A 288,358-nucleotide genomic window follows, 5' to 3' on the forward strand; every position below is an offset into this window, starting at 1 on the left:
GAAAGAGTAGGTATTTTTAAGAGGAGGTGAAAAATCAATAGCAAATTATGTGCTGGAAAGTAAAAGTGTAATGCAACAACAGAGGCTCAGTTGACAGCACAACTGCCTGCAAAACAAGAGGAAAGAAAACTAATTTAAATAAACCACACAGCCATACTTCAGAGAAACTGCTTGTGTAAGAGTCTCCACTGCATTTTAGAAACATTGTGACCTTTGATTTTCTTCAGTCCAGTTCCTGTTGATGTAGCTTATGACTTGGTTACTTATAAGTTCAGGGAAAAAGAGAAGTCCCTTTGTAATTCTTTACTCTCTACCCCAATTTTGTGCTCAAGCACAGAGGAACAGAGTACTTTTCCAACTGTTTGCTCTCTTTTCAGAATAGATGTGTTGGAAGACAACAGTAAGAGATAGCTTAATTTCACTTCTGCTGCCTCTTCAGATTAAGTGAGACAATGCAGAGGTTGAGAACAGCAGTAAAGGTTACAGTTGAAATGAGAGGCAAATTACTGCTACCAGGCAGCAGGAAGGAAACAAGAGGAATTCTGACTCACAGGTGTGTCTGAGTCAGTGTTTCTTGTGACGACAGCTGGGAGAGGTGGTAAAATTATGCATTTCCCTTTGCTTGGGCTATGATTTCAAAACAGCCAGTCATGAACAGACATCAGCATTACGACGTCTCTCCCCCAGCTGCAGTGGGAAGACTTCGAAGCACCAGGACTGCATTCCAAGTACTTTACAAATGTGTAGGACAGAAGAACAAACAACCTCCTTCCTCCAAGCCCTATATTAACCATTTAAAATTCAGTGGAAGGAAAACTTGATGTTAATAATATTTACGAACAACAACCCATCGTTAGCTTCCGGCTGTATACAGACCCATCCCATTTTCACTGTTTTTGCATCCCAAATGACTTTCCAATTACTGCCTCACACCCAACCTTGCTCTTAAACTCTAAATTTCGATCACAAGAGCATGTGTGTTTCTTTCAAAGAGATAATTACCACATGCATTCCAGTGTCAGTTCTCTCTGAAGGGAACCACCTATAAATTTGGGAAGCTTGTTAAACTGAGTCATTTCCACTTCTGGTATGCACTACTTATAGCACAGCCTTATTTTCTGGCTGTAGCCGAAAGCAGATTTTTAAATGTTACTGTGAGGGATTCTTGTAGTCTTTTGAGGACAGGACTGTGAGAACTACACCTTCCTCTCAGAAGATGGAGACCAACAAAAAAGTTCTCCTAGAACAACAAAAGCCAAGTGATTACAACCCTTATACCCCATTTCCTACGCACACACAGAGTTAAATTGTTCACATCACCGTAGAGATGCTCCACATTCTAATAATCAGATCCTTCTGAAAAATTAAGGAACACTTTCTTGTTACTAACGACCTTCACTTCATTCAAATTTGATCCAGAACTATTATACATATAAATATTCCAAAGCTTTTACAGCTTCGTCTAAAGCCTCATGCACGGCAAGAAAAGCTTTGGGCCATTCATTACAAAAGATTTCTCCCATCAAAGGGGCACGAGTTCATCCTGAATATCAGATTCTTTCAGGTCATTTGGAATCTACCTTTGACTGACAAGTAGCCAAGGACACTCTCAATACTTAGTGACTACCAAGCAGAATAACTTTGACCTTCCCCTTTTCCTCCATATGATAGGGTACCAGACAGTCTAGGTATTGTCATGCACTCTCCAGGTAGGGAACTGCCTCTTACAAATTACTGGGGTGGTTTCCTAAATAAAGAAGGGTGGCTTGCCCTTTATTTATTTACGAATTGTTAGCTGCATGCTCATTCTTTTTTTTGAAGGAGAGTCACATGAACACACAGGAAATACATCTGGAGCAAATGAAAAGGTCTGCTCCTGGAACTGGGCCTGATGCTAAAACAAAGCATCAGAACTTGAACTGAGGATGTGAGAACAAAGCAGGAGCAGAGATGTCCAGTAACACTAGTACTATGTGCTCACCTTACAAGGAACAGCACTTCATTCTTGGAAGTAATGCTGCTTTCATACTGAAGAATGATAGTTAACCAGAATACTCAAACCCACTTTTGCCATGCTATGTGACATACAGTCTGACCAAAAAAAAAATTCAGAGGCACATGAACCATCTGACTACACACAATAAGACATTAAATAGGGATACCATAAAAATCATACTAATCATACTGAAGCCACTCTGGAAAAGAATTCTATGGACAAGGAAGCAGCAAATGCTGATGAGCTGAGCTATACCAGTAACTATTAGTGATTTCTTACAAAACAGCTGCATTGGGATGTTTAAACTACTTTTTTTCCCCCCCTATTGCCAGCTGTCGGTTGCTAGCTGGAAACAGACTCTCAGTTCTACTTGTCTGCTTGGCATTTAGCACCATTCTCCACCCACACGGCCTACTCAAAATGGCACCCACACTGGAAATTTTATGCTTTTCAACTTCTATTTTCCATCTGTATCAAATTCCACAACATTCCAGCTGCAATTCCAGAAGTCAGCTAAGCTTGTTGTCTTCATGTTTGTTCTGCTGTTCACATTCATCCTCCTTTCTCTTCTCTTGCCCTCCTGTTAAGTAAGCTGGGCAGTTTAAGCTGTAGCATACCCCATGTAGGTTAAAAGTTGAACAGATTGCATCCAGTATGAAATATTTGAAGGAATAAATAAAAAGACCAAACACTGAAAAAGTGAATGTTGGCTAGTTCCTGCATTCACCTCTTACTTTATGAAATCTCAACTTCAGTAAGTGTCCCAAAGCATTTAAAAATGTTTACAGCCCTGGAACAAGCACTGAATTCCTTTAGTTTGGCAATGCACTCTATCCTTATCTATAGGCATCATAGAAAAAGACAACTGAAATGAAAGATAGCTGTTCAGTTTGGTATGCATACCCCAAGAAAAAGCAGCTCTCTCAGGACCATCTTCTGTTCTATTCCTGCATCAACTGGTGGAGACACTTCTCCTAATTCCCCACTGTCTACCTGCGTTTGGTGCTGACTCCTGTCAGGGACGATGTCTGCCATGAATGCCTCCCAGGGGCATCCAGCTGAAAGCACATCCATGCAGTTACCAACCCAGGGGCTGCTTCCCTCTGCACAGAAGTCAGCCGCCCACACACCTGCCTTTGTCACAGAGCAGTGTGCTGAGGACAGTAACTTAGGAAACCTCTTGCCAGCCCAGAGGGAATGCAGAAAAAGCTCTCTTGAAAGTGAACTTTATCACAGCTAAGCGAACAGAAGGCACTAACATTTTTCGAAAGTGTAGGAACAGAAACACAGCAGACTGGCAATAGGACGGTAAGTATCTGGGCTTTCTCCTTTTTCATTATCACTTACGGTTTGTTCAAAGATCCATCACTTAAAATATATGGATGATTTTTGAAATGAGCAAAGAAATTTTGTTCCAGGAAATACTGAACTCACGCTGGTGGAGGATTGCAAAGAGTTTTAGAGGAACAGTTCCCTGTCGCTTTTCTCAATGGACAAGGCTGTGTTGGCTTTGGAGGGGGACACACCGCAGAATTGCAGACATGAGCGCCCTTTTTCGTTGCTGTTTTTCAAAAAGTCATAGGGTTACAACCAAACTGTCCAGTGACAGCAGCAAGTAAGAATACACAAGACAAGCACCCCAGCTCAGGCAAACTATTTACAAGCTCTTTCAAAGTCATGCAGCCAGCAAATGGAGACAGACCTGTTCGAAAATAGCTTGGGAACAGTACAACTGTACTATCCATTTCTATTAATAACCACATGTGTTAATATGGTTACATTAAATGAATTTCAATAGGCCTTGCCTTCAACATGAAGGTAATTAGTTTCTAACTTCATTTTCTGGTCTCCAACAGATGAATACTGTGACAGTTTGCATTCATGTTTATAGCATTTCTTTCCAACGCCTAAGTGCCTAACAAGCAGGCTCATAGCTCAGAAGGAAAGTGATACATCCAGTCTCACACAACAACAAGAAACCATCTCATCACAATCCACAGTGGCCATGCTCTACTACCCATTCTAGCGGACTTCTATGGTTCCAGATACCTCTGTATGACACAACACCTCAGCTTTGCACACTCAATTGTACAAAAATATCTCCCACAAAAGCGAAAGAGGCCTTTCAGTGCCTCTGAAGCTGCAACATTTGCATTGACACTAGGAAATCATGAATAGAAGTATATGTCCACTTAACAGACCCATGTATTTTGGAAACTCTGACTAGGCACAAAAGGGAAGCAGTAAGTGTCGGGCATTGAGAGGACTCCCAGGATGTTACAGTAAACATCTTTTGCAGATTAGATTTCCATTTGAGTTGCCCTGAATAGCCAGTTGTGCAATACCAAACTGACCTGAAATAATCAGAGATGGCAAGTTTTTGCACAAAGTTCTCACATGACGGCTGACCACTACTGCTTCTCAGTCCACTACTAGCATGTATTCTAGCAGCTGCAAGTCCACAGCTGTGCTATACCCAAGAAAGGTGCTCCAGATGAATGCTCTGTAGAAAAGTGAGCTCAGCTCTCCTGTTTATTTTTCTTCTCCATTAGACATACTGCTACGGAATCCAAGCCCATCCACAGAGATGTTCCTAATCGTAGTCAAGTCTTTCGCTTCCTATTCAACGTCAATACAGTTCTCGTCTATTCAGCAGGTGAATAATTTCATAACCTAGTTCACTGAATAGAGCGCCCAGCATTTCTGCCTGTGACTGACATGGGAGGTCGGGGGGGCTAGGCAGGAAGACAACAGACAGAGAAAGCAGAAGTAAAATCTTACCCAGAACATTTCTCCAGGAAACAGCAGCATGAACCTGGCAGGAACCATTTCAACTCTCTAATCTGTTTTATGGGGCTGAAATTTTGTTACCTACAAAACCCAAGGAATAACAGAAGGTCAATATGGTACATAACTTTCTTTTCTATCTTCTTTGTCCTTCCAAGCTTCTCAATTACCAACATGCAAGGTTAAGAGAAGAGAGTTCATGAATCTGTGTGGGTAGTAGGAGCTAAGATTACAACTGAACTACTGTATTTGCTTGTTTGCGATACACACAAGGTCACTATCACACTGTAAGCAAAGGCCTCAGGGGAGTTGAAAAGTGGAACAAACAGTGACAGAAACAAAGGGCAGACCTTCCTTCTACACCTTTTCCAATACTTCAAAGTGGATTTAGAATTTCACTGAAGATCTCTTCTAAATCGTTTAATTCTTTATTGGTGAGTCTATCAGATTCTTTTCTCAAAATAAACAGTAAGAACATCCATTAATTTAAAAAAAAGTTCTCTGAGAGGCAATTATTTTCCCCTTGTCCCTCAGATAGTCATGTAAAACAGGTTGTACTAAAATAATGTGTAAGACAAACTAAGAATGCTGGCAGGAATTTGACAGAGACTCAAGATTGTAGTTAACTGTGCAGATTAAAAGCAGGTAGGAAAATTAGATGCCACTTTGAACAAGATATTTTCTGATCTGTGTGAAAACTAGACGTGATCCTGTAATCGGTGAAGTCATTACAGAAAAGACTGGGCAAATACAGGAATACAGCACCTTCAGAATACAAGTAAACCTCCTCACCTTAAAAAAAATAAAATGTAAAACTCTGCATAGTGATGATTTCCATTCTTACATGATTTATAAATTTGTAAAACAGGTTTATTCATCTCACAGCATTTCAAAAGGTTTCAATGATTTGATGTTAAGTCTATGTCCTGGTTTCGTTTTAACCAAAACCAGGACAGTCTAATAAGGGTTTTTTTAAAATTTAATTTTAACAGTGAATTCACAGACTTGAGTTCTCCCAGTCAGCATGCCAGTGTAATGCAGAGAAAGGACAGAATGTAGGGCACTGGCACTATGAGTTTTTATAAATACACAGCTTTCATGCCATGGTTTAAATAATTTTCTCTTTACTGTAAATTATCACACTACTAGTCATCATTGGCCTAGACTTTTTCCCAATTAACTTTTTCATTTTCCTCCCCCATTCACCCTTTTGCAATAACTATGACTGTCATGGCTATTTAAAAAGACCATTTCTTTCCATCACACCAGCTGTACATGGAGAAGATGAAACTGACTCATTTGGCTGTATGGGTAAGTTTTAACTCAAAAAGAGAAAAAACTCAAAGAAATTGAGCCAGTTTTATTTTTAGGCAGCCCTCGGTGTCCAGTTTAAAAAAAGTCCTTTGATAATTACAACCAAGCAGTCAAAATTTAAAGTTGCATTTAAGCAAGATCATCTATGAAAAAACTCTGAAACCAAACACGTCCAATTTCTTCAGGATAAAATTCTGTCTGTATGAATAAGATTTTAGAAGTTGCCTACGTTTGTTTCTCTAGTCCTCACAGACATACATACACACACAGAGACACCAAACAATGGAAAATTTCTCCATTCCAAAGTCACACACATTTTGCAAATACACATTTTTACATCTATGCTGCTAACCACTCCTGAAAAGCCACAGTGAAAATTCAGCCTTATTTTAGCAAAACGCTTGGACACAGATGTTGCTTAACCATATATAAGTACTTTAAAAATGAGAGCATGAATACAGCAGTAAACAGAGAAAGTGATTAAGCACAACTGAAGACACAAATCCACAAAAGCAAGTAAACGTCACAATTTAGAAGACAAGCTGTAGAGCCACGTTTTACTTTCTGGTTTAAACCAAGACGGTCCCACTGATGTCAATTTACTCTAATTTTACATCTCTCCTGAAAAAGGCTCAGTATATTTTAAAAATACCATACTACCATTACATTATAAGACGACCATTTAGAAAAACAGCTTCGAGAGCATGTCTAATGGAATATCTCAGACTACACAATGCTTAAATGCTTCATGCAACACAGTTAAACCTTAGTCATAACTAGTGCCAATAAAGCTTATCAATCTGAAATTAACATCAGCTGAGTGAAAACCAAACCTACCTAATGTTACTCACACTCCTATGAGCCTGTAGTAACCTCACTGGAAAGAATAGTCCTGCATTTTTCTACTGCTTGTACGGGCTAATCTGACAGCATTATTTCCTAGATTATATTAAAATTCCACTAAAATACAATAAAACTGCACAAGCAAGATCAAACGAGGATCATACAACAACTGCATTTGTGGGTACACTACTTCACAGAAGAGCTGCAACTGCAGCAAATTTATTACACCAAATTATTGCCAAAGTTCTGACTAATTCTTATCCTACTCCTTACTCACAAGCAACTTATAAAGAGTATTTTAGTATTCGAAATTCTGTCTTGCAGGCCCAATTAAAAAAAAAAAAAGTCTCCTGGCATTTTTTCCTGTTCCACTCAGTGGATGCAGGAGTTGCATTCAAATATTCTAAAGAATATCAAATGTTTTGAGCTCAAAACTCACTTCCCAGGCATTGCCTCCAGTATTCAGTCAAGTTTCACTGTTTCAGCAAATAAGCATTCTTTCAAAGTAAATTGCGACTTCTGTAACACCAAACAGATAAGCCGGTCAAAGTGAAAATGCAGAAAACCTGAGTGAGCATCAGTGTACAGTACCTTGTAAAAGAAGCTGAATTATAAACTGACAGATAAGCTATGCATGTAACTGGGAATAGATCAAGTGCTATTTGCATCAACAGTGAAGAAGATCCCACATTTCTTTCTAATAAAAATAAGTATCTTAGATACCACAACTAAAACTGTATTTACTAAGGTGCTATTTTACTATCAGGAAGGGTTCAGAAACTGGAAAATGTGATAAACAAATGCATTTGATTTAACCATATGGAGTCTTCCACAACATTTTGCTTTCACACCGTTGCTGCTATCAGCACAACGCTGAGCTGTAATAAACTGTTCACCTACACTCTTATAAGGAACTCAGTATAATTTTCTGTTTGTTTGAAGACAACTCTACTCATTTAGTCTGGCTGAGGAAGGGGTACCTCAGCTCATCCAAAATGGTGAGCATCTGGGAGCACTTCTGTTTGAATGACATCCAAAGGTGATGTTTATATGATGTCAGTGAAACCAGGCCATTTCACTAGAAATCTGTTTAAAAATACGGGCTTGTGGCTCAATCTCAATTTACTGTTTACAGCATCTTCTCTCTGGCTGGTCTCTATAATTTTATAATTTTGCCTCCTCTTCGATTTCTTTCTTCCTCCTTCAGAGGCCATTGGTACAATTGCATAAGAAGATATTACACCCTTCTGCTAGTTCTGCCTTTACACAGCAGCACAAGAGGACCTGGAATTGAACACCTTTTCCATTAGGGTGTTTATGTAATCACTGCATTCCTTGCATATTTTTAAAAGGTTTTATTTACTGTCCAAATTGTCTTATTCCAAGTACCCTTCCAGAACTTTAGTTATTTAGCATTCATCCATAACAAATTCTACAAATCTGCCCCATTCATCCTAAGGAGATTTCAGAATAGTTTACATACTATATTTCTGCTTTTTGGCTCAACCAACTACACTCTTCATAAGCTTCACTGCTTGGTAATCATGTTTGATAGATTTAAAATCCAACTGGCATAATTTAGTCAAGTGGAAAGAAAAGATACAGCAAGCCAGTGAGTCAAGGGAAGCAAGTTCACAAGTGAATATTTTCAGCCTCGGCCAAAGGAAAAAAGTGATGCATCTTAATTTTTTTCCCCTTTACAAAGTATTTCACATTTTTAAAATATTTGAACTGGCATGCACTCCGTAACATACACCCCAGTACCTACCACACTCTGCTTTCTAAAAGTGCAGATCTGCCTGGTTTCCATAAATGTCACAACCACCTACAATCCCAGTGCCAGTAAGTTAAAACAGATATTCTGCACGGGCAGGAGACATGGCAGATGTACAGGAACAGACACTCAGCTGAACTAAGTCAAGGTGACTGTGGACTTTATTATGCCACGAGGCTGTGCAAGGTTATGAAATTGGGTTGCAAAGCTTTGGGAGTCATGTCTCATTGAATTTAAGAGTAGCAGAATGTGCCTTTATTCAGGGTGTACAAAGTGAATTACTCCTGCCATAACGCTGCTTTAGCTGACCACTGGGTTACGAAGAAGTTAGTAAGAAACCCCACGCTTCTCTAGACATTGCACTGAGATTGTACAAAAAGAGTGCAAAATTATAACATTAGCCTCTGTACATCACCAAATGGAGAAAGCTCTCTAAGTATATTCATTTTTCTATTTTAAAGCGTTCATCTCCTTCAGAAGATGCCTTTAAAAATTTTCTCTTGGAAGTCCTGAGCCAAGCTTCAATCTATTCTTCCAGCATATGGACTTCGTCCCCTGGAAGCTATTCAGTCTCTTTGCCTGTATTAGACTGTGAAGCCGAGGAGCACGCACATCGTATCCACATGAACAGCACAGGGAGAGCCCTGCCGAGGCTCCGTATGCATTGACCCAACCACCCTAGCGCCATCTCACACGTCAGCAAAGCAACTGAGCCTTCCCCGAGCACATCACCATTTACCAGTCAGAGCCATGGGTTAGAAAGAATAATCCAAAAGCATATTGATGGAAGCCATCCAAACCCAATTTATATAGCACAGAAGAATTGAGGAGTTAACAAACCCATTTTACTCCCCTTTAATCTGAGAAAATTTAAGTATGCTGTACATGGAAAATAAATGGCCTGAGCCACGTATCTATAGCAAAAGTGGAATGTTTGTTCCAAAACAACTTCCGAAAAATAGGCACAAGCAGATGAAAGCATCCAAGGTTTTTAGAATCACCTAGCAACCCTGCACCTCAGTGTACCTTCAAAGAGAGAAACCTTCACATTCATTAAGTTTTCAGAAATCACCAAATATCTGCTTTTATAGGATCAGCCTTCTTTTTCAAGGATTTATGAATGGGCATCTAAGCAGATCATTATTTACTTTTCAAAAACCTGGATACATTGCCTGTACGTAAAAGAAAAATACATGAAAAAAAATTCCAAGACATAGGACTTGCCTGCTCCTTCCTCCAACCTTCCTCTGTAGGCTTGCAGAATGACATTAAACATTAAAAATTCAGTAGCTGATATTCCCTTCTATCAAGACTGAGTTAAGCACAACACATTCTCCAAGCTGCTAACACACAAGAATATAAACAATATTTCGTATGAAAACCTGTAGCATTGAGAAAAGCACAAAAATAAGTCAAACTTCAAAATTAGGGACTATCTAGGAAATACTCTGAAAGCTGTCTTTTATTCATATGTACATTTAAAAACGGCAGAGAAATTTTCACTTAATGTGACAGACTCTTTACTGAGCACCAACCATGTATTGTACCTGGTGCCAAAATTATACAGCTGTTCAAAGGACAGGCGGCTTTAATCATTAATACTTCACTCCCTAAGAAGTGACCACTGAGATGCAGTCAGGCTAATTTGTGCGTGAGCATGATAAAGCCCGTGAGAAGCTGTCATTGAGCACAGATGACTGCTGGCTAGGTAGAGAAATTGCCTTAGATTATTTATTAATCTTCAGCTCTGATGAAGTAAGAGTTTCAGAAGAGCTGAACTACAACAGAAGAAATTTTTGGTTATGCCCTGTAGTGCTATGCTATTTAAAGAAAAGATGTAAAATAACAGATACTTAAAAAAAAAACCAAAACAAAAATATCAGAAAGGAGAGGAAAATATCAGCACAACAGGCTCATAAACCAGTATAGCTGGTCTTGCATTTACCAGCAAGTGGCTGGTAACTGAATAAAATAAAAACACTGGGAAATAGACCTGCAGGGGGGCAGGGGGGGGATAAGATCACATTCTTAGTAACTAAAGCCACTTTTATGCTGTTTGATACAAGGATGACAACGTTCTGCTGGAGATTTGCTGACTGCCCAGACAATGGAGGTGTCCATGTAGAACAAGGTACACTGAAAACTGGACAGGAAAATTACAGAAATTCGGCAAAAAAGGGTTAATTCAAGCTTCACTTCATTACTAGCTTTACTTTGACCTCTTTCTATTTTATTTGACACAACATGCCTTAATCTGAAACTGAACGGAAACAAGTATTATACTCTCCCATACAATTACTAGAATAATGAAAAAGCACATCTTGATGTAGTATTTGCTGTTCTAAATATGACTGCTTAATGCACTAAAATGAACATTTCATAAAGAAAAAAATCACTTCTTCCTCTCCCCAGAAGTCTGATTCAGTATTTTTCATTTTCCTCTTAAAAAATAGCAGTCTTGTAATGAAGCAGAAAAATACAATCACCAATTGCATTATGTAGAATGAGCAACTGAATGCAAAAATCTTGTAAACTCAGTCTGAGAATAACTGAATGCTCTGAAGCATTCAGCAAATAATTGCAAATATCATATGCATTCAGTTTGTGTTTGCAAATGACCCATGCAAAAGGTCAAAAAATACTCAGTCCTATTAAAATAGTGACTCGCCTTACAAAACATATGGTTTACTTTCAGTTTGGAAAAAATAACTTATTTTAAATGAAGGTAAGTAGGCAGAGGAAAAAAAACGCAACATGTTTACTACACCAGTAAAAGACAAAAGATTCCTGTCTTTGCTCACAAACAAAAATATTGGTAGAGCTTGAAGCATACAGGAAACAAAAGATACGCCAAAAGTTCATAGTCGAGGAGTCAAGCAGATTATATCACAAGTTGCCTTCTCTTAGAAGGATGGACAGAACATTAGAAGCTACAATAATGAGTGGCACAGAAGAAGAAATTTAAGCAAATAAATCGTAATGCTTAAGTTCTGTTTCCCTAGCATGGCATGATTTCCCTGTTTAACTGAGACACTAGCTTACTAACCTGAAAACCTTGCTGCTTCCTGAAAAAAAAAAGTCTATATGACAGCATCTCATTCACATATTTCAATTAAAGCTGCTAGTAATATAGTTCAAATCTCCACTAATTGAGATTATTTTGTCTTGCAGAAGCACAGAGGAAGTCTTCTCTATGCTAAACTGTGTTCAAAAGACACAGGCTTATTTCCTGTCAAAGTACAACTCCTACTCCAGAGAAAGATGGCAATGGAAAGTCCCTAGGTGCATATTTTACAACCACTTACCACAATTTGAAAAATCTTAAAAATTCAGGTGAAAGCAGAGATATTTGAATGGAAGAGAATGAAAGCTCTTAACTCTCAAGTCAGACAAGAAATCTCCGTTGTGTTTGGGCAGGATATTAAATAGGATGTTGGAGTTAAATATTGCTCCTATTGTTTTATCAGACCGAAATTAGGAAGAACTAAGATCATGGCACTAGGCAGGAAACAAATGAAAAAAAAAAAGATACTGACATTGATTATTTTTATGTTATTGCACAGATGGAGTAAATTCAAGAGGTAGTGCTAAAATGATAGGACTTGGTTAAAGCCTTTGCACCTGCTCTGGCAGATGGATGCAATTAATAACAGAAAAGAAACAGAAGTAGTCAAGTAAAATTGCTCCCTGAGGGTTAGGTTGTTTTAAAATTAAGCTGACACGCGTTTTTAATACAATATATTAAGGCAGAGACGTGTTTTGAAGTGGGCTGTCTAGTTTACAGCAAACAAACTCATTAGCGAGGTGTATAGAGAAACACAGGACTGGCCCCACAATTAGTTTTCATACTCATTCTGCAAACAGATAATGTATTTTCTAATTGCTCATAGTCAAGCAAATTGTTCTGCTGTATTTTGCATGGGAAACAATATCATACTTCAGTTGATTTCCTCTTAGTGCAAATGAACGATTTGAAAATGTAAGCTGGAGAGCCTTAGTCAGTAAAATTCTTGCCAATGAACTTCCAACATGCCCTTTAAGGAGTTCACTGCTCGAGAAGCCAGCTGAAAGTAAATTTCATTATTTGAAGTCCAACCAAAACTAACAAAGATGAAAGGCCCCGTATTACTATGCGTGCGCACGTGTGTATATTTCTACGCACACACGCTCCAACTGTGCACAGTTACTACAGTCATAATGACCTAGGCACACGACTATCTCTGGTGTTGAACTATTAGGATACTCCCTAGTAAGGTGCATGTCAGCTGGTGTCTTCCCAAACATATCCCAGAGAGGCTCAGGGTTAGCAGAGGTCAGAGATCACTCCCTGGATGCAGGTATTTTGGGTGTGGGGGTGTGAGGGGGTGGCAGTGCAATTTGAGTAAGAATGGTGGCAACCGGCCCTGCCGTGCCATGCTGTCTGGCCTCAGGGAGGGAGAACAGTGCCTGGCCCATTTTATTTACAGGTACAGACAGAGCCAAATTTAGCTTGTCCTTCCAAATCAAGGATAAACAGGGGATTTAAATCCTCAGCAGAGAGAACTAATGCAGGAAACATCGTATTATCACAAATTGTACTCCAATAGCCTGCTGGAGCAACGATGGATTTCTACAGTGCACAGAAACTTTGAAAAGCAGCCTTTTTTTTTTTTTACAGTAGTTCAACAGCAAAGTGGGTTAAACTGTTACATTGTTCATATTTCATGTGTGAAAATGATCTTTTTTTCATTAGTAGAAACCAGTAACAAAATACAAAAAAAAGTAGCCTTGAGCACTCAATGACCATGAAAAACATGGTCTCTAAGTAACTAGAGAAAAAATAGTCAGAGGTAGATTAATTGACTAGATAATAATCTAACAACAAACAGCCATTGCTATCATCAATTTTCTCTAAATAATTACCTACTAAGACAGGAAAAGCATCTATTATTATACCAACTTAAATCATCAGTCGAGAATTCTGAGTGCCACAGGTGATTGGTTTTGCTTTCTGTCTCTGAGTTTGCTATAATCAAACAGGTAAATATGTTGCAGTCTACTTTAAAATTACCTACAACAGTGGCTTGCAGCTTAACAACCCTCAGAATCATAAATAAATGGCGTAATTTTTTTTGTAGATCTGAAGAGCCTAGCATCCTTGAGGGCACTGTAAAATAATAACATGAAAGGATTTTCCTTTTGCTCCACTTCAATATTCTTAACAGCTATTACAGTTGACTACGTAATAACTGGATACTCGGGGGGGCTGGGGTATGCATAAGACATGTAGGATAATGAAAATGCATTTAAGCAAATAGTCCTGCAACTTAAAGGTATCTGTTGTTACAATAGTTATCTTTTATCTTTTTTTGTTTGTTTGTTTGGGTTGTGTTGTGGGTTTTGTTTTTGTTTGTTTGCTCAGCTGGTTTTGGTTTGTTTGGTGTTTTTACAGAACAGATGGAAGGAGGGCACCAAAACAACAGCAGGTTCTAGCGGCCCTTAGAGCCTCAGCTTCCCCACAAAGAGGGACCAGCTGCTTTCTGCTGGGGCACTGCACACTGCAGAGAGCGTGACCTTGTCGGAGCTCAGCCACTGCCTGACAGTGCACCGCAGAACGCTACAACCCTATGAACAGTTGCCTTCTCATAATATTGTACGCATCCAGTCAAAAGACCAAGAGATCACTTTGAAAGTGTAAGGATGCTGGAATAGCCAGGCTATTGTGTTACAATTAGCAAGAAGTCACTTCACATTCAACTTTTGAAAGAGCTGACTTCAGCTTTTACAAGCATTTCTACTATATCACTTAACTCAGCATATTGTAAGCTTTATTAACCTTTTAAAGATTATTCCATACATGAGGACAATATGTTATGTTATTTACGTGGCTATAAATAAAACCTACATCTGACCTCTTCATTGTTCTCATGTTTCAGCATATTTGGGCAAAAAGTCACTTCAAACATGGCAAAAAACCCACACAAACGAAAACAACTTCCAAACCACATATATTGGCTGACTGCAGAAAATCAATAATATTTTAATAGCTGGTGAACAAAGAAAACCAAAACAAAACATCTCTCTTGCTTCCAACTACTGTCAATGGCTCTTTGATGGAATTCATTCATGAGTAGCAACATAAAGTTTCATTCACAAGGCTGTCTAACAACTCTAACAACTCCAGAGGAATAAGAGTCACCAGCAAAGAAAAAAAAAAAACCAACCAACAAACAAAACCAAAACCAGTTAACAGAGGAAAATACTGAAACAGGTAACTGTAACTGTTAGTTTAATTTTAATTTCTTGTATCTCTTTTTCCTCTGTCTACCAAACAGCTGGGCTTTTCAAGCAGCCACATGACTTTGCCTTTCAGCAAAATGCTTAGGTCTGAAATCCTTACCTTACAAAGGGATTTAAGAGTTTAAAACAAGGCTTCTTTCCCACTGTCTTGATTCCTTTATCATATCTTAACTTGCACTCACCTTTACTCCTTCCATTTCCTTACAGAATTTCACCAAATCCTTACAGCAGTCATCCAGACATCATTACATGACTGGTTATAGTACCTTCACGAGGCTGAGGATCAGTGTCACATGATGTGGAATTCTCAAAATTCGTCACCTCAGATTTACCTTATTTCCATTCTGTGGTGTTTTCATGCAGTGATTAAAACACTTAAAAGCAGCAGATCCAAACTGTCACGTTCTTTAGTATATCAAGTAAAATAAATATTTGGTTGGAGAGCTTATGAGTAAGAGAGATCTGTGGAGGCATTTTAATCGTATGTGCATAACTTGGGGCCCTTAATTAGACATCAGACTTACCTATGCACCTCATTTATAGCCCAAACTAAAAAATGCTCTTTCCCACAGAAAATCCCAGTGTCTGACTTAGCTTTCTACTTTGACTCACCCTGTGGTCTCTCAATGCACCTATGTACAGCAGACTAGCTTCTTAACTTACGCTGCCGGAGAGACTGAAGTCTGGCAGCGGGAATACCCTCTCACATGTCCCTCGGGATGGCTACATTAACATACTGCTGCTGGCCTGCATGAAAATATTCCAGGTGACCAGTGCCTTCAGCCACCACCCTTTCAAGGGCGTTTTATCCCTATGCACCCCATAGATCCAGCAGGCAAGAGAAGTCCTTATGTTCTCCACTGCTAACACACACATGCCTTGAACTTGAAACACACAGCAGCTGTTTGCTTCTCCTTTCTCAGCTGTTCTCTACCAAACAGTCCCTTCACTCTGCACGCTTGAAACCACAAAAGCAATGATGCAGCTTCTACTCCTTTCACAGCATAGCACGCAAAAGCTTGACCCATCTTTAACACCCCAGATACTGAAGCCATAGGTATCTCTTTCACCTGCTCCTCCCAGCTGGCTTGCTTCCAACATACATTCATACAACCCTCTGAGGACTGTAATTCCCAAAATATCTGTACTTATTGTACAGCACAGGCAATAAAAAAAGGCTGTGTGAAAACCACCCACTTTCACCACAGAGCTGGCTATTCTCTTAATAACACAAAACACAAACACAGGGATGCAGGGAACCAAGCTGCTGGCTCCTGCTGGCTCTGCACTCAGATGAACTGCAAGACAACACGACTCAGCCCCAGCTACCAAGTGCAACTCACACATCATAGCTCTCGGCAGTGTGTGGAATAGGAAGAGAATGACATAACAACAATGAAAACAAAACAATCAAGAAACAGAAGCAAAGATTTAACAAGTTCAGAAAAAATGTCTGATCCTCTGCTTTACGCACGACCAAACAAGAGAGAGCACCAAGAAAAAGCGAGCAGTCACTACCAACCTAATCTTCCACAAGCTGAGCTCTATGAGTAGGGAAAGCTGCCAGAAAAGAGTTTTAAACCAGCATTTAAAACATCTCAGGAAAGAGAATAATTTACAGTGCCTACAGTGAAATGAGAAGCTTCCCATACACTTAAGGCAAGTACCTGCCAATTCGTATTTTAAAGCTACAGAGGAACAATGACCTTTGAGGAAGACATTATTGATACGATTTTATCGCTGCATGTGTGCCCAGAAGAGTAACTTGACACATTTTGAATCAACGGGGAGATACTGGCAATATAAATAATAAAAATACCTGTAACTGACAATATAAATACAAGGAACACTGAAACAGTCTACAACTTTTTCTACTGTTTTTCCTGACTCTCATATCATTAAAAGCTAGAGACCAGAAAAACAGGAAAAAATCAAGAGCAAACCATTTTTTAAAAATCTTTACCAAAGAAACTGCCACAGAAAATACACTCGCTGATGTTCAGAAAAGCAGAACTTGAAAACACTTCTCTATACAATTGTCTTCAGAAAACAGCCTCAAACTTATTAAGTGTTGTACTTTTATTTCTTTGTATGATAATTAATTACAAGATTAATGCTTGCAAAGCATAATTACTCCCTGGAACGTCTTCAAAAGACTCTGAAGTCAAACGCTTTGTACCCTATGCAGGTAAGCCTCACTCTTTCTTCTCCAGGATTCACACGCAACATACAAGTTTAGGAGGAAAACTTGCCCTAAAACAAAAGCGTAACATACTAATCAGTTGGGATTTAGTTACCATAGCCCCACAGAAAGCACTCAAATCAAAATAAATGTACACGCAGGGGCATTTTTAACTAGAATGCACTAACGTACTCCCTCACCGCCTTTCGGAGGGGCAGCGCAAGCCTTACAGGCCTCGCCGCTCCGTGCGGCTCTCCGGCCCATTTCCACAGGGGAAATCTCAGCTCTTGCTTCACAACAAACTTCCCCACGCCCTCACAAACCGAGGAAATAAACCTGACGTACAGAAGGAAAAGAAATTCCCGGTTTTTGTGGCCACAAAAAAAAAAACCCTAACAAACTCTCAAAGGCATGAAGGAGAAGCGCAAAGGTGGAACGCTCAAGGCGGCGGCACCGATAATGACTATATTGATCTTTAACGCACACCCAGTGCTCCAACAGGCAGCGGCACCGCTGCCTCAACAGAGGCGGGACAGACACGCTGCCACAGCCCCGTGCCGCGTCCCTAACCCCTCGACACGCCGCAGCCAGGGCCGGATTCGGACTCCCCGCGCATCCCGTCGCCCCCCGGCCCCCGAGAGGCCTCAAACTGCCCCCTCAGCCCCAAAACAGGCGGGCCAGCGTGATGAGGCGGGACCGGAAGCTCCACCTCCCTCCCTCTGAGCTCAACCACTGGTCAGTTCTCCTATCACTCTCAGCCCCTCCAGCCCACCCACTCCCGTCGCCGAAGCCTTCTCTCGACCTCCACCCCGCCCCGCTCCCAGCTCCATGCTCACTTGCTGGCGGGCACGTCAAGCAAACACAATTCCCTCTTCTGATTGGCTGTTCTGAGGGGGCTGCTCCCGCCTGCGAGCAGGGGGCTCGGCTCCCCAGCGTTGCCGCCCGCCCTCCCCCGCTCCCGCGGTGGGGCGCATGCGCGGGGCCGAGTGTTGTCCTGGGGGTGGGCATGTTCCGCGGAGAGGAGCGGCCGCCACAGCGCCGCGGGGAGGGGGTGGAGGCGGCAGCGGGGCCGCCGCCGCCGGGGAGCCAGCCTCACTCTGCGGGAGTGAGGGGAGACCTGCCGGGGGCTGCGAGCGGTGCCGCGTACGGACCTGTGCGTGTGCCTGTATCTATACTCTCTCTTGCATGTGTCTGTAGGGCGCTCTCTCTCTCTCTCCGCACGCAGCCACCCGCCGGGCGGGCTGGGCTGTGGCGCCGGCAGGGCGATGCGGGCGGCGGGGCGGTAGCACTCCCCGTGCTGCCCCCGCGGGCCAGCGGCCGCTCGCCCCCGGCAGCAGCAGCGGGGGGCGGCAGCGCCTCAGGGCAGAGCCCTGCGGGGCGGCAGGCGTGTGCGCGGAGCGGGCGCCGCGATCGCCAGCGGCTGTCGGGACGGGGCGCGGGCGGCGGTGGGGGGATGCGCTCCGCCTGCCTCCCGGGGCAGCGGAGCCCGGCGCCGCCGGAGGGAGGAGAGCCTCGTCCGGCGAGACGCTTCGCCTGCGCTCGGCTCCGCCGCCGGGGTCTGACGAGGGGGGAAGCGGGCGCTGCGGGGGGCCGAGGAGCCTCCCCCCGCCCCGCCTGCTCCGGGCTTTGCTCCGCGGCCCCTCCGGTTCCTGGCACAGAGCCGCGCGGTGCTGAGCTGTACGTGTGCGTGCGCCGGGAGCCAGCGAGGCCGGTCGGTGCCCGCCCGCTTCCCGGGCGCTCGCGTGCTGTGCGGGTTTCTGCTGCCTTCGCTGCCTGCCTGTCTGATCCACCCCCCCCCCCCCCCCCCCCCTCCCCCGGCGCGGCCGCCGCGGGTCTTCCGCTTTTGTTGTGTGGTGCCGGGCATGTGCCCGGTGCGGCGGGGTCCGGGGCCGCCCGAGCGGAGGGGCCGGCCGGGGGCGCGGGGTGGGCTGGGGCCTGGGGCAGCCGCGGGCGGGTGGCGGGGTGGGTGCGTTCCCCCCTGCCGCCGGTTGGTGCTGGCGGTAAATCCGGGATCGCTTCTGCCGCTGTAAGCTCGGCCCAGGTGGGTTTACCCTGTCTGTCGTGGGAAGTTAAAACTTGCTCCTAAACATGCCCTGGCCTTGCCCTTTCCTGCCCGCGAGGAGGGGAGCGTTGCCTCGCTGGCTGCGGCGCGGTCTTCTGTCGCGACGTGTCGGGGGCACCCCGTGAGCCCGTGTTTTCTCTGTCGTTGCGGCCAGCTCGGCTCCCCGATGGCCAATTCCCTCAACGGCCGGAACCCGCGCAAGGGACGGATCCTGGGCTTCATCGATGCCATCCAGGATGCCGTGGGCCCCCCCAAGCAGGCGGCTGCCGACCGCAGGACGGTGGAGAAGACCTGGAAGCTCATGGACAAAGTGGTGAGCGTCTGTCTGTCCGTCTGTCTGTGGGGCTGCTCGGGTGGGCACACGCGGGGAAACGACGGCTTCCTCCCTGCCTCAGGAAGAAGGGGGACTCATGTTTTAGGTTATTTAAGCACCATTTGTCTTCCCCCATCACCCCATGGCCTCTGGCTACGTTTTTTTAAATCTTGGTTTGTGGAGGCAAAACAAAAGTGCGTGTTTGCCTTAGGCTGTTGTTATTTTCAGGCACTGTAAAATGACTCAAACTTGGAGAGCTGTCCTAACGCAGAGCTGCTTGACTTAGACTTGCAGTCACGTATTCGGCGTGTTTCGTGTTGGGTCACGTTGTTAGTCTGCAAACGAGACCTCCGAAGTATGAAACTTCGGCTGAGCTGATCGCCCTGTGAGACGTGCTGGCGATGGCAGCGTAGATAGGTTTGTGCTTTTAGGAATGTGCGTGGGGACTGGGGGATGTCACTCTTGTCACTTTAGTAAACAGATTAGTGTGGCACGCCTAACTTTTAAGTGTGTGTTCTGCATTTTAATGATTTTTGAGTAATTCTGCTCTTCATTTTGAAGCGAGAAATAGACTGTGCTGAAACTAATTTTTCAGGAAGCGGGATGATAGAACGTAGTGTTTTAGATCTTGCAGTTCTCTGCACTAGCCTGATACGTTTTGTTTATCATTGCACAAAATGACAGCTTGTATGATGATAGATTAGCTAGGAGAGTTCCTTTACCAATGGTAGGAACAGTTTGGTTATAACACGGATAACCGTGCAGGGGATACAGGTGCTCTGTTTCGTGTGTGAGGTGGTACTTGAGATCTTCCGCTTGAAACTGCTGGGGAGTGAGGATTACTACCTGTTAGCCTTGGGTCTCTATGGCAAGAGAGCTATGACTTTTTTAACTCGGTGCTTCTTCGTGAATTAGTGTCACCGGTTGCTTTCCCTGTGGGTCTTGTAAAAATACAGATGCTTCAGATGTTTAACATTTCTTAAAGTTCATAAGTAGTTACACTGACATGACGGAGATTATTTCATGTTGTGTGCCGTAGTAAATGGTAGTTTTGGAATGTTAGGTTGAGTCCTTGTATGCGCTTCTTTTTGATGCTCCAGACATAGCATCTGTATTTCCACCACAATCTCTGATGATGGCTGTAAACTTAAAAACCAGCCTTGATAGAAATGGTTATTATCACAAAGACTTTGTTGACATTTTCCTGTTAATGATTAGGGTGCTGTAAACAGGGAGCATCTTGTAGTGAGAGCTGCAAGTACCAGTACTTGGAAACAACCACTCTTCAGCAGAGGGAAGTTTTTGGCTTGGAAACCAGGAATCTGGTTTGTTGTTGAAACCACGTGGGGAATGTATGGCTTAATTTCCCCATGTGTCATGCCATTTACAAATCTCTATGGTAAGGTCGTGCCCCGAGTGGTTTGTATATACACAGTTAACAGAAAATCTTAGTCCCGCTGCTTGGACTTGTGGATTGCTTTTATTCAGCTATTGTAGGATAACTGTGTTTGTCACTATGACAGCAGAGCATCAGAACAGCCAGTAAGGCCTGTTCTGTAGAAGTAGCTGGAAAGGCTGGATGTTGCGCTGTGCTTTCTTTTTCATTTTACTGGATAAACGTCCTCAGTTTGGATCTTTAATGTATCCTCTTTAAGCTGCTCTCAGTTAATCAAATTTTATTTCCAAATTATATTAAAGTATACCAGACAGGATGATGTCATAGTGTGAGAATGCTGTAGCTTGCTGCCTCAGTTTTTAGCATTTGGTACTTACAGTGAAAGGATGGGTTTGAGTAAATTTAATATGTTGGCAAACAAATTTAAGTCTCTTAGCCTTATGTGTTAGTAGACCTTACTAGAAGGTAATTTTCTGGTCTGCTTAGATCAAAACCAGGGATTAAAATCAGAAATAGAAACCTGCTCGATAGGCTGTTGTTTCAAATCCCATTTCTGGAGTATGTCCTACAACTGGTTTGTGTGGTGGGCCACTGATCAGATTAATACCTAGTGACGGCAGTAGGCTCTACGAAGTCCGTGGGGTGCCGTCCATGGTAAGGTTGTAGCTTTGAGGCCTATTTTGCTTGTTGTAGTAACAGTCATTATCCTTGTTTATTCTTTAACTGTAATAGCTGTGTTAGCCAGCTTTTTGCTGCAGCTGAAGTTTGCAGTAGCTAAAGTTTTCTCCCATTGTAAAGATGTTAGGGAAAAGGAGAATGGAAACAAAGCAAAGGTATTATCTTGACAAAATGATGAAAAAAGACCAGTGTTAAGAACTAGGGGAAGAGCTCGATAATTTCTGGTTTACATTACTTTTTTTCTTTCTGAAAATTGCCTTTTTTTTGGCTTTCCTTTATTTCTTTATGTAATTTCCTTCTTTGGGAATGAGATGTTCTGCGTGAATTACTTGTTTTTAACAGTAACAGATTAACCAATGCTACAAATATTGCTACTCTATGAGAACTATACTCTGAGTGTGGTTTTATGGTGTATGTAAAAGTTCTGGCTACTTAGATACCATGCAAACTTCTCTGTGTAGAACTGGTTGTATGTCATGGTTGGGAATTGTTCAGATTTCATGGTAATGTTTGTTTTTCATGGGCTGATGCTTCAGCTGTTATAATAGGCAGAAGGTTGCAGTTCTGCTTAAGCATCTTCTTTTTAACCTTCCGTTACCAGTTTGAAAAAGTGAAGGATTTCGAAGAGTTCTTTAGCAGCAGAGAACGTTGGGATAGTGCTCCTGGTTAGAGCCCTGTTTGTAAAAGTTAATGTAAGCAACATACTTGCAGGAAAGTAAAAAAAAAAAATCTTGTTGTAAGTAATCAGTGAATGTGAATTGTTACCTGTCTGTGTATCTTATATCTGCATCTTCGGTTTTGTACTTCATCCACTGGGATCAGTACTTTTTGAGGTTTACTGGTATGTCTTTTTTTTTTTTTTTGTATGAATTTACAGTACTAATGCATTATTAAAGGGGCATCAACTGTTAGCATCAATGTCCAGTTTCCCTGCTGCTTCTCTCATGGGCAAGCAGTAGCTTTACCATTAAGAACCAAAAATATTTTGTTTAACTCCTTTTGCAATGCAAAGGATAATACTCCTTTTATGGTTTGGAAGGCTAGCACTGCTTTCCAGTGCTAGCATTGTATAAGCAAGTTGACCATATACCTCTGAACTTCTAGCAGGCAAATTACTGTTTTTAAAACATGATGTGTATTTTAGAAAGTTCATAACCTGTAAATAAAAAAAAAATATTGCTAACTAATAACTCAAAGTCTTCCTTTAAACTATGTGTAAATTGCATGGGTTTTTTTTTTTCTGAGATTCTAAACCTAATGGTTTTTAAACCTAGAAACTTGCTGTGTATTGTTATTAGAAGATTAACAATATTGTCAAAACTGTTTGGACGTTCTGTCGTGGCCCACCCAGTTGTTTGACTACATAAATGGGAATGGCAATTTGATTGGCTATTTAATAATTACCCAAGAGGAATTTAAAGTGCGTCTCCAAAGCTCATGACTTAGTGAGTAAAAGCTATATTACCTGTGTAACTTGTTAATTTAAAGAAAACCACATTACTATTTGTCAGCATCGAAATTTTCAACAGCATCTAAGTGAGTATACAGAGCACAGTAGTTGAAACTATGTGTGTGTTGGTTATTTTGCAACACTTATGTGATTGTTAGATTAATGTGGGACTTTCCAAGTCAGTTAAATACCATCAATCGTAACCATGGTATTCTTCAGTGTATTACCTGGTCGAAGTTGATAGGAAGTTTTAGGTCCTGCATACTTTGTTTGTGGAAAAAGAATAAACATTTAAAAAGAGAAATGGAAGCTTCTTTCTAATCAGAAGAAAGTATAAATGGCCCACCGAAGTCAGCTGTCAGGGTTGTTATTGCTTGTTCCTCCAGGGTGGAGGTATATTGCACAGTTCCAGTGTGGTAGCTGTTGAACAAGCACTTAATGTATTCTCAGCTGAAAAAATTGGTGATCGGTCACCTCTGCTTACATTTTGATGAGAATTTCTTTCAGAAAGAAAACCCGTATCTCCATCTTTCTGTGGAATGTATTGCAGTTAAGGTAATTTCTGACAGGAAAAAATACGTGGTAAAGGAGCGTAATGATCAGATTTCATCCGTTTTGCCTAGTAGCTCCCTCCCTGATTTAGCTCTTTAGAAATCATTGTTGGTAGCATTGTGTGTTGTGGTTTTCTGGCGAAATCTTATGGTATCTTACTACAGAACTACCTTTATGCTGTCTGTGGTGTGTCAAAAGTGTTTTTTAATACTTTGACTTTTTTGTAGTGTGGCAGAAGATACGGTTCAGTAGGCGGTTTTGAAGTGTGATGTGCGAGCACTGGCGATCTGATTGTTCTATTCCATTCCCTGCAGCTGAAAACAGTGCCTAGCGGATGTCCTACTCATTAGATACCTGTTCTGTTTTAGCTGTGTTACTTTCCTTGCATTGTCTTTGACTAGCATTAGGTGTTTAAACAGATTGTTTTAGGACCACTACACTTTGCTTGAACAAAAGTTCTTTTGTCAAACGAGTCCAGGGCTTTCAACTTCATTGTTCGCTTTAGAAAGTGAATAGAAGATACAGTTTTCTGTAAGAAACTAATTGTCTAAATAAAACAGGCATCCATTACTCTCATCTCTGAAGATTATATGAAATAGTGCCTGATAATTTAAATCAAATATCTTAAAAAATGTTACGAGTAATGTATTTATTTTGTTTGGGGAGTGGGGAGAGGAGGGAAGAGGAGTTTGGGTTTTTTCTTGGCGGGCACTAGAGTAAGCTTCTGTGGAAGTTCCTGAGTTAACTGTTTCAAAGTCTGTTTCTGATACACCAGAGTATGCCTTAGTTCTTCACGATCAGAATTGCACTCTATTGTTTCTGTGATTCTGGAGTAAATACTTGGATTTGCCCTGAGTTGAGGTAGTGAAAGGAGTTTAGCTTTGTCTCAGTTTACCTCAATGAGAGAGACATTTCTTGCTAGCTTGCTGACTGAGTGCTTTTCATTTTTGAGGCTGAATGCTTGCTAAATATATACATGCTTACTTCCAGTCATAACAATACACAAATGATACAGTGATATGATTGGTGTCTGCTCCTGAAGTGTTGGTGAGGGTTGCTTTGTAAAGTGCAATATGGAGGTCTTTTTTTTTTTTTATTTGTTTGTTTGGTTGTTTTATTTTGAGTTCTGTTTTCTTTTGATGGAAGGTATGTGCCACTTCTGGTGCAATGGTAAATCTTTGGCGTCAGCAGATGTCGTTTGTTATTGCATACTTTTAATTGTGAACCGCTGTGGTACGTGTCAGGACATCCTGACTCTGGAAACCATATGGTTTACCAGCCATCTCTTTACAAACTTACTTCCTTTGGACAGAAACCTTGTGTGCTCAATGAAGTGAAGAAAGCATTGTACTACTGCACCAGATGACTGACGTGAACTAAATGTTAACATTTTTGTCAGTGAGAATGCATAAGACTGAGTTATACTGTAGAAGAGTTCTTGTATGACTCTGTTAAAGGCTTGTTCTGAAGTTAAAGGTTCTAGTAATGTGCTCTTTTTGTCTCTGTAAATTCAGCAGAAGGTGAAGCTTTGTAAACCATGATGACCACAAGATCCTGTTTTGATGTCTATATGACTGTATGTGATGGTACTGGACTGAACAAGACTTTCTAGAACATCTGAAGGAGAAACTAATATTTCTTTATAACTGGATGTTCTTTTTGTATAGTTGAATGGACTGACTGTTGAAAATACACCGATCAGCATAAGCAATTTGCTTTTTTCTGCTTGTTGGCATATCTGATCGAAAAGATGGACTTCAGAAAGAGAATTAATTCTTTATTCATGAGATTTAAATTAGAATAAATAAGCAATTCAAAACAATTGGGGCCTTGTCTGCTTGTGGTCTGCTCTCATTGCTGACTTTTTCCCCTGAATAAATATTTTCCTCTTTTCAGCTGTTTTTTTTTTTTTCCTTGTGCTTGTTGTTCCAGAAGGTTGTAACGCCTGACCAGTGATATTGATTTGTGTCATCTGTAGTTGGCTTTGGGAAGAATGTCAGTCTTGTTTCAAGCTTTCAGTAAATCAGAAATCGCAGGGTACAGTAGTTCAGATGAAAAATGTCTACACTTTTCATAAAGGTTTTAACTTCTGTCTTTGGGATTCCGGTTCTGCTAACTCTTCTACAAAAAGAAATTCATGTATGTCTCTGCATGGGTGATTTTGAGATCTGTCTACACACATAAAATTTTTTGGTCATGCTTCTGAAATGTTCTTAAATAATTCTATCTGCAGTTTAATTTCAGGTAACTAAAAGAAAATGTTTAATATCCTTCTTAAGTCTCTCTTGTTAGTTCCTTTCTTGATCTTCTGAGGTGACACCATCATCCTGCCTTCATTCGGGCAACTCCTTTACCTGAACTGCTTTTTAAAAATTGCATCTGAATCTTTGAGATCAATCTATTCACCTAAATCTCTCATCCAGGTGTTGCTATTTTGTATGTCAGTAAGTTCAGCTTTACTTTTGTGACCTTGAAAGAGTGCCATTGTATCCAAATGTTATTCTTTGAGAATGCTGCTGCAGGCATCTCATAACCCATGATTTGGACTGTGTTGTCTTTTTTTTTTTATCCTGATAATCTTTTCTTTATCACATTAAATATAAACAAGCTATTTTCAGTTTCAAAGTCTCTTACTGTCTCACAATTGCAGTTCCAGATTTCATCACCTGGTGAAGAGATGACCAAACATCTATATGCTTTACTTCCTTGATGTTTCCTTCCAGCTTCTTCCTCAACTTAGGAAGAAATTCTTTTATAAGCCACCAAATTACTTTAGAGCTTGCATTGAAGCTTTGCTCTTTGTATCTAGAAATACTTAACTGCTAGTGCCCTGAACCACTCTTTAGCATGTTGAACAGTGTTGTGCTCATGTATTCGTGTTTGCTGGCATCCACCTGCTGTCTTTTTTTTTTTTCCTGTTGAGATCATGAATTTCTCTGTGGGAAAGACTGTCTATTCTACAACACATCAGCAGGGTTCCTGATCCGTTGCTGGGTCTAGTAGGTGAAAGAAAAGTAGAAATTACTCAAGTAACAATGGATCAGTGAAATGAGAGGAGGGGAAAAACAGTTATATGTTTGCTTTGCTGTTCCTGGGGCATAAAGTTCTGTTAGTGGCAGCAGTCTTAAGACAGTGAATTTCTTAATGATGTAGATCTAGAAATTGAAGGAGGGGTCAGCAATAGCGATAAAGCTTGGAGTTTAGAGAGGTAAATGTTACAGGGTACAAGTTTAATATATAGTGTGGCAATCTCCAAATGATACCTATAAAACTTTTATACCACATGGACTTAATTTTTTTCATAAGTATTTGCATATGTACAGCTGCACACACATGTCTAGAATGTGTCTCTCTGCAGTGTTTTAGTGAAGTGTGAATAGCTCGATGCAGGAGCACTCAAAAACAACCCGTATCTCTAGTACAGAACAAACTACCAGAGAATTTGGGTATCCAGGAGATAATTACTCTAACTTTGTATATGTTCAGGAAGCGAAAACAGTACCTTCTTCCAGAAACATTTCCAGGGGAGACTAGATTCAAATAAACGTGTTGAATTAATCTGAAGTTTAAGTAATATGTATTATTCAGTTAATTTTTGTGCCATTTAGGAACATGATGATTCCAAGTCCATTAAGATGTTATCTTCTGTTACAGCCAAGAACTGGAAGACATTGAGTTTATAATGTTTTGTTTCCTGGTTTACGATACCTGTGTATGAGTGACTTAATTTCTGTTGGTTGTAGCTAATAGCTTTTGAACCACTGGTGTTGTTCAGACCGTTTTCATATATGTAGACCTCTCAAAGCTCAAATTCCTGTAGGTTCTAAGAGGTTATATTGCTGAATAGAGAACAGAGAGACCCAGCAGATGACAAGGTAATTTATAAGGTCGGTTCTTAGTAGACATTTAAACATCCATAGGGAAGTTCACCTGCAGCGAGCAAATCTGTATGAAACTACTGCTCCTGGCATTAGTTGCATACTTGTTTTGATAATATACTCCTCAGCATATAGCAGGCAGGCAAAGACATTCTTACTTTAAAAGCAAGACCCCACTCAGTGGAAGTATGTTTTTATAGATGTGACAACAGTAAGTTAAATTTTACATCCTTTGACATTAGAGACTATGTAGAGATTTCAGGGAATATAAATGAAGTAGTATTTAATTCTTTGTGCCTGGACGCTAGAGAAGTGTGCTTACACCCATTAGTTTAAAGATATCAGATCAATTTTTGCCAGAACATATTTCTTGTCTTTTACATTCTTGTTTTTGCTTACAGGTAAGATTGTGCCAAAACCCAAAGCTTCAACTGAAAAACAGCCCACCTTACATACTTGACATTTTACCTGACACTTACCAACATTTGCGACTTATACTGAGCAAATATGATGACAACCAGAAACTTGCACAACTCAGTGAGAACGAATATTTTAAAATCTACATTGACAGTCTCATGAAAAAATCAAAACGGGCTATAAGACTCTTCAAAGAAGGAAAGGAAAGAATGTATGAGGAACAGTCACAGGACAGGTAAGTGAAATATTTCAATATGAAGTAGATTGTCTTGCCTGTCTGCATTCTTAACACTGTTTCTCTGCAGCCATTGTATTTTGACATTTTTAATTATTTAAAGAGCAGAAATATTTATTGTTTGGTTTCATTGAACCTGCAGGTCAGTCAGTAGTTTGCTGGATTTATTCCAGTGTGTGCTCTTATCTGTCACTTTGTGACCTTTAAAACCAAGTGCATTTCCTTCATAAAACATTCATTTCATTGTAATTGCTTGTTCACAGGGCCTTACAGTATGTAGTTTTTCCTCTGGCAGAGAGCGAATGCCTGTTACTTGGACTGAGCTTGACCTCCCTACCCTAGTTCTTAAAACTGTGGGAGCCGTGATGGATATTGACTTCGAGCTTTCGCAAATGATGAAATGAAGCAAAACAATATTCACATTTTTGAGAAGTTGTGTGATGTTAGCGTAAGGTGAAGATAATGTTAGTTTGGTGCTGAGAAGCCTTTACAGGAACCTAATGGATTCCTGATTTGCAGTGTTTCAGTTTTAATAACAGGGATTAATGTCCACTTTATGTATACTCTTGGTGGTGAGTGAAGAAGTTTTGAATATTTGATTTTATTACCTAATATTTAAAAAAATAATATTTCAAGAACTCCTGTTCAAAATCTGGAGTTTTGTTTTGGGAAGGCGTACAGCGGTGTTGTAGCAATTAGACTCTACTGTCTGTGGTATATCTTTAAATCAAAAGATATGATGCTGCTTCCAGAGTCTTTCCTTTTTGAAGGAGATAGTGGGGAATGGGAGATAGAGGGGGAGTGAATGGAGGATTGAATCCCTGCTATTTTGTCTGCACCTGAGCTCAGAGACAGGGTTGTAGTATAGTTTTACAGCTGGTGAAAGCGTTGTTAGACACAGTGAAATGTCTACGTTCTTGTAAATGTCACTGCTGTTGTGTTTGATTTATACATATGTTCCTTCCAGATCTTTAGCAATGATTATAGGTATTCAGTATACTGTGATAGTCTATGGTGCTTGATAAAGGGTCCAAAGCTTGCTTAACGTCTAAGGAATTTTTTTTTCTAAGTACGTAAAGACTGTCCAATTGTGAATATATTTGGAGCAATTTGCCTAAGAGGACCAAAATACACTGTTTGAACTATTTTAGTGATGGGTGAAGATCTTGATGAATGTTTTTTGTATTTGAATACTTAAGTATGTAAAGGAATGTTTTTGCTGTGAACGGATTCTTACCAGAACCCCTGGAACAATTGTTCAGCGCTGAGCTTAAGAGTTCTTTTTTCAATGTCTCATTTGTTGTATGTCCAGAAGTCGTCAAGTTGCAAAGGAAGTAAGAACTTTTTTGTAGTAAGGGACATTTGACTTAAATTACATTATGTAAACAGTTTTTATTTTGACTTCCCTGTGTTGTATGAAACCCAGATTTCCTTATGGTTTTGCTTACAGTTTGCAATAAATTAAAGGCAGTTTCAGTGTCGATTTTTGAAAAAGTCTGATACATGGTCTGTACAGTCATTTATCAGTGTCTTAGTAACTGTATCTAGTTGCTAGGGTTGCTTTCTTCTTTCCAATTACCCACTTCATGCCCTGCATAACAGTAAAAGTGATGATATAAGGATGTCTTTTGTGAAGCAAACAGTTTTTTGAAGAATGTTTGGACCATTTTTGTGAGATGATTGGAGAGGAGGGATTTTAAAACAAAACATAGTGGTGAAGTCCACCAAATCATAACAACTACTTCAGGCTCGCTAAACTTGTGTTTCAGAAGGTGACAACTATGTTATTTTGCCTGACTGATGGAGTTTGAAGCTTGATGAAAGGAGTACAGTAGAAATGTTTCTCCTGTGCTAAAATTGTTAGCTGTGTTTCCTATACAAACTATGTTCTGGGTGTATGTCAGAATGCTTAAACAGAACAAAAAATCATAAGCATTGTTTCAGCAGTTCGTGCCTCATGCTATTATAAGTTAAAGTCTACATCTTTGTGACTACAGCGTACTCTCATCTACTGGTGATGCTTTATCTGTATGCATAGCTTAGTTTGAAGTTGAATTAAGGTATTTGTGTTTGCTGAGCCCTATGACTAGGTGCTAGTTTGCTCTGTCGTGCTTCAACATACTTAAATCTTGGTAAGTTAGTAAAAGGAGCTGTTAATGTTTTTAGCCTTTTTTTCCAAATATGCCTGCATTAACCTAAGTACTGTATTTGTTAATGTTTTAATGCCAACATAGGGGTGATCATTTAAGTAAGTGTTTTTGAAGATGTTTCTAAAATGACTGTCAAATTGAAGTACAGTCAATTTTTTTTAAAAAAAAGGCAAGCCAGAAGCCTCTCATGTTGACACATGGCTAGTTTCTGTGGTTTTCAGTCCTACATTTCTGTGTTTAGTTTTCTGTTAGTGTCTCTGGTTTCTGGATAAAAGGTCATCATGAAAAAGAGAAACTGGCTGCATTTGGAAGCATTCTGTGTATATATTTGATTGGTATACTTCTCACCTATTGGGGTTATTGAATGATCTTTTAATTTCTATAGTGATGGTACATTTAGGAACCAATGTCAATATATATGTGATTTTTATGTCCCTGATGACACCAAAATTACTCTATTGTGAAGAACTGGGCATGAGTTTTAGTTTTCAAAGATCCTGTAGATGAAACAAGATAGTGTACTAGTCAGATTATGCACAAAAGCTTACTTTGTGATGGTGTTGCCTCTGTAGCCGGTGTTTGATACCAAACGTGTATGATAGCCATTTAAAAGTAGTTGGTGCTGTCACTCTGTACTCTGTAGGATGAGTACGAAGCAGAGAAAGTATGGCTTGCAAGTTTGTTTATTGTATATGAATTTGAATTGCATCTACCTTATGGATATGGTGCCTAGTATAAAATTACGTTGTCTCATACTCCTCTTGCTTAACGAAGTAAGAGATGATGTTCAATAAATTCTGTAAATTGTACTAGATATAGGCTGCACAGAAGTTTTTCTATGTCTGAAGTAACTGAAAGGTCTTTTTTGTCACAGATTTTACTTTTTAAAGGTTATTAATATAAACTTTTTAAAATTACTGGTTCAGGTATATCTACCCTTCTTAAAAGGCTTTCTGTGTCTTTGAGGGTCTGGATTTGGGGGGAGGAGGGGCATGTTCCCCCCACCCAGTTATTTATTGGGAAATAGACTAAAGCTGAAAGATATAATTTCTGTGAAGCCCAAACTTCCTTTTGTCTTGCTGCATTACAGAATTACGCATCTAGAAAATATAAAAACTTTGTAGGCTAGCAGGTTTTTTTAGACAAATATGCTAGCCAGGTGTGGAAATGAAGCATGTAAGTTACAGTAATAAGACTAGAGAAGGAGTAGTGGCAATGGGGAGATTATATTTGGATTAATTCAAGATGCTGGACATGGTCTTCAGGGCTAACACAACCGTTGCTGAATAATGGAGACAAGTGTGAGCTTTCCTGTGCTTACCTGTAAATCGTGTCCTTGAAGAATACATCTTGAGATTAAACTTGTTAGTTTCTGTTTTAATATTGCATGCCTTCTGCTATATGCCCTTTATAAGTGGAGAAGAGGAAAAGTATAAACCCAGGGTCTATACTTACTTTTAATAATCTTAAGTGCTGCTTGGTTCAGCCAAAATTTGTTGGCTACTTGTTTTTAAGTGGCTTTGCGGAAGCGGAAGACTAAGATAAGATGAAAGATGGATATTTTGTAAGTAGTGGGCAGTACGTATGAAGATGGCAAAAGGAGAAGACCTGAGGTGGCTTTGGAAGGGAAAGCCAGAGTTAAGGAGGTCCTTCAAGGTGATCACAAAACCACTCCTGTTCCTGTACAGAAGGTCTCGCTAAATTCTCTTGTGTGTCTGGCCATTCAGTGTCTTGATTCACATTGCATGCCTCTAGATTTTACATCTTGATTAAGTGTTTTGTAAGTGCAGAATTCTTACATTGCCCAAGTCTTCTAGGGAGATCTTATACCTACGGTCTAAGTGATAGATCAGGTTCTTCCTTGTTACTGCTCATGTTGATTACTGGGTTTATGAAGTACTGCGTTTCTCTCCTTTTAGTCTCTGTTGACAACTGAGATCAGTTAAGGTTCTTGAATCCACGTCCCTAAACTGGCACGTCAAACTACACGGCATTGTCAGTAAAGACCTTTTCACTGCTGAAATTTCTAGCCCGATCCCTCCTTATTCTGAAAGTACAGACTTGGGAAGAAGGTACACGGGTAAGCATGAGGATGGACTTCAGTTATGTCAGCTGCAGCGCAGTAGCAGTTGTTTATGTACGTCTGTCCTGTGGTAAGTGAGAGGTAGCTTACCCTACCTGCTTGAAGTACCTCATCTTCGACACAGTCTCCCATAATATCCTCCTAGGGAAGCTCAGGAAGTATGGGCTGGATGAGTTGTTGGTGAAGTGGATTTAGAACTGGCTGAATGGCAGAACTCAGAGGGTTGTCATCAGCGGCGCTGAGTCTAGTTGGAGGCTGGTAACTAGTGGTGTCCCTCAGGGGTCAGTACGGGGCCCAGCCTTGTTTAACTTCTTCATCAACGACCTAAATGAAGAGTTAGAATGTACCCTCAGCAAGTTTGCTGATGACACCAAACTGGGAGGTGTGGTGGATACACCGGAAGGCTGTGCTGCCATTCAGCATGACCTGGACAGGCTGGAGAGTTGGGCAGAGAGGAACCTGATGAGGTTCAACAAAGTTAAATGCAGGGTCCTGCACCTGGGGAGGAACAACCCCATGCATCAGTACAGGCTTGGGGTGGACCTGCTGGAGAGCAGCTGTGCGGAGAGGGACTCTGGGTGTCCTGGTGGACGACAGGTTAACCATGAGCCAGCAGTGTGCCCTGGCTGCCAAGAAGGCCAATGGCATTCTGGGATGCATTAGGAGGAGTGTGGCCAGCAGGTCGAGGGAGGTTCTCTTTCCTCTCTACACTGCCCTAGTGAGGCCTCATCTGGAGTACTGTGTCCAGTTCTGGGCTCCCCAGTTCAAGAAAGATGAGGAGCTACTGGAGAGAGTCCAGTGGAGGGCTACAAGGAAGGTGAGGGGACTGGAGCATCTCTCCTACGAGGAAAGGCTGAGGGAGCTGGGCTTGTTCAGCCTGAAGAAGAGAAGGCTGCGAGGGGATCTAATATATACTTACAAATACCTGAAGGGTGGGTGTCAGGAGGATGGGGCCAAGCTCTTTTCAGTGGTGCCCAGTGACAGGACAAGGGGCAATGGGCACAAACTGAAGCACAGGAAGTTCCGTCTGAACATGAGGAAGAATTTCTTCACTCTGAGGGTGACGGAGCACTGGAACAGGCTGCCCAGGGAGGTTGTGGAGTCTCCTTCTCTGGAGATATTCAAGACCCGCCTGGACAAGGTCCTGTGCAGCCTACTGTAGGTGACCCTGCTTCGGCAGGGGGGTTGGACTAGATGACCCACAGAGGTCCCTTCCAACCCCTACCATTCTGTGATTCTGTGATCTTGCACCACAAATGTGCTGGTTTATTTACAGGAAGTTAGGCAGTTTATGGCTTAGCTAGCCTTGTAACTTGCATGTGTGTGCAGAAAGAGGAGATTTTGTTGGTTGAGAGAAGGATCAGAAAGAGTATGTGTTTAATTCAGGATGATTTTATTTGGACAAGTTGAGATTGTTTTGGATTGTGGTTTTCTTGTTAGACAAATAGAATGTACAGATTCAGAAAATGGTGTTAATGGCTCTTTTCGTAGAGCCACTTCTGGCTGTTGGTTAACATCACATAGATAACTCAGTAATTTTTGGGTAGTAAGGATGGCAACCTTCACCAAAGTGTATTGGATTTGAAGTTGTGATCTTGTGGTGAAAGTTATTGGCTCCTTAGAATCCTGTCAATTGTCCCATTTTCCAAGCATATTACGTGGTTTTTGTTCTTCAGTAAATTCTAGGCTGAACAGTTAGGCTATGCATACCATCAGTCTGTTTTCTGATACGATCTGTAAACCCCGATACTTAAGCTATGTCAGCATGCTTTAGAGATTAAATATATCAACTGTTTTATTCTAATCTGGCTCAAGGTGATGCACAAGAATATAGTATTTGTCCTTTCCTCTCTTGTGTTTATTTACTGGTATTTTTAGATGGTTCCCTCACTAAGTTTTCAGGAAATGAAGCCACCTTACTCTGCTTGAAAGGCTTCTGGAGTGTTGACTCATTGCTTGATCCTCTGTACTGTCCCTAGAAAAAAGGAGACACTCTCTTTCAACGTATAACCTGTAAAATGGTAGTTGGGAATGGAACTGGGCTACAATGAATAACCTCAAATAAAGAGGCTTCTTCTGAGGAAAAGAGAATGCGTGACTGATTGGATGGAGTTGCACGGGAGAAGGAAATGCAGGAAGTTTAGTGTTTTTTTTTTTTTAAATTTGTGTGTTACGATGAGAATTTCCACCCTCTTCTCCCCTTGCTGTTCTTTAGATGTGATATAAAACCAGATGTGAACCAAAACAGCTTTAAGAAACCCTTTGGTGTACCTGAACCACATGAGTAATTGAGTTTCAGTGCAAAGTTGGTGAAGCACAAGACATTTGCTGTTTTTGATTCTACTCTAAATTAAACAAGGAATGTTAAACAAACACACTTTTCAGACAAAGAGACTCTTGTTGCAAAGGGCAGGTGAGAAAGCGTGGAGGTTACAAATGGTAGGGCGGTGTTATGACAGCTTATTCTCAACATAAATGCAAACAGACTCTGTGACTGCAGTTGTTGTAAGGCAATATTTAAAGTTCTAGATGTTTTTGATCATCTTCACTACTTGGGGCAGGGTATTACCAAATGAGAACAAAGGGATTATTAGTACCAAAATAACTTAAAGTCAACTATTTATTCAGATTGCAGAGGAAGAAAAGGATTTTAAAACCACAAAAGATCCTAAATGAAAAACTAATGGCTTGTAAATTGTTGTAAAAATAACAATATATATAAAAATTAGAAACATGAAAGAATAAAAATCTGCTTTTATTCTGTAAAGGAATGAAAAGGAAGTTGAGAATAATCACTTTCAAGTGGTACGCTTGTTGTTTAGCTCATAGAAGCTCTTTTGCCTGCCTTTGAAGGTAAAGCCAGTTTATAAGAACAGACATGCAGTAGTGATAATCCTTTTATCCGAAGAATGCTTGATCAAAAATCAGGCTAGAAAACATGATTGCTATGTATCTAAACCTATAGTAATGAAAGTTTCACTGACCTATACAGAGTAGGAAATAACCCTAATCTGAAAAGGGGTACCATTATATGTTTGGATTAACACAGTTGAAGTTTGACTAAATTCAGAATAAAAGAGCTGGCTCAGGAATATTGTGTGCTTGATTTGAAGGAAAATGTGATATTTGTATAAAAGACTCTGCAATGAATGCAGCCATTAAAAAAAAAAAAAATCCAAGCAAACAGGAGAAATAGAACATGGAAACAGCAGATTATGTCTGAAAAGAGGCACAATCTTGACACATAATACAAATGAAAAAGAAATCAGTAAGTGATCTTATATGAGGAATAAAACTTCCTCAGGAAGCAGCCAGGTGACTGTCACCAGTATCTCATTTGTAATGTGACTAATACATTCTAAATTTTTTTTGTTTTGAGTGCAATCATAGTAGAACTAAAGGATTTATTACTGAAATATTTCTGTATTTGTATGTAACATAAGATAAAACATTGTGTGTTTTCACCATAGTTTGTTCAGATTTCTCGTATTGGAATTACAGAGCTATGCTGTTTTGTAATGGAAGATTTTAACCATAATCTGTTTATTACCCAGTACTCGACATTGTGTGAAATGAAATACATATTGAAGAATGTGTTGACTTTATATTTGCAAAGATCTTCACAGATCAGAACACTGGTGAACAAATAATTAATTAGGTTAGTTCATTTCAGTAATAGTTGGTCGTAATAATTATGACCACTGTTTTTCTGATATGTTTGAAAAACAGACTAGACAAACAGGTAGGTTTAACTATTTCTTCCTAATGTGATGTAAACAGTAAACTAAAGGGGGAACATGGAAATAGCAGAGATGTAAGAAACAAACATTTTGGAAATATATAATGAAAGATTATAAACAATGGTAACATGTTGATTGAGCTAAATTTAATTTCTGTGTGAGTAAAAGAGAATCTTTTATAAGGAGACTTTCATTTTTTATTTTTGAATGGCCAGACAGAACAGACGTAATTTTAGCATCATGTCTGATGCATCACATATATCAGGACTCCATTGTGAATCTGCACAGCCCACCTGATGAGTTAGTCTTTTCCTGTTTTTAGCTGATGTTTGGCAAGTGCTGTGAATGTACAGTGGGATAAAAATGTTGGGAAAAGTAATTAAATTTAATTATTTTTCCCCCCTCTATTTCATAGCATTGTGGGAGTGTTCACAAAACAATGTGTTCCTTTTCCCTAAGATAAAATAGTGAAAAGAGATGGCTTTGAGATGTGAAGCAACAATAAATAGGAAAACGATTCCTACCTTCTGTAGCAAAAATGTGTGTGAAGATTACCTTATCTATTCCAGAATTCTTACATGAGCTGTCACTAGTAATAGTTAGAGCCTTAATTTGTTCTGTCTGTGGTACTGAACAGATGTGTATAAAGAAATAAAATACACAACCATATCTCATTTTAAATATTAGCCCCAATTTTGCATTTACCTTGTATATTCTAAGGATGTCTCCTGATAGGAAGAAATACTGAGTAATAAGCTACGGAAGCCTTACCAGCTCCTGATTAATTACTGTCTCTCCTTCTCTTGAGCTCAGACCCAACATATTGCACAGTATCTGTTGATATTAATATGACTGAGAGTGATGAATATCTATATTATCTCAGAAAGTACTTGGCATGTTGCAGGATTTGACCAGACTCTGGGTATGGGTGTCAGAAAGAAAAGGATTTGTGGGCTTGTTTACAAGTGAGTAAAATAAGTGTCTCTTGCAGAACCTGTTTAGTTATATCTGGGGTCCAATGTTAGCTTTTTTTTTTCCTAGCATCTGTTGACTAACTTGTTCAAAGAACTGAAATGTACATTCTAGAAAATCTGTGATTGCTCCCTAGCTTGCATAGAGGATTATTCTGTAACGCATTCTAGTTTTGCTTACACTATGAAACAAGAAACGTTTTAATAAGCTTAATTTGTTTCTTCTTTTGTGTGCCAAGTCGTAGTGATAGCCTAAAGGCTTTTGCTAACCTCTTTATTTGTGCTGAAAAAACCCCCAAACACCTTTGTTAGCTCTATATGGTAAATAGTATTGCCTCTTTTAGAGGAGATAAATTTATTAGTTGTCACTCTTAGAATAGTACATTTCGGGTAATACTGTATTGTTTAAGATATGACTGCATGAGAAAAAATTTGCCTCTCTTGTTATAAATTAAAGGGCTTTAATGCAAGACAGAGAAACTTATTAGCATCTGTTTTCAAACTGTTCCAATGGAAAATGGTCCTTGGCCAACAGAATATTCTGTGAACTCATCTCAGAGTTGATTCTGAGTCATGAATGTCTGTCGTGGGAAGTATGAAATGCAGGGTCAGTAATAAAACATCTCATACTTAAGAACATTTGTAAGAACAGTCTTTAATTTTTTTTTTTTTTAAAGCTGCTGTTAATTGGTGAGACCTTACAGCTATATATCGAAGAGCAGACCTTTAATTCTAACTGCTCGGTAGTGGAAGAGTGTGTAAAGATTAAGAGAAGTACCGTCAGATTTTTGCAAGTCAACATTTTAAATGGGTTTGTGGGGCTACAGAGAATTAGTTATTACATAACTTTTTAAAATTAAATTATTGTATTACTAGATTATTTAGGGTTTATGTTATGGGTTTGTGTGGCAAGGTTTTAGTAGCGGGGGGGGGGGGGCGGCTATCGGGGTGGCAGCTGTGAGAAGCTTCCCCCATGTCCGATAAAGCCAGTGCCAGCCGTCTCTAAGATGGACCCGCCGCTGCCCAAGGCCAAGATATTCAACGACGGTGGTAGTGCCTCTGTGATAACATAATTAAGAGGAGGAAAAAAAACCCTGTGGGGTAATGGCAGTCAAGAGAGAGGAGTGGGACGATGCGAGAGGAACAACCTTGCAGACACCAAGGTCAATGAAGAAGAAGTGGGGAGGAGGTGCTCCAGATGCTGGAGTTTTCGCTTGCAGCTCGTGATGAGGACCATGGTGAGGCAGGTTGTCACCCTGCAGCCCATGGAGGTCCACAGTGGAGCAGATATCCATTTGTAGCCCGTGGAAGGGACCCAGTGCTGGAGCAGGTGGATGCCTGAAGGAGGCTGTGACCCCGTGGGGAGCCTGTGCTGGAGCAGGCTCCTGCCAGGACCTGCGGACCTGTGGAGAGGGGAGCCCATGCTGGAGCAGGTTTTCTGGCAGGACTTGTGACCCCGTGGGGGACCCACGCTGGAGCAGCCTGTTGCTGAAGGACTGCACCCCATGGAAGGGACCCACGCTGGGGCAGTTCGTGAAGAGCTGCAGCCTGTGGGGAGGACTCATGGTGGAGAAGTTTGTGGAGAACTGTCTCCCATGAGAGGGACCTCAAGCTGGAGCAGGGGAAGAGTGTGAGGAGTCCTCCCCCTGAGGAGGAAGGAGCGGCAGAGACAGTGTATGATGAACTGACCACAACCTGCATTCCCCGTCCCTTTGTGCCGCTCGGGGGGCAGGAGGTAGAGAAATGGGAATGAAGTTGAGCCTGGGAAGAAGAGAGGTGTGGGGGGATGGTGTTTGAAGATCTGGTTTTATTTCTCATTATCCTGCTCTGATTTGATTGGTGATAAATTAAATTCCTTTGGTCCCCAATTTCAACCTGTTTTGTCCATGACAGTAATTGGTGAGTGATCTCTCCCTGTCCTTGTCTCGACCCTCGAGCCTTTCATCATATTTCCTCTCCCCGTCCAGTTGAGGAGGGGGAGTGATAGAGTGGTTTTGGTGGACACCTGGCACTTGTCCAGGCCAAAGCAGAAAAGTTTAATATCGAACTCCCTGCACACCATTCTTGTTTTTGGAGAACACTTAGTTTTGACAGAAGAAAAGTCAACAGTTTCTTTAAACTCCAAGTTGCAAATTTCGGCAGATATGGTCATTAAGCCGTCCAGCAGTACACTTAGAGCTGTGTAAGTTGTGTTTCATACTCTATAAATGTCGTGCATGTTTAAGGAAGATATAAGGCAACAAATAGGGCCTGAAAACATTTCTGTTTGTTGCTGTGCAAATATACAGCCTGTTGTGAAAATTCTGAAGTGGACGTTGATGTCACAAACCTTGAACCTGTGTTCCAGCTATTGGTTGTCATTAAAAGTGATGACAATCTCTGTTAAGAACATTGCTCATCTGCTTGCCTAATATACCAGCAATGAAGGAGGTGTCTTATGTTGTAACTTAGCTTGTCTTTTTTTTTTTTTTTAGTTCTAAGTATTTGTTTTTAGAATATTAGGAAAAAACCCTAGTGTTTTTGTAATCAAATATTGCCCTGACTTTCAGCTTTGAAACGCTAAAATACGAAAGTACATTCAGTTGCTAGGTCATCTCGATAGTGCTGAGTGGGTCATAATTAATGGGCTGTATTGGTATTTTTGTTAGAACAGAACGTTTGGACACCTGTGCTTTATTTCTAGTTAGATTACTTCTTACTGGTTACCTTAGTCATCATAGGTCACTTATGTCTAAGTATGATAGCATTTGATTCACAGTACAGCACTTTCAGGTTTTCCTAGAATAAAGAGTAGTATTTAGGGTTCTATGCTTTTCATCTATAGTGGCAGAGTAATGGTGGATGACAGGAGCACTGATAAAGGCTTGTGTCTTTTCTATTAATCCACTTCATAACTGTATCTTACTGACAGCTCCTTCCCAGTGGCCAATGCTTCAGTGTTTTTACATCTTAATGGTACATGTTCTGTGCTGCAATTGGGAAAATACAGAAAATGTGGCATATTTAAACAACTTTTTTTGTCTAGCTGAGGAAGTCATATGTCAGCAGGCTGAATCCTCTCCCGCTATTCTCTTCTTAAATGGGCTTCTTCAGGATAACAGATTAGAAGACTATATTGTATTATTTTGTTCAGAACTCTGCATATCCTTTTTACTCCTTAATTCATGGCTATAGCAAATACACAAAGATTCAAAGCAAAAAAAAGTATGTAACATCCTGTTCATGTGTTTCATTTTATTGTTAATCCCCATAATTAATGCCCTATGAGGAATGGGGCTCTAATCACTTACAGAGCACAGTGATGTAAGAAGGCCGTGCTCATCTGGGAGGTGTTCGGCAGTGTGGATCACTGGCGACCCGGTTGGTTCGCAGCTGTCCTCCAGTCTATGCATACATGGTTTCGTTACCTACAGGCACATCTGTCTGACAGGCCGGTAGTGATTATCTGAAAGGAACCTTGCCTTATGAAATTGTCCAAGGTCTGCTGAGAAAGAAGTTTGTTTTTTCTCATTTTTTCACTTTCAATGGGAGGGAGAATAAAATGGGGGAGGGAAGCTGTTCTGTGAGGGTGAGGATCTCGGTTCCCAGCAGTCACTTTGAAATAATCTTTAATGAAGCCCAATGCCAGGAAGAGACGTGTTTGAACACTACATGGCTGTTTTTTAGTGGCTTAAAGGAAGTGTCCATGCAAAATGCTCTTCTGAAAGGGCTCAAGTTTAAGAGTTTTCATTTGTTTGTGCTCTATGAATTTAGCATTACTATTGCTAAATGGTAATGGGCAACATAAAAGACAAACATAGTTTGTTAGAATATTAAAATATATTTTTAAACAGACTTAGAGGGGAGACTGTTGGATATCTGTTTTCAAAATCAGTCCTTTATTAAAACTGATTTCTGTAAATGCAGTTTTTTGTTAGAGTGGTTGACTGAAAGGAGTTTTGATGTAAATACTTCTTGAAACCTATAAGCCCAACCCGCCTGGCTACTGGAAAGGTGATAGCTAGGGAAGAAATGAATAGCTAAGATATTATGAATTTATGAACAGCTGTCAGGAAAAACAGGAGTGTAAATGTGCTATTCCTCTGCTTATTTGTACTTCTTTTTCAGGTAATCCTCTACTCTGCAGCAAGTCTTTCCAAGGCAATCTTTGGGCAATTATTTGTTCACACTTGTTTTAAGCGTATCGGGGAGTTCTAACTGCCTTATGCTTGATGTGTGTGAGCTGGGGAGGGGGGGACAATGACAAGCAAGGAGAGATCAACTGATAGCTGTGAGTACCGTGTTTAAGCTGTGGATATCTGTGGAACTGGTATTTAAGATACCTGTCGTATCCTTCTGTACCCTTGTGGAACACCAGTTCCATAAATGACAGCCATTTGCTGTGTAAACAGGAGGCAGAATATTTTGTCACTGGAACCTTGTGTATGAGTTAGAGTTACCAAGGGAAGAAAAATAAAATTTCTCAAAGGACATGTCATGTTGAACTTTACCCTATACATTTATGCATGGAAGTTCCTACAGCCTTCTTGTGTGACGATTTCTTTTGGTTTTGTTTTTAAAAGTTCACAATGATAAGAATCTGGTGTGAAAGAAAATGGAAAGGTAATGCTGATTTTTAGTACAACTCCTATATACTCTGTTCCTGGATTTTCGGTTTGCTTAATGTAGCAGCAGATGGTCCATCTATTGTTTCATTATTCTATTGGGAGTCTGACCCTCTATAATGGCTGTGTGCTTCAGCAAAAAAAGGACAACTAGAAAAAGCCTTTTTGTAATAGATATTAAACTGTGTTGATGACCTAAAAAATTCCAGCTCTTAAGATTTGTTCATATTAAAATGCTTAATATTGTGTCGAAGTTCTGTCAACAAGGTGGGTTTTTTTTTGTTGGAGTATCAAGGGTAATTTTGATTTGGAAGGGTTGGTCGCTGTCACAGGCGCTGTTTTGTGAAATGGCATAATTTTACCATATGCCTTGGGTTTTGTTTGAGATATTATGAATAAGCAGGATGAGTGCTTTCAAAGAGGCATTCCTGCTGTCCCACATCAACCATGTGGGCTTTCAGTTAAGCTTCCCAGGAAGACAGCAACATATGTGTACACAATGTGTGTATTATATTGGCGCCCACTCAGTGTTAAAGATGTGTCAGCATTTCCAGAATAATTCCCTATTTTAAGAGCCGTGTTTTAGCTTGCATATGAGAGTTGGCTCTGTGTTGAAACTGTACACACAGTCTCACCCATCGTAGTTTTGAAGTGTGAATTTTTGCCAGGTGAACATCAGCTGAATTAAATTAATGTATGCAAGTTGAATGGAAGATTTCTAGAGCTATGGTGTCGTGATAGACTCTTCTTACTTTTTTCACTCTGAAGCAGTACCTTATCATTAAGTGAACTGAAGCTACAGTGGATGCCACGATTTTTGAAGAATTGTAAGAGATTTTTAGTAAAATAAGGTGGCCTTGCGCTTGGTCTTGTGACTGTTGCCTAGTCTAAAAAGCAGTGATTTTTTTCTAGTAATTATGTTTGAGTATGAGGAACTTCCAGTTTTGTTGAATTTCTTTTGGCTGATTTGGGTTCTTTCTGTCATTGTAATAGTCTGTAATTAATTGATGTCTCCCTTACATGCTGGCTTAGTCTTTTTTTTATATATACTGAGAAATGAGATAAGTCTGTCGCAGGTTTCCTTGTACTTAAACCGTATTCCCCCAGGTTGTAAAATTTTCTTGGTGGAAGCCTTTCTCTGATCCAGAAGCCATCTTGTTTAATACACCCAGCAGGGCAGACTGTGTGGCAGGACATGGCGATTCTGTAATATGTGGATGGCTGTGTAGGAGCAGAGTTCACATTGGATTTTGAAATCGACAGAATTCTAGCATTTAGTTTACGTACTAAATGCTACTATGTACAATCACTTGCTACTGTAGTTTTAAAAACTACATGCCGTAACCAGAATGTTTTCTTCCTGCATGTCTGGGGTTTACTTATGTGTGATTAGGATTGCTGAACACGAGTTTTGTTTTGAGTGGATATGGTGTAAGCCCTGTTTGGTTGAATGCCATCTGAAAACCTCCATCTAAACAGCAAATGGCTTTGTAAGTAGGCCGGTGTTTGAGCGACAGCAGGCCGACTAGACAAGCCTGCAGTCTGAAGATAAGCGAATCAAGGTTCTTCCACATTTTGAAATCCAAATTGAGAACTGACACCCCTGGAAAGAGCTCCTCTGTACATCCCTGATAGGAAAGGTGGCCGAGCGGGACATTCATGTAAAAATAGTTCTGTCATGCAGCTCTACTGGTCGTGTTAGGATGTCCAGATAGGTGGTCCCATGTTTCTGCGGTAGTAGATTATCCTTCTAATTATTGTTTTATATGGAATGAACCCTACTCATGGGTTGCTTGAACCTCTTGAGAGGAACTATGTGTGCAATATATCAGTTAATTTGCATAGTGACAGCAAATATACAAATTGCTGACTTAATATTTAGTTTTTGTGCCTCTCTTAGGAAACACCAATAAGTATGGATACCCACTGTAAAGGAATATGGAATCGACAGCAACATGAGATTTCGTGTTTGATCCCCCTGTTAACGCACTCCCACCAATCAACCAAAAAAAACTCCTGAAGCTTCAGAGAATCTTATGGAACCTGAAACTTTGGGCTTATTGTTCTTTGTAGTCAGACGTTGCAAGCGCTTGGACCCCACCATGAGCCGGAGAGGTTAAATCCTGAAGCAAACAGTGGTGTGACCTTCTCACCCTTTTTTGGGGTGGGTGGAGGTTGCAGGGGGAAGAATGATCTAGGTGATGACCTGGGTGTCGTCAGGTAGCCAGCAGAGCTCATAGCACGTTAGTGTGTTGGGTACGCAGTCCAACTGCTTTTCTGATTAGATGAATCACTGTAGTCTGAGTTCCTTTTAATGTTAGTCCAAGAAAGTTGTGTGGGTGTAGTGTAGGCTGCAGGTCGCTACGGTGTTAAATCTGGTGTAAAACTCTTAATTTAGAATGCAATAGGTATGCATAGATGGTGAGCAAATACTGTGTTCTGCAGTAAATACCTTTGAGGATGATGGTCATAAATGTCGTTGGAAGACTCAGGTAGTCTGTGTCCTAATTTTCTCTATCTGCGAAACGTGCTTGTTTGTTTAATTTATTCATGTTTGTAAGTGCTTCTGTCTTTTTAACATGGGACTGTATTGATGTCTGACTAAATTCCTGTCTGATGCCCATGCTCATATTTGCATGTTTCCTCTGAACACCTCAGAGCAAAGATGGAAGCAGCTTGCAGTAACCTCAGAAAAAATATAAATTTCTTCTAGGCCTTTATTCTTTAAGATACCATCTAATAATACTGGAACAGTGATGGATGCATATGCAAGCCTGTGACTGTTTGAAAAGATTCTGGGAGTTTGAGAGTTATTTAAATTCATATAGATTTGATTCTGCTTAACAAACTGTGCTTGATAACATTCTGTTTTTGTTTATCCTTCTGGCATTTTTCATGAAGACCATATATTTTCTGGATTTAATATTACAAAAATACTGTATAACAACATACTCCATTCGAGTGTAACTGGCTGGATGGTAAAATACATACCCATCGTGATAACAAAAAAGGGTTGTTCAAATAGCCTTGGATTAGTCATATTTCTTATTTTACTATTACTTTCATTTCTGTGCAAGTCCTACATGCCCTGGAGCTCCCATTGTAATAGTTCTGCCTCATTTTCATGATTAGCCTTCCCTCCCCACCACAGTGTTCCTAAAATGTCCCCAGGGTTTCTTCTTCCACAAGGCTTGATTTCCCCTGTGAATTTAGGATGAATGTATGGCCCCCTGGGAAGGAAAAATAATATAGTTGGCAAATGCAGCTGTCCGTGGCTGCAGTGTCTGAACATAGTTTTGCATTGGCAGTTGAGATTTTACATATGCTTTTAGCTTGTAATGGAGAGAAATAGGTAGTACTAATGCTGTCCCATCAAGGACTATTCAAATGATCACATGCATTTAAATAGATACTCTTTCATCTTTGAATAATTACAATACGTTTCTATTTTGCTAGTCCGGCAAGTGTTCACCAGACCTTCACAGAAAGCTTATTTTGTTCTTTTTGATGTCATTAGTATTTGAGTGGCAGTTTTATTTGTATAGTACTTTACCTCTTCAAAGTGGTGTTACAAAAGGTGGTTAGATTTTTATGTTCAGAGAGATTTATTTTTAAACAACCGTGCTTTAGCTTTTTAACTTAGATACTTGATTGCGCTGGGAGTTTTGCTTTGCTTCTCAGTTCAGTATGTGCCCTGTCTAGTATAATTTGTTTGGAGAAATCTGCAAATGAACCACTAGAGGATAACTACGTGATGCAGCCTAAAATTGTGTTTTCCACATTAAATAGCAGGAAACTTTTCTCGCTGTTCTGGTCCTAACAAAGTATTAATAAGATATTGAAGCTGCAAATTGATTTGAAATTCTATTTGTCAAGTGTGGGACAAAGCAATATCATGGAGATGAGTGCTAAAAAAGACCAGTTTACTTCTACCCCTCTGTGAGTAGGTGAACTGAATTTGGTGCAGAGTTGGGATATTTTACATATGGCTTTGTGCTGCTTTTGTGAGTAACAATTTTGAAAGGTGCTAGGTATGGCCATAGAGGGTCAGAGCATAAAAACTTGCAGAGGAAGAGTGAAGGAGGGAGAAAATATATGAAGTCCTGACTGACCCACACTTGAATCTGATGATTTTATGGCCTGTGACTTTTTGGCGAAAAAATAAACATGACGTGAACAGCGTTGTTCTGTTTTCTGTCACAAGGTTATACGTTTAGTAGCCCATGATCATTTATTTAGCTTGTGTAAAAGCAAGTGACTCTTCAGATTCCCTTCTCTCTGAATCTCTTTTTATGGATAGAGGCTCAGTCATTTAGAATAGTTTATCAAATTTATTAACAGAGCACAAAATGCTCTCTCTGACTGGACACGTCTCAATTTCCCCTTGCTATATGTGACCTCAGTGTTTTGTTACTGAAAAATCAGTGTTTGCAGTCAATAGCTCTCTCGAAGGAGCATTTCGACGTGTGTAATTTAATTTGATTCCATTTGGCTTATGGTATCTATTTAATCTGGAATTTGCTGGTAAATCAAAGAATGAACTAAGTATATTCACCTCTGTTAAGTCAAAGCCAGTTGAAGGGTTTGAGTGTTCTTCACAGTGAGGAACTAAATGAGATTTATTGGACAGCTGAATGTCTCTTCAAATCTAATTTACCCACCAGTAAAGTTCTGATTTTGTCATGTGTTCTTTTTTAACTTAAATGATGTGGTGTAGTTGAAGTGCTTTGGTGTAATTTTCTCTGTCCCATACCACAAGTTTTAAGGGAATGCTGGACAAAGTTTGTCTGGAAATCTTCTGAACAATGCTTGCCCATCTGAACTGCTGTCTCTGCTACTCCTACTGCCATTCTGTCCAAAGAGTGTTTGTTCTTAGGGCGTGCTTTTGGAAGTCAATACATCTTCTGGTTTGCAGGATAAAATATTCTCATTCGGTAACATGTCTGAAGAATATATGCATCACAGTTTGGCAACACAGACTTCTGCTTCTTTGAGGGGTGGTGTTATCCCCATGTATTTGAATTAGCAAAGTTCTGCTCTATATTTAATATTGACTGAGAGGTTATATGAAGGATGTAAGAAGTTGAGCTTTTGCCTTTTTCCCCACTGAACTCTTTTGAATTGGAAGGTGTGGGGAAATCACACCAGCTAACACAAATATTCATAACAGAGCGCTGCATTCTATGGTTCTTGGTTTATATTACTTCCCACACTGCTGGAGATGCAGTTGCTCTAAAATTTAAAATTTGACCTGGCAAAATAGTTTTCTAGGATTAGATTTTTTAAAAAACTGCCCTGTTTGTGGATAATTATTTTAATAGCAAGTTTATATGTAGAACTAGTTTATGCATATCAAAGTTATGTACATGTTGTCATGTCCCTGTCTAAAACTTGACAAAAGATAAATGCATATGCAGACTTGTTTTTTAAATAGTATTTTTAAATAATTGTTGCATTGTATTTCTGAAAGTTGATACAGGATCACAACTAATAGCGTCGTACATGATCGTATGTAATAGCGTCTAACAGGTAGGCGAAGATTCTGAAGCATTTGATTCCCGCCCTTAGCACCCAGTGGTTGATACATATTGCACAAAGGCCCATCTGTTAGTCTTACATGTGAATTAATTAGAAGTGGGATTTTGATCATATTCCTAGCTTTTATACAGTATTTAATTCTTAAATCTACAAGCATTGTTGTGTTTTCTTCAGCTAGACATTGCGGAAATTGAGATACAGATAGGTGTGAAAGTGATTTTCCTAGGATTATGTGGTTTGTTTGTTGCAGTGCCAGGATCAGTGTCTCCAGGTCTTCAGACTCCTGAAGTCTGTATTACTGTATCATGCTAAAGGTTTTTTGCTGCTTCCATATTTTGATTAGAAAGGGGAGGATATGTAAGAAGATATTTGACTTTATTGAACCCCGGTCTGATCTAGGGATTTGCTGTAAGACAAGGACAGTGTTTCCTCGAGGAACCAGCACATTAGATGTAGGGTTACTAGGGTTACTAGAATAGATTTGCTTTTCATGTGGGTGGTTGCCAAGGTGAATTAAAAACTCTTTAGACATTGCCTGGCATCATGCATACACATAGTGGATATAATGAATAATGGTAGAACCACAGTACATAACTAAATTTCCACAAAAAGTTAGATTTTTCTGGTCTGATTTCTTGAACAGAGCAAGAATAAGTGGACTTGTTTGTAAGCATTTGTTTTTTAACTGCTTCAAAACAGGATAAACTTGGTATCTGCTACAGTAACTGGAAATGGAGCATTTTGGAGTTAATTGTATGTTGTAGAGGTAGGATACAATGTTTTGTGAGAGCATGTGAAAAAGGTGCCAAGTTGAGCAATAGGTGTTAGTGACTCATTCATGATTAAATCTATATTCCTACTACTGTTCTTATACCTGAGTATCCAAATGTCTATGAAGAGGGAGTGAAGGTTTTAAAACTAATTTGGAAAGGCCTTGATTTTTTTTTTTTTTATGGTGTAATTTTAATTTCCAAAGGTCATACCGAGTTTTGTCTTCAGCGGTATGAAAGAGGAAATGCTCTTCTCAAATGATTTTGCCCGAAGAACAGAAATGGTTCTTCTTGCATCAGCGGTTGCTGCTGTACCTGTCTGAGCATGGGGAGTGCTGCAGTGTCTTGTGTTGAGTGTCTCCATTTTCAGTGGAGAAATGCTCCCAGTTGGACATAGTACTTTAGGCTGAAGGTGGGGATACACAGAAGTTGGTTTCAAATTTAGGATTACACAGCTTGTGAACTGAATCTCATGGGAATCTAATCTATCTTTTACTCCTTTCCTTTTTGAGTTTATATTTGTTTGCTTATCTTTCTGTAATGGAATTTCAGTCTCTTTCTGAAAAAGTAATTGTTGATAGTGTTGGAGAGTCAATTCTTCAATTTTGCGCCTTGTCAGACTTGCATTTCCAGTGGACATGCTGATCTTGGGACTTGCGTGACTGAGAGTCACAGAACAGATGAAGTTGGAAGTGGAGATCATCTGGTTCAATCCCTCTGGTAAGGCAGGGCCACCTGCAGCCGGTTGCCCAGGAACTAGAGAAAAAGAAGAAAAAAAGAAATAAAAGGAAAACAAATTAATTGTTTTTCTCCCGGGTCTGGGGAAAGGTCCATCTCCTGCCTTTTCTTTTGGTTCTTATAGAGAGCAGTCATAGCTATGTATAAATAACTGTCCTCAAATATTATCCTATTTTAATGTTGTAGCAGCTGGCATCAAATAGAAGATGTTTTTTATAGGCTCTGGTTTCAGTTTAACGCTTACTGAGTATGTATCACGTCGACTCATGTGAGTGAAGTTAACAGGATGTCATCTATTGATAACAGAGATTTCCTGTCCCTTTCCCCCAGCCTCCCCTCCACCCCTCCCCCCCCCTTTTTTTTTTAATGTGGGGATGTTGGGGGTGGGAGAGGATCTGATGCTGCCTTCACTGAATGATGGTCCACTGCATGTGTGTTTAATAGATGCCAGCTGGATGATAGTAGTCCTGAAAACACAGACTGGGTAAAGTTCACCTAACCACACAGGAATTAGGCCTCAGTTTCAAAGGACTGGAGAGGAAACCTTCCGGCAACCTTTAGTTTGGGTAACATGACTTTCGAGAAATGAGTGATGTGGGAACAGAGGAAACAGCGTAGGAAAAGGTACAATGGGAAAATGTTCCCTGGTGATGAGCAAGTGGCTCAGGCAGCAGGACTTCTGTTCAGTATTTCAGCTATAAAAGGTGTTGAACTAACATAATTCCATTTTGGAGGACAGAAGGCAGCTAGCATTATGCAAGGCTACTTGGGTTTGTCTGCTAATTGATGAGTATGTTTTATAGAAAAAGGTGTGTGCAGTTAAGCTGTGAAAGGAAACCGATTGTAGATGGACAACCTAAGCCTTGCAGCCGTGCAGTGGGCACAGGCTGTTGGGCCTGCTGAATCTAAAATCAGCCTGTGGCTTTCAAAATAAAGAAGAGAGCAAGATTTTTGAGATACAGCAAAGTGGCTTTCTCACCCCTAGTTTGAATAGGGAATAATCATAGAAGCAACCTGTGGTCTAGATGTGTTTCGAGAGAGCGTTGTTAGTAAAATTTAAATGTATGTAAGAAGAGGTAGAATTATGGGAAGCTTGAAGAAATCCTGTATTCATGGAAGGGTACATCTGAAGATAGCAGAGCTCTGTCTATGAGAATATTGCCCTGAAGTCCTTCACTGTAAGTGGCCTGTCCACACTGAAGGTGAATGTGTCTCTTACAAGGCTGTACTTCAAAACTCATCAGCCATGCAGATTTTCAAGCTGCAGGATCAAGTTGTTATTAGAAGAGCAGAATATAAATTTGCTAGACTGTGAATATAATACAGTGAAAGACTGACATTTTAGAGCTCAGGATGTACTGTAATGTGTAAGACATGCTTATTTTCTTGAAAAGCTATTCATTAACTCAAACAAGTCTGAAGTTTATGTGTATTTTTACCGATCTGAAATAATAACTCAAAGGGTGTACGTGTTCTTGACCAGTTCTGTGTGGCCATCTTTCCTCCCAGGAGTTTGGTTTCCTTTGGAAAAGGAAGTGTATAAACCTTCACCGAGGAAAGGTGATTAGTGAGGACTAGTTACCTGAGCTGCTCTGTTTATGCCTGCTAATGGAAGAAGCGGGTGCAGTCTGCTAGATTACGGGTACTGACATTGGAACCTCAGTGATGCAATTTACATTTGTAGGTTTGTTAGTAAGATAAGTATTTGTCAGTGAAATACTGAAAGCCTGGCTTTAAATTCAGGCAAGCGTACCTGCATGTAAATTTCTGAGATGGGTCTCTTCCACTATGTGTCTTATTTTGTGATCCGTTTTAGTATGGCAAGCATTGTAACTCCTTGGGGTTTGAGTCCTCTACTGACTTTGTCTCTTTGTATTTGCTACAAGGTGTTCTTAATTGCTGGCCCACTTTTATAGACATTGCTATGATATAAGTGTGTATTGCTATGACAGAAGTGTGTACTATTGCTATTGCCAGATGTATGTCTAGTTAAGGACCCTACGTTCATAGACTTTATTAATGTGCCTGCTGCTGGTCAGGGTGGTGTGTGTGTGCGTATGTATAATTGGCTGTCAAATTTATCTTACCACGTGTAGAATTTTAAATCAAATGGATAAACTTTGCTCTGGACAAGTAATGTGTGTGCAGAGAGAACGAAATGTTTTCCAAAGGAGAATGTATAATATTAAATCGGATTCCTCTTTAGATACCTGTTTTGGGGTGCTGTAAAAATGAATATAGTGCTTCCAGACCACCTTAAATATTGCTTGGAGTCAATATGTGTGAAGTCTTTCTAAGTCTATATAGCAATGAAGTATCTTAGTTTAAGTTTTCTATTAAAAAAGAAAAAAAAATCCACAGAACATTAGCATTTGAAGATAAATAGTTAAAAATCTCAAAGGTAAATGTTCTGTTTATTTTGTTTCATTTCTGTAAAATGTAAGTTTTGAATTATTTTGTGTAACTTCTACCAGTGAAAAGCTCTATTCTGAATAATCATGACTCCCAATCCATAGCTGCTATTGAATTAATTTTTATATTCTAATCCTTAATAATATATGCGTCTGTGTTCCTTCTTGTTGTAGTATTATATTTTCTGGTTTTTTACTGTTACATTTGTAGTATTCAAAGTAAACTGTTCTGTAAGGCGAAATAATTTTTAAGGCCCTATGATGAAACATAACTCCTCTAGCAATAGCATGCAGTTCTAGTTTCACACTTTTTAAACTTGGAGAGTTCAGTATATTAGCACATCTGAGTGGTTCCTTTAAAGCAGCTGTCTCTTTCTTGAAAATTTCTTGTGGTGCAGCAAGTAGAGGATTTTGTTGCCACTGCACCTCTCAGAACACTTTGGTTTTTTACATCAGTAGCTCCTTCATTGAATTTGCTTACTGTCTGAGCTATGTCAGTAATCATCATGATTGATTGTAGAGCAGTCTTCTGAACGGGCTTTCCGCGTAGGCTACAGTAAGCAAACCAGTCTCTTAAGCAGGCTGTGAGGGAATCCATGCCTTAAAACGTAAGGTAAACCAAAGCAGCAAGGAGTGGTGTGCATCTGTCCCTCGAGCGAGAGGCTGTGGGGCGGGCGCAGGTCCTGCTGCTGCGGGGAGGCTTCGTGGGTGCCTCCCAGCGCTGGGCTCCCATGTCGGCCCAACATCCTCCGCAGCATCTTCTCCCTGAGTGCTTACCATCAATTGCTGCATTTTCACTGTTGATTACGCTTTGATGGCAAACGGTTTGCCATTAGTGTTCTGAGCTATGAAAGGCATAGAGTCAGTTTGTAGAACCCGCAACAGTTGTGCCCTTCAGCCTAGAGAGAAGGCAAGCTTTCATGAAAGTGGAAAGTCTGCTTTGCAGACACCGAAGTTACGCCAAACAGCAGCACAGAGCAAGTCAGTTCAGCAACTTCTGCCGTCAGAGAAGTCGTACAACTCAAAGAATGACTGTCCTCCTGCCTCTGCTGGAAATAGTAGGCAGGTTTGTACTTCGCTGTAACAGCTGTTCGTCTCTGTGTATAGTGCCAGTAAAAAGAAATATTTGTCATGGTCTGCTTCCTCCCTGTGAGATGTTTGGATGAATTCCGCTAGCACAGCAGTCTGAGCTACATTTCAAATACTGTTGATTAAATCTTGCCTTGACAGGGGCAGCCCCTTACTGAGCTGTTACTGAATGTGTGCTGGGCAGGAGCCCCTCTACAGTTCCAAACCTCCGCTCCCCTAGCAGACCTGCAAGAGAAAGTCAGTGGTCTGCAGTGTATGGCGAGGTATTCGGGGCGCTGTTGCATTACAGAAGTACTGCCCAGGGAAGGACGTAGTAGGTTTCTAACTTGCCTCCTGATTCAGGCCCTGCTTTGGAATTCTGTTTTCCAGCTGACTTTTCTCCAGTGCCGATTTCTGCTTCTGGAAGGGAAACTTCAAGCTGCCTGAACAGTTAAATTGTTACGGTTGTTTGATACCACTCTCCATGTTTATACAGTCCCGGACAACTGTTACAGATTATTTCTACTGGTGTTACTAGGAGCTTTATCAGAAATATTCCATCTTTTTAACATCAAAGGGGAGGATCAGTCTGGGAAATTAATATAAAATACTGTGTCTGAGTACGGAGAAGGAAGACTTTCCTGATATTGCTAACAAATGTGGTACATGCAGAGAGAGAATGCTTTCACTGTTTCAGGGAAGTGAAGCTTCTCACATGTATCATGACTGTTCTTTAATAGCTTACTGGCTATCTTCTAAGAAATGTATTTAAAGTATGTTTGTGTAGGAGGTTCTATTTTTGTATGATCTGGCTTTTAGTTTGCTAGGCAAAGAAATCTTCAGTGTTCCTCTTCTGTATCTGCTTACTGGTCACAAAGAATGAGTTTAAGTTTTTAGAGGAGAACGTGAAAAAATAATAATTCTTGAAAATTGTTATAAAGGGGAAGAAAAGATTTTTTTATTTGTATTAATAGAAAAATTAATCTGGTTAACTACTATAAATTGGAGAGAATAGCTTAAAAAACACCTAAGAATAGTGTCTTCAGTAAAGAACGAAATAGCCTGCCTTTCACTTTTCTATCCGATTCATTCTGAAACGGGCTAAGTTGTAGTAATCATCATTATAACAATAAACAAAAAGATTAGGCCTTTTTGTTTGCCTTTGCTTTCTCCATTCTCTGTCTTGCAAAAATTCTTAACTAGTGTATTATAAGGATGGAATTTTCAGTTGCTGGTGTTTTTTTTTTAAATCACTGTTAAAATTGATTGATACTTTATCATTTCTCAAAAAATTAATTGTAGCCGAAAGTGGGGTGAAGCTGACCTCTTGCTAGGTCTAAGGATGCAATTTGGAGTGAAAACTGAGCCTCGTGCCAAGGTATGAAAATGTCAAACATGGTATCAGAAGTAGGCAAAAAAAGAATCCTGGACCTTGGATTTGTTCCTGGGAGAAAATGCTTAATATTGCTTCCATAAATAATAGACTTGATAATTTTAGAAAAGAAAGTAATTGGAAAGAAAACATTTAGGTTTTTTGCGTGCAGCAAGTAAATTAATGAATGAACAAACTGGTGGGTGATGTTTCTGAGGGGCTCCCAGGAGCAGGCGGGTTCACTAGCGCTGTGAGCTTTGAAATGTGTAATCAGGGAAGGGGGTGGGGGAAAGAAAACAGGCAAGTTATTTGTGGGAAAGAAAATAACATCTATTAAAGTAACCGTGTGAAGTACCCAGGAGATGTCATAATGATCTTAACATATTGTGAAATAACTTAACTGTTACAAAAATAGTTTTGGATTTGTCAGACTTTCCACGTCATGGCAAAAGCTGCTGCTTTAACATTTCTGTGACCAACTTGCAGCGCTGATTACAATAGAAGAGATTCTGTTCACCTCCAGCGAACATACTTGCTATGTTTCATGTAGTGGAAAGTTCCTTTACTCTGATATGTATCTCCAGGCTATGTACATGATGTGATTTTACAGCAAACCTGGCAGACTTTTGGTGACATTCCTCACACTGCAAAAGTATATGAAGAGTACCAAAATATTTTGAAGAAATATATTTCACGGATGATAGTATTATATACTATGTAATATATTTCCTGTGTAATGAAGGAAGGCCATTGGCAAAGGTATTTGTGATTCTAGTTTGTGCTCGTTTTAGTGGTAAATTGAACATCTAACCCCATGTTCATCAGCAAGTTGCATGTTGAGATGTACAATTGCAAAGGAAATAATGGTTACCGATAGAAACTGCTGTCAGAAAAGGGTGTTCTAGCCGAAAATCTTTGCTTTAACTGATGTTTCCTTAATAACCTTGACAAATATTTATTAAAGTAATCTTGAATGTTTAGGTATTAATCAAATTTAATCAACCTGTAGTAGTTTTCAGTGCAAACAAATACATAATTATTTTATACTTTGGATGCTGGTAGTTTTCAGTGACTTACTGCTAAGTATTGAAGTAACAGGGTTTCTTTGTTTTTCTGTTGATTATTATTCCTAGGAACTGTCACCAGTAGCCTGATGTTTTTACTGTCTTGACTTATTTTAAAAAGGAGTAGAAACACTCAGCACTAGGATATGAAAAAACTAGCTGAAACAAAGTATTACAGTTGATGCATAATAAAATACTTTGAGTGATGATAGTATTGTGACTATTTTTTTTCCTGATCTTTAATGCCTCAAAACTGGCATATACATAGTTCTTAAATCTGTGTGAAACAAGGAATGGTGAATTTTCTGACAATCAGAATATTGCTTCAAGAACCCATGCTACTGTGTGGTTGTACAGTTGAAAATACAGTTTTGTGTTCAGTCTATCTTCCTTCAGTCTCATGCTTGTATTTATCATTTGGAAGAAAAAAAACCCTGATTATTTCAAGCACAAACTTCACAAAGTGTTCTTAAGAGTCCCCTTGTCCCGAAAAGCTTCCTCCTTAATTGAAGTAAGAAGTCATTAATCTTCTCAGTCAAATTTTTGCTAAATAATTTAATAAAATCTCAAAATAAGCACCTAAACATAAAGGAAGCTCTCTAATGCTAATAGAAAGTTTAGTGCTCTAGGTAAAAATTAATTCTCTGTTTATGGTATGATGTTAAAATGTTTGGAGTGCAGTTGGTTTATGAAACAGTTTATCTGTAAAAGCCAAAATATACCGAAATGGATGCAGACAAGGAACTAGTTCAGCCATGTCAAGATATCGTAGTGATAATAGAATTAAACTAAGCATTTTCAATAGCAGATCTAAACCAGTTATGACTGTATTGACTTCTTACAGTTTTCTGCCTCTCCTCCCCACTCCACCCTCCCACTGTAGTCATAAATGTTCGTGAACCATAAGCTGATGTTATGTTACATCTCACCAAAAAGAGTAAAGTTCCAGTGTTTGATATTATTTGGCAGCGTATTGCTACAGCAGCTTTAATCTTTGTTTAAGCAGTAGCAGCAGTCCTTTGGTAGCTTTAGCTGAGTTGCAAAGTGAGTTAATTAACCCAACTTGTATGAATTATTTCACAGATTTAATGAGATGAGTAGACTGTGGAATGACATACTCTGTACAGCCTTTCATATTTAATTTTCCATCTAATTTGGCTAAAATGGGAGCACAGATTTCCAACCTGAAGTATTTTGCATAGAAAAAAAAATACATCGAAATCTTAAAGTAGTTTTAACCATTTAATCTTTCCTTGGAAGAATAACTGCATTTGTAGAGACAGCACATTGCTGGGATTCTTTAAGGTCTTAGTATTTCTAAACATTCATTGGGGAAATTAATATCCGTAGTTGTAAATAGGTAGTTATACTTAATGAATAGTAAACAAAAAACATTTGGAAATTGTTTAGGCACAGACCACTAAAGATCAGATGTTCTAGGTGAGAACTGTGAGCTCTTAGTGTGAATCAGCTGTGGTCTAATTAGGAAGGTTGCTTTCGATACTACGTTTACTGTAATATTTAGGCAACACAAAGACAATAGTGTATGCTGATGTAAAGTTTTAATCATATCTAACATAGTGCAACTTTTGTGGAAGTTCATTGCTAGAAAACTTTGCATAGGCACGCTTAAACTTCGGATATGACTAAATGTTCCCATTGTTTTTTCAAGTGAACTATCATCCTCAAGGGTCTGAGGGGCTATTTTTAAAATTGGTATGCTTTGTACTCAATTATGTTTGCTTACAAAATGTATAGTGCACTGTCTCAGATTATGGGCTGTCTATTGTTTCACAATATAGCTAATTAAGCAGTATTTTGAAAGCAAAACTAGGTGGTTTTCATTCATGTGTTGAGAGAGGATTTACTATTACAGTGTGATTGAAGTTGTGGGCATTTCTGACAGGGTAGTCGGACTTCTTGGTCATTGCACTGGAATGAAGAAATGAATTTAGGGCAACGGTTTGAGCTGCTAGAAAAGATAATAACCAGTTAACACAAGAGAGGCACAGAGAGAAAGAAAAGATAAGATTCAGGGAAATTTTACTCTACAGACAGTAGAGAGTCTGAAAAGTAATAAATAATAATAATTGAAAATGTTTTTTAAAAAAAATTCAGGATACTGGCACAGAGATAGAGAATGTCTCCTTACAGAACTGTTTGAACAAAAAGAATTCAATTAAACTGATCAAGTGTTTGAACTTACGTGTGTGTAATTTTTCTTAGTGCCCTTCCTGGTGTGTGTTATCTCCTAATCTGTTTGCAGGGCCCATTTTGTCAGATTGTGTAATCCTTCCTCATGCCCATGAGTGAACCTTTACTTCCAGGGTCTATAAACTAATTCCAACGTTAACTGCTTCTTGGCTGCAAAATACAGTCCTTAGTTTGTCACTCATAAATACTTCCCTGCTTTTCTCTTTCCCCTTACTTGGTGACAGTCAAGCTGCACAGCAGGGTAGCAAAAAATAACCATGTAACTTATGTGGCTTTTTAATTAACTGGCTCTGATTCTGGTAATTTGCACTTCAGCAAAGTGGAAGGATAATTATCCCTTTGAAGGGGAGCTCTATAAAATAATTTTGATTGAACTTTTGGTTTTTCATGTATGGTCTGTGGTCATTATCATTGAGAAATAAACTGGCAGTGCATTTGCAAATGTAGTCAGTACCTCCCTTGCTCTGGAGCGACTGTGTGCTGATACAGTAGACCTGTTTTAGTCGTTATTTTTCACCAACACCACCGCAGAAGACAGAAGAGAGCAGCTTGGGTATCTTGTGGTCTGTCATCCCCATCATTCAGTTTCACGGTGGTACATGTTGGGGAGAACAGAGTGGAGTCTGGGCTTTACTTTTACAGCATCTATAGAGAATGTGGGTGTGTAGAGCTGGAAAGCTTCAGAGCCATTTTAATAATGGTCCTGACTTGGACAGGTGGGTTTCCTTGCCTTCAGATTTCTTTACTACTTTCTGTGTGAACTCAAGCCAAGCCACAAAACCATGCTTGGGCTCTTTGCCCATTTCAGGCTTTAGCTTAATAATGTTAAATTTAAAGAAAATTTTGTAGATGCCAAACAGATTGTGCTTTAGAAGTAAAATGAGATAATGAAAATATATGAAACATGTTTTAAATACGTGAAATCAGAAGTTAAAATTTTATCTAAAATGACAGGCAAAGCTATCAAGAACAGGCTCAGCTGTTCTTAAAGAAGCTGTTTAAGCAAACAGGTGGGGAAGGATCTAAGTTATGTGGGTGATATGCTGTGTTAGTGTTGGACCAAGAGTAGATATGTCATTTACTGAGGAGTCTTTGGCAAATGCATGAGCATTTACTTGTGCCACAGCAAAAATAGTTTATATGAAGTTATGGATTGGGAGGTGGGCGAAAAGCTTGTGTAGAAAGTATCAGAACTTCACCTTATCTTAAATTGCTATGCAAATGCCGGTGGCGTGTTCTGGCTCAAGCAGCAGGGCAGATGTCTTTTTATTTCCTAGCTGATGCTTTCTAATGGGTAGAGAAGGGGCCTGGAACCCAGGTTTTCAGCCTCCATCTAGTTTCATATCAGCCTCTTGGACCACTTTGGGTAAACTTGCTTTGTCTTCCTGTTGCTCAGTTTCCTGTTTATAAGATAAGGATTCTGGCAGGGCCGTGTTTGAGTTCTGCAGAGGATACGGACAGAAAGAATGAGCTCTTCGTAGTGTGACTTTTCATTTGAGTGTGAATACAGTATAGATAACCACGGAACATAGCGTGCATTGTGCTAATTGATTTTTACCTAGAGAATATGTTTTGCATTTGCTTCGTTTGCAGTACATAATTTACAAATGGTCATATGTTTGTGAGTTTTTTTTGGTTTTGGGTGTTTTTTTTAAGCAGCTAAATGAGGTGCACCTTTTTAGGATTGGATGGAACTTAAACGGCCTTCATGAGCTTGCCTGTACAGATCACATACAGTAGTACTTTACTACTTTGTTTTTGTTATAGGAATGAGGACCTACAAAATACACATTTCTAGAAGTATTCCATCTCCTTTGGCAAACTGAAAACGCATTTGGAATTATTTATCAGCTCCAGAGGTGGAATGTCTGCTTCTGAAAGTAAACCTTAGTAAAACTGCCTTCTGTATCATGTGGTGTAGGATAACCTGGTACCACTTTGCCAAAATGATTTTGCTCATGATGACAATGATTTCATTCCTGTTCAGGGATGAAGAAATCGGAAATAGACTTCTAACCTTTGCTTGTGGTAAGCAAAGGGAATGAGAGCAGATGGAGTGTTGAACCCTTTGGTGTTGCTGGTTTGGTTTTGTTTCCAGACAGGAAGGGAAGACAGTGGGAAATGATATTCGGGTGGGGACTATGTATTTTCAGTACCTCTGTTCCAGTGGTGAGATAAAGCTTCCAAGCAGTTTTCCATTTGCCGTGTGTGGCTTTTTTTTAATTGTCAAACTTCATCCTCAGTTGAAGAATTGCATCCCGTGGAAAATTCTGTAACTGTCAGATTTTCAGTTTGATTAGAGTTCTTAGACACTTTGTCCCCACTCTTTGCTAAGAAAAGTAAAAAACAAAGCCCCCCAACATTCTCAACATATTCACTGCTTAGTGAAGGTGAACTCTGGAACTTTCCCGTTTGCTGCATAACTACTCGGTCATTTGCTTATGCCAAGTGCAAATTCCTTCCTTACTCAGAATGTAAATGACCCACCTTAAGATGCACAACAATACATATATAGTGTTAGAGGAACTCCAGTCTTGATTTATGAACGTCTAAAGGACATCTAGGTATTCTTTGCTTCAATTGTAATGACCCAGAGAGAGAGAAAAAAAAGTCACAATTTTACACTATACTTGAGCATTACACAAGTGAATTGTAGGCAAATATTATAATGTTAGTTCAAGAGTCAGTGGGAAGATAGGAAAATAACCAAGATCTTTTTTTATCAGATATTAGCAGAAAGAGACTTGCTTTCTGTGACTTGCTGTCAAAAAAAGTTCAAAGCACAATAATGTTTTTGGCACCTAAGAAGTATGTGTACAGATCTATACATCATATGGCTTTAGACTGGCCAGTTAGCCCTTGCATGCCTTTTTTCTCCGTTACTTCAGGTAGCTATTTACATATGTCCGAAGTGGTTTCTGCTTGCTGTTTTCACTTGCGACGTTGACTTGGCAGTGTTTCGCCTGCACTGGATGCAAAGCAATTAAGTGCTAGACATCTGACTTCTCTTAGTTGTAAGAAAATGCATTCATTTTTTTCCCCAAAGAAGAAAAAAAAAAAAACCAACCCCAGCCACCTACATTTCAACAACCTCAGTGAGACAAGAACACATCAGTGATTTTAAATCACTGGAGGAAAAAGCCATCCCAAATATAGAATTTTACAGGAAAATCTTTCATGTATGAGAAAGTAAAAGGCCTTTAAATGGAAGGAACTTGTATAAACCAGCACTGACTAGAGTGGCTGCATCTAAGCATGTGTCAAAATTTCCATTAGATACCTCTGTTTTGAGAGGTTTTGCAACTTGGTAGTAAAATTGCAGGGGAAAACAATTTGTTTATATTTGGGCTGAAAAAAGTGTAAAAGGGAAAAATATTTGGTGTTGTTCTATGGGGAAAAACCCCCCAACACCAAAACTCCAAACCAACATTCCCTTCCTTCCCCCCCCCCCCCCCAAAAAAAAAAAAAAAAAAAACCCACAAAAACAAACACAACATCAAACCCAAACCAACTGACCAACCAACTAAAAACCCCAACAACCCCCCCCAGAACCCAAACCTTTACTTCTGGTAAGATCTGTGGTTGGACTATTGCCTCATTCCCTAACCTCTCCTTAAACTACTCTGTTGGAAGTTTAGGGCAGGAGGAGGAGAAAAGTTATGATTTGGCTAGAGAAGTCAATCCCTGCTCTGCCCGTCGGCCTTTGCTGAATCACCTGGTCGAGCTGTGTGGGAGCATGGCTGTGGAAGGGACAGCACTGGCGAAAGGGACGCTCGGCACGTGCAAGGGTAGGGAGTGGGGTGTGTGAGGAGGGACACTGGGGAGTGCCCCGTTTGGCGTCAGATCGGTCTTCAGAGGAGCTGAATTGTGAAACTGCACCTCAAAGTATAATTACATGAAATGATTTCTGGTATAGCATATACAAAGCTACAGGTATATTTTAATGTTCTTTTTTGAAATTTTAATAACGCCACGTGACAGATTATGTCTGGAAGGATAGTAGTACAGAGTTTTGATACATTTTTCTGGTGAGTTTGTGAAGTTTCTCCATGCAGAAGACTGTCTAGCAATGGTGTGCTTACCTTTCTTGAAGGCTGTGTTGTTTTCTACCACCTCAAATTCTGACTCTGCTGAATTGGATAGGAATCCCTAGGCATTCACTGGGGTGACTAATTTTCAGTATAGAAACTGCTGTTGATTTGAAAATAGGAAAATTTGGAACAGGCTGTTCACAAGTAAGGAAATTGAACACAACTCTGACTTTTGGGAAGTTCTTTGATTTTGTCACTTTCAGAGGACAGATTTTCTCTAATAGTTTCATTTGAGCGAAAATCTGACCTTAGTGATGTGAGAGAGTTCAGTTAAACAAAGTAGGTAAAAAAAACAAAAAACAAACAAGCAAACAAAAACACAAATAAAAAAAAAAAAAAACCAAAAAAAAACCCCCCAAAAAACCAAAACAAAACCCACCACAATTTAAAATAGGAGGAGGATCTTCTGGATTTTTTTTACCAAGTGCTCTCAACAAATGTTGGGTAGCGGAAGAATGAACAACTAGCAATCTTTCATAAGGTTGCTTTCATCCTACAGGTAACCTTAGGGTATGTAGCATTGTCCCTGAATATTTTTCAAAAAATACTAGGTTCAACTGTAAACGAAATGTACAACTCTCTAAGTATAGGCAAAGGAGAAATTCTTTCTTGCAAACTCTCATGGTTTTATATTTGACTATGTATTACCACCTGCTCTGTAAAACCAGTGGGAGTGCTGGAAAATCAAGTGGACTTCATGAAGTTTGACATTTCTCCCTTTTTAGGCTGGGAACTGGTCTGTCTCGATTTAGAGCAAAATTTAATGCCATATAAATCCTAGAATGTCTCAACCTTTATCAAAACCTGATGTTTTCCTTCTGGTTTTGATATTCCCATGCATAACATCTGATTACTTTAGATAAAAACTACAGATGTAATTGTATTTATAGTTCTGTGTATTGTGTCACAGTTACATTCTGAGATAATGCAGTGTTTTTGACATGCTGAAATGGCTTTGTGCTTTTGAGAGTGAATACTCAGGTTTTTTACACTGTCCAATGTCTGGTACATTTTTATTAGGAAAAGGTGCATGCCAAATCATTTCTTGCCCTCTATTTAAAAACATAAGCTGTTCTTCCCTTACTCTTGTTTCTTGTTTTCAGTTGCTGGCATTTGTGACTGAAATATTTTCTTCAACAGAAAAGATCATTACAGAAGTTTGGATTGAATCACTGCTAACTTTTTTTATAGGTTAGCTTGGATATCTTTGGGCTTCCTTTTTAATTGATCAGACACTTAGGCATCTGCTGAGGTTCACTGTTGTCCAGGAGCCATGCCTGGTTACCGACTGTCCCTAGATGGGATTTCCATTCCGTACTTGACGGCCATTTTTGTGCCCATGAAGAGAACTGGCCATCGTTTGTTGTGTGGCCCTGTGGGCAATGGCGTGATACCACACGTGTGTCTGGAAGAGCATGCCTTTCTGTCCAGGCGGGGAGAGCTGATGCTGGGGACAGCCCTTCGCTGGAGCTGTCGCCCGTGTGGAACCGAGGGGTCAGGCGGCAGCGCGGGCCGAGGCACCAGCGAGCAGGGCAGCCGTGGGGCCTGCACCTGGGAGCACCTGTGCCCCAGCCCTGCTTGGTTTCCCTATGCCTGTGGCCAGGGCTGCTCAGCACTTGATAAAAATGAATCTCTGCCTTCCTTGCTTTTTCCTAAAGCAAGGACACAAACTTTAGCCACGTATCTGCTACAGGATATAGCAAAAACTCTGTTCGTTTTAACGCCCTTTTAAACACAAATTCCGTCACCCTGGCTCATTAACTCCCGAGTTGCTATTTACACAGTAGTAGCCTTTCACGAAAGAAGGCACGAAGGCTCGTTGTGCCGGCGTTCTCCCGCGGGTGCAGCCCTGGTTGTGGGGCGGTGGCGGGACCCGGGCCTGGCCCTGCTGTTTCTCGGGGGAGCTTCGCTAGCGCCGAGCGGGAGGATGGCTGGTGGCTTGTGCAAGGGAAGGCTCTGCGTTCTACAGGGGGCACAACGTGTAGTCTGACACAAGGTACATAAATGTGTTGCTGGTGTCCGATTGTGTCGCGTCGTGCACCTGAGAAGTCTTAACTGCAGCTGGGAACGTGCCAGGGCAGCGTGGGGCTGGGGGCAACACTGAGGAAGGTGCTGGGGCCTGAGAGTCTGCACACACACGTGTCCAGCTCAGACTTTTTTACAGTGTTGGAGAGGAAGTGGCCTACTGTCATCGTCTTCAGCCTCTTCTGCTAACTGCCAATTACATATATGTATAAAAGTGCGTGTGTAGAGGGGGAGTGTGTGTGTATATATATGTGTACACCCCCCTCTGATATGTATATATGTGAACACGTATATATCTCAATACCCTCTGATACCAAAGGGCATACAGGAAAGAACTAGTTTATTGGTTATCTGGATAGCTGATACTTACCCTCCTACCTGTAGCTGAAAAATAAATTTCAAGTCACCTGAACAAACATTAAAATGAAGGCAAGTAATCTAATGAAAATACTGAAGGGCAGAGGTGAATATGGTAGGCTAGGAAGTCCATACAAAGTTAGAAACAGAAGAAAATGCTGTTTTTAATATAATGTGCTAATGTGACATTAACCACACAATTTATCATGTAGAAACATGCTGTTTTTAATGACACGGGTTGCAGGTAAATCCCACTGTATACTACATATGTTCTTGGTAGTATGATTTGTATGAATTTGGTAATAAAAGGATCACCTCCTCTTGTGTAGTGAAGGATACCCAACATCACGGTCTCTGCTGAAGAGATTTTTTTGCTATGCTGCACAGTCTCCAGAGGGCAAATGATGGTGCAGGAGCACTGGTAAGTGTCCCCGAGGGTATCCCAGAACAAACATGCTGGTTCTGATGAAGTTTTCAGGAAGCCATACCCCTCCCCTCAGCACGAGCTGAGACTTTTTCAGACACAGAGAGAACTAATACCAGGAAACCGGTATGAACAGTGAAAGATTGGATGAGGAATTCTTAAATTGAGGAAATGAAATATTTGGTGGTCAGAAGGGATGGCATGGAGGCTGATGACATCCCCAGACCATTTTCTAGCTGCCTTTTCCAGGGGATGTTGCAAGAATCCACCAAATCTCTCCCGTTGGCTTTTGTTGTCCGTTTAGCAGTCCTGCACCTGAGCAAGCCGTCTGTATGGAGACGTCCACCTAGGATTAAAACCTTCTTAAACGTTTCTGGCTTTCCTGTCACTGTTTTTAAAGGGACCTTGTTACTTTTGCAGTTGATTATAATGGAAGCTAATAATTAGAAAAGTCAGTAGTTAAGTATTAGTAATTAGGATAGGGATTTATTACTTGTTGTTAGAAGACAGATTAACTGTGGAGTGATACTTCTTGCCACCTTTTTCTTTATTTTCAACTCAAGCTGTGTAAGAGATGCATTTGGGCAGCATTTCAGTAGGTAGTGCTGGGTGCCACAGACTGTAGCCGTTCATGAAAAGGAGATTTCTGATTTTTGTTGGAGTCTAGATATGTGGTTTTGCTGTTGAGTAAGAAGGTAGGGGGTGCTACCGAAACTGATGGAAAATGGATGTGAGAGTTGCTTCACATAAAGCTCTGGTAGAGGCAGGGTACCTGCAAAGAAGTTCTTTGCTACACAATCAGCATTATAACCCTTGCCTGAGGTTGACTCGTAATTCATCTCAGTAAGATTAGAGATCTCTGTTCGGATTAGGAATTCATAACAGAATAACTAATGCAAATTAACTCATGGATACAAGAGACACTTTTTTGGCATTGAAGATTAAGCCTTTGTCCCTTAATGCTTAACCTGTTAGGCTCTCAGCTCTGATAAATGTTGAGTGATTGCATTTTGACTAATGCTTTGATGACATATACTGATGTTTGTAAACTGTTATTACAGCAAGTTGTGCAGTGGTTTATCTTCAGTACCTTTCCATTATTTCAGAGTTTTCCTGAATTTGTAGGTTGAAAGGCTCTTTTTCGTTAATGTAGAGAGCTGGAGTATATGGTGTCAACTGTAAGTCACATTCCATAAATTTTTAAAAATATCTCTTTCTGGTGATTTCCTTACAAATATTTGACCTGAAACTTTTGCAAATCTTGTATTTTTGAGCAAAAAGCATTTTTGCTCAAAAATGGTTTTGTTTTAACAGAGAAAGTTGCAGAAGAAAATTTCTTTTTTATCCTAAGTGGAAATATTTGCAGTTCTGTAGAAATGCAAGACAGTATTCAACAGAAGGAGAAACGTCTAACAAGTATTACAAAAAAAAAAAAATGTGCTCTGATAATTCTTTAAACAAAGCATGAATGCCCGTGTTTTTATTAATTTTTTAAATCAAGAGAAGTCTTTTTCGATGGCAGTTCAGTTTCATAATACCTGGGGAAAAGCATAATTTTCTACCAAAGGAATTTTAAACACTTTTTTTTAGTCGCAGATTCTTCAGTGAGCCTTGCTTCATGAGTTTTCAAAAATAAGCATATAGCAAGCTAGGTGGAATTTAGGCCATCTGAATATAGCACCAGATTTACAGTGGGATGAACTTTGTTTTCAGCCAAGACTTGTTTTCAGCAGAATCCATTGAGCTCTATGAATTGACTGTGAAATTACTTCAGTACAGCTTGAAAGCAGGCTTAAGTTTCCCGTGTACAAATGGGATGGATGTTTTTATTGAATGCTTCCAGGATCTCCCCCTCCAACTCCCCCCACACAGCCTTGATGATAAAAATAACCATTGTAAGTATTTAAATACCCATTGTAGAGGGTTGGCTGTGGACTGCGGGAGGAAGAAATGGCGGTATGCGGTCCTGGCACTAAACGTGTTGGCCCCGAGTCACAGGGAAGCTGCACCTGTGCATTTCCTTGCAGCTGTACAAAGTTGGAATTGGTGATGTTTTTTGCACTTGCTGGTGCTGAATTTGCACAGGTGCAAGTGTGGAAAGCTGGAACCCCACATGAAGTCCCCAGCCTGCAGCAAGATGTCTGTGACCTCCCAGCACCTGCTCAGAGGGTCGCACCTGTTCCAGAGAGATCTTCTGCAATGTTAATGTTCTCTGTTTTGGCTGATTAAACTTTGTAGCTAAGAACTCAACTTCTGCAGGAAGAGCAATCCCTCTCTCGAAAACGTTCCTGTCACTTCATCTGCACTCAAAATTAGCATGAAGTGAGGTGGGAGTTTAGATTAGCTATGATTTAATCAGCATTGCTCTTTCGTCCAAAAGGATCTGTGTTGTGTCAGTGGCTTTTTGCTTAAATGTGCTACTAAAGAGGTTTATTGAAGCTGGTGTAGACTGTTCAGAATTAGATACTTTGAAAACACTTTCTTGTTTCCACAGTTGTGATTCTTGGAGTAAATACAGGAAATTGAAACTGCTGCTTAGCACAGTCTCAATTCAAAATGATTTACATTGTTCCTAACATATGCTAAGGGCTTGCTTTTGGAAATAAATAGCTTTTATATTCTCCAAGAGAGTTATGTATAGCTAGTGTGAGATCTTGATGAACTACTCTGTATTAGTGCATTGTTGCTGTTGTTACGAGACTACTTGGAGCCACACTGTAGAAAGACCAAGAAATGGAAAAATCAAACAGAGTTATTTTTCACATACTTTGTACATTTTGACTGAAATCATTTTTTCAAATATACTGAGGTCTTAGTTATTGAAATCATAACTTACTCTGCCTTGTTAGTCATGTATCTTCTGTTACTAGCAAGTGAGCCTGTTGTGACTCATATGTGCAATTAAGGTGACTAAACTTGGAGGAAAATGTGAACTATAAAGTTCTTAAGGAAGAATCAGAAACGTGTGTTTTCCACTTTTCATTTCTACCTTTTTATCTTTCTCTCATTTTTCAGCTTTCAAAGGGTTTTGTAGTATCCTTCTTCCCACCTTTTTAAATATATATTTTTAAGAGCTTCTAATAATTTTTAAGTCCTTCTAAATTTCTTTTCCTGCTATTTTTCTCACCATACCTTCTCTATATTTCTTTTCTTTACCTCTCAACTAACATCGCTGATGGCAAAAGAAAAGTTTCTTCTGACTGGCTAATCTTTTAACGTGCTGGACTTAAGCAATGAGTCACTATGACAGACGAGCCAGACCTTTTGATCCTCTGGCTCTTTGGAGAAATATTTGGGAATTTTATATGTTCAGGGTATTTACATGAAGTGCGGTTCTTTCCCTTTGCAAATGTTTGCTGTGATCTGGCGGGATTTAGACTGGTATGAGAGCGTGTGAGTGCAACACACTGGATGTTTCATGTTTTGCTTCAGTCTTTTCCATGGATGAGCATTTTGTAAGAGAACACGCTATGTCAGATACTAGATTATCTTCTGTACCAAAGAGGGGACTCTCCCTTGTGGAGCTGTGGAATGTGTCGTGGTGGGTGGGAAGCAAGAAGCCCCAGGAACTCTATTTGGCCTTTGCCTCCTCTGTTCCCCCTTTCCTGTCTGTCACCTTCTTTCCTCTCTCTTCTCTGGGAGCCAGATGAAAAATTTACTTTCAGCCATTAGGGAATAGGAGGAGTGAAGTAGTACTGTGGGATTTCTGGTGGAAACTGGTGTACAGGGCCTTGTTTTTTTCTGGGAAGCCGGCCAGGGGCAGGGCAGGCTGTGCAGGGACTTGGGGCACAAAAATTTCTCTCTAGAATGCTGTCTTTTTTGCTGATACAGAGTGAGATGTTTTTAAAGTTGGCTGCACAAGCTTCTTTAGTAAAAACCTGTTGTAGACAGCTGTAATATTTCTTATTTTGCTAATGACTTTTTTCAGTCTCTTTAGCAGGTGGAGGTTTTATAATTTGTTTGACTGTAAGACCAAACAATAGCTATTGATCACAACTATTTGTTACAGTAATTCAGATGTGACTTACAACAACAGTAGTATTTACCAGTTTATGTCAGATGTCACTGATGTAGGATGAAAACTGTTAGTATGAGTGAAGTGGTTTCCAACACCAAATATGCCACACCAAGTGGAGCTCTTTGTCATGGGTATTTCGAGCCGTGCCAAACCTCAGCAGGCCATCTGCCATGGTAGCTGGTGCTCTGCTCTTCGCAGAGGTGGAAGGAATGCACTTTTATTTTTTAAAATTCTGTTTCCCTTCACTTCTGATCTAAACAGTCCTTCTGTTATTCATAGCAGAAAAGGGCAGTTAAATACATGCTACACTTTGGGAATTAATGGTCCTTTTCTATCCCAAGATGACTCTGAAAAACAGAAGTGGGAATATGTTTTCGACTGAAGTGTTTTAGCCCAGTGGTTCTTTAGAATACAACCTTTTTTTATTTAGCTACAGCATTCAAGTAATTAGAGAAATTGAAATGCTGGGTCCACAAATTAAACCAAAGAAAGTATATATAATTTCATATAATCTTAATATAAGTATTTTCAGGTGTTGAGAATTTGCCAGAATGTGTAGTGCAGTGATTTCAAGATGATTCATGAAAAGTGGTTAGGAACTTACAGCTGGATTTCTTAGTATCCAGAGATTTTTATTTGTTTGTTTAAACTTAAGATATTAATTCTGTGTCTGCTTTTTTCTCTGTTGTTACTTGCTTTGGTAGCAAGAACTAGAATGCTTTGATATTTGATGGAAGAATACTGTTGTCTTCAGTTTTGTGTTCCTGTTTCAAAGCAATTTGTTTTCAGAGGCTGGTTGATTGTTCCAGGAATCCATAATCACAGAAAGTGTTTACTTTTGCAAGTAAACTGCATTGCTAGGCAAAACTGCACAAGTGTTTAGTCTCAGGGGAATAAAAGTCGGGTGTGACTCTTAAAACTTTCATGCTTTTAAAAAGATATTTTTACTAGAGGGTATTTTAGTCTATTTTATTTCTGGCTGGGATGGTATTCACGTATGTTGTCTTAGTAGCTTGCATGTGGTAAGATTTAGCAGTGAGTAAAACATACAGGTTTTCACGTTGCCACTGAGAATTTTTGATGTCTCGACTTCAGCTGTAGTAGAGCAACCTTTTCTCATCCTCCTTGGACTCTTGTCTTCGGTGAGCCTCTTAATCTAATTTTAGGAACTCTGTCTTACTTGACTCTCACTATTAGAGTTGATTATCTTGGCAGACATCTGTGGTTCGACTTCACCATCAGCTCTCAACACTACTCACTTCTCCAATGTCGGCAAATACCCTTCGAGGTTCTTGTTGCATCTATCATTTTAAAGCACAGCGTAGAGCTCTGCTCCTGAATGACCCTGGTACTTCTATGGATCTCTGCCTAATGCAGTGTTGTGCTGTCGCCTGCCCTTTCCTACTGCCAGATGTCGCCAGGCCACCCCCACAGTGGGACACATGGGAACACTCCGGACACCGTCTGTGTTTTGGGCAACTTCAACTTTTCGACCCCAGTTATGGGAGTGAAAAAGAATGTTTGCCATGTTGTAGGAAGCTTCCATTTACCAAGGCATCCAAAATTAATTTATAAGTTATAGAGTATTAAAAGTTTTGTGCAAGCAAATTGTATGAGTGAAGTAAGTGAACTTAAGAACAGAGGGTAGCATGTTCTTAAGACAGACCCTTGATCTGAATCAGTATGGTCATTCTTGTTTTCCATAGTGATCACAAGCAGATACCTGAGGAAGAATAAAGGGGTCAACATGCACAATAGAGTACTCTCCCAGCCGCTGGCCATTTTTAGCTCAGGGATTTCCTGAGCCTGTGGTGCTTTGATAGTCTAGCAACCTTCAGTGAAACTGCTCTTCCTGGTGTTTTTCCAGCCTTCTCTCAAGCCTATTTAAACTTGCCTCCACGGTGTCCTTAGGCAACAACTTCTGTGGATCAGGGAAGGTTTTTGTGAGCTTGTTTCCCATCAGCTTGATTTAATGTTCTAGATACTGTCAGTCCCCATCCGTCTTCCTTATGCCATTTGCAATTTGTAGACCTCTGTCAGATTTCCTCTGCGGTTACTCATCCAAAGTAGAGAGTCGCAGCATACTCAGTTGCTCCTCGGTTTGAAGCCATTTCTTGCATTTAATAATCCTTGTTGTCTTTTGATGTCTCTCTTACGTATCTGGTTCTTGTATGTTTGGGTTGATAAGAAGTGAGTGTGATTCTGTATGGTGGCATAAGTATGTCTTCTGGTTTTTGTTTTCTGTTCCTTTGCTAATAGTTCATAATATTTGATTTGCATTTTTATTGTTGATGAGCACTGAGCTGATACTGTTATGGAATTACCCATCGTAATCCAAAGTCTTGCTTCTGAGTGGCAATGGTCATCTCAGAGCCTGCCCTTTTGTACATCAGGTCAGGATTATTTTTTTGATACATTGTTTTGCCTTTGGGTATGGTGAACTTCGTCTACCATTTTTGTTGTTGAGTCCCGCTGCGGCTATCTGCAGTTATGTCAGCCTTTATAGCCTTTGAATGGCTATGTAATCAGCAAACTTTGTCACTTCACTGCTTGCTGTTTTCCTGTGAATGTGCTGAACAGAGCAGATCCCTGTATAACTCAGCCGGTACTTCCCTGCATTTCGAGCACAAACCCTAATGCCTACCTTCTGCCTCCAGTTTTTTTACCCAATTATTTATTCATGCCAGACCTTTCCTCTAAGGCAGTGGCTGTGTAGCTTTCTTGAACACCTTTGATTGTCTCCTGGATTGAAGTGTCCAAGTATGAAAATATCACCACTGGCTGAAAGCAGTGGGGCATGACCCGTGTTCATAAGTGCAGTTATTGAAATAGGATAAGCTTATTAATGTTGAAAGGGGGAAAAAATCTAGTAAGCAGGTCAGGGTATGAATTTCTTCATTGGTAACTGTACTTTAGACCAAAGAAGAAAAGTAGTTTTTCGTAAAGAACTTCTCAGTCTTGTTCATTTTGTCATCTTCCCTTGTTTCTTATCGAAGTTGAAGAGTGGAGGAGCAAAATGCTTTATTTTGATTTGTGCAGACGGCTTCTGTTCTGAAACTTGACATTAGTACTTCCTGAAGATAAAGATTCGCCTCAGTTTTCGTGAAAAATACAGCTGTCTGTGCAGCTTAAAAATGTATCCTTACATTTTTTTAAGCACCTGCTTTTATTTAATCCAAATTACTGATGATAATTCAGCCAGTTGTGTTTCCTCTGGTTAGCATGGAATCACACACATAGTTATAAAGAGGAGCTCTATTAGACTTTTCCCAAGGTCTGTGCTGTATTCCCAGTTAGTGCCAGATTGTTACTAATTGTCCTGTTGGATGTCTGCTGACCTGGTCCACAGGGGCTATAAGTAGGTATAGCATCATGAAACTATTTCAAGTTAACAATCTGGAACCAAGTATTTGATTTTTATTTCCATTCTGTTCTGTACGGATAAAGTTCCTAACACAATCTGACAGCAATGTATCTGTCTAGAAATGGATTAGAGGTGCTTCTGATATGTTGAGAGGACAGGAGGTTGACTGCTTCAGGTTATATGTGAAAGTGAACAGGGTAGATTTGTATTGTTTACTACTTTGGCCGGAGACAGTAACTTTCTTCTTTGGATGTAGGTCACTTTACATTCTCTCAATAAATAAACACAGTGATTATTCTAAGACCCACATACAATTTCAGTACTTCATATATCTTATTTAGTATATTTCTGTGCCATATGTGTTTGTGTGACGCTGCTTAGCTATGAGACACAGATTTTTTGTAACTGAATGTTGCAAACAAGCTGCATCTCAGTACTAAGTAATGTTTAAATCATTTTCTGTGAATGATTTCAGGTGGATTTGCTTAAAGTGCATCCGAGGAAATGGGAATTTTTATTATATGTTTGATAAGAATTCAGTAAATTTTAGCTCTAGGAATTATTTGAGACATGGTTTGAAGGCTGCTTGTTATATTTCCATAGGTTATTTATCTTTCACTTGGACTTTCATTCTGGTAAATGTCATATATTTTAGACCATGTGAGAAACAACCCACAGACAGTCCTCTGAATGCTTTAATGAGAGTGGCTGCCTACATGGAATCTTATTTCAGGCCTTAGGGTAAAAATTATTATTTTGACATATTTGAAGGTCTGTGAAAAAATACATTTATGAAGAAGTAGAGTTGGAGAGTTCCTCTACTCATTTAATGATGGCAGGTACTTTTAAGAGGAAAATACGTGGGATGAAGAGGCTTAGTCTTTGTAAAACGATGAACTCGGCTTTTGATGAGAGGCCCCTACCACTGCCCCAGAACAAATATGTAGAAGTAATGATGTACAGGAGGCTCAAAAAGTAAAATCCAAGGACTTCAGAAAAAGTTGAGTTCTAGGGCAAAATGTGCAGCTCAGCTGGAACAGCTTGTTGACTTGCAATCTTGTCGACTGCTACTCAGTGGAAATCATGTGTGACAGAGCAGGTAATAAGCACCTCTGCAGATTATGGCACGTTTTAAAATAATTTTTTAAAAATGCAGCAGTTTTGATACTGCTGTACACTCCTAATGTGTGAAAGTGAATGCTAAGTTAATTTAAAACTTCCGTTCAGATCTCTTATCTGTATCAGAAAATCTTAATGACACTATTACGCTTCCTACAACTCACCAAAAAATTTAAAATTACAGTATTTTAAAATTGAAAAGCTAAGAACTCAAAAAATTGCCAGAAGTAAGATTTTATGTGTGACCGTGGTTGGTCCCCATTGTATTTATACATTGTGGTAGTCTCTAAATACAGTAAGAAATTTTCTTAGTGTGTGGGACTGTTGCCTGGTTAGGCCTGAATGCACAGGGTAGATGTTCACTTAGCAAGCAACCTTAAAATATGTACGTTGTTTCTAATGTTTAGTGTGTGTCCTAATGCTTTTTCATTTGTGGGTTTTTTTTGTTTTTGTTTTTTTTCTGTTCAAATTCACTCTAAAAGCAGTGGCATTTTCTCGTGGGCTTTCCTATGCTGCTCTGCATTATCATACCTTTTAACTCAAGTTTCACTGAGTCCAGTGTTGCCATGTATTACTTTCCATCTTTCCTTCTCTAGCTTCTGTCGTCTTTGCCGTTGAATCGAACAGCTTGTCTTCCTTTCTGAGTTTGTTGTGGGCTTCACTGAGAGAAATACAGAAGAATTTTTTTGTCCTATCCTCTTTAGAGTTGAAAGCTTGCTAATAAAGAGTTAAGAGTTGTGCCCCACAGCTGCAAGCCAGCACACATTGAGTTGTTGTCTGCGAATGTTTCATTTGTAGTTTAGTCAACCATAGGAGCTGAGAATTTTGAATTTTGTTTTGGGCCATGTTGGATAAGATTTCCCTCAAGTTTTGTAATTTCTATGAATTTGTGTAAATTTTCACAAGAGTATTTGGAGGCAGGTATGATCTGGATAGGTTGAATATCAAAATTGGATTTAGGTACTTGACAACGATATATATTAAAAAATACATATGTGCATGTTAGTTTGCCAACACTTCTTAATGTCATCAAAAAGTATTAGTACTCCTGCTTTTAGAAATGGATAGAAAGTTTTTTTTCCATGGTCATTGAGTTGATGAGAGCAGTAAGCCTGAAAAAACGTAGATTTAGTGTTTAACAATCAAAAAGATTTGTCTACACAAGAAACTACACTGTTACAAAAAGCAATACTTTTTGAATTTAAAATTACGTAATTTATATTGTCACTGAGGATGCTGATTTCTATGGAATGTTCTTTTTTTAATTTCTTTCATTTGGAAAACGTAACAACAGAGGTTTTTAAGGTGAGGTAATAGAGTATGAATAGAAAATTCTGAAAGAACAAGCCTGCAGTACATATTCTGTATGATTTCTGTCTAAGAAAATAGTCCACCACAACCAAAAAAGTGAAGCGTAATTAATTGTTTGCTCAGCAGGCAAACCTGGATACTAAGAGGTGTATTCAGGGCGCTATATGGCACACCTGCTTTGCTGGTGTTAACACCTCAGAACCACTGAATTTCCTGGTGCTGCGTGACAGCAAACTAGATCGAGCACAACACAGGACTAAGCCACTTTCCTTTGCTCACACTAGATTCCTGTCAAGCAGATCAACCATTTAGTCATGTCAGTACCTCCTTGTGCCATCTCTGGCCTTTGGGCTGCTGCTGTTTGCTGTGGTGGCATTTGTGCCAGGCTCAGCCTTGTGTCCCTTCCAGAGTCACCCAAATTGCTCTGCTTGCGGAAGTGTCCCATTTTGCATGCAGCTTTGCTTGGCCTGGCGTGGATGTGCTTTATCCACGGTGTGGGTAATCTCCAAGCCAAGTAATCCTCATAAGAATGAGAGTGATAATTATATGGGGAAATGTTAAAACCTGTTGATGCTATCAGTTATACTTCTAGTACTTGGATAGTATGAATTATAGTAGTGACCTCACTTTGCAATGAAATTTAAGATGTTTACTGTCCTAATCAGGTACTAAAAAATTACACTGACCACACCTCTGCTTTTAACAGACTGCTTGTTTTTGCCAAGTGTTCTTTTGAATGTTCCTTCCACTTGATGAAGGCTTTGGAAGATGGTGAAAGCATGCTAATTGTTTCTTCCCTGTTTCATATTAACTCACTCATGTTTGTTAAAAAGTTTCACATTTATTTATGCAGTGACTTCATTCAACTTTTCAAATACAGGATTTACCCTGTTACCAGTTACCAGAATCCCCCTTGTTCCTGGGGGTTTCTGCAATAACTTCAGTTTCATTTATAGATGCAGATAATTGGTTTTGCACTGAAGTCAGTGCTCAGTTAATAACATTGGATCTTGGTAGACAAAGACATCTGCAAGAGGAGGATGGAGGAAGCAGCACAGTGCTAAATAACTTGTTGATATTGATGAGTGGAACCATAGTGCAAAAGCAACTGACTGTTCAAAAGCAGCAAACCGGTGTCCAGCTCTTATTTTTTTATCGTTATTCATATCACATTAAGTATGTTAAATCACATTTTGTAAGGATGATATAGTAGCTCATATAAAAGTTTCAGTAGTAAAATCAATCAATCTGTTAGCTCTTAGTTTATACTGCTATTTACAATGTCTTAGGATTGACTATCTTTTACAAAGTATTTATACTTTTAAATATTCAGATCAGTTTTATTCAAATTTCTTTCCATGAGTGGCATTCTATAGAGGTGGGATTTTTTTGTTAGCTCTTGTCCTTTTGTATAAGTATATAGAGATAATAACTATTTATGGGGAAAATTATTAGATCTTTAGCTTGTCAACACACCTGTTACCATTTCTGACAACTAGCATTCTGCTTTATGCAGACTGCATTTCCCTTGTGAATAGAATTCCTGTTAACAGTCTTTGTGTTTTCATTTCATAGATATGTTTGTTGCCTCATATACCTGGGTACTAGTGAGAAAAGAGGTTAAGTTGCTTTAGGAGTACCGGAGACATTCATCTGTGCTGGGTAGTTGTTATAGTTTGGCTGTGGCCGGCAACCTAAGGGCCATGCGGCCCCTCTGCCGCCCCTCCCCCCACTGGGGTGCGGAGGAGAATGGAAAGAAACAGGCAAAAACTGGTGGGTCGGGATAAGGGCAGTTTAACAGAACAGCAAAACAGAAGGAACAGTAACAACAGCGGTACAGATTAGGAGAACACACAGCACAAACAGCAGAATGCAGAGCGCCGCTCTCACCGCCTGCCACTGCCGCGTGCTCCCAAGCCGCGACTGCCTTCCCGCTGCCCAGCTCCCCCCAGCCAGAACCCAGCGTGGCGGCACATAGTATGGAGTACCCTGCTCTGTTTGGCCAGGTTGGGTCAGCCCGCCCGGCTCTGTTCCCTCCTGGCTTCTGGTGAAAATTAACCCTGTCCTGGCCGAACCCAGGACAGTAGTTGTCCTTTGGACAGAACTGGAAGTAGTGAAATTTTCAAAACATGAACTGTAAAGCCCAGCTGATGAAAGCTATTCATGATTGCTGCTGTATGGAGTATTTGTTTAGCAAAAATCAGATATAATCCTTGCATAGAGCTTTGGTTAAGAGCTGTTGGTAGGCACAATGCCATGCCAGTTCATAAATGAAAGATGAGAGAGAGTAGTGAGTAGACAGACTCGTCAGTTTTTAGAGAGTCTTAGATTTGGGGAAACCCTGGCCATCTTTCTTCCTTTGTGTTTATATTCCATTTTCTTGACTAAGCTATGGTATATTATGTTCATTGTTTATTTTTGTGCATAAATGGGACAGCAGATACCTACTATAGAAGCAACAACAGCTGACAAGCGGTTCTGAAAGATGGAATGAAATTTTGAATTCTTCCAGTACTGCCATCTTCCACTTTGATACTCTTCTAGTCTTTAAAATATGAGAAGGAAAGGAACCTGACTGCTGGTGGAAGTCGGTTTATCAATGTAAAATGATTTTTAAGCAAAGGAAAAGATGGAGCAAAATTCAAGGTGACATTGTGATCAACTGTCGTTGTTTTCCCAAACATCCTTGCCCAAATCCTACCCAAAGTCCGCCATTTTTTCCTTTTGGTATCCATCGTGAATAGCACAGCTGCAGTAGACTTGCATGATACTCCTTGTATGTGTCAGAAAGGGGCTGATGGAAAGACATTCAAGGAAGGGTACTGCTTTCTTATTCATCATAAGCTCAACTCCTCCAGGATTCAAAGAAAGGTAGCATTTCCCTGCAGCTACTTTCTTACAATTTTATACTTGTTTTTCATGTTTAGCATGTGAGGAATTTAATTAGTGGCTGAACCTCGCTGTGTTTAAGGCAGTAATTTTTTTTTTTTCTGGGCTTACAGATGAGGAATACTAAAGCAGAGCAAAATTTACTTGTCTGTGTTCCTTCCATGAGTCAGCAGCACAAGTAGGAAAAACAGCTCAGGTTTATTCTTAGTTCCAAGAATACTTGGTCCCAATTATAGGCCTGTATACTTTGGTCCCTGAACAATACCCTGTCCTTATATAGCTTTTAAAAGTAGTTATTGCACAGATGCAGAGTTGAACTGATTGCCAAATACGATGGTAGACAGTGGGGTTTTTTTCTCTCTGCAGGCATGTTGACAGGAACCTTTGGTTTCCTTTACTTCCTCTGAAGTGTTACGGAGAGCTGTGTTGTTGAGACTATCCAAGTGCATTCTACACCTGTTGTTTTCTAGAACAACAGAGTTGAGGGGTTTTTTGGTTTATTTTTTTTTTCTTCCTATGTTTACTGACTGTGAAATGGGAAGTTCTGGAACAGGAAGGGGGATAAATGAGTCAGGGTCGTACTGGATTAGCAAGAGTGAACTGCTAGCAGCATATATCATTTTTAGTTATGTACCTCTGCCTTCTGGAGATCTTCAGAAATTCACATGTTTCTTCAGAGTTTTTTTTGTGATTTCTTCCGAACTTAGTGCATTCTTATCTGTGTCACTTGTCAGTAGTTAATGGCAGAAGTATAATCTGTCAAGGTGCTCTATGGGCAGCAATGATTTTTCTCATGGTGGGGAAAATACAAATAGGAAATAACTTGGAAAGGGCTTTTTTCACAGGTTGGAAGCCTGGGGCATAAAACATAAATGCTGAACTCTGGGAGAGCAGAGTGAAAGAGCTTGGAACATGTGTCTCTGCTTCCCTCTTCCGTACCTGAATCACAAGACTCTGTTCTGTCCATTTGAATTAACAACATGCATTTTGTAGGATCCCTGTGGTTCACTGCAACTTGACCATATGGATCAGAAATCTGTTTTGAATATATCGAATTATGCGAAATGAACTTTGTACATATCCTTTGGATTTAGAAGCTTTAATATTTGGGGGGGGGGGGTGGATTTTTAGAAGTTAAAATCAACAATTCACCTTATGAATGCATTTCAAACTTTCTTTTATCTTGGTTCGTAAGCAGTTATGATATGCAATTTTGCCGGCTAACGGAGCTATCTTTTTACAATTATTCTAAATAAGAATTGCAGAGGACTTATCTGTTGTTCAGTAATAGTCTGGTATACTTTTCTGTCAGATCTGGAAAATATTCCACTTACTAGATACAAAGAAGAAGGAAACACAGCAGTAACCTATTTTTTGGAATGACATAACTGCAAAGGTGTACAGTCTGGCTTCTTTTCTACACTATGTTTTTTTTTTCCTAGAAAGTAGTATAGTTGAAAAATAAAAATAATTGTTTTTCATGGGAGACAGGAATATACAAGCATGAGAGTAGATATGATGTACAGTTTGTCAGCTGATTTATACATTTTCAAGTTGTTGCATGAGATACAAGTATGTATTCGTAAAATGACTTTGCCTTGGTTATCATCTGTGAAATCCAGTAATTATGAAGGATCAGGGCACACATGTATGCTTTGCTTTGTATATTTATGTATACGCTGATTCTGCCAATTGTATTAGTGTGGAGCTCTCCAAGTTTGGAGTACTCGGAGTATTTTACTCCATTCATCCACATGCGCAGGCAGTAAATGCAGGACGCAAGTGTTCCTCCCACCTCATCCATCAGGCTGGTGGCAGACAGGAGGTGACACTGCCTAATTCCTAGCCAGTTCTGTTTGCTAGACCATATTGCCTTCCAAAAATAAAATTAGCTTTCATACAATGATTACAAAGTTGATGCAGCCAAAACTTATCTGTGTTGTTGCATGCTGGTCACGCTTCACTTTCCTCTTTAATAGATCCAGGAGGGTATGACTGCTTCAGACATTCTACTTCTAGCTACAGCTGCTCTGCTCGTGGCTGGGAGGTTGTAATATTGCCATTATTAAGCTCTGTTTTCAAATCAAATATGACTGGGTATTAGAAAAGTCCTTCAGTTATGAAATCTTTGCAGTATTCTGTAGCCTGATCCCCCTCCCCAGAGCTGAAGAGAAAATTGGTTCAGAATATAGTAGTTTACTGAAAAGTGAACAAACTCACAATTCTTGTTTTCAGGCTTTACTGTCTGTATTTTAGAAAACTTGCTGATGAGGAATAACTCCAAAAGACAGATTCGTTTTTAAATCTAGAAAATGTGTCTTTCTTCTGATTAACTAAAAGATGTTAAGTGATTCAATAGACCTTTACAAGTTTATAGTAAATGAAAATTCAATTTTCATTTTTTACATCTTAGGTGTTCTGGGGTTGGTTCAAACATTGTTGGTTCAAACATTGTTGGTTCTTCAGTAGATCTGTCATGTACAAGCATGGCTGGCAACGAAGAATGAGTATAACTGAAAAACTTCGGAAGTCAAGTTCTACAAGGTGTTTGAACTCATGGCACCAGTTTGAGTTGGCAAAGAAAGTTAGAAAAGCTAAGCATGAATCATAGGAAAAACATCAAGTAAGGGGTGTTGAGTGTGTTGCAGATAATATGGAAGAGACCTACACTATGCATTATCTAAAATGCATTTGATATAGCATCATTTAGTGTTATAATAGTCTTAAATCTTACCACAGTAGCTGTTACATTGCGGAGAATGATCATCTCGGTTCAATTTGTTATGAAGAGACAGTGTTGTTTGATTGCTGAAAGATAAGGTTTTTCTCATCAGCAGGAAACCCATTCTCTCTACAGAAATAAAGGAGATGTTGGTGCTCTGTACTAGGCATAACACAGCTGAAGAACAAATCCCACCTCTAACCTGCTCCAGATTGCCAGTGAAAGTATATTACTGTCTGAAACCCTGAAGGCTGGCTGCTGAGGCATTAAAACCATTGTTTCTCTATAATTTGGATAGCATTTTTTGAGATGTATCTCCAGTGTGATCCTTTAAGATGTCTCTCCCCTGCTAGAATCTGCTGAGTCAAAGTATCTCTCTAGAGCATGTATGTGCTCAGCTCTTCTGTGCCACTGGACTGCCAGTACAATTGTCCCTCTGCCACTGCAACAGCCTTCACTGTGACGAGGAGAAGAAAAGCCTGTGTTATGGTCGGAGATGCAGACTGGGTTCATAAAGATTCGTTTCTTTACAGTCTCGTAGTAGGAATGAGACCTAAAATGGAGATATTCAAGACCTGCCTGGACAAGGTCCTGTGCAGCCTGCTGTAGGTGACCCTGCTTCGGCAGGGGTGTTGGACTAGATGACCCACAGAGGTCCCTTCCAATCCCTACCATTCTGTGATTAAAATAGGTGGCTCAGATTGACCGGTTCTTTGGCTTCCATTAGGATTATTCACCAAAATGCCGAAGCTGATGGGTTTAGTGGTTGTTTTTCAAATAAATAGGACGTGAATAGTTTGTCTTACACTTAAGAATGGAAAATAGGTGGAAAATTTTTGACACTTCCCCATCCTTATATGGGGGAGAAAAAGGAGTTATCTTAGAAAGTGGAACTGTACAGACTGCCAAGTGGATGAAGTGGAGTATTTGATTCTTGAAGATGCCCTGGGGAAGGCCTCCACGAGACAGGAAAAATACCTGTGCTAAAAGGGATAGACGTTGTCAGGAGAGTGAAATGAACAGGTAGGGAGAATCAGTGGCCCCACCCTGATGGCATTGTCTCTGCACCTTGTATAATTCTTGAAAGCCATTTCTGAAATAGTTGAGCTTTGTATCTGTCTCAGTAAGTTCTGAGATCTGGTATCATGTAAGCATATCGAAGCAAAAATGGTACAATATGTCCTTTACAACTCTGAACAAAAAATATAAAAGTGGAATGTTAAGACATGATTTATCATGTTGATTTGATACCAAAGAAAGACTTGAGATAATCATCTGGTACAGCAGAAAACAAAATTAAGGAGACAGCACAGCTACCTTATATATAAATGATGAAGAATTTGCCATTTTCTGCTGTGCATACACACTGTGATACATGTTCAGGCACAGATCTAGTTGGTTTCAAGTTTCAGCTTTGCAGTCAGATAAAAAAAGGTATCTTAGTTTGATATTAAAAACATTTTTCCTTGTTTATACAAATACAAATAAAGAGTAATTTGTATTTTGTCTTTGTTTTAACCAACTTGTATAATGAAACAAAAGTGTATTGATGCACTTAGTGACTGATGCTGTTCAAAGAGGGAAGGAACAGGCTTTGTGATTTAGATGCAACCATTTGGATGCACATCTGTACTGTGCATTTGCAGTCCACTTCTTACCAGTTGTTGATTCTGGTCCCGTACTGTGCTGCTGTGCCGAACAGGCAATGGATGTGCATGGAGGTGTGCATCCAGACACACGCTCCTCTCTGGGCAAGGAGGTGCCCAGGTGGCACCTGTGCATGACTTCATCCTTTAGTTCATGGCAGGGCTCAAGCCTCACAAATCCCACAAGCTCGCTAGGTAAATTTGTGCCTGAAAAGAACCCCTGCAGCATGCTACGTTGCTAATGTAGGCAGATCTGTGTTGTTCCAGGCAAGGGAGAGCTCTGTTCAAACTTGCACCGAATCCTGTTCCTGTCTGTCCTGAGTACAGAAAGCTGTTTGCTTAATCTTGGGTCTAGGGCAGGCTGAGGAAGCCCCATTAAAATAGCTGTTGCGTTCTCTCTGAGTCAGGCTGGAGTTCTGAGGTGTAAAATAATGAAGAACATGTGTGTGTAATTAAAGTACAAAGGAAACAGAAAGGGAGATAGCAAGGAACATACCCAGAAAATAAGGAACAGTTGAGCATCTTAATTACAGACATCTGATTATACTGGAGGAATTAAAGGATTCTGAAAGAATTAGCCCTACAACCATTCTGAATCTTGAGGGGAGGGAGAGTGTATTCATCAGGGGTTGGTTTGTTTTAAATGACTTATGTTTTCAAAATAGCTATCTTTATCATAGTTTTCCTGGTAGCAAAACCTATAGTAAAATCTGCAACATGGCTTCCACAGGAATTTCTATTTGAAGTTGTTCACAGATTTAGTTGAAATAATTACTGCTTCAGTACTGAGCGTCCTTTTAGGAAGACCCCAGGAAGTAAGTTCAACTGTTTTTTTGAGATTTTGAGCATTGTGAAAGCTAGTTGGTATGCATGTGTAAAAATCTATCTTAATCTTTTCATGTAGCTAGGGATTTAAGAATAAGTTTGAATTTATTAAAAATACTGCCTATAAGCAGTTATAAATTACGTGATTGATAAGCATTTTATTCTGTTTTTCATTAAATAAGTCTTTTGAAGGCACTATTAAGTAGTAGATGAAATCGTGAAGGGTGAATGGGCTTGACACAGGACACTTGTAACTCATGAAAATACTTCACTAAAATATATAAGAATACAAACTCTTCATCAGAAACTGCTCAGTCTCCTGGGTGGTCTCTATTCCATGTATCTAGTGGGAAAATACCCCTTTTTTTACTGAAAGGATCATCTGTGGAATTTCTAGAAGGAAACTGTCATAAAGACTGCTTCACCGTTCTTCTCTCCCCACCATCTCCCACAGATTTTTCCATACAAAAGGATTAATGATGCTATGTTCTTTGCACTATGCTAAATGGGATTTCTGTGCCAAAGCCTAAATAATTTTTGATCTACTGGTACAAGTCTGGAAAGCTTATGGAAGTGAGCTGATAGCAAAGAAGCTTGATTTTTGTTTCTAACATGCCACTGAAAACTGAAAACAAGATTTAACTAAAGAGGAGGCATTTAAAAAAAGAGAATAGGAAGTAGCTGCAGTAAGGGAAAGCTAGAAAGAATAAAAAGAATAAAATTTTCATAGCAAAAAAGGTAAACCTAGTCCTGTGCTGTATTTGTATTTCTAGAAACCTGGACTGATGTAGGTTTGATGTCACATATAAACCTATATTTTGAGGTTTTTGGTGTGGTTTTTTTTTGTTGTTTTTTTTTTTTTTTTTTTTTTTTACTTTATTAGCTGTCAAGTTTGTGTAAATTCCTGCTTCTGAAATGATTAAATGAAATAAAAACACACAAGCTTAATCTTTATAGGGATCAGAAATCTATCTGGAATATGCAGTTGAGAACTCAAATCTGTTCTGTTGCTGAACATATGATTTTATATTCACAGAAGCTTATGATAAACAAGTCTTCAGAAGTGCATGGAGACACAAACTACTGATTTGTATTTCTTTGATCTGTTTCCATAAGTGTTTTTCTTGTCACACAGTGATTATTACGCAAATATGCAGGATAAGTGAGATACTGAAAGATAGATTAAATGTATTTGATCTTAAGGTTTAGATGTGATATTTTTCTTTCCTATTCTATCCACAGGAGAAACCTAACAAAGCTGTCCCTCATCTTCAGCCACATGCTAGCAGAAATCAAGGCTATTTTTCCAAATGGCCAGTTCCAGGGTGATAACTTTCGTATCACCAAAGCTGATGCTGCAGATTTCTGGAGAAAATTCTTTGGAGATAAGTAAGTACTAACGTTTTGCAAAATCCTTAATCCTTTCTAATCATAAGCATGAAAAAGAACAATATTTTCAAAAATCCAAATAATGGTTCTGAGTACGTGAGTGGGAATTTCAAAGGTAATTTCTCTTTCAAGTCTTTAAATTGGCTGAAATTACTAAATTCATTATTAACAAATTTTTTTTATGTAATTTGCTCAAAGGATGTATAAAAAAGCATTGGCGGTTCTGAAAAGGGCACTTACACTCAATCATAAATTTGACTACTTTGCATGGAGTTTATTGGTTCCATTCTAGGGTAAACATAGTACATTGTTTTCATAATGTACATGGCAAATCATGTTCTGTCATATATATATTCTACAAATGATAACTCTAAAGTGTAAATTTCAAACTTGATGCTGGTCTCATGGACGGTATGTTTCCTAATTCTATCTTTAACTTTCTAACTACTACAATATTTAGTGGTTCTTAAGTAAATGAAATAATGTTTTTATCCCTTCTTATCGAAACTTTTTTTCTACCACTTTTTTTACTACCTGTAATGTAGTCACAGGGGACCAAGGTTTTGCTTTGTTCAAGTTCAGTTCCAGAAAGAGACAGAATAACTGGACATATGTCAGAAGGTTTAATCAAAAGCAGATTTTGGAGAAACTACTTGTTCAAGAAAGGGTCATAAAATGAATGCTAAGCATGACTTGTAGACACGTGATTAAATCCTTATAGCAAATGCAATATTGAAAATGTAAAAGTAGGTAGGTGTGAGTGTGGGGTGTTTTGTTTGTTTCTAGGAAACAATTTCATTTATGATACAGAAATAGAGTAATATAAGATGCTTATCTTCATCACTTTCTCATATGGAATGTTTGTTAGTGTAGCAGTGACTAAGGTGGAGGAGGAAAGAGGAGAGGCTCTTTAAAATAAGTCTTTTGTTCTTTATTTAGAATACCAGCCTGCTAGATTGTCACTTTTGCAAATTAATTTTGTTCAGTGTGAATTTACAACAGTTTCACTTCCTTTTTTGTTTTGCTAGTCTAAACACATCTACTGCTAGCTTCCAGCTTTCTGGTTTCATTGGAGTGTTATCTGGTAACTTCAGTCTTCTAACAAATTTGTTTCCTGTGTAGATAATGTTAGGGTGTGATCAAGTTCCTGTATCAGTCTTTTCTTTGTTAGAGGAAAGGAATCTAGCCATGTTTTGTGTTACCCATTTTAATGTGAAGATCGTCTTAACTTTATTCGAACTTCTGTAGGTATTTTTATCTGAAGGATTAATTTACATGACATGTAGGGATCTCTGTCAGATGAGGCTTCTAAAAAGACATGTTGGTCAAAAAAAGAAAAACAGGAGCTTTGAAAAAATGACTAATGATCATCTTTGTTCAGTGTTCCTATGTTCTCTTCCTCTGTCTCCCCTTTGCTTAGCAGCTCTCGGAATTTAAATCTCCTCGTGGTCCTTCTCTTCTCCTGTTGGGCTCTTTCCTTGAATGATCTTTACCAACTGTCTTGATCAGAAATTTCATTTCTATCATTGAATTTTACAGATCTCGTCTTCTGCAAGCTGCTGTTTCTTTCTATCATTTCAGCTTAACCAGTTTTACCAGCTTCCCTATTCACCAACATGTTCCTCTTTGTATTTCTCTACTAGGTTGTGCTTTCTGTGCGAGATTCAAGAGTTTCCCTTCAAGTTTCCTTCCAGTGGTCCTGCCAGTTTCCTTTGGGAGATGGCACAAAAGATAGATACTTGAAGAAGCGTTAGACAGTAGGATTCTGTAACATATTAAGAAGTTTTTATCAGAACAAGGTTGCTAAGAAGAATTTTTCAACTGCATCAGTGCGTCTGAACAACTCAGCTCTACCCTTGTCTTTCTCTCTGTTCACACTTGATTCTTCTCTTTTCCTGACTCATCACCTGTAGCATTTCCTTCTAATCCTTTTCGTGGCCCCAGAGTTTTCTTGCCATGCCTTTTTTTATGCTTCAGTTTTTTTCCTGCTTACTAAAATTTTTTCATAAAGTGCAACTTTAGATGTGAACTTCTGACCTCCTCCCCTCCCCCCAGTGCATACTTTGATAGGGTTGGTTTGGGTGTTTTTGTTCAAACATCTGTGCACCAAGAATACCTATGAACCAAGGCAGTTCTGGGACATCCAGTTAATTACGTATGTGACCTTGGTCATCAGGTATAGGCTGAAAGTGTTTTGAGTTCTATCTTGTCAGGTGCATTACTTTCAGACTAGGTAAATAACCACTGCTGTTAGTGTTGCCAGCTTGTTTCTAATAAACTGAAGCTGTTTTAGTTACGAGTCTTCTAAGCAGTGAACAGTTCATCTATGCTTGGCAGCTTTGCTGTTGTCTCAGGTGTAGTTAATTGTGCTTAAGTAACTGTAAAACATGTAACAGCATGTATGTCAAATAAACAGAGGAGAAAAAGGTTTATTTGATATGACATTTAATCTCTTTGTAAAACAAAATACCTGAAGGTTTTTAAACATCAATTATTTTCTAATCCATTTAGAAATGTATGGCAGGTATGCCTGTGAGCCACATCTTTTACAATGGGCCTGTTATGACAGATTAGTTTGCAAATATGCTGGTATCACTTCCCTAGAAGCGGAACCTACATGAAGATTTTTGGGTGTTGCAAACAACTGATAAAATCTGTTCTAACCCCACCACCTAAAGACAGGCTTCTAGGACTAGCTGAAACCTCCCAAGTCTGGTTAGGTATACTGTGCAAATGAAGGAGCACAGGGAGGAACTATATTATATGTTTCCTGGCTGCATCTCTATTTTACAGGGCAAGCCTGGACCCCTCACTTGTTTGCAAAAAGCAGCCCTTACTATGAGGTCAGTAAGTAGTGCTGCTCAAGATTAGAGCATAAATAAAAAGTAAGTTTTGTTGGATCATGGCTTCTGATGGATAAACTACAGCATAAGAAATAACTATGATGCATTGTTTGATCTGTTTGGAAGGAGGGAATTGGATCTATTAGATTAATTTACGATTTTTTCAGTATAACGTTATCATAAAAATATTCTTCCTGTATCTAAGCATAATGAATTGGAAGCTTTTATATAATCCATTTTCTGCCTTGATTTCTTTCTCATATGTTGGCTTTTTTTCTTTTTTAATTTGGAGTATTTTAAAGAGCAAGAAGGAGGTCAATAGCGATTTATGTATTTAAGTCAACTCTTTGGTTTTCAGTTTTTGAAAATGTGACCTACGCTTCTGTTTACAGAAAGCAATATATTACAATTTGCTGGGGAATAAAATCCAGAAGATACAATTTCCAAGAGTCCAGTTTGTAGTTAAAAAAAAAAAAAATCTGTATCTGATTTCTTTCCCTCCTTGCCCCAGTGAATGGGGAACTCCTAATTTTGTTGGTTACTTTTCTGTCTGAATACTTGCTGCAAAATTATGCGACTGTAACTAAGTTTATTCATCCTGTTACTAATAAGTAAAGTAGGATGCAGTCATTCTTTTTGTGTTTAAAGCTGGTCAGGTGTACGTTCACATGACTTCAGACTTATTAGCAAGAGGAATGGCTTGGCTGACTATTTCAAGTCTCTGCACATCACACATCTATCTGCTCTTTGAATTTCTGTAGAAAACAGCAGTAGAACTCAGCAAGCAATTTGAATGGCTCCATCAGAGTCAGAGCAACGTACTGAGACAACTTCACACATTCTCAGCCTTCAGATACCTCCTCAACTTTTCCATTTCTGGTACACCTCTACAAAACTTCTAAATAATGTCAGTAGCTAGAGAAGCTTGGATGTAAGAGAATGCTATGGTGCTTGAGAGAGCATCAGATACATTGATAATGGAAATCGTCAGCTCTCGTGTAGACAGAGACTATCAAAGGAGTAAATGGTCAGAGCCTTTATAGTTGTGAGGTTTTCCAGTATTGCATGTTTCAGAGAAGGGGAAACCTTGGAAGTGATATGATGTTTGGAAAGGCTCTGGAGAGACTAATGTGGAGTTTCGGAATGTACAGGGGAGGAGTGATAAATCAAGATAGGGATAATGAGATTTTGCTTATTTGGGTGGAAGGAGAATATGGACAATAGCAGTATGATGAAGGAAGAAATGGAGGAATCGATTTCTGTGCAAGGGCAAGGTAGAATATTTATCACAATTAGGGGACAGGCGAAGAGTTCAGCAATATGGATTAGAAGGCCCAAGACAGTTTTGGTGTATTGACTTTGTCAAGGAAGCTGACAGAGAAAAACTGTCAGGGAGATGAGGGAATAGAGAGAATTTTGGATTTGCTTTGTGAAAACAAAAGTCGGGAATGAGTGAGAACTCTCCAAAGGCTGAATCGCGGGAGTAGACTAAGAATGAACCTCTTTGGTGTATTTGCAAGCTATGAGGAGGCAAAGAGCTCTTAAAGAAAATAAAGGAGCTGGCTGAAAAAGAACGAAGGAGTAATTTGACGCAAGCTTTACACCATGGTCAAGGTCAAGATTTTAGGTTAAGATCTATACCAAGAAAGAGCTTCATAATGTCAAAAGCAGGAAGGCGGTGAAATTGAGGTGGTGTGATTTTTTTTTTAATTATTTTTTTTTTATTTGTACTGATTACTAGGAGTATAATTATTGGAGCAAGTGATTTTAGTGGAGTGAATCTTCACCCATGGTTTACCGTTATAGCGCTGAAGCAGATGATAGTTAAATGTACAGCTAAACAGTAATGTTAAATGGAACTGTGAAATTGTAAGGCATGTAATCAGCATTTACATTTGTTTACAGATACTTTAGTAATCCCCAGTGGGTTGTAAATATGCATATAAAAATCTGATAGCTTCTTCATTATCCGCATTTTATCACTGTATGGTGGTTGATGTTAATTTCCCCTGGTTCCTCGCTCATTTTAATAACGCCTTACATCTTTTACTAGTTTTCTGTTATGAGCAACAGTGTACAAAATACCACTGGGAGCGATCCTGAACTGAGAAGGAGAGTGGGCGAGATGACCTAACAAATCTTTCCACCCTCTGAATTTGAACACTATGGTGAAGTCATGCAGGGCTTTGTAACTATTGAAATTTGTGATTTGTGGCTGTCTTCATGTTGCAGAATGAATCAGCAGTGAAATGTCAGTGTTCTTAGATTTTCAATTCTCCATAGTTCTGCCATTTATTTTAACTTTTAAGGTTTTCCTCTTCACTGTGAAACCTTAAAAATTGAAAGCATTTCTGTTATTGTTGTCAGACAAATTGATTTCCCCCTACTTTTTAGTTTCTGAGGTAATAGAAATTCTTTCACTGCTAGGGTCAAACACAGGACTATTTTAATGCTCTGATACTGCCCCCCCTCCCCCCAGCTGAGACCTGAAATGTGTTTATTTTTTTATTGGAATTTAGGAAAACATGTGGCTATTGATTTCTCAGTAGCAGTTAAATGAGGTGTTTCAGATAGATATTCTAAATTTCGAGTGGTTATGGTTCTGCTGTGGTCAGTGCTTTTTGGCTCAGATAGAACAGACATAGGCTCTGTGGCTTGGGTTCAGCGCTGAAGCAGTAAAACAGGCAGGCCACAGCGCACGACTTAACTTGAAAAAGTGTAGCTGTCAGAAAGTGAGACCTCAGATAAGCTATGTTTTAACACCTTGTTGATCTCCTTAATTTATTACTTGATTGCCTGTTCTTGCTGCTGATAGTGCCCAGGAGCCCTCCTGTTGCCTGAACACTGTAAGAATACGCACTGAAGAGGCAGTCCTGGCCCAGAAGGCTCCAAATCTGGGTATGAACTGAAGTGTAAAGGGAAGCCAGAAGATAGAGGGAGATAAAAGAGGAAGAGGCAGGGATCCAAGTGCCGTAGCCTTTATCACTATCAAGACAGGTGTTTTGCCAACAGGAACTTTTAAAAAGAGAAGTAAACAGGGAATGGGGCTTTTAGAGGACGGTTCCTCCCTCAGCTGATCAGCAGGTTGGGAAATAGACTTGTTGGTAGACTTGTTTAAAATCTCAAGCTAGAGGCGGAAGCTACCGTTCCTGGGTGTTAGTGAGACACAAATCTTGCTAGATCTTTTCCATAGAAATGCAAGATAAACAAGTTTGAACAAGAAGATACACAGTATTATAGAGAAGAGCTAGTTAATGGAAAGTTGCAAGATATGATTAAAAAACAGAAAAGGACAACAGTCTTCACAGCTATTCTGAGTAGCTAAGAATAGGGTAAAATTGCATGTACGAAGGATAGAGAAAAGAAAGTTGTGATAGCTGGCACACGAGATTGTGAGACAGAACAGATTCTCAATGGATGGCAGGAGAGGTGGTGTTTTAAGTATGAAAGGACATGCAGAAGCATGGGTGTGCTTTGGATTTGTGGTTAGAGATCAGACTTGGAAATACATAGATACGTGTATCCCTTCGGGAAGACTTCAGGAAATGCAGACTTCCTGCATCCCTTAAGGAAGTACTGACTTGCTGTCTCTCCAGCAATGTCCAGTTATGCGGCTTTGGAAGTGGATGCTTTTGGTGGTAGATTTTCCCCATTTCATAACGCTCATTTTCTCTCTTTACCTTCTCTTTTCTCATGTTAGATTCATCTGTATTTGTGCTGCGTGATGTCACTGTTTAAAGATTGTACTGGCATGATATGGCAGGATTCCTTTTTTCCCTTAGGACTGAACTTCTCAAGCCTTCTGTGTGTCAGTTGTTTGTTCTGCAGTTCAGAAGCAATGAAAACATGTGGCCTCTCACTTAAAACTGAACCAGCAGTTGTAAGAAAATACTCTGTTCAGTAACGATGAACTAAAATCCACATTGCTCACTGCAGACTTGCATAGAATGTTGTTTTTATCTGGCTCAGTATTTGCTTGAATATTTTTGAGTTTACTCTGGATACAGTAATGCCCATTTCATGTTATGTTTTCTGGCAACATTTGAGAGAGTCTCTTGCAGACAGAAATGTTCACTATAAGTGTAAGTTACGTGGGTACATGTTTTACCTTCCTAGACATGCTTGTGGTCTGCTCAAGTTTAAATGGGGGCAGTGTCACTTGACATTCCAGAATAGCTGCATCTCTGCAGTTCTACTGAAGTGCTGTACTCTGCATGTTCAGAAAATACTTGCTTTTTCTCCAGGTTTATTTTCATATCTTTTGCTTTTTAATAATGCAGCAACATTCAGGGAGTTTAAGAAAATGATCAGGGCAGGAGGGGAGGGAGGACCTAAATTCCTCTGCTAAATTGCTTAAAAATTACATGCTGGACACTAATCCTTCTCCTGTAGGCATATGGAAGTTGTGTTGGTGGTGGTTAAAATACTGTGTTTGAGACTACAGATTGACACTACCCTTTGTTGTAAGTATCAGTAAATAGGTACCATCGTATATAAAAACATTTTTAAAAAGCTTATACTTCAGTTAGAACATTTTTGAATTTATCATTATTCTTCAAATATGCTTACTAATTTTACTATTGCAGAAGAAATGTGGGGAAGTAGTGTCATTTTGAGAGGCTTGGGAGAGAAATGGCTTATTTTAGGGTTTTTGACAGGACTCTTAAATAAGAAGACAAGCCCAAGGTAAATGCCAAGATACAAGATAGCTTTGTTGATTTGAGAGAGATAAGATGCGCACAGAAACCTCTTCAGGAAAAATTGTTCAGGATCATTTGTTTTTTTTTGTGTGTGTTCTTTCCTTAAATTGATACGGGCTTGCTTCTACTCTGATGATGAGGAAAGTCAGTACAAAGAAACTGTATGGATGGGTCGTTTTGTGGAAGTTTGGCAGACAGAGATTAGGTTCTCCATGTAAAAGGTCCTCCATAACCTTTTTTCTCCTGTACGAAGTGTGCGTTTCAGCTTCCTTCATATTTTTGTTTCCTTCTGAAATTATTTTTTCTGAAGATTTTGAATTAATTAGAGGTCGTTAATAAAGTAACATGTGTAGCACAATGACAGTATGTACACGTAATGTATTTTTTGTACTATTTCAGTGTTCTATTTTTTTTTTTCTCCCAAATTACATTATAAAAAGAGAAACTGTTACCAAAGCCCTGGGTGTATCTCTTCATAATGTGTGCATGTGTAGTAGGGCTCTTAACTTTGGGCATCAAACGTTTGAGGGAAGTACAGTCACTATGTAGTACCGTACTCCCACATGAGATAATACTCCCCAGAATGTTGTCTCAACTGGAGTTATGTGCACTCTACTGCAAGGGATAGCGTAGCATTCGTAACTATGATTCAATACCTGAAATACTGAGACATGGCACTTCCTCAACCTGGCTCTGTACAACTAATGTTACCAGGATGTCACATCACATCTTTCTGATGAGCTGTAGCAGAGCTGACTAACTCGTCTCCTCCTGGACAGGTGTCCACAGGTCAGCCTAATAGCATGAGGCATGTGCAGAATACCTGCCAAGCCTCTCGTGCAGGGTATACTTAGGGTGTGATGCAACAAATATTAAAAGGGCAAAGATCACTGAAAATATTTGTAGGATGCCTTCTGTGGCTCAGGAGCTGAACACTGCAGGAAGTATTAGGTTACGAACAGGATCCTGTTTTTTCTTTCTATGAAGGCAGTATTATTTTTTCTGTTTAAAAATATATATATATGTATGTATTTAAACAACAATCTAAGCATGCTATTAACTAGAACAGTCCCAATCTCAACCTTAGTTTGATTGTGCCTGGTCCCTTCCCCCTCCCCAAACTGCCACTGCCACCTCCCCAAACAATTAAAATAACTCTCAGGAGAGGCATGAAAAAGCAGTTCTTATAGTGTAGTATGGCTATAATAATTCCTAATAGATTCTTTGTTGGTTTTTATTTAAGGGTTATTGACTTAACCCTTTGAAAAAAACCCAAATGAACAAACCAAACAAACAAAACCCCCAAACAACCCCTACCCTCAGCCCCTCCCCCAAACCCAATAACTTTTTTAACCTCATTTCAGCATGCTGTAACCATTTAGGGTGGTTTACAAAGCGAATCAGAAAACACTTGAGAGCCACGGTTACAGGAACTAAATAAGCAATAGGCTCTTGAACTAAGACAACTTTAACACCAGAAAAGCACTGTTTTCCAACTTTGTTCTCTGAACTTAGTGCAGCGTTTCATTCTCTCTTTACCATAATCAAAATTTGATGTGCATTCTTTCTTAAATGGCATCTGATGTGGTATCTCTCTTCAGCTCTTTGTGGTTTCCTGTTTTTCGTACACAGATGAAAGTATCTGCTGAGATGTATTATACTTCACATTTTATCTTTTATGACTTTCTCGATATAAGCCTCCAAGTAACAAGTAGATTTCTTTGCACTTACAAATGTAGTGAATGCCTGATGCGGTAGAAATATAGGAGTGTGTCTTTAGTGTTGTACCTCAAATTACTACTTGTAATTTAGGTTAACTGCATGATATTTATTATGCAGGACCAACTTAATACAGTTGGTTGTTTTTTTTTTTTTGTAACACTACTGTACTACCAAGTAATATGCACTTTTGCATAAGAAAACAGAAAAACTGGAATAGAATATTTTAGCTCTAATAAAAAAGTCAGGCAATGTGAGCTAAAAAAATTGCAAGAGATGATCATGAGTTTGTGAGGCCCGTACCTTTTGTCATTTTAGTGGTTGTTAACAAAATAATACTATGAATGTGTGAGATCTGAAAATAGTTATGTATTGGTTAATAGTTATAGGTTGGTTATATTTTGGCTAATTAGAATGTTTTTCAAATATCATATAACCTGCTCTCAATGTGAGGCAGAACTCTTAAGAGGAGGTGTTATGGCTTTGCAAAATTTGGATTTGACCATACTGACAGGAGAAGAAGAACTGCTATTATTGAACAATTTCTCATAGTTTCGACAGTGATAAAATAGAGCACTTCCAAGTGATCAGCCTCATGTCAGATTCCAAATAAAAGCACTTGGTTGGTGAAATAACTAATCTGCATTATCTCTGACTATGCAAATAGAAACTGAATTTGATAGAACATGCCTTTGTATTAGAGAGGATAATTTTAATTTCCTTCTATTCTGATTTTCCACCTTTTCCTCCGTTTGCTACTGTCTGAAAATATACCCCATCTTGCAAGAATGTGTGAAGGTGAAGATCTGAGAAGATGTGTCTTCTAATATTCATGTAACTGTCATGGGCTGTTACAGGCCTTGGACCAGTGTCGATGGTATCTGGTTGATTGCTGTGATGTTACTTGACCAGAGTTTATGAGCTTTAGCTATAAAAAAATGTCATCACAGTAGATACTAAATTGATGCTTACCATTCTGAGAAGAGAAGCTGTGAAGAAAAGGAGTTCTTTACCAAGCACAGAGCTGGTCCTTTACATTATCTTTGGGAAGATGTGAGGTTGGTTGCTACAGCTGCTTGATAGGATATTTCAGTTTCTGCAGTGTTCTTTTTGTTCTCCTCCTAAGGAAGCTTGAGTATTTATTACTATCAAATAAAGGACGCTTTGTTTGACTGTGTTTAAAGGAAGGTAAACGGTTCTTTCATTTGCTTAGCCTGCTTTCAGGAAACTTGATTTTAGTTTGTTTTTTTTTTTTACCAAATTAATGTTCCGCTTCTTTAAAAGTCTAGTTCTATTGTCTAGATAAGGTATCAAATCTTAAATATATGCATTTATGAAATGTGCTATTTCCACCCTTCTCACAGAACTATAGTGCCATGGAAAGTGTTCAGGCAGTGCCTTCATGAAGTCCATCAGATAAGCTCTGGTTTGGAAGCAATGGCTCTTAAATCTACTATTGACTTGACCTGCAATGACTACATTTCAATTTTTGAATTTGATATCTTCACTAGATTATTTCAGGTAAGACTTGAAAATTTTAGATACTGGTGTGAATTTGAGAAGCGTAGTGCCCTAAGGCAAGTACCTATAGGTCAAGGAAGCGGATTTTTTTTTAAAAGTGAAATAACTGAAACACTAGAATTCAGAAATAAATTGTGCATTTTTTTTAGTCTTTCAGAGATGTTTGGGGCATTAACACCTGCATCTAAAAAACTGAAAACATCCAGCAACACATTTCTGCACATATTTAGTGTGATTACAATATCTTTGTGTTTGCTGCTTATTTATTTTTTACTATTCTTAAATGCATTCCTAGAAATGCAAACCTTCAGGTGCTTATCTGAGTTTTACTTGTGGTTTTTTTGTGCTTTTGTATCTATATATGCTTATATGAAGTGTTTCTACAAACATGTAAGGAAAGTAGTGTCTGACTTCTTTAGGCTAAATGTAGGCCAAACTCTTTTTTCTTTATGAATATGTTTTTGCCATATGGGAATCTTTGAGGTATACAACCATTTATCTGATCATTTAATTTCTTTACCCTGTACAGTGATAAACTGGTGCACAGCCTCAGTTTGTGCCAGGGGAGATTTAGACTGGATATTGGGAAGAATTTCTTCACTGAGAGGGTTTTCAAGCACTTAGGGACATGGTTTAGTGGAGGACTTGGCAATGTTAGGTTAACAGTTGGATTCAACGATCTTAAAGGTCTTTTCCAACCTAAATGATTCTATAATTCTATGATTATTCTTTAGCTTGTTGGAGATATGTTCAAAGCATCAATTTTACATCAAAGCCTGGGCCATATGTGTGTTCTGTCTTCCATGTAATTCTGTGATAATCTCTGTTTAGCTTTCTTGGCTTTGCTGTTATGGGAAAGGATGCCATTACGAACTTGATATGAAGATTTGACAGGAGATGATTAATGGTTTTAGTCTACAGAGTTTTGATTTTGGTTATCGCTTCTCTGTTCTGAGTCAAAACTGTATCAAAGTTGAAAATGTTATGATGCAAGTAATGTCTCTGTTTAATTTAACCACAAACACTGGTCACTTAGAACACACACAGGTTAAGGAGGTTTGAACAGAACTTTAGGGGTTCTCTTTGATGAAATAACGAAGTAGAGAATATGGGTCATTGTACTTTATGCTGCTTTAGCAAAATCCCCCTAAGCTTTGCCCTTTATGAGGAGCTTGATATGGTCATGTATTCCTGTCTGAATGTTGCTGCCTTGGGATCAGTTTCTACTCTGTCAAAGTTTCTCCCTTTTATTCAGTAATTGGCAAACTAATACGGTGTTCAGGTTAGTAATCAAGCCCAAATCTTGAGCTCAGACTTGATGGCAAAATGTCCGATGCCCACTGGCTGCAATATACATCACTGTGAAATTTAAGGTTCCTTTCTGTAGGATTTTTTTCCCATAAGCACTCTGCTTATGTATAATAATAGGAGTTGGTTTTTTGTTTCATTTTAGTCTGTACATCAAATATAATATTAAATGAGAAGCCAGTGATCTGAGAAGTAACAGTTTGTTTCATTTTAGTCTGTACATCAAATATAATATTAAATGAGAAGCCAGTGATCTGAGAAGTAACAGTTTGTTCTGAACCTATGGTGGGGTCCTGTAGATTGCATTAAACTTCAGGACAGAAAGCTCAAGTGAGATGTATTTTCATTATCTGTCAGCACAAAAAAGCCATGGACTTGTTGGAGTGGATCCTGAGGAGGGCCACAAAAATGGTTGGAGGGCTGGAGCACCCCTGCTATGAGGAAAGGCTGAAGAGAGTTGGGGCTGTTCAGCCTGGAGAAGAGAAGGCTCCGGGGAGACCTTACAGCAGCCTCCCAGTACCTGAAGGGGGGCTACAAGAGACCTGGGGAGGGACTTCTCACAAGGGCCTGTAGTGATGGGACAAGGGGTAATGGCTTTAAATTGAAAGAGGGTAGGTTTAGATTAGATATACGGAAGAAATTCTTTGCTGTGAGGGTGGTGAGGCACTGGCACAGGTTGCCCAGAGATGCTGTGGCTGTCCCCTCCTTGGCAGTGTTCAAGGCCAGGTTGGATGGGGCTTTGAGCAACCTGGTCTAGTGGAGGGTGTCCCTGGCCATGGCAGGGGGCTTGGAATTAGATGATCTATAAGGTTCTTTCCAACCCAAACCATGCTATGATTCTATGACTATTTTCCTTGTTCTGTAAGCCAATGAACATCTGTTTGCATTAGTTTCTTTGTGAGGCCGTTGCTGGTTTGATTTGTTACTGTGCCTTGTGCTAGAAAAAAGGGATCAGCAGTACTGATACATGTGAGGAGAGAAGACTGGTTAGGATTAACTTTTAATTTAACAAAGAAGCAGAGAGAATTTTTGCCAAACAGATTACCAACTGGTGCAATAGCTGCGTAACTATTCAAGTGAACTTGCACTGAACTTGGTCTGAGAACCTCTCCCAGAGGTTACATTTTACTTCTCTAGTTTCTAAACAGCTTCTGTAACTATGTGTGCATACACCCACGGAGAGAAAATTCCAGTTGTTTAGGTAATCAAAATACTGTTTTGCCAACTGTGGGTTGTGTTACAGAAAAGCTACATTTATAATGATGCTTGTTCACAGAAGAAAGCAGGGCTACTTTTTATGGAGATCCTGTAAAAGTGAAGTTGCTCCCCCTGCCTCCCCACTGTGTGCATGCACAGCTTTAAGTGCTGTGTTCTGTGACCAGAGATGAAGTTAGCATGGCAGAATATGTAGATGCTTGGAAGGAAGGGAAGTTCATCCTGTCACTGTTAATGTGTTCAGTTAAGTTGTCCTTTTACGCCAAATTATTTCCACAGAAGAGAAAGTGTACAAATCTTTTCCCATTTAACATTTCTGCTTTTGTAATACTTTGTGTGCACAAAGCAAGTTAGGAGTTCTTGCCCTTTGATTTTTCAGTCGTACTGTCACATCGTTGTCTAGGTATAGCAGTAGCGTGATACTCTGTGGAGCCCAAGCATTTAAGATGCTGTCTACTGTCAATTTAGAGGCTTGGTGGTTGTGATTAACAAAGGAATTTGCACACTACTTGAATTTATTTTATAATGTACTGTAGCAAGCCTTTATATTACCATGCTCCAACAAAACATCAAAGTATGGAGTGTTCAATCTTCATTTTTGATTTTCATCATGCACTTGAGTCACACAAGAGGAGAAAGAACATTGTGTTTTTGTGAAGGCAGCGTCAGTGTTGGTGAGGTGAAAGACAAAGTCTCAACTCCCTTTTTTCTCTAGTTAGACCAACTAAAATTTTTCATGTGATGAAGCTTCCTGGCATCCATCTTTGGTGAGGGTGCGGAGAGGAGCTGGCAAGATGCAGTGTGGCTTTTAGGATTGTGATTTTTTTTTTTTCCTCCTTTCATTTGTACATATTTTAATACTTGAGGTTTCTTGTGGCCTGTCTGCTGAAACCTTACTGTTCTATTTCATTTGTCTGATTTGAAGAGGTATTAATTTTAAAATAAAACAGGCGTTCATCCATGTTTAAATAGTGGTTAGGATTTGACTGGGAAACGTATCATAATCTCAAGCAGAACTGTTAGGATATTCTGCTCAAGTGTGTCACACAGGCATTTCATGTCTGAGTTACTAGCTCTTAGAAGTCCTTGGAAAGGGAATTTGCACGGCACACAAGAACACAAGCCTCTTCTCTTGTGTTGCTTAACATCGTCTGCCTTGATGTTTCTACAAATATGTAAAAAAAAATCTCCAAACCATTCAGAGGCATTTTCTTGTCACGCCAAATGCTGGCAATGAAAACTTAATATATTTGTATTAACCCACTACTGAAAAATCATCCTTTGTGTACAGTAAAGGACTGTTCTATAATCTTCAAAGTGATAGCATATCAGGCATGTTCACTGAGTGTTCTGAAGCATTTGCTATTCAGGTCAGCAAAGACTGTCATGAAGTGTTGTCGATATTTGTTTTGTTTTCTGGCTGTGATACCATTATGGTAACTGAAGAAATGAAGAAGGGGATGAGAAAAGGAATGACAGCTCAAGTTAGGGGCTTTGTTAGACTTCATTTGTTAGTGTTGCTTATCATTAAGTATGAAAGTGCCTCAGGGCCTCTCAAGAATAGGCTTAATTGTGTTTTTATTAGACTATCATGCAGCCATACTCTCCAGGTTCTAACTAAACATGACGTTTAATATTTTTGTAGCTACAAGTAGGAGATCCCTGAATTTCAAGGTCTGCAAAATCTTTATCCAAATATTTACACCTGATGTTCTTAGAATAATTCTTTTGAAGGAACGCTTGCAGCAAAGCTGGCTATATAGGACAGACTTTTGTACTATTTAGACCTTAACTGAAAGTGCATGTTTTTCAGCTGAACCTAAAACACTGCAGGTATCTGACAAATTGATTTGAATTTTATTAGAAATGTGTAACTTGGCTGCATCTGTTTAATTGTTTGTCTTTTTTTTTTAGCCGTGGGGTTCAATCTTAAGGAATTGGAACTTCTTAGCTGTGACGCATCCTGGATATATGGCATTCCTGACATACGATGAAGTAAAAGCAAGGTTACAAAAGTACAGCACTAAGCCTGGGAGGTGAGAGGTTTTGCTGATTATGACTTTCCAGATAAAATTATTGTCTCAGAAGCTACATAATTATTCTAGGTTCATACTTCTGTATTGCATGTTACTTAGACTCACTGCAATACTGAAGGAGTAATTTTTGGCCTTTTTTCTTTTTTCTGAGTGAATCAGAGAAGTGGCAGGTATTTTTTTATACTTGTGATTTTATTTATATCAAAATCTGTTTTTAAAAATAGTTTAATGCTAAAGCTCTGAACTCCTTATTAAAAAAATGCTGACCTTTTAGATTTTAAAACAGGGATTTTGTAACCATGATCTGTTTTTTATGCCATAATTCTTCTACAATGCTATGAAGGAAAAAACTATTCTATTAGCACACAGAAGTCTAAATAAAGTACAAATAAACAGAAAAAAAATACATTGCTTTTCCTTTCTTCTTCTGAATTAGATACAACAAACAATGCATTCTTGAAAAGCGTATTTGAAAATATAATTTGCTTTTCAAAATTTGCATTGAATTGTTACTTGCTAGTAAACTAAAAATCATCTTAACATCTTTCATAGTAGCACACTTAAATTATGAATTAGTGTTTGTGTTCCATATATGTTGTTTTTTTTCTTCACCAGGATATATTACAAACTCTGCACCTAGAAAAGGAATCTGTCAGATTAAATATCATGATGTGTAGAATTTTAAAGTAATTTCTATCTGCTGCTAAGCATACTGAATCATTCAAACTGAATTACCATTTATGCCACTGCTGTTGTTCTATTTTTTTCTTCACTCATATTGGAGGAATAAAAATGCATTAATGGATTTAATCCTGTATGAGTTAACTTTTATTTTGCTAGTTTTACCTTTCAGTTATGAAGCTTTTTTTCCCTGATATCCAATTGTCTAACTTTGCTGCAGGAACACATGTATACATAGTTGAAAGTGCAGCATTTTGAAACTTGTTAGAGAAGTCTAGCAACAGTTATACCCATATTCTGTACTTGCTTTCTTTTGATTTTTAGCAAACAATATACTGCATCTTTTTAAGATACCTGACTGGTCAAGTGTGTATGGCTCTGGTGGAATAACATTGATTTTTAGCTTGGCAGTCATGAATGTTACTACAGATATCAGATAACTAGATTGGTTTTGAGAGTGGTTGCTATACTGAGTATTTTCTCTGTTATTGATTCTGATTGTGAGATTATAAAAGAGAAGTAATAGAGAAATTATCCAAAGTTGCCTTTGTGGTCCTTCTAAATAGAGAGTTAGTTTTAAGGTAACTTTCTGTTGTGTATCAGAAGATGGCTATCTGAATTGCCTAGGTGAAATGCTGGAGTGTGAAAGAGGAGATACGAAGAGAAATTGCTTCTTTAATCTGTCTAAAACATCCTGGAAATTGCAAGATTCTGTTCAAATTAATAATTACTGCTTTAGTGTAATGTTTGCCCTATTGAAGGTTGAAAGAGCTATGCCATACTTCAAGTGGCTAAGATTTCTCAATCAGTTTGGAAGGAAGTAAAATATTGATGTATAGTTAAGAAAAGCTGCTCTATAATGCAAAATTGAATTTGTAGTATTTCACTGACATGAAAGGGACTAGAGTTTTTAGTAAGAAGAGCTAAACATGCCCTGTATCATTGCCTGTAATCTTCCTTTTCCTCCTCCTGGGCTCTCTGTCTACATTATGTATACTCCCAGCTATCACCTGTAACACACAGAAGTATTAAATTGAAGTCCAGTTGGGTTGGTATTATCTGGTATTTTCTGAAGTAGAAGTGATATTTCATCAGTCCTGTTCACGTCCTCTGGTATACACAAAACTTACATTGCTAGTAGAGCAGTTTGTATTCATCATTCACATTTCTTTTGCATCTGAAGATGTTTTGTATTCCCCCTTCCATTAGTTCGGGTTATGGCCTGTTTGTGCATAAAAAGGTGTTTGTTGTAGATATGGAGGCTTGATAATATAATACACATTCTTGAAAAGGTTTATGGGGATGTCTAAATGCATGTAACAGAACGTAACGTAAATGTATGTAACAAATGCACATTCACAGTGAACGTGCAGCTTTCACTTTGAGAACTAAAAAGCAAGCAAATGAAAGGTTGGGGGTAGGTTCCTACAGTTACCTTATTTCTTCCTGTGAGGAACTGAGAGCATAAAGGATGCAGTTTTATTTGAGGTTATACAAAGAACCCATGGTAGAATTGGGAATCAGAATCAAATCTTCAGAGACCTAATTCAGTGTCTTAACCCGAGGCCATCCTTGCTCTCTTCACTTGTTTTGCTGAAGTCTGATTAACACTGGCATTTTATTCATCCTGTTTTTATCAAGCTACATTTTCAGACTGAGTTGCACTCGCTTGGGACAGTGGGCCATTGGATATGTGACTGGCGATGGGAACATATTGCAGACCATACCTCACAATAAGCCTCTGTTTCAAGCTTTGATTGATGGCAGTCGGGAAGGATTGTAAGTATAAATTCCTATAGTCACCATAGGTATGAAATCTTGATTTCCTTGGTCTTCTAATGCTTACATGGGTAATTATTAAAGATCTTTAAAAGAGAGAATCTGAGTATGGTATTCAGCGTTCGTTCGGAGTTTAAGGACCATCCCTTTTATTCATTTGAAAAACACTTGTTTCCAGGTAATTCCGATAATTAAAGCCATATCTCATAGCAGATAAATTCCAGGAGAAAATAAAATCGGGCAGCTGTCATATTGATTCCTTCCCCCTACCCCCCTAATAAGAGTCCCAGATGCACTTCAGCTTATTGAACAATTACAACTGCCGGTTACTGATGTGTCTAATTCTGGACAATGATTTGAAACCTATGTAATTGCTTTTTTATATGTTGTGCAGCCAGAATGTTTTCCAGGTTCTAATAGTTTACTGAAAAGATTTACAATTATAAGAGAATCTAAGTTTATAGGGAGAAGTAGTACATTTTTACTAGATTGGCTGAAGTAACATGACCATAATTTAAAAAAAAGGGGGGGGGGGAGGGGAATTGATCAATCCTCAAAAAAAGATTGAGAGACCCTTTACGATCTTGCAATTTTTCTCAGTCCTGTACAGTCCAGTAATTTTTTCCAGATATGATGATTTCATACTTGTAATAAAAAACACTTATAATGGTAGTGTTTCTACTTGACAGAAACTGAGCAAACAAAAACTAGAGCTGAGAATATTTAATACAGAGTGAAGTCTTTTATAACTTTCTGACAGTGTGACTTAACATGACTTTCAAGAAACTGTTTCCAAGTTGGATGTAACAGAAATCTGAATATAGAACAACTTGGGGTATCTCTAATATCATTTGACCTGTTATTAATATCCCACAGGACTGAAATGCCCCCATCGGTTCTTGTTTAAAGTCCAGTCTGCATCTTGGATTCTCAGTGTAGATTCTTGTCATGATATATACAGATTTATATACATAATATAGTATACAGTAGTACACATATGTAGTATTGTGTGATATATATTTACAATATTATATGTATCATAGTACACACACGCAAATGTGTGTCAACTTCTATTCTGCTCATCACTTGAAATAGTTTATAGAGTCACAAAGCGCGATGCTCGCAGTGGAGAGATCACTTGGAACATATACAAGTGTAAGCTCACTGTGAAATGAAGATCTAAAATAATGTTCTGCTGAGCTACCCCTAGAAAGTTTCCTGCTAATCAAAGCTCAGATGCATTCTAACGGTAGCTATGCATGGAATATCAAAATCTTTCCTGTGCTTTTACAAATAGAGTTGAGCTTGTGTCAAAATGTGTATGTAGCAATTCAGTTTCACCCAAAAGAGAAGAAAGATGGCTGAGGGAAGGTGATGCATTTTAGTTAATGTCTTCTGTAGCTTGTTCTGTCCCTTTGAAGTTTCATAGGTATTATTTAGCTAATAAAGCTAAAGAAATGTGCGTGTTTATAACAGTCTTTTTCTGATGCAGCTATCTGTTCCCAGATGGACGAAGTTATAATCCTGATTTGACAGGATTATGTGAACCCACACCACATGATCACATAAAAGTCACACAGGTATGTTGCAGAGGTTGTCAGTTATTTTGTAATCTTCACTTCCCGTAGTATCTCATCTAGCCATGATAATAAAGTTTATTAAAATGTGAGAAACAAATTCATGAGAGTGAAAATATGTTGTGGATAGAAGGGCTTAGATGAAGAACAGAATAATAATCCTTTAAACTCTAGAGCTGATGGTGATGCGGACAGCATGTCTTGGAAAGTTTTGTTTATTCTAAGCCTCTTCCAAGTGAGAAATGTGTTAACAGTTATTAAAGATTTTTCTGATATTTATGTTACAAGTTTATGTAGCTTGGTGTTTCCTTGCTAACAGCAGATGGGAGTGCAGAAATAAGATCAGATTGTAGTTTTGAAGCCCAAATAGGAATGGTACAGTTTGTTGACAGGTCCAGGAGGAAAAATATAGTTCCTATATCACAAAGCTACCAGTTCCAGGGTCTCTCTCCTTTCTTCTTTGTCTATTGTGCAAATTAAAAGACAGATCAGTGAAAAGCAATGGAAATAAAATTAAGTGCCTAAAGGGAGTTAATTTGCAGAGCAAATTAGAATGTCTAGATGTGTCTGTAGTCTTGTTAAGTGATGATGTGATAAACTAATGTGCAGATGTTTGATAATCATAGAATCATAGGTTGGAAAAGACCTGTATGATCATCAAGTCCAACTGTCACACTAACACCACCATGCCTACTAAACCGTGTCCCAGAGTGGCACATCTACACGTTTTTTGAACAGCTCCAGGGATGGGGACTCAAGCACCTCCCTGGGCAGCCTGTTCCAATGCCTGACCACTCTTTCAGTAAAGAAATTGTTCCTAATATCCAATCTAAACCTCCCCTGATGCAACTTGAGGCAGTTTCCTCTCATCCTATCGCTAGGTACCTGGGAGAAGAGACCAACACCTGCCTCACTGCAACCTCCTTTCATGTAGCTGTAGAGAGCAATAAGGTCTCCCCTCGGCCTACTCTTCACTAGACTAACCAGCCCCAGCTCCCTTAGCCGCACCTCGTCAGACTTGTTCTCCAGACCCCTCACCAGCCTCGTTGCCCTTCTCTGGACACGCTCTAGCACCTCAATGTCCTTCTGGTAGTGAGGGGCTCAAAACTGAACACAGGACTCAGGGTGCAGCCTCACCAGTGCTGAGTACAGGGGCACGATCACCTCCTTACTCCTGCTGGCCGCAAGTAATTACTCAAGTAATTGGAAGTGTCCACCACAAGACAAATGCTTGATTAATAATGGTGATTAAATTAATACTAGAAGGTTAAGGTATACTGTGCAGAGCATTGTTCCTGACAAAAGCATCTGGAAGACCTGAGGATATGTTCAAGCAAAGACATCAGACTAGATATAAACCATACTGTTTCAGATGGTCTTCTGTTTCTTCAGAGCGGACTGGATGACCTGCTCAATCTTCTGTAATTCTGAGTGCTCTGTGTGCATTCTACCTCCAGACAGATTTTAGAAAAGAAGTATTCATTACCATCTGTGGTATTACCAGGGATACCATTATGAAAATACCTGTTTCCTAAGTAAGAGAATTCCTAGAAACAATTACCTGAAGAAAGTCTGAGTACTTCCACTTACCTGGCTTACCTATTTTCACTCCAGCCTTAAAACAGTGATAAAAGAATAATGCAAAGCTCTTAGAAGTTTATGTTGCACAGAACTGTATTCTAGTCCCATATCCTTACTTTTCCTCAAGGAAAGGAAAAGCAACTTAGACATTCTCAGCAATTACCTTGTTCTTCATAAGCCAGTCAGGGTTTATTTTGAGTTCACTGAATGATCCAGTTGCTTCTGAACTTATAATTACAAGGACACCATTAATTAATTCTGATGGTAATTCAACAGAGTCTGAACTATGTGAATGCTGCCTTAAATAATATATAACTGCAGTAGTTTAAAGCTGTCACTAGAGCTGCTTCTATGAAAAGATGGTGTAAAAGTGGCTGCAGGGCTCGGTTGCTGCAGATGGATTCTTTGCAAAAGCTCCGCTATAAGCATCTATAGTACATACTGGCTACAGCTGCAGATATGAGCTGTCCCTTTTGTTTTCTCTTTTTCTTAACCTCATCTCAGGAGTAGCTGCTTATTTTCCTGTGACCTGGATTCTACTTATTTTAAGCTTACAACATCTTTTTTTCAAGACTAAAAAAAGCTTTATTTCTACACAACTGCATTTGATTGCCAGTTCCCCAACAATGCCTAATTCTAGTAAACTGTGTGTGACTGTTGCTGTGTTATCCCTGGGGGTATTCTTGCCATACTTTCTTCACAAGGGTTGTTTACTTCAGTTAACCGTACTCCTATCCTTGCTGAAGCTCTTGCTTGTCAGTTTTCAATCCAATAACTTTTATTAGTCCTAAACTCATACTTAGAAAAGGAAAGCCCAGTTTTGTTCCTATTCATCACTTAATATCTCACTTAAAACCACATGTTCATGATCTTCCTCTTAACTGCAACCAAGGAAAAGCAGAGTGTAGGCCTTGAGTAGTAGTTACATGTGAGAAGTACGGAGAAAACCTAACAGGCACAGATATTTTAAACTTTTTATGTAGCATGTATTGTAGTGTATCATAGGTTGAAGAAGCAAAAACGTCAGCTGGTTGAGTAATCTTAGTGTGGCTTTTAAATAGATCAGCAGCAATAGTTTCCTTGACTAGTAAGTAAGGTGGGTTGGAAAACAGGGGACTGATAATGTTTGTTACTACTGATAATGTTTGTTACTACTGGTGCTCAGGTATATTCTGTGAACAATTCACAGTAAAGAAATAACCACTTGACTTTCTTTTTTTACAGGAGCAGTATGAATTGTACTGTGAAATGGGTTCCACTTTTCAGCTGTGTAAAATCTGTGCAGAGAATGACAAGGATGTGAAGATAGAGCCTTGTGGACACCTCATGTGCACTTCTTGTCTTACAGCGTGGCAGGTACTGTCATAGTTCAGTTACTGGAGAAGAGGATGGGTTTCTCTCTCATGTCCCTGTTCAGAGTGTGTGTTTATTTTTCCAGGTACTCAGTAAGAGGGTTCAAGGGCATGTGTATTTGAAATGATAAAACTTTTTCATTTGGTGGACTAAAATCTGTGAAAAATAGGTTCAGAAGTCATTAAAATCTGCAGTTGTAAGCTTGCCAAGGCCATTTTCTGACTGCTGCCAAGTGGAAGCTATTTCCTGAGCATAGCACCTACTCAGACAGTGAAAACTGGGCACTTGGGGCCAATTCAGCCACCCAGGTCACTTCATGATGGTATTAAAAAGGCATGAAGAGGACAGGTAGCAGCTGGGAGTGGATAACTGACTAGGCAGCGTTTTATAAGGAGACAGGAAGTCTTTGGTGAGAGAAGATTTCAGTCAGTAGTACAAGTCATGAAATGGCCTGTGGAACAATAAGCTTAGGATTCTTCTTTTTCATGTTAGTAATATGTAAAGCACTAAACTACCTAGTTTTAGACAGTTGTTGGGAGAAGAGGTTGAATGGAGGGGAAACTCTGATCTCTCAATGTCATCTACAGAATATTCCAAAAAACACAGAGACTTCCTGGTGCCACAGGTTGGTGTGTTTTATCTATCTTCATGGGCATACCAGTCTGTGGGAAGAGGGAGGACTGGTACCTTTAGTTCAGCACAGTTAACAAGCGTTTGACTTAAAAGTTAAAATCAAATGCAGAGGTCATTCCTCTTTACAATTTGAGAATTTCCACTAATAGATGCTTCTCAAACTGAATCAATTCTGCCTCCTTCTCCCTGCCCCTTTCTTCTTTCCTGTCTGTGTTTTGTGGAGAAGTGAGGGTCATCCCATTCTCAGGCAGGACTCTGTTCCGCAGTTGCACCAGTCTTTGGTTACGCATGTAGTGAGAAGAGTAAACAGAATCCTTGACTCTAGGCCGTTTTTGAGCTGGTTTTGAATTAGTTCATCTCAGCTAATGAGTTTTCATTCTCATGTTTGAGCTATGACTTAAAGTACTATAGTTTTTTTTTTTTTTTTTCAAATTCCTGATTAAGAAATCATCATTGGTAAGCCAACACGATGTATCAGAGCTATCATTTGAGTTTTTCTTCCATTAGTAATAAAGCTTGCTGAAAATGGAGTATTCTCAGTTTCCAATTCTGTGTTCTTTCTGAAATTTGAGATTGATGCTCCAAACCACGAGTCTTTCAGATTGCCCACAGATCAGAAATTCTGAGAAAATTCCATTTGAGACATACCCAAATAAGAACAGTTATTTCACTACTAAGCAGCTGCTGAGCTGGAACATTATTTCTCATTTCGGGAGTACCCTTTCTCTGTTCTCACCAGTTTTATTCTGACTGACAAACTATGTTAATTTTTGACCTAAAAAAAAGTCCTCAAATTCTGAGGTCTGTAGCTTTTTTTTTTTTTCCTTAGCTGAAAGGTCTAAGCAAAAGTCCTGAAATCTGTGTACTTCTGATTGCTACTTCATACCATGGTACCAGCATGTTGCAGCGTTGTGCCAGTGATGTGCTCTGATTTTGGGGACTTGAGAAGCAAAGGTCCTCAGTACTTTGGCCAGTGGTTAGGGATTCAGGAAGAGGACAACGAAACGTTTTAGGTTCAGAGAACTGACACGTTCAAAAACATCAGGCTTCATCAGGACAGTGCAACCAGCTGTAATGGGCCAGGTACATTTCAGACTCCATTACAAATTTAAGTTTTGTATAATTAGTGAGGCAATGAAGAAATATTACACTGTAACAGCGTCGGCTGTTGTGAACTTCTGGTGGGCTGGTATTTAACTGGCAGCATCATGGCTCATTAAACATGCCTCGAGGTCCAATAAAGATGTTTTTACTAAGCCGAAAAAAAATTGAGTAAGCAACATCAGATCTGCATGGAATACTGAGGATGATTCAGAGTTGTTCACCTTTATGGAAATCAGTCTCTCAAATAAGAGTCGGTTTAAGTATTTCCTTTTTGTATTACGCGACAGGAGTAACATAGAATCACAGAATCACAGAATAGTAGGGGTTGGAAGGGACCTCTGTGGGTCATCTAGTCCAACCCCCCTGCCGAAGCAGGGTCACCTACAGCAGGCTGCACAGGACCTTGTCCAGGCGGGTCTTGAATATCTCCAGAGAAGGAGATTCCACAACCTCCCTGGCAGCCTGTTCCAGTGCTCCGTCACCCTCAGAGAGAAGAAGTTCTTCCTCATGTTCAGACGGAAGTTCCTGTGCCTCAGTTTGTGCCCATTGCCCCTTGTCCTGTCACTGGGCACCACTGAAAAGAGCTTGGCCCCATCCTCCTGACACCCACCCTTCAGATATTTGTAGGCATTTATAAGGTCCCCTCGCAGCCTTCTCTTCTTCAGGCTGAACAAGCCCAGTTCCCTCAACCTCTCCTCGTAGGGGAGATGCTCCAGTCCCCTCACCATCCTCGTAGCCCTCCGCTGGACTCTCTCCAGGTGCTCTTCATCTTTCTTGAAGTGGGGAGCCCAGAACTGGACACAGTACTCCAGATGAGGCCTCACCAGGGCAGTGTAGAGGGGAAGGAGAACCTCCCTCGTCCTGCTGGCCACACTCTTCTTGATGCACCCCAGGACATGTCATTTTCCTCCACAGAAGTCTGTGTCTCTTGTCCAAAAACTACGTGTCTGGACTTGATTCTAAAAGCATATGGGCATATATGCTGCATTGTAAGGTTCACAATAGCTACTCTCTCAGTGTTCTAAATAACCTTTCTGTGGGCATGGACAAATGTGCGTATTCCCATAGACAGATCTTAGTTTCAATTTCTCAGTTGCATTCATACTGTTGAGTACAAGTCTATGCTGCTGTGTTGGTTACCCAGTATATTTTGGTGAACGTAGTGCTGTTGAAAAGAAAGGAAGGAAACTGCTAGTACAGATGTATTTGGCAACAGAGAAACAAGAAAGCTTTGCAAATGAAAAGTTCTGTGCCTCATCTGTAAGGCTGTTTTTGGAAAATGAAACTGTAAAGAATTGTATGAGTAAGGGAGAGCTTTTCACTTGACAGTGATTACTTCAGTAGGTCCATATAATTTGGAGATGCTCTTTGAGGTAGGAAGTGATGTTGACTAGTCCTTTGTAATTAGGATGCAAGACTGCTAAAAGTAGATTACGTAGGTCTTTCTGTACAAAATGAAAATTCAGTGCTAACCATGCAAATACACATCTGTTGTCAGGAGACATCATTTATAGTTATCTGGCCTTGGGATACAGTTCTTCCACAAACTGTAAAATGATCTGTCAGTTTAGTAAGACTGGCAAGTGTCAAGATAAAAATAATGCTAGAATAAAATTAAAGCTGTCCTTACATCTGAGAAATCAAAAAGATGTGCTTGCTTGATGGTATTTCAGGATAGGTAGGTTGTTTAGAATTAATTTTGGTGTTTGTATCTTTTTAACTGTCTGTCTACCTGACTGCAAATAGGACACAATGTGGTTTCTGAATTTCAGGTTGAATTATGTTGATCTCTCAAACCTTCAGAGCTCTTTTGGGTGTGTGGGGTTTTTGTTTTGTTTTGGTTTTGTTTGGTTTTTTTTTTTGTTTGGTTTTTTTTTGTTTTTAATTTAAATCTACATTGTGCCTTTTGATGGAAAAAAAATTCTTTGTAAGTGCTTGAAAGACTTCTCTGATATTTTTGTTCATTAGTAGTCTGAAATCTACAAAAAATATGCCTGAAATCAGTAAAAAGGATGGAAATATGTCTGCTTGAAAATCATTTAACATATTATACTACTTAGAAATTAAAATTCAGCTAATTCTTGTTTCTGATAACATGTAAAAATAGTTCCTTGTTTTACATAATTTCTAGAAAATGTAGTAAAGTCCTGGTTTGTTAGTTAAACATGGCAAAAAAGTATGTAGCTTTAGATGTTCTGTATGCATATTGGTGAATGATGGTATGTTGCAGCTGTGATGGACTGTAGATGTATTCTTCAGAGAACAAAAGCTGCATTTCTAAGGCTCATCTGCATTTTCTAACTTAAAATGAAAAAGAAATACTTTATATTTAATGTAAAAGATACATAATAAAATGCATTATCTCTGTCTACACACCTCACCTTCTTTCCTCTGAAGAAATAGGAAAATTGTAATCCTAAAAGGCAAGGTGTTACTTCCTTACCTGTAATACTAAGACAATTACAATTTTGGTGCTTTGTAGAGACAATGGTTGCATTTTGACTGTTTGTTGTTTGTTTTTTTTAAGTGAAGCTTAACTTTTCAAGAGAGACAGCTTTAAAAGTGTAGTCATTTTGCTATTTACTATAGTTAAATATCCATGAATCTGTTTCCTGTTTATTCCAGTGCTTCTTTAGAGGCTCCTGGGGACCTGTTACGGGCTTTTTTTGTAGAAAGATATAAGACCTATTTTTGAATTTACTTCTATTTTTTATTTTTAAAAGAATTACGTACTGTTTTGTCTTGCTGTAGGAATCTGATGGTCAAGGCTGTCCTTTCTGCCGCTGTGAAATCAAAGGAACTGAACCAATCATTGTGGATCCCTTTGATCCAAGGGATGAAAACTCCAGGTGCTGCAGTATTATTGATAGCTTTAGTATGCCCATGTTGGACTTAGATGACGATGATGACAGAGAAGAGTCTTTAATGATGAATCGTTTGGCTTCAGTCCGAAAGGTAAATTTTCAAATACTGTGTGACAGATAAAACTAGAAGTTTGTAAATGAAGCTGACTGTAACTTTAAACCATGAAAGGTTGCACTTCATGCTCTAGGTTTCAGCAACTCACTAAACAGTTCTTGTGTTGAAAAAACAAAATGCATCAATATTGCAGAAATGATGCTGAAGTTTAATAGGATAAAAAAAAAATACTCCAGATTCTCACTGATGAGCTATGTGTAGTCTGTTCATAATGGAGGAAGCATGGGTTTGCACCACCTGAGACTGTTATCCAAAATACACTGTATGGACAATTCCTGAACTTTTATTTGCAAGGAACAAAAATTTTCATATATACAGAATAAATTATTAGTTTTGTGCACGTGTGTATACACGTGCATGGAAGGTTTTAGAATTAAAATTGAATTTCTAAATAAATAATATACATTACTACTTTCTAAAGGTGACTTGGAACCCAATTCATATTGCACACAAGTAGCTTTTAATCATGTTTCCTGGGAGTTGTCTATGATTTTTTTCCTGTATTTTTAGTATTAGTTGCTTTTAGTGGGAAAAGTGTATCTGAGATTATTTATAGTGACTTTGTGTTTTGGGATGTTTTTTTGCGCTAAAAAGTGCTCTATGTTAAGTTCTGGATTCTTTCTTTCATCACACGAGATTTTATCAGTGATAAATTAGCACTCTCATGAACAAAAGTGTATTTTATTTTGGTAGTTCTCACTACTGTATTTTAGCCTGGAATAGATATTGTCATAGGCCATGTGACATTGAATTTTACAGTGAATTTTCTGTGTTTTACATTTTACTAAGGTCATGTAGATTGAGTAGTTGCCTTGGAATTAATTCTGTAACATCTCATTCTTCCATTTCCTTATTGTTGTATTAAAGAAAAAAACAAAAACAAAACAAGAAACAAGTGTTTCACCCTCATATCTGAGAGTATCTGTCAGGTAATATACATACTTCCGATACCTTTCCTAACCTCTTAAATCATGTGAATCATTCTTGAGTTGTGTATGTAATACAACATGGCCTTCTCTTGGGAACAGTTTATCCTTCCTGCCTGGACTTAAATTGCAGTCTGCAGCCTGACCTCTGTGAGATAGCCTTGAATTGATGGGCTTTTATAACACTATCACTTCCATGATAAGGCAAAAATGCATTATGCTTTTATCAAAAGAAGGAACAGTAGGCTTTACTATAAGAAGTCTTGTTTTCATTATCCACCGAGTGCTTGAGTGCTTTGGTGCTTGCTATTTTTAGGTCATTAATTTCATTTTTCAGGGAAAGAAACCTGCTGATTATCCCTGAAGTTTAGGAACAGCGTTTTCCACTCTTTGTTAGCCTCTTGAAGTCCTTACTGGAAAATGTTGAGTCATCAGGTCATTTGGTGATTTTTCAGCTGCTGTTTTCTTCTGAAAACTGTCACCAGTGGTTGTATAGTGAAGCTTTTAACCCCATGCCTGTGTGGAATATGGCATAATTTATATACACTTTTTGCTATAATGCTTTCACCAGCCTTGTCTATTTCTTTTAATCATTATTTATTTTTCCTGCTAAGCAGTGTTTCTTCAGAGCCTGCTAGAATAAATTCTTTTTGTCCTCTGTGACATTATGTAGGATTTTACTCTTTTTTTAATTTTTCTTTTATTTCTTGTTAATGCTGTTAATATGAACATGGTACTGCGTAATGGCTGTGTTGCAGTCATTTGATTTATTGAAGCAGTGGAAGTTAGATGACAAAGACAGTTATTCAGTTCTTGCAGCCAGCCTGCTGATACTGTTGTTACTTTGTAATGTCAATGAACAAATTTTTCAATTCTTATTTTATTGCAAGGGTTGTCACTTGCTTTCTCAACATAAAACTGTTACTGCTTGAAAATGAAATAGGCTGATTTTGTCTCAAATCACCTGGCTAGACCGTGTGGTGTTACTGAGAAAATCTTTGGCATATCTGGCTAATGGTGATCTGGGATGTTAAACTTGCTAGAAGAGGAGAGTTCCAGAGTCATGAAGTCCTGATGAAAGTGACTGTAGGGCTTGATGATGTGTTGCAGAAATATTTGAATTAATCCTTACTGTCCTGAAAGCCTTGTGGGAGGGGCACAGTTAAAATGTTTCTAAGCTGTTACTACCAGTTTTCAGTATCTTTGAGACTTGTACTTGGAAATACATTCATAATGCAAAGAATATTTGCAGTAAGCTTGTTTTAGAAGCACACGCAGTCAGGTTCGTCACTGGCTGAGGGACCTGGGTGGATTTTTAAGTGATCTCTTCTTGACAAAATGAAAAGCTGAAAAACACACTTTGGACTTGTCATTAAAGAAGATACAGGTGAAGCAGGTGACAAAAAAATTGTAAGAATTATGAATATAAGTTGGATATCAGAAAATTACCAATTCTGCAGCAGCAAGTCAGCTGTAACAGGCTTTAGAGAAATGAGCTGCAATTAATCTGTTTGTCTGCTTCATCAAGCAGCTTGCTTTTTTTTAATTTCCAAATCGTCTTCAGATACTTCTTTATGAAAGAAAAATGAAGAGTGGTGCCAAAACCTCTGTTAATTGTCTCATCGCTGAGAAATTTCCAGCCCCATGGTATCAGATCAGCTAATGCAGTTATTGCCTGAAGTGTTCATTTTCTCAGCTTTATACCGTTTGTGCTAGCCAAACACAATGTTATGAAATGCACATTAAAAAATGTGCAGATTAGAGGCTTAGGTAAATATAAAAAATGGTGTGGTTTTTTTCATTTTTAAAGAGGGCATTTGAGTGTCTAGTAGACTGTGTTTATTATTCCGTAATGTTTAGTATTCCACTATCCCAATGAATTATCTGACACTTTATGTTGTACAAGACGTAACTCAATTCACTTCATTTAAAAAGAAAGAAAATAAGGAAAATGCTTATCACAAGAGTTCTTGTTAAGAGCGAATAATTTTGAATTCATAAGTGTGAAGATAATTGTTTGACCCAAATAATGTTACATGAAGACATACAGGAAGGTCCTAGCAGTACAGGAGACTGACATTTTCAATAGTTTAAAGTGAATTAACAGTCTCTAACGGTCTCTAAAAAACACTTTCTTCTAAAACTAGATGAATTTAGCTTGTCTGGGCAGTTATCATCTTCTCTGGAATTAATTTCCTAGCTGTCTGAATCCAGCAAAACCTGGCTTTGATTCACACTGTTACTTCAAAATAGTTATAGGTAATTGTCAAAGCTGAAGGTCACTGTTTGTCATGATTAGGCTTCTTCCAGCAGATGAGTTAGGTCAAACTTAACAAATCATGACGAAAGATTTTGGTTCTCAAAATATGGGAGGAGACTGTGTTTTTGACTCCTTCTCCTCATTTCCATATTATTAAATTGTCTTTTTTTTGGTAATGAAAAAAGGCATGTATTTCATAGTAATGTTTTCAATTTCATCATATAAAATCAAGAATATGTAAAAAAAGCTCTTCAAATACATGTCTAGGTATTCCCTTCAGCTGTACGATCTTATACATACGTATCACTTCCTTCTTAATGGTACACCTAGTTTGTGGGAATTTATGAGAATCATGCCACACAACAAGAGAGTCCTTAACTGCTTAGTTAGTGGTATTTGAAAGAGGCGTAAATGCTGGGAGGCAGTGTGCCTCCCTTAGTTAAGAAATGTATTACTGATGCCCTTGGGCAGTGTGGTGCTCTCAGCCTTAACTCCCTCTCCCTTCCTTCACATGCATTTTCTTGGGTCAGCAAAGGAATGATCAAATAAAGAGCAAACATCTATGTAAAAAATGTTTACAGCCATCAGTGTTAAGTGATGTAACTTTATATCCTCATACAAATTTTTAAGTCCAGATTGTACTGATCTGTCTAGGTCACAACTTATCTTAACAAGAAACAACAAATACACGAGTCACTCTTACCTGATTGTAAATAAAGAAACTTCAGGGAACTACTTGGAAATGAGAAGTCCACTTCTGGTGTAGATCTGCTTGGTCCTTCTTCGATGTCTCATGAAGCAATTTATAAAATTACTGAGTTTGCTGCAGCAGGATATTTAGCAATCAGGATAATATTCCTCAGGCAGCCACTTGTTAGGATTTGTGTGGAGTATCCTTTTCATATGTGCCTATCTGGCAGAAAGGGGTTTGAAGCTAAAAGTCTCGATTCAATAGCCCAACTGCTAATATTTCCATCAGAAAAACCTTTGCTAGAAATTGTAATCAATGTCAGAAGCAGGCTCATTCTTGAATTCACAGCCACTAGGGGCAAACTGATACCGGTATATCCCAGTATTAAATACATCTTATTAAATAACACAAGTGTGGTCCATTCTGCAGTACAATTGCAAAGTCAGTCACAGCTGCTTTTCCCTTGGCAGCAGTCATGCCACCCAGATGAAGTCCATGTTGTTACAAAGGAGCCTGTGTTCTTTTCCTTAATTACATCTTTGTTGCACAGGTCTGCGTGTATTGCGGCAGAGCCCCTTTATACACTGAAGGTCTGTCTTCTGTCACTGCTGGTTCATTTGTATTGGTTTGTGTCTTAATTGCTTGCTCGTTTTTTCTTTTTGTCACTGTGCTGCTCTCATTGCTGCTTTATTTCCAGTGAACAGAAAATACACAGAAATCTCCAGTAGGTGATAAACAGAAAAATTTTAAATCTCTGCATCCTTAGGGAGTCTGCTAAAAAGAACGGGTATTGCATACATCTGTTAATGCCCTGGTGTCCGCATGAATTGCAGCCATCTTGTTGGCCTTGCTGTCAACAAATATCAAATGATTCTGCTAGACTTATTGGATGGGGGTGGACAGACAAATATGTTTGGTTTTTTTTAATAATGAGAATATGGTGGAAATCTGATACTGAATGCTGAAGAAAACCTGTTGTTACTGTGGAATATTTTTTTTGTATGTTTTATGTGGAGTTTCAGTAGATCTAAAGAAGGAATCATAATTTATAGTTTCTCCTAGCAAAGCATTCTCTTTTACTCCAGTACAAAGTGGTGACATGGATTAAGCTTCCTTGTATGGGAGAGAAGCTGCTTTTACTATGAGCTGTTTTCTTTTAATTTTTCATCCTTATGCCCCATAAGTTATTCTTTAACCTTGTTGGCCATCACTGATTCTCTTTTTGAAATCTCCGGAGCCAAAGCATGCTCTGATAGCATTGTGGCTGTAGGCAATAGTAGTTCAGGGGTCTGAAAGATTATTTTGCTATTCTGAAACAAGGCATTGATATAAGCTTAAATTGAAGTCCTTTCGCACACTTAGAAAAATTTCCATTTCATTTTGGCAGTTGTGATTTACCATTCATGGAATACGGTGGGTAGAGACAGCTAAATACCAATTATATATTGAACTAGAAGTTTATCACATAAATTTATCTCCTGTTTCAACAGGATTAAAACTATGTCAGGTTGTAAGAATCTTGAATTTTTAAATAACTTTTCATGTTGTTCTCGTTTTTGCCTACTACATATTAGATGTGTCTTTCAGCCACTTGTTTCCATAAATCGGAAAATAACAGAAGTCTCCAGTGAGTTTTAAATGTGACTATTTCCATGATTTCTGTCTCTCCTGGAGCTGGGCTGTTGTTATGACAGGAGAAAAGAACTCTCATGTGGATGAGACCAGTGGGCTTACGGAAAGAGGAGCATATCACTTTGTCTAGTGATTCTGTAGAGCAGAGCTGTGTAAGGAAAGGTTGTCATAGATAAACAGTGATGGATATTCTTATAATGCTGTCACTACAGTGTTGTTCATTTAATTGTGGATTCACATGACTGCACACAGGGTGACATTTGAAACTCTGTCAGGTTACTCTCTCAGGAAGTTGAGTTAATTAATGTGATGGTGTGACCATTAGAACATCCTAAATTCCAGTATTCCAGTATTGCTTTTTCAGCATTTCCTATTTTTCTTATTCTTTTTTTCCAACTCCTGTTGTATATAGGATTGTTTCTTATATCTTCTGGAGCAATTCCCTGCTGACTGAGACACAGTATGTTGTGCAACACCTAAAATACAGAGACTTACTACAACGCTTTCATTTATTTTAAATAATTGTATCTTTTTGGAGGTGAGACACCTCCTTATTTGGTTCTATTTCAAATAATTTGGGTAATAAATACATTTTCTGTTTGATGCTGAGGCCGAAGCATTGAATATATTACATGGCTCTTGACTTTTAGGAATGCTTGATGGCATTATAACTAAACTTTGAAAACTAATGCTATTAAATGATAGTGTTTATTATGCTATTTAACTGATAGATGCTTTCTGTTAAGGAGAATGAATTGATATTCAGTTTACAGTAATTTTATAATTACGGTTGCTCAGGCATGCCTGAGAGATACATATCTAGCTAGTTATTCAACTTCCCATAACGTTCAGAAAGGCTAAGCACCTCATAATCATTCGTGTGTTTCTCCTCATGGACTTCCAGTCCAGGTCAAGGACATTCATTGTTTAAAGGAAACAAAAAAAATTTAGGGACTATATTCAAGCTATTTAATATGACTATTATGGACACTTCTTTATAGAAAGGACAAACTGGGAAGCTTCTGGTAGCCATGAAGAGCACAAATCTTGAGTTGCTTAATCTCTTGAGATTAAGTATGTAGTTGTGACACTGCGCTTACACATGTAGACCAAGTGATAAGACCCTATGCATCACCAAAAAAATCATTTTGGCAATGGAACTGAACCTCAGCCTTCTAGCTCTTCAAAACCTCCTCACTATTCTGTCTTTTTTTTTCTTGCAATATTAACCAGTGTAGTGCATAGGGTAAGGAGTCAGTATACTAGATTCTTTTCCTGAATCTCCTTTTGAATTTGTGAAGTTTTCAGATTCTTTAATATAGTTGCTATATGTAAAGAAAGGTAGTATTTTTTACTTGTTTACCTTGCTAAAGAACTTCCTAGTCCCATCCTTGTCACACTGAGATGTATAGCATTGGTGAGAAAAAGCTTATGAAAAGAGTGGAAAGGTTTTCGTCAAAGTGATTTAGCTTAGAGATGGGTGCGTTTTTGTGAGCAATTTTATATGCTTGCCTTAAGAAGATGGCAGATTGTTAGCCTCTACAGGCAAGTTATATAGCAAGAACGCTACAATGACTCGTTGTGCAAGTGGCCTGAGGCTGATGCTTGGTGTGAATGTCTTCTAGCTACTCATGCCTACTGTCCAGGAGAGCACAGAACAGCGTAAACATCCAGGTTTTCTTACTGTACACTGACACAAACACAGTGGTCCCCAGAAGTAACTTTAACTGATTTATGCAAACAACTAAATTGTGTTTGTTAAAACTCAGCCAGGTGAGGTTCAGGAACCAGTTGCAAAAATGCGTGGAGCCTGTACTGAGGATTGAAATCTTTTGTTCTGATTTTGAAAGGACACGTCAAGGTGGGGGGAATATGTCACTTGGGGGACATTAAGTGTGTTTGTGTCATTAGTTTAATATTTGCTAAAATGATAAATGGAATTGTCCTAAAATGATTTTTGCAAATCAGCAAATAAATGAGGTAAGAAATAACTGCTTTACTTACTGGCTTGTTGATGATTTTGATTAGTAAGTTTGCAGAAGACACGTACATTCCATTTTCTGTGATTTGAAAATGAGCTGTAGTTAACAGACAATATCATAGGCATCTGGCTTTTAAAAATCATGTATAGAATTTTAGATGGAGTACTCCATGAATAAAAAGGTCATCAGGAGCAGCAGTACTACAGGGGAATCTGTCTACGTTTGTGATGGTCTCCTTTTGTATGGCAATAATTCCTTGTTTTTTAAACAAATTACTGGAATATATATTCTTTTATTTTCGTCACAAGTTAACATGAATCTTGGTTAGTTTTGAGGTAGAATGACTTTTTGACTTCTTTTTCAGTAACCGTAAGCTGGGCGCCTATACTGTCTATTAATTAAGAGTAACAGGGTGTCCATTATGATAGATGACTATTAGTAAGTACCTGACAAATCAAATGTTTTAGTCATGGAATAGAAGTTGTGTACTTGGTCATCAGATGAATACTAGGAATATTTTTTTTCTGTCTTGAAGTGCAATGAGAGGCAGAATTCACCAGTGACTTCCCCAGGGTCTTCCCCTCTTGCACAAAGAAGAAAACCGCTTCCAGACCCCCTGCAAATCCCACATCTTAGTCTTCCACCTGTACCTCCTCGTCTGGATCTTATTCAGAAGGGAGTAGCACGGTCACCATGTGCCAGCCCAACTGGATCACCAAAGGTGAGTTTTATTCAACCATTATTTCTTTATATATGAATATTGATGAATTGTATTTGATTGTTTTCAAGGTGAGCTTGCTTTTTTGTTTTGGAAGGTAGACTGTTTTCTCTGTGTTTTCTTTTCCAAGAGTTTGCTCTGTCCAAAAGAACTTTAGTTCTTTATAGCTTAGGAAAGCTTTAGATTAGATCCACATTGATTACATCTCTTTTCTCCTTCCGTTGACTTGGGCAAGTGCTTGTACCTTTGCATAATACCTTACATAGTCAGATGTTTACAGCTAAATCTGTTGGTCAAATGTGACCTCTGTTTGATGATTGTATTGCACTTGGTTATGGTCAGAATTATAAAGACATGGCTGTAATGGATAAATTCTGTAATAAACCCTGATTCATTAAAATAAATAGAAATGAAAGTTTCCTTAATACATTTTAAGGTCATTATCTCATTTAAATTATATGTTGTGCTGTGGTGATGATTTATACTCAGTTTCCACAGTATTCTTACAAGAAAAATACATGCAGATACCCTACTTTCAGAACCTTAACTGGCATGTATTAGGACTGAAGTTTCAAGGGAAATAATGACTCTGTAGCTAATAAATTATATGCGATGTTTTGTGAAACTTAAGATATTAGAGTTAATGATTTTTTGAGTGGATAAGCATGAATGAGAACAAATACTATGTTTGTCACTCTCTGTTATGAGTTGATCATTTTGTTGTGATTGCTGTGAACAGAGGGGGAATTAGATTTAAATTTAAGTTTTTAGATGATGAATTCAAATTAAAATTCAAAACATAACTTGAAATCTGCATGCTCATAATAATCCAGTATGAAGTACCCTATTTATTTTGTCAGGTTTTTACTTCAAGCTTGAAAATCAACCTCTATTTAAGTTTCTAGCTGTTTATAATTTAGAGGAAAAAATAGAAGTTTGAATAGTTTCTTTAAGCTTTTCATCACTTTTTATATTATACAAGGGAATGTGTAACACATTGAGGATATGTGGTGAAGATTTTGCACGTCCATTAAAAATTTATTTTACAATAGTGTATTTTTACAAAGTTCATGTCTTATAAAAACAGAAAATCAGAAATACCATTAACATTGCTTTAAATTTTTCCTTGACATTATTTTGAAAACGCTGGTTTTTTCCTTCAAACTTCTCCTGGGGGAAAGAAAAAAACACTGGGGGAGATGAAAGGGGAATAATATGGGGTCAACAAGGAATAATTCCATACTTCAAAAATTTCATATTTAAAACAAAACCAGACAATTTAATCCTTCCAAAACTTCTTCAGTCAAAAAACTGTTTTCTTTTTCTGCAATGAAAAACTGTAACTATAATGATAAGCTATAACAAATAATTTGGACCTAGCCATTATGTTCCTGCCTTGACAGTGAGGGTAACTTTTTTTTTCTTCAGTAGCAGCTGAATTTAAATACTTCTTTGCTTAACATGCTGTCCCATTTATATGAATAGACCTGCAGGTAGAATGTTATTTTCAAGACAAGTAACATGTTGAGGTGCTGCTCAAAGAATAATGGTGGGCTAACCTGTCAAGTCAGAGCAAATACTAATCTTACTCTAAAACTTTTGTGGCCTCCATCTCTTCCAGTGGTGGTAATATACAGGCTTACCAGAGTCCATGGAAATTACACCTTACAAGGGAGATCATCTTTTCTGTATTTCTTATGGTAGCTGGTGGTAAGAGAAAAACATTTCGTTAAGACCTGGCCTGAGTGTTATTTTGTAAAATGCTGTTAGTAAATAACTTCTAATGATAATGTTCTGGTTTTATCAGATTTGTGCTCTTAGAAGCTATACAGCTACCTGTATGAGTTGGGGTTTTTTTCTGGTAGCTTCGTTTTCAGTTTTTTCCAAACATTCCTCAGAATTCGTTCATCAGCTAAATAAGCGATTGAAAGGATCAAAGCAAAGACTTCTGGAAAAAAGTTACAGGTCAGATAAATCTGCCTCAGTCAGTTTTCTTTTCTCCTGTCTACCTCCTTCCTTGGGTTACTCTTGCAACACTAGAAATAGGGGCGTGCGTCCTACGAGAGACCAGGTTGTCTGCAGAATGCAAGACAAGACTAACATTTAACCTACTGGCAAGTACTCTTGTGATGGCTTGAAAATATCTGTTAGAAATGATAAAGCCGTACTTGATCATGAGAGAAATATGCATGCCTATATGTAACTTCCTTTTTAAACTTTCTGTGTTGTTTAGTCTTCTCCTTGTATGGTGAGGAAACAAGACAAACCTTTGCCAGCACCGCCACCTCCCTTGCGTGATCCTCCACCGCCTCCACCGGAGAGACCCCCTCCAATTCCGCCAGACAACAGGATAAGCAGACACCTGCATCATGTGGAAAGCGTGCCTTCCAGAGACCAGCCCATGCCCCTTGAAGGCTTCTGTCCCAGAGATGTGTTTGGGACAAGTCAGTTAGTAGGATGTCGAATAGGGAGTGATGCTTCTCCCAAACCAGGACTGACTGCAATTTCAAACATAAATGGAAGGCACAACCGCCTAAGTTCTGATCCAGTATTTATGAGGAAACACAGACGTCATGAGCTGCCTGCAGAAGGTGCCAAGGTATGAAGTGAGCTGAGTGTGTTGAATCCAAATTTGATACCCTGCTGCCGTGTTGTCTTGCATTGGCTAAAGTGGTGTTTGTATTGGTCAGTGTCGATCTCCTGTTTCCAAATCTTTCCTGTTAATAGTAAGCTGGTCATAAATGAATGGTTTGTTAAATACTGTAATTTGTAAAGCAACAGTACATGAGGGTCTAAGTTACGATTTTCATATGAAACCTTCAAAAAATAGCTTGGAGAGAAAATTCTGGATTTGCTGTATTCTTGTAGTAAATGATCCATACAGTTTGTGCATAATAATAATATAGCACTGTATGCTGTAGTGTAGTTATATAGCATCTTAGGTCCACTTTGGAAGTGTCTTATGCCAAAACTGTGTATGCATTTGCTGATGGAATAGTAGATGTTCCAGTTACCTCTGTCACAGATGAGGTGAGGACTATGTAACCTCTTCAGTCTGTAATGTATGCAGTATGTACAGATGATGTACACAAATATACTTAAATTGTCAGATATATTGTGTGCATTAACATAAAAAGCTGAACGTTCCAAAGTTCAGTTGTGTTGTTCATCAGTAAAACATTGTTTTCAAAAAAGCGTTAGACTAGTCACGATGTTCAGTGTAGTCTAATGGAACAGTTCTAACCTGCCTTGACCCTAAGAAAGAGAAAACAAATACATCTAAAGCTAAGCTGAATGTAGGATCATTTATTGTATCTTTGCCACTGGCTGTATGGGCAGCATCCTTCAAAGTGCTCAGTGGCACAACCTCAGTATTGCATTGGTTGATTTGGTATTACATTCAATACTCTAAACCTTATTCAGGATACTTAGCATTGCAACTCCCTTTTTCTTTGTCAATTGTTTACAGTAATACACATATCTAGCTGATTTTTTCTTCCTGTGTACTTAGAGTGGAACTCCAGTTGCTGGAGTTGTACGTTGTTGTAATTTGTCTGTAACAGCTTTTGACTTCTCTTGGACAAATACTGATAAAAAGCATATACAGAGTGCAATTTTCTCACTGCCCGATGTTCAGCTCAATCCCGAGTAGCAAATTACCCTACAATTACCCTACCTAATCTCTCCCTGCTTAAATACTGATCATGATGTCACATGGCATCAAATATCCCGTTTGGTTGGCGAGTTGGGGTCAGCCCACCCGGCATCGTGTGAAAGCTAATCCTTATCCCAGCCAAACCCAGGACATGTCCAATAATCCATTTTCAGTGTTGAGGGTGTTTGGAGTTGTCACTTGCAACCTTTCCACGGATTGTCTAGCTTAGTTTGGCTAGGGGCATCTGCTTGTCACCCACACGAGAAGTATGTTTTCCTGTCCCTGGTTGCAGTGAATAGCATGGATGTCTATGCCTATGGTGTTTCTTCTATTAAAAAAGAAGAAGAATTATTTTCAATTAACATATAGAAACATCTGGGGAGGAGAGCGTAGGGGGAGTAGTTCTGGCATTAGGCAGCTTCAGAAAGCTTATAAGGCTATGTACGGTTGGGGAGGCTTAGGTTTGAAACGAGATCAAATGGTGGTGGCCTAAGAAAAAATACCTAGTTCCACTCTAATCAGTTTTATCAAAGCAGCTCAGTAATTTATAGAGCAGATTATTAACTCAAAGCTGCTGCACTTTTTTTTCTTGAAGACTACATAGCTTGTGCTAAGAAGGATGGATTTGTGGTTAAGTCACGGTAGTTAGAAATCATCAGTTTTTCTCTCTATTTGCTTTCCCAAGGTCACAAGCTATTTGACCTGTCTATCTCCATTCTAATTTTTTTTTTATATGGATGTTTTGGTTATTTTGAAAGTACATTACTGAAATTGAGTTAGTATTGGTAAAGAACATTGATATACATGATGAAAGGTGCTTAAGAATTCCATGACGTTATATATAATTAGAATTTCCTGTTACCAGCATTGAGCCAAATGCTAAAATTTTACATACAACTAGGCTGTTGTTTAAAATGCAGTAGCTTTTCATCTGATTTTAAAAGGGTACTGGGTTTGTATCTTCATAAGAACATCTCAGTTGTGGTCTGATGCAGTATTGAAGCTGATGGAATGAATACTTCTCAAATCAGAATAACCACTCAATGTAGAAGTGCTGTTGTAGTCTGGAGAAGTTACATATGTATTTCTTTAACCAAGTGCTGTTTGAACTGTCATCTTCAGGTTATAGATCTAAGCCGTTTCGTTAAATGGAGCAACTGACAACCCTGAATTATTGTTTCAGGCTGTATGCACGTTCACAAGGGAAACATTTAATGAATTTTCATCCCCGATTCATATATCAACTTTAATATAATCTTTTTGCTATTGGGAAAAGCCAGGAATCAGGAAGACAATCCTGTGGGGAGGGAATGGATTCTGGCAGGCACTGTGATTATCAGAGAGTTCTAAAAAACATTAATATGTTTAACATGCTGTCCCTGTTGTTTCCCTGCTGTACTTACCTTTCTCACTTTGATCAGTCTGCAATCTCGAAATCTTAATTTTCCCCCAAGCAGTTCAGCTGTAACTCAGTAGTCCATCTAGTAACCGTGATGTGGAACTTAAGCTAACATGTTCTACAGCTCCTAAATGAAAGAGTCACTTCAGATAACAGCTCTGTAGTGTGAACTCCTAGGAAAGCTTTTACCCTTAATCTTCTCAAGGTCTATTTTGTGATACCTAGTTGATGAACATCCATGATGATAAATGGGAGGAGAGACCCGTTGTAACATATGTGTAATTTTAGGCCTTTTCAAATGGTCATATGATAAATGAAGAATATGATGTCCCTCCACGGCTTTCACCACCTCTTCCGGCTGCCTCCGTCATCCCTAGTATAAAGTAAGTTAACTTTAAGTGTAAAAGAAATGTGTTAATTAATTTTAGATATTACCACTGATTTTCTGGTGCAAAAAGAAAAACGGGAAAAAGAAAGAAATAAAATTAATTAATATAACTTGGTGATACATTTTCCATGAACTTTAATGTGGCTTTACAAAGGGAATGTAAATTGTATTGATTCAGTGGGAGCAGTTCTAACGTTAATTGAACATAATACATTTTTATAGGAAGAGAGAATAAATTGTGGCAGATCTTGCTCACAGGCATTTGGCAGTGGGAGCAGACACTGTCTGGTTTTGCTTTTACCACTACTACTACGGGGGTGGGGGGGTGGTAAGAGCTATTTATCGCAGGAGATGAGAGATTTTAGGGAAAGTATGAAGGGTAAAGAGCATGATTTGTGTGCATTCTGCCCCTAATATGGTCATGCTTTCTGGACGTTCCACACATGGAGCTTTATCCAGGGTTCACACCAGTATCTTTTATTTGTTGTGGCTAAAACCCAACCAAACAAAAAACATGTTATATCCATTTTAGATGGAGTCAACCTCCCTGAGTTCCAGAACATGGTTTGGGAAATTTTGTCATGTCGAGTTGCAGACTACTTTTAGTCTTCCGGTAACATGGCTGTTAATTTGGTACCAAGAGGTTGCTGTGCATAGCAAGTATCTCTGGCCTCTGGAATCACATGCGATATTCTACAGAACAAGAGATACTTAAAATAGAAAGCCTGGAAATGCTATAAAGCAGTTTGTCATTTTTTTTGTGCTTTTGTAAGGAAATGAGAGCATATCTCAATTTTATCCTGCAGTTTCTTTCCAATGTACTCCTTGTGATTCTTGCCATTAAATAAAATAATTGGGCAGTCAGTACATACTAATACTGAGAATTTTCTCATTAGTGTGTGTAATTTTGCCGTATCTTCAGCACTTGTTCCATTGTTGTTCAGTTAATGGTAGTACAAAAGACAAATATATTTCAGGATTTCATTCATATGCTGGTTTTTCTCTTCCTAAGCACTAGAATAAAGGTGCAGTGGAGCACTGACTTTTTCATTCAGAAGCGCTTGTTCAGGTGGAGTAATTGCAGAGTTGAAGCTCTCCATGTTTACTTTCCGTTCAGAACCCAATTTTAGAATATTATACAGGAATTTTTGTAGTTGAGTGTTGTGATGTAACCTGATTGATGTTGGGTATCACTGGAGGACTGTTTGGAAACCTCATATAATCAATCCCCCTCTCTATATTGATGCCTTGGGTTGACTACTCCTTCCGTGATACAGTGCAACCCCTGGGATGTTCCACACTCTGTCAGTCAGAAAGAGAAGGCAATAACTGATAGACAAACTAAATGCTTTTGTATTCCAAAGCAAAGTGAATTCTGAAGAGGGGAAAATTCTTGTTTTTATTTTTCATAGTGTTGAAATACCAAAGATTCTGCTTCATGAAAAATCCCTTTTTTTACTCAGATTTTTGCAAATGTAGCCTAGAATAAAAATACAATCTATGCGTACACTGTGCAGTGTTCATTGGAAATTCAACAAGATATTATAGCAGTGTGGACAGGCATAAAGCCCATGTCAAGACAATCCAAAACTACAATGTGTGAATTTAGCTTGTTCAAAAGAAGTATCTTCATTAACTGAAGTCTTCCAAATAGAAAACTGACGTATTCCATTCAAAAGAAAATCTTCATTTGCTAAAGCCAAACTCCATAAACTTTTCAGGGAGAAATTAACTTTCATTTCTGGTTTGGTTTTGTACTTAAACCTTTCAAAAATACATAGCAAGTTTCACATTTTAATTTTAAAATGTAAAAATATGAAACTATAATTTAGGGGTAAGAAGTTCAAATTATCTAATTAACAACTACTAAAGTCAAATGGAATGACTGCTAAAGTTGATCTTGTATGTTGTTTCTTGAAACACCAATATGTCTGTTTTAAACTGATTTCAGATGAAGTTTTTGTAACCACTAGAAAATACTCCGATAATCTGTATCTGTGTGTGGCAATACGTAGGTGGAAAAACTTGGGGGGGGAGATTTTTAAAAAATCTTTTATAATAGCAAGCTTGAAAAGTTTAGTATTTCCACCAACATCAACAACTGTTTTTAAAAAGATAACCTAAATAATATTTAGCATGATTTAATTTGAAATGTCAGAATATTTTTACAGCGTATTTTTCCTCCTGTTAGATTGACTGCACTAAGCACTCATAAATATGTTGAACTGTACTTGGTCCAAAATACTCTTGCTTTCCACAACTGTGCTACTGCAATCAATCTGCAAGTTTCTCATTGCTACTTTCCGATCTCTGCAGAGTTGTGGCTTGAGAGCTAGTTTGTTTCATACAGCTGCAAATTTTTTTTTTCCTAGTTATTATCATAAGTCTGTAATTTCAGAGGTTTGACTGAAGGATGCATTGACCATGAATGAAATGTCTTAGTCTAAATAATGAGGAGGCAAAATGACCCTTAGCTGAAACTTCACAATTTTAAATATTGCTACTTGTTTGATCAGTTTTTACTAAGACATTACAAATATCACTTTTTTCTTTGCTAAATTACCTTAACAGAAAAGCACTAGTGTCTTTTTTCTAGAAACAGTGATGATTCATTTTTTGCTGTCTTGAGTATTGTTAGCCATACTTTAACAATGAATTTTTACACTCATATTAACCAAGCATCTGATTTTTATTTTCCACTCAACCACTGTGTTGCTGACCCTACATCTTAAAACAGTTATTCTTTTATTGGACTGCGGTAATTATGTCAGATTATTTTTAGCAGCTTTGATCAAATTACTGTTTTATTCTTGAAGAAATAAATAAAACCTTTATGTTTAAGATACAGAACTGTTCTTCCCCCAAACTTAGAAATTTTCAAGTTAAATAGTGTTAATTTTATTTGTCCTGTGAGTAGGTAGTTGAGGGAAAAGTAGCAGGAAGAGGTATTTCTCGTCTTGCTATCCCTTCTATCTTGCTAAGAAACTTTGAAGGTGGAATCATAGTTCCATTAAAGGCAACTGTGACTTGGAAATCCTGGTGCCCTTCAAATCAGCATTTGGCGTGGGGCTTCTCCAGCGGTGTTAGAAGGAGCACTGCTGATGTGCAGGTTGTAGATATCTGAGAGATGATGCTCTGGAGGACACAATGTGCCCTTAGCTCATAGCTTGACAGGCCAGTGAGTTGGGATGCATTGCCTATTCTGTGGCAATTCTCGTTGCGTTGCAGGCAAATGTTGCCCTATGACAAATAGAAAATTTTGTCCTCCTCTATCAATGAAAGTGAGCTGCTTTGTATACACTTTGGTTTTAAGGGTAGGGCACGCTTAAGGGCAGCTGACAAGTGTCGACTTGATCATGTGGGCCACATAACACTTACTTTGCTGAAATGGAGTTTGCTTGAGGCCTTACAAGATTAAAGCTTTTGTTGCACTAGCAAGTAGTATGCTGCATAGGACAGAAGAGTTGATAGTAAGGACTTGATGTCTGTACTGTACATGTTATTGGAGAGCAATTCAGCTAGCTGTGGTCTCGTCCCATGAATGTGAACAGCCTTTAGCAACTGGAACATAGTGGGGGCAATACACTTGGAGTGTATTGTGTATTTGAGTTTAATCTGAAAAATATTCAAGCTGTGCGCTCTGCAGTGCAAATCAAAGCATGGTGAGTGGGGAGATTAAAAGGATTCATTTTGAAAGCACAGTCCTGATCCGAACTGAAATACACGGACTGCAAGTTCATTGTGTCTAAGTTCTGTGAATCAGTTTACCAGTAAATAGATGGAAAGAGAACATTTGCCTGAAATACTTCGAAATAAGTGTGAGATGTTGGTTTCCCTGGAGCTCTGTTTACAACTAAGCTGGACATTAAGTGGCTTGACAAAAATGAGTTCTTGCATCTTTTCCTGTTTTGCCGTTGGCCCTTGGTGCTCAGTAGGATAAGAGAGATTGAAAGCTGGCCTTCTGTTCAACAAACCAGAAAATACAAAGTCATCACTTAACAGAATGTAATTCTCACTTTGAATTTTAAAATATTTCCACTTAAAGAGTAGGAAGGGGAACTCAAACAATATGTGAATACAGTGTACTGGTCAGTTTTGTATTCCTGTGTACAAAAATCTTCTAAAGATGTAAGAGTAAGGAAGTTTTTTAAAGTGTAATTATAGACAATTTCACCAGCTTGATAAACAGATGTCTAAGTGTTTCATGTCTGTGCTTGTAATGACAATGTTCATCTGTTTAATTACAAAAAACTGTAAAAGATGTGTTTATCTTAACTAGGTCGTTTTGTGTAGAACAATAGTTAGTCTTAGGACAATAGAGATTTCATAAAACAATGTCTTGAAGAAATTTCAATAATTATCAAGAAAATGGGGTAGACATCTAGCAGAACAATGCAAAAGAAGTTTGCAGTCAAATACCATTACAGCTGAGGTAAATTGGAAGAGCAATATGGTTTTTTAAAATATGAATTCTGAAATATTAATGAAATGTAAGTATAGGACAATTTTAGGATCCTAAGGGAGAGTATTTTACCTATATGTTAGTACTCTAACTCTTCTACTGCTATACAAATGAAGAGCACCTTTCAAATATTAATCACATAATTTAAAAAATTAACTTAATTCACAGTATTCCATGAATTAAAATCTGTTCTATAACCAGGTTCAGATAGGGCCTTCAGAGAAGGGGGTTTTGCGTTGTTTTTTTTCCCGGTAAGTAGCCTTTGAAGAGGGCTTCAAACAGTAGTACCAACCTGGTTTGGTCAGTATTCGACATTCGCTATTGGTCAGTATTCGACGTTTCTGGTCTAGATATTGGTATTTCAAACGTTGCCATCTGCAGAAGCCAGCAATTCAATTTGTGATTATTTTGAAAAAACACAGGCTGATATATATAACATCTCCAGAACATGCTGGATTGCTATGTAAGAATGATTGCATGTCAACAGAAATGAGAATATTTTTTTTTTGTGGGCCTTTCAGCTGCCTACTTGAGGATGCTACAGAGTTCTCATTTTTCTAGTACATTTTTATCTTCTGTTCTTTAAATGGCTGTACAGTAATGGCACAAACTTCTTGTCCATCTAAGAAATCAAAGATGGAAAAAGCAATTTCGCACTGCATTGCTGTGTAACAGTTAAAGCAAAACTGGTCTTTTTCTCATCTCCTTAGGTGCCCTGTTCCTGCAGCTAATTCTCTGTCTGATAAATCAAGGGATCACACAGATGACGATGACGAATATAAAGTTCCTTCTTCACATCCTGTAATGCTGAGCTCACAACCACCTCATAGTCATAATATAAAATCTGTTGCTCGGTAAGGTCATTTAACAGCCTCAAAGGCAACTTATTTACAAAAACTCTGCTTCTTCCAAAATTTACCTGGATTCAGAATTCAGAACGATGGTTAAGCTTGCCTGCCTGCTGAAATGTCTCGTGTTTCCAAGCTTGGATTACGGATGCTTCTGTTTCATTTGACCACCACCACAGTCATTAACCTGTGAAGTTCACTTTATTGTATCTCTCTTGTGTCAGAACCGGTATTTTTTGCTTTTTAGTACCGTTTCTGCAGTTAAGCCTTTTTTCCCTTAGGTTGAGGTTTTCAGAACTGACCAGGAGATTCAACCCCCACAATTCTTGCAAATTTAATTTTTAGGAGGATTGTGTGGCTGAAATTCCCCAAATCAGCTTTGAAAATCTTAAATTTTCACATTTTATATAATTCATTTTAAGAAGCAACACAGTACTGAAAAATATGTGAATTGGCAGCTATATGTGCATACTTTTATTCTCTTTTTGTCCCGTATGTACTGTCTTTTTGGCTTTTTGAGCCTGTTTCACAGTGTATTTTGTTTGTGCTTCTCAGGAAAAGAACCTTTTTTCAAATTCAGGTGGAATATCTCTCTTTTGCTTTAAACGCGTTCTAAGATAGTATCTCCACACTGTCACAGTGCTGACTTATAATGGATTATGGCAAGGAGATTTGGAGCCAAGGGACGTGGCAACTGAAGGCTATTTCATTCCTGGTGAATTTTTTGGTCTTTGACTCAAAAAAAAAAATAAAAAAATTCTGAACGTGTGGAATTAGCGTCTTGGGAAAAAGAAGGGCCAATTCTCTACTAGTTCGGTCAAAAGTATGGTATTAAAATCAGGTATTCATCTAAAAGTTCAGAGTCTTCTGCTATTAAAAAAATGCAGAGACATATTGCCATTTTTTCCTCTTTCTGTCAGAATGTTATGTCAAGGACCCACCATCAGTAAAGCTCGACATATCTCTCATCCCAAAATTGTCCAATTACAATTTTTAGACCTCTTTAATCAGACATTTGGAACAGGTGGAAAAAAGGTCATAGCCTGATCACTCCAGGCATGCGGGTTAAAAATTCTGTCTTTATTAGGAATGCTGATCCAACCTTCACTGCATACATGTGAATATTGCACAGTTCTCTGAGCTTTGTGATCTTGAGTACTTAAAATTCCTGTCTACTCTGAGACTTAAAAAAACCCAAAAACAAAAAAACCACCAAAAAACAACAAATAATAAAAAACCCCACAATCCCCAAACAATGATGAATAAAACTCTCAATGTTGGCCAAGCAAAAATATGGGAAGACAAAAAATAAAATTCCAAGGTCGTAATCTTCTTTACCAATGCCATTTTTTGTCTGTGTTGTGCTTCTGCATAGGAATGGCTTTCTGTACAATGTGAAGTCATCTACTAGTGGTTGAGTTGCTTGCATGACTGGAGTTACACAGGATGTAACCTTTCTTAGACAAGAAGTCTGTACCAGAAGAGAGCAGTATGTGGACAGATGGCCTTGGTTTAGCAACTTCTGAGGGTTATGTCTAGCTTAGTGAGTAGTATGGTGCAATAGGAGTGGGTCTGTAGAGGGGACAAACTGACTCCAAGGACCCACATCCACACTGCATGGTCTGGATTCAGAGTAACTCTAACATGGTCCTGTGGCTGGTGTACCATTTAGTAATTGCAGTACATTAGATGACCTCCTGCGGGACATCTTTTGAGTTAACATCGTCCAGAAGCAGCTGAGTCTGCATGCTCTGAGACCTCTCTGCAATCTAAATCAAAGTGCTGTAAGTGGAGATGACTTGTGGAGATTTGTTTCAAGTGAACTAAAATGCTGGTATCTAGAAATGCAAGATTCTTGAGAAAATAACCAGCTGGAAAAACTAGAAACTTCTCATTTTCTTGTATCCTTCTTCTGCAGAAAAAAAAAAAAAAGAATGCTTTCAATTAGCTGGTACAGGATTTCACCAGGCCATTAGAATTATTAATAGAGGTTGTAGATGGAAAGCTGATTTTGAAGTTTTTTGTATTTTTTTAGTTGATTTTTTAGCTAGCATGCTTGGTCTTGCACTTATGGTAGGTGTTTTGGCATTAATCCAGGACTTGCTACAAAGAAAATACCTCAGTTTGCCATTCAGGCTGCTCTATGATTAAAACCACCAACTATTCTGATTACATATTCTGATAAAAGTTTTAACTCAAAACAAACCATTCTCCTAATCATTAAAAAAAAGCAGCAAATACTATTGAATGTTTGTGTATGAATATGTATGATATTCCATATACTTTACAAATTGTCTCCTTTTAGCTGATGTCACTACTGAGATGTGAAAGCTGGGATAAAGCTTCCAAAAAGAATCTTGATTCTGGTTGATGCTGTATTCTTTTAATGCACCTCCTTTAGTCTCGTGTGGAGAAGAGTGTCAGTGAAAGCTTAATTTTTCAGTATTGTTTAACAAAACTGTTAACAACAATTTTTTAATTGTCATAAATTTTTAGCACCTTTCAGTTCTGTCCATGAGCGTCACCTTGTCGTCTTACCTCTTTTCTAAGTGTTGCTTTCTCAGTTCTTGGATAGTACTTCAGAGTTTTCAGTAAACTAAAGAGCCTACAAAATTTCTGCTGGATGATATATAATTTAGGAACTAAGTCATTCTTCCATCCTACCCCCAAATTTGTATTGCCTCTAAGACTTTTTGTTCTTTTACCAGTTGATATGGCAATGGTAAAAATATTGCAAGAATAATACAAAAAATGATTCAGAAATCTTTTTTTCTGACAGATCAGTTAATTGTCTGGTTTGTTACAGCTGATCATCTCTTCCCAGGTATGGGGCAAGTTCAGTAGCATTAAGAAATGGAGAGAAAGAATTTCAGTATTACTAATTAGGCTACTATTAGAAGAATGATACATTATTACATTCACCTTCTTTTCTTAATAAAGCCTTTTCCAAAAGGAAGAGAAAAGGACAGAAGGCTTGCTTGTTAGTACTCATTTGCTGCCCTTTTTTCTGGTGTGTACTGTTGATGTAAACAGGTATTTCAGCATGATTTATAAACTGATCATTTAAATGGACTTATTATGACCTGAAGATTTCTGAAGTGGTGCCATGTTATTTTAGTGCCTGTGGCTGGTTAGGTTATTGAAAATGCAGAGTAGATTCAAATTAAAGTAGAAAATGTTATTAGTTATTTAGTGTATATGCTGAGGAGTCAAAGGAAGTGTTGTATCCACTGCATTTGAGAGATTTAACCAATCTTATTTCAAAGGTAGAAGCAACACTTCTTCGACCACTTCCCTGGGGAAATTAATTCGTAACAAAATAGCTCTTACCATTAGGGTTTGTTTTTTTTTTTTTTGGTTTGGTTTTTAAGTCTTGTGATTATTCTTACATTGATTTCATTACTCCTAGTTATAACTCTTGGGACCGTAAACACAATTTCACTTCCTCTTTCTTGTTCATATATTTTAAATGATTCCAGACCTCTAGTCATCCCTACTTTCCATAAGGCCAAATCTGATCGGTTTATTAATGTTTGTACTATTGGTAAAACCCCAGGATCTGAAATTTTAGTTGTATATAGCTCTATCAGATTTGCCGGTATTTAGTAATAAATGGTGCATGGTGGCTTGAGATTTTTATTTTTGAGCTAGAATTGTTTAGTGTGGTGGCCTTTTTCCAAAGAAACTCTGGCTCTTTCTGAATATGCAGGGATTCATAGTTCCAATGACAGGAATAATTTCCCAGTTCTTTCACACTTATTTAAACAATATTTGATATTGTGAAAGGGTTTTTGTTCCATTTTTTCCTGCAGTGTTTGAACAGTCATCTTACAAAAATAATCAATATTTTTCTGACAAGATTATAGGGAACTTTGTACTGTTTGTTTGGATGATGTTCATATTTAATTTGATACTGTTGTTTAATTCTGAGGGTGCAATATGCTTCCATTTTAAAACATTAGTAAACCGTAGTAGAAGTATCAGTGAGACTCAGCTTTTTGATGCAGGAATGAATAGGCGCCTGCAAAACTGCTTTGGCTAGTTTGGTTTTGATTTTTTTTTTAAATGTTTGGCCAAGAGTTTAGTTGAAATTTGTTATTGCTAGTGGTGTGTTGTGGTGTTCTGTTTGGGGTTTTTTGTTGTTGTTTTGATTTATTTTGTTCAATTACTTTTTTATGTACTTCTGCGTGGGTGATTACCAAAATCCGAATTTCCCTTTACCATATTTCTGCTAGGGAAAATTCAACATCTGGGAAGGCAAAATAGGATTGAGTCTGTGACTTAACTATGTGAATGCTCTAATGACCTGAGCTCTGAATTGAAGACTGTGTTTAATATTAGTTCTTCCTCTGTTTTGTATTGCAGCCTTTTGTAAGTTATTTAAGCCATGTCAGTATCCCACCAAGAAAGCAGTGTAATCCTTCAAAGGAGTTTTATTGACAGCTAACCAGTATCTGCTCTTAATATAAAAACTGTAAAGTTTAAAATTGGTGCAGCGTACCGTCTTTCATTTGTTTCCATATGATGGATTGCCAGCTTAGGTACTTGGTCATTCAGGGGATTAATACTTGGATAACTAGTTGATTGCTTTCTGTTTAATGTCTGTTTTCAGGGTGTGTGAGAATGGTCAATGTGCTGGAGTAACGAATGGGGGACACGGTACTACTTCTGAGATGAAGAAATCAAAACATCCTGAGTTAGGTATGTTTCTGTTTTTCACTGTTTAGCAAGAAAATTTACCTATGCTGTTCCAGGGGTACAGCAAGAAAACACTCACTTCTTGTGATTGTGTCATTCAGGAGATGTCTATGATGCACCTACTGTTCCGGTACCTTTGCCACCTGCACGACCTCCTACCAGAGACAACCCAAAACACAGCTCTTTGCTCAACAGGACACCCTCCGATTATGATCTTCTGGTGCCCCCTTTAGGTTGCAGGCTTTTTGCTGATTACATTTAATGGTTAATATTGCCTAGATGACCAAAATGCCATGTTTATTGCAAAACAACCAATGTTGAATATGTTAAGAGTACCAAACAAACTATGGGCTAAATATTATAGCTGTAAGTCAATATTTGTGTCAATGATCTGTACTTCATATCTGTCTGTAAGCCCTCATGCAAGACAGACGAAAAGACGTACTAAATCTGTATTCAACCTATGAAGAAAAGCAAAATCATTTTCCCTAAAATACATTATAACTCTTTGTCCCTTAATGCGAAGTTTGAGCATTGCAATTTAATGCAAGAGTAGACAGTTTTTCCTTTTGCAGCTTAATTCCATTTCTTTTGTCAAATACAAAGAAGAATGCCAAAGAGGAGGTATTTAAGTTGAAGAAAACGAAATTTAATTAAGTTTATTTCTGTTTTTTTTCCACTATCAAGGGACAGTTCAAAACTCACTGCTGCCTACAATCACCAGAAGCTGTTGCTTTTCCAACCCTGATTTCTATTCTGTTCTGCTACACAAAAGTCAGTGAGCTCTGCATATGTACTGGGGCTGTGCTTGGCCACCACCCACACCTTCATGGGCAAACTCAGTTGCATGATTGTTAGACTGCAGTGTATATATCATCATCCAATTTTCTGGTTCCATAAAACCTTTTGAACATTTTCCGTGTTCCTGCACTGCACTGTCTTTGGCCCCTGAAATGTTTCTGAGTTGCGAGAGTTGGCAGGGGGGTTGGACTAAATGACCCACAGAGGTCCCTTCCAACCCCGAACATTCTGTGATTCTGTGAGAGTACATGGAATTGAAGGCAGAAGAACACGTAAAAATCACACTGCTTGGTAACCCTATTCACGTCTGCACCACCTTAGTGTAGGGGGTAGATTGTTTTGCCAAGCCCTAGAAAATTCAGTTTATGTCTGGGGTCAGAGCTTTAGAACAGCAGATAAAAATAATACACAGTATAAATGTACCAGATTCAATGTAGTCGGTGCTAGTGTTTGAATAGAAATATTTTTGCTTAGCCACTGAAATATAGCTGTTACTCTACAATGATATTCAGTGAAAGCTTTCATTATAATACACTCTTTGCAATTGAGCCACTAAAAAAGAAATCTCTTCTCCCATCCCAGAAAAGAAACAGAGCACTGTAAAAGGTCATTCAGAGCATGTTTTAGAAAAGGATTGTGCATAGTAAGAGTCAAGCTTGCAATTCTGTCACTGGAATCATTGAACTGCTAGATGAATTCTAGGAGTAATGGCCTCAGCAGCCAGAGAAAAATACATTCTAAGCTTCACCCTTTATTCTACAGTTCTTAATGAAGTTTTACTCATCTAACAATTCTTTTCTAAAATGCAGGTGAAGATGCGTTTGATAGCTCACCCCCTTCACTACCACCACCACCACCACCTGCTCGGCACAGCATGATTGAGCACACAAAACCTGCTGGCTCAGGAAGCCGACCCCCTTCAGGACATGAACTGTTCCTTCATTCTGGTAGGAATATAAAGGAAAAAACTTACTTTATTTAATTTTCCTTCAGAAGCCTATCTGTCCTGTGATAAAGTTCTCATCAGGCTTCAGAATTCTGTTTTGTCTGTACTTGATTATACAAAAATACTAAAAAATAGGAGTTGTTTTTAATGGTGAACATGAAACAACTCAGAATATAAAAAGACTCAAATTTTCATTATCACAAAGTAATGAAAGGAGGTCAATATTTGTATACCAGGCTAGACATTTTGGTAAATTGTACTTTGCTAGTTAAGAGTTGTTACTTGTGAAGTGCCAAGTTTTCTGTTGGCTTTAATGCTAGTGTGTATCCTTTTGTCAACTCTGTTGTTTTCTATAGTAAAACATAATTCATGGGGTTCATTTTCAAGTTGGAACTTGGAGGAAAACTAGAAAATAAAGGAGAAGAACATCCTGCTGTGTTAGAACTGTTGTAAAATTTTGCTGTAAAACTATATTAATTGTGAACACAGTTGCAGGCGCCTGTTGATAAATCAATTTTTCACCTATCTCTCCCCACGAATCACTGTGACACTCTTCCAGTCCAGTATTTTGCTTGTAAAAGGTATGAAGGCTATGTTCACAATTTACAAATTTTGTCTTTGAGTTGAAAAATGTTTGATTGTCAGGTTAATTAAATCGAATAGGTTTGATGCTGATGATACAGATTACAACAGGATTTTTTGGGGGTTGTAGTGCATACCTGTGAAGTGACTTTCTTCCCCTCTGCGCAAGCTTCCAAAGCATGTTGGTGTCTTAAGTTTACCTGTCCCAGGAACATTTTCAGTGATTATCTACCTTGTGGTGCAGTTAGATGTCTCCTTCCTCCTGTCTATTCTTCTTGGAAGCTGTATGGAAAGGGATAAATGAACTGTGTTGGCGATAGTATCACAGGAATGCCAGAATGTAGGTAACAAGCAGTCATGTGCAGCTCCGTAATAGCCTGACAGGTTGTTGGGCATTTGGTTGACCTTTGTGAATGATACTCACGATGGAATGAAAGTGAGGTGGTTTAGGTTGAACTGGCATGACCTTTTATGGAATGTTTTTATTACTCAGTCTGAATGGGTGCCTCGATTGTATCTTCTGATGCAGAAACACATGCTGCACCATTCAGTTCTAATGGGAATGGAGATGAAAAGTAGAAGCCCTCACACATGCCGGTCTGTGTGCAGTTCCCAGACGCATGCAGAGTTTTAAATTACTAAGTGTTATTTCCAAATAATCTAAGAAACATCACTGATAGTGTTAAAAAACATGTAATAGCTTTAAATTAAAAATCTGAAAAATGTATCTATGCCCATGTATTGTTCTTCGTATCTGCATAGTGGATACAATCTTATAGCAGCAGTTTTCATTAATCTGAGAAGTGTGTACATCTACTTAGGCATACATGGTTATGTGGATTGGTCTTTTTTTATTTATATGGTATTTCTAAAGCCATATTACTCACTTTGCATCTTGTCAAATAAATTGCTGTAGATGATTTATGATGAGTGGTTTCCATACAAGTGTTGGGGGTGATTTCTCAGCTATCCATCAGAGCCTGTCAGATGTCAGATTAGAAGAATAATCTCATTATGAACAACAGCAAAAAGTTGCACTCCAATACAAAACACTGTTATGAGTCCAGAGCAGAAGCCAGGTCCAGGATGAGGTTAACACTTGCTCAGCTGCATCCTCAAAAGCCAAAAAAAAAAAAAAGAGGACACAATATGTCAGGACTGTATATTTCTCTCATTTTAACATTCTGTTCCTGTAATCAGCAGAGAGAACTGAAAAGCCTTGTCACAGCCTTTACCAGTCCCTGTAATATTTGCCTGTAGCTGGGACTGGATGAATAGGAAATCTGCCCTGCAGTCTTTGTGAACCACAAAGCGAAGAAATGTTACCAAGCTCTAACCAAACTGAATAGCTGGGATATTTCTAATTGTGCTACTTCAGGCTTTGCAATCTCGTCCATGATTTGCCAGCCACGATCCTAGCAGTGTCAGGGCTGGGTAATTGAAAGGTACCTTATGGATGTAAACAGAAGGGCCATGGTCGGTACAGGATAGACCACCTTTGAGCTGTGGTCTTGGTTTTGTCATTTCAGGACATAATTACAGGTCTACTATGCAGGCGTTGAATTTCGATTTATACGTGTGTATGCACAGGTTATGGGGGAACACCTCTGTTTGGATTCATGGCTCCGCTGTCTGAAGGGAGGCTATTTTAAGCCTAGGTTCTATGCATCAGCCCTCCCCCTGCCCCAAATAATAATTCTTATTATTCTCAGACACCTTTTTTGTTCTGTTATTACAGATCCCCATTTTGATCCAATAACTGGTCATGTTCCTTTGCCACCTGCTCGTAGAGTAACTGGAGAAAACGTCAAAACAAATAGGACATCTCAAGACTATGATCAACTTCCTCCCTCTTCAGGTATGGTAGAAAACTGTTCTTGCAGAAAATTACAACTTTATGAAGCAAATAACTTTCATCCATAAAGTCCAGTAAGGTTTTTGTCACTCTGGGCAACAAATGGCAATGGTAATACTGCTTTACAAAAATACGAAATCACCAAAGGACAACAGAGATGGAAGTTCAGCGGTAAAGATAGAAGTGGCTACCTGTTCTCTGTAGGTGTAGATATTATGGCATTAATTTCATCAGCTGCCAGACTGAACGCGTATGTGAATTCTAGTGTTCCTTATTTTTTGAGAAAGGCAGAGATTTTTCTGCTGCCTTTAAAGCTCACAAGAGATCAGAAGTCCTGCTGAGACCAAATGCATCTTACTTCCATGTTTGTTTCATTGCTCCTAAAGTAATAAGAAGTAACTTCACTCTCTAAAGTATTACTATTTTCTGATCTTTTTTACAAATGTTTTTGTCTGAAGTTGTAAGAAAATTTTGAAATGTTTTTTAGTAAAACAACAACTGAACCCAATCAAAATCCAGTCTTCCGTTTGCGCAGCACACATCCAGTACAAGCAATTCCTCTGCCACAAAAATTTTGCTTATGGTTTTCAGGCAACATGAATAGTGTTTAAAGGAAAGCTACTCAAAGTAATTAAAATAATTATAAAATGCAAAATTAAATATTATCTGTATGTCAAAGTACTTTCACCAATTCATAGACAAATTTCCTTTTCTTCAGATGTGCGTGGTATAAGGGGAAGGGGGACGATTGTCCCACCTGCATCATTTTGGTGTGTGGGAGGACCACGCAACAAAAGAGCTGAGTGATGCTTTAAACCATTATTCGTTCTCCAGATAAGAGTGAATTGTGCATGAAAACTCTCTTCTATTGTGAAAGAAATGAAAGGACTTCTTCCTCTAGTCTTTCAGTTGTAATGAGCATCAGTGTTTAACTGAAGCAATCACAAGTGGAAAAAAGATACAATACCTCTCCTTCTTAGGAATACGTAGTTCATCTCTGCTGTGGTGTAGGAATGAAAGAATACATTTTTCCAACTTAAAGTACAGGGGAAATTAAGTAAGCCTGAAGAGTGCTAACAGAATTTTCGATGAACAGCACATTTGAGAATTAGTGTGATGCCTTTGGTAAACAGCAGCACTTTTGGGAGGAGACCTCTACTAATATAATAGTATTTCTCTACTTTTTCCCATTGTTAGAAAAAAACAGTTGTTTTATAATGTATGTTTTATGTGTGACACTGGGAAGGATCTATTTGTCTTACAATGTTAACCTGATTTATTTAGGGCATTTTAATTTTTTTTTATAATAGAAATTATGACCATGATATAACTACCTTTTAAAGCTACAGAGTTTTCCTGTAATTCTTGCAATTCTGTGGTAGAACGTTTTTTAATTTTCCTAAATCACTGCAAGATGTTTGCTACATAAGACCTTGGAGCTTTCTGATGTCACTTCAATACCTTTCGATCTGTGTGTTTCCCACAGCCGTCTTCTAAAACACCCACATGTGTCGACCTTTGCTATAAATATCATTCTAAATCAGCATGATATACAGCAAGATATTCAATTTAATTTCAATTAAATGAAAACTATGGGATAGATCATGTCATACTCTTAATTGGAATGTTGTTTTTACAGTGAAAGTAATTCCATAGAACAGAACTGATGAGCTTCAGGATGAGCTGATTCACCTTTATCTATGACTTAAAAAGGCAATGTAGAGCCGTAACTCTATTCAGAACTTTTGTTTTTGCATTTATTCTGAACTAATCAGTTCACTTAGGAAATTCTTCATTTCGGCCCTTTTGTATGGCGATTCTTTGATCTAGCTGGAAATGTAGTTCACTCTAAAATCTAATTATAATTTAGCCACTGGCTCCCTAGAATAGCATGGGGAGTACTTTAACTTCTGTGCTTCAGTCTGACTGTTCTTAAGATTGCTGTCATGATGTTTAACTGAATCATTAACATGTAATGAGAAACCTACTCTAATTCAGCAACATATTTAGTATTGAGCACTTAAGAAACAGTTATTAAATATGCACCTAACTATCACAAAGGCATAGTTTTTCAAACTACTTAAATACAAATTTTTAAAATTATTACAATAAAAGCAAGAGAAGGAGTTATTGCTAATAGCATATTTTACGTAGGCACAGTCAATGATGCATGGGAAAGGTAGAAGAAAAAGAGGCCTCTAATATAGATGTCTGCTGTGTTTTACAGAATTTAGTTATTGTGTAAGAAATGGATTCAGATGGCTAGTTAAGTATATTTTTGTGCTGTCTGTTCGCTCACCTGGCCTTATTAAAGCTCTTGCATGCAAATTTAAATTCCTTTACGTGGAAGTGTTGGGGGGGAGAGTGTCATATATTATTTTAGGGTGGATTTCAGTAAACCCTAAGGGGACTAATTTGCTGCAGTAACACAAAATATGAAGACCATACCTAAGAGCTTGATGGCCAATACGTGCAGTTACTCCCTTCTTAACTTTCTCCCTGCTCTGTCAGTTCCTTAGTATAGATATCCCCTGGGTATGCTTTGTTCCTGTAACTTGGTTAGATGAGATGTAGCTGCTTGCCACTGCTCCACAGAGGGCCCTGCACAGTAAGCCTTGGCCACCTGGTTCTCTGATGCTTCTCGGTCTGTCAGTGAAAGACCATGGAACATACAGGAGAAGCAGCAAGGGAAGAAAAGAAGAGGGCCATTTCCCAGCAGAGAGGAACAGGCGGTTGGCATCATTGCAAATATCCTCTGCCCACTGTGCCACAGAGCTTGTGCCTTACGACTTTTTCCATGCTTTTTAAACACTTACGAAATGAACCCGTCTCTGCCTTTATACTAACATGTTACCTAAGGGTTAAATCTAGTGCTGAATTATAGAAATGGGACTGATAGAGGAATCTCCTTGCTGTAGAAGCTGTTAATTGAATTACACAGTTAGAAAATCTATTTGAATTTTTAGCTAGGCATCCACAGCGGTTGAAACATCAGAGAGCATGGGAGGTTGGGAAAGAAGGTTCTGATTAAATGCCTCTATCTCACTGTCCAGATGGACATGCAGCTTAGGCTTAGTATCTTTAAGCTCAGGATCCAATGTGATACCCAGCTTCAGCTAAAATTTTATGTGCATGTGAAGATACTGAAAGAGGTGTCAGCGCTTAAAGAAATAATAATGGGAATTGAGTTAGAGAGGGAGGGCTGAAGATCTTAAAGTATCTGTGCTATAGAGAGATGTCACTGTAGTGGGAATAAAATGCCTGTGCTGCAAATCTGCTGACAGAATTAAAAATGACCTTTCTAAATGATGTAATTGCTTAAGAAAGTTTGTTTGGAAGCTTCAGCAAAGGGAAGGTTTTGTGCAAGAAGTAACTTCAGTTTTAAGCCTGTATTAGACTGGAAACAGGAAAAAAATATCTCATGTAACACACAGAGAAAGATCTGATCTGTGCATAAGGAATTTCTTCTGTACTTCAAACCCAGGGGAAAATGTAAAGTTTGCAAATTAATTTAGTTTCATCCTCTATAGAAATGAAGTCCATAATGAAATGTGCGTATTAAAACAGTTTGAAATGTTTGTGAAAGAAAAATGATGTGTTTTAACATGATATACCCTTATTTTAAATATAAAGAATATTCTTCTCTTACAGTCTTGATTTTTTCCTAAAATAAGTAATATGATAAATTTGAACTTGTTTCTGATTTGGTGTTTAGTTATTAATCACATTTCCTGAGCTATAGTTAATTTCTCAAGTCAATGTGTTTCATGGATCTTCCACACCTTCATAGCAGGTCTGCTTCAGGTGTGTTTACTAGAATGTTTAGTATTTATGTAGTTCTTTTCATCTTCGGAAAGGAAAAAAATCATTAGAAATACGAAATAGCCCTTACTATCTCTAGGTTGCGTCGTAACTATTTGCAAGGAAAATAAGCAGTGAAATTAGAACACAATTTATCTTAGCTTCTTGCTGTAAATTTTTAATCAAATTACTCCCATCCATATGTTATATGTCTTGATATCTTCTCTGAATTAAGAATGCATAGAAATTAAGTTGAGAGAAAAATACACCTTGGTTAAACGTTCGCTAATGTAAATTGTTTTCATTCATCTGCAGTGTTTAATGCACACACAGTTGAATTACAGTTCTCTTTATCCAATCTTATGATAAGGCAGTATGTTGTAACAGTAATACTAGAAATACAACATTCTTTCATCACTAAAACCTGCCTCTGAAGTACTGAACACTGCAAAATGCCATTGCTGTCAGTGTAAGTAAACGGGAAGTTTCACAGCCAGAAATTCCTCTAATTTATCTATCAAAGTCACTGTTGATGAAACTTTTTAGACTCTTCTTGAAGGATTAAAGACTTTTTATATTTTAAATACTTTGCTCTTGAAAGTGTTTTCTGCTCTATGTCTGCTTGTATTTAAGCTTCTTATTGTGGAATCAGTGAGAATAAAGAGGTTTCAGTAAAGTACCAAGTTTACTTGAGCACAAAACTCTTGACTCTGAGGAGATTAGCAAGTTTGAATATTAGCTTTTTTCATCAGCACGTCATGATTCTTAGCACCAGCATTAACTGTGAAGGTAACCTTTCCATAGAAGAGAAGGAAAGGGGAAATATTTCCAAAGCGGGACTGGAAAGGAAGGATCACATTCTGGCTTACCACTGAAAATAATCAGACTAGAGATTTTTTTGAGAAACCAGTTATTTCTGTACTTACGCACTGCTGCTATGCATGAAGTGAACTGAAATTGACTGAACAGAATCTGCAAGATGTATCTGTAAGTGAAGGATTTTTCGCCCTCAGGCATGTTTGGCTGGATTCCTCTGCTTCACCACTTATGGTCCTGAAGAAAATTGTGATCAAATTTGTTTTTTGTTTCGTTTTTTTTTTTTTTTTTAAAACGGACTAAGAAAAAGTTCTCAAACTGTGGGTTGAGAGTGAAGAGCCTTTAAAATTTTGGCTAGCTATTTTCACCATCTTTGCTGTTCCATCATACCTTCTTTTTCTTCCAACTGTAGAGAATTCATATTGTAACTTGCATATGTCATATCATATTACTGAAATAGCGTTTCACTACGTTACTTCCATTTTGGATGTTCTTGAGGAATTCAGCTTCTGTCTGATTTTTAAAATTACGTATATCAGTGAATTGAAATATCTCTTTATGCTTCTTTAGAATTTTACTTTTTAAACACCTTCACGAGGCTTGTTCTACCTATAACACTATTTCAAGCCAATTTATAATGATTTCTATCTCCTTTATTTGAAACAGATGGTTCACAAGCACCAGCCAGGCCCCCTAAACCGCTTCCTCGGAGGACTGCACCAGAAGTACACCACAGGAAAGCATACAGCTCCGACAGTTCCGCTGAAAATGTGGATGCAAAAATTGCAAAACTTATGGGAGAGGGCTATTCCTTTGAAGAAGTCAAGAGGGCACTTGAAATTGCCCAGAATAATGTTGACGTGGCCCGTAGTATTTTAAGAGAGTTTGTCTGTTTTCCTCCACCGGTCTCCCCACGTCTCAATCTATAGCAGCGTCAAGATATTCTTGGAGCATGTGAATTCTACGTATACACGTGTGGATTGGGGAATAAGAGAAAGAAGAGAATGGAATATTTTTCTTTCATCCTTAGTAGAAGGGTGTTTGTTTCCAGCCGTTTATCAAAGGCTCATGGCTGCTCTGATCAAGACTTATAAATATGCTGAGGCTTATGTATTTTTGCTAGCCATACTTTTTTAAATCAGGGTTGAACTGACAAAATAATTTAAAGAAGTTTACTTCCCTAGAACTTTTAATCTGTGAAATGCTTTTTCTTGTTTACAAGTTGGCAAGTTACAGTTTTCTAGTTGACGCCTGTACTATGTTCCTGTTCATATTTCTTTGTACTTGTGGTCAGTTCTGCTGTAGCATTCCCAACAGTTTCCATGCTGACCACCCCATCAACTAAATCATCACTTTCCAGAAGTTCTCTGGGTTTTCTTTTCTCTTACGAGATGCTTTAATTGTTTTTTTGCATTTCAGCTCATCAAATGCAAAAAGTATGTGGCCTTCACTACTGATTTTTTTTCTTTTCTTCTGAGATTCCTTTGCTTTTGAGAGAGGAAATATCTGAATGTAAAATGTATTATTCTGTCTATGAACTGTCTTTTTAAAGGTATTTTGACAGTAATGTTGGGCAGCTTTCTGTTTAACATGAATTCCATGACCTGTAGTCCTCAAGGTCTTTTACACACAGTTTCCACAAAAAAAATCCCAACCAAAAAATAAAACACTTCATGCAGCAGTGATACTGAGTTCTGACATGTATAAACTCTTTCCAATTTGTGTATTTGATTGCAAATGTTAAAAAAAAGCCAAATGCACGTGATAAAACTGTGTTTAGATTACACACTAATGGCACCAGTTTGCTGTGACCTATGTAAACTGGGGCACACCAGACTAGAAGGAATCTTTTTGAATCATATTAGTGGTATTCACGTAAATTCCAGTTCTAGCTTCTGTAAAGCAGAATGCGGTTAATTTTTTGTTTGAGTGATTATCCTGTGGTTCATTGTGGCTTCGATCAGTTTGTATTAACATGGAAACTTTAAATCTTTGATGCACTGTTAATTCCTGATGCTACTGTAGCAATATTTTTTGCAAAGTTCTTTAGTAACCTCCTCCTCTATACGCTTTATTATTCTCAAGTATGTGTTTAATACGCAAATTCATTCACTCACTTTCCAGCTGCTTAGTTGGAAATACATTTTTTTCTTTATGTGGTTAGTGATACTCCAGGCTTTGAGCCCAAACTGATGCTTATTTTTGAGCCCAAATTGATGCAAGCCAAATTAAAAATCTTCACAATTTTAGAAGAGAGAGAGGCAACTCTGTCTTAGTACACTGAAAGTGAAGTCCAAATATTTCCAGAATAATTCTTGGTTGCTGCTTTCTTGGGTTTTTTTAGGAAACTTTCAAACCTTCTTTTCTTTTGTTAGTATTGAAAAGACAAACCCATGTGGTAGTCCGAATAGTTTTCGCATTTTGAGATGTGATGAGTATATGAGTATTTTCGCTGAACGTGAGATGTATATTTATTGTTCCCTTTCAGCTGTCAGTGTTGTCCTTCACTCAGAGCAAGTGGTAAAAATTGCATCGCTTACAGGATCAGATCTCTGCAGGCAATGCATTTGTTTTAAAGATTTTTTTGTTTTGTTTTTTTTTGTTTTTTTTAAAAAGCAAATGGCTGAATTACAGGATTCAAAATAACTGGGAATACCCAGGGGAAATTACTGTGATGTCTCAAAGTCCATCATTTCATCAATGACCTTATTCTAAAAACTAATTAAATTATTTTGTAGCATCCGAAAGCATAGTATGTATATCATTAATCTGCTTCACTGATAAAAGATGATCAGGAGAATTCAGGGTATAGGGAAAAGCTTCTGTTGCATTTAATTTAAGCAAATTATTCTGAGTTTATGTCCTAAAAAAAGGCATTTGCAACTTCCTTTAAATGTTCATTCCTTGAGTATGGCTTGTGAAAAGTTTTAATTGAAGTTATATTCTGTTTTTTCTGTTCAAGTATATCTCTTTCCTCTGTTTTGGGGGAAAGTTTTGTGTAGTCTTGAACCCTCTTGTTCATTTGGTTTATTTAAAACATTACTCTAGGATTTTAGCTACCTGTAAATTCAAAATGATTCATACTATTAAATGAAACACTGTGGTTGTACTGGAATGACTTAAATGAGGTTCAAGCGTAACTGCCAGCATAGCAATGACAGTGAAAAAAGAACGCTTTACAAGGATGAGCAAACAATCTGCAGATTGAGTTTTGAAATTTTGAATTGTAATGGAGAACTAATTTTTTCATTTTTGTACAGCAGCTTAGTATAAATGACAGCCTTATGTTTCAATTAGAGGCTGGAACTGCTGCTTGATAGATTAAGGTTTTTAAATTTTTCCTTCTCCTTTCTGATTGTGACCACCAGTGATTTTTTTTTTTTATTTTAGTATGTGTTAAAAAAAACTTGATGAACAATATTCTGAGTGGTAACTTGAAAAGAGTTCCATTAATCTTTAAATGAGTGTGCTAATAACACTTCTAAATTGTGGAATGTTGAAGACTATTTCAAACCTGTTTTGCTTAATAGTTTTAAAGTCAAACAGAGCGAAATTGCTTTGCTAGAGTGTTCATGTTTACTGTGCGGGAATTAATAGGCTTAAAAGAACTTAATCTGGCTACAGTCTAGTTCTCTAAACATATTTTAACTTTTGAAAGACTTAAGGGTTTGAATCTGGCAGTGTGTTATTGCACAAGTATAACTTTAAGGAAGACTGATTTCAGTGAGAGCGCTTGAATGAACAAAGTTAGTTAAACTCAGAAGCCTATACTATCATATTTCCTCGATTAAAAGTCATTGCAGGCTTTAGACCATCATTCTGATGTCTGTTGGCCTCACCTTTCATCTCCCTTTGGCTAAAATTACTACATTTTAAGCAAATTGGCTGAATCAGAAGTTGAGCAAATTAAGTGGACATCAGCAATGTGGATCTTTTCCAAAGACTATGAGTTAGAAAAAAATAGAAATTTTGATAAAATAAATGAATTTAATATAATTAGCCGTGTTAATGGCCTGGCTGGAAGCCTAAAATGGCCACTGGTGAAATTTTTTTTAACATTCAGTATCTCAAGAGTGCATCTGGCACAGTTTTTTTCATAATGTGAATTTAGGAAGTTTTGTACCAGGACTATTTTTTCTGTTGTATTTCTCTCATTTTCAGCTTGAAGCTTTACTTTGCACTGGTGACTGACCTGAAAGCATTTAAATTTGTGTCTTAAAGCTTGACAAATTTTGAAGCAAATGAACACCGTATTCTAATCAAATTCAGGTATTACCTGTTGACCTGGAATTTAGCGCTTTTAAGAATGACTTCTTGAAAAAGGACTTCAGTAGTTTCCATTTTGAAGGATTTTCTTTCAAATAACTATTTTATCTGAAAATGCATTTTATAGACTTGTCTAACATGTGGCAAACTTAGTGATGTGTTCAATTAATTTATATTTTATTCAACATTCTTTTTAAATTTTGGTTATTATGTAAGCTCAAGTTCTTTATCTGTTCTTGTAAGGTATTTTATAAAATTAATGTTAACAGAATGTTGGGTTGGTCCGTGATTTTTCAAGACTCTGTCTCTGTGTTATTGAATATTGTCACTTTTCGTATGCTGCTTTAGAAACATAACCTATCCTGTGTAGGGGTCTTAGAAACCATTGTTTCATAAGCCACAAAAATGAGGCCTTGCTCCAAAGTAAGGTGAATGAGTGCATTGAGACATTTGCTTTATATGTTAATTCATTTCTAAATTTCAGTAGTGAAAATTTATAAATTGGCAGTAATTTTGGAATGTGTGTGTCAGTTGTACGTCAGAAAGATGATAATCATTAAATATTTAGAACCCAAAGTGGTGAACATATAGTCCGACTGTCCATAAATCTACAGGATTTTTTTCCTGAAGAAAATTACAATAAGCTCACACTGATATTTCTTGAACATCCTGGGCATTTACATTCTCAAGCATTGTACTCTTAATGTAAAAAATATTTTAGGAGTGTAAACCACTTTTTTTCTGTTGCTGTATTCTGGCATTGTGAAAAAAAGTTTAGAAAATCTAACTCTTCTACTATGCATGACAATATAATACTATTTAAAGCCCAACACGGTTCCCTTCAGGTCGGATTAGACCTTCAGTGATGAGATTTTCGTGGTACTTTCTTCAGTCTCTGTTAAATCCTTGTCCGTTGTATGGGTCACTAGTCATAGTACCAAGTAGGGAAGTTAACTGGTGTACTTTCCTATAGTACTATAGCTGCCTATTTCTTTCATTTTTACTCTTCCAATGTGAGTGTCAGCTGTGTTGTGTTGTAATCAAATTTTAGCAGCTGGGTGATCTAGGAATGTTTCAGGAATTTTGGTTGATAGATCCAGTCATTAATTCTGTACAAGGCACCTGCTTCCATTTATCTGTTGCAATGCGTGTCCATCAGGAAAATGATAAATTTAGATTTTAAACCACTGTGTGTTACTTTGGCCCCTAAACATTCCATTTGTCCTTGGATGATTTCATGTCTAGCAGGGAAAATTCTTATTCAAAATAAATCCTAAATCCCAAACTTCTTAATCTTATATCACAAAGTAAATCTTAAATTTGTGAAACTTAATCCCATAACCTTCCTGAACATCATAAGGAATTTAAAGGCCTTAAGATAATATGAACCATGACAAGATTTTTGTTTCCTAGACCTGCCAGAAACAAAAGCACAAACCCATTGAATACTGATCTTCTGTCTGTGAAGCTGCTTGCGTCTGTCTTGATCTGTGAAGCAATCAGCCAGTCTAACTACAACAGTACTTATTTGAAAAAAGTCAGCTTTTTTTTTTTTATTGCAATAGCTGCCATGGTAGCCAGCATGATGGGAGAAGAGCAGAGAACAACACAGAAGGTAGCAATTATGTCCTAACAATCCAAGCCCCTCTCCTGTCAGTGTACAAGATTTAGCTGTTTTGAACTGCCTGGGTGTCTTGTGAAAATGAAGGAGTATCTGGTAAGATTACTCCAGTCTTCAATTACCGTGTCCTTCTCCAAGAAGGTTCTTTAAAGGACGTGCTGGTTTGGAACTGGATGCCAGGGTCTTAGCAGCCAGTGGGAAGTATGAAGTAGCACTCTGCTCAGAATGTATTTTGATGCTAGCAGAACAATGAAAAGCTTCATTAGGATTTAAGTGGAAACACCTCTGTTTTAAAGCTCATCATCTTGGGTATCATCTTGGGTTTTGAAGGGCGTGTGTCTGTACGTGCATGCATACTAGTCTGGTGAAGCATGGAGGAGTGAGTATTCCAACTGATGCCGTCCTGCAGAGTTCAGAACTAGGCTGTGGTACTCGCCTCTGCAAAATACCTGCTCCTTTTGGATATCTGAACTGAATCTGCAAAATAATCAAGCTACTATAGTCATTCGTGTTTTAAAAGGAAAGTTTTTCTCCTTAGATAGCTGGGGAGGTGCATGTATCTGCTCCAAAATAGATAGCTTTCTTTGATGTGTCTGTGTAATGATCAGGACACTGAAAATAATAAGTGGTCCCTAGTTTTCAGTAGACCCCAATGCAGTAAATGCCCCAAGGAGAACTTTTTTTTGTTAATTTGCTAATTGAATATCACTGAATTTCAAATGCTGTACAAAGATAAGTAAGTATACATCATCAGCCGTTCAGAAATACTCAAAGGTAGGGGCTGATGTAGTTTTCTGAAGCTATTATCTTGCTTGAACATGTGACTCTCAGATGTTTCCTCTTGAAGTTTACATCTTCATTACCAATTCAGTATGCTCCGTATAGAATTCTTGGACCGTTATTTCAAAGTTTTTTATTCTCTATATTTTTCACTATGGCTGTCATCAGTAGTACCGTTATTATCTAGGATCATACGCTGAAATTCAAGTTCTCTTGCTCTCAAACATCCCAGCTTGGGCTAAGTTCAGACCTGCTTTTGTCCCACAACAGATGCATCACTTTGTTTGCGTCCTCATCTGCTCCCTCTAATCTGGTTTTCTTCTCTTCCACCCACGCCAAGTCTCTTCACAGTGAAATCAACCACCAGCACATCCTTCATCACAGCAATGACAGACATATGACAGTTTCCAGTCTCAGCTTGCAGCCACATCTGTATTTTCTTCTCTTAATCCCTCAGAAGTGTTCTGCTAGTCTTGTCTGTCGCAGTCATTATACATATTTTCCATGTCATATCCGAATGGCCTCTGTGAACAGTTGTCCAAAATGGTTTCAGAATTCTGTGAGAGCCTGTTTTCTGGGTTAATTTCACTGGCGTTTTTTCCTGCTCCTTTCTCAGCCTGGAAATATGCTCTTGTGTTTCATGATTTGTTTGTCAGGGATGGAGATGAAATCCTCTGGTTATTTCAGCAGATCCCTGTTCTGTTGAGGTGTGAAAAGCAACCAATAAAGACATCTTCTCCTAATAACAGTCCTTGTGTTTGAGATGGCTTGTGTCTCAATATAAGCAGTAAGAAGTTTGTCCAACAAATGTGGTTTGTAGCTTGGAAAGTCGTAATTGTATTTGATTACTTCTAGTACTGAGTGAGGTTCAGGTTTAAGGGATAAATTTTATAAGATGTGTCAATGAATTTGGGAAGTCACTTGCAGACAAAGGTAACTGGTTACCATGAGCGGCTGGGATAAGAGATTGACTCTATACCTTCGATGTCAAAGAAATAAATATCATGTAGCTTCAGAATTCTCACACGTAAAAGGTAAAAATGCAACATCTGAATGATTCTACAAGTGGCCCCTAAAAGACCTTTATTCTTCATTTGTCAAGAGGTCAGTTGTGATGCTGGTAATTTTTTAGATTTTTAGGTGAACCAATGTTTATGAGCATGACTGTAGACAGAGGGTTCCTGGTTTTGCATGCTGCTGTCTAGGGTGGAGGTGGGAGGTATGTGTTGAAGTTTTCCCAAAATCTAACAGAAATGGACGGTTTACATTAGGTCTCATACAAATGTCGAGTACCCACATGGAAGAGATCCTCCAGAGACAAGATAGCTGGATGGCGAAGGAAGGGTTGTAAGTGTAGAAGCTGAGTGAGCAAGGAGGTGGTGAAGGTGGTGTGTTAGAACTGTGATTTATTCTGGGGGAACAGGATTATTATAATGGAAAGAGGAGGGAGGGAATGGAGGTGAAGGGGAAAATGTGGAAAGTGTGGATTGAATCAGGTTGGAGAAGACAAGTTTGAAGCAAACAGCAAAAAGCAGAAGAAAAACAAAATCTGATATCATAGAAAAATGTTTAAGTGTTTCAGAGTGTGGGTGTAGGAGGGAATTTGAGTTGTAGTGTGCAAGGGTGCACTGGAGTGGGGGAAATCTGACTGACCCTGTTTGGGGCACAGCAGCCTAGTCACATGGAAAGGGCACTGCATGTGTCATTCCTAGGTGACCTGCACGGTAGCTGATCCCCATATTTTAGCATTTACCCTCACACTACTACTCTTCACACCCAACTGGACATGGTCTCTGGCACAGCTCTGAAATTCTGCGTGGCAAACTGCTCGGTCAGTTCTTATAGCAACATTTTTTGCCAGTGGCTTAACATGTGGTGGTTTTCAGGCCTTTCAAGACTTTTCTATCTCTTTTGAGGTTTGGTTCTACCAAGAAAACTATTAGCAATAAACAAAGCTGGCTTGGAGTTAAAACAGATATGTCTTCAGGCATAGGCATCCTTTCCTTTGATGTGTTGGTGTTGCTGAGTAAACAGTCTCTGAGATTATTAGGAGAGGCAGAATCTTAATTGTATCTGTGCTTTGTTTTTATGATGTTAGATACTGGCTGACCAGGGCATCGCTGCAGGCTGTGAATCTGCCATCAAACTGGCTCTTGGTTCCCATTTTAACCACATCCCGTAACAATTGCTAAGGGGCTGAGACCAAATTGAAATTGTCTGTGGCTTCATTCAAAGATGTGGGTATGCTTTTCACTTTTTGTGGTTGTGTAACTTGCTGCATTCATGTGTGGTGCCTTGGGCATAATACTGTAAAATTCAGCCTATCCTGAAAGCCATGTCACTGCCATGCTTGTTTAGTGGTTGATATAATTTGCCTTGTGAAGCACACAAGGTTCCTGTGATGGGGTGCACAGGACAAAGGTTAATTTCTTGCTAGTGATGAGTACAGCAGCGTGAACTAACAGCTAATACACAGAGGCTCCTGTTGAAGTACAAACTATCTTAGCAATGTGGATTGATTTTCTTGGTTGGTTGAGCTGAAATTTATTTTCCAGTGCTCTGCCCTTATGGGACCTTGTATTATTTGTACTGTATCATCATTGTATTTGAGCTGTCTCCATTACGGTAATATCCATGCCTCTTGAGGCTGCCTGGTCTTCTCCCTTTCAAGACTGCTGCGAAGTCTGTCAAGATGGCTGTGTGAGATCTGTGGAGGAGGACTGGCTGGCTGATTCATTGGTAGCATGTGTCTGTGGGATAAAAGGGATTTCAGGAGAAGCGTTGATTTTTTTATTATTATTTTTTGGTTTGGGTGTTTTTAAGAGAATGTTTTTTGTGGTGGAAAAGTTTTTATCGACCAGTTTTCAGGTTTTGGAAGCTGTCACACATGCCTTTAAAGAAAGGAAGATGCTGGTACTCTTTTTCCTTGTTTTTCATGGTATGTATTGAACAGTGGCTTTGAGGAACGCACAAATTCTCCAGCTATTTTTCTTTCTCCTTGGTTAATCAACAGCTAAGCAAACTTCTGCTCTTCATATAGTTTCTGGAATGATGCCAACTGTTACACTGTTTGAACAAGACATATTTATCTATCTCTTGGTGGCAAGTCAGTGACAACAGGGTGAAAAGGTTTATCAGAGAAAATAGGAGAAGGAGGGGCGTGACAGGTACCTGCACAGGAAGAAAATGAAAACAGATGAAGAAGATACTCCTAAGAAAAAAAGGAAGAAGGAAAACAGTTCATTTGATGAACATTCTTCCACTAGAAGTAAATATGAAATGTAAATAACATCATTACCTAAAACACAAATCATGGTAGATAATATGACTTAATAATCCTATTTAATGCTGCTTTTAATTAACAGTAAGTCTCAGAAAGAATGGGCCTTTGATTTGTTCTTGATATTATAAGAAAAATACATTTAGCTAACATCTTCTAAGATACAAAATTATTCATAAAATTAAATGGTTTTAAAATTGGTATTGAGAAAGTTCACCAAATCTTTCAAATGAATGCCTAAGCAATGAAAACCTCATTTGTTATTCAGCAGTTTTGTATTGGAGCCCAGTTTGGAGAACGTGTTAAATCTAGAAAATGCTGAGACCTTACTACAGCAGGGGACCTCCTCTTAAGTCTTGGGAAGGCTCATAATACATGTAAGTAACAGGGTGTATTTAATTTGGGGCTAGAATGTGTGCTAGAGGAATGTCAACATAAGCCTTACCCAGCCATATAATTCCACCAATATTAAGGGTTATACTTGATCCTGTGTTGAGTGCCATCAGCCTGCAGTCAGTTACACATTCACTCTTCCTCCACGCAGAACTTGCAACAGGTTATTCTTTGAAGTGGAAGGTGTTGTTTTGGTTTTTTTTTTTTCCTCAGCACTGAAATCTGGGTTTCACTTTTCAATGCAGTGGTGGAAATAATTTTCCAACTACAGAGCAGTCGTGCTGTGATTATGCTTTATGCTCATCATTGGCATTAACTCATAGATCCACCAGGCACACTGAAAATTGTTATTGCACAAATATAATGAAATTATTTGGGGGGCAATTGGGATACCTCAGTTTCAGGTAGTCCAGTTTCAAAAGTGACTTCCTGATCATCCAGGACATTTGGCTGGCACCTTGGTGCACTTAAAATTATCTGTGCACCTATAATCAGTAGCTGCTTTTGGTATCACAATTTGAACATATTTACCCAGAGAAACTCTGTAATGTTCCCTTGGTAGGGATTCCAGTGTGTAGAAGGCAGAAGAGGGGAGGGAGATGACCTCTTTCTAGTTTTCTGTCTGTCTATAATATTTAATCTCTCTAAAAGTTTAGAGACATCTCTCTGAACTGTAGAGGGGTTTTTTTCTGTGGTACTGGTAAAAGCTTATGTGAGCTTTGTCTCTCAGGAAATACAATTTATGTGTATTTCTGTCAGTTTAAATACAGAAACACATCTAGAAACTGCATGAATTTGTGAGCCAGGCCAGTAGGCTCGTTTACGAATGTACAAAGGAGAGGACTCCTTCTGCATTCGTATAAGAAACTCTGAACAAATTGGACAATGCTTCATTTGCATGTCCACTGAATAACATGTAGGGAGAGGGAGACTCTAGGAAGAAACAGCCTATAATAAACTTAGAAATGCTTGCCTGATCTCTGGGCTGCATGACAGCTGATTTGAAGCTGCCACGACAGTGGGCTTTCTTGAATTAGAGAATAAGAAAGAAGGGGAAAGTCCTTAAGACTTTGGCACTTCTTTGCATTCTTCGTTTGCATCAATGAATTGGGCCTTATTCAAAGGATCAGTTTCACAAAGCCGTATCCTGACAGGAGGAAATCTTGCTAGGACTTGCCTTTGAGTTTAGAGAGAAATAGGACTTTGAGACTGAAACTAAAAATACCAGGTAAAGATAATGACAGGATATTTGATTATGCAGGTTTGGGCGAGGATTTGACAATTATTTTCAATCCTTTACCTCGAGGTTCTTATCTTTAAGTTCTGTTGAGCAAAATCCATGGTTTCCGAGGTGTTTGACTGTTCCCTTCCCCATTGGAATGGAGGGGCCTGGTTTATTTATGAAAGCTCCATCGGATTAATTTGGCGGGGGGGTGGGGGGGGCTGGTTTCATAAGATTTGGTGCATGTGGTTTTCAAAATGCCTTGAAAGCTATTGTAGGAGTGGTGATAGCAGAACTTGCATATCTAGAGGGAGACATCCTTTGGATGTAAAGCAATGTCCCTGTGGCAAGCAGTAAGAAGTATATAAAGGTGGTTTATGTCTCTAAGAAACAATCATCTCAGTCATTTGGCTCATCTTTTGTTTATGCTGGGAGAGAATATTATTTCTTGAGAAGCATGGTTGTATCTTAATTGTATGATAATTGGCATTTAAATACCATCATAAGTGTAGCTCATTTATTTGGAGATTGGCATTGTACACAATGCTGGAGAAGGCAAATGGGAAGCTGCAAAACACCTATTCCTAGTTCTGTGTACAGAATAAGAAATTTTCCCTTTCTACAGTTGTACTGTGATCAATGGCAGAGATAGGCCACGCTATAAATGATGGAACAAAGCATTACAGGGTTGGTTTTATTGTTTGTCCAAGATCTCTCATTGGTGATTTTGCGTCATTTCTGCAAAGACAAAAATTTGATTAATTCAGTTGAAAGGGAGAGTCAAACCCTCATGGGTTCAGCAGGAGATGTCATGAAAAGTTCATAGGGTAGGTGAAAGTAATGGCATTTGCCTCCCTGTGCTGGGAAAACAAACTTCATACAGGCCAGGGGACAGGGCTTCTCACGATGTGAGTGTCCACAGTTTGTTTCCTTTCTCCCTTAACTATTTCTGTCTTTTTCTTTGCTAAGTTCTCTTCCTCTTTCTCCAGATTTTCTGTATGTAATGCAGGTAGCAGTGTTGTCTACGCTTCCACTGTGCTGGAATATAGAGTCTCAGAAAAAGTAACATGCCAATATATATACACTTTCTATTAGATACCAAAATCAGTTCTCCTTTAATTGTAATATTTATCCCCATGGCCAGATGTGGCGATTGGAATTTTATCACTGTATGGATTGTGCATATTTTATTGTATATATGTTTTTTTATATATTGGTGCCAGTTTGTTTATTCACTTTCAGATACCAAGGTTGTGAGACTGCACAATACAAGAAGGCCGTAAGAGGGAGGAAAGTTTCATGTAAAAGCAGATCCAAACAAGTCTGCATTGTGTTTAAGGGATCTCATACCTTGTTGAAACACATAAGACTCCAGCTCTTTCTGTAGGCTTCTCTATCAAAATACTTAAGTCAGTGAAGGCTGACTTCCATGTGCCTCACTTCTATTGATCTAAAAATCAAATAGATACAAAGAAGGTACATATGCCAAAGACCTCGTGATTTGAAGTGAAAGACAATTAAAAGCTGATGATCTGAGCTAAAGCCATTAGAAGGGACTTACACTCAAATTAATCTATCTTGTTTCTGTTAAGATTTTTCCCAATATAATGGATCAAACTTTTGCTTCTTACTCCACTCCGACCTTTTCTCAACCCAGCTTCTGCTGCTGCAAAATCAGGAGTCTAACTGTAGAGATTCCTCCACCCCGAGAAAACATGGAGCTCCATGAGGAAGAAACTGTCAGGATGTTGACACATAAATGCAGTGGTTTGAGCTTGCTGTTTTTCTCATCTTCAAGAGTTTAGAGAAAACACAGAAGTGAAAGATATGTTGCTATCATTCTTGCTGTTTATCTGATCAAGGACAAAGACTGTTGTTACAGTGATGAGACAAGACCCCATTGAACTAGATGCTGAAGAAATGGAAAATACAGAATAAAAAGCCATGTCCTCTACCAATAACTTTGTGCCTAATGTAAGGCAGAAACATAGGTTAGTACCCTGTTGTAGTATGAAATAGGAATAAGACAAGGGAAAACTTAAGAAAATAGACATGTAGGGGAGTACAAGCTAATGAGTATCTTGACGGGCACTGTTTCTTGTATATCCACAACTGTGAAAGGTGACATGGGAACTTCAAGAAAAATTTTGTACGTTGTTGAGATTCCTTTGCAGATGTTTTTGAAATGCAATTAGATTTAATTTGCAGACACCTGAATTATGGCAGTGGGGGAACTCCTCTTACCTTTATAAACCTTTAGGATCTTTCTTAGAACCTTCATTCTCTCTTCTAGTCCCGTTCTCAGTAAAAGCAGATGCACATCTTTGAATTACATTCTTACAGCTCTCTTCTCATGGTGTTCTGCTAGTTGTCTCCCCTCAACTTTTTCAGTCTCACGCTTCACATTTTTCTCTTGATTCATCTTATTTTCTTATATATTCTCTATGCTTCCCTAATCCCTTTTCTTTGCTCATTAGGAAGCTATTCCTCTGTCGTTAAGACTTTCCTCAGGAAATCTGGAAATGGTGTGTTCCCACCCTTTCTGGCTATTGCAGCCTAAGTACCACAGCTGATGAGAGCTCGTGCCCCTCTATTCAAGATCCAGACATGTCACTCTGTGATCTTCCTCCTCCTTTACAGTTTTCATTTCCTAGGAGCATTCAGTGGCAATAATGCTTTGCTTCTTTCTTGCCCCATCTTTCTTCTGCACTGAGGAACTGTCATCTGATTAGAAGCTGTTCATTCTCTATCGGTTCCTCAGCTGTTTCCGCCATCCTGAAGTACCAGGCCTACTTTAGCAGCCTGGCCAGCTCTGTAAGCGTTGCTTGAAGTGCAGTCTGTTCTTGTCTGGACAGTCAAATATCAGTGCAGTGTTGAGAACCTTAAGCTCTTGAATGTGTGATTTGTCTGTCTTTATTTTTTTAGCGTCTGGCATTGGGAAGAATCTTACTTGTCTTTATGCATCTATGGAGCTGTCATCTTTTCAGTGTTCTTCATAATGCTGAATGGTAACTCCTAATCTATAGGCGAAATGTCTTGATTGCAGGAGTCTCAGGCTGTGAACATGTGGGATGTCTCAAATTGAGTTAAACAGACTCTCAGGGGTGTCTTGGGAAGAAGGCACGCTGTGGTTTGTGGTACAATATGAGCAGTGGTATAGCTGCTGAGAGTGTGGGCTGTACAACTGCCCCACATCAGGCAACCACTGCTCTGTGTTGACTCCGGATGACAGAAACTCGTCTACTTGGCTTGGTGATTTTCTCCGCAGTGACCATTAATAACATGTAGTTTCATGTAAACAGGAGCCCACTGAACTAGACACATGAAAACCAGCTCAAATGTGTAAGAGCTTGCAGGTTGCAAGAGTGCAGAGAAACGATGTTAGAGACTAATTTTATAAGAAGTTCTATAAAAGAAAGCAACAGTTTATTCTAGTTTGGCTCTTCTGCAATTTTTTTTCATCCACTTTTTAGCATCTCTTGAGTTTTGTAATGAAATGTGGTATGTTTGTGTGCCTTGAAATGGTCCAGTTTCTATCTTGTAACAACTTCGTTGTTAGTCAACATGGGAGGATTCCAGCTGGTCACTGCTGTTTGAAAAGATTGTTTAATGGTATGACACCTATTTTGTGGGATACCTGCCCTATTTTAATTTACCTTTTTAAAATATTCTTGTGCATTGTTTGACTGCAGGAGGGTTGGTATCTTGACTCTGCCCTGGAAATGAAGAATTTCCTTTAAATGTACTTTGATGGAAGATCAACTCTGCAGCTGCTGTGGTTTTCGTCTGTCTGCTGCAGAAGGTGCTGTGTGCACCCTGAGTGCTGTGATTCCTGACAACACAATGTTCGTATTATCTGCACCCTTAGTAACTGGGATCTTTTTCTGAGAGTGTGGGGGTCAAGCAAGAACTTGGATACTTTCCTTCTCCTTTTGTCTAATTACCTGTGCCAGTCACATGCTTAAGGAAGACTGGAAGTCACATCACTACCCAAATCTGTGGCCATGAGATCAAAAACAAATGGGAGACAATGATCAAATCAAGCAAGGCTGAAGATGGAAAGGAGGTAGAATTGCAGCAGCAGTGAAGACAAAGGATTAAAATTATGGTAAACATATAAAGCTGGCAGGGAGAGATTTATAGCCATTGAGATGCTTTAAAGGGAATTTAATGACAGGCAAAAAAAGACTTTTGCTGGAAGACTGATTCTTTTTGCTTCACTTTCTATCAAGAGAAAAACTAGCTGGAAGGGAGGCTTTCCAGGATGGAGATCAGACAAGATAAACAGGGTGGGAGCCAGAGGAAGGGTGAAAGTAGAAAGAGTCTTCCTGCTTGTGGTTGGCTTTGTTAATGAAAGAAGAAACAACAAGCAAAAAATAGTCCTGGAGCTGACAGGTGGATGCACAGCTCTTCTGAAGATGATTTATCTTCTGTCCAAAGTATGGACAGTCTAGTGCACTTAACCTTATCCAAAGGTATTCTTTCCAAACCTTGACTGTCTGCCTTAGTTACTGACTTGATACTGATGCCTTATCTGTAATGCTCGCCTGCGCCCGTGTAGGTTCTCACTTCAGCACTGGTTTCATTCTGTTCTTTCACCTTTCTCTCTGTGAAGACTTTCCCAGCAGAGTTCAGAATTGGTTGAATACATGGATAGTGATTTCTCCTCTTGACTTCAGAACTGTTTGACCAAAGTCTTACTAAAAGCCTGTGTCTTATAAAACAAGGGCCCTGACTGTGGCCTCCTCTGATGGAGCTTCCTGGGAAGCAGAGTTGAACACATCCACACAGGCCAGGCTGTGTGTATACACAGCCCTGCCAGAGCTTTTCCAAAGAATCCAGTACCCAACGTGTTCAGTCCACCGTTCTCTGTGTGTGCACAGGAGGACACTCCTGAGTGTTGAGCATTTACTTGCGTGTGTGTAGTAAACCCTGAAATACAAGGCTGGCTCTGCACACGTTCTTTGAATGTGTAGCAAACAAATGGGCTTTCTGCAGGCTTGCTTGCATGCACAAGACCTCTGCTCCATGCTTGTGCTATGGCAGGCAACAGAGGAGAGGGAAGAGGAGCTGGGGGGGCTCTTGAGAGAGAGCACAGGAGAAGACGCTACTTGGAGGACTGCTGCAGGATGAATTATTAGTTGGCCCAGCAAGCTGCATGAAGGCTTGTGGCTCATATTCAGATCACCTGCACTTGAGTGCTGTTCAATAACAAAAGGACTCTGGACAAGTGGAAACGATCCTCTACAAGATTTTCATCTGAGACAATACAGGCTTGGCTTTCAGAGATGCCAGCCACTTCTGTCTCCTCTTTCTTTGAGCCAGAGTTGCAGTCTTGCATGCTCACTTATAATAGGGTCTCAATTAGAGAAGAAAGTTCGATTTGTCACAAATGGCAGCCCCATATTTCAGCAGATATTTTGTGAGTCTAACGAGCCTAAATCAAGACAGTGTGGATTAAACTGCCCCTTTAATTTTCCATCTCGCTGTTGGGGAGGGTGTTTGTCAATCTAAAACTCTTTTACAGCCTGCAAAATATTGTCTTGTATTAAAATTCCTTATGCATTATCCTGGCATTTTGCAGAAGGTAGTTATGTCCCAAAGTGTGGTTGAACAAGCTCGATTAAATGGATGACAACTTCCAGTCTTCTTCCATAAGTAATGATTCCATTTCTCTGAGGCTTTTTGTGTGGGTTTTTTTTTTTTTTACCCCCCCTTCCCATTTGATATCTCAGGCCAGAGAGGAGTATTCCTACCAATCTGAATTTAAATAAAGCAGACAGGTAACTCTGATTTGCTTCTGTTCCTTCCCATCTACACAAACTGGCTTGCATTAATCATATTAATAAAAATGACATTAAAATTACCAAGCTATAAAAAGACACATGACAGTGGTATTACCCACCAAATTACAAGTCATTGTACATGCATATTAATTATAAATTGTCCAAGATTTCAGTAAAAATTCAAAGGAATGACATTTTTCCCTGTATGTTGTTTTTAATTTGGAAAGCTCCCTTGTAATGCAAGTTGTATCCTGTCCTAATGTGGTTCTGTAATCACAGCATGCTTTAATTTTGATAGATGACCCCCAAATGCTTTAAATCCACTAAGATTTTCAGTAATTAGAATGATTTTTTTAATGCTTTGTTTCCTGAACTAGCCAGGGTGACATCCATCTATCATCAGATGGATTTGTTTACTCATTCCCCTTCCAAAAAAATGAAAAATCAAGTCATTTGTATTGAGAGTTTATCTTTGTCACTACGTGGTGGAGGGACCGTGTTATAATTTATCTCGCTGTAGTCACCGCTCCCTTTTTTTGAGGGATCGTGCTCTGAAGGAGTGCACATTTTTCAGAAATGTTCTGAGCCCTTGCCCCCCGCCCCCAATCTCCAGGTAGCAGCAGTGCCCCAGTACGTCTGCAAAAGTCACCTCATCCGTTCTGAGTGCCTGCCAGTGGAAATTTGAAGCACAAGATGGAATTCACTAGGCAATTTTTTTTTTTCTCTGTTCTGTTTCCCTCTCCATTTTCTTTTTATTGTGATGGTTCCTTGCACATACAAACCTAGTGTATGTTTTCCGTGCAGAATATTTATTAACAGTGGTTGTACGAACCAAGAGGTGTTGAGGATGTTAATCTCCTGTCATCCCCCCAAATCCTGTCCTTTGCTGTCCCCCTTGTGTCATTCCTCACCTGTCCTTTGCAGAGCACCATAGCCTTCTTCAGGAGTGTTTCACCACCTTGCTGATGGCTGATAGTGTTTACTCAGCTGCTTTCTCTCTCCTGTGCTGTTTTCTCTTTCACCAGCCTGCCTTTTCTTTCTAGGCTGAATCTGCGTGTTTGGTCTGCTCTTTCAGGTCTCTGCTCTCCCCTCTCCTCTCCTGCTCCTCAGTTTTCGGCAGGTTTTAGATCTCTCCCGTATTCTCTGGAATGCGTTTTCCCCCTCCTTTGCTTTTTGTCACCTGCACCCTTCACTCCCTGACGTGTCAGCTGCTGTTTCTCCATAGCACTCCCACTCACCGTTCCTTCAGCGGCTCTCCCTGCCCCTGGCCCCCAGCCACCTCATGGCAGCCAGCTGAGCCCCAAAGGGCACCATGCTCTCTGTGCTGTTGGGCGACGCAGCAGGCTGCTTGCCCTCGAGTGCTCCGCAGCTGCCTCAGCGCCGCAGTGCAGGGGGAGGCAGGAAAGCCAGGAGGAGCACAGCTGGCTGGTGGGCCACAGCTGCCAGCTGCCCAGGGAGCAGCAATAACCTCACCCTGTACAGGGGTGGGTGGCTCGAGGAGCCATCTGCCCCGTGCCTCTCACTGGCAGGCACATGTGAGGGAGGCCTGGACCTCCATCAGGCAGCGGGGCTGATGTGGGAGACACCAGGCAGCCCGAAGCGCCCTTGCCTCTCCACAAGCACGGTGTTTGCTGGGCTTCTGCTCACTCGTGGCTGGTTTTACCCTTTATTTAAGAGGTGACGAAACGCCACCCCAGCAAAATAAGATGGCAGGTCTCTACCAGCACTTGCCAATGTCTGGATTTAGGCAGTGAGCTCAGGAGGGTCCTGACTTGAATAACTGGGGAGAAAAAATGCTTCCTTCCTGGACAGGTTAATAATCAGATCATATTAACAAGTAAAATTTGATTAGGCTTCTGATTAGGAAACAGTAAGCCAGGAGTTTGAAGCTTGTTGTGTCAACAGAATAGATTAGCTTCAGTCTGACGTTCTGCTTTCAGGAAGAAACTGGTAATGAAATTATAGCGTCTGACTTCCTCGTGAGGTTCTGACCATGATACAGGACTTTGAGACAATTGCTAAATATCATGGCGTATGCACTGGGACTTAGTCAACAATCAGGCACAAGACTATATCAAATTATTTAATTGTAAGAAAAATAATAAGAAGGGAGGAGAGAAATCTTTGCCTTTTAATGAATGAGGTAAATCTTGTATGTTTGGAAAAATGTGCTGGGTTGCTGTCATTTGCCTGAGGTGACCCCTCAGGAGGACAGATGTCCCAGCTGAGGTGCCCTGAGCTCACTGTTGTACCAAGGGTTTATTTTGCAGAATATAGGAGCCTAGAAAATGTCTAAGCCATCAAAGACTGCCGCCCAGTTCAATGCCGGAAAAATTCTGGACAATTCTGACAGTTGAACCTTTTCATTAGAAAGTGTTAAAGCCAGCAACGTAACCAGCACCTTGTGAACAGGCAAATTGCATGTAAGAAGGAACAGCCAGTGGAATGGTAATGGAGTTGTTTTTTTACTGGAAACAGATTTTAGAAGAAAAGGAGAAACTAATTCTTGCAGTTTTTCTGTGAAGCCTGGGTACTTTCAGCCAGGGATTAGAAATGGCTAGCAGATCTCCACATACTAAACTGTTGTCATTTTGCCATTCAAACCCATGTCACAGAAATTCAATGTGCCAGCTGTTAAAACTGTGTTGTAAATGCCTAACATATTTAGAAATAGAAATAATGCTTAGCTTACTTTTCTCATCAGAATAGGATCCGGTGACAGCGTGATTAATCATAGGCTGTTCGGCATTAGTAGGGGGGAAAAGAAACCTATTAACGCTGCCTTGCTCTCCAGGCGCTGAGACTGTACGGGAAGGAAATGATCTCTGACGTGAGGGAAGACGGACTGCTAATTCGGAAAACAAAACTCTATCTGCTGTCAAGAATGGTTAGGGATCGGAAGGGTACGTTTGTGTTGATTGCTTGATCTTTGTGGCTAATAAAGTTAACCATCTACAGCCAAACCCCCATTAATATTAACTGTGATATTTTACGTTGTACCCCTGCCCCAGATGTGTGGAAGGGGGACAGTTTCTCCCTTGGAGCGTGCTCACACACGCGAGTTCAGGCACCAGAAGTGTGAGAGGGTGGACATTGCTCTCTGCTCAAAGCAGGCAGCTCTGCCTTGCTGCACACCCGGCGTAGTTACCAGTGCTCTGTCAACTGCATCTGGAGGGCGAGGCGGTGGGAGCAAAGCAACATTTCTGCTACCTCTTTGGATTTCAGCGTTGTGGATTTAAATCAACTCATTTTCCGTGCTACGTTACAGCTAGGCCGCCTCTGTCTGTTGCACAAATGATTCATTTGGCCGTGACCTCTATGGATTTTGTCCTCTGTCAGATCACTTTGAATTAACCTGTGGGAGGGAGCAAGATGTCCTGCGGGAATACCAGGTCTGCTATTCTAAGGTCTCTGCAGGAAACCTGCAGATTGTCCAAAGTGCACGTCAAGGGCAAGGCTTTGTAATCCATCAGCTAAGAGACAGCAGGGTGGCGCATGTGGATGGAAACAGTCTGGAAAAACAAGCTGCTGTCACGTTTTTCTATGTGTTTGTGTGTCGTGCTTGTGCTTACCTGGAAGCGGGTGGTGGTATCAAGGCTCAAGGAGGGTGATTTGTCTCAGAGGGCATGTAAGCCACAGGTAACCGGTGTGAACCAGGCATCTGTAGGGGAGTTTGTCTTGCAAGGCCACCCTCAGTTAGGTAACTGTGTTGGTAATACCAGACAAAACTGAAATTGCTTCGGTACGGATATCAAAACCAATAAATTTGGGTAGAGATGTATCAGAATTGGGACCAGTGGAGAAGAAGTAATTAGAAGCAGCTTGTTCATCAAGGAGCAGACTGGCTGGAGAAAAGGAGGCTCAAGGGGAGCAAAAAGGTGGATTCAGCAATGGAAAAATGGAAAGTAAGATAAAGATCAGGTAAACAACACAGGAGGGCAGATTTTCCAGCAGTAAGAGTATGAACTGTTACAGATGGTTGTGTAGCTGTCCCACCGGCCCATGGCCACCACAATGCCAGAGGGAACCTTCCAGGCAACTCGCTGGTCTAGCCGCCTGGTCTGCCGTGGAGAGGCCTGGTGTGGGATGGTAGAGCCAAGAGGGATAACTTGCACCTTCATGTTAAATGGTGCGGGGAGAGAAGTGGGACAGGTTTGTATTTCAGTAGTAGTTGTGTGTAGTTAATGGGACTTAACGGTGATAAACAGTAGCTTTGTAGCTGCGTGTAACAGCAAGCCAAATAACATAGATTCATAACAGCAGTCTGTTTCTTAGTTAATTAGGTTATTTGATTTATTAATTAATAGTAATATGTTGATTAATCAATAAGCATTATAGTCCCTGTCAGTTATGTCTCAAGCCTGCAGTGTAAAGCAGGAGAGTCAGACCCTGAGGCAACAACCTAACAGGTAATTCTTCTGAAATTGGACTTTGTGTCTCTATAGAACCTGAAAGAGTAAGGAAGTGCTGCAACCATATCTTAAATACCAGTCTGATTCCTACTCCACGTAGGCAGTCTTCCATAGTAATCTGCAGTCTTTTTAATTCCTCCTTAAAGGTGATGTATTTAATCAAAAAGCTCTTTTATTCCCAGTTGTAGCTCATTAGTTCCTCCATGGTCAGAATTGTCTTGGTCTCTCATATGTCCTGGTAAATATTTTGGTTCCAGTTAAGTTTCAGATTATGGTACTTGTTTCAGAGCAGTGAGGTTTGCAAAGTTTCACTTGAAACTTTATAATCAGCTTTCCAAACGTGTTTGGATACTTTATAGCTGCCATTGCAGACATGTTTTTTTTCTAGGTAGCCTGTTCTTTTTTCTTCCTGTGAAATTTACAGATGTTGTTTGAGTTTATTTTTGAGAACATTCTCATTCCTGATTTCATTTCCTTTGAATCTTTTGTAATGATTCTTGGTCAGCTTTGATGTCTTATGAGTCATTTCGTTATTTGTTCCACCTCGGTTCCCAGCAGTTTCTCTCTTACAACCTCTGTCCTGCTGTGTTAGTTTCTGAATTAGCCAGAATTTAGTGTTTTTCCCATGTGGATGAGCATCAGTAATACATAATGGGTGTGCTATTTGTGGTATCTTCACACCAAAATTATCTTCAGGATGGTGGAAACAGAAAGGCTGTTATCCCACTTAGAAATTCTGTTGCCTTTGCTGTTTGCCACAGCCACGTTCATTGTTTCTTTGGCCATGTCTCTTCCATATGCCCAGACAGCAACACATGGCCATGCTTCATATTTCAAGTGGATTTATTAGAGATGTGAGTAATGCATTTTTATGCCGGATTACTTATTATACTCATGTCTCGTGTCAAGATCTAGTTGGATGAAAGAACTGAGTGCATTAAAATATAATTTGAGAAGGGTTTATTAGTTAATACCTTGAAATGCACTTGAATACTTTTCCTCATGTAAATTTATGTAAATATTTTTGCATTGAAAGTCGAATTATTATAATAAAGGCAGTATTATGTATAGTGAGGAAGCTGAGCTGTTTGGGTTTGAGCCTCTTCAGCTCTTAGAGTTGAAGAGGCTCATCCTGTCCAGCCTGATTATTTTCACAGATCACAAAGGTTTTTTTCTCTCAATTCATCTCTGAGTTGAATTGTACCGATTGGAGAAATGCAAATGTTTAAAAAGTTCTCTTGGTACCTATTGCTATGTTGGTGCTGCATTACTGCTTCTTCAAGTTCTGCTCCAGGTGCTTCTGCTGGTTCAGCCATTAGACCTTCCTTAAAACTTTGGAATCAAACCTATCTTGCTTAATGCACGCTCTCTGTAATGGTTAAAGTTGCTTTTCAGCATTTAAATCTCTGTCCTCCTGTAACTGGAACTAGATGGATTTGTTAATTTGTTGAATTTGCCTCTGCCCAATACTATAGATTGCTCCCTCTCTGGAGCTACGTAAACAGATTTGATGGCTGCCTCTGCTGGAGCTAAAGACGGCCACTAAGGGCAACAGCTTGACAAAGCACAGCTCTGGCTGCCTCGGGATCCAGATCCATTCCCAGTGATAGCTGTTAGCACCTTGCAGCTAGTGTAACTGTAGAAAAGCACAGACATAATGAGAGAGCACATGTTTGAATAAGCACTCCAGAGAGAGCATTAGGATGGAGCGCTGCACCTGTCTAAGGACGACATCCTTGGAGGGCAGCGACCACAGCAACATTCCCATCTCAGCTTCTTTTTTTTCCTTTTATTTTTTTTAAAGATTTGGTCTTGAAAAAGATTTAGCTTTGCTAAAGGTTACTTCTAGTGAGTTATGCTCCTATCTACTGGCAATTTCACTCTTCCCTTCTCTCCCTCTCTCCTTTTTTGAAAGACCAAATGATTTTTCAGGTGGAGGCAGTGTGAAAGGAGGTGGTCCATGAATGTTGCTTTCTCAAGAACTTCTAACCACTCGTGGCTTTTGTTGCCAAACTTGTACTTCTTACCCCTGACTATAATAAGTGTAAAAATTTCAGTGAGAAGCCTCTGCTTTTCCACTGGATTAGGAAAACCTGGGACCCAGTGCTGTGCAGAAGACGCACAGCAAACCCAGACTGCACCACAAAATGGATTACTCCAAGGTACAGCAAGTGGAGGTTAGAAATACATTGCACACAGAATTGAAACTACGTTATTCCATACACTGGCAATCTTGCTAACTCTAATTTTATCAGAAAGTCTGTCTGATCCGATTTCCATGTCCTGCTTCTTTCTGCTTAGTAAGTGCAGTCAATTTGGGCAGTTGTGTTTGTTGTGTGTGTTGACTTTCTTAAATTCATGGAAATGAGTGTGATCTTTCTTTATTTGGAGTAATAAAAACAGAGGGAGCTTTTATATCAACATCACTGAAATTGAATTTGTGGAAATATTTTGTCTATCTGAGGCTTTATTTGATTCCAATTCATTTCATTTCCTGAATTTAGATTCAATTATGTTCTTCCTTTTAAATGTATTCTGTTGTCCGTGCTAGACTAGCTCTTCTTGTGACGGATGCAAACATTAATGAAATCTTGGATCTGATGTGTAGCCATTATTGAAAACTTACAACACAATCTGAATTTTAGCTCTGGAGAAAAAAAAATTGTCATCAGTGATGTACCTGTGGAGGTGATTACTTGAGTGCTCCAGTGAGAATCTCAAGAGAAAAAGGATTAGGAGGAGGTGAGTTTGAGCTGAGGGAAGCATTGCTCCTGTTCTGGGTTTGTAGTTGGCCTCTTTTAATATAAGCTTTATACTATATAGAGAGTTTTTCTAAGCGAGGTTGAATGTAGGTTTGCATTGAAAGAGGGACTGCTTTTTCCTAGAAAAAGTAAATAGGTGGAAATTACAATATTTAAACAGAATTCAATCCGTTACTGCTTAGAACAATAGGCTGTTACTTTCTTCCCTCTGCTCTCTCAAGTCCAAGGCTGGGTAGGATGCAATAGATCCTTGCATCACAACTGCACGGACTGAAATATATGAAAAAACATCACATCCTTAAAGCTACGACTTGTGCAGGCATTTCAGTACAAAGATTCCTAATGTTATTTATTTAACATTATTTCTAGTTGTATGAGTGACAGGAAAAGGGTGAGCCAAAAAAAAGAGTAAAAGGCTTAGGCACATTGGTGCTATGGGTAGATGTTAGGGTGTTACAGTTGAGCCTTTGTAATGTGGATTAGCTTTTGTGAAATTTTTCCAAAATGGGGGAACTCCAGAACAATGGATACAAACGAGTGGAAGCCCAAGCATGGGAGTTTGGGTATGTTTCCTTTTTTTTTTTTTTTTCTTCCTGTGTTTCACAGCCCATTTTATGTTTGTAGTTGGGTTAAACTTCTGGTATTTATCTCAAGGTGCTTTGGTATTTCTGAACAAATTGTCCTACAAATAAACAAATGATGGCGAAGGCAGCAGAGAATCAATCTACACAGAACGGGAGATGTGAAAACAAGCACTAGAACAGGGAACTGAGGACGATGGAAGCCTTAGCTGTATCACCATGTAGAACAGGAGGGCAGGCAAAACATTTGGGGGGGGGGGTGTGCGATGAGGGGGGTACATTACTGTTGTCTCATTAAGGAACAACATTTCCTAATGATTTGTCAGGCTCTGCCTTTTTGAGCTGAAATTCATTACTACGTCAAAGTGAATGGCTTGCTGCTAACAGTATAAATGTCTCTATTTAGAATGTAAATGAGAAAAATGTATGAATTAGAGGACATTAAAAGAATTGGGAGAGGCTGGGTGGATAGAGTTAGTCTTATCTTAAAAGCTGACTTTGACAGTCTGATAAGTAATAAGCTTAGTTTCCAATTCTCTGATAATTTGAAATGCAGCAAATGGTTGTGAAAGGTGTGTGGTGCATTATGGGTGAAGCACACACCCCGCTAAGGGGAGGGGGGGTTGGTTGGCAGCCTGTCTCCCTCCTTTCCCACCCTCCTGCAGTACCAAGGGGGTGCCATCCCTCTCCAGCAGACCACGGCCAGGGCAGGCAGGAGTCAGCCTCGCTCAGCACTGCCTTACGCCGGCTTGAGCTGTGCCTCTCTTTGCCAGGAGAGCGTGGGAGCCCTTCAGGGGTTAGGAGGAGCACAGAACTAGAGGTTATGCACTTCCTGTGACCCCTCCACCATCTTCTACCTAGAGGAGAAAGCTGTTTGGAAAACCTATATTGGGCAATGCTTGGAAACAGATACCTGGATGCACGTGCGTTCTCCTCAAAAGAAAACCCAGAAAACATTTTCACAGATGTGGTTGACACAGGACCTCCTGCTATCATTTCATATGTCACTGCTTAATCTTAGCTGAGATAGATAATTAGGTACATATGGCTGTCTATGTCTAAACATGAAGTCAACAGGAAGGTATCCAGCTGCATGTGGGACTACAAGTAAATCAGATTTAACTGCAACAGCCAGTGGCTGAGGATATTAGGGGACTATCAGATGTTCCCTGACAAAATTTATCTTAAAAAAGAAGACAACAAATTTACATTTATTCATTCTTTGTCTGTCTCTTTGGGCTGGTATCAATATGGCTAAAACTCATGTTAGTATCTAATAATGTTCAAGTAATAGCCAATATCGAATTGAGAGTTACTTGTGTATGTAGTTCAAAACACGACAGAATGAAAAACTCTCTGTCCAGGAAAGGACGTAATGTATTGCCTAAACCATCTGTAGCGCTGGGCTGATGGTGGCACGCCATGGGCAGCCTACAGCTGACCCGGTGTGGAGCGCCTGTTCTACGGGCGAGCAGCCTGGGAGGCCCTCGGCTCCGGCCAGCTGCCAGCCCCAGCAGCGCAGCAGCCGTGGGGGCCGTAAGGCCCTGGGATGGAGGCCGCTCTGTGGCCCTCCGAACCAGCAGAAAATGTCCCTGACGCTTTGCCTTTTCTTGTGGTGACCCCCAAGTACTTTTTTAATTATTCTTTTCAGAAGGCCTCTCTTTCTGGCTGCACCTTTATCATACGTGTGTGTGTGTGAACGGTGGCTCGTACCTGCGGCCGTACAGCTGCGGCTTTGGTGTTGCTGCTTCTGGGGCCTTGCGCGCTTGCTTGGGAAGGCTGGGGGGTGCTTTTGCAGCACGCAGACAAACCTGTTGGTCTGCTCCCAGCTCAGCACCAGGTCCCTGCACAGCCATGAACAGGCACCACAAACTGTCCTGATTTCTCCCGCTCCCCCCCGCTGGGCTTTCAAGCCCTTGGGGAGCAGGGATTGTTTTTCTTCCCCAAGGGCAGTAAAACGAACTCCAGCGAGGTGTACAAAACGAGCCCCCTAAGATTCATCACCAGGGAATTTTTTTAACCAGGTGACCTGCATGATCAACTTTGGGAAGGTTTTCTCCCGACGGGTGCTTACGCTCTCCATGCCCTGACCCTCCGCTCCGCGGGCAGGCCCGTACGCCCACACCGAACCCCTGGCTTCGGGCGCCTGCCACCCCAGCCAGACTCCCCGGAGCCACGCTGGCAGAATCAGGGTCAGCAACAGTGGCAGCTCCAGGCACCTGCCCTCCCTCTTCTCGGAAACTGAGATTACAGACAAGTGAGTAAAGACATACGTCAGTTTTATTGTTGTTTAGGCATGGATAGAAACATTAATTCTTTTGCGCTCTTGGTTCTTGAAACGTGCCCGTAGTGAACTCGGAGCTGTGAAAACCCCAGCTCCTAGGATTGACGATGTAAAGTGCATAGGAGATCTAGCACAGCCCCAAAAGGTGAGGAGTTGTTATTCCTTTTCTGGAGCTAGGGAAGTTGGAGGACTTTTTTTTTTTCTTCTCCTCTCCCCTGTATTATTCCCCAGACAGCGGTATGAAAATTTTCAGCCCTTCCCTATGCTTTCCCTTATGACCTCTGGAGGTTTCTTCTCTGTATTTAAGAACTATTTGTAGTGTTATAAACAAAGACAGGTGATGTCTGCGCACTCCTTCACAAGACTCCGTCACAAGTTCTCCTGTTTTGAGTCACGCCCACTGCGTCTTTTTTTAAAAAATGTGTATCGCTTGGCAGTGTTCTCGCACCAAAAGATATATTTGTATATAAAGTAACTTTTTTGTGTGTTCACGTTTTATTTTGGAAAAACAGGTGTTTAAAAATTTTAGAATTTTTTTAACAAAATTCTAAAAAGAAAAAAAAATCACAATATTTACAGAGATAACAGAATGGCTTAGCCATGCAAAACAAATTACTTTGGTTTTCCCCCCATTTTACTTTGGTTTAAATATTGACCAAGATTATAATTTTTTTCTTTTTGCCAAATAAAACAGTAACAAATCGAAGTTTAGAGGCATATAACAGGATTTCCCTCTACTATTTTGTACAGCATAGTGTTTATAGGACATGTTATGTATTTAATCCATGCCGATGCACTACAGGAAGCTTTTATTAAGACATCAGTCACTACTGCCCGGACATTTAACATTTTACAAATTTACAATTAACAGTGTTTTCTTCCCCCTAAATAATGCAAAAGTGGCAAAATACATTTCCTAACGTCCATCTGTTTCTTTTTATTTATTTATTTTTGCTTACCAGTCTATAAAAGCTTGCTTTTTCCCTGGATATTTGTAAATGGAAACCTGATGTTCTGCTTACTCTACCGTTCCTCTCCATCAAAGCTGCCTGTTGCTTTCTTCTAGAAACCAACCTTCCGCGTAAGAGGAATCTTCTCTCCCTTAAGTACAGCTTTCTATTGGCCATTTACCCTAAGACGTTTTCTTATCAGTACCATTCTAAAAATTCCTCAAGCATAAAACATGTTTATAAAGTTACAAACTTGAATGTAACTAAAGATACATAGACATTTCATTGTTACAATTATATGTACTGTTTGATAAATTAGGTACCAGTTAAAAACACTAAAATTATCTCAAGGTGCATTCAATATCTGTATCATAGTTAACAAAAACACACAAAAAATATATATATATATTCTATTTTTGTGGGGAAAAAAAATGCAGCTTTGATATGACCAGTTTTTTAAAAAAAAGTTTCCAATTCTAAACTGGTTTCTTTCTGAAATGAAGAAAAGGTACACAGTACTTTAAGGCAGCGGATAACATAAAGGAATCAAAATTAATCCAGAATTCCAGTTCCTTATCCTAATTCTAACGTGAAAGACGAGTAATAACGTATCAATAGAATGTGTGTCTTGCCCTAGAAGAAAAGGACTATTCGCCACCGTCTGTACACAGGCTAGGAATGTTTCATTGTGTTCCTCTCTCAATACCCAGCCTTCTCCGTGGAGACTCTATTCCTTTTCTGGCTATTTAGCTTTGCATGGTTTTTTGAATGTTCACACTTTTATTAGCAACTTCTTTTAGTTTATTCTTGTCACAGCTGTCACCCTTCCTCTTTACTGTGATTTCAAAGAATGAAAAACGAGTCTGACATTCTGCTTTCGGACAATCTTACACTGTAGGTTCTTGCTACAAAGCAGAGGCTTCACTGATAACAATCAGAATTAGACATGTACCTGCTCAAAGGGTGTCATAAAAACAACTGAAATCAACCCATGACACTATACATCAGATTAACAGCAACTCCCAGAACAAAGCCTTACAGTGTATAAAAATAGCTACGTAAAAAATTTACATAAAGGCAAACAAAAAGAAATCTTCAGTGCAGACATTTACAAAAAAATATTTCAAACAGAACACAATATGGTGACCTATTATCATGGCTGTTGCCAAAATTAGTTTGTGGGGTTTTTTTCAGCTTGAGATAATTGTGTCTAAAATCCTTTGAAAACTGGGTAGTATGATCTGTTTAATACTTGAACCATGAATAGCTGTCACTTCTTTGTATAAGTTTAAATACAATCCACGTTCATGCTTCAATTGGTCTATATGTATTCTCTGAAAATACGAAAGACAAAGCCAGTTAAACATTTTACAATGCGTTAACCAACATAACATCTCAGTATCTAATCTTCAAATAATCGCTAATGAACAGCACTTTTTTCTGCCCTTCAGTGATGAGAATACTTTCTTTCGTAAGAACCCCTGTTGCAATATTGTAAATCCAGTAAGTTTAGCTGGTAAGTGATGGATTTACACCCACTCCTTTTACACAGATCTACTGATTTGAAGAAATAAAATAATTGGAGTAGAAGATCGCACTGAAGGCACACAAAGTTATTTGAACTCTTGTGTTCAATAAATGCCCCCAGCTAACTTCAGCTCCATCTAGTCACCTCACCATTGCAATGCTGCAGAAGGTACCAGATCCAGAAAAAAAATTCAAACCAAGCCCTAACCAAAAAGATTACAGAATTTTCTGAGAGAATTGCAGTAGAAATGCTGGATATTTTACACTGCAACTCTTACAAAATCCAGATTTGCTTATTTTCCACTTTTAAATCATTCATAGGGCATAATTTTGATATCCCCAATTCCTTTTTCCAAACTAGTTCCAAAATTAGTTCCAAACATTGACATTGCTAGCAAAGTGCATACAGCAATGCTGTATCTCTTTATATACTGTATAATCACTTTATATAATTCAGTGAATTATGAATATTTAGTGCAAAAATAATGCCTTGTACTTTAAAAATTCAGACAACACACTGAAATTATTAATAAGGAGAGCTGTCTTTAAATAAGAAACTTTTTTTATCAAAATATGAAACGTCATAATTCCACTGTATGATTTAAAACCCTGCTACCGCAAGTAAGGTATCCAGTGCTATTTACTTAAGCTCACTGCAAAGCAGGGCTGTCTACAGCTTCCCCATTGCGGAACTCACACCGCAGCACCACTGAATCGGTACTGCTCTCATTTTTCGGAACAGCTGATGACTAGCTCTGGAAACCTCCCTATGGTCGGCTGTTCTCCACACCCCTGTGCTACCACAGTGTTAACTGAAAATGGCCTTGGCTGGCCAGAAAAGTGGTCGAAACCCCAACTTTGGGTACTAGGAGGAGAGATGCAGCAGAGGCAACAGTGGTGTATATGTATGTGAACACCGGGTGGTGCTGTTGGTGCTCTGTAATTCCTAACGGAATTTCTGCAGCTACCTAATTATTTGTACACAGACATAGCTCCCAGTTGGGGAAACTTTCATACCTGTTGCATTGTTACTAACTTAATATGCAGTGTCTCTTTCCAGGATTAAATCTATAATAATGTATGTGAAATCATAAAAGAATGATTTTGTTCTAAGGAAAGCTTCATGCCTCTTGCAGTGACGATGAATAAAGCTGACCAAGGACTTAGAAACTGTTTCTTCTGCTAAGGGAAGAAGGATCCTGTGAACATTTCAAGTCATAACTCAAAACCTTCTAAGCTATACCTAAACATACTCTTCACATACATACACACACACATGCACCACACTGACACATTATACAAATTTGTCTTTTCATTTCCCCAAGTACGTGGATTGAAATAAAGCCAAGTGCTTCATTATGTCTAAATGTCAGGCTGCTTCAGTGTGTGCGTAGGCAGGTATGTGTCTTCAGCTAGCCAGGGGCTTGAAGCCGTCTGTCCTAGCAGTGCACCACTCAAAATCCCGCCTCTGCCGACCTTCTGGCAGGTGACCGACAGACTCCAAGCTACCACTGTGATCACCAGACACAGATCGCTAGAGAGGAATGGTGGATAAAGAGATGCTGAACGCTGCAATATGAAACACCTACCTGCAATGGTGACTGACACATTTTTGTCTCTTAAGTTTCAGATTTATGGTTGTTTTCTTCTAGTTTTTTGTTTTCTTCTATATTTCCAAGATCTTTGTCTACATGTTTTGATGCTGTCCTGTAATGAAAAACTAAGGTCATCTTTACACGTCTACAGCATTTTGTTCCATCCTCATGTGAATGACAGTCTCCTCCCCTCTCAGTAATACATAAAATTCTTACGGTTCTGGTCTGAGCAGAGCAATAGGCTTGCACATGTCTGTAAACAGACCAATAGCACCAGTTCCCCCACGGGCGTTCGTACCGCAGGAAGTACTGCAGCAGGGCCGTGCATGTGTGTTTTACGTCTTGAGCAATTCAGAACCATTCTGAGTTAGCAGACATTTAGGCAGGTTGTGTAGATCTGTGTTTCTTGACAAATTAATTGTGTAGCTTGTTTCAATGAACAGGAGTTTGCTTTAAGGTGTGCTAAAATGTTACAAGTGTGGCTAAGATATCTTGATCAACACAGCAATCTTTTGTGTACTTGTAGTAATTGACTTTCAGAGCCCGTGCCAAACGAAAGCTCTTTAACTGTGGAGAAAGTAATGAAAATTCCGACAATACAGAATAAAAACCCACTCCGGCTCCTAGATCTGTGCTAGCTATGACTGACAAGCTTTGGGTGAAGAAGAGATTGTGTACATGTTTGTGGGGGAAGAAAAGAGGTATGGCTCATTTAAAGTAGCAGGTCTTCCTTAATGCAAGTAGTGGAGATGAATTAATGAGTTAAGCGCTTAGTTTAGCTTAGCACAATAAAACCACTCAGCCATTCCTTTAATGGGCGAGAAGCCTCACTGCCAAGGTGAAAGATCCCTGCAGTGCTGCAATAACATTTTAAAAGCTGCAATTTTTAAAACATAAGCGGGCAAATGTGTTTTGAGTGGGACAAAGTGAATCCCTTGTGTCAAAGCAGATTATCGCAGACACATTTTCCCTATGGATAATTTGTTTCCCCTACAGAAAAGCAATGTCTGTTCTGACAGATCCATGCATACGCTCACCCTTGCATCGGGGTGAAGACTCGTAGTGACACCGACTTGCAAAATACAACGAAGACACAGGTTAGCAGGATAGTGTGACATGTCACGCTGACACCATGCAGGTATGCACCTCCCCAAACCGCGGAGCTCAATTTTTTCAGGTGGAGTGTTTCTGTGCGCCTTCTCCATCTGAGCAAAGGCCGCCAGCAGTGGCCAAGCACCACATGTGCCCCGAGCCGAGGCAGCCTTGCACGGTACCGTTACGAGAGCACAGTTTAATTCTTGCCTCCCAGGAGCTTATCTGAGGGGGTGCAGATGCACCGAATCCTCGGTGCCTCTGCGAGCGCTGCCGAAATGCGGCGCTCTGGGCTGGGGAGAAGCCTGTGAGGTGGGGTGCTGGGGGGCATGGGCTTCTGGGCCCAACATCCCACCCATCACACTGAATGGGACCATCCTGAAATGGTTTTGGGTTTAGAGTACGTTATTTCCTGAGTAGCTGTAAGTTTTAATGCTTCAAAGCTGCATTTATCTTTTACTAGTGGCTTTGGAGTGCCTGTTACGTTTGCGTGGCTGACAGGAAGGTATCCATGCTGAAAACCCATTTACTTCTGCTTATCGCAGGCAAATTTAATTTTTAAATTGCTGAGATTATATCACACAGCAACTTCTATAGTGGTAAATTTCTATTGTGCCGTAACTTTCTACTTTCTTCTGGTTTTCAAAACACAAAACACGTGATATGCACAGAAGGAAAGGATGCAAGATGCAAGGAAGAGGAAAATTCACTGCTTTGGTAGAGATTGACCTTCTGTGATCCTAATAACGTTTCACAAATCTCTTTAATCCTAGTAAAAAAGAAACAAACCCTCAAACAAACAAATCCCTTAAGAATTAAAAAAAACTTTTTTTTTTTTTTAATTAAAAAAATGTTTGTTTTAGGTAGAGCACAGGATTTGGCTTGTCATATGGTTAATGAGTCTTCTCCATAAATAAGTCTTACAAAATTGGAGACAGTAGGGAAAGAGATCAAAAGCTGAAAGAATCGGGACTCAGGCAATTACCTGAGCTGAAATGAAAAGCAGTATGATGCACGTCTGCCCTCATGTAACTGCTTACATCAGCTCTTGGAGGCAAGAGAGTGGACAGGACAGACTATTGGCATGGTTAACTGTGATCCCCCCCCCCCCCCCCCTTTTTTTTTTGGCCTTTTATCAAGAGTTTTATGATGCCCAAAGCAGACTGGATTTCACATGACCTGACACTTAACAGCAGAGGGAACTGTAACTGGCATTGCTGGTCTTTGATTAGGTTAAAATTATTCAATGACTAAACCTGGTATAGGTTCTGCAATGCAATTAGGTTTTGATTTTTAAAGTGTTCTATTTTAGTTCTGCATTCAGTGAAACCGTTGCCCTCGCTAAATGTCACCTCTGTTTTCCTAAAGCCAAAATGGGTGAAAATGGGAGATTTAAAAGGCAGCACGCTGACTGTGAAAGAGGCAGGCAACCCAGAACTCTTTTGGAAGATGGTATACACCGCTTGCTTGAAATTAGAGCAGCAGCAGTTTTTCGTCTCTGACAATCAGATGGATTTAGATTCTCAGTGCCTCAGACTGAAATACAGCAGTTTCATTCTGGTAGTTCAGTGACCTTGCTGACTTTTTTGTGTTCCCCAAATACTGGTATCTAGGCAGATTCACCACCTCAGCACAAGCAGCACTGCTGCCTTTTTTAGTGCTATCTAAACAGGGTTAGTAAGAGGCAGAAGAGTAATTTTGCACGGAGTTGCAGCAGTGTGACCCATTGGCAGTGTTCTGCCAGCGCAGAGGAACAGGCCAGCCTGGCATGGCACCAGTCCTCAGGGCTCGACAGACGTGGCTGGGGTTTGGAACAGCAAAATGGCTCAGAACATGGTTTCCATCGCTTCCCGAGGTGACCTGGGGCAGAGGACAAGCGGTCCTTTGCCAGTGTAGCATTCAACAACAGTTGTTGTTCCTTACTTTTTTTGTGCATTAACTGCTGTCAGCTTGCTCCGTTTGCAACTCAGGAGCGACCTCCTGATGCTACCTGAGCAGCTGGGCACCTCGGTCCGGACGGACAGAAATAGTCCACCGGATTTGCCAAAAAGGGCAAGACCGCCCACTTAGCCCAGGCCACCTCCCACACTTCAAGATCATTGGCAGCTCCACAGACAAAGCCCACCCCTTAGCAGGCTCTGGCCACGTTGTGCTGAAGAGCAAGAAGGTGGTTCTGTGGCTATGAGTTTACTTATGTCTCTCAACCATTTTTTTTTAAATTCATTTGTAAAACGTGGATCGTTCCAAGCTCTTGAAAAAATTATGACTCATATTTTACATTTATCTATGCTTGCTCTTCAGGAAAATAATTATCCTCAGGGAATCCTAATCAAAGTCTCTCTGTAAGTAGTACCAAAGTGATGTTTTTTGTTTCCTTTGGAGAGTGCGTGTGTGCTGAGGGGCTGTTATTTTCACGGATTTTCTTTAGATATCATTCATAGCATTGTTTTTAATATAAAGACCATTTTCCATCTCAATTGTTTTGCCTGCTGTAGAGTAAATTTAGACTGCATATAGATGACCCAGAAATTGTTGTTGAGTTCTAATTCCTGATTTCTTTTAATCTCACAAGTCTAGGCCTCACAATCAACACTGTTTAAGAAAGAAAATCTGCAGAACTCTTTGTCCTTGTTACCCAAGCTTGCAATAATGACGGGTAAGAGAATACACATTGGTGTAATTCTGGGTGCTGAAGCAAGGGCCACGAATTTCATTAAAGCTTGCATTACTTTTGAAAGGTATGTTAGACGCTCAGCTGCTTTGTTGCAAAAGATTTTCTAGGAGGTAACAGTCTTAGACATCCAAATCTGGATTATCTGCAATCTCTATTTACCCCAATCTTGCCTTCCACTTCCTCCAATTATTTCCAAATGTCAATCAGTAGGAAAAAAGGCAGAGATATTAGAAAAATATTCCAGTCATCAAGAAACAAGTGACCATTGATTCATGCCACTTTTATAGAAGTTTTGTGACATGAACTGACAATTTCAGAGACATCTGTAACTCTGGAAGGGAACTGCACAAAAAATACAAACGCTGCCTCTTGGTCAAAACATAGAGCAAGTTTCCCATGTATCTGGCCTGCCACATTTGGATTCATCTGCTAGTTTCCTATAAAGTATCAGAAAAGTAGAACTGTTATGCTTCAAGTGTTCATATTCAGAGACACTAGTAACAATCTTGATTTCTCTGACCAAAGAACAACTTCAAGAATTTGGTGTGCTCTGAGTATGAACAATCTTAAGATTGCTGCTGTGCTTCAATTTGCCCAGCTGAATTTTCCCTCACTGCATTTTAAACCACTTCAACCTTGATCTAGCCTCAAGTGGCTTGAGACCTGTGCACCTCCAAACCCAAGAAGCAAAGATGGGACAAAGGTCCAATCCACACGCAAAACTTCCATGCCTAGAGAACAGGGATATACAGTGCCGGGTGCATTATTTTCTTTCTAAAACTTTAATTTGTGCTGTATTCTCAGCTGTTTCTGGCCAGGTGAAAATGTGTGATATATGAAGGATTTACTGAAGATGGATGCCCTAGAATCACACTTGACTGAGGTCTGACACAAAATTAGAAAGATTCTTTAGTGCCGAATCATACTCTGTTCCATGCAAATTAATTTAAAATACCCTTTTTGAAAAAAGGAGATACCTGTAGAAAACAAATCTTTGGCCTTCTGCTCAGATGAAGGAGAAACACAGCATGCTGGGGTAGGTAGCCTCAACTCTTTATTCAAGAGGGGGCTGGTTGTGGGATGTGGAATACAGATGAGTCCCTGATTTATGGGATAATATTCATAGTGAAAAGAATATGTGGCAATAATCAGCTTTTGCCTCAAGTAGAGCTGAGGCAGTGAATAACTACACAAGTGATTTATTGTGAATATATTCCAAGGCTACAAGTATAATTCCTGCTTAGTGTGGATGACAAGACAATAGCAGATCATACAAACCACAACACCAATAATGAAAAAAAAGTAATGTTTTTCTTGCCTCGGCAGACTTGTAAAGTTCTGTGCTGCTGCCTTCTCAGACTTTCCTTTGGCGTCACTTTGGGGATAGAGATTAGGTGAGTTACTGTTCAAGGGTGGGTTCAAAGAATAACTACTACCTGTCGGCCTGTATGGAGATGCAGGGGTTGTGATTAGACACAGGTTGTGTCTAAAGGTGTAAGGTGCTTTTTGCAAGGTCTACTTTGATTTCTAGGCTGTAACTTGTAATGAAAACTTTCTCAGAATAGGTACTGACACTCTGCTTGCTCTTGCGAGTACAGCGTGCAGAAAGCAGGGAGGATAATAACAGATCAACTTAAATACATGCTGAGAACGGGAGATTGTCAGTGATGATGCATCAACTACGGGTTTCAGGGGTCAGCAACTATGTATCAAATATGAAGACTATTATTTAACTATAAAGGGATTTTTATTTTGTTCCCAGTGAACCTGTCTAATAAATTCTAGCTCTAATTTCTACTCTAAGCTTGTAGAAGAGAAGTTGAACATGAGGAAAAGTAGTGTTGTCCATTTAGAATACACTGTATTCTATCTTTGAGGCTGAAAAAATTATTCTTAAGTCATTAACTCAGCAAAGGACATGCTATACTCTATAGATTCTTGTTAGCTCTCCCCACACTACGTAATGGTACACAACATTCTACCTTCTCTGCCTTCCTTATACCCAAACCACGTCTTCCAAAAAAACCCAAAGCAGTGAATCACAGTTTCATGTTTCCACATTCTCATATTCAAAAGCAAAGACTTAAGCAAATGATTCTGCACATTCCTACACGAGTAGCAAAGTGTGGGAGGAGGAGATTAACATTACTGTTACTTTCTAATTTCTACCAAAAGAAGTTTTGCAAAAAACAGGATTCTTTGCCTGTACAATATCTGAATGTGGTTCCGTGCTTGGGTAATTTATAGCAATTCTTTATTTGAAAAACTTCCAAAACCTGCTCAGTTATGGCTGGGTTAAAATCCTTATGTATTATCCAAAAAAAGAATATTTCCAAGCAGATGGAGAATTCCTTGTTGTACTTTCACATCAATGAGAACACATTTGTTCACAGTAAAATCCCACTGGTATATTTTAGATCTCATTCACTCTAGTTTTAATGAAAGGTCATAGAAAGAACAACTGAACTTTAGCTTGCTTCTGTACCTGTACTGATTTGTGCATGCTATGCACAGCTACCTTAATCTTCCCTGTTAAGAAGCAGCTGTGAGGAACCCTTCAGAGAGCAAACCTGCCCTCAGTTTCCCTGGAGACATATGTATGGGGATAAGGCCAAATGGCACAGTCATGGCCGTCTAAGAGGACAGAGAAACATGGTTACTTTTTGAGATCATCCAGTTTATTTTCTGAAGTGAGCCTGTGTGATAAGAAATAAATTAAAAGCAAGCAGTCCTCACTGGAAAATCCTGTTCTATGCCTAGAATGTCTAAAACATATTGATTTGGATGATAGCTTCTAGATTTTCAGCAACACAAGGTCTATCTTGACCAATTTTACTTCAGAGATCTCAAAGTACAGATGAACAAATGAATTAAGGCTCTCTCCTCTTCCTCACATGGTTTAGACTTACTCTGTAATTTATTAAATTTTCAAAGCAAACAAGCTACCCAACTTCTAAATGAAGACAGTTTCTAGTACCAGTAAAGCCCCACAGAGGTAACACCTCACAATTAAGTAGCAGGTACTATATTTAAACACAAGAAGTGGCCCAGACTTGGCTGTCAGTAACAAGAATCTCGTTACAATTCATGATCTATGGTAAGTCTTGGAGCCCCACCTCCAGGAGATGAGTCCTGTTAAGCATTAGGACAAGCCGAACAGAGGTACCAAGTTTCCTTTCTCTATTAAATGCACCTACTGTAACAACGTTTCCCCACTCAGACTACTGGAAAGCTGCAGGAAGGAAAACAGGTAAACATACATTTCCACTTATGATTTTTTTTTTCAATTTAGTATCAAGTTTTCCATAAATTCTTACTTTGATTTCTTCACATAGAGCCAGTAGACAACACCTGCAACCAGAGCAGCCAGCAGAAGACCGACTACAATCCCCACTATTAGCTTTGCCTGGTCATTAACCTTTTCACTATTGTCATCTGAAACAAAGAAGAAAAGTTAGAAGTGACCTATGATAAAGTAAAGCATTACACTATTTCTAAAGAACTTCCATCAGAAACAAGAAAAGGAATCAGAAATTCACAATTTAAAAAAAGTGGCATTGTTCTTAAAAACACATTTAAAGCTTCAAGAAAGTCACATTCTTAGTCAGTCATGGCACCAGCTATTACAAATCAAATCTAGCTTTAAGAAACTGGGGAAACTGTTCAGTAACACCACAATAGGTCTTGAACTGAGACAATCAACAGAAAGGGTTATGGAGACTGAAAACCATACATACCATTCCTATCCTCTGGCTCATCGTATTCTGGAATACTTACTGAAATGGAAAAGTTAAAATTAAATTAAAGACAAAATGTGTTATACCTGAACACCTTTAATTGCTTATTTACAGCAATGACAAACACTGAAACTTAACACAGAGTTTGCCAGACAAGGTAATTAATCTTATCTTTAAGCGGAAGTCTTTCCTTTCTAACTATTAATATACCCAGTTGAAGAATCTTATTCAAAACTTGTAATATTAGTCTCAGAAATAGTTCTGACTGTGTATTTCTGTGTGCTACTCACCCTTACACAAACTGTAGCTTCTCATCACCTTTCATCATTGAAAAGTGACATTTGATTAAAGCTCAGTATGGCTGATATCTGTTCTGAATCAAGTCATACCAGTAATAACAAACTGGAATTTGGGGACTAAAAGATGATGTTAATTTAGTAATAAAGACTTCAATCTTTGTAAATAATGTATTATTTTGCAATATTTTTGTACTATTATCTTTTAATCTTATGTTGTAATATTATTTACAAGAGTAAATAACATATTGCATACATGAGATGTCTTCATTACTTTCTTGGCTAGCTAAGTGACTTCATCCATAAAGCTATCAATAAATTTTATGTCCTGCTGATCCAGAGTGGATTTACAATTTCTTGACTTAAGACAAAAAGGTTAAATATCTTAGTATCAACATTACTATGCAGACCTACTCTTCATACGAGTGTGAAGTGTGGGTACTTTATGTGAAACTACAACTTTAAAGAAATGGTCTTTAGAAGACACTCACTAGCAGAGACATTCAGGGAGGTCACAGTCCTTTCTAGCTCATTTTCTGCAATGCAAGTTAAAGTCACATTTTCCTCAGGAGCAATCACAATTTTACTGGAAAATTTTCCATTAACGTATTTGGTCTCCTCTGTCTGAAAATATAAAAAAAAGGATTAGTGTCACTGAAAAATGCAAAGAACAATACACGCATTACCTGTACTACACACTGAAAATATTCAGAGGGAAATAACTTTCAACTAACACTTCAGTTTTCCAAACAGTAACAATAAAAAGAATGCATTACTTTATTAAATGGTAATGTGAATATTTGCAAGAAAACATGTTGGCCAAGATATCCAGTTATAGCTACATTTTGTATAGTATGCACAAGACTACTGACAAAGAGGCATTTTTGAGAAAGTTAACCACATTCTGTATTTGCTTTTGTTTCTTTCAAATATTTAAAAAATATTCTAAGTGGCAAAATTCTTCAAGAAATACCCAAACTTATGCGTTCTCGTTTCTTTACATCTTGCTGTTTTTCATTTAAGGCTTTATAAGGGAAATAACAACTGTAAGTTTTCCACTTTCTGGCATCCCAAGTTGTTTCCACACTAAGCATTATTTTGCCAAGCTACGTGTATTTAGTAGCACCTGCAGTATCTACACTGTACTAGCGATGTGAACTTGTTCCTTATATTCGCTGTACACCATTCTTAGATTAACACAATGTCCAGGGAAAATTATTTTCTATCATTTATATAGCTTCAAGACAATTCCTGCCCTATAGATTCAAGCAAATGGACAAATTTTGATAGCTATACATAATTTCCGTAGGATTAAAGCAAAACCTAATGGAGTAATGAAATCTACAGGAGCACTGTGCATTGTACTTTCCATCTCTGACTGCTTGTATAGATGTCTCATTCATTTATCCTGCTAAGGCAAAATATGGCAATGCTTTGCATGTGATTTGGTCATCAATATGAAAATATTTCAGTTTGCTTATTTTCCAGGTATTTTTCCTGCTGCATATGGGTACCCCTTATTTCTCCTCCACAATGACTGCATTGTGGTTATGCTTCCAGTGAAAAACAACAGGTATGACCATACAAAAACAACTATAAAGATTAGGATAAAAAATGCAAAGCCCATAAGGAACTATACTGACCACATTTTCTGACTTGTACTTACCACAGTTCATTACATTTCATCCAGTTAATGCCTACATCAAGTACCCATTTGCTTTCTAATTTCAGTTCTATAGTTCCACCATTATTTGAAAATTCTTTATGCAATGGCAAAATCACCACATTACCCAGATAAATCGAATAAGTACCTTCACTTAAAAATGCATATTTCATTTGTAACCTTTTCTTTTCCCTTCCAGCTTTGGCTTGTAGCCAGTGGATCTTCTGTGCCTTCCTCTGCTCTACTCAAAAGACCTTTATCATCCACATATGTACCATGCACCTACAGCTACCACTTCACTTTCTCTTAGATAAATGAAATCAACTTAGTTTCTTCAATCTCACTACCTGGAAAATGTTCCTTGATTTCCACCTCCTATGCACTATCTTTTGGTGAATAAAGTAATGGGAAATATACTTGCTTTGTTTATGATGCTTCCGCTACCAGTAACTGTCCATTGCACTGCTGGTTTGGGGAAACCTTCCACATGGCAGATGATTGTTTTAGACATTTTATTTGTGTTGGTTTTCTTTGTCATTTTGATTTGAGGTTTTCCTACAAGAACAATATTACAGTTAACCATTTTGTTTGAAAAAGGCAATTAATAATCATATCTATCTGCTCCGTTACCTTCAACAATAAGTTTAAGTGTCTTGCTTTTCTTTAAGCCTTCAACCTCCTGTAGAGTAGTTTCGCAGATGTAGTTTCCGGCATCTTGATACTGAAGACTTGAAAATGATGGACTTGTTTGCATTCTGGTATTGTCCTGATAAGGTAAGGAGTTAATCTCTGTGAATTCTAAGTCAGAGTACATTAACCTCTAAATTACAAATGTGACTACTATCAACAGAATTTTTCACATGCTTTGGTAGATTGCAGCCTCGCTGTTAAAATATTCCGCCATTAATAACTAACTTGAATAACTGACAGCAACGTAACAGTTGCTGAAAAGTAGAAACTACTGGAGGTTTATATCAGCCACCTTCGCCCTTACTGAAAAACTTCACTTTCAAATCAAGGGCACAGCTGGGATCAGTTGTTAGTTCTGAGCTGTTCTAGCAGGCTGGCCAAAACCCCTAGTGGTACAAGCTGCTTGAGACAGCCAACTCTCCTCTAGGAACCAGGCTTACGAGATCAACACAGGCTACTCAACAACCATCAGGTATCATTATTTTTAGTTTCCACCAGGACAGACGTTGGGGTTAAATTAAAACCATGACAGCTACCTCTTTTACCAGCCATTGAACACTGGTCGCTAACATCCAATCTCTCAATCTGCTTTGCCTCTGAGAAAACAATTAATGAACCCAAATTCCTCCAAATGGGTTTTCCTTCTTAGGATCTGCTTCTCAAGGGGCCTTGTACAGACCATTTAAAAAAAATTGTATCTGCATTACAGTAAGCATTACTTCTCTCCATTTGAAAACTGAGCCACTAATTACAGTAACTGATTTGCAGTCATCAACTTGAGTTAGCAGCTCTCATTTTAGCAATATGCGCAAGACTCATTTTAACAATATTCTTTAAAGAGCCCAATGAACGAATTCCTTCCTTCCAAAACACTGAAGCAGCAGCCGTAATATGGAGAGGTGAAGGCTCAGATGAAGTGTGAAGTGGATGAATTATTGACCTTTATCCAAAACACAGTTGCATTTCTACTAGAAGAAATCGTGCACGACACAGGCAGGGCCTCTCCAATCTGTTTTGTGACTTCTCCGCTCGGAGTAAGCTGCAAATCCAAGTCTGGGATAGAAAGAACATTTGTCAAAAGTTAATCTCAGAATGCCTGGCCCATTTCAAAGGCTTACCAAGGAAAGAAAATGTGACTAATTGCACTCATTAAATTCAAGATTTCTGTTCTTCAATAAAATCTAAGTCAATTTTACAAGTAAGGGAGAAAAGAGAATTATTCTAAAATAGGCACTGCAGAACATTCACCTTTTTACTGTAATTACAGGCTAAAAGGAAAAGCAAAAACTCACTAATCACTAGACAAATGGGTATGTTTTTTTCACCTTGTACTGCTGAAAGAGTGACAGAGGAGCTACAAGAAGCTGAAGGAGTACTTCACACAGCAGCACGTGCATCTTGAAAGGGGAAGCACAGACTGCTGTGAGGGTAGCTTGCTGTGGGCCAGGCAGAAAGGTATCTTCAGGGGAGGACTCGCGCAGGTGGGGACAGACTAACCTAAACAGTAAGTGTGGAGAAGAGGATAGGAGGGCAAGGGGTAATTTTCTTGAATTTGAAAAAAACAAGTTGATTTTTTATCTTCAGCATCTGGAGAGGATGAGGATGGTCAATACAGGGTGTGTGAGGAATGATACTGACTAACGGGGCGAGGGGTCTGAATTATAGGGTTGGGGAGCTACATGTGAAGCCCTTTGATATATTTGTTTTCATTTATAACTTAAAAAGCCATTTTTGTGTAACTCTGAGTCCAAGCTTTGCTTGACCCGTTTTGGCTCCAGGGAAATTGCAGAGTCAGCGATAGCTGTGTTTGACACAAGGCAGGGGGAGAGCCAGTAACAGAAAGGTCAGGAAACCCTGCTCTAGATTTTTCTTAGTATATAGATTTGGCAGGCTAGCAATTTCTTTTTCAGGAAACCAATCCCACACTGAATGACAAGCAGACTTTGCCAAGCTAAACTTCTATTTTGCTTCCCCTCTCACAGTGCCTTGCTTGTAAGCCAAGTTGCCTGGTCGAATGACTGTCACAGATGCACACGCAGAGACTCAAATGGCAAGCACACATGACTTCATCACAAATACAATACTTGCTGGAAAAGGACTGCAAAACATGCTTTTGGCTTTAAAGCAGAGTTTACAAAAAAGCTTGAGGCAAAATCATAGTTGGTAGAAGAAAGGGAAAACAGCGAGTTTTCCTTAACAAAACAGTGAACTTAGCTGCTGGCTTCATTCAGTGGTTGCCCTGGGAACACCATCATAATTAAAGGCAGAACTTCAGGGAACAACTAGGGTCCATCCTGTACTATTAGTCTGCATTATTATCTGTGTTACGAGTCTAATGCCTAGTCCGAGAGGTCACGAGAACTATACTTTCATCTGTGCATGAGTAAAGCAAAAACCTTACCAAAGAGATAAAATGGCATTTTGTTTCTGTATTCCTATGGGGATTTCTCCCCCTGCCTCCCCAAACTAGTAAATGCAACCAAACTAACAGGATTCTCCAGATCTTAGCATTGCTTCCACAAGAAAAATAAAAAGGACAGGACTCAGCCAGTAAGCATTTGTATATAGATTCAGAGGGTGCACGGGATGTGTTTATTCTTGTACGGGACGCATTTCTTCTCGCTCTGTTACTCTTGAGGACGTACTGCCATGGCAGAGGGTGGTTGAAGAACAAGCTAAGCTTCCCCTTCTCCCCGCCCACCCCGGTGACTCCCCTTCAACATCTACTCAAACCTTTTGTTCTTTGAAGTAGGATAGCACCTCAAACCCAAGAGATCACCAAAGACCACACAGGAGGGATTCCTCTCACACGCACCACGGGAGGCAGAAACTTGTTAAATTTTTGGCCTTCATCTCAGGCAAGACTGACACTGAGCCCAGGGCAATCCTTCAGCCCAGCCTTCCTCCAGGGTAGCAGACCTGCACACCCCATCCATTTGTGGTATAACCGAGATGACAACCCCTCTCAGATAGTGGTCTTGGTGGCTATAGAAGTTCATGAAAATTTAGCGTGTGAGATGAACTGCGTAACTCAGAGCAGTATTTTTCAGGTGATCTATGAGACAAATATAGAATTAAGCTACTACTTAGCACAAGATTCCCTCTCTGTAGAACAATTCGATTTGGATTAATATTCTGCCAGTTTATCTGTAGAGTCCACAAAGAAATGTGATGTAGATACTATTACCTGTCAACTGACATGCTCCATTAGTAAATAATCTCTTCTTGCTACAGAATTACGAGAAGAAAATATTTCTTGCATACAGAAGACTGTCATAATTCATTTTCCTCACTATTGAAAGAAAAACTTTGTTGCAAGAATCTTCCATACATTTCCCGTTTGGCTTTGAAATGTTCTTCATAAACAAACTTCTCATCAGGCACCATTTTCAATATAAGCTAGCTTTTAACGTGGTCTCACTTGAAGGCTTGCATTGATTTCAGTGCTGTCTTTGCATACCAAGTAGCACAGGCAAGAGGCAAAGAGTGCATTCTGCATGTATTACCACACCATGTGAAAGGGGTATGGAATTAATGTGGGGAAGACTGGAGCAAACATTTCAGTTTTGAAACTCTGTACTGCACATATAGGACAGGCTCCTGGCATTTAAAGGAGGCCTCTGATGGAATGCTGTGCTACTGCTGGGGAAACTACACACAGAACTTGCCTGTAGTCTTAACTCCCCAAATATACTAGCAGGCAACCAGAAATTTCTCCTAGCATACTGCGAATAGAAGGTTTTCTCCATGCAACATTCAAAAGGTGATTTTCCCTGTATTTTCAATGTGTCTGTAATCACAAGAAAAGACTGTAAAAAATACCTCTGGAGACACACAAAAGGTAGACCTCTAAAACCTTTGAATTTACTGGAAGGTTGCGAATCTATTGCCCCAGAAAACACATTTTAGCAGAAAGGAGAGCATCACTAAGAGGAAGTTCCAGAGTCCTACTCCATAACGGGTTGTATACGCCGAAACAATTGTAGCAAGAGATAAGGAAAAATGACTGTGGGTGAAAAGTCAACTGCTTCTTCATAGCCGCGGGAAGGTACACCCGTCCTCTGCTCCTGGGTGCTTTCCCTACCTCGCACTGGGTGTGCTTCTGTAGCAGTTTCAGTGGTTGTACACAGGTTCTGCCACAGCCCCCTCATTTCTCCTTCCTGGCCTCTGCCAGTTTTGCTCATCTGATCCTGGGCAAACTCACTCCATGGACAGAGGTGGCAGAAAATTAAAAACCTAGTGTAAAAAAACCAAACCCACAATATAAATCCTGTTCTGTTGCTCCCTCTGTTGAGGGACAAATCCGTCAACCATAAGCACTCAGTTCTGCCGGGCTTTAAACTGGGACCTTGCTGCACAGATCCTGTACCTGCTCTGAGAGGCAAGTGCCCAGCTTGCCCAGTTTGTGCCTTATCTTCTGTGGGTAAGGGAGAGACTGTTTCTTCCCCCCCCTCAATTTGCTTTATAAATAAAGTATTTCTCTAAACATTATGGGTAAATCAGAGGCTTTAATGTCAATTGTCAGCTTTCTATGAATCTCATAACTTACATTAATCTTGGAAAAAAAGAGCTTGGTTTTCAGCCAGGATATTTTGCTACAAAAATATTTAAGGGCTACAATTTGCTATGTATTTTCATACCAGCAAGAAGCTGTCGCTACCTAGACACTGAAAGGAACCAGTGTAATTATAATGCTCAATAAAATCTGTTTGGGAAAAAGCACTACAATTAAATGTAACAAATTACTATAGAATCACAGAATGGTAGGGGTTGGAATGGACCTCTGTGGGTCATCTAGTCCAACCCTCCTGCTGAAGCAGGAGACAGATTCACAGGTTTAAACTAAAATTAGTATGGTGCCTGTTTTTTTGTGGTGTGGTGTTTTTATTTTTTAAGTGAAAACAAAACAATCTAAAGTGTCAAGATCAGATGTGAGGAAACAAAAAGCCCTAACTCAGAATGAAGGCTTTTCCAGTGTAACGGCATAGACAGGAATAGTCATCCATATGTGAAAAGGTAAGCAATAAAGAAAAAGAGGGAGAAAAAGTACGATTTGATAGGCATTAATAAATAGTATTTGAAGGACAAAAATTCATGGAGGCATAAAAAAAAATGTGAAGATGTAACACCAAAAATATCTAAGTACATTAGAAGGAGAAAGCACTAAAAATGAGTGAGTTACGCTGGAAAATTAAGATAGAGTAAGCAAATGAAAGATGAAGGAGGATACTGTAAAGCATCTGTGAGTTTTATGACTTTTTGAGAGCACTCGTCGTCACAAGAAAACATGCTGCAGAAAGGCTTCAGACCAGCGTGAGGCAAGACACTGAAGCAGCTTAAAGACAGGGCAACATCTGGGCATTCAGGTATTACAGAACTATTCCAGACCACTGTGCCTCACTTAAGCAAAGGCTTTATTGCAGATACAGCTGTTTTAAGAAAAACAAATCAAAACAAACCCTAAGCAAAGCAAGGCACCAGGGTACTGGATTGTACCTATGTGTTCTGAGTAGCTGCACTAGCTGCCAACACTGGAAAGACTTCTGTAAAGAAAATACATGCTTCTCCCATGTAGCAACGCTCTTCTGACATGCAGATGAAAGAGCAAAAAAAGGAAAACTGGCTTGTTATAAATAACTTGGAGCTGAGGATGCCATTGTTTAGAGTAACTATTTATGGAAGTACAAGTAGACATGCAATCCACTTGGAGTAAAATAAAAGGGTCAGTTATACCACAGCAAGTTACCAGCAAGCAACCTCTGACATCGGGCAGCCAGCGGCAGTAGCAGAACTCTCTTCAGATCTTACAAACCCTGACTCTTGGCAAAGAGAAGGGGTGGGTAGGGAAACAGCAGATGACCTTATTAAATGCAAAATACTCATTAAATGGAATAGTGTACTTATTCATGTATAGATATATTTTGCATGCATTGTACCTCTTCCAAGAAAAAAAAAAAAAAATCAAGACCGAGTGTATGAACATGAAGTCTCTTTTTATGTAAAGTATAACTATACTCTGGAAGCCTTTAAACATCATTATCCATCACGTCCCTCTAAACCTATAAACTATTAAAGGTATTTATGCTGCTGGGAAGACCACAAACCATCAGTGCTTCTAGGGGAAACCTAGTACCATTGAACTGAGTCTCATTTCACAGCCTGTGACACCAGAGCAAAGTTTGAAAGAGTTCCTGCTCTTGTTTTCTCACAAAAAAAGATCAAAGGCAACCACTGCTTCAATGGTTCAACCAGTTCAACGGCTGCTTTTAAAGTGGTGCTGATAAAGTGTGAGTAAATACTCTAGTATCCAGCTAAAGAAACTTTACTAAGCTCTGCAGATCTCATGAATCTGGGAAAAGTGAAAAAAACCAACCTGTCCTATGTGAACATCATGAATTCCTAAGCCTCTTCTCCAGACTCCCTACATGTTAACCTCATTGAGATAAGATCAAAGGATATTAGGCTGATGTAAATTTGACTATGAAGAATGACCTTTAGTGATACCACTGCGGGCCTGCTTGTATGTTTGAGTATATTCTAAGGCACAGCTGGAGCAGAGTCATTTGCCATATACATGTTCATGAGTGAAACACCAAATACCAGAATTTTCACTGTATGTGACAGTGCAAGGGTATCATCTACTACATAAAGTTTACATAAAGTGAATCTGTATCTAAGCCAATGAACTGAGAAAGTTAAGGTTTTCAAACAGAAATATTTTGGGGGGGAGGGGAGGAGGGAGGAAATGACCTGACACTACTCACTACTTCAAACCAACCACATCTGCAGAGAGAGACCCTCCCAGAAAGTGCAAGACAGGTTTGTACCCTAACTAGAAGTGCAGAGTGCAATGACTTACAGTGCACAGTGATGGTGGTTGAGTCCATCATGCTTTTATCAGTCAGAGAGCACTTGTATTCTCCTGTTGCATTTCGCTTCACATCTGTCATTATGTAAGTATCTGAGCTTCGTATACCTTCTGCTTCTCCCTGGAGATGGAAAACAAAGCATTTATTGTATATAGGCTTGCTGAAAACCATTCATTTTTGTTGAGTTTTTTTATTATTATAAGGAATACTCCAAAATATGCACAGACACAGCATCACTGATGTGTAGTTGCCTACTAATAATGTTAAGGTTCATTTCCTGCATGATGGCATAGTTTTAGGAAACACCTACAAGTAAAATCTTACTCTTTAATTGAATGACCAATTTATTTTAAGAGGACATTAAAATACAAAATCTGAAAGTTTTGCAGAAAGAAAACAGGAAGAAAACGAAAAACTGAAACAATCTACAAGTCAGAGTGCTGTCCAGTTCCCCAGTTTCCACCTGATTCCAACTGACTGACTTAGATGAGCTTTGAAACAAGCACAGAATGAAACCCTAATTCGTATCTCTGAATCCAGAAAGAGATTTACCAGGTTTGCCATGATACCTGTAAGTCTTGCACAGAAATCACCCATTCCAGCTCCCTTTGGAGAAAGGACCGGTAGCAGGAATCACAGAAACACAGAACGGTAAGGGTTGGAAGGGACCTTAAAGATCATCTGGTTCCAACCCCCCTGCCATCAGCAGGGACACCCTCCACTACACCAGACTGCTCCAAGCCCCATCCAACCTGTCCTTGAACACTGCCAGGGAGGGGGCAGCCACAGCTTCTCTGGGCAGCCTGTTCCAGTGTTTCTGACGATAAGACAAACTGGGGTGTTCAGCTCACTCACTGTGATCATGGAGCATGGAGAGATACCACCCGCTTTTTCCCTGGCTTATAGTGAGTTCCTAGGGTGGCTCACTGAACCTAAATGGCTGTTCTGAGATAAGAGGACTCAGCTCCTGGTTTCCCTTGCTGCTCTTCAGGAACTCAAACATGCCAGGAGTCCAAACTAGATGAGGACTGTGTTCAAAGGGGGACATGCAGGTTTTTGAAATACCTGAAAGCATGCCACTGCTTTTGGGCTCTCTCGAGATCAGCTCTGCTCACTACTGCGGTAGGAACAAAAGAAGGGATATAAAATAGGAGAGAGAGAAGCAGGACACAGGAAACAGGGCTAGGAATCTCAGAATAGAAAGCCACATCTGTCTGTGGATTTCACCAATACTAAGAAGATTAATGGAACCAAAGCCTTTATTTTTCTCAATTTGCATTTTACGCATTTCACAGATTTGTCCTACACTTTCTCCTGCGCTGTTGCACTGGCTCTTTTTTGTGTTATGCCACCAAACAATTAATTAATTAATGAAAAGACATTGCACCAAGATTCATCTGTGAGAGTCCAAAAAAAGCTGAATTAATTTCCTGTACTTTCATTGCTGGATCTTTGGCTGTTATGATAACATATGAGGTGATTTTATTTAAGGTACTAAACGTCTTTTGTCAAAACTGCTTCTTATCGAAATATCTGATGTTGGGAAATGAGCCTAACAATTGTTAGTAGGTCCAAATCCCAAAAAACTTTGGGTGGGGTGGGGGGAAGGAGAGGTTCTTTCAGAATATTTTGCCAACTCGGGTGAGGCGTTCTCAGAGGGTCTGATGTAATAGCCAATGTCTATCTTCAGTTTCAGTTGCATCAAATTCCTTCCTTCATTTGTTACAAAATCACGTATACACTGACACGCAGCAATGCCTGTCGGAAGGGATGAGACAGAATATTTCACTACGCAGTGACAGCGTGGCAGGACTTACTGGAATGTAAAACAGGAACTCCTGTGGAGGAGGGTTGCCATTTCCTGAGCACTTCAGAGTGATGTTATCGCCTTCTTTAATGGTACTACTTTGTGACAGCACTTGAATAGTCACCTTCTCTGTTGGATCTATGAAAATAATGTACACATTTAATAGCTCCTGGAAAAAAACCACACTAACACTATGCATACGTTATTCATGACTAAAGAGCATGCGATTTTATCATCAAGCAGTTGAAGGTATTTGCAGGTGTAGATCTTTTTATAAAAACTGAAGTTAATCACACTTTCTGTATTTTTTCAAATGAACTAAGTGCAAAGAAGCCATATGATACAAAATTAATTTTTCTTTGCCAAAATACCTTTAACTGAAACAGCAATGATTACAACCATGTCTATGCTTAAAAGAAAAAACAAAACACCTGATCAGTATGAACAGTTTCACAGTGTGATTTCATTATGAAGGATTCATTTGTCCTCTGTGAAGCTCACTGTTTGGAGGACTGCAGCAATCAGAAGAACAACTGAAGCTCTCAACGCCTTGCATTAGTACTAGATAATAGCCTTCTTGCATTAAAAAGAAAGAAATATGAACTAAGAGACTATGTTCACCCGATTCTATATGCTGATCACTACAGGCTTTCAGAAAGATGAATTTGGTGAACATAATAGGACCCTTAACATAGTCAACAGAACTGTAAATGTAACATACTTCTGTCATGTTCAGTGAAGTTGAACTATAACTTAAATTTTATTTTGGTAATTTTTTTAAGGCAAAGACAAAGTATACTTTAATAGATGATATTCTTTCTAAGTAGAAGCCTAAATACAATTTTTCATAAACAAAGTAAAATGAACAAAATAAAAGGAAACAATATGGGCAGATAACTCTCGCTGTTTTAATTTCAATGAATAAATAAAATTCTACTAAAGATGCCAGTCTTGCATTAAGACACAGTACTGTGCACCTCACAAAACACTACAAAAAAAAAAAAAAGAAAATCAACCCAGCAGAGAGACCCTTGCCTGACAGCTGATTTTGGGTGTTTAGTGAAGCGTGTGCTCTACCGCCCTTCCGACCCTTAAGGCATTCATCATGTCTGTCTGCTACGATGGGATTTCTCAATAACAGGAGCTGCATTCTGCTATGGCCTCTCAATGACTGAGAGCCCAAACCCTGCTTCTCACTCCTCCTCCTAGGAGGGCTGGTACCGGGCTTCAGCACGCCACCTCCTCGGCTCCCTTCCCCGCCCAAACAGCCTCCAGCCCAGCACCTTCCGAGCCGCAGCACCACTCTGCCTGCTTAGGAGAGGGAAGTCCGGCGTCGTTGCTGCCATGGAGTACAACAGATGTGATGGGGCAGCTGGCCAGGAATCACAGGCACGCCCCTGGGCGGCTGCTGGGCCAAAACCCCAGTTTCAGGGGGGGTCTCGTGAGCTAGCCTGCCGCAGGAGCTTCTCTTTCCCTCTGTCAAGTTTATGTGAAGGTGACCAAATGCGAGAAAGTTATCATAAAGGATGTCTAGATATACCCTGGAATTGTTGAGGCTTTGTCTCCAGACTGAAAAGGGATGAATTATAATGAGAAAGACTTGGAGACTTTAATTTGGAACAGGTTTTCCCACGGAGATGAACAGAACTGGATTAAAAATGGACACAATTAAACAAGAATGACACTCTTGCAAACCACCAGACTTTCCTGCAGGAATATCTTACCCTTCTATCTACTGCAATCAACTAGGAGAAAATTTTTAATTTCATTCTCTAAATCGGAAAAGAAAAATAAATCTACAGAAGTAAATGGCAAACAACGAATTCCGTTGTTCTCTAAGCTGAACGTGTCATCCTTCTCAGGATGACGCAACCCGATGACTGGAAGACATAGTGTTCAATGCTGCACTGAGTGCCACTTAGCATGAGTAATGTGCTCCCCTGCTTTCACTAATAAACAAGAGCAGCCTGGTGAAGGTGTATCTTGCCTCTCAGTGGCACACATCCCGGGCTTGGCCCATCTTACCTTGTGCTTTTGTAAACCTCAGACTTTGTATCCACTTTCTGCTACAGCAATATTCTCAGAGATAGCACCAAATCGCAGTTATTTAGTAAATGAATGCTGCTGTCCCAGACTCGCCATGGCCACAACTGACATCATTCTGCATCACTTCAAGAAAAACACCAATGCTGGAAGCAGCAGAAGTATAAAATGTCTTTGAGTCTAATCTGTTATGTAAAGGCGTTTATCCATAGCAAGACAGATGCATAACAATGGGGCACAATTGGAAAGTTTGCCTGACATTCTCTTTTTACACCGATTAATGCTGAGCAGAGCCCAATACATCTGGAGTTTAGGTAATTTAGATATCTGGGACACCATCTAACTGTCCAGCTCCAGGAGTTCTCTTGTATTACTCATGTTATTTTCGGTAGCTTGCTGGCTACAGCTGCAGACCAGAGCCCACAGTGAAGTACTGATAACAACTGCTAGTATCCATTTCCATCTAGCACCCAGTTCAGCAAGAGCTAATTCACTCTTCTTCTTACCTATGTTACAGTGGCTGGCTGCTTCCAGGATGTCAACCAGCTATTAAACACTTGAGTACCAGGGACTGGACTAACCCAGAGCTAAAAAACCCAGCAAAACATTTCTTAAATCCTGACTGAACAGGTCTTTACAAAAAAAATTAATCTTGTGTAGACATAGTTCTAAGCATGCTCTCCCTGTATCTTTATGATAAACGTGTAAGTTCTAAGGAGTCTCACTAGATACCAAAATGAACAGCAGGTGGTCTTTATGATTTTTTTTTCTCGCTTTAGAGATGCAAAACATGATAGTTTTGACAGACAATCTGAAAAAAAAAGGCTGAAAGACAGACTTCCATTTCTTGGTGTTGGAGTCTGCCGTTTTTTTTATCTGCATTACATCCGACTCATAAAAAAATCACATTTATTGAGAAAGAAACCAATTAGGATCCCCGAACCAAATTAAAAACCAAAAACAAATCAGACGTGTCATTATCATCAACTAACATCAGTCAAGAAATCCATCTGTTGATGCTTTGGACGTCCATTAACAAAGAGCTTCAAAAATTCATTCTGCGTTTGAGCAGAGTAAGGAATTGAAGTTACAGCGAATGAAAATACTCAGAAAGGAAACTGGGTGACCCCATACTCTAAAGCCAAACCAAGTTGATACCTGAGTCCTCCTCAGTGCTGAAGGGGTACACCAAAGGCTGTGCCTGCCTCCCACTGCTGGCTAATTAGCAGTACGATGATCCTGCACATCTCTGGAGGAAGAACCATCTTAATTAAACTGTGTGTTACTAGACCAGGATTAAAAGAGCTAGTCTAGCAAGCATTAAATCTTTAATACGGAGTGCACGTGGTATCTGGGGCAGCGACCATTCTGCAGTGCTGTGCAGCCTCCCTTTTCCTTCACACTGGGCAGCTCTTCGCTGCAAGCGCACGCAGTACAGGCATCGCAGGCATCCGCCAGAGCCCCATCCTCAACAGGCGAAGCAGCCCACTGCACGCAGGTGGCGGGGAAGCGGGGACAGCAGAGCACCGCTCAGCGAGTAACTGGAACAAGTGCTCTCTGGTCATTACACTCCTGTGAACATCTGCATTCACAGTGGGAGTTATTCATGGTCAGGGGGCTCCACAGGTGACAGGAAAGCACCCAGCGAAATTTGGTACCCAACTTTAAAGCAAAACCAAATACTAAAAAACCCTGTAGCTTTAAAGTGATGGGATAGGTGTCTTCAGGCTTGAAATCTCTGTGTTATTTCCAAGGATAAGGGTTACTGTGCCAGAGGTTTTCTTCTCCCTTAGTTCTGTCAGTTGTCATTCTGGAGAAACAGCTGGTGAAAATAAGGCCTTAATTTACTCCAGGTGAAAACAAGGAGCAACTGCTCCAAGGTTTGATCTGATTTGACCAAGGTCAAAACTGATCTCCTACTCTGCTGCTCAACAAACCTGACCCGTGAAGGAGAAGCAACTAATCATCTAGGTACAACACAACCTGCCACTTCAAGCCTGTGGTTTTCAAGGCAATGGTGCACACCTACTAGCTGGAGGAATCCAGAGCCTTAGTCATTCTCTTTGTGTTCAGCTGGATTACAGAGTTGTCACATAATGTATATTAAGATCCAATTAGATGTCTGGACTGTATACTTAGACCCTACCATTCCCAAAACATGGACTTCTCTTTTAAAAGCTGAGGTATTACGCTAAGCACACAGAAAGGTAGTATCTGACCGGACAGCTTGTGTATCTTCTGTTCCTCTTCATTCTGCTACGACCTGCTGCCTCCTGCAGTCCTTCAGAAGCGTCATTGTACAAGACTGTGAAATGCCTCTTAACCCCCTGACCTTTCTTCACCAAATGCCCATTTTTTTTTTATTCATTGGAGAACTGTGATTTCCCTATCAGTCAGTAACACAGTCAGGGAGTTGCTACGGGACTTAGGCCAGCTAGAAGTAATTATTTACACAAATTCTATACTTAAAAGTCTACCAATATTCAAACGATACATTTTAATGTAAAAATCAGCATCTTACAACTGTAGAGAAGCTATTGCATTTCGTGCAAGGTAGTGTGCCAGCATTTGCTGTTTGGTGCTGACTCTGCAAAAATGAAAACCATCTGACTATACTAAAAACTACATTGTGTATTCATGCATATTTCAGGGGGCACAGAAAGTCACTCTAATCAATCACTCTGACTTCTGCTAAAGTTCTGAAAAGCCTATTTTTATGTAACTTTTTGTGGTTACCACTTCCCTCTTGTCAAAGCAATCTTGATATACAGTATTCTACTGTTAGAAAGAAAGAATTCTCAGGTAAATCTGAAAAGAAGTAAAAATTACACAGACAATGTACTCGGACATTCTTGCTGCAAAGCAGCTTTGAAGAAACCGTCTCGACAGACAAGTAGCAATGCCTCTGTAATGTTGTAAACCATCTTGCTTTTTCCCCCATAAGGTAGACTTTGTACAGCAACAGATGCTTTTTAATAACTTACAGTGAACATCGAAGACAACTGGTTCAGACTGTATTGTTTTCTGGCCAGATGGTCCATAGTACGTCACCACGCAAGAAAACTTGGCATTTGCATCTTGCTTTGTTGGCATGTACTGAAGAGACGATGTCATGGTGAAGAGTCCAGTTGATTTGTTCACAATCTTTTGCAAATTTATGACCACAACTGAAAAGCAAATACTGTCTCAGTGTCACAGAGGCAGAATTTGCAGCCTTCTTCCTACATTTTGTTGCCTGCTCTGTATTTGTTATCAGGCTGCAAACATGCAAGCAACATGACAAATTGCCCAAGAGACTGTACAGTTTTCCTCCAGTATTGCCACTGACATATACCAGGAATGTTTTACCAACAACATACTCCTAACATATTGTACATCTTAAATCAAATCAAAACAAAAAACTAATTGCAAACTGGTCTGGTTTTTTAAATATAAAATCTCAGCTTGCTTTGTAAGCCAGAAAGAAGGCCTCAAAAATGCTGGAAAAAAAATTTGTAGGATCACATTTGTAACTTCATTTTGTAAGCATTCTCTGTTTTATGGAAGGTAAAATATTGTGGTCTGATCAGTCTGCCAAAAATCAAAGTTATAAAGGAGAGGGGGAAAAAAGCTGTTCTTCCTTAACATCCCGGAGAGTAAACACCTGTCTACACGGTCTAAAACACAGTATCGGACAGGTGTGAAATCGAGACAGTGAATACCATGTAAGAAGTTGGGTATGAGATACAGGTTTCTACTGCCTACACAGGCGTGAGAATAACTTTGCAATAGCATTAACAAAGGCAACCCTCCGCCCCACGATATGGTTTTAAAGCTGGAACTGAAAGAGAGCAATTATTTGGCGTAGCTTGGGTGCTCTGACAGGCCTCGAAGGTTCCTTCCAGTTTCATCTTTCCATACGAGCAGTCTTCCTCAAAGGAACAATACGTTAGACTGAAGCAGAGCAAGTCTTACAAGCACCGTTCTTCACACGTGCATCCCTCTGTGGATTCAGGGACACTGGCTATTGAAACGTACCTTCTTCCACAGGCTGCAAAACTCTCCCGTTTTTGTACCACGTAACATTGCCTTCGGGATAACTATCTCGTGCGACGCACTCCCCGAGCTGCAAGACACGTAGGAATTATTCGCTGTTTTCCTCCACTATGCTTTAACACAATTCTATTTTTGCTTATGTTGCTTTGGGTAAAAATGTCTCGAAAGTTCAAACGCTTAACCCCAACTGTTTTTCTTAAACAGGACAGATCCCATCAGTGAGGCTTAGGTGCAATTTGGAAGAGGGTTCGGCGGTGGGTCTAAGATCAGGATGGCTCCTGCTTGGAGATTCAGGCAGGGCTGATACAGTAGTGGCGAGGGAACTACTCTGTGCTCAGCCTGGCTGCAGACCACGGTCTCTCCCAGGCAGGTGTGCACGCACAAACGCACGCACACGCACCCTCTCCGAGCCTCAGTCCATCACCGCGTTCCGTCTTGACAGTAAAGGGACGCCAGGCAGCCGTCAGGCGCGTAACTGTGAGGGAGAATGCTGCTCTTACCATTTGTAGCTTCTCTGTTTCTAAGAAGTCTGCTTGATGTAAGATTTCTGGTTGAGAGGGTTGTTCTAGAACATAAATAGGATAAAAGTACTAGTGAAGGGAGCACAAACAGCTGTTTGAAAAACAAAAAGTTACCAAAAGATACATAGACTTTGAGACTAAATAGAACAATCTGGCTGAGTACAGTCTTACCTACGCTTGCCAATAAAAGAAGAAAAAGTGAGATACTTCTACCTCCATATTAACAAATGGATTGAAAAGGAGAAACCATCACCTCAAAATGTGTCACGGTTTCCATAACAAATTCTATGCATTCTGACAACACATATTTTAGCCAGGCAGACTAGTTCAGCACCTGACAGCAGAGAACCTTATCTGATCTATTTGATTTATACAACACACATGCTGGAGAAGGAACTGGTGGTACAGAAACTATAGCAACAGAAAAGCAGCTTTACTGTGGATATTACTGTAGCCGAGCTGTCACGTTATAAAGAAACAAATTCAACTTAATCATTTTTCTAATGTTTATTTTTCCTAACTGGAATTGTTACATATAAGAAATTTAGATGACAGAGATAAGTGTAATTACTTTAACTGATTCTGAGTTAGTTATGACTCTTTCAAAAAAATAAACCTTTTCTTCAGTACCAGTGTGTCTTCTTGTTTACTTTTATTACGGTAGATGGACCTCTTAGCTTGCCAAAGTAGAGGATCTATCAGTGTTTCCATCATAAAAAACTACTTTCTAGAGACTACATAACTTGTCTGTTAAAATAGTTTGGCCTGAAGCCCGGAATGCAAATTTTATCTCCAGAAGAGAGTTTTCCCTCCAATTTTAAAAGAAGGGGGAAGAGTGAGGGGGAAAAAAAAATAAATCAATGTTTATACAGTCAAAGAAAGCCTCTGCACCCTAGCTATACTGCTTAAATACGCCGACACATTCTATACTTTTACAGACTGAACCACCCTTAACCATGCCAGCTTACAGAACCTTTTTTCCAGATCAAGCTCCCTATGAAAAAATGTATGTACGAAATCAGTAACACCAGCCCAAAGTGCACTTCGCACCATCTTGTCCAAAATCTCAGGACACTGACGAAGCTACTAACGTGCAGGTGCACTGCTCCTGCTGTCGCAAAGACAGCGAGCCTACACGTTTCCACAATAACCCATTTGCTCTGGGTGCGTGTGCACGCATGTGTATGCCTATGTTTGTGTGCACACAAATGCAGATATTCTGCACTTGGAAGACTACGACAGGATGGAACAAGAACAATGGCACAAAAGGGAAATGAAAGGCAGTAAAAAAAGCTATTCATTTGATGTTTTCAAGCAACTTTGCTTGTGGCAAAAAACCAAAACCAAACAAAACCCAAAGCTATACACCAAGACCATCACAATTTCTTCGAAGGGCTAACAAAGGGTTTTGTTTTTTTTTAAATATATGTGCATGTTTATTTCTCTTTTGTTCGTTTTAAAGGAAAAAGGTTAACCTATTTTCTGTAAAACCCTGTCAAGGACAAAGCATTTTCATGTCAGTCCAAGCAAATTAGGTTTTACAAGACCATTAACTGGCCTTCTGGTTCAGATTTTCAGGTCCCACAAGCAGGCATAGTTGGCTGCCTGTCACAGTCACCAGCTGATCAAACCACAAACCCCACCACCTTCCCCCACCTTGGCTGTGCTGCCTTCCATCTCTCATCCCCCCCCGGACCAGTTCAGGGAGACCTGCGCTGCGCTTTGGATGCCCCATGACGCTCCCACCGAGAGAAGGGGAGGACGCCCTGCTCAGCTCCCCTGATGCCCGTGCCGTGGTGACCAAGCTGAGATTGCCAAGGTAATTCACCACGAAAGACTTACTCGGTGTTTACTAGCTCAGCGTCTGAAGCAAGAAGACTCTTTAACCTTGGTGGCAGCAGATCCCACTTTGGTGGGTTTGTGACTTCAGCATTCTGCTTACCTCTCGGCTTAAGAGCTTGCCAGAGTACTTTGCAACTCCGTGTAGGCCCTACAACGCGGGGGGGGAAAAGAGCTCCTTGCCTGCAACAGCCAAGCATCGGTGCAGCAGGACAGCAGCTCACGGCCACTGGGCTGCTCCGCCTTGCAAACTCTGGCCATCGAATTCCAGAACAAAGATGCTGACAGGATCCATCTGGAAAGCTGGTAGAGCTTGTCTGAGCAGTCCAGCAAGCGAAACCAGCAGGTGGTAGCTGTGCAATGAGCCATTTCAGCTCGTTAGTTCTGAGTTAATCAGGTAGCACAGCTGAGGACGTGACAAGCTCCAGCGAAACCCAGCTTCGGTCACAACTTCTGAGATATATCTGACTTTCAGGTACACAAGGCTTTTGGTCTGTGAGGGTTCAGACTGCTACAGCCCAGCTCTGTGTCTGTGATTCAACAAGTTAGAAACTCCACTGGTTAAATAAATGAAGCTTGAAGGCTGCTTTTAACTCTCTCACAATTAGAGCAAGCAAGCAAGCAAGAACAAAAAATGAAATGCCAAAAACCAGACTCAAGGAAGTAAACCACAAAGGTATGTTAAAAGAACCCTACACAAAGCTGTGAACTCAAAACGAAAAACTGAAAAGGTAATTTTTTTTCTTGCAGTGCTACGTCGGCCATATTACATAGCCATTGCATCCTTTATTCTTCTCTTACTTAGTAAATAGAAGCTTTCCCTATTAGTATATTAATGCATACAATAAAACATACAAGCTGGGCTCCGTGGCTGAGTTAGCACTGTGTTAATATTTATTACAGCGCACAGTAATTCGAGCAGTTAGCATTTTGTTTCAGCATATACCAATGTCTCTTCTACATATTTACCGCTGTGTGGTAAGTAAACATGATAATTCTTTATCATTTCCTATGAAGCACTGCGTTTACTATGCATGCTCTGAGCACACTCCTCCCTGTTGTCATTAATTCAATTGTTCTTGCAGTCAAATTGGAAGTGAAACGAGGAAAGGCATTACTGTTGACTCCTCATCTAGCTTCAAACTCATTTATGCCACTGACAGACTTCTGCCTAGACACCGCCGACAACTCCCTGACACCTGCTCCCTGAGAGAAGAGCAAAGGTGCCCTTCCGAAACATGAATTCATGTTTTTCAAGCAGAAGTGTGGTCTATTTGAAACTGCCCATCCCTGCAAGCAACGCGTTCCCACAACAGAGACCTATTTAGACTGTGTAAATCTGCATCTGAGGAGCAACAAAGGCCAAAAAAGCCCTATAAAAACATGAGGCTGAGGAAGATCCCACTGCAGCCACAGGGCAGCATTTACAAACACTACCCTTAGCCTCGGCAGACCCACACCCCTAAAACGGGGTAACCGACCCCTCCGCGGGCTGAGTCGGGGTTTGGGGGATTCGGGTCTGCTCTGAAGCCCCACCAGGCAGCAGGCAGGTCTGAGCGGGCTCCCATGCAAGCTCAGAGCAGGACTGCTCCTCCAGGTTCTGTGGTTTGCACTGCTGATTGGTTTGCAGTGGTATCAAAGGCTCAGGAGCTTTGTCGTGCTCTGAAAGAGAACTGCAGACCAGTCTTCCTCCTGGCAGTTCAGCGGGGGACAAAGTAAGCATTTGGGGCTAGCGGCTCGTTTTCCAGCCTCTCGCTCTCTCCCTCACAGTTCACAGCGTCGCATGCTAGCTGCTCGGAGCTGCTTTAAACCTCTCCGCTGATCTAATCCTGCGGATCGCACACAGTTAATGCTTCCCTCCTGCAGAAAAACTCGTTCAGAGAACAAATGGAAAATAATCAGTGCTAATTTTACATTTTTCATTTCTAAGGCCAAATGACATCACATAAGTGAGTCATTATCAAAGCCTAAAATTCTCTTTGAGCCAGCACTTATCATGAATAAACTGCAAGTGCAGGCAGTCCTGTTACGTAAATGCCACCAGTAGATTACCCTTCTGAAAGCTGCAGAAATTTGCTAGTCTTAGGAATTTACTCCGCCAAACTTACTTTCTTGGCTTTAATCTTTCCCTTAAACAAAAGTTTCCATAATTTATGATTCAGATGCTGATGAATGTTAACAGTAGTAACAACTTGATTTACTTACTGAAGACTTTGACTATCGTTGGCTCTTCAGAAACATCATCTTCTGTAACTAGCATACATACAAATCTCTTTTCATCACTGATCCTTGCATTCCTGATAGATAATGTATAGTTCTCTGAGAGACTCAACCTGTCTTTGTAGTCTGGTACATCATCATACTGTACATTTTTTTTTGTTGATGACCTGAAGGCAATGAATACTGGAGATCCATTTGGCATTTCCTACAATAAAAGGATAAACACTGCTATTTTGCATAAACACTCATTTAGAAGTTCCTGAAGATCTGCAGTTGGTACAAACCCATAATTTAAGAAATCCGAAAACTACATCAGATGGCTTTTTTCCTGATTAATTTCTGCTCTACAAACAAGAAATTCAGTATAACATGAGGGCTAGTTTAAGACTGCCATGGTACACATTGAGAATATCGGCAGTAGAAATAATTTCAATCCTTTGGCTCAATCTCAGCATAGCATAGAGCCTCCTCTGATGAAGGCTGGTGGCTCTGGCACCACCTGCCTCTCTCTATATGAAAAAGTACTTAAAATGGAAGTATTCGTGAGCTAGGCTCAACAGCTTCAGTTTCCTTTTTTCATGATCGCTTTACATATTCATATCGTTTGTCTGGGATATTCAGACTTCATTCCAAATGCAGGATTTAATCAGGCATAACTGCCTATTTTATTCTAAATTAATTTTTAGGGTGTTTTTTCTCTTTGCTTTTAAAGGACCCAAGAGCTTGTGGCATGGGAATATACATACAATCAAATATTGTTATTTATGCATGTCGGGACAATCTGCAAAATATCATTTTCTAGACACCCTCCTCATATTAATCAGTATTCAGTTGCCATCTTAAGAAGGAATACAAAGCTCACAGGTTTGCACAAACCTACCGCAAAAATTTATTTTTATGAGAGACAAAGTTACCGGCTGAGTTCTGCAGGATTTGATTCCCCCGCCTTAAACACAGACACAGACACACACAGAGCTGGGACAGACACTGCCTGCTTTTAAATAAAGCGAGGTAAAAGGCTGATTCCATCTTTACGTTCAGTATTGTGCTGGGGACTGGAAGAGGTTTCCGTTCCCTTTTATCCCTTGCACCTTGCGGCACTGATGCGAGTGGCGCTCCCAGCACAATACCTCAGCTTGACGGCAGAGCCCACAAAAGCATGACGATGCTGTGACAAGAGATGAGCGGTGTCAGAGCTGGGCAGGGAGCACGAGGCAACAGCTAATGTTCAGTTTAAATTCTCTTCTTTTCTTTCTCCCTCTCCCACTTGTGACTCCTGGATTACTCTAGAAGTCTGTCACACAGGAGCGAAAGCTTTGCCTTGACTCGGTACAGGCAAGGTTGGCCATCAAGTGCAAACGAGCTTGTAGCTCCGTAAGCCCACCCAGCGCATGAGCACGGCACGAGCACGCACAGGCAGGTGCCGAAGGGAGCAACGTCAGCTCCTGCCACGGTGCAACACCTCCACGTGCCCCCGGGCTCCCACCAGGAAGCCGAATTGCTACTCCCAAGGCAGCAGAGCAGAAAACAGAGTTCCTCCTTGCAATGAAATCATCAGCCGACCGAAGAAACCTAAACCAACCCCTCCCCCACCTAAAACCAAGCACTGGGATGCTGGGAGCTGCCCTGGAGGAATGAGTATCGCTGGCACTTGGTTGTGTCGGCTGCGTCAACTGTTTCATCCCATAGCAACTAGACAGACTTTTTTGCACGTTATGCTTCGTAACCCTTTCCATTTAGAAAAAGCTGTGACATCTCCATTTGCTGCTTGGTACTTGCCCGAGATGAGCAATCCAAACACGCTGGAAAGAGAGAATGCATTTCTTTTCCTCAGAATAGCCTTGTGTCTTCATAGAGATGGACTCGTGTCTTCCCAAGAAAAGTCAGCAGACTAAAAAACACATTGCAAAGTGTAGGCACTGCATCTTCTGAACGCTTACACGAAACAGTTTCACTGTCCCTTTTGGGGAAACAACAGACTCCTGACTTCATTTCCCAAAATGCGCTTGCGGAGCAGAAACTCTTGAGTGGACGAGGGCTGCAAAAGCTGCAAACCTCCAGGTACAAAGGCAAGAGCCAGCAGGGGATTACGAAACACTCCCCAGTGCCAGACCAGTCTGCTGTAAAACAGGCTGGTGGATGCCACTAACAAAGCAAGAGAGCGAACTACATAATTTTATATCCACTGTCAAAGTAGAAATCACCTGTTCTTGCTGGTAACGTTTTGGTTTGAGCCCGAGAGGAGATTTAGATGAACTTCACAAAAGTAGGAAAACCAGTTGTCCCGAAGCCAGTCTGAAAAGCGAAAGTTTTGGCATCCTGGTGTTTTTTTCTGCATATGCTTCCAGGTTTCATTTGGCTTTGACATGCTTATTCTCCTTTCGACCTGGGCTACCGATTGCATACAGGCGAAGCGCATCCTGAGGTGTTCCTACTGCAGGCTGACCGAGACAACCAGGAGACCATCAGTGGTTTTGCTTTTGTTCTCTGTCCACCAGAAATGGCAGAGTGAAACCTCCAGCGACTCTACCAAGGTCAGCTCTGCGCTCTTCTCCGCTGTGCGTTATACACACTGAAGCATGGAACAACACTGAGCGACTGCCAGATCGGCCAAACGCAGGGACAGCGCCTTCCCAGGGACGAAGCACGCCATGCTTCGGGCAGCCCACTTCACAAGTCTTCAAATGTACAGTGATGGCTCCGTCAAGCGAGCGAGACACCACCGGGTAACAGGCCAGATCTCTCATACAGGTTGGCAGAAAACTCCCCAATAATTATTTCTCTCGAACAATGATATTAATTCCTCAAACCTTTAATCTGCACTTGGCAGAAATTATGCAGATTGGAATCTTGCAGTCTTACAAACACAGGAATAAATGTTTTGTATCCAAGGCAGAAATCCTATCAGTTGGGAGTCTTGTAATCTCACACACAAAAAATACACATCATCTTATACCAGCTCTAATGAATGTAAAGATAAGATATACTTACATATTTCCATTTCCCAAACATAAGACCATCTGGTACTTCTAGACGACAAGGCATAGTAATAGTATCTCCATATACTGCATTTACTGTGTACAATCCCAGAGCTAGAGGAGAAACAGAGAGTTAACAATTTTAAGTATTTTCTTGAATTCCCATCTGCTAGCTAATGTTTGGTTCATAGCTATTACAAAAGCAAAGCCACCTCCTTTGCAAATGGTTATCTTCCAGCATGTAGGATTTATCCCCAAACCTCTAACAAAACAGGATTCCTGCCACTAAATTTGTTTGCTTAAACATCAGGACCCTTTCACATCCATGTCTCCTGCTGGTGTCAGTGGGAGCCAAGTGGACTTCCAAACAGGACTGCACCCACTCAGCTGGATGAACATCTAAACTACAACCAGTATCCACAGCTACTGTCTCAAACCTAAAATTTGAAAAGGAAAACCTCTAAACCTTTATTTTCTTCATTTCAGAAGTCAGCCACTTCTGCCTGGAAAGGTTATGCTGCACCACTATCTTGTGAGTAGGCCAGCAGACAAGCGATATTCTGACAGCTGCACTACATTAAAAACTTAGAAAGGAAAAAAGAAAATAGAATGTTATTTAAATGCTGAGCTCCCTTAAACCTGGCAAACAAACTTGCCTGCACATTTAGATTTTGGAATATGAAATTAAATGGTCCTATGAATTATTTAAGGATAGCTTTTTTGGAAACCTCAGCACAACGCTATTGTGCTAATGCATACAAATGTACAGAGTAAAACTGACCCACTTATTTGCATTGTCCAAAACATGTGAACTGAACAAAAACAACAGACCCTAAAGTGATGAAATTGTAAAATTCAAGGAAGCCTAAAGGGGAGGGCATTACAGCTTGGTGCAACTATGACGCAGCTTTGCTCCGCTCCTGTTTTCTGTAGCTGTCCCTGCCCTCAGCGATGCTCGCCACCCCTTACACTGGAGAGCCGTTCTGCCTCCGCCACTCACCCGGCATCCTGGGCCAGCACGCTGCCTGCCTGCTCCCACCCACACGGCTGGGGCTTTGTCAGGGTCTTCTGCCCAGAGACCCGGGATCTCCCCCTCTGCCTCCCTTCATTTGCAACTGGAGCTGCAAAACCAAGGGCGTGATGCCAAAGAAAACTTCTTTAAGAGAGGGCAGGAGGATGCTGGTGGTGTAGCCAGGGCTGCAGAAACACCCAGTCCTTCTAGAGACATTCATTTTTGCAGAGATTCAGCCCTTCTTTCCAGGGCTGGAAAAATCAAACCAGTTGCCATGTGCCTGCAAGACCTGAGCCACAGACCCCTTATCTTTTCCCAAGTCCTGAGGCAGCTGCTGAGATGACCTGACAATTCCACAGAGTGCGTATGTGCGCTCTATAGGGAGGTTTTCCCAAGGGATTTTTTTTTTCTTTGAACAAAATCATGGCTTTTCAAAGAGCCAAACACTGAATTCCTTGCCTACAATTTAAATTAGAAAGACTCCGGAAGCATTTTCCTTGGGTGAGGACTTCAGTGTTCACTGTTGGCACCAGCTTGCAGTTATCATTCACATCACAGTGACAAATGAGGCAGTGGTTTGTGCCTTGTGGTACTGCGCAAAGAAACAGCCTTCCAAAATCCTTCTTTAGAGACGCTTACGACCTGGATGGCATCACACGGTAGGGCAGCGCAGCAGGCAAGCAGGCTGGAGCTCGATGGGCTACAGGAACGCAGGAAGTAACTGGCACCACTGCCCGCATGCATCTTCAACTTTCTTTCCTTCACACCGCTCCTTTTCAACTGAACAACCGCCAATCTTCTTCGGACTCTGTTACATAATTCGTCACAAACGTACTTTAGGCTCATCATTCATACTATAACGCACATATTCACACACATTATTCATGCTCTAATCTGCTACACGGTTGACGACGACCAGCTGTTCTCTGGATGACACTAGCAGTCGGTCCACTAGATGGGGCTGAGCAAGTGCGATCTTTAAAAATGAAACAAATTTCTTTTGAAGAAATCAGCTACCTTCAATTTTATGGAAATGGGACCGATGTTTTACAAAACCAAACTATAAATGGAAGTAAAATTCAAAGCTGGAACAAATTATTCCCTTGGCCTTCTCTTGCACTCATCCTCATTCTGATCTCCAGGAGGGTGACAACACAACTTTAGCTTTGCAAGTCGAATCCCGATCTTCATTTCTGCTAGAGCTAGAAAAAACAGTCCTTCCGATTCCTCTCTCCCATGGGTGCAAAATTACAAAAGACTTGCAAATATATATTCAGTTAGTAAGCTGGTTAGTACCAGTTCAAATTCCAGTCAAATGTCATTTCGTAATTTTAAAGTCTGTGACCATATTTTGCATCACATGGAAAACCAGAAACTGCTCCTCCTGATAGGAGATATCCCCTATTATCAGGGCAAAACAAAATGACCCTGTGGAATCTGTAATGCTGGTCTTGCCTAGACAACCATTTAACCCCTGGAAGTTGCTAAGTTAACAAGTGTACACTACCAAAGACTTGACAAACAGCCTCACCAGCGTGAATGAAACTGTTTCTGGAAAGAATTTACATTTATGGCATTCGGAGCAAGTAACTGACCAACGGGCTGATAAAGACTGGCCTCTGATTTTTGAAGAACTCTTTCACCCAAAAGGCATTCCATAAGATGGACACTCCCTCCCAAAAAAAATCCTGTCTTGCCGTAAATTCTGCCTAAACTAAGATCATACAGTTTTCTAGGAATTTGTTAACACAGAACCAGAAAGACACAGGTTTCACTTTAAATACAGAGAAATGGTCCTTACAAGAAGATGAAGAGGTCCTGATGTAAAATTTTCTCTTCCCACTTCTGTAGCAACAAATCTAGGACATTTAAGGAGCGCAAACTAGCTGAATAACTGCCAACTTGCACTGCAGGAACTGCAGTAATCTCTGCAAAACCACTTTGCAAACCTATACATTTAAGAAACAAACAAACAAACCAACCACCTCAGCAAATTTGGAAATTCCTCTCTCTTGCTATTAGATATATTTGCAAAATGGTGGGCTGAAGAAGAAAACAGAAGAAAAGGATTGCTTAGCTATTTGACAGTGCTTATCATCAACCACCATTTTCTGAGAGCCATTTGGATAGTATCTATCTCATTGTAAGAAAGAGAAAATGAAAGCAGGATCTAAAAATACATAACAAACTGTTCCGTGCCCTAACATCACACAGTGCCAACGTCCAGGCCCTCACATCTCATTAGCTGCAGGAAGGTGCAAAGGCAACTGTAGGCAATAATACCGCAAGAAGGCACTGGATATCGTGCCCTGCGTTGCTGTATTTCTGATTCACCTCTCTGTAGCTAATTAGGAGCTCAGCCAGCAACCCTGCATGATTTAAAACTGAGCCAGTGCTGTTAATAACACTAATTCAGAGGCAGGATCTCATCCCCCATATGCTAGGAGAAGCTCGGCTTGAACTAGCTATGAATTGTAGCTATGTACCAGGTGAATCCAGCTCACTTTCCTTTGACGTCTTTACCACAGGTTTGAGCAGGCTGAGGTTTAACCCATTTCCCCCTCTTTGACCCCATGCTGAAGAAACTCCACTTTGAGCCAGATTAAACCTTTCCACATTGGTTCAGACACGGGAAGAAACCACCAGCATCAGGAGGTATCATGACTCAAAGATCCCAGTGGGACCCTGCTAAACTGAGATGGCGTTTGCTGTTGATGCTATTAATTACAGTACTTTCCACATCCCCATGGAAGTGCTAACTGGCATACGTCTTTGTCCCCCTCTCTGTGTGTTGCAGGGGAAGAACCAAACAATACCCACGTATTTGAGTGACAAAACAAAACATCTGGCTACTTGATCAGAGGCTTAAAGGCAGAGGAGGTGCTGTTATTTTAGATCCTCGGCAAGAGTGTATGATGAAGGTCATAATTTAGATGAACTATTATATTTAAATCAACTAGGTCACATAAAGGGAACAGACAGAAGGTGAACATCCAAAAATTCAGGAGCTGGTATTTCTCCAAGGAAATAACAAAAGCTGTAGGAGGCATGTGGAAAGCAGCCATGTTTTCCCACCTCTGCCCTCCATTTGAAATATTGAATATTCTTCCTGCTGCAAACACCTTTAAGGGCTTAAGAATAACATTTTTGTGACAAATATAAAACAGAACAAGGGCTATTCGAACACGCTTTAGATGCAAGATCCATGGGAGACTATGAACCTGTATCTGAAAACTGTGACTAGCAGAGGTACTGCCTGAAACTCATCTTCACCAGCCTGCTCAGCTTACTTCCAGTGACTAAAGCAATGGAAAACTGGGCAGTTGGACCTCTTTCAATACCCTGGACTCCACCGATCTAAATGACATTTTACATCTACAAAGGTGTCCTGTATTTTTGTTCTGCACCTGATTTTTTTACTGCTGGTGCTTCTGCCCCAGCATGTTCCGCAACGATGCTTTCTATTACCTTTTCTGGACCCAAGGAGCAAGGTCTCATTACCAGAGAACAGCAGGACACATTGGCCACTGCAGTTCTTTACAGCAACCATCATCAGGGAGCAGGGGAGGTCAATTAGCAGCTTCTGAAATGGAAGTGTCCAAACCCAAGAGCTATTATGTCTATTTAGGGCCTACTTCAGAAACTGGAAGCTAGGTTTGGCACTCCCATCTTATCTTCAGGTAACCCAGATTAGCTTGTTCTGGGAGGCTAAAAAGCTCTACCTAATGAAATAAATATTTTATTAAGTTGCTTGTTATCAGCTCTGAAGTAGCACAGGCAGATTTTTCTTTCTGCCCTCCCCACCACCTCCTAAAGTGATTTCAGCTATATAATGCATACACACAGGTCCTCTTCAGCATCCTTTCTGGTACCAGCCAGGAAACGTCAGCATTTCACAAAAACAGGAACTGTGTGTTCTTAAGATCAAGAAGTCACCTTTTATTAACAGCATTTGTTTGTTCTTTTTTTTAAAGGACAAAGCAGTATATGAATGACCACTGGGTGTTTGTCCAACGCAAAGTATTAACATATTAGGCAAAAAAGTGTCCAGCTTTGAACGAATGAGACAAGACTTGACAGCAGGTACTTCCTGTCCCGAGTCCCGATACTGATAATGCCTTAAGGTGATTTTAACACTGAAAGGTATTTTCCATTTAATTAAAAGTGCTATTTATAGACAAAATTAAGAGAGTTCACAGAATCACAGAAGGGCTGAGGCTGGAAGGGACCTCTGGAGGTCATCTGGTCCATCCTCCCTGCTCAAGCAGGGCCACCTAGAGCCAGTTGCCCAGGACCACGTCCAGACAGCTTGCGAGTATCTCCAAGAAAGGAGACTCCACAACATCTCTGGGCAACCTGTGCCAGTGCTCAGTCACCTTCACAAGAAAGAAGTTTCCTGATGTTCAGTCATGTCCTGTGCTTCATTTTGTGCCCATCCATCTTACTCTGTCACTGGAAACCGCTGAAAATAGCCTGGCTCCATCCTCTTTGCACTCTGCCTTCAGGTATTTGTACACATTGACGAGCTCCCCCAGGCCTTCCCTCCTCCAGGCTGAACAGTCCCAGCTCTCAGCCCTTCCTCACGTGACAGATGCTCCAGTCCCTTCAGCACCTTCATGGTCCTTCACTGGACTCCGTCCACTACGTCCACGTCTCTCTTGCACTGATGAGCCCAGAAATGGACATGCTGCTCCAGATGTGCCCCCACCAGTGCCCAGTAGAGGGGAAGGACCATTCCCCTCAACCTGGTGGCAGTACTTTCCCTAGTGCCGCCCAGGATACCATCAGCGTTCTTTGCTGCAAGGGCACATTGCTGGCTCATGTTCGACTTGGTGTCCACCAGGACACCCTGGACCTTTTCTGCAAAGCTGCTTTCCAGCGGGTTGGCTGCCTTACATGCTGCATGGAAGTTGGACTTTTCACACAGGACTCAACTTCTAACTACTTTTTCTCCTTCTCTTTTCCTTGCCTGGCAAAAAGTGACTTTTCCAGCAAGACGTTTAGTAAACTTTCAAGACATTTACAACACCAATCATGGGAGCAGAGAAGAGAAAATTCAGCAAACATGCCACAGACCTCATGTTTCCCTAACCAGGCTTGACAAAGCAGAGGAAAGGGTAAGTCCTGTATGAATATAATGGGACTTTAATAATCCTTTCTGCTGAGCCACAACAGCCTGGGAGCCAAACACTGCTCAGTCTTGAGTCTGCAGACCTCTGCAGCAGAGGCCCAGGTGCCTCTTCTTCAACAGCCTCGTCCTTGAGATCCAGCTCGCTTTGCTGAAAACAAGCCTCTTCACATGAGCTACAGCAGGCACGCTCACGCACAGATCACGCAGACATGCCCTTCATCTTTAATCTTCTGACAGCACCACAGAAAACACAAGAAACACTTCAGGATGTCAAAAGCAAGCAAAGAAAAAGGCTTGTGTCAACAAAAACTCATGCATATGACAGCCCCCATTTCAGTTTGGTGGCTCCTTGTTTCATATGCTGGGCATCAAAATAGGGCAGCAGGGCAAACACTTCCAAGAAAATTCAAACATTTATTATCTTCATTGTACAAATATGATTAAAGACAAAAAAGTGTGTGTTCGTGGATATGTTATCTGATACATATTATACAAACAGCATGTTGTTTCTTATCTCTACCTGTTTAAACAGTGAAACAAATCCACACATGGTTGACTAGGACTTCAAAAGGGTTATTAGTTCCAAGAGAATCATCAATATTATCCAAGAGGGAAACTAACTCCAGATAAACACATCCAACAGTACTTAATGTAACATGCACTTGTAAAACAACATAACAGAACTTGCTGCAGTGTTTCTTATACTTTGGCACAGCTTTCCTTCAATGAGTTTTAAACCCTAAAAAATATTGGAGCGCAGGCAATTTTAACACCGTTCAAGTATTCTTTATCATCTTATAAGCATGATGCAATGGACAGCAATTACCCTTTGGAATTGTCATGGCTAACCTAAGCTCTTTGAAGATGTGAAGTAACTCAATGGGAACGCACAGTGGGGGCTGGTTGGTTTTGTTTTTTTTTTGGGGGGGGGGGGGGCGGGAGGGGGAGGCCGGAAGAAGACCCAACTGAAAACATAGTTGTGACTCTGGAAGATGTCGAGTTGTCTTCTGACTACCCGGTCAAAGAAACGCCTACATAACTCCAAAGACACAACCAGCCAAACCCACACAAACAGGTGCATTTACGCGCTTAACACTGATTTTGGCAAGTGCTCAGGCAGATTAGGGAGATGGGACTTGGCACCCAGCAACATCAAGGCTTCAGGCAGTACATGTCAGGACACAGGCAGAGTGTTTAAAGCCAAAGAGATACTGAAAACACCAGAGAGCAGGCATTAAATGCCAGCAGAATTCAGCTATCGTTACCCTACAAGAAGCATTATGTTTGTTTAAAACACACAAGAGTTCTTCCTTATGAATGAGGAAAACATCCTGAAGGAAACACGTCAGCACTTCAGAAATCCTCTCTCCTATGAACACTAACAACTAGTATGCTCCTACTCCTTTCTAATTCCATATAAATCGAATGTTTTCCTTATCAGTACAAAGAAATGAGCTATAATTAGAAACTAGCTGAGATAACCTGTCCCATCTGACAAAGGCTGCATGGGCTCTATCACCTAATCAATAAAGAAATCCTCAGCCCCCTCCTTCAAGAGGGCTGAGGTCAATGCATGCTTCTCACTGGCGTTTTGCTCCATAATTCAGCGAGTCGTGCACCGAACGGGATGCACAGCTTGCCTACACATGTGTATAGCTTGGCTTTCTGTGTAACCCTAAGTGCAAGCTCAAGGCTGGGGTCTCCATGAGTTTGGGTCCAAAATCCCACGGAGCATTTTAACCACAGTTTTCAAAGTCCTGTAACATCACCAAATAAAACTCTGGATGCTGCGTGATTATTCACAAACCAGACTACTCAACTGCTGTTTATTTCACTGAGGGTTATTTCTACTCTAAGATTTCAAAACATCCAGCTGTTCCAGTATTTCAGTAGCTATTTTCCCCACCTCCCACAGCAGAACACAGTTTTCGCATCTGTATGCTCCCTTGCTGTAAGCTTTGCTGGTAGATTGATGTGGAATGATTTTAGCACAAGCTTTTGAAAAGATTGATGGGAATTTCAATCTGCAAGGCAGAGGTTTTAGACAGTTACACCCTTCCAAGAGCAGATGGGTTTGTCGTAGATGCTGCAGTAGTTCAGAGGAGTGATCATTACTGTAAGCTTTACCCTAGGGAGGTTCACCCTGGACATTTCTCTGAACATTTTCCATCATCCTTGCTGCTAAAGGAGCACACTGGAGAACATACAGAAGAAAAGCTTCTTCAGTCTGAATGTATCAAAATGCCTAGATTGCATCTAAATAATTACGACTAATAACCTTTTGTCAGCTTAGGAACTTTAAATGTTATATCTAAAGCAGTAATCATGACAGTAATCATAATCATTAAAAGTTTCTAGAATTTTTCACAGGTATGCAAAAAAAAAATTTGTAAGTGGTCATACTCCTTTAAAATTTGAATGTCCATCATTAAATGTATTATCACTGACCCTTAAAGTAAAACAGATACTGCTTTCCAAGTCAGCAAAGCTTTCAAACTACACAAGAAAAGCTGTTCCTAGCATTAGCTTCTGCAAAACTGGAGACCAAATGAGCAGTTCAAAGCTCAATAACTGATGCAAAATGCGACTGCAAAACAAATTACTCGTGTCAGCACATCAACCTTCCTACCTTCCCACCTCAGCCTCTGTTCCAATGCCCAGCTCCAAGAAGGCAAAGGAAACTGCCAAGACCAATAGCTCTGAAACAGGACTAGCAAAGCGCTGGTTTGCTTGGCAGCTGTAAGCACATCTCTGCTTTTTAATCTGGTCCCTTTTAAATGAGGAAGGCTCCAAAAAATGAACTGGAAGGAAAACCCATGAAAGCCACCAGTGCCTTTGTACCGCATGGGACTTGTTACAGCAAAATTTTCCTTTCAAAGGGAAAGTCCTAAGCTTCTTTCCACAAACCACCACCCCAAAACATCACCTGTGATTTCAATGGCCTTCTAATCACACTGTTTTATGGAAACCCTAGCTTTTGGCTCAGCATTACATAACTCTGTCTCTGGATTCAGCACTAATCCAAAACCAGCCAGATTTGTCTCTCAGGCTGATTTCCAGGTTTAAATTTTCAAGTCCTTTGAGTAAATCTCACAGGTTTTAAAAAGTTACGCATATAGTGGTGTTGCTGTAAGCAGGAAACAATGTAGTGCAACTCTAAGCAAATATTTACAAACAGGACTTCAGGGAAAAACACATCTACATACTTAAAAAGGCCTGAGTAAGTATAAGGCTAGCAGAGACAATGTTTCCACAAGATCAGGGTGCCACCACGTCAAAAGACATGTCCAACATTGGCAAGTTGTGGTCAGCACCAGAAAACCCAGCTGTATTTTTCATGAGCACTGTACAGTGGGAAAAAACCTATGTTTCCCACAGTTGATGCTGCAGCTGAAAGGTGACTTTGATGCAAATTTTTACAAAACATGGCTTAGGATAGTTCTCATAATTCAGAGGAAGAGATAAGATGGCCAACATACCTTCTTATAAATACTTCTGTTCAAGATGTAGCCATGACAAAAGGAACTAGGATTAAATTTTTTAAAACATACTGAAAAATTGAAAATAATTTATTAAAATAGTTACCAACATATGGTGTGATTTTTTACAAACGGTCCAGCACATCTGCCAGGGAAGTGAGCTGTAGCTTACTAAAGCTTGACGATGCAAGCTATCTGCCAAGAGATGAGCAGCAAATGTGGGAAAACAGTTTCTGAGTCAATATTGCAATGAGTTTCAACTTTAAAGGGTATACCTAATTAGGCAAAACCGGTCCAACAAAGCCTTTGTAGTTTGGTGAAACTTCTCACTAATTCCGAGGTTAGCCTCTGGCTGCTCCTGCAGTGAACTTCCGTTATGCTTCTCAGTTGCCCTTCCAAAGCACTTTTCCATTTGATAAAACTACTCCAATTGTTTTTTATCTTCTCGTTACGCTAGCCAGAAATCTGTTGTGTATCCAATAGCTTAAAGGGACTTAAATGTTTCGATTAAGTCAAATAAAACCTACAGTTCAAAAACAATTATCTAAAATCCCCCATTATATTTTGCAATGAATCCTTTTTCCCTTTTTTAAAAAAGTCAATAGACAGCATACTAAAAAAAGAGCTGGCCCTCTTGCTTTTTCATAATTTGATATTGACAGCGTGGATCAATATAACCCACAGGCTAATAGTGCAGAAAAAACACGTAATTTATACATAAATGCTGAATAAAAGGCTAAACAGTGTATGTTTTTCATATCAGAACTATGAGAGATTTTGTTTTGGAACTCTAAGAGTATAGTGCCCTGTCATCCTAGATTGTAAGTCAATGTCAAGTTGGCAGTGCACCAAGGGAGAAGACCTTCTGAAAAGCGAGCCTGAACTTTTGCCACTTGTATCCTTCACCTTGTGAGTGCTGCTGCTTCACTGCAGCGAGAGGCCTGGGAAATGTGGCTGCAATTGCGGTGGCACCGCAGTGGAGATGGCAAAGGGGGCCCAAACTTGTTGGTTCCTTCCAGGGGCACCTGGAGGTGAATGGACTGTTCCTCATATGGTGAGACACTTGGGCTCCCTTCCTACCACAGCCATTAACTTCTTTGCATTAGCCCTCACAGGCAACTGCAAGACAACAAGGGGGTGATCACCGCATCCCACTTGGTCAACTGCTGTTTCTGGGAAGGTGCAATCACAGCACTGTGCTAAGACTTCACTGTGATCACCATTTAATAAAAACCAGTTATGCACCTCAGTCCCTGACCCAGGGTGCTCCTCTCCAACTATGGAAAACATGGGGGGAAAAAAGTTCTCTCACACACATTATGGTCCACATATGCTAGTAAAGTATATGCTAGCTCGCCTATATACAAGTATCCCTTGTAAGTACATCCCCTTAGATTTTGGTCTGTGAGGACCCATAAACAGATAAGACAACAAGAAGCAGATGAACCTCCCATACGCAGTTGTTTCAGGAGTCAGGCACTATCTAAGAAATGTATGCCTTACTGATCTGTGCTCCAAGTCTTGCATGAAAACAAAGGAAAAACAGTTCAAGCAAGCCCCTAGCTTTGGAAAAGCAGTTGATAAGCAGCATTTTCTTCCCCCTGGCATCGGCCACATGCAAGGGCACACAAAGAGACCACAGCATCATAGTCAAGTCTGACCCCGAATCCACTTACTCCCAATGATATACAGGGAAGGGCTCCATGGCCACTTTGGCAGAGCCAACAGCAGCATTAAAGCTACTTAGTTTTACTCACTTGCTTTCTGCACCTTTTCTACTTCCACATAGTGAAAATTGCATGGTTAACATACCTAAGGCTCAGGAGTACCGTAACAGATAGAAATTATCCACACCTCCCACTATAAAGGTAAATTAAAACCACTGAGTTTCTTGACAAGTGAAAACTTAGTAACTATTTGCATTTTACAAAAGATGTACTTCCCAAAACATGTATACATTTCTTACATTTCTTTAAGCATGAAGGAGTCTCAAGAGAAAAATTAAGGTACCAGAAAGAAAATCAGAGGATCATTTTGCAAAGTATGAGCAAAAAACCAAATACTATCACTGATCACTCTAGTTTAAATAAATGCAACAGAAAAAAACTAGGAAAAACAAGGTAAGAAAAAAATCAGAGACACTAATGTAGTTAAATCAATGCCATTGCAGTACTCTTATGCAAAGGCATCTCAACAGCAGACACTGTTCTAACCACTTTCCTCTTGTGAGTTGTCTGCATTCTGCCCACAGTACTCCCTATAGGAAGCTGCACTTCCCTTCTGTCTGTTTAGGATCCTTCCAAGTTGAAAATTAGTGCCTGACAGTTTTCAGTAATGTAATTTTTTTAACCATGCTTGTTGTTCCTCTACTTCAAATCACGATTTGCTCTGTCAAGTAATCCTAAAACAAAGAAAATGGGCAGATCTCTATTACTGAGTACGTTCCAGACCTGCAGTCCTCACCTTCCCCGCCACCCGCACATTCACCTGGGCATTTGCTTACTCATGCAGAACTATCCTAAGGTTCAGCTCCCCAGCTCCTGCAGCAGGCTTGCTATCTGCTATCAGCATTCCCCTCTGCAGCAAAAAGGGTTTCCAGCAAGCAGAGAAGAATCTGTGGGGAGAAGGCATCATTTTTTGCTTCTCTCTCTTTACCAGCGCTCTGAAACATTTGCAGAAGCTCCAGCCACACTCCTGTAATAATCCTGCACACCCCAATATGTGAGAAATAAAATATTTGGTGAATGCAAGTTTGGCAGGCAACTCGCAGAAGCGCACAATGCAGCTTCTGCTGACACTCTGCCAAGACAGGCACGCGAAATCGTGCATCCAATACTGCGTATGAAACGTGTTCTTCCCACCCGTCCTTCCTCAAGGCTGCAGAGCCCACAGCTAATTAACAAGGCAGTGTCCTGCCACACTTCCACACTGCAGTCACACTTACCAGACCTCCTGCTTGCTGGTTTTAGCTGTGTTTATTTCCAAAGAAACCAGCTAGATTTCACCAACAGAGCAAACCATAACCTGTAACTAATGAGTATAATGTGTACAGCATACTATTTTTAGTGAATGAGCTTCACTTACTTGTGGTGAAAACCACGCGCTAATCACCTCAAAAAAACCCCCAAGCCTTACAGAAACTACAACTTTAAAGGGCACAGATGAAGGACAGATTTAGCCTTCCATAACACTGAGTGGGTGGAAAAAACTGTATGTGTTTTCAACACAAAATGTCCAGCTCTTCCCAATTAGGGCAGTAAATTGGTAAACGGAAAGCATCACTTATATGTGCCGTCAGGTGGCTGTGGTTGGATGGACACCCCCCCAGCTGATGATAGGCTTTTGGCTGCCCTATCTGTTTTCCAGTTGCGTTCCCTGCTGATAAGGGAGAGGACAAAGAAAGACAGATGAGATGAATATAGCCTCCTGAATCATCAACAGGTCTTTGTTACGCGGAGACAAGACCTATCATTTCACTGATAGCACAGTAACATAGGTGTGGGGGGGAAACGTACTGAAAGTATAATGTTATGTATCCTTATGATTTATGCTAAAATAAGTGACTGACAGCTCCTCTGAGGCTCTCTTTAGATTTAATGGGCTCCTCGCAGACACGGCTTTTTAAATTTCACAAATGCCTGTAGCCAGCCCTGGTACTGGCAACTGTCTCCTGCTGTAGGAGGATGAGCTGAAGCAGATGTGCAGTTTCACCAACGGGACAAATCAGCACCACCTTCGTTTCCAAAAGTTTTGTCTTTTCCTGCCTTTCTTAACCAATATGCTGAAAATTAACAGGGGTGTCAGCAGCACAAACTGCAAACTATATAAAAATAGAAAGAGTTAACGTTACACAGACTCGTACTCAATGGTGAAACAGGCATGGAAATGGAAATATGTAAGGCTACTGCGACTTCAGTGCTTATCATTTCTACTTGTGGATATTACTGACATGTGCAACGGCATGAAACACTGCCAAATACCAGGGTCTGCTTCCACCTCATATGTATTTACATATGTACATGCCTATATAAGCTAGCATCTGATGTGCTAGTACTTTTCTCCTTTGCATGAATTCTTTACTGTTTTTGCAAAAAAAAACCACCCCATTGCTTAAAATAATGCTGCATATATAAAACAATGCTGGAAACGACCACGCAGCTGCAGACCAAATCTAGCAGATGAGCTCACAGCTTACAATGTTTTTCCAATGTAATACAACATTAGAACATACAGGTACTCTCCAGCTACTGAACAAACTGATGCAAGTGTAAGTGTCAGCTGCCCTCTGGAAAAAAACATGAAGGGTTAAGAAAATGCAAAGTATGGTTCCTATTAATTTTTTTAATATATGAGTTACTTTCTAGAATTTTCAACTGTAGGCACTGCTTTCTGCAAATACAGTGTTGCTATAAAGTTTAAAAGCAGCAGCATATGCTGTAAAGCCTATCTTTAGTCCCAAAAAGGGTACCAAAGAGTTACTGTAAGTGTGTGTACAAACAGAAGCAATATCCAAGCTCAATCTTTCAAACACTTATGCACATATTTATCTTCAAGAACAAATAGTCCCACAGCATGAGCACCGGGGCACAAAACATCAGCGTTACTACTAGAAAGCAGTTATGCTGACCAGGCTTCCCTCCCTGTTATCATACATACTGTGGTGGCTTCTTGGAAGTCCAGGACCCCATTCATAAGACAAGGACGAGGCATGATCCACTGACCGCCCAGGGACTCGGCCCAGACCAGCCTCCAGTGGGGCACTCCAGGACCCCCATGGAGCCCCTGCTACTCCCAGAGCGTAGCCCCTGCTCCACGAGCCCCACAGCCCCAGGCACGCAGCACCCGCCACTGCCGCATGTAAAACCTGGTACGCGGTTTGCAGGAACAGAGAAACTTTGACTAACCGGGTAAGACACTACGTTGGCTTTAGAGAACGCGTTCGCTACATGCCACTCGTTTCGACGCCGTCCTGAACAGCAATATCAGAAACGACAGCAGCTGCACAGACTTGGATGCTTGTAATTTTAGATTTTGATATGAATGACTGAGCAAACAGCAGGTTCTTCAGAGTAGCCCGCCTCAGTTAGCTGCGTGGCTTCCAGCGCAGAGTGGCCACACTTAGGCTGTCACTGAAACTCCCTGTGAACACAGATCTTGGTGTGAAAGTCGGCCGCTTTCTCTAAATACCTGTCAGAAACTCTCTGCAGAGAAGGCAATCGTGTTCCAGTTAGCGTGACAGCTTCTGCAGTGCGTTATGCTCTTGTACACTGCATTAATGCCCAACTGCACTTTTAAGTACAGTTCAACGTGCTCTTTGACGTACTTTTTTGGGCCACAATTACCAATCTCCTTACCTAGGCGCTGCTGCTGCCTATATCGCCACTTTTCCCCGAGCAGAAACACAGAAGGCAGGTCTCCTGAGCTGTTTTTTTTGATTTGTAGCAGGAGCTTTTACCTGTAAGGTGCTAGTTATCCATTTTTCGACACTAACCATGTACTCGGAGCACTACCATTTTGCAACAACCACTGAAGACAAGGTGTTCACTCTGCAGCCCATACGCTGGCCAAGCTCACAAGCTACTGCAGTGCCAGGCTGAAGCTTCTGTATCACCTACTGCAGGGAAAAGCCCTTTTGCACTTCTTTATACCACTGCACCACAAAACAGATGACGGGTATCTCACGTCTCTCAGAGAGACTCTTACAGGCAAGTCATCTTGTGATTTCTGCAGAGAAACAGCGTTTGCACAGGGCCTGGTGAGGGACTGCTTCAGCTTTTTGTAAGTTAAAAGCATCCCTGAGTCAGTCACAAGTCGTCCTGCTGTGCTGTGGCCCTCAAAGCCATCACGCCCGAGGGGGCTCCTGGAGCACCCATCACCTACAGCCCTTCCTAATCGCTGCTCTGGGTCAAGAGGAATAAGACCATGCCAGGTACCTGGCAGAAACACTTCTGAAAGGCCAAAACAATCTCACAGTTACTTCAAGCCATCTCTTAGTGGCAGGAGGGGTGCTAGGATGGCTCAGTGGGGCAAAGGATCTGGCCACCAAAGACAAAAGCTTGCTCTTCTTTCTTTTGTGAGGAAGCAGAATGATTTTTAATAGTCACCAGTTTCTGCAAAAACATGCACTAATTAGCACACATATTAAAAAAAAGGTTCTATACCTAATTATTCTGAAGAAATCCTGAAAACTAATTACTAGTTGGGGAATCTTTTTTTCCTCTTTGGAGCCAGATGGTGCTGTCCCTAAAATACCAAGGCTAGAGAATTATTTATGTGAGCTTTGACCAGGTCTGAACAGCTCAGGGAATGATGTATGTTTTTAATGCCCTGATACTGACAACAAGCCTTTTTGCTCTAAATTAATGGGAAACAAATGTCGCACGGTGAAGATAAAAGTGACTTTGCAGAGTTTTATTCTTTAGAAGTTGCCTTTCTTCAGAGAGCAGGGTCCTTACAGAAATGTCAGTGTTGGCTTAACTGACAGAATGGAGGGATGCCACGCGGCTTGCATGTGCTCTTGACACGCGGTATGGGCTGTGTGTGAATGGGGGGAATCAACGGTATTTGGGCCAATATAGCTATTTTTAGGTTGGTCTTAACTGGGTCCTGGGTCCTGCACAAAGCCCACACTACAAAACTCCACAACACAAAACCAACCACCCAGAATAACCCGGGCCACCCTCCAGCAAAGCTGCAGCTGCCTTGAGCTTCTCACAGGTACAAATCAGCTTTTTAGGCTGATTTGCTTTAACTTTTTAATATGCTTTTTTGCTTTTCTTAAATGCATTTGATGTGCGAATTCAGTTTGAAAGATAGATGTTTCACAGCCTAAACCAAACCCACAGAAGCAAGTGACAGCTGGGAAGATGCTGGGCGTTGGGAGCCGGTGCAGGGGCCAGGGGCAGCCCCGCGGAGCAGGGCTTCAGAGCACCCCTGCCCACCCGCCGGACCCCGGCCGCTCCATCCCACCCGAGCAGGACGGGGACCTTTGAACAGGAGCCCACAGCTTCTGCGTGCAAGGGCTGTGAACCTGGACCTTCAGCAACAGCGCTCCAAAGTGTCCTTTTAAAAGAAGTCGTAAGAGCCTAAAAACACCAAACTTCCCATTTACAGATTACTGTTCTCACCAATGGATCTGAATACAGCTTCCCATGGACGTAACTGCTATTATACTTGTTTTAAAACAGCAAAGCAAAGGTCCACAGACACGCAACGCCTTGCCCACCACAGGCACGGAGGGCTGCCAGCTGCGGCAGAGCTGGGATGGGTAGGGAGAAGCCATGGACAGTAGGCACAGAGAAGCTTCGAATTGGGTGACAGACCAGCAGGCTGCGGAGTTGTGAGGGGGTTTCTGCAGCACCATCCACGTTCTACCCTTGGTATTATCCTAAGACACCATTTAATAAGCATCGTGCCTCTGCTTTGAGGCAGAATACTAACAAGTCCCTAAAAGCAGCTTCACACCTGAACCTGCCTTCTGTGCACCAACAGCTGCTCCAGGAATTACTTTTCCTTTCGAGACAGTCCGTATAAGTAGCTGAAGTTCGCTGCTTCAGTATTGAAATGAGCCCAACATAAAATTAATAGCCAGCATAGGTATTTTAAAAAATCCCTCAATATATTAAGTACTCTACAACCAAAACAAGGCATCTTAAATCAAGCTGAATGCATCTGAGTAGGTTTTCATTATCTGAACTTCCCTTAGGTACATGCAATTTGACATTCAATTGCAATATGAGCCATTTTGTACATATAAAAATATTAAAACATATTTTCTTCTCAAAATGACTAAAATGTGATAAAAGCCCACACAATACTTCCCTTGCCTTGATGTTTTCAAGAGAGTACCATATGGCTTGTCTGAATCCCCCAAATAGAGGTTTCCTGAATTCAAAACTGATTTGATTTGGCAGCTCCTTCTTTAGAAAATGTAAAATCCCATAACATGTTTTAAATTATATTCTATCTAACAAAACATTGTTTTCTTGTCATAAGTATGAGCAAGTTTTTACACATTTTTCATGTTCATTGAAAAGGTAAATTCTTCAGCTTTCAGAATTGGCAGCAGTATTATTTTCAAACATAGTATCTCTGCACATTATTAATAAAGTAGTATTTCATAGGTGCCTCCATGCCTCCCCTATATCTCATGATATTAGGCACTCCAAAGATTGGGAGTACGTGACAATCTCTTTCTTAAACAGCTGTGCAATCTAAATAAGAAAGAAAGGCAAAGGAGGAGAAGACCCTTATCAAAAACTCTTTTCTTCTGCATGGAAGCTGCAGCACAAAGCTCTCGGAACCGGCAGAGGCCAGACAGGCAGCTTTGGGTTGCGTTCTCCACAGTCCTGCTACAGAAGACCATCCTTCCTAGCACTTGTCTCACAGACCAACCAAAGTAAGAAAATCAACAACTAAAGGCTTTTCTGAAGAAATCAGCTTATGGGCCCAAACGAAATGCAGTTAAGATATTCTGTTTTGTCCTGGATTTCACACCGGGTTGAAATCACTTAATTTCTCAGGATAGATACAATAGCTACGTACAATACACCTTTTTTAGAACTGTCTTAGAGGGTTTTCTTTCCACCCAAGCAAAACGAAGCTTGTGTGACCGTGCTGCTCAGGGGTACCCCTGCAGGAAGCCAATGGGTTAAGAACTTCACAATTTCCATTGAAGTTTCACAGGGAAATACGAGATACTTCAGAAGTGTCACGAAGCTGGGCAAGAGGGGGGGAAAAAAAAAAAAAACAAACACCATAGTGGCCAGCTGAGAAAAAGGCTGCAAAACAAGCTTAAATTCACAGGCTACCAGAGTATCCACCCTGCAGAGAAGTTTGCAGGGCTCCCAGGAAGAGACAAGCTTCCACAGGAACCTCCACTGGCTTCGTCTCCAGAAGATACACCAATGGACATGAAGCCACAAAAAAACCAAGCCATTATTAGATCTACTGCCCCTCATGTACTTAGTTACCTCTCCACACCTCTATTTTCAGTCATTTCTGTGTAGAAAGGTAACCTGGCACCAGCCGTCAGGGTGGACCTCCATAGCTCTCAGGGAGGCAGGCACCTGGGAACGTGACTTCCAGCGTGATGGACAGATGGCAGGAAGATACGAGGAAGCATCAACCCCCTCCCTATTTGAAGAAGTCATCCAGCTGAAACAGTCCTTAACAGACAAGGTGAGCTACGACTGTAGAGCTGCTTTCCTCTCCCCAGCTATTAAGGGACAAGACAGTGGTATACTGTTCTAGCAGAAGTATCACTTCATTAAAGCTATTACTTGAAAAGCAGGAAACAACAGGAAAAAAAAGATCTTCCACCCCCAAAACAAGATTCAGAGAATTCAGAGGGTACAGCAGATTCGCTGCATCAAGGCACAATCCTAACTAATCTTACAGAAGCAATTCTAATTAGGCAGAAAATGAAGAACAATTCCTTTCAGGCTGGCTGAAAGAACAGTGGATTGATTTAAATCAAATCACTGATTTTAATCATGGATTTAAATCAACCAAGCAGGACACCTTGATTTAGCTCATCAACTTTAATCTTGTACTTTTTACTTTTTTTCCTAATGAAAGCTCATTCATTTTGTTAAGATAATGTGGGGAATTGTAAAAAGCACACACTATGTTAAAATGGATTAAAATTTTTATTCTCACTCAACATTGATGACTTGTGACTACAAAGCTTGAGCTGATTCTTTTAACAGAGTTAAAAAGCAGCACTTTCAAAAATCATTCAAAATTGAAAGCTCACACATGAAACATTGTAAATTATTTAGAGATTGTAATAAATCTAAGTCTTGATAAACAGAAATGCTTTATATTTTCTTCTAAAACTATTTAGGCAAAACACCCCAAACCTGCAACATCATCGACTTTAATCTATTCGCACCAAAGAACATTAGAGCCCGGTAAAAGGTAATGCATTGTTATTTAGGGACACCTATCTATAGTATGAAACCATAACTCATCATTCTCTTAAAAAAAAAGTAAAAAGCTGTCAAGACACTATTCCAGCCTCTGTTAATTTAAAAAAATTGGGAAAGTTGTGCTGAGAGTACAACACCGAACTATTCAGAGTACTTCGAATATGAGACAGAAATCCTGATTAGATGCTACCCAGAAAAAAAAAAAAAAAGCTTCATAATGTATTGGGAAAAATAACCCAAAGCAAGCGTAAGCAGAAAGGAAGAGGACACGTTCAGACAGTACTTGTGCTGGAAAAGACCCAGAGGTGACAGAAGTGCAGAGCTGATTTCATGTGTAGGTACTTGGAATACAATGTGGCAGCAGCGTAGTGAACAACAAAGTGTATTAACAGGAATGAAATAAGAGACATTAAAATGATTTAAGGGATGTTTCAGGAGAGTGGGCCGACAGACACATTATCTCTTGTACGCCCAACCATTACCAGTGCACAGCATTAGTGTTTCATTCAATATTGTTTCCTTTTTGTCCCTTATTTAGAGCCTTGCTAGAGACAAAAAGTTGTCAGAAAACACTCAATTTTGTGTCAAAGCACACTAAGACATACTTCTGCATATAAAACTCTGCAAACCAAACACTAAGTTACATGAGCTAAATACAAGACAAAAGTACACAAAGCTTGTAGCCGAGTAATATCTCATTTTAATTATACATGCAATTCTGACTGGCTTTGTTAGGGAAAAGTTCCTGATGAAAAATACCAACTTTTAATCCTTGTGAGCTACTACTTAAATCTTCCCCAGAGTGCTAAGGCTTTGAGGAAAACGAGCAGTGAAAAAAGGGGGACGCTTTATTCATTACTCCTGCCCTCAGCTGGCATTCAAAGCTGCGGACTCAGAGCTGCTTATTTCCATGTCAATGTCTTCAGCGCCTTTTCCTACTCCCCATCGCCCTGCAACGCTTTGACAGCAAGATGGGGATGGAGCCCATCCCAAATCATTCCGAGCCAAGACAAACCTCAACAAAACTTACAATCCCCTGCAAAAGATTAAGTATGTTTGATTTGCTCAGGCATATTCTACCTCAGCAATCTCTGAGGATAATTTTTCCCCTTTTACTGACAATGTTTTTGAATAAGAAAAGATTTACATTTGAATTTGAAATGTTAGGATAACTTTGCGGTACTTTTCCTTACAAACTATGGGAACCCGAAGCACAAAGTGCCAATCGTTTTTTCTTTCCTTTTTTCCTTTTGACACATGAAAGAATTGAAGGACTTTTTAAACACTGCTTAAAAGCACGCAAGTGATAAGAACAGTCAATCCAGAAGCAACATTCAGAAGAAAAAAAATAAGTTGCGATGGTTAAATGACAAAGATTTAACAAAAACTCCAGATTGTTAGCCTTTGGCGTACACGTGTCAGATAAATTAAAGTACAGCTTAAACAGCAATGCAGAACTTCTGCTTTACGATTAGGAGCTTCAGCTATTCAGTTTTGTGTATTTGCTTGGGAGATAATTTTCTAAGGGCCAAACTACATAATCTATGCACTAGCGGGACTCTAGATAATTGAAGTTATCTACTTGCAGCTCCAAGAGGTTAATAGAAAAACACAGCTGTGGTTTGATTTGTTGGGTGCCATGGCCCGGGAGGGTTGAAGACTATGCAGACGTGCAACAGAAAAGCTTTGCAATGTCTTGAACAGGTCCACCTTTCACATCACAACAGCACATAACTGTGGCAAAAGAAGCGCTCTCCAAAATCCTGGGTGTGACACCAGTTAAGAGGGAAAGTGGTGGCACTAGGAGAGTGAGCTGTATTAACTACTAACAGTACTAATATATTAGTCTCCAAGTGTCTTTTGCACAGTATCTCCTGTCTCCTCTCCCCTGCATCCCAGTAGGATTAAATAGTGCAGTTTGCACCATGGACCAGACACGTTATCAAATGCTGATTTGTTTGTGTCACCCTCCAAAGTTATAAACCATGTTCATGTAATTTGGTGTGGATCATTCAACCTTGGTTTCCCCTTCCAGCAGCGGGGAGAGAGAAGGGACAGAAAAGCTGTCAAAATTTCAGCACTTCACTTTCTCCACTCTGTCTTCACACCTGCATCTTTTAAAATTATGGGCTTCAACTGAAAGTAAATACCTAGTGCATTCAAAATCTTGAAAAAAACATACTATCTATCCTAAAAGAGCTTCCATAAATCACAGTATTGGAGCAGGACAACGAAACTAGTTCAAATGCTATTTTTCAGGGCATTGAAGACATCTCATGAGATACTCTATCATCTCATCTTAAACACAAATCTATCACACAAACAAGAAAAAAAATCAGAATGCACACCTACACTGCTTACGAGCCTCAGCCCGTACTAGTTCCTCTGCTGGTAGGAAAGCTGCAGTCTTATAGCTGATGAATGCATCTTTTAATTTGTAGGTTTACTTTTTGAAAGTCATTAAGCTTGTTAAAATTATCCACTAAAGAGAAAAAACATCAAAATTTTTGGTAACCAACAAAACCCCAAAAGATAAAGAGCTTTTATTTAGTAAAGTAACAGCTATTCCAGCTGTTTTGGGCATACCTAGGCTGGATACAGCTATGCTAGCTGCTGTTGCTGGTGCATGCCGAGGACAGACGTTTTCCAGTCTTCCATCACAGCCAGAACTGCTATGCATGATCACTTATCATAACAGACACACATGCTTAGGAATAATTACTAAAATCCACCTTACTCTGCACCTTTCACCAGATACTACTTTGCAGATTAATTCAAAGCATAAAAGCTAATGAGAAGATAAACCACAGACGTAGGTGTTTTCTCTTCGGAAGGACACTTGCTATGTGTCGACACACCTGCTTTCCTGCCTCCTCCTTGTTTCTTCTATTCATCTATGAAAGAAACAAGCCCACTCTTGTCTTCTGGATACAGCCACTGGGGAGGAGTGAAGTGTATATTAACAAGCAGCCTTTTGGCTCTGTCATATTCAAAGGACCAGCATACTAACACTAATACTTGTACGATTTTCTTTTCCACCTAACTTCACATGGTAATTTTAACGAACAACACATTTAAACATGTATCTCCAGTCCTATGGCTTTCTAATCCTAAGTAAATAATTGTTTTTAAATATCTACATATTTATGCAGTAAAACCTGAATCTAACAGAAACAAGTCTTCTGAATAATTCTTTCCTCAAAATTACGGTTCATCACCTTAAATTCTGGCTTGTCTGTCACCAAACATGGAATGCATCATTTCTTATCTTCACTCTTTACAGAGGATGTGCCATCTTAAATGGAGTTTACATTCTCCTGTGACAACAGTTCCTTCTGAACAAGCAGACAGAATTATTTCCATTTATAAAACTTATTTTACTGGTTAAAAAAAAAAACACAACAAACCAAGGCAATTCCACATGAAAGAAGCTGTACAAATGTGAAATTGTACGAAAGCACTCATTACTCCTAGTAGCAAAACCAAAAACAATCCCAAAAGAAAATTCACATACAGGTTATTAGGCATTACACTGAATATTGTAGGCCAAATACTAGATCCTTGATAGCTGATTTCTGACTAAAGAAAAATATTTCTAATTGTAAGATTTACACATTCAGTTTTAAAACAAATTAATGTGTCATCTTTTCCAAGTATTGAAGTTCTAACTATCATCTTTCTGGAGGGATAACTTTAAAGTTTGTATCTGGTATGAGCTCGAGCCAACACACCTGATTTTGAATAAAGTTACACTGCAAACAGTAAGTTCAACATTTAATGGATATATATGATATATTCCTAGATTTTGACTGATTTAAATACACATGCCATTAAGCATACTCTTCCTTTCCTGGTTACAAAATTTTATAAGCATACTACCCTGAAAAACAAAAAAGCATTGCAAAGGCTTGAAAATTTAAATTTTGACATATTTTGGTACTTATGGGATGGAAAGCTAACAGCATTTATGTGTATTCTGTAACTTGCTCTTGTTACTGTTGAAAAACTACATTTGTAAGCAGGTTGTGACTATTGCCCTCCCTGCCACCAGTCTAAAACAACAGAAGGGATCCAATTTAGCTGTTCCACAGCAAACAGTCTGGGAAATTGAAATTCTGATGGAAATTCTGCAGAACCCTACATATAACTAAGCAGAGGCCTATAAAGATGTCAAATCTTTGATCAGGATTCAGTCTCTGCATTATTCTTTCATCTACAAACTCCTGTAAGATATCATGGAAGAAGGAATAAAATAATATGAAAGATTCAAACCAGTAGATGAAGATGGGACTCATCAACATAACTAAGAAGCTGTTGTATGCACTCAAGTGTAAAAAAATAAGGTTTAGATGGAGATTTTATATTCAAGGTTTCTGGAAAGAGAAAGTGGGTTAAATGTAGGGTATGTAGGTACCTACACACCTGTTGATATATATGTACTATCACACTGTAAATATGAATTGATTTCACTGGAAAATTTCCTTTCCTTTTCCTATCTCACACTTACATATTACTGAAGCTCCAAATACAATTCAAAAAAAAAATGAACAGGTTAGTGAACTCATTACAATTTCTGGAGATTTCAGCCTTCAAGTTCTGCCTCTTTAAATGCATGAAGAGAAGACAAAATGCAATAGTTGTGGCTTGGGTTCTAATCTCAGCTGCAGCTGCATAAATCACTGAAATTTAAGAGTTCTTCCAGATCCTTACTAGAGTAAATGACTCTCCATTTTGAATGTCATCATGTACATTTTTAAAATCATAGTGGAAAATTTTGTTACAGCCACCAAAACAAAACAATAAAAGCCAATTATTTCAAATCCATATGCCCTTGCCTCCCTCCCTGTTCAAGCCAGTGAACCCACTGCAGCATTATCTTTCATGCTGTTTCCAAACTAATTCTCTTACACACCAGTCAGTTTTCATGCAAAGCAGGGAGAAAGGCTTCATGTAAGCTGAATACCTTAATTTGAAAGATTTACTGGTAGGAAAATTATATGTTCTGTATTTAGAGTAACAAGCAAAGTGTCAACAGAAAGCTACAACCAATCTATGAATATTACAGAACAGAAGGTCTTTTGGCTAAAGATCTGAACAAGGACACTCATATTCTTGTTCTGCCACCAAAAAGTAAATCATTGTGCATGCAGCACTTGGGGCAAAATGCTTTCAAACTTTTTATTTTTCAAAACCAACTCTGTAGTATTTTGTGATTAAGTAACAATACATTATATTAAAACAATCATTATCCTGTTAGTACAGTAAAATGATCTAACACCTGATTACTGATACGCATGCAGTTCAGGTTTTCATGAAATACCTAGTTTTAAACTCTGCTAGGTTAAACACTGAGGTTGCAAACTCTGTAAACGAGGACAAACTATTCTTCCATAAAGGCAAATACTTGTATTTCATTAATGTAAAACTACCACCATATTTTCTGTATCATTACAGTTTCAGTATGAAGGGCATGATTAAACAAATTCATAACGAACCATCCATAAAGTAGCCCCAAGTTAACATGCAAAAAACAATACATCCCCCCAAAATTAAAAGCTTAGCAGTAACAGCAGAATGGTGACATCCACAGTGCACCACAAAAACGGAGGAGAAATAAAAAAATTAAAATAAAAGACTTGTGTGAGAAGTAATGTTTTAACAGGGTTAGGAAAACGGTGAAGCTCCTCAACAGGGAATCTCTTCACTACATTTAAGAAATTAACTTTTTAATTGCTATCCATGAAGAGTTTACCACAGCTCAGTACATCTATCTAATGTAGTCACCCATGTCTTAGGTCTGTCTGCTTTTGACTGCACACACTTCAGATCCTGTGCATGTCGTCTGGGAAAGCTTCCCGTTAGAACAGCTCTTTATACAGCCCTCGAGGCTCGTGTGAGTATCTCAGTGGTTAAGACTCAAGATCTTCCTTCACAGCTTGCTCACCATGCTCACAGTTCTTCCTGCCTACAGGGGTTTTAGTTATCCAAACAACATATGGAGTGAAAAGATTACTAAACTATATAATGAAAATTTAAAACAACACAAAACAAACCCCCAAATCCTAAGTATTTTACATTAAGAAATTTAGGTGAACAAAGACACACAACGAATTCTAACTTACAGTATTTCTAAAATACGGCTGAAATTCACAAAGATAACTGCCTTGATATGATTATTTGTTTACATTTTTCAAGTATATTCATATCTAACCCAGGTGCCCAAGTTAGAAGATGAAAGTTGGACAGCAGTTTTCTCATCCAACATTTTCCTCAGATGTATATAAAAATGGACTCTGAACCAGGCTGTTTTTAAAATACATCTACCCAGACTTATACAATAAGTAATTTGCTAGTGCCCATATGCATTTGTTTATCAAGGTGGTTTTAGGTGCCAAAGCATCTTTAAGCCCAAAGATTTCTCCTGCCTTCAGCCTCCCCTGAGCAATGCACGTGACCCACTCTGTTCAGCCCCTTTCAGATTAACGAATTACTTGCTCCACAATAAACTAAAAGAGGTCAGTGATTTTGCTGACTTTTGCGAAAACAGGCCAACACAGTCAGGTTTAAGACAGAACAACGCAGGAGGCAATGTCAGAGGCCCAGGTCCATCGAGGCACAGCAAGTTCTACCCAACCCTTTGTTACTGGATTAAAGCATGCCTGCTCCTTTGGCTGAGCTGTAATCCCACTGCAGGAGCAGCTGCCTCTGAAGGAACCATGAAATGCACTCTACGTATAAAAATTCACCAACTTCCACAGAAAAATCTGAAATTGGGCAGATAGTGACAACTCTGCGAGACACTTGTGGGGTTTTATTACATGTCAGCATTATATGACTGGGGAATAAACAAACTGAACAAACTCAGTAATATTTTTTTCCAGTGATTCTTTAAGTCATTCTATATGTATTGTAAGTTCATAGATGAACTTATAAACTGCTTCTGTGATTCTAAACTCTAGCTTTAATCACAATCAGTAAAAAAAAGCAAGCTATAATTTGGCACCCCACTGTGAAAACAAAAAGCCATTTTCTGTTTTGGAAAAACAAACAGATTTTGCTTTCAGCTCATTCTTCATGAAACATGAGGTGGGAAGAAGCAGCTTTAAACTGCTGCTTGTACGTGTCACTTGGAGGCATGGCTACTTAGAAAATTAAACCCATAATACATGATATTACAAATGCAATTGCAGGTCTCCTAGGTATTAACCTCATGTTCTAAACACAATTTAATTTGACTGTTCTGCCTGTCACAAAACTACAGAAAGAAATATTTCACACTGATCAGTTCTTCTAACAACTTATTGCTATTCCACTTATACTTAAAATCACCGTGAGCAAATATCAGAATTACTTTTCTTGAGTTGCTTTTATATTTTCTGCTCAAAAAATATGTGACAGCAAAAAGCAGTCAGCAGAGTAAGCATTTAAACACACATATAATCTACTTGATTTTATAGAGATGTCAGCGTATTTTTTTATTCGTTATTACAGATTTGCAATCCTTCATGCTGCTCAGATAAAAGATACTACAATGTCTCTCTGCATTTCAAATGTCGGCATTGTTAGGACTTCTGGTGTAGCGGCACGCAGCAACCTGAAGGCTCAGCCTCCACCGTACCAGGCGCTCTGGAGGCAGGCTGCCACAAACACCTTGTAGAACCAGCAAACAGCAGAGGGGAAAGATGAAGGGTAAGACGTTCCTTCCTCCATCTCTTCTCCCCAGACTTAAAGCAGCCATGGGAAGCAGGATCCATGGGAAGGGATAAGGGGCAAGGACAGTTCTCTGCCTAGGGACAGTGCATTTCACAGATTCAAGAGATCTTTAAACCCGTCATGCCCAGGGCCCGCGGCCACAGACTCTGCGACAGCGCAGAGCCTGGCTCTGGAGGAGTCCAGTCAGTCAGAACAGACACTAAGAGCAATACCTATTTCATGTATTTCATGCTTCTTTAGGCCTGGCTTACACAAATTACACCGCCCTGTAACGTCTCCTGTTAGCAAACCCCCATGGATGCCACCATCAAAGGCTGCTGAAAAACGCAGCATTAGGCAGGATGCACAGTCTGCATGCTTTGCTGCAGGATGAGCAGCCGTAAGTGATTCAACAGAACACCCAGGGATGTACGGTTCTGCTCCACAGGTCTGAACACCTACCACAGGTATATACACTACTTCCAGGCCACAGCGGTCTCAACTTTATGCTTTTAATCAGAAAAGTGTACAAAAAAGGGAAGCACAGCTGTAAAGCTGTTCCTAGACAGTAACTATTATTTTTTAATAGAGAGGAATAAAAAGCCACAGATATATCTTAATTTAGTCATTTACAAAGAACTTACATAAATCAGACTCCTCCTCAAAAACATTAATTCAATCAGAGCTATATTTCTGTATGAGCATGACAGCACAGCCATTAACAATTTAGAGAGTCAGTATTGCTTTTTTGGGTGATCAAAGTGACATATAATGGAGAAATCTGATTTCCTGAAGTTGTCCCTCAATCACACTCTGAGAAGATACTCAAGCCCAGCATCCCAAAGATTAAGCACAACCCATTGCACAGCTACTTACGATTATTATGTCTCTACATAACATTACATCCCCCAAAATTCCATTGTTGTGTATAAGTGAAATTCTGCAATCTGGTGCAAATTCATAGAATGCTCTATTAATTTTACTAAAATTGCAATTAATATATTTAGAGATAGAAAAAACCCAAACTAAAATCCATCCCAACTCAGCAAATTCAAAGCTGCAAGTTGTCAAAATAAACAAGTGAACTACTTTTTCTTACTATCTGAAGATCTCAGGTTCCTAGAAGGGCAGAAAACAAAACCGTTCTATGCATTTAGAAATTACTTTTTTTGAATCAAAATTTTTGAACACGGATCTGTAATAAGATATTTAAAATATAGTTCAACCTTAGTTGTGAATTTCTTCAGCATGTTCCAGAAATTTAGGCCCCTCATCTCAGAAAACACGCCAAACAGAGGCAGCTGAAGAGCACAGGCCCTTTACCATATGTCCAACAGACACACATGCTGTAAATACATTTTCCCTGCTTTTGAAAGGTGTCATCAGACAACTCCCCATCCACTGCAGGATTCACAAGCTGTTGATAGCTACAATCCCCACACTCCCCTCACTCCTCTTTTCTTCCTGCCCAGTTGCAGAAAACTGTAGAGCGCCAAGCGTTCCCTCTTCGTGTATGTAAAATAAAAGTTCAGGATATAACTCAGACTGCATTTCTCCAGCTAAAAACTAACCTGAAATGGACTCATCTCCATTTGGAAGGAACACATGACAGGACATTATGGGGGGAAAAATTCACAGGGGACTCGTTACAGACCCAACCCACGTGCTTTTTCACTAATGTCAGTCTCCCCACATAAACTCACTGCCCTTGAAAAACAGTGTTACAAAGGTAAGTTGTATAAACACATTTTTTTTTGCTGTTAAACACACCTAAGTCCTCCATGTCATATTAAACAGTCTTACAGTTTAAGGCCCATCACACAATTGTTAAAAGGAACAAAGTAATAATTATTTCTTTACTCTACTTGGCTGTATTTGTTGTCATGTCTGCCAGGAGCTCCATTAATGCTCCCCATGCTCCTTTGGTTTTCCACTTGTTGCTTGCAGGCCTAAAATGCCAACACAAAAGTGCTCTGGAAAGCTAGCTCTTGCCACTTACAGAAGCAGCACTTCCAGTTCTTCCAGTGTGCATCACTTATAACTGTTTTATACTGAGGTTTTTGGAAGAGGTGGGAATACAAAGAAGCATGAGCAGGAAGTTAATCAAAAATACATCTTGAAGATTAGCCAGCTCTGGGTGGTCACGTACCCACCGTGCACCTGAAGATACTGCAGAATCATAGACTCATAGAAAGCGCTGGGTTGAAGAGGGCTTTGGAGATCACCTAGCCCAACCTTCTGTTCAAAGGGTGGCCCAGATCAGGTTTTTCATGGCTCTGTCAAGCCAATACTTAAATATTTAGTGAAATACTACAGTTTTATCTCATTCTCCTTTTCAAATTATGTAACAAGTGTAAGAAGAACACTCAAATATCAGATGGGTGTTGACTTTGATGGAGGCCTTCCATTTTGACTGATTTTCATTTATTAAGTCTTCTCACTTAAGGAATGACAACTTCTAGTACAATTTCAAAACAGAAAGTAAAAGGAAGGTTAAAAGGTTGCTTCAAAACCACTCAATATCCTCCTGCTGTAGAGTTTCACAGTAATGTGGAGATAACACCAATAAAGATACCGCTCCACAGATTTGAGCAAAGCATCCTAGACACTCTATTCCAGGCGCCATTTGGTGCAAAACCCAAGCCACTACATTGTTTTCCACTTGGAGACAGGAAGACGCTGCTCAGCTGTTCTGTAATTAATGTGAGACAGTGGAGATGGTACTCGAATACCTCTTTTGTGTTAGACTTGGGTCTGTCTAAAGCTTGCTCACATCAATCAACTTCAATGAGTGCTGGATCAGATCCACACCTGAGAATTTAAGCAATGTAATTAAGGCTTTGTCAATCTCAAAGTTTGTTCAAGAAGCAGCTGGCCATTAACCGAAGAGGACAGATTGTTCTTTTAAACTCGTAAGGCTCTCCCTCCAGGACCAGAACAAACATTTTAGGTCCTCAATCTACAGTTAAGGTTAATCTGGTTTAACAATTTCCTAATCAGCTAAAATGCACCAGATATTGATATGAATGGAAGCAGAACACAGCCTTGATTAACTGAAGGGTAAATTAACTTTTCATCTGAATCCTGGGACACTAGAAAAAGAACAGCTGGGAGAAGCAGCAAAATTTGTCTCCTGAAGAATAAGGAAAGATCTGAAACCTTAACCCTCTGAGCAGAACAAATAACTACAGGAAAGGCACTTGGAAAGAGAAGAATTACAACCAATCAAGACTGGAAGGCTCAAAGGGTGGTTCCATTAAGAAACTCAATGTCAGATTAAGACCACAGGGAATAAAGATCTTCTGAATGTCAGTTTTGTTAAAAGGAGTATTTTAAAGGAAGAAAAAAAAAAAGAAGAGACAAGAAAGAAATGGGACTTCAAGTTGTGAAAGAAGGCTTTTTTTCCCCTTGAACTCTGCACCTGATTGCTAAAATAGGTGCTATTTGCACTTTAAGTAACCACCACTACGGATTTTATCAGAGACTTCTAGTGGGAAACCAGGATCACCATCTACTTGTTAGGAAGCATTACGCCAGTAGTGTAAGAGATGCCTAGACTGCCAGTCTCCAAAATACATGAGCACCAGCTGGGAGGGCACTTCATCCATTGAGTCTGTGATTAACTATTCTGAACTTTATGGTGGGACGCAAGAGAAATAGACTCCGCAGCCAAAAGATGAAGTTAAGAACTTGACACTTAATCGTGAAAGAAATCATTCTCTAGCACATATGCAGGTAGGATGCAATCTATACCATCATGTGTGTTCGACAAAATGCCTCACTTCATTGGTGTTATAACGTATCACTAGCCATAGCATGTATTATGCTAAGAAGTACCACTTCTTGTAACATGATCTGCAACAAATTAAATGAAACACATCTCCATAATAATTATGAGGAAAAAAATTGCTGATTTACTATTTAAGTAATGTCACTCCAGAGCAATCTGAACTTTGCTGTTCTTGTTACTCAAAGTTCCTCTCATAAATACCACTGAAAGCAGCAGATACGAACATAGCATCAGCAAGAAAAGTATCAGTGGAAAAGGCGAGGAAGTAGAAGCAACTGCATAACAAAAGGTTAGATGGCAAAAAATTGTAACTGATGATTTTTTAACTGAATTGAATGTGATTCAATACCAAGCACTGTCAAAACCAACAGGTCCCATTAAAAATTGTTTCATGCTATAAAATAAAATTTCAGAGAACACTGAAAAAACTTGAGAACCCTAATTTCTTCTAACTCTGTTAAATCACTAAATACTTTGAGGATCTTAAGCTGCCTAATCTGTAAAGAGATTTTTGCACACTATAAGACATTACAAAATACTGTATTAAGGTTTTTTAGAGAATTATCGAGACCAGCATCTTTAGTATATCTACCAAAACCATGGTTTAGTAAGCTGGGTTTTGTGAATGTTGTTGTCTGTGTGTTTTAACAATGTCAAAATCCTCCTTTCTTTTTTTAGCATAGAAATTAATCCTGTTCATGAACAGTCTTTCTTGAGCTGTACAAATAAGTTGTTTCCACCAGTATCTGAAGCATACAGAAAACCTACAACAAAAATGAAGTTGAACACACTACCACTCTTGCCTTTTCTATTCATGTTGTAAAATTGCCATTTCAACTCCTCAACAACTGCTTTAAGTTACACACCCACTTTTCTCACTTTAAAAGGTAAGTATTCTCAGGGCCAAGTACATGTTTCCAAAATTTCACTGATTTGTTGTACGCTGATGTAAAGCTTACCTACGAATTTGCTATGAAAACACAGTCATGAACTCATAAACTCAGGATATTTATTGCGCTGTATTTTTGTAACCCCCAAAAGAACCTCCTACAGCCATTTTCTTACTCTAAGAAAATTAATACAGCAGTAACCTCAAGTACGACTAACCTCACCTAACTGTAATTACTTTCAATCTGGGCTTTTGTACCACTCTAGGATGACCTTTATGCTAAGATAAGACAAAAAGACACTTCTAGGGAACTAATAATGAATAGTCTTCCTTATAGTGAAATCGTGCCCTCTTTACTATGAGCAAAGACCTTTTAGACAGCTGGCTCAGATGGACATATCCCCAGGTGGTCACATAAATTCCTGTGACTATTAAACTATCTGTAAAAAACAAACAAACAAAAACAAACAAACCCCAAACCGACAACGGTCATTAAAAACAAATTCTCAACAGAAGCTGACAGTAAAATATACTGTGCATAAGCTCACAACTGTTCCCAGACCTGCCTCGGACAGTACCATTTGCACACCTGAAGCTACCAAAAGTTCCCTCTACAGAGTAGGGCTACCAGAGAACACATACTTACCACTGCTCCAGGTCTACTCGTGCAGCAGATCTCCTCCCTTAGCTGCACCATCAAGTAACTTAGGGTATCTGAGTAGATCCACATATACAAAACAACAACACAGTATTATGGAGCCTGAAAGACTGTTCACAGATTTATCAAGTTTTGGTTCACAGGCTTGTAAAAAAGCATCATCATTTTTATCACACCAGTACAAATACCCACACTGATTTTGTAGAGTCACTTGTTTGCAAGCTAAAATGCTAAATATGCAGTTTCAATATTTTACAATTTTTGGAGACAAAAAGTAAAGGTTTCTAGTAAAAATGCTGACATTAACTTGCTGCAAGTACTACCAATATGTTTAAAGTTATACAACTAAAACCAAAGTAATATACATTTGCAAAATCATGTAATAGATCAGTGTTGAGAGTATTAGTTTTCACAGATAACACAAGTGATGGATCTCTTTCTCCAAAGACCAGCAGATATTTCAGAGACACTGAATACAGAAGAGGCATTTCATCTAGTCTGCAGTATTAAAACATTCAAAGCGTTTAGAAGATGTAACAATTACACCAATGGATAAAACTATGTCATTGAGACATCCATATATAGCAACCTATATATAAAGATTCTTTAGATATCTCAGTTAAAAATCTACATAATTTTTGAAAGATATCATTATTACCGCAAGTCACCAAAGTCTCCAGGATTAAAAAAAAAAAAAAATGTACAGTGGTTTATGTTACTTCTTCAAATTATTGTAATAACTTCAACTAATAACAGAAATTTGCTGATAGCAAATACCAAAGAAATTTCCTAGTGAATTTTTGCGACACTGCAGATTTGGCCTTGACAATAAGTAAACAAATGTCATAAAGCAAATGAGAAAACAAAAATCTGCTCATAGTTTTAAGACTGCAACAGTTAAGGACTTGTTAACAGCTGACTTTTCAAAGGAAAGTCTGTTCCTGTGAGAAAGGCAGGATTAACAGAACAAGTCCTTTCTCCTATTCACCGCTCTTCACACAGCAAAAAAGATAGTATCTTTTTGTCTGTAACTCACAGAAAGGACAGAGGCAGTTTCTGTTTCAAAAGAAGAATCCCAAATTTTTCTCACTTGTTCTGAGACAAAGTTTACCTAGGAATATTTTGGTGAGACTAGCAATTTCAACAAGGCAGTTTATCTGTTTCTCTCTACCACCCCAAGTAACATAGTCATCCTCCACACACTCTCCCTTAAGCATTGTAAGCTGCAACTCTTTATCTCTTACAAGAGCTGTTGGTTCTTCGCGATTTCTTCATATTTTTCTCTTCCTGATCTGATCTAAGATCTCTTTCCAATACACGATTTTTCAAATTTTCTAGCATTTCTCCAAGAAAAGATCACCCTAAATGATTACAACGCAAACCATCTCCCAAAGTGGCAAAGAGCTGAGGGAACTTGCTTTGAGACACAGCCAAGAAACTTCCAGTTTCAACGTTTAAGCGTGCTATCGTCTCTCTCAGACAGATGTCTGATTGTAACAGATCCTTTTTTGCAGGCTGTGCTAACACACCACCTAAGCACACGTTTTGCTAGTGAATGAGCGTTACTTGATTCAGCATCCTTTGCCCCTGAGCAGGGGGCAGAGGATCTGCATTATTTACTGCCCAGCTATTTTGTCTCCTCAGAGTATCAAGATTAGGTATTTGGATGGATATCTCTCCGCTATATTGAACAGGCATGTTAACTAGTATCTACTGATTTGGCAGATGGCTTACAGGAATTTCATTTTCTCACCTATCTGCGTAGACTGACTGTCTTTTGTCACTGGTATCAGTAACTTCATGAACTTCGCTAACAAATACGTGTCCCTCCACAGGGAAGGACAAATATTGCCATTCTTCTTCTTTGGGGAGATCACAAAAGTAACATAGAGAAACTACTGTCTTTCCTCCCCCATACAAATGTGGATCACTTATGTGGTACCATGTGTTAATAACTCTGGTTAGCCTGACGGCAGAGAATAATACTGATGGGATGAAAACGGATTTTACATGCCCTGACCTATGTCTGCATTTTCCTCCTACAGCTAAAACAGTTAACAATTGAGTAAGATTATTTAGGCATAAGCTGTACTACCATCCAAGAGTCAAGGTTGGAAAAAAGCAGAGTTGGTGCAGCTTATACCAATCTACTCTATTAAGTTCGCTGGACATGTAGTCTCTCCAGAGTTTTACTTCCTTCTGCCTTATACCTTTGCTGTCATTTTGTGAGAACTGCATATAAGCCAAGAGAAACAAATCCTAGTTATGACCACTGTGTTTTACATCCCTTCTGCAGTATGAAAGCTGTCTGTGTAAGGTACGTGACAACAGACTGTAAAGGCTTAGGGGTGTGACTTTACCCTGGATGTCTTCTACTGCCACTTTCAGACTTAAAATTCAGTAGTTGAGGTGCAGCATAAATGCAGTTTCTCCCCAAAGGCTTAGAGGCAGAGAGAGGAGTTGCATCTTGCTTCTGTGTCTTGGACAAATCCTTGAGTGCATGACAGAAGATCATCACAACGGCTGACAGACTGGGATACAGTTGGTTTTCATAGGCTTTTGTTTTTTATTGGGTAGATCACTGTTTCATAGTCAATTCATCAAAGTGAAACATTTTATTTCAAAACCAAGATACATGCTCTTGAACATGATATGAGAGCAAACAGACCAGAGGCTAACTTTGCCACTCCCCTGCCCTCCAATTCTAGTACCATGGGAAACACTTCAGGAAGTCAGAGGAGAGAAAAGACATTACTCTACTGAGACTTGGGGCACAGCTGTCTTCCCATATCATAAGAACTGCAGACTAAAAGAAGTCTAACTTTCTGTGGCAATTTAAAAATACATGTTTTGGGGCAATTTTAAGTGCATTGGTTGCTCGCCGAGAGATGTCAAAAAGCAAATTAAGAAAAAAAACACTGCATCCTTACTGGCTCACTAATATGTGATCTGGTCAGAATTAATTTTCTCCTACAATAAGACTACCTGAGCGATCAATTCTCCAAGAGACAGCTGTCCAAAAGCCCTAAGAGTCTCCTGCTGGTGAACTTCAAAAACATAACTAATCCCAGCGCTGTTTCTGGTCAGGAAGTGCTTACCCTTCTAGCTCTGTCTGGAAGGAGACAGAGGAACAGCATTAGGTCACGGAAGCATCAACAGCTTCAGCGGGGAGTCTTGTGTTCCCAGTCCTGCTTTCCAACTCTTTATATTATATTGACCTACCCGCTACCTCTTCTCTGCAGGTGAGCCCAGGCCACGCTTCCTCAACCATAAAGTTTCCAAAACTGGAGTGGGAAAGGCAAGCAAACCCAGACAGCTCATCCGGCCACATTCCCTCTTCCTCCTGCCCTTCGCCCTCCCCAAGCAACAAACTAGACGCTGTGAGCAAAATGAAAGCCAGTAAGCGTTCTGTAGATGTCTCTGTTCCTCTCACCAAAGCGCATACACACGTTCAAAGCACAGGGCAAGGCCAGAGGTTTCACCTGATCTAGAAACTAGCTCTGGAGGGATCCGTTTTAATTAATTGCATCCTGCTTTATAAATCCAGCAGACAACATGACACATGTGCTACACTGGTTCCAACAATGCTGCAGAAAATGAATTAGCTGACAAATGGGAAAAAATTTGCCTTTTCATCCCTTTTTCCATTTGAAATTAATTGCAAAATATGTACCAGTGTACTGTAAAAATGCTGAAGTCAATATAAAAATTTGCGCACGTAAGGACCCTCATGTATTTGATACATATTTCATACCATTTTATTTTTAAATAACAAAGATTTTTCAAATGAACCAGTTTACAGGCATTTTTGCTGTATCCATATAAGTTACCAGAAAGAGCAGCATTACCATTTCTATTTTTCAGGTGCAGAAGTAGAGCAAAATAAAAGAGAAAAATCAACTGTTTAACAGAGGTTTAAGCTTAGAGAGCCTGGACTTAATACCCAGCCGAGTAATGAACTTGCAACCAAACATGGAACATCAAAGGTCATATCAGACCACAGTTCAGGGTCTTCATGTACAGAAGCACCAGCCTGACAGACACACAAACATCTCAGGTCACTGGCCTGACACCAGTGGGACCAGCAAGCAGGGAAGGGAGGTGCGACTGCAGGACCTCAGGAGCGCCAGGCTATGCACTGCAGGGAGGCAGCACCTCTTGGCAGCCAGGGTAGCCCTGGCTCTTCCCATTTCCAAAGTAGCTGGAAGAGGAATGCCAACGGTGACACTCTATGTTTGTAATTACTAAAAGCTAAATGTTAAGGGTGTTACTTAACAGACTGAAATTGGTAAGATGAAGGTAATGGGACCTGACCTCACTGCATTAGTTCCAGTAGTTATCAGATCCTTCAACTTCACACTCAGTTTCGAAAGGAGCAAGCCATTCATTGCTTTCTAAATAGGCACAACAGCTAGCCCACAGCGTGTGAAACTTCATTTCAAAAAGGAGAAACAAAAAGACAATGCAGAATATTTAGTTAACCTGTCCAGACCACATACCCCTAGACTAACGCCCAAGAATTTGAGAATACAGGCTTACATATTCATGATAAACTACAGATCTCTGAAATCAAGGCTGGTATAAGACCCTCTAGACTCTACATGTCCATGTGGCGATAAATCCATTCACGGTGCCAAATCAGTTTTCTAACTTACACTGCTGAGGCCTCGGGGAAAATCTTGCTCCAGTTACTCAAAATCATCATGACTCAATTTTGGCAGATGTTTAGCAATGAAACACAATGCTTGGTAACTTATTTTGATGTTGAATCCAGATGAGAGTAGCCTACAGAAACCAAAATACACAGTTTCTTCAAAGTAATACCCCTGAAAAATAAGGTGAAAATTACAGGCACTTTTAGAGAATGTCGAGTACTGTTATCTTTAGTGATGATATTTCTTATTGCAATAGCCAACAGCTTCTCAGGAAGATCCTGAAACAAGAAAAGTTTCGGGAGTGGGAATCCAACAATTGAAAAATTACAAATTTGCAAGTAAGGCCTGTCCAGCTTTCTACCACAGAGAATTTCAAACTCTACCCTCTAAATTATTTTTGCCCAAAGTAGAGAAGTCCAAGAACAGAAGTCTCTCGTCATGAACGCACAGCAAAAAAGACACCAAAGAAATACAGTTCAGCGTACTTTTTTTTTTTCTTAGAAGGACAAAGCACATGGTACCTGCCAGCATAATGACTTATTTCAATGAAACTACTTAGATGATCTATTTGTTGGTGAAAGCAAGGGCTTTTCAAGACCCTTGCAGACTGAATACATCAAAAGCCATACATGGTTTTCCTTATACTGGCATTTTCATACAATGTTGTTGGAGGGAGGTACAAAGAAGTTATGGCTGGCTAGGAACAACGACATTATGATTATACATTCATATGTAAAAGAGAGGCCATACTGAAAAAATATCAACAATTTAGAGCATTCTCCTGACAAACACTACTTTCTTACATAGTAGGTAAGTATATACTGTATGCATGAGTCCTCCACCTTGTCTGCTTTAAACAATTCAAGTGGCCTGGCGTAAGTCATTCCTCTGAAAAATGCACAGCTGAGAAATGGTTCCTGATAAACAGGGGGGGTAAATGCTGAACATTAAGCCCTAGTGCTTTGCATTGTCATTCATACTGAACTGCCTTTTTACAAAAGTGGACTTGTCTATATCGAGAATTCAAGAGTCACATTACAGCTTGCTGCATAGAGCATACTCTTGGAGGTTTGATTTCAAAAGCCAGACATCATATTGTGTATTTCCCACTGACAAAAAGTCAGTCAGAGACCATTACATCACTCTTCAAAGAGTGGTAAAGCAAGTGCAGGAAAACCCCTGAAGTGATCTGATAAATGATTTTGTTAGTTAGTTTGGCACCAGTGTGTCTGGTATCTAATACGTATGATGCACAGCCTACCAAGTACACGGTATCGGATTCCTGCTATTTTGTGTCAAAAAGAAATGTACACTCTAGCACAGGCCTTTGTAGCGAAGTATGGGAGGAGAGAAAAGTCAGCAGGGAACACAATACATTTCCCAAATACGTAAGGAAATCACTGAATTGTGCTGGGATTGTATATAGCTAACAGGCTGCCATTAGGAACAAAAAGTCACAATTCAGACTACTAACTCCAAATGTATCATGTGGCAGCAGCATTACCTAGTTTTCAAACACAATTTACTGTTGGACAAACCCCCCAAACCAGGGTGAAAAAGATCTTTTTCTTCTCTTACAATACACATAATCCTCATGTATACCCAATATCAAGACTACGAATGAAGAAGGGAAACAACGGAAGGACAACAATCCAGAGATTAACCTATTTCACAGAATCATCACAGCGTAATTCAGGTTGGACAGGATCCGAGCAGGTCTCCAGTTCAGCTCTCTGCTCAAAGCAAGGTCAGCCATGAGAACACATCAGGCTGCTCAAGGCTTTATTCAGGCAGATCTTTAAAGCTTCCAAGGACGGAGCCCGCACAATCTCTCCGGGCAACCTGCTCCTTCCCAGGGAAACCTCCTTACCTTCCCAGTGAAAGTATTTGTTTTCTTTGCTGTCCCATTTCAATTTAAGACCACTACTTTTTATCGTCCCCCTCTGAACCTGAGTCCTGAGCCCTGGCTGTCTTCTCTGAATGTCCTCAGAGGGGAGAGGCTGCTGTCAGGTGCCCCTAAGGCCACCTCTTCCTCTCCTCCAGGCTGTACAAGCCCCACTCTCTCAGCCCCTTCCATATGGCAGCCCTCCCAACACCATTGCTCCAGTTTACCCATGTCTGTCTTGTATTGGCAGGCCCCAAATCAGATGCAGTTTCAGAGGCAGATGCAGTTTCAGAGGCAGTCCAGTGAGTACCAAGTAAAGGGAATAACCACTTCACTCGACCTGGTGCTATTCTCCTGGTAAGGCAGCCCAGAATACTGTTTGCCCTCTGCTTCAAGGGCACGCTGCTGGCTTGTGGTCAGCTTGTCTGTCAAGACCTCTGAGAGATCCTGGTGAAAACTGAGGGAAAGGTGGCTCTGAGGACTTCTTATCTGTGTCCACTGTCACTGAATTCCTGCCCTGTTCAGCAACAGGTCTGTGTTTTCTTTGTTTATTCTTTTACTGCTCATGCAGTAGCAGAAGCTTGCCTTGTTACCATTGATGTCCCTTTCCACCTTCAGCTCCAGCTGAGCTCTGGCTTTCCTAATACAATCACTATGTGCCTGTGCAACATTTCTAAATTCCTCCTGCCCCTGCTCCCATCTCCGCAGTACTGCCCTTTCAAACTGAACCTCAGTTATCATCTATCTGCTTGCTTCCCTGCATAACATGCAGAAATATTGTCATGCGTGGAGAATAGGGGGAATGTCAGCCTTAAGGACTTGCCAGCTCACTTGAGATCCCCTCAAGATCTTGAGCTCCATCATTTCACGGTTGCTACAGTCATTGATTACATCACCAACCAGTCCTCCTTGTACATGAGCCACAGATCAAGAAAATATTACCCTAGCTGGTTGATTAGCATCCACATTAACAAAAAAAAGTAATTCTAAGTCTACTTCAATATCAAATTTCTAATTCTAAGGTATTAAATCTTGTGTAAATGATGGATTTGTGAAAAACGCATTTAAGCTGCCTCTAGACTTTAAAGTCTCTTAGTATTTGAGTGATTTGTTTTAGCTACTTTGCTCAGTCATATACTCGGAGTCACATAAATGCAGATACAGAGTTGCACTTGATAGCAATGGTCACTGTATCCAGACTTACGGCAGTAATGAGCCTTTCAATGTCTTGAGATTAGTATTTGTATTGGAAAAATAATGTAATATGAACTTCCAGGCTAAGAAATAGTTTGGTATGGAAGCTTATGGCAAAGCACAAGGAAATAAAGACTAAACTGAAAAATACTATCATCAGTATTTCACCTCTTTTTACTAAGTTTATCTAAAGCAACCAGATGCGTGCAATGAATAAAAATGTCTACTTTGCAGCATCTCAGTGAGTATTAGAAAAATATACACTTGAGAACACAAGTTAAATATTGGCAGAGGGAATCCTGCATTTGAATACATTGTAGTTTTGTAGGTCACGCTAAACCCAAAAGAACAAACACAAAAAGCGGCCTATTCTTTTTATTAAATAGGACACTTTTGAATGAGGAACGGTAAAGGAGAATTTTTCCTTCACAGTTAAAGCGTTCTATAACTAGTTTACCATCAGCAAAAGGCTTGCTCACCCCCCTCGCCCCCCCAAACAGCATTGGGTTTTGTGCAACAGAGAGCAACCTTTCTACTCCAGCCCAACCTGTCAGGTAGAAGAAGTAACACTGGCCTTTTTCAGCAGTGCCATCCTTGATACTTTTCTTGAATCATGCTTCCACTTAACATATTCAGCTCTATCTGATGCAGAGGAAGAAGACAGATGACCCCTCTATAGTACCCTGTGAAGGAGCTGCATTGATTTTGCAATACCACTTTTTCACTGTTTCAGTTCACAGTCTGGCATTTTTGTCAGTAGTGCCACTTCTTTCTCATTCTCTTCCTGTGAAGAATCCCCATCTATCATTCCACTGGATACAAGCCACAACAGGCTTTGTTCACCCACAAGAAACACTGTTGTATATGGAGCCTGGTGTCCTATGGAAACAAAGCTTATGTAATCACACTGAGCTGTGCACCTGTCCATCCATCAGCTGAGTCTAATCACATCGGCCTGAAACTATGTCAGACTTGATACACAGCTACCAGCCTCAAGGATCCTAAGTAATTACAATTTTCTCACTTAACAGGGAAAAGGACTGTATTAAGCCCATGTTCATTTTAATTCGTTCCCCTTTAGAGAAATTAAGTCATGTCTGGCTGATTCTCCCTGGAAGTGGGTCAGGGTTATCATGGAGAGGACCTCAGGGTTTCAGCAGTTTGAGGAGGTAGAAGGGAGATGTGGGATAGACAATATGAAGCTGTTTGAATAAAGACTTCATTATTTCTTCTACCTGCAGATGAAGATGTTGAATTGGGAATCCATGTTAACTAGTATATTCTAACCAATGTGGTCAAGATGTACAGTAGCATGTCCTGAGTTGTAACTTCTGGGAAAGACTGCCCTTGACAAACATTTCTGTAAGAGAACTCTATGGAAGAACACATGGAAAGGGCAAGTGATATTTATTTATCATATCTTTAGGCTGATTTTACCCTCTCCATGCTCCCACATATTTCATTCACTCACACTCTTGCAATCGCAGACTCAGAAGTACCAAGGCACATGTGCCTAAGTGGTCTGGCCAGCATCTCTTGTGCACAACACTGATAATACATGATGCTGGCTACCAAATCCTTCCCATGTAAACAGTTGAGGTCAACACTTGCTCTGGCACCGTCCTTCGCTTCAAAGTGTTGCTTACTTCAGCCTCCATAAATCAGAAGGTTTAAACCATACCGGTTGCTGTTCACTGGTCGTTTCTCCTGGTTTGTTTGAAATATGTTTGGTTTTCCCTCACGAGCTAACAGGAAAGAAAAATCACATAGGTGATATGCTTGCCCTGTCACCAGCAGAAGACACTGGGTTGTGAGTAGTCATCTATGTTGTGGTCTTAGCAGAACGGAAGCCTTCTGGTCTCCATATAAAATATAAGTTCTTCAATTTCACTATTAGAAATGGTGTCCTGGGAGCAGTATCCTCAAACTGTGTCTGTTGTTATCAAGACAGGCCACTCTTACTGTCCTCATCCGGCTCTTTCTTTTGGCGCTTCCACTTGTACTTCATACAATCTTCACAAATTTAACTAAATTTGAAGTATTAAGACTGAAACGTGCAATTTTCCTTCCAGGTTCAAATAACGGTTACAGAGTAATCAAGACCTGTTGCTTTTGAAACCAGTATTTGTTACATTCATGGTATTTTCAGGGTTTGAGTAACACTGTAGGTGTGAGGCTTAACTTTGACAGATGGCTTCTTCGTAAAATCCCAGAACCAGAACCCACCTCTTCACTCTCTGTAGACACCCACAGTAGAACTTCAAAATCTTCCACACAGGCCATACACAAAGATCCAAACTGTATCAGTGCCTGCGTTTACAGTAACTACTTGCAGTGCTAGGATGAAAACCCTCCAAGCCTACTGGATCTGCAGGTAGCTTTTCTGTGTCTAGCAATGGTAAAAATCAATCCTCACACTGTCAGTGCTAACGAAATATACAACTATCATAACACAACTGATTTCACTTTGATCTTTACCTTGTACTGGTACTTAGTAAACATGTGATGATCAGTACACTTGAAAAGACTTATGATAATAGTTAAGGCACAAAACCTTTACAGCATTTATATGACATTGTTTCCATGGTTTTTGTCTGTTTTTTTAGAACTGCCTCTAGAACTTGCAGCTAGACCCTGAAAGGCTGATTAGTTCAATTAAGCCAATAAAGAAAAAAAATAAAGCATATCTCAACCTTCACTTGACATTAACAAAAGTGTTTACATGGCACAGTTCCTGGCTTTCCTAGCCAGCAGAGCCTCCGCAACACAACCGATTAATTAAACAGTGCTGAGAAGTTAACACTGAAGGTTACTGATTAATTGTCTGTTAGAGCTGTCTAATCAAGTACCCAAGGCAATAAACAAATACAAAGATAAATTATACAGTGATTAACACAATTATTTACAGTTTTATTTTTAACTGCTTGCTTGCCACACGGCAGACTTCAACCTGAACAAACAAGGGAGAGGGGGAAAGGGTGATCAGGATCACTTAATGTATTTTCCAGCTGGATATTATGGCTGTTTTGCCTTGAAGTGAAATATATTATTAGAAATCCTACTTCTTGCACGGCCATCACATAGCATATACACTGAATGAGCAGCAATACAACATTCATCATGTATTTTTGAGTACTACTGCTTGCTAATGCATGTGTCCAAGGGCTTAAACTCAGCACTGCAAACAGCTGCTAGCCTTAAGAGAAAGCAAGCCATCCACTCTAAACACTACAGCCTTATAAGAGGACAAGATTCAGACCCAAAGATGATCAACGGCTTTTTCTCTAATCCACAAGCTCTTCTGTTTAACAGCAAATTTGTGATTTCAGGGATCTTCGTGTCAATGTTTGAGTTTCCAATCCAAAACTGCAACACTTCTCTATCTGGTAAGGCTACTTTCATGGCCTCCTCTAAATCATCACATAACTCATCTATCTATTTGACAGTATCAAGAGATGAACAGTAAAATGTGCCCTTAGTCCATAGTTCCTGTGTTGTCCATGTGCACCACAAAACAAATCCTTTTCTTGTAAGTACTGGGGCAAGTTTATTTACCCTTATCATGGTTCACATAGGTCTTCTGAAGAAAATGCTTCAGGAAGGGCTCTGAAAGAAGGAAACTCCAGAATCAGTCTTATTTTTCCCTCAAGTCACTGAAAACAGAAGTTTAGCTCCTACAGAAATGTCATCAGTTCTCCTCAGATCTGCCAACCCTGCCTGATTCATACCAAGAGGTCAATGAGAAGACTGCCCCTTTTGTATCCACCATCCACTGCTCTCCTCTGAAGGTAAAAACAACAAAACAAAAGAGATCAATGCCTCACAAAGGGCAACAATTACTGAGAAAGTCCAATGGCTTTTACTCTTCCTCTAGTACTTTCCCCGGGCTTTCCACTATGCCATAGAAAGATTTATTAGTCATTTTAATGGGCAAAGGCCTTTGTCTTTCTCCTCTTAATATAGTCAGCACAGCAATCCAAGTACAAATGTTTATTCTTGTCCTGTACTTTCTCTTTTGTTATAAGCCACTGTATATCCAATAAAACCACTATCAAATCTGCCATTAAATTTCTCAGCTACAAGCAAGACAGTTCAAACTTTCCCTCTGTATCTCAACAGACCCATTTCCCACCTGTATTACACTAGTTTCAAAGGACACGCTGCCAACAAGACTGGTTTAAGACAAGAGGCTCGAGCACATGGCAGCTAACCCTGTGTCCTCTAATTACAGATCTTCCACAGCTTGCAAGAAGATCCACAGTGAACCATGAATCTCCCGTTTTCTGTGGAGTTCGTATGCATGAGATCTGACAGCTCCAGCATGCTCATCTTCCCCTGTCCTTGAATAACTGCGATTTGAAGCTGCTCAGGGGGCTGAAAATATAACAGCCTCAGGAAGAGTGGATCAGCACGAAGTAAGAGAGAAGGTCAAACGCTGATTGATGTCACCACTGAATACCGTAATAAGATATTAAGATTTGGTCAAGTTACACTGATAAAAGTCACAAATTTCATATTAGTGCCATGGTCTATTTTTTTTCATGTTAAAATTACCTTTAGAATTTGTCTTTGCATTTTTTTCACCCCACATCTGGTTGCAATTACAATCAATCAAGAACAAACAACCCCATTTCTTATCTCCTGAATTATGGATTCTGTGACATCAGTGTAAATTATATATTCAAAAAATCTGTCTTTCCTTGTTTCCAAAAGTGGTTAATTATATAACATTGGAGAACTGTCTTTTGGAAGGCTAATTTTCATAAGAATCTTTAAATGTGCAATAACTTGTTTCCTTTAGAAAACAATTTTCACACAGCAGAAAAGAACAGTGGGAACATCCACAGAATACTGTGCTTCATTCATGGATTTACCAGCCCTGTAAAGATGGACCTCACGCTCACATACCAACAACACTTCTCCAGCCACAAACTCTCAAATCCACTGTTTGACCTACATGAGCGCAGCTCTCTTCGGCACCCTGGGTTTCCAAGGGTTACATGAGAATGTGTGTCCTCTCATGAAATTTTAGATTCATTTTAATCTGGAACACCTGTTGTGCGCATGCTAACATACATGCAACATGCTAAAGCAGGCAGCCTATCTTCAACAACTGTTATCGCTCACCAAAAGAAAACATATTTAGCTAAACCAAAAGGCAGGCAACAGCTACTTGTAAAAGATGTTGGGTGGCCATCACTTACAACAAACATCAATCCTCTGCCATAAAAAAACCACACAAAACACTGTACATTTGCCTCAAGCCCAGATGCAGAGATTATATGGGCTTCTTTTTGCCTGCTCTAGGTGACCCTGCTTTGGCAGGGGGGTTGGACTAGATGACCCACCGAGGTCTCCTTCCAACTCCTAACATTCTGTGATTCATTCTTACTTTTTCTCCCACATTGATTCAGCATAGGTATTTAGTCTCATACACTGTTAGTGTAGTGACTACTGTTGTACTGCAAGTTTAACTAGTTTCCTTAATTTTGACACAAAAAGGTAAGAGAATTTTACGGTAATCAAACACACTTGCTTCTTCCTTTAATCATGCAGCAACTTTTATTCTAGTTCTTCAAAACATGCTAAGGAAAAGAGACCACTGTTAATCATCTTCCAGATTTTTCTGTGGTTAATGACACTCTCTGCCACATGCTCCTATCTTTTCCACATTGCTGTGTTGCAACACCACTCTTCCATGTAGCTTTCCTCTTAACTTGTCACAGCCGATTTCCAAAAACTAAATGGGCTTCGTGTAATCATTCAAACAGTTTGCACAACCAAGGCACTTTTAAAGGCAATATTAATATGCCCTATAGCTGATGAAAGTTCTCCTAGCACACATGCCAAACCAACAGCATCACAAAACAAACCAGTAAGAGCTTCAGCCAGTGATACCCATGTACTGCAGAAGTGTACACCTGCAGTCAGGAGATTAACTTTAGAGCAGAGCTCTTTCCCCTGTCAGTACAACCCCTGGAAAACATGTCAGATAACAGCTCATTTCTATTTCAAATACCTAGTGATGCTCCGTGGTTTCAAAGCACTTTTTAAGGGTTTGCCTCCTAGGGCGCATTGCTCTTCTGGAAAAGTACCATGAAACAACTGGATGAGTGTATGTGATATGGACAGCTGCAAACCTCCACATATTTCTCCCATTCTGGAGTAGAGAATGACTCTTGAGCTCAGAGCCAATGGACTTGCCATAAATTTCCCCAGCAAACACGTCTGGACAAGCCTGTAGCAAGAAACAAGCTGTGTGCACGTCTTATTATGCATGAGACAGAGCTGTGCAGTAAGCATTAAGCAGCTAGACATTGCTTCTTAACTAAATACCTGAAAAGGTTATTATCCCTGTAGCACATAATCAGGAAAAAAAAAGGGCAGGTAAAAATCCTCTGCTTAGGGGTTTGTATTAAGCAGATGGCCTGGTATTCAAGAACCAACACAAGGCACACGGTGTAAGTAATCTCAACAGCACACACACTCTTCGCCATCCCCATTTGAGGAGCAGCAATGAAGTTGTCGCTGTTCTTCAACAAAACTATACCTTCTTAATAGTTTTCAAAAAGCAAAGCCCAAATATTAAATCTGCAAAACATTCACAATGACATTCACGTGGATCAAAAGGCAGAATTTTGTGTAAGGCTGTTTATGCTAAAGCATTTAAGTTTTGACTTTTCCATGCAGGAATTTCAAAAGAGCGTATCTGTGGGTGTTTTTTGATGGATTATGTATCATAAAGAGCAGAGTTGTTAAGAAAGCCCTACAGGTGAGCTCAGGAGTTGTGTTTTTCATTAACTAAAATGACACAAAACTTAAAATTATTGCATTCAGTGTACAGTAACCTGGCACTACCCTTACAACCTTCCTCCTACAGTAACAGATCTAATAACATATCTTGCTATGAAATTTTTTTACTTTAAAAGACCCTTTGAACAGAAAATTAGTTTGTTATTATTACTGTATCTTCCCTAAATTGCACCTGTGCAAGTGTCTAAGTGGTCTAATTGTAGGTTTATGGGATGAATGCCTCAGAAAGTAACTATCTGAACTACATAAAGATGATTAGGGCAATTACTCTTGGGTAAAAATGTTTAACACAGTGTCAAAACCATACAGCATTTGCGTATTTGTGAAGTACACTGTTCCTGTTGTTGCCTACAACCGTCTTCCAGTGATGTCACTGTCAGAGAAAATAGTAAAGTCTTCTAGCTTTCCTAGCTTTTTTTTTTTTTTTTTTTTTTTTAATTCTGGTGCTAGACTGCCACTACCAGTTAGAAGGCATTTGCAATTTGCAAAACAACTTGTAAACAGGAGTTGCAGGAAAATCCAAAAAAACATGGCATCTTCTGTAATGGTGGATAAAAATGACAAAAATTCTGCTACACCCAACAGAATATGCTTCAGTTTCAACTTTGAGCTAAGCATTTGTGACTGAGAAACTTCTGTTCACCAAGGAAACCTTTGCAAAGCTCTTAATGCCCTAGGTAAGAGGCATGTTTATGACAAAATTGTGTTGTATACATCTTTAGAAATAGTTTAACTTTGCCTTGGATTTTCCTTTTCTTTTTTTATGTCAACAGGACTGTATACTGATGGGTCTGTATGAACAAAAAATAGTGTTCTACAACAATGTCACTACTGCAAGCAAACACCACAAAGCTCATGTACTTCTATTTAGCGGTCACACTGAGAATTCCAAACCTCACCCCGGTTTTTAGCAAAAAGGTTTTCCTGAATAGCAGCTTACTGTTCATGTGTGGGAGGTTAAATACTTGAACGGGGTCACAAAGCAATATCCAACCTAGACAGCCTAAAACACTGGGTCTGCAAAGGTAAAAATGAATCTCTACTTAAATCTTTCAAAAACTAAAAGATTCTATTTCAGAACAACTTAACGGAGAGAGATTCTCTTCTGTCTGCTCTCCAGACATGACCCCCTAATGATAAATCAGGATAGGGTTGGGTAAGATCACACGGGCTACGTCCACCCCAGGGAGCAAAGCAGGGCAAGGGCACCTGCTCCCCACGTCTACGCGGGCGGTGCCGCATGTGGTCCAACACAGCGCGGCCACGCCGAGGCACAATTTCGGCACAACCGCACCAGCCGGACTTCGCTCCCAGCAGGAATTTTGGCTGTTGGGTGTACACCATGCTCTACTGCCTGCCCTTTTTACTGGCTGGTACAGATGCTGTTGCAGGAGGGAGTGCAAGGAGACTGGAGACAACTGCAACAACCCTCAGAGGGGCAGCGGAAAGAAGCAGAAAGGCAGATGGTAGGAAACACCATGTCTCTAGGGAAAGGAAGAGAATAAGAAAGATGGGGAAAGGAGGGGAATTGCTGCATAAGAGAGCTCAAACGTTTAGTCTTTGAGCTTAAAGATCATTAACAGCCTCCCCCCCTTCCCCACCTCTGCAGATTAATGCAGTTTAAATGCAGATTAAATCCAGTTTTCAGAAGGAAAAAAAACACCTTATAGACTCTTTTACTCATGGTTATATGATCCATTCAGGTCTTTGGGTTTTAAAATGCAAAAATAGGTGTCATCCAACTTGAGGACACTACCACAGCAACTCACTCTTTTCATGTGAACACAAAATAGCTTGGGTTCTGGTTGGTTCAGACTTGGGATGGGATGAGTTAACAAAGAAAAAAAACAAACTGTGAAATACAGATGCACTGAACTATGCTTTTTGAAATAAACCGCAAACTAAACCTGTATATTTACTTCACACTTACTGCTTCGTAAGTAGAACAGTGAGAACTTCTTAACAGGACCACTTTATCCTCTGTGGATTCCCATAAGTAGGGCTTATCAAACTTCTAGACTTGGCATAAATTAATATGAAGAAGATTTACAGGCTTAAGAGATTTTTTTCCAATTTTTACAGACTTAATAATTGTACTTCACTTTTTAGTACATGACATTTATGTTTCTTTTACAACACAGTTAAAAAACGGAAATAAAAAAATACTTCACTGGGCTGGTATTAAATCCTCGGAAGTATCAAAGGACCTAAGTAACCCAAAAATTCAATCTGTGACTCCACATTTTCTAGAATTATACAAGACTGCCAGCACCTTCCACCACTCAGTTCACATATCATTACCTTTAAATATTTAACAATTCCAACTAAATGTTATGTTGCTTGAGTGCTTCTCTTTGTAGCTCTACTAATTACTGTACACTTTTTAACATGAGAATCACAAAAACCACATTTACAGCTTTATCAAAACAGTAAGAACTCTCAGACCTACTTTAATCTGAATCATACAGGGGAAAACCAAGTCTGCTTATCACCAATCTATCTTTCTTATAAACCAAGTGTTTTCATATACTTGTAATTAGCAAATTGCTATCACACATAGAATTACAATGACTAAACCCAGACATCTGAAAATGCTAAAATAGGAAAGTTCCCTCCCAGTGCCTGGACTAGCCCATGCCATTACACAATAATTCTCATTTCAGATACTATATAGAAAGGCACTCAGAATCTGTTCACAGTAACAACATGAAAGTATATTTAAAGCTTTACCAGGCTAGTTTACATTAAGTAAATCATCAAGAAGCACACAAGAATTTATTCCAGAGCATGTTTGGCATCACAAAACATACCACTAAATACGAATTTTAGCTTTGCTCAAATTGTAAGATTACGTTAAACAAATGGTTTAGCTATGTAAACTTCTCTGGCAGGTTTCTTCTGAAGTCAAGTAAAGGTGAATGGCATTTCACTATGGTCACCATCAAAAAGAACAGATCTATTGTTAGAAACACACAACCTGTTCAAATAGATGGTTATTCGCAGTCATTTGTAGCTCCACTATAAAATCACAGTTCCTTTTAAAGAGGCAGTCCTAGTTTAAATGGTGGTTTTGCGTTTTTTTGTTTTTTGTTTTGGTGGAGGATTCTTAACATGTGGCAGGATAGTTTAATTCCAAGATTTATTTACAGCTTGTAAATTTAACAGAAGAACACTCAGGACACACAAAGTTGGAGGGAGCCAGAGCAGCACTTTATCATGCTGGAAGTCCAGCAACAGCATTTGAGAGTTTGCTCCTCTATTTCTGTGTTACCGGCGGCATCCCTCACTATGCAAAGATTTTGTTCCAACCCATCTGACTTGGGTCAGTAGAGGACAAAAGCTGTCATGCTTTTGTGCCAGAAAAGCTACTTTAAGTAAGAGAAAGCGTTTCTCTGTTGCTCTCTGCCAGATCCTCTATGCGCTCATTTTCAGAGAGAAAAAAATAGATGTCCTCATCTTTTACTGCTACCCTGCCCTTCAAACGGGCTAATCACTTCTGCAGTCACCATCAGCCACATAGCCATATACCCTGAAAGGTAGGTAACAACACTGACTACTAAATGAAGACTGATGAAATTCTGAGGGTAACATTTCCAAGAAGAACTTCAGTAATCAAATTAGGCATTGCACACATAGCTGAGATGTTATTTTTAATCATTCATCCATCTGAATTCTAAAACCCAGTTTTTTGCACAGCCTTAGAAAAGTGAAGCCTCTTGTAGTTACTAGGATACACTAGAAGAATAGGGACATAAAACATGTTAAGCCACAGCCTCTCAAATATTATGCAGGATTGTCAGCAGTCACTAGGCTGTAAGTATTTGCCAGAGTTTTTTTTGTTTATCTTGTGTATGTATGTGCTAAGAAAAATACTAGAACACCAATAATGGCAAAATACTGAGAATCAGCCTGATTTTTCACAAGTACATAATTAAAAAAGCCCAAACAAACCCCTTTGGCTATGGCCAAAGTTGTGCACTTCTTAACATATGGAGCCTAGGTGACACGAGCCAGAATTCCTTGTCTTTGACCAAAGTCACAGCTCATCCTTAAGGAAACCCCCCTGCAAGAACACACAAAGATACATCCTCAGAAGGAAAATGCACAAGGAACTGCTGAGACACACAGATATCTCCTCCCTATCCAGATGTCACATGCCTTCTTTCATCTCTTGCCAATTCTAAAGTCATTCACCAGGCAGAACTGGCCAGTGCAATATAGATGTTGAGGGATCAGACTGCACGTCTTCCAGAAGCCTGCAAGTGTACACCTTCTCCTCCCTCACAATTCTTCATTGACCTAACTTTTAAGGCTTCAAGTACTTTCATTAATAGCACACAGTATACTTGATATATTTGCATACCAGCATCCATTTCCTCTATTCAAAAATGTATATTTTACTTTTACAATAAAAAAGCAGAAACTGTCTATTAAGAAAAAAAATTACATTTCACTGTTGTGGCCATTGGTCAGGAAAGATCCATTCATATTCAGTATCTTTCACCACACTAACATTTTAGATGGTACTAGAGAATTCAAAATGCATTTGTAACCTAAGCACACACCATTTTTAGAAAGCTATAAAACTTAACCTTTGTAGGATTATGAATAGTGCTTCACAATAGCTTTTAAAATGGCTATTAAAACTTCACACTTCAGATAAAAAACAGTCTAATGCTTTGGATCCTGACATCGCCTTTATACAACAGATTTCTTCCTGCAACTCAACTGTGAGAAAAAAACCCACCTATATTCTAAAGATTACGTTTCTGGACTTTCAAAATGTAATCTAAGCAACTCCTGAATTTGAAGTCTGACAGAATAAAAAAAATCCCAGCAGTAAGAAAATAACTTTATCTAATTCCTGCCTCCTCTACTTTAGTCGTGTTTTAAATTTTATTAAAAGCTTTTACTGCAACTTTCAGATGGCAGAGAAGGAATTATCTTCCCATTCCTTCATTGGTTTGTAACAGCACCCAAAAATTAGTCTTCGCCCACCCACTGAGAAAAGACTAGAAAAAATTAAGTGTACAGGGATTACTTCTGCTACAGTTGAGGGCTAGACTTCCAAAAGCTTTTTGTTTACAAAGCACAGCCTAGACAATTAATTGACACTGAATCAACAGATCAGAAAGCTGTTAATCTAATACTGGCAACAATAAACCATTCATATTTTAGGTCAGACACTGTTTCCATATGGGAACATACAGGGCCCTTGGGCTCTCCTAGGGGCAAACACGCCTCCACATTGTGCTGTCAGTGTAGTGAGCAAGGGATCATGTTATTCCCTTCATACAGAAAAGCAATCAAAAAATATAAAAAAAAAATCAAGGCATAGGGCTCATGCCTCCAAGGATCTTGCCTTCCAGCACAAATCTCTTTTCTCATGTCAGATTCATGCAAGCGAGCTGCACACCATAGCCATAATCCACAATTTATAAAAAAGAACAGTATGTGTTTTGGCACAGACAGAAGGTTTGAAAGAGAGGAACTATGGCCAGGCAGTAACTGTTTCATGCTTTGATAATTCTTCAAGCAGAAGTCAATTCTAGATGTAAACACCCTCCAACCAAATTTGCTGGCTTTGCTAAATGAAAGAAAAAACAACAAAAAACCACCCCAAAGCCTCCAATACCCACCAACTGTTTTTATAGACCCATTACAAAGAATACCAACTACAAAATAAAGCACTTTTTTTCCCCTCCCTCAACTCTTGGGAGTGTTTCAGATGCTCAGGTTCAGTTTCTTTGGCTGGCTGGAGCAACGCTAGCACGTTACAGTAGCAAGACCAGAAAGTCACAAAAAGCCATGACCCTCTCAGTCTCTTATCGATGTGCTGTTTCTGTATGAAAATGACTTCTTCTGAGGGGTGAGATGCTTCCTAGGAGTCGACACATGCAGGCTCCACTTCTGCTGCAGCAAACACTTACGCACACACATGGGATGACTGTTCAGATCCCCACCCCAACGCCACAGGTCGGTTGCTGGCCAAGGGGACTTCTACTCGCATCTCCAGCTCCTCAGAAAATTACACCACGGCTCCCACGCCAAACAGCAACTGCCCTAATTGCTGAGCTGAGCGTCTTTAGCTGCCTTGTGAAGCCATTTATTTTGGTTTTGCTCACATTTTTGAAATGCGTCATTTCTAGTTCATCAGTGTTTATTTTCATGAAAGATTCTAATTTTTTTGAGTTTCTGGGTTAGACAGCTGAAGCCCAAAGTCTTCATCCGCACAGACATACTCCTTTTAGCAGACAGATCTCTAACCCGATGGTGTTACGGATGCTTACTGCCAGCTTTATTTGATCACTTTATCTGTCCTTTCCTTCCATGTCCCTCCCACACAAGGTGGGAGTGGGAAAAAGGTGGCAAGACATGCTATTTATTCTTGGAACAGTCTCTTCCCACACAACCATAACAACACAATTTATAATCTCAGTATTTGAATAAGACTTCTCAAAAAATTCTTGCAATCATGTTAAACATGAGAGATGTCCAGTTTCAGAGCTTCAGGTTTTTAAGCTCTGCTTGAACACAAAGTTGGAAGCTGAGCATATTAATATTACACTTATTTTTCATCTTGATGCTATTTCAATATAAACCTTGTCTTTCCATCTTCTCTTGAAGATTTACTTCAGCATAGGGAAAAGTGCCTGAACTAAATTTATCAGCTCGCCCCACAACCTGAAAACTCATATTACATAGCTCATGTTATAGCTCAACGTCCAAATGTAAAATGTAGAGATCTAAAGACTTTTCTTTTTCTTGATAGCCTACTCTCCTGACTTTTTTTAAACTCTTAGTGGGAAAAACAAAACCATCCCCCACACTGTATAGTTTTTACTCATGAAGAGTGATATTGACCACTTCCCAGGAAAGCCAGTGCAGCAATTTTCAAAATATTTCTACATTTCTTCAGGGTTATCTTTATTATTTAAAAAAAGAAAAAAACCCAAGCCAATAAACTGAATAAACAAGTTAAAATAATCCAGTTTAGCACTTTAAGACTGCACACTGTCTGCTTTATAAGAGAAATACTACATGCATAGGCTGTCACTGCCTCTTGCTGCAGGAAACTGGCTTTTATAACCCAATGAGGCTGAGATTTCAGCAGGACCAGCCATCACTGGTTGCCTTATCTCGTCACCAATTTCCTGCTGCTGGGGAGAAATTAATAAAAAAAGCAAGATATTCTACTTGTCTTACCTTCCATATTGCTGTGTCTTATGAAAAAACAAGATTTTTGATTATAAATGCTTACAAATATCTCAAGGGTGGGTGTCAGGAGGATGGGGCCAAACTCTTTTCAGTGGTGCCCAGAGACGGGACAAGGGGCAGTGGGCACAAACTGAAGCACAGGAAGTTCCATCTGAACATGAGGAAGAACTACTAACTCCAACATCAAACATCAAACTCCAAAGTAGTAAGCCTTACAACACAGTTACATTATTGTTATTACTGTTTGCGGTTTATTTGGTGGTTTTTTGTTTTGGTTTTTTTTTTTGTTTGGTTGTTTGAAGAAATCCAGAAGAAATTACTTTATCCGCAATTTATTATGTCATTAAAACAGCCAGCGTCAGCTAATGTTTAGAAATAATATATGATAACATATATTTTCCAATAAAGTATACACAGGCAAACTTAAAGCTAGCATGAGTCTCATTACAAGGTCATTTTTGAAAGTTAAGTCCAGCTGCGTGTCTCTCCAAAGAATTATGCATATTCCCCATTTAAATCAATTAGTGGAAAGGATTCCCCCTCTCCCGCCCCTTTTCATTTTATCACTGCATTTAAACTGACTGTGTGGGTAGTGGCAAGAAATGACGCATGTTAAGAAAAGGAAAGCCATTAGTCCTAATTTCGTAATTACAAGGGAGTCGACCCCGGCTGTTTGGAATCAGCTCTTCATGTGCTTTCACAAGTGCACAAAATGAGCAACCTTTCTTTCAGTTAAGTGAGAAATAGCAGGGCATTGCTTTAGTGGCACTCAGAAAAATGACTGCTTATTTTCTGTAACGCTCAGGACAAAATAATGGGTGAATATACAGAGTATCAGAGGAAATACATTCAGGATCATTCTGCTCACAAGATGCTGGTTGGGAATCAATATTCTTCAGTCTTTTAGTATTGTTACTTTCTCAAACACTCTTCCTCTTTCAAAGATAAGCAGCTGTTACAGACACGTGTACCTCAACATTTGTGAAAAACAGGAGCAGGCAGAATCTCAGAGAACTGGGCATCCTTCAGCACAGCCTCCTTGCGGTGAATCATGCAGCCACCCTGTCTCACATCAGTACTTCATTGCTCTGTTCCCTCAAGGTCTAGTTACTCAGCAGCAAAAGCAATATTTTTTTATTTTTTTTTAAGTTGTGGGAGGGGAAAGACGGATGTCTACAACAACAAAAAAAGCACGTCTCCTCACAGAAGTGTTACTGAGACACTGGAAAGATCAATTTTGGCTTCTTCACTCAAGTCAGAAGTTCACAATAAATCAAAGTCTCCAGACTGCTTAGATCCCTTCTTTTGTCCTACAAAAATGCTGTATGTATCACTTCAATAATATAGGAAACCACATCATACTGATTTCTCATGTGGTATTTTTCATTATTCTTACATACCTTGCTTTGTCATTTACTTCCTACCTCTCTCACTCCACTACCTTTTCTAATGAGTTTACGCTCCATAAAACATTCATGCATTAATTTTATCCCTTAATACAAGTGATATTTTAAAAAAACAAAAAATTAGTTTTAAAGATATAGTCAAAGCAGTGAAATCATTTCCTACTTATGAAATGCTGTAAAAAGTGATCACAGGTTTACTTTCAAAATTCCTTCATGTTCTTTGTCTCAAAAAACGTCCTCAAACTTCGTACCTCCACCATCTGAATTCTTCTCCTATATTTTGGGGGGGGAGGGGTGTGGATGTGTATGTCGTCTTGGACATTGTAACTTCAAGGACAGTGAGCTGAATTGTGTCCTAAGGTGTCAGGTACTGATTCAGAGATCTAAGACATCCTAGATCTCGGGATGCCTTCAGATAGGAAGACAGACACCTTTTCCTCCTACCCTAAAGCCAGCTGTATAATCCTAGCTTCCTTCCAATCAGCTGTAGTAGGCATATACTCTTGCATGCATGCAAACTAACTGAAAAAATTTACTGATGACAAACAGAAGGGACAAAATACACCCAGTAACATCTGAACTGGATGCAGTTCTGCAGAGCTGTAAAAAAAAAAAATCATGTATAAGCAGATATGAGCAGATATGACTAAGTCTTCAGAATAAAAGTCCAGCACTTTCATGTGCCTTAACAAATACTCATCAAGTTTCTTTCCTATCTACATCCATCTTGCTATATTCACGACATTTTCACAGATCAGCTATTTTTCTCTGCTAATAAAGTGGTTTGTCCCCCAAAAGCACTGTATTTGTACTTACGCTAGAGACTGACTGATACTAGAAGAATGAACTAACTTTCTAAAGTTAAGCATGCTTCAGGAGTTAAGGTATGAAGAAAACACTGTATCAATTACCACAGCTTTAGTCAAGGCAACGTCACTATACAGCTCATAACCAAGTCAACAGCTCTACTACTCCCAGCACTATGTTCATTCTCAAAGCAAGTTTTGACAAGGATGAATACTAAATTAACTACATAGGAAATGAAGCCTAGCCACAAATTGGAGGCTATGAGTGGACTTCTCAAATTACTTGTCTTCACCCAGAAATGCTTTATTTCAGCTCTTGCCAATGCTCTTTGCAGTGTGCTAATGAGACTTGCAGGCTGAGCAGAGTGGAGAGACATGGTCATCAGAAAACAGCAGAATGGCAAACAGAAAGACCTGGGATTGCCTTAGGAGTGGAATAATAGAAACAAGACAATAGTCACAGAAATGCAAGGTCTCCAGGGCATCTCACTTGGAAGTGCTGTACAAGCAGACAAACCTAGGCACGACAGAAAATGACACAGCAACAATGGGCTGACAGCTCCATGGAAACAGAAACAGGAACCCAAATTATACCTGGGGACATAAAGTATTAATGTCACTGTACGATAATCACAGTGAAGCCTCATCTCAACAGCACAGTTCTGTTCATGTATCTTCAAGAAGCCCTGATTTAACTTGAACAAGTAAACAACCTTTTTACTTGTAGGAAGGGAGAGTCTATCATATGAGAGTAGACAGAGAGGAGACTTCGTCTGTTCTCTAAACGTATCAGGGACAGACCTGTTCAAGCTAAAGTTCAAATAATGCCACAAAACTTCAATGTATTATCACTGCGTTCTGACAAGCCAAAGTTTTCTAGCCTTCTAAAGGGAGAAACAATGGCATAAAATTTCATCATTCTTAAAAGAAGTCAGTCAATTAATACGTGGAATTTATATGATCATGTATGACTACAGGGGCATAGACCTACTGATCTAAGACGCCCCTTTCAGTCTGAAGCATGCACCTATTTCTTGCTAATGTCACTATAAATCTTCCCAAACGAAATTCCAATGTGGATATAAACCACTTGCTTCACCCCAACACACCGTGCCCTCTGGCCTGAAATCAGCAGTGAATGCTTAAACTGGAAATGTAAGACTCCTCTGAGCCTACTTCCATTTTCCAGTCTGCTGAATTTCTAACAAATTTCCCTATAATGAACCTACTGCTGCCTAGCCCCTTCTATGTTTAATACAGATCTACCAAAAATTTGTTTCTGTGTCTCACTGCTCTCTCATGTCTGCACCACTTTCTTGCTTAGAATAGCTACTTATCCTCTCCGAATTTCTTGGACCTATAACAACATGGTCCAGCCTAGCGCTTCAAGCGGCAACGTTAGAGGCTGCCAGGAGCACACTACATACCCGGTACCCTAAACTTCTCCGTGCAGCACCAGGGATTCACCACCAGCCTGAGAAGGTGAGGATCAATCTTTGGCCACGCTTCGCACTCTGCCTTCTCTTCCTTCTCCTTTCCTGTTCTTCATTCCTTATCTCAGAATACATTTCTGAAAGAAAAGTTCTTTGAAGTGACATGCTGTTGCTTTTTAATCATTTTATAAGCCAGTTTAACAGCAAGCATTTATTCCCCCGCATGCTCCACCTGCAATTTGTTAGTGATAAGGCTGGTGCTGGCAAGTTGTAAGGTTTCTCCCCAAAAAAGCGGTATTAAGCTAACTTCCAAGTTACGTACTTGATTTTATATATCTTCTCCTACATGTTCTAAAAATTTACAGAAACTTTTCTTTTGCTCAGTTGGAGTAAATTAAATTTATTTTGATTCTGTGGATTTGGGCTCATCAGTGCATCATCTCTGGTTAACTCATGCATCTCATACACCAGACATTACAGTTTTAGACCACTGACAAATAAAATACCAAACCTGTTAATCTCCACATCAATGTAAAGGAAAAAAAACCCCAACACTTCTGAAACAAAGTCCTAATTCAAGTCTGGAAATTCTAGATTTGATATCGGTAGAGAAAAAACAAACAAGCCCCAATGATACTTTTTAAATATAAACCTAAATTTTGAACAGGAAACCTAGAACTCGGCCTTATACAGATAAATAACGTGTCATTGGAGGCTGCAATAAGGAAGAATGTACCTGCATACCATTTTCCAATTGAGTATCCAATTCAAAGTTTCTACTTGTTCATTCAAATGCAAATTAAACTAGCTAAAGCACAAATGCCCAGTCTGAGACACAAATTCAATTATAACAAGGCAGTTGCTGAATCCTTAATATGGACACTTTTCTATACTTACGTATTTACATTTTAATCTAGACAGAAAAAACAACCCTGACAAGGCATATGCAAATTAGACTTCATGGTCCTTGATGGATATGAGAAATTAAAATAAGTAACAAAGAGCAGGCAAACAAGAGCTCTGAGTTCTGGTTTGTTTTGGTTTTTTTTTTAACACAAGTGCTTTAAGAACATTTTTAGAGGACAGGCATGACTGTTTTTGTCACCTTTTGTGAACAGTTTTCCTCTCCAGTGAAAGTACAACCCCAGATGTCAGCACAGAGCAATGATCTCAGACTGGTATTCCTGGTATGACCCCAGGTAGCTGAAATGTTATAAGAGGTCCTTAATCTGAACTAGCACAGCTTTTACTCTACTTCCAAATTACTTCAGGCTCTTAGCTTCTGTAAACACCTTTCAAACTTCAACTGATTAAGAGCTGGAGCTCTTCAAACGATCACTCCAGCAGACACCCAAGTCAAAGGGCTTCGGGAGGCTTGTTCCCTGCAGAGAACCAAGCAGCCTCTGCAGCAGTTTGACACAGAGCCAACCCAAGCAGTTAAACACCACGCCCAAGGGCCCCAAACACATAGAAGTGCAACCCGTATCTCTATTGCTAGCAGATGCCCACCGCTCAGCAGTGAGCAGATCCTTCCCACAGGTTACATGGCTGGTCCACAGAAAGCCAACCTTCTCCAGCGGAATACTCGCCTTACTTAAGCAAGCATTTCATAGGCACGTGCATCGGCACTACTGATCAAACCCACTGACAGCCCACTTGAGTGACCGACAGCAGAGCTCTCAACACAGTATTGTCTGCTTTGACAGCAGCAAGCCTAGCTAACGCACTAGCTTAACTAATCCATTATTTCCCTCTCAAAAATCTGTGAATCTTGTTTGATGTCGTGTGCTCACAGGTCAGTATGTTTCACCAGGTCCCCAAAGAGATGCTCTGATCTTGTCTTGGAAGCATACAGATGTAGTGTCTTTTTGTGTCAGAAAGGGCATCTAAATGAAAAGCAAAATACACGTCTCTTCCCTTCGCACACGCATATTCATCTTACTCCTGCTTACAGCGACACCCAAAGACTGAATCTAAAGGACTTCAAATAGAGTGGTCTCAGCTGACCTGCAGCCACGGAAGCCTAATGGTACAGTCTGGCAGATTTTCAAAGATCAAGGATTAAACCTAAAACAGAAAAAGCAAGGAAGAAATTCCATACAGCATTTGAATGGATGGCATTTGACCATCCATCATGAGCCTAAATCTAGCTTTACATTATCTAAAATCTATCAACAGACCTGGGTAAAGATTAAACACGTAAATGCAGCCTTCCATTTAGCCAAACACCATCACAAGCCGCACTCAATCCTGTACTGAACACAAGCTTTTAGCATATTATGCTTTGATGGAAGAGTTTTATACGGTCAAGATTTCCCCCTGAACAGTTACATATACTTTGTCCTATAAATTTCCATTTATACAAGTAGCTGTTTCATGAACGTGCTTTATTTTGAGATATTTTCTCCTGCTCACCATACTTTATATATTTGATGTATTTGCACCATATCCCCCCTGCCCCCAATTTCTGTCCTTTTGTCCTTTTACCACAAACCTTCCTGTATGACAAGTTGCATTTTTTAATTGCTTACACCTTTTTGGCATTAAAAAATAGCAGAAACACTTCAGATGCTGTGATACATGTAATTCAAAGTGGAAGAGAGAAAGTAGTTAATTTAAGTTTGTTGCATTGTATCTTTCGCTTGGGTGCTTTCTAGAGAATTAAAGTATGCATTTAACTGAGCAGAACACTTTTGAAAGCATACAATTATTCATAAAGATCTCTTGTGCTTACCTTTTCTTTCTCCTAACAATATTTAGCACAACTTGCAAACATCAATAAAGAACACAACACCTACGAATATCTAACACACTCACTTACAGTGAGTATATTAGGTATTATATTGTCACTTACGAACTAGCCTAGTAAAACTTCTGAAGGGCAAAACTAAAACAAATGCTCACAAGAGCGCAAGAGCAAAGTATAGCAATCAATCTTACACAAACGCACCAAGCTTTTGCAGTCACCAAGACATTTTCTTCAATGTATTACAGCAGGCTATTCAGCTCTAACCACTAAAAAACCTAAAGGAGAGCTTTCATGCCAGACTGGAAGAGACAGAATAGTACTAATTTATGATTTAGAGCCATTTTGCATGCACGGTATACCAGTACAGGAATTCACTAGCTTAATGTTTTGGTTTAATAGAGCTGTGACACACACAACACACAAAGCATGTACTGGGCCACGGTGATCTCACGGCAGAGTTGCCACCTTGTAACAGGACAGAATTAGTTTGCCAGCATTAGAAATTCTCAGGGACTTCCCCGTTTATTCAGGATGCTTAATAATGATAATAAATAATAAATAATGAAGACAGAGAACCTCCACTATTTGCAGTGGTGAAACTTCACTGACGTATTTGCATGAGTTATTCTACTGTGACGATTCACACTGCTACAAAAATTAAATACTTCAAGATCAGTAAGAGGAATTAGGACAAAGATAAGCTCTTACAGGGACTTAAAAAAAAACAAAACCAAAAACAAAACAAAGCAAGGAAGCAAAATCTCAGCAGGCAAGGTGATTTGATTTCAGTTGGCAGAAGCTACACATCACCTAACTTTCACTAAGGACACCTCTGCCTACAACAAACAAGGTCTGCAATTTGACATCAGAGTAGTTTTGAAAGAACAGTACATTACACATGAGGAAACCACTATTTTTCTTCACTTTCTGAAGTTTTAGAACTACTGCCAAAGGTATGCAAGAGATTTTAGTCTTAGTCAAACAAAAAGGGGGGGGGGTAGGAAATCCTCTTTTACTGATGAAGACAACTTCATTGGAAGAGCTGCTAAAGTGACCTTCCAAGTGAAGGGGTGTAATTAGGATGCTCCACATTTGCAGCATGTAAATGAATTAAAGCAAGAGAAGGTACTGGACAGCTTCTTTAGTGCTTAAAACACCCAAAGGTGTTTTTGAAACCAGCTGTGAAGGGACATACAGTCCACCTCAGAAAAAGTTTTCTTAAGAGTACAATTCAAGAGCACACAATTAGCTGGAAACTGTGCATCCTGAGAGCAGCCTGGTGTGCCTCTTCATTACCTTGCCTGAGGAGGCAAGGCTGTAAGAGAGCTGTACTAAAACAGGGGAATAAGACCGCAAGATTGTCGGGGCCTGGGAGGGGAAGGAAGAGAAGGGAGGAGAGAAAAAAGGGAAAAAGTAGTCAGGCATCAGTTTCCTTGGACTGTGGAAAAGAGCAAAAAGTCTGCAGCACAAGTATGCTTGCTATTAAGGACAAGCGTTTTCAAAGCAGCAGGTCCAACTTTGGCAACAAGTCACTTGCTAAGAGGAAAAAAGGCTCAGGATGTTGAGAGACAGACGATGCTGGTGCAAAAACTATTGCTGTGCGGTGGTGTGTTCTGCTCCATTTAGTTCCAATTCAAAACCATCTAGCTTGTATTTTCAATATAAAAACAAAGATAGCAAGAGTTAACCATAAACAGTATCAGGCATGCAGGAAGTTAAGTCAGGCACTATATGAAAATACAGCAGTCAGGAGTCCACTCATATCACTATATTTGCCCCCCTCCTTAAAAAGTTTCTACTGTATGGTAACAGACACAGTACAGTTTCATTAATACGGCAAGAACACATCCACTCCGTTGAAGGCTGTGGAGGTACTAGATGAAGAGCACAATAAAATAGGACATTTTCTTTGTACACGTCTTGCTACTAGCATACAAAAAATCCCAAGTCAAGCATATTCTGAATCAACATAAAACTACCTATTGGGCAACAGCAGGTAACAGCAAAATAAGGAACATTTGTAATGGCCCTGCCTCCCTCCCCAGGCATTTAGGTACATTACTCTTAGAAAGAAAAAAACTCTAGACGAAACTAAATTTCTTGTCCTCCAGTCATTTTTCTTGCAATACATCCCTTTCACACATCTACAGATAGCTGACACTACTGCTACACAGATAAATCAAAGAAATCATTCAACCACTGGCTTCCGATTTGATCAAAAGTAGGTTTTGACTCTGCGATACCTTTTAAGTAAAAATAGAGTTGAAACATCTAAAACTCTGAAAATAAAGCAATTTTTTCACTATTTACCAAGAAATGAGAAATTACTTAATGAGTTATTCCTGAGAGGCCTATCCCAAACACGGCACTTATAAAGCTCTTTGAGAAGCTCCACTGACGGCCCAAACAGAATTAAAGCTTGTCTTTCCATGGTTTGTGTGTGACCACAGAAATAACCTTCCAGTTCTCTTTGAGGTGACAGAGGAGAACTGCCCAAGCATTTTGTCACCATGCCTTACTACTTTTGACTGACCACCATCAACTGAGAAATCCAAAGAGCTACAGGAGAAGGAACATGGTTATTCTACAAAGACAATATCCCTAACTGCAGGCAAAGGCCAAATTAACCAGCCCCTACTCTCATTCACAGAGATGCTCTCCAGCCAAGAGACTGCTCCACCTGCTTGAGAGAAGCAGACTAAGACCCTTTCAAGCCCTCTCACGTCAAGACGAAAGGATAACTGACAGATGAGATTTTCAGTCAATTGTGATGCAATCTGCAACACCACAGACCTGGCTGTTTTGTCCAAGGAAGCCTACGAAACTGCTGAGAGCAGCTCCCATCCACAACACTACACTACAGCTCTGCCAGCTGTAGCCTGGCTGTCCTCCCTTCAGGCCAGCCACCCTCTTTTGACCATGGAGTGAATGACAGTCCTTCATAACTGCTATTTGTGGCTCAAAATGTTCAAGCTGTTGTACTTTTCGGCCTGACACACGGTAATAGAAATAATCTTTGAAGGACAAAGCATGGCTACACCTAGGGGAAAGCTGCATTAGGAAGGGAGCACCACTGTTCTTCCCCCAGACCCTCCAACATCTACAGTCAACCACAGAAGACCGTATCGCAAGGCACACTGCATCCAGTCCAGATCAGAGACTGAGCACAGCTGTAGCAAATCCTCCCCACTGGAGACAGTTTTATCATAAGTTTGAAACTGTACTAGGTATAATGCCAGCAAAACCCTCTCACAACTGCATCCACACCAAACGCTTTTCCTGGCAGAGCTCTTGAGCTTAAGCATGTAGATTTTTCCATCTGTCATTCTGACTTTCCTATGCTATGAAAACATTCAAGCACAAATTAGGCAAACAGATCAGAGAGTTCAACAATAACACAGAGATTAGAGGATAAATTTCTATGGTATAACTTACTACTATTTCATCTCCTGGTTCCAACTTGTCTTTCTACAATGACATCAAAACTACTTCACCACAACTCAAAAAGTGACCTTGCAGTGAATGAAAATTTAAAGATTAAAATAATACCCGCATTTCAGTTATGCTTACTTATAACACATTGGCACTTTTAAGTGTAAAATAGGTTTCCTTCCCCTACCAAGATTATTTTTCATCCAACTGCACCTTCTTTCTTTACATCTATTGCAAATTTATTGTAATGGCAATGATCTGGAAATTATTTTGAGTCAAACTGTCAACATTAGACAATAACCACATATCTCCTACCAGCCAGTTAGTTTCTTTCTTTGTTTTAAATATTCTGAGAAAGGTAGGTATACCTGTGTCTATTTCATAAACCTATGGAGAAATTAAAGAGTATGACAAGAAACAAAACTTAGAAAAAATCCCCCTACTTATTTTAATGCCTGTCCGAACATTAAAGTTAAAAGAAATGAGAAGTTTGGAAAAATACATAAATTAGCAACCAGAGTAATTTTTATTGGCTTGTCCTTTTAGGGTGCATGACCACCTTCCTAAGGAGTTTAGTCGGCCTTTGAGTTGTTTGTAAAGCATCTTTCATCACTTACTGCCATACAAGTTACCCTTCATCCCAGAGGAAGCACGAGAAAAGGCGGCATCTGCAGAAATATGTGTTAATCTGAAGACATCAGTTTTTGATATTCTCTAGCAGAACTTGCTTTCCTTGCACTTGAACTTGTGGAGCTTTTGAGGAATAGAGCAAAACAAAGAATTTGTATGTAGTAACATTAGTGATACTTTAAAATACGTTCCGTTAGAATGCCTAAACACACATCAAAGGTTTGAAAAAACTTCTGTGCTTCCTTAGCGAGACAAAAAAAATGGAGATGACAGTGTTTGGATCATCATCTCTGTTGTATTACTCTCTTCTACTCTGTATTCCGAAAAAAAATGTATTGCCAACAAAATGCTTTATGTCATTGATTTTAAAATTAAAAAAAACTTTGATAACTGATCATCAGGAGAAATTTATAACAAAAAATGGGTTTGAATAATATTCACTGCATACAGAATCACAACTTAACTACAGACTCAATTATTGATAGATATAAATGAAGTACAGTCATATCATTTTTATAAGTTGTGCAAAATCTAAACTAGAAAGCAAATAAACCATTCCTGGGCTTTACTGCCTAATGCCGGTAAGAGATTTTTTTTTTTAATTTTCATTTATTTATGGAAAAGAGTTCTACAACAGTCCCCATTCTCTCCACTTTGCCTTTCCTTCAACTTTCACTTAGTTTTTCCATCTCCACTCAGTTTGTCTTTTCATCCAATAACAGAATTCTTCACAGGCTCCTTTCATTCTGTCATTTTAGATGACGACAGGAATGACTTTCTTTGAGTTTTCTACCTGGCCTGAAGCAAGCCAGCCGGTTACTGCTCCCCCAGTCCACCTGCTAGCAGCACTGCTTTGGGTACAGCAGCAGCATTTGCTAGTGGGACAACTCCACCTGGCCAGGACAAGAAGGAGGTGGTGGGGCTGAACTGCAGCAAAACCCAAAATCCTCCTCTCATCTCTGCACAGGCCAGAGCTGACTCTGCTGTCCTTCTCCTGTCCACACAGGACTTTCAGAGTCTTACAATTCTCCAATCGCTTCTGTACAGCTCAGGAATCTCCGAGCTGATGTTCAACAAGGCAGCAACAGAACCAGAAGGAAAAAACACCTCATTGACAATGCAGTTGTGCAGTACCTCCATAAATCAGCTCCTAGCACAGCCTTACACTCACGCAGCTACCATCCTACTACACCAGAGTGCTGCGCTCATTCAAGGATCCTTGCACAGCCCCAGGCAGCACTTGGCACCCCAGCAAACCACTGCCAGAAGAAACCTGCCCTATCCTGTAATCCCCTGCTTACCAAAGAGTTTGTTAAACCACCTATGTGATCTGGATTCCCTGCCATCATTTGTGCAGAAGGTTGGGGCAATTTGAAGAGACTTGCACAATCTTGGAGAACAGAGAAAAACAGCCCCACTAAATATAGGTATTGAAACCTGAATGAGAGGTTCAGGTTTCAGAGTCAGAACTAGCAGAGGTTGCTGTTCTTAGCATTGCTTCAAGTTAAATAAAGATTTCTGGGTAAATAAAGATATCAAGTGTACCTAGAAATCGCTTTCATTTTCACTACTGCTGCTATCTGCAGCTGACAGTCGAGTTTGCCAGTGAGGACCTGGGAAGCAAGAAAACAAGAAAATTCTGCAAGCTTAGAACAACTGATCATTGCCACAATGATTCAAACAAGTGTTATCTATCACTTTTAAAAACAGAGGAACAGCCAGGCCACTTTAAGTCATTCAAAAAAAAAAAAATCATACTGAGACAGAAAGTGCAGTTAACAAGATCCTGACTAGTGCCAGGGAAATGCTCTTTGAAAAAGAGGAGACCAAAGCACACTGCGATTCAGAAACTAACTGGTCTATAAAAGCTAGCCTTGAACAAGAAACAACAAATAACTGTGGCAAATAACTATAAAATTAACACAGAGTAAGGTTTTTTTTCTTAAAAGAAAATTAAAAATTAGCAAAAACTCAGGTACAGTAAGCAGTTTCAGTAGAGTTTACAGTGCTCATGGAGAAATAGTTAACAAAGCGGTACAAGACCACCAAGACCACCAATATCACCAAAAATTTATTTTACTCTGAGAAATACAAACAAATCAAATACCCTACTGGTAAATAATGCCTGTCCTTGTTTAATAATTGAAAAAATACAATAATAATTAGAAATCTAATGAAAAGGAAAATAACAAAGACAGAGAAACAAAACTCAAGACAGACAAGTGATGCAAACAAAAACAATTGCTCACCACCAACCTACAGACACCCAGTCAGTCCCCAAGCAGTGACCACCAGCCCACCATCCCCCTACTTTCTTGCTGAGCATGACATTATATGGTTAGGGATACCCCTCTGGTCAGCTGGGGTCAGCTGTCCTGGCTGTGTCCCCTCCCGGCTTCTCGTGCACCCCCAGCCCACTCGCTTGTAGGACAGCGCGAGAAGCAGAAAAGGCCTGGACGCTGTGTGAGCACTGCTCAGCAATAATGAAAATGTCTCTGTATTATCACACTCTTTCCAGCATAAATCCAAAAACATAGCCCCATAGTAGCTGCTATGATGAAAATTAACTCTATCCCTGCCAAGACCAGCACAGCTACGCAGAGGTGTGCGCCACTGGCAGGATATGCAGCCATCCAGCAGAAAAGCAACAGAAACAAAGCCTGCAGAAGCCTCCAGAAATACAATCACAGAAGACAGTCAATAAGCAGACAGCAATACTGGAACATTTGAACAAAAACAAAAGGAGTGTTTGGTAAGACGGTACTTCAAGTATAGGAACATGAAAGCTTATGCATGAACTGAGAACACTGGCTTGAATCGGCTAGGACTGGAAGATGGGTAATTCGCACAATGCATTCATAGCCCGTCACCAGCAACAAATAAAATCCACACTCAAAGAATTTTGGATCCTTGTTGAGAAAGTCAGAGGAAAACAGAAATAACAGAAAGTAATGAAGTATAACTCTCAGATTCTGTCTGCCTGATCTGTAAATTCTGACCAATGATGTGGATAAACTAACCACACCGGGATGCAAACCTCCTTTCGACTCACAAAGCTGAAAGTAAAGCAGTCTGTGCTTATAAATGAAAAAAAAAAAAAAGTGTTTGACTAATGAGAATGTATACACCACCATCCTTGATGTGGGATGAATGTAAATTGTGCTTTGAAATTGAAGGGCTTGATCCTCATCTTTCACAAGCCAGTTTAGGAGACTTCATGGAAGGGAAACATTTCTCTCATCTCCCTAAAACAGTCTGTAGAAACACCCTGAGATAACATGTAGGCATTTACTGAAAATTATTACAGCTTCTAACCTTTTCTAACAAGTTCCAGGGCTAGGTAATTGATTATAAAAATAAAACTGCATTTACCATTTGCTAACTTCTGATAAGCAGCAGCTATATAATTGATTTTCACTTTCAGTATGCATCCAATTGCACTGATATGAAAGCCTGTATGTGAAACAGTGGTATTTTATCTAACAATTCATCTTCTGTTTCACTGCCTACTTTCCCTCTATGAATGAAGACTGAACTAAAATCGCCACCAAAAAAAAAAAAAAAATCGACTGCTTCACTGTACTTGGTGTTATTACTGGGTAAATGACCCAAGACCAAGTGAGATGCAAGGTTATCCGAAGTTACTCCTACCTTGTAGACAGAAGAACAAGCCTTAGCGCATAACACCATTTTTCTTAAACACAAATCGAAAAGAAAAAAAAAGGAGCTATACTGCCCCTCTTCCCCAACTAAGTGAGCGCCTTCCACATGGGACATGCAAAACCAAGCTGCACCACTAGCTTACACCAGCAGCCTCTGAAGGATGGGTATGAGGGGAAAATTCTGGAAAGAGCCACTTGGTCTAAAATAAAACATGACTTCAGAAGTCACAAATCTGTATAAACAGGCATACGACCAAAATAATTTTGTAGGCAAAGGCTCTACAGGAGATGGGAAAATCTCTTCAGCAAGACTGTAATCTTCTTTTGACTGTTAAAAGCAAAACTGCAAATAAACTTTTCCCCAGTGCAAGAATGGACATAAAAGGAACTATTTTCTGGGAGGGAATCGAGGAGTCAGGAGCAATCATTGATCATTGGCCCACAAGTCTCCCAAGCAGATCTGTGTCACAGAAATCTGGCAAATCTCAATCCTGTGTTTCTCCACTGCTGGAGAGAGCACCCAGAGGACCAAAAGGGAACTGGCATGCTACTTCTACGCAGCTCTGAAGACACAGACAGATGCCTACCTCCCCACCACCTTTCAATGACTTTCTCTCAGAAGACATACAAAAAGCACCCCAGCCTTTCTTTCTTCCTTTATTCTCATAAAAGTTTTCTACTTTCCCTTCTCATTTCTTCTTGTTTCAACTTCTATTCTCATTTTTTCTCCATGTGCTTATGGAAAAATATAAGCCACAACTCCTTTAACACATCTCTACTAAACATTAGCAATAGCATTATTCCACCCATTGTCTGTTTTCTCCTTCAACACCTGCAAAAGTACTATAATCTCTAAGGCATAGTTTGGTAGACAAACTCTGATTAATTAGCTGTATCAGAATAGTCTGCTAATACAAACAGAGCTCGCATCAGCATGTGTATTCCTGCCAGCATAACAAACAATTCTCCCTCCTTCTTCTCCCCTGCTTCGCTTTTGACAGAGCAGTCTGCTCATGTAAGCACATCCATGCTAGCACCTGAGCTAGTACAGAAGCATCAGGGAAACATACATTATATTCCTGAGCAATGTGATCCTCTAACAAAATACTGTCTTACAGACTTTAAAGGGAATTAGCCCTGATTATTCTACCTGATTCTTTATCTGATCTGTTTCCTCTCTAGATCTTCGCAAAAAAAACCAAAACCCCAAACCTTGTGTTTAATAACCCACAAGGACAAAAACAAGAACATCCTTCTCTCTTTCACATAGTCTCCTGCTGGCCTAGAGCACAAGGCTCTCCACATGGTCACTCACACAAATAGGTCAAGGGAAACGACTTTGACTTCCTTCGCCATTTAGAGCTGATCACTTTTCTTCATGCCTTAATTATTCCTAGACTGGGCAATTCTGCAATCAAACAACTCCGAGGTGTTGTTTGAGAGGACCAATGAACCTGTGATTAAAAGATTCACGTTGCCGTGCTATTATCGGCATGGTTAGAGCAAGGCAAAAAAAAAAAAAAAAAAATTTGTTTAACCCTGTTCAGATCTTCGCTCCGAATCCTCCTTTAGCCTTAGCACAAGTTCAAGGAGAAAATACCATGCCTAAAAATCAATCTTCCACTGACATACCTGTTCACTGCAAAGAGAACGGCATGCACACTGATTTTTTAATACCTCCCACTTTCTCCCAGTAAACTTCCTACAGATCTTGTTTCCTATCACAATTTTATGCACCACGAGCCAAGACTTTACAGCTTTCCACTGGTCTCAAGACATTTTTTTAATGATTTCAGTCTCTTGTAGCTAGTTGTGGTGATCCTTCCTTCACTTACAATCTTCCAGTCTGATGAAAATGTATTTCCAGAAGGAGCTGGAACAATTTAAGTGGTCATTATTCACAATAACCTAACAAAATATGCTTCACTGAAAGTTAATATTGAAAAAAATACAAGCTCAAATTAAACCTATTCTGGGAGTTTATTTTAAATAGCAATAACAATAAGCACTACAATATCTCTTTGAAAAGTGGGACACAAACAACACATGAATGGGACCATAACTGAGTTAGTCTACACTGCAAAACAAACAAGTAATCATCACAGGATTTGATAGCCATGCATTTAAACAAATCATAATCTCAAAACTAATAAGGCGGCATAACTATAAAAATAGATTTCTCATGTTAAGTCTCATAAAAGTCTCAAAACTGCAAATCTGCTCTAAAGGATTTCCCCACATTTTAATTAACAATCATAAAAATATTGTGATGAGATAATCTCAGTTTATATAGAAGCATTTTATCCATTTAAAATTATACTCAAAAAAACTTAGTAAGCTGCATATTCCCTGCTGACAGGCACAAAAAAAAAATATATATCCATATATCCTTTCTCATATATTATCTTTTATATATGGAAAAAACCATGCACGTGTCATTTGAAAACGGAGGCTTAAAAAGCCAGCCGAAGAGGTGAACTTGCATCATACTCGGTAAGACTGAGCTAGATCAACCCCATACCTAAACCACTTCTCTGTGAGCCATGCTAGCCAGACATCCTCTGCAAGGAACAGAAACGTGCTATGACTCAGAGACAGTATCCAGCACCCTAACAGCCTCTATGCTATCACTTACAGCTTACTGTGTCCTCCTGGGCACCCTCTGTAGGGACGCTGCCTCTAGCCTAAAAATTAGGTCCTTCAGAAAATATTTAAATGCTTGAATAATTTTGAAGGTGGGTGCTCAAACACATGCTGGATCATGGCCAAAACTATTGTGACTTAGCAGAATTGCTGTTGTGGGTTTACAGCGTCTGTCAACTACCACGGTCGGAGGTTCCCCACCTCAGTCACAGATGCAGCATGAAAAGGCTCAGACTGGAAAAATGGTTGACAGCTGCACTTTCAGCAGCAGTGGGGCACACAACTGTATTTAACTATATTTCTTACAGTGTTCATATTAAATGACTGAAGTGACATTTCTTCAGAGTTGGTAAAAACGCACTGTAAGCATACGGGCTGCTTCATTCCAGAGATGAGAGTTTCTTGACCACCCCAAACGCCCACAGCGCAAGGTGTGCGTCACTCCAAAGTCTGACAGCTCAGCAGCACAGAGCCAGACGTTTAGGTCACGCAGTTGTTATGCTCAGCATACGACACCCCTACCCTGACACGTCACCTCACACACCATGCCCCTCACGAGGGCTAGAAGGAAACACTCAGTTCCTCCCCCGCAGAAAGGCTGTCAGCACGAACAGCTTTTCTGCTCTCCGTCCCGACCCAGGAGCGGAAAGGGGGGGTTGCCCAGAAAGGGTGTGTTGGTCCCGGCAGTCGCCCTACGAGCACAGGCCGTGTAAGCCCAGGGCAGGAGGACGCGATCTGTGAGAAGTCCCTGTGGAGAAGCAGATGTCTTCCCAGGGCAGGAAATAACGCCGAATTGTAGGGCTGACAAAAGTGGAACACAAAGAGCCGAGTACATCGGCCGTGGCAGCACGCAGTCTCGACCAAGGAGGACAGCCTGCTATTTGTGGCAGCTGGAAGGAAAGGGAGGAGGCAGAGTAACTGCCAAGGCTATCTTGGAACTGGGCTTTCCCCTGCTCTCTGGTGTCTTTTCTACCTGCTTCTGCTCCTCAAAAGCTTTCTTTGCCAGCCACACAAGGGAAAGAGGCAGCACACATGGGCTCTGCACAGCTGTGGCCAGGGCCCTCAGCTGCCTTCCTCCTGCCACTGCCCGCCCGCTCCCGGACTCCCCCAGCTCTCTACTGCAAACTCCACTTCCCACTCCCCAGCAGCAGTGGATGTGGCGAGCCAGATTCAAAAGCTGACCCCCCTCAGGTTCAGCTGACTGTTCTCCAAAAACTCACACCCATGAGAGATCCAAGTCTCACACAGAAATATGTGAGCTACAGATCCTCCTGGCCATCAAAATGGCTACCCCTCCTGCCCAGGCAGTGTCCTTCTACAGGCCCTCCCAGATGACGTTTCATCCCTCCCAGTCTTTTCTGCAAAGACCCCTTTCCGTGATTTTGCCATATTATTTCTTTTTACAGGCTTTAGGGATACACCTGGTTTAACATGCTGGAAGTAAGTTATTTGCCTTTTGTGTATGCCACTCCCTGCAGAGATACTGATCCGTGTCTTTGGCCCGATCATCAGTTACTGACAGCAAACTTCTTTCAGCTACCTCATATGTGCTCCAGTCAAAAACATTTGCTTACTGAGCAGTGGGAGAAAACTGAACTTCCAAGTATAAAACAAATCCATCTTCCTTTTCACATTAATACACCCTGTCAAAGATTCAAAGTGCTGCTCTTGCAGTTCTAAATACTCTAGCTTTCCCTCATTGTTCTCACCTCTAAAGCCTTCGCTCTCTGAAACCTACACATCATAGAGACATATACTAGTCAAAGTTTAGCAAACAACATGCTAGCAAAAAATGTCTTCTATTTCTCAACCTCAAATGTTCATCATCTTTTGATGTTGAAGTGCAGTTTATAAATCAAGAATCACAGAACACCTCTATTATGTTATTTTGTTTTCTTTAAACCACAAATCTTAACACATTTTTTCTTCCTTTAAACAACAGATGCTAAAAGAATAAAAATCAGTGGGTAAGAATTTCAGTATTCCATTCTTGTATCTTTTTCCCTTTCCCATGATCTTGCAAAGACAAGTTCAAACTCCCCTCCAAATTTAAAGGCAGAAAAGCAGCAGCTTTTTCAGTGTGAATCTCCATGTCAACTCACTTCACAAAATTTTAAACCTCCAATCACACGTATTATCAGTAGAAGAGATCACAGCTGGTAGTATACAAAACACAGCACCTAGAAGGTATAGTTAAAGCCCCAACAAGGGCTCAGTCCTAGTGTTAAATCACACAGCCACCAATGCTCCTCAGCTGTAGCAGTAGCTGTTGGGGCTGGCTGACACTGCCAGGCTGCCCTAAGAGTCACTAAACACTCAGCCTAGTCCTTTCCTGCAACAGAGAAAACAAATACTGTCTCGGAGAAATCACTGCTCCTGCTCCAAGTCCTGGCAGGAGTTTGACCTCCCTGGGCTTCCTGACCTGGACACATGCTGTTCAGGTTCAGATCACATAGGAATTTCCACCATCCAAGCCTTGCAGGGCAAAGTTTGGCTACCCTTGACACAGGGAGAGCTCATTAACACACATTCATCTGGTACATCTGCAAATGTAATTTGTATGAGGCTAAGCGCCATGGACTCACAGCGTGCTGGCAACAGCAGTTACCAAGGATGTGCGGCCTCTGCAGAAGCAGCTCACACAATTTTCTAGACTTGCAGTTGCAACTAAAACACTACCAAGCAGCCAAAGACTGCAAAGAGCTCACTATGTTTGAAATTTACCCCAGGCAAATGCCACAAGAAACACAAAACTCAATCATTTTTTCACCACTGCAGTACCAGAGTTTAAGTCAGACCACTCAAATCCTCTTAAATGAAACATATACTGAGGTACTCCCACCCTGGCTCAACAGCTCAGGAGTGCCAACATGTCCAAGGGAAAAAACAACTAACTTGCAAAGTGACCTCTCCCAAGCCATTATCAGTCCCAACTCACGAGTTTCCTTCTGCCTACAAACATCACTGTTCAAAAAACCTGGCATACAGCACGACTTACTCCAGAAACAACTGATCACTTTCCTCCTTCATGAAATGGTATTAAACAAAACAAACAAAAAAACTCCAACCAACAAATTCTCAACCCACACTAAGTCCTCAGTCTTCCCCAGGGGCAGAGGGAATCAAGGAAACTTTGTATTTTTTTCTTTAAAGTTACCATTGTGGAAGATACAGGGAAATTGCTGAGCCAAGCATTTTATTAGCGGATGAAAGACTTGGGTATTAACCTCACACCTGGAATTAATGCAAGCCTGGATAAAACTTCTGTTTTTCTATCCTTCCCTCCTCTCCTAAAGAGAGAGAAATGGTCCACTGTTGAACAAAGAGGAAGAAACACCAACACACAAACAGAAAAAAACCCCACCCAGGCTTCACAAAAAGTCTTAGCAAGAAAATAAAGATTTTCATTGCAATACTCCCCTTAAAGCTTCTATCACTGATCTGCAATTAACAGGGTCCTTCAAGATTTTTGTAGCATTTACCATGCTCTGTCATAGACCTTCCAGGCTATGAGCCACCAACCTCCTTCTGTGGTTATGAAAAAGTCTGTGCTGTACAGTACAACCAAAAAAGTAATAAATTTTTATTCTATTGCATGAAGAAAGCCTCCTCATGAGCAGTCACGGTTCCCGGGACGCTCAGTGCTCTGCTCTTTCACACTTACTTGAAAAGCTTCTCAGAACAATCATTGCTGTTTACAGATGACAACATCTTGAAGGAGGACTGGGAATCAGTCGAAAAACAAGAAAAAGCAAGCTATCTATGAGCTTTTGTGAATTAGAATCCACACCTAAAGACAAGGCATCCTACCATACCAAGAAGGCGAGGTTTCTGTATGTACTTACGCAAAGTACTTTCCAAATGTGAAGCTTATATGTGGCCATCAAGAGTAGCCATATGAAATTCTAACAACAATTCATTTCAAGAAACAGTTTAAATAAACCACTTCTGCCCAGAAAAATTAACAAGGTATTAGGGTGAACTATCAACTTCAGTCTTCAAAACCACTCCCACACGTAATAAAACTGGACTGTGAATTCCAGCTAAAAGCAATTCACCTGCGTCTCCTCCCTCATGGGCAGATATCACCCCTCAAAACACCCCGCTTCTTTCTGGATAAAGCTTCTGGCAGCTCACATTCACCCATTCAGCATTCATTAAAGAAACACACTGCGTTATTCATTCCTCTGTGCCCTGTGCTGCGGATGCAATGGAAAGAGAGCCAAAGATCGTGAGCATGCCGAGTATGCTGAAGCCCATCCTTCCTTACCACTGCTGTACTCACAGATGGACATAATGATTAAAGTGACCCACAGGGTGCCTCGCACACCATTCAGAGCAGAAGAACAAATCAACATCCCTAAAATAAGCAGATACCTCTCTGCAGTAGTTCAGAGAGTAAGTATGCCCCTAGCAAAAGCAGGGAATTTCTCAGGCTTGGGAGGAATACAGACCCTTCGCTTTCCCTCTTACGCACTGGAAAGGAAGGGGCCACCACGGACGCTACAGGTGACCACCATCACAGAGAGTTTCTGACCTCTCAAGCTGCGTGCTGTCCAAGAGCATCCCCAAAGCTGCCCTCGCCAAGCCACGCTGCCACTGTGCCCCAAGTCCCCGGCTGCAAGACAATGACAGCCAGCCCTGACGATCTGAACGCTGCCAGCACGCCCCAACACCCAGCTACAGCCCCACTCCCACGACAAGAGCTCTGAAAAGACACAGCTCTCATTCCCCCGCTCCTATCCCTTTGGCTCTCAGGCAGACATGACACATCTCTTACGGCCCTCTGATATACCAACACTTTGATACATAGGCCAGTTTGCCCTCCCTGGTCCTATAGCAGCTTCCTTGTGGCTGCAGACACCAAGAGCTTACGGCTCTTCTGAGACAAGACATGCTTTCTAACAAAGCAGGCATATACTCTGTTAAGATGCATACAAGATGCCAAATATATTCTGTGAATCTAAACTAAAAAACTTGTTTATCTGCTTATTCTACATCCATGGTTATCACTTTTGCAATATGCCACTTACTTTCCACTACCTGAAAAGCTTTAGACTCCTCCCCCAGCTGCCCCCAGAAGCTGTGCAGAAGTTTTGGGTTTAAGACTGCAGGGTATCTAAGGTGATAAACAATGACAAGGAACGACTTGCAGACAGAACTGAGTCTGGATGAAATACCAGAGCCCCATTCTGACACCAGAGATTCACGTAGATGCTTAGGAATTTGCTGCTGTGGGGTAGCACACATTAACTGGGGTTAAACCTTTAGGGTAAAGGCTATACTACCGACTTAAACTTCAAAGCTAAGACAGAACCTGTTGCATCATTCAACAGTAGCGTGATGAGCAAGGTCAAACTAAACTGTGGAACAGCTACCCCTCGAAAAGGCAAAGCCCTGTTACAGAAGCCATGTCAAGAGCTAAACTGCTAGGGCACAACATTTTCTGGAATTTTTAAACATTTAACAAAAAACCACACATATTGGCAACAAATGCAAAATGTAAATTTATGCAACGCAGTCACTGTCACTATTTGCTTATATATTGGTGACTTTCAAACCACAGAACTGTCTGCACAGCAAACTCTACTAAGAGCTCTTGTCTGTGCAGAAACACAACAGTAAAAAATGCAATTCACTCAAACTGGAAGCTGCTGGGTCATTCATAATACTGACTTCCTTATTGCTTATTGTGTAGGTAAAGTTCAACATTAGAAGTAAATTGTCCCATAGTTTGAGAACTGAGGAGTAACATTAAACAAACTTGACAAAAATCTCAGTCATGAATTCAAGTTGGAAAAATTATCTCCTTGCTAACTTTACAAGCTGTCAAGTGTACTACGCAAATGTTTACTCGATTTACGTCACCAGTTGCCAGTACACTACTTTGTTGCCAGTGTCTGAAACCTTCAGCTTCCCCAATCTGAGGTAGCAAATCCCGTAACGTTGGCTCAATGAGCAAATTTTAAGATAATACTTACCCTGTCATCTTGTCGATATGCAAGCACGTTACACAACTTGATGTGCAGTATCAAGAACGAACGAACTAATTCAGAACCCTTCCTTCTTCTGAAGTTCCCCGACTACACTGAAGTTCCCCAAATCCTGCCTAAATATTCCATTCTTTGTCCTCCTTTTTCTGTTCCATGTATGGCTTTGTAGGTAAAGGCCACTAAGTTCATCGCTGCTCTCCAAAGCAACTACAGTGAGCCAACAAATAAACACAATTTTTATCTGTATGAGTCACAGAACTCACTTTGCTAAATGCATGCTGGTTTCTACATTTCAGGAAACAAAATTCCATGCCAAAAGGGAACAATATGTAGGCTAATACTCTAAACACAGAAAAATAATTCAGAAACTGCAACGAAAGAACCACATCTCACAAAGAACATTAAGACCTCACACTTGCATTCAACTGTCCATTTTCAAGCACCGCGCAACCCAGGTATTCTCTGTAAGCTACCCAGTTACAGAGCCTTATGTGAACATTTACCATTCCACCCCACAGATAAACAGCATCAACCCTCTCTTGTCTTCCTTTAACACGAGCCTTAGCCATTCCTCATGGTCAGCATGATAAATTCACTCAACTCAACACTGAGTTATTGAAAAATAAGTTGTTCCACTTTCTAAAAAAAACCTCCAAAAGCTCACACGAAAAAAAACCAACACCACAAAAACCTGAAATATGTCATTCAGTCGTATAAAATGTCACATTTAACTCTAGCTGTATACAAGTTACATCTATATTGTTATCCAGTATCTACAGTTATGTTCTCTAGTTAAACTGGAAAAAAACTAGAAGAAAAAAGCAACTTCTGCAGCAAGTCAAATGATAAATGGCATTTGTGCAAGATTCATCTGGTTGAAGAATAATACCAGGCTCATCACAAGTTTACTTGAAGGCAACCTGATTTAAACCAGGTTTTTTGGGGTGGTTTTTTTTTTTGTGTGGTTTTTGTTTGGTTGGTTTTTTGGTTTTTTTTTTTGGTTTTTTTTTTGTTTTTTTGTTTTTTTTTGTTTTTTTTTTAGAAGGGGCTAGTCCTTAGTGGGGCTTCATAATTGGTTTCAAAATAGTCTTATGAGAAGTAGTATTTTAAAAAGCAAAGGATCCAAGAAAAATATAAAGTCCTACTTTTGCAGAGCAGTTATCAGCTTTCTGTATGTACCTGTTTCTGTGTCAGAGACACAGAATGGGTTAAAAGCATACCAGCACATACCCGAGCTGGCTTTCTCTTCCAGTAGCCCAGAATCCAGACTCGGTTTACAAAGCAGCACACACAGTCCAGTTCTCCTTTATGATCCTAGAAAAACGTACTGAAAGAATCGTTTTTGTTAAATAAAGGTCCTACTTAATACATCTTATCAGAAGTGTTCTAGCTTTCCTCGCCACAACAGTCTATCTAGTACAATCATTCCCTTATCCTGTTTGCACCCTACTTCATGCAACACCACTCTTGGCCCATTTCATCCCTGGAAAATACCTTCTTTTATTCTTATCCTTTTCGTGTTTCTCCATGAAGCCCCCTTCAGACAAGGAAAGGTTATTTAAAAACACGATTGTGTAATGCGTTCATTTAAAACACACACAATGCCTTGCTGCAAAAGAGAAATATCTCTAATTGAGTCAGCTTTTTGGGTTGCCCATTACGTGATCCGGAATTGTCCTTCCTTCTCCTTCATGCAACAGGAAGCCTGTGATGAAAGTAAGACACTTTCAGGAACAAAGCCTGGCACCACAGAACACTGCTAAGAAGCAAAGACTTTTCATGTAACTTTCAAGCTGAAGCCAGAGGTCTGGGAAAAGCAGAGCTTCCCACAGCAAGGTAGCGGAGCTCCCTCTATTGAATTAGCTGCCAATATATCTTCAAGTTTAAAAGATGCCAACCATGATCAAAATCAACATTCTGTTCAGAAACCAAAAACCTTCCAGCCCGGCAGCTGGGATGCACCCATCAGGCACGCTGTACGAGAGCGCCAGCTGAGGAAAGGGGACAACCACTGCGCAGTGCTTCTGACACACCGAAATGTCACCACCCTGCCAGGGCTCCAGCCCTGGGGACTTCTGTTCTCCATGAGACTCGAGGAGATGTTTAAAATTTGGCTGCTGTGTGAGCACTTTCCCTCGGGACCAAAACTGCTGTGACCAATACCCACATTTAACAGTGCCAGGAGGTGCTACAGATGAGGCTACGACACCACAAAATGAAACGCATGAATGCAGTTCAAACATTTGAAGTATTTCTTCACAATAAGGGGTTAATTATACAGAGTACAGCTTAACTGAAAACAGACGATATGGATATATAGACTGCTGAAACACTCATTAAATCACCAAATGCGCTTTTTGCTTGTTATCAAGGGAACAGCTTAGTATTTCCATTTCCATTGCTATTGAAAGCACTTCAAATGCTTTCTAACCAAACGTTACAGAACTGTTCTAACCCTTGATAACCTCTAAATATCATACCCTAAAGCTGCAGGCGTGCTCTCTCACTCTCTCCACTGTTTCATCCCTTTTCCCCCTTTTTTACCTCTCAAAAGAGGTATTTTTTTGTTGATAAGAAATACAGCAGCTCAGCAGAAGCAGCAATTGTTTCAGTAAGTAAATATTTATTTGCCTTTCTGGAGACCTATACACATGATAAGAAAAGCAATTTAATCTTAAACTAGGCAGATATTCCTCAAAAGAGCTGCCATTTTAGAAGGGCAGATTAACATCCCCTCGGGAAGCACCAACTGCAATTCAAGCCACCTCCAACAAAACACACTGGGGAAGAAGAAAAATAAAACAAAACTAGGAAAGAAAAAAAGGAAGAAATTGGATGCGATTGCTGCCAGTAGTGGATTGTCAGCATACCACTTGCATTGCAATCTCCTCGCTAAAAGATGAGATTCATTTTCAAGCGTATTAAAGACACAAATGTACAGCCTCCTTTAATATTCATCCTGTTCTTATTAAGGAAAAGATCTCAAGATAAAGAACATGTAGGTCAAAGCCTTGTCTTCAGGGAAGATAACGCTCAACAATTTCAAATCAAGGGGAGCTGTTAACGTTCAGTTTTTCCTGGAAAAATCACATTCTGCTTGAGTCAATTCTAATTATCACCCTACAGCATTTACAGTTCTTGAAGGTTCTCTCATTTGAGCATCGGTGCATGGAAGCATAACTATTTTTCTTGAAAGCAGACAAACTCGAGAGAAATCAGCACGTTGCAACAGGTCCTCAATTCTCTTACAAGCGTGGCCCGGCAGTTTCCATGCCCTTTCTAATATAACACCATTGTATTACCAGAAGAAAAAGCTATATACACTAGCCAACCCAGAGGAACCTTCAGGACCACTGAACAGAGAGCCGAAGATTATGATGTTTAGACACAATAGCATCTCTCAAAAGCCAGTACGTAAAGTCTAGCCCTGTATCAGAGTTTGCAGAACTGAACAAGACCATACTGAAAAAACCCATACTATTAGTGGTGTAAAAAACCAGTTTCCACAGCACGGCAGCACATAAGAAAAAAAACCTCCTGTGTGTGAAACAGCAGTGCAACAAGCAGTACAGACCAGACCTTCATCAGCTTATCCGTGACCATCGTGCTTACGGTCATCTAGTGCAGGTCACAAAAAGGGGAAACTGAATATTGATCATCTAGTGTCAGGAGACCCAATTAGAAATTATAGCTCCTATGAAGTTAGCACATTCAGTCTCTCAACTGTTAATAGGCTCAAAGCATATACAGGCAAGCCTGGCTCCTCCGTAACTGGTTTCCTATTCTGCAGTCTGCTTTTGTGTTACTCAGCCAGTCCAAAATAACTTTGACACAAAATACTCTCCAGAAAGTCCCTGTGGTAAGAACCCAAGAAAAGTCCATGGTGGTGCGATGTGGTATGACCAACCAACACATCTAAGCTATTGCCACCGCAGTAGTCCTTGTTTTTATGCGAGGTCCTTCTGCACCATAGGTAATCAGATACGATGTTATAGAAATCTGCAGTGAGCGTTCTTTTACCTTAAGACTACAAACCACACTAAAGAAGTAGGATATTTGCAAGAAAATAGAGAAGATAGGTGTATCCTGATCACACAGATATAATTTGCATTATGTAAAACACTTAATGCCATTTTCTTTCTTTTCCCCTTCATGTGTCATCTCGCATAAATATTTAGAGATTCTGTTCCCCAAAACTTTCCACTGGAAATAAGCCAACAAATAGCTTAACTTCTGCTACAAAGACAGCTGAAACTATTTACCCTGGGATTACACATTCACATCCTTGGTTACTTTCAGGAAGCAGAATGGATAGCACTGTAAGGAAGGGTATTACTCTTACACAGGTTGGAAAGTGGAAATAAGATATCTTGGAGTTAAATATGACTTATGACAGAGATATTTATTTCATGAACATAACATATTTTCTCCAGTAAAAATCAATGGGCTGAAATTTCAGAGATTTACAGACCTGGATGACTTCTGTTGTTGCTCTCTGCCTTACAAAAAGTGCCAGAAACCCAGCAGAGGAGGGGAGAGCACAAGAAGAAAAATAATTTACATTGTGAGGCTTTTCCAGCATATTCACACCAAAAGAAAAAAAGACAAAGAATTTTTAAAGGTATCAAACACTTTCCAAAGCAAATGATTTAACAGCTTCTAGCTCACTTAAAATTTGAGTCTGGCTTTGCTATTTGTGTATTGGGACCACAGACACACTGCATATCAAAACACATATACATGGTGCAGATGTTTTCTGACTTCAGTCTCAGAAAACCCACGTGA

General features: G+C 39.7%; 2 protein-coding genes across 4 annotated transcripts in view; one reads left to right on the forward strand and one right to left on the reverse strand.

The window, feature by feature from the left end:
• Positions 1-18,222: 18,222 nt before the first annotated feature.
• CBLB (Cbl proto-oncogene B) lies at positions 18,223-149,930 on the forward strand. Of its 2 annotated transcripts, XM_075435514.1 has the most exons (19): positions 18,223-18,328; positions 19,392-19,550; positions 27,906-28,156; positions 82,913-83,059; positions 93,686-93,842; positions 98,280-98,401; positions 100,724-100,861; positions 102,354-102,441; positions 105,244-105,375; positions 109,861-110,064; positions 118,115-118,300; positions 120,531-120,896; positions 123,640-123,734; positions 128,912-129,055; positions 133,662-133,750; positions 133,849-133,980; positions 135,358-135,495; positions 137,815-137,934; positions 143,215-149,930. In XM_075435514.1, the coding sequence occupies exons 2-19, from the start codon at positions 19,404-19,406 to the stop codon at positions 143,475-143,477; spliced, it is 2,919 nt and encodes a 972-aa protein (XP_075291629.1). In that variant the 5' UTR covers positions 18,223-18,328; positions 19,392-19,403; the 3' UTR covers positions 143,478-149,930. The 2 variants fall into 2 exon arrangements, with proteins under 2 accessions (XP_075291629.1, XP_075291634.1); XM_075435519.1 differs by lacking the exon at positions 133,849-133,980 and having other exon boundaries at positions 18,246-18,328.
• A 24,071-nt stretch (positions 149,931-174,001) lies between these two features.
• ALCAM (activated leukocyte cell adhesion molecule) overlaps positions 174,002-288,358 on the reverse strand; it is a 117,291-nt gene continuing 2,934 nt past the window's right edge. Inside the window, exons 2-16 of one of the 2 annotated variants that reach the window (XM_075435532.1) lie at positions 206,485-206,585; positions 203,479-203,698; positions 199,414-199,478; positions 198,896-198,983; positions 197,863-198,045; positions 192,846-192,973; positions 191,019-191,148; positions 185,100-185,212; positions 184,100-184,235; positions 183,891-184,024; positions 182,298-182,430; positions 181,511-181,549; positions 181,091-181,208; positions 179,092-179,148; positions 174,002-174,119 (exon numbers count right to left, since the gene is read on the reverse strand). In XM_075435532.1, coding sequence (XP_075291647.1) covers positions 174,032-174,119; positions 179,092-179,148; positions 181,091-181,208; positions 181,511-181,549; positions 182,298-182,430; positions 183,891-184,024; positions 184,100-184,235; positions 185,100-185,212; positions 191,019-191,148; positions 192,846-192,973; positions 197,863-198,045; positions 198,896-198,983; positions 199,414-199,478; positions 203,479-203,698; positions 206,485-206,585 — 1,733 coding nt within the window. In that variant the 3' untranslated portion in view covers positions 174,002-174,031. The remainder of the gene's footprint in view (positions 174,120-179,091; positions 179,149-181,090; positions 181,209-181,510; positions 181,550-182,297; positions 182,431-183,890; positions 184,025-184,099; positions 184,236-185,099; positions 185,213-191,018; positions 191,149-192,845; positions 192,974-197,862; positions 198,046-198,895; positions 198,984-199,413; positions 199,479-203,478; positions 203,699-206,484; positions 206,586-288,358) is intronic. The other variant, XM_075435541.1, reaches the window with a different exon arrangement.

This window comes from Opisthocomus hoazin, chromosome 1, assembly GCF_030867145.1.
Source record: "Opisthocomus hoazin isolate bOpiHoa1 chromosome 1, bOpiHoa1.hap1, whole genome shotgun sequence".
Lineage (NCBI taxonomy): Eukaryota > Metazoa > Chordata > Aves > Opisthocomiformes > Opisthocomidae > Opisthocomus > Opisthocomus hoazin.

What these genes read in the sequence shown, in the direction of transcription:
- CBLB (XM_075435514.1), top strand. Translation starts at nt 19,404, where the DNA reads ATGGCCAATTCCCTCAACGGCCGGAACCCGCGCAAGGGACGGATCCTG. An exon ending in TCTTCACTAGATTATTTCAG is followed by an intron (nt 93,843 to 98,279) that starts GTAAGACTTGAA and finishes TTTTTTTTTTAG; the next exon opens with CCGTGGGGTTCAATCTTAAG. An exon ending in GCCCAACTGGATCACCAAAG is followed by an intron (nt 118,301 to 120,530) that starts GTGAGTTTTATT and finishes TGTGTTGTTTAG; the next exon opens with TCTTCTCCTTGTATGGTGAG.